The sequence below is a fragment of the Lissotriton vulgaris genome, chromosome 4_1, assembly GCF_964263255.1.
Source record: "Lissotriton vulgaris chromosome 4_1, aLisVul1.2, whole genome shotgun sequence".
NCBI classification, from domain to species: Eukaryota; Metazoa; Chordata; class Amphibia; order Caudata; family Salamandridae; genus Lissotriton; species Lissotriton vulgaris.
The window spans coordinates 1,586,752,732-1,587,041,089 of NC_141691.1; the positions used below are offsets into that span (position 1 = coordinate 1,586,752,732).

The 288,358-nt window shown below is 45.4% G+C and overlaps 1 protein-coding gene across 1 annotated transcript; it reads right to left on the bottom strand.

Annotated features, from left to right (window-relative positions):
* Positions 1-74,563: 74,563 nt before the first annotated feature.
* VCPIP1 (valosin containing protein interacting protein 1) lies at positions 74,564-197,633 on the bottom strand. The gene is made up of 3 exons (XM_086965819.1): positions 194,833-197,633; positions 152,643-152,729; positions 74,564-78,646 (listed from the first exon to the last, which is right to left on the bottom strand). The coding sequence occupies exons 1-3, from the start codon at positions 197,462-197,464 to the stop codon at positions 77,781-77,783; spliced, it is 3,585 nt and encodes a 1,194-aa protein (XP_086821945.1). The 5' UTR covers positions 197,465-197,633; the 3' UTR covers positions 74,564-77,780.
* Between the last annotated feature and the right edge of the window lie 90,725 nt (positions 197,634-288,358).

Sequence of the window (288,358 nt, forward strand, 5' to 3'; positions counted from 1 at the left end):
CGTCTGAAAGTGACAATAGGTGTACGGGGCAGAGTGGAATTGAGAATGTGGTCAGTTAAGACTATTGGCCAATTTATTCGGATAATCGTTTGAATGGCCTTTTCATCACTGCTATAGGCTGTGATGAATCTTGGACAGATAGTCTTTTCCGGAACTATATTGGCCACAGACTCAGTATCTTGCAAATCAACTTCAATTTCATCATTAGTTTTTGGCAAGAGGCTCTCCCTACTTCTCAACCTTGCCTTAGCCAAAGCTTGGTTGAAGGTGCGGTCAGAATAGCCACGTTCTTTTAGCCGGGCCTTTAATTCACTGATGCACCTCTCAAAATCAGTGGTAGAGCTACAAATCCGTTTGATCCTTAGGATTTCTCCATAAGGGATACTGGATATCGTGTTTTGCGGGTGGAGACTGGAGGCATGTAGTGTGGTATTGCCTGAAGTGGGTTTGCGGAATAGGGTGGACTCTATTCTATTGGCATTAATATATATCCTAGTATCCAAAAATTCTATTTCAGAGAGACTGATGTGCGAGGTGAAGTGCAGATTGAGAGAATTGACATTGATTTCATCCACAAATGATTGAGCCTCATCTGCACTACCCTGCCAGAGAATAAAAATATCGTCAATATATCTGAGATATTTAACAATCTTCTCCCTTACCCACACTTTGTGCGTGACGGCCAGAACCTGCTCCTCCCACCAGCCTACGTGCAAGCACGCATAGCTGGGGGAAAAGCAGGATCCCATCGCCACGCCACGAAGCTGTCTCCACAAGTCCTTGCCAAAAGAAAAGTAATTGTTATTAAGACACCAGTCCATCAAGTCCAGAATAACATTGTTATGAGCATATAATTCCGCAGATCTGTTGCCAAGAAAGTGCTTAGTAGCCCTTAGTCCCTCTTTATGTCCAATACTCGTATACAAGGACTCAACGTCCATAGTCATAAGGAGCATGTCTTCTTGCCATTCTAGATTTTTGATTTTTAGTAAAAAGTCACCGGTGTCCTGTACATAACTTGGTAGTGCCTTGACTAGATCCTGGAGGAAATAATCTACATAGCGACCTACATTCTCTCCAGCACTGTCAATGGCCGAGATGATCGGTCGTCCTGGGGTAGGGAAAGTTCCCTTATGTACTTTGGGAATTAAATAGAGAACCGGCAACACCGGAAATTCTTTATTCATGAATTTGAATTCTTCTCCAGAAATTAATCCCTCCCGCCGATATTTGTTCAGGAGTTTTTCCAAAGTGACTTTAGCCTTAGTGTAGTCTTTGTTGTTGCTTTTGATATAGCAAGAAGTATCATGTAATTGTCTTAGGGCTTCTGTTATATAGTCTTTCTTGGCCCAAATTACCAAATTACCCCCCTTGTCGGCTGTTTTAATCACTATTTCAGGATTTGTACTGAGTTTTTTGACAAGGGCGACATATTCAGCTTGCTTTTGATTATACTGTTGTCGTTTGCGGTTGCAAGATTTAATATGTAACTGCTTCATTTCATTAACAATGCAATCCTGAAAAATGTCTGTGGCATCTTTTATCATCAAAGGAGTAAATTTAGATTTATTTTTAAATGGTGTGATACCTGCTCCTTTTTGAGAAATGTTGATTCTAGCAAGTCTGGTTTGGGTGTTATCTTCATTGTCTTGGCACATAGGCTGTGAGTCAGTAGCTTGACCTAAGTCATTGAGAGTTAAAAAGGTGGGTGCATCTGCCGCTCTTACCTCGAGCACTCCGTCCGGAGTACTGGAATCAACGGCGGATGGCTTGTCTTCATCCGTTTTCAATTTTTGTGTGGCGAAGAATTTCTGCAGCTTAATTTTTCTGAAGAAACGATATACATGTACGATATATATGTATATATTTGAGACAAAAATGTAAACTTATCTGATAAGTATTACATTTCTAATATTAGTAGCTCAGGATGATTTTCATCGAACATAAGTAGCTCTTACTACAGAACAGGTTGCAGACCCCTGCTCTACACCAATGACCCTTTGCTCAATCTAGAATTGTGTCCACTTTTCAGAAATGTAGAGCTTTCGTGGATAACCCATGGGTTTTAAACCTGTTCCAACACAAAGTACAAGTAGGTTGAAACCACAAAAATTAAGACCTCTTGGAAAAATGCAAAAACTGAGGGGATTTTTTTTGGGGTGGGATATAACTCTGCCTGTCCCTGAAAGGAATCTCTCCTTATTGGCGGTTGTTCACTCCAACAAGGTATTGACCCTTGGTTTCCCCATTAAATGTCTTGTTCAAAGAGGTGCAGGAGTGTCTTCCTTTTTATTAATAAGGCTTACTTCAATCCATATGTGTATTTCTCCAATTTTGTTTTATTATATTTTTCCTTTTTCCAGAATGACAATCCGTTATTCAGTGTAATTGAATAACAGCCAACACGTGTTTCACCCCCCAGGGATAATAGGCCTGGGGCTTTCTCAAGGCTGTATCAATCATTTAGAAAAGAAAAGTAAAACACTAAACTCAATACAGAATCTATATTTGACATAGCACCATCACCAAAGCAAAAGTGAGGAGACTGATTCACATTGTGCAGAGATTAAGGCGTGAGTCTGATACAAGTGCCATTAATATTGATATTGGGTGGATGAGAGGAAGTTGAAAAGTTAGCAAGAAGTCATAGAGGGTGAGAGCTTTTTTATTGAAGTAAGCCTTATTAATAAAAGGGAAGACACTCATTAACTTCTTTGAACAAAACCTTTTGCCGATGCCGTTTTTACGGAGGGCAAAAACACTTTCTTGCGCAACACTTTTTGCCCATTACTTTTTTTTTACCTCAAGAAAACAAAATGTGGCTATATTTTGGCTATTTTCTCAGTTAACTACAGGAAAATCTCAAAACCTGGGTACCTTTAGATACCCCAAGATGTTGGAAAAACTAAGGGTGCCAATTTGGTGAGGATACATTTTGTGGGGGGGGGACGTTATGAACATTATAAGTACTTATCCCACTAATGCAAACTTTCCTAAAAAGGGCAGCTTAGCACTAGAGTTAGGAGACCGGGGGGCCAAGAAAGAGGATGGACACTTAGCAGGCAAATACATTGCTTGACACTTTGCAGTTTCAATGAATGTTGGGGTGAATCAGCAGTGGAGGACATTTAAAAAGCAAATGCATTTACACATTCCTACCAAGTGCAGTCTATAATGGCAGAAAGGAAGGGAAACAAAAATCTAGGTGTAGATGAGAAGCCATCCAAATGTAGATGCAATGGCAAGTAAAGAGAGGAACTTCATATAGCAATATTGGCCAAAACAATCCGGAAAGTATTAAGAGAAACTGTATACCAGAAAAAATGGTGTCATTCAATGGCTTCCTGGTAGAATTCCTTTAAATGTGACAAAGTAAATAGGTTCAAAGAAGCGGACAATCATAAAAGTAAATTGAGAGAGGCTCCCTCTTCCCTCATGATGCATGTCAGGCATTAATACCAGTGACACTTCAGGATTAATGTAAAGACAAATACATACTCTAAAGCTTTCCTTCTTATGTGTCAGCGTGAAGGAAACGCATGAACATCCTGAACAGAATAGCTTTATCGAATACAGTTCAACTATAAATCACAAAACTAAGGCGCCACTGGCCCTCATGCATATAGATCTCAAAAAGCGTTTGATACTTCAGAATAGGAATATATGTTAATTTTTTTTGTTATTACAAAATTGGATGACGTGTAAATTAAAACATGTACTGGCCTTACAAGCTACAATGTTTTATAGAAAGCTACAGATAAGACAAGTACTTAAGATTTCTAAAAGCAGAATAACACTACCAGAATGAACCAGTTAGAAGAAAAGCATATAAGGCTAATGTAGGTGCTAAAAAGGTTTGATGTGCATGCAAATCCCTGGGGGAAAAACAAACATAAATTTGTGGCATCTCAGGATGGTGAGCTGGAGATAGCAAGATAAATGAAGATGAATAGTGCATTGTTCAGAATGAACCTAGAGATGTAGTAACCTTAACCAGACTTCATCTGGTGGAGTTCAACTATTTCCACCACGTCCATCATGTCATCCATACTAAAAAGGAAAAAGTTATGCAAAATGAAACAAATAAAACCAACGCATCACTTCCCTGATTTATTCTGCCTGTGATGCCTAATTCAAGTATATGATTTGAGTTGCTTATTATATCAATTGTGCACTGATCCACAAATGCTCCTGTTAAGGTGGGGAAAGTATTGCAATATGGCTCTTATTGAAAAGCAAGCAGCATGAATAATGGATTCTAAGTAGTTTTTTAGGTCGAGCTAAGAAGTGCTTGTGCTGTTGCTTAGCGACCTGTTGTATTTGCTTTGGAAGTTGAATAACGTCCATTTCTTGGACATTGCTTTCCATTTTTCTCTGTCTGCGTCCTTTGCAAAACCTTGCTTGCTAATGGGCCGTTGTTTTTCTTTGTGACTCCTTTACATTTCCGGGGTCCTCCGATGCAGCACCGACTAAGTACTGTATTTTTGCGCTTAAAATGTTTTTGTCTTCCTTCGAGGACTACTTTTCTTCTGCTTGTGTTTCAAGGACTCAGTGCCGCACAGCTTCATGTCGTGCACACTTTACAATTGTACAAACTGTATAGATTTTAAAAACGACCAGCCCTCCCAAGCTGGCAAACACCATTGGAGCTGCTGCGACGACTCCGGTCGCAAGGTCAATGATATTTTTAAATGTCTTTTGTCACTTTCCCATTTTGTTTCTGTGATTTCCTGCGCTTATTTTCTGCGCTCGTTCTGTTTCATTTTTTTTTTTCTTCCTGCAACAGTGACACAGAGCAGGAGCATCCATAGGAAAGCCTAAGCTAAACACTGCCTGAACTACAAATCCCGACATGCATTGTACCTAGAACAGCGCAACAGAAATCTTGTCACCTAGTGACACAAAGAGGCTGTACAACAGTGTCTGCAGCGGGCATCACACAGTATTTACGGCCATCTTCGAACTGACTTTAACTCAACTATGTCCATCTTCTCGATTAATGTTGGAGAGGAGAGATACGATATGGAGAGCGCTGACCTGAAATCATGTGTGGCGTATATTTTGATAATGGAACCATAATTTGAAAAGCTATAAATCAGGATGATCAAATCTGAAGTTACATTAAGCCAGAACAATTTGTATCCATATTATAGGATTACCTTACCTTAATTAGTAACATTAAGTTCTAAAATAACGTGACAAAAATAATTAGCAAATAATTTTGTAAGAACGAGTTCTTGTATGAAAAATGTACATATTTACAATGTTTCTCTTTTGTTTTTAAAGAGTTTTATATAGCGCGAACTAGACCCGAGACATCCGGTATCGGAGCACTTTAAATGAGCACCAGTTTAGTTACAAGAGGACATTCATTAGGTCTCGCCTACGCAGCGTGCATAGGAAAAAGACCTTAGGAAATCAAATGAGTTTTGCAGTAAAAAACGTGCACGCATTGCATTGCTTTGAATGGCAACACGTGCATGTTTGGCGATTTCCTTGCGGGAGCAAGCTTTCAAACCATCTATTTGTAATTAACAGATGGTTCCTGCTCGCTCCCGCAAGGGAAACAGGCGCAGGACCCCTCCTCTCTCCCCTCCCCCTGCTGCCCCTCATCAAACTTTTTTTTTTACTTTGAGCGCGAGAGGCGTGCGTTCGTTTTTACAATGTTATACAGTCGTAGAAATTGCCTTTTCCACAGCTATGAAATTGCAATGTTGCCGTAATCTCTTCATGATCTCACTTTTCTCGCTATTAGTTTAATGGGTAGCACAGCCCATCCATTTGAATAGCTTTCTGTGTCATTATGTGGAAGCAGAAATGAAAAAATCATTTGTTGAAAGCTGCCAATGGTTTTGATTAAAAGACCTGGGAATGTAAATGTGTGCCATTAGCATCCATTAACTTTTAGCTTTACCTCTGTGCCAGTCGTGATCTACAATTCAATCATCTGCTCCTTCATTAATGCCAATGTGCGCGCAGGCACTTCTGAGTTTACCTTCACAGTGGGGCCTCATTAAATCCCACTGTTAGTATTGGGCACAATGATAAAGCTGAAAGGACTGTAGGAAAATGTTATTTTCTCACAATTTTTTGCATGCTTGCAGGAGTTTCTATTCGTTTTACCCTGCCATCTCACAAAGGCCTAGTGTCGCTTGTCCTGCTTCTGTGAACTTGTGTCTTATTTTTAGTAAGTGAACCACTGGCCTAGTGTCTGAGGAGATAATGTTTAGCATAGGAGGTCTCTTATGGTTCCTCAAGGTCCGCGAATCATGTTTTCTAAAACTGGCTAATGGAATGCTTTTTAATTGCTATAACTCTATATTTTGGAACTGTTGCAGGTCATTCGGCCCTAACCATGCCATCAGCTCTCATCATTTTAACAATTAATTCGTAAGGAACTCTTATTGCTGTTTGGATTATGAACTATATTGAGGGACGTTGTTTGTGGTCTAGTCTTAAGCCTGGCAGTTTGAGTCGAGGCAGCTGTTTTATGGCAGTTTAGTTTGAGTCAACACCTTATGGGCATGCGACTACATTGCAAATCGACCACCTAATCACACTTTGGTGAAAAAGTGGGACTCGCCATCAGTGCCCTGTATATGTAAAATAATTCCCCTCAGCTGAGCATGAAGCTCCGCAGAATTTCACTGGATTCATTTTCTTGTAGGGACGTCGGCGTAATGCCTGTATCTATTTGTGCATCCCTTATGGAGCCAGCCAAAATAGGTTTTGCTATAAAATTAATATGGGACTTGGGTTTCTCATTTTAACTCCGTTCAGCATTATTGTGAGGGCGGACTTGATCAGTTTGGGTATTTTTACCACAGCTAGTTTTGAACTACTTCGTTACAGGTCAGACATTTTCCAATGAATTTTAATACTTTTAGGGACTTGTATAATTCCCATTCACAAACCAGAGATATGAAAGTTGCATGCTGACTAGTTTGCGAATGAGCATGTTATTGGCGATGGGACCTATGCACTAATAGATATCATCACAAAGTATCCATTTGCAAAGAGTCACAAAAATGCCTGCCTTTTGAATATTTATTTGTCTGCCAAGCCCAGATTTGCTCACAGGCTTCTAATGCATGATGTAGTAACTGGATTTGCAGGTCAAGTGTGAGGCGATCACATTACCAACTTCTGACCTGCATGAGACCGAGTTTATGGCTTATGTTTAAGGCAGAATTATGCCTTCAAGAAGTGCGTGAAGTTAGAAAAAAATTACCCTGGGAACTCATAAATTGGTAGTCAAAGTGTAGCAGAGGAAAGGGGTGGGGTTTGAAAAACAGAGTCAAATTGTCAATTTATACATTTATTTTTAAAAAGTCTGCTGCAAAGATATTGACAATAAGGGCACATGACTTAAAATCGGTTATAGCTTACTTAATTAGTCACAAAAAGGCTGCCTTTAAAACTATTATACATGTTTAAGACACATGATTCAGCTATCTTTGTACGCCGAATAATTTTGATGGGATTTTAATAGTGATAAAAGAACTCTAGTGTTTAAGATAGTTCTTGGAGCGTTGTGTTTCGTCCAGTCACAGTTCTGACTCTTAAAGCAGCATAAAGGATTACTGTGAAGCTGTAGAGCACCCTGAAGATCATAGCTTTGTATTTATGTAGGTATTGGCATCGTAAATGATAATGCCTTTTATGTATGTGTAAATTAGCAAACCAGACAAATAAAAGGCATTGTCATGTACAATACCAATATTTTGTGTTTATTATTCTTGTGTTGACATTCTGTTCCATGTCTCGCTCTGCACTGTCCAAATCAGCATCAGTTCTAGAGTGCTGGTGAGTGGATGAGAGCAGGGAGCAAGGCACTTGCTGTTCCGGTGTTGCATCTTCAAGAAATCTTTATTCAAAACTCACTCGTGTTCAGGGCTGGACTGGGAACTGAAAGCAGCCCTGGCAAACTTTGCCAGACCAGCCCCCGTCTGGCACGTAGCGACCGAGCCCGACCGCTACTAGGGGTGTTTCCGGGGGGGGGGGGGGTTCGCCCGCAAGAAAATTTTGGAAAACAGACCAAAAATTGTGAATTTTAAAGCAAATTTTTCATTACATATTACATATTCAATTGTCTCAACTTTAAAAGCAGAGTTAATAGTAGATGATGACCTTAAAGAGCACCAGGTTACCCATTGGGGTCCCCGGACTCACGAAAACTTCTGGCATGCCTGAGAATCTGTGCATTTTTTAAGGCCTCTACATGTTGGTGCATGCAGATAGAAACAATGCAGAGCTGCTGTGCCGGTGCGGTTGACATGCATGATTTGCTAATATTTAAATAAAAATATTAAGAGGACTGCATGTCAGAGATTGCGAAATACCTTGCTGTGCGTGCCAGAAGTTGTGCTCAAGATGTAACTACGATGCACACGTTCCAAAAATTTCAATTGGAAACAACATCAAATAAAAATGTGCAAGTATGTGTACAAAAAAGCGACCACAGCCGAGAAAACACCAATACCACATGCTTTTGGGTTGTATATTGCTTTCAGTGGCATCAGTGAACACAAAAACAAAACCTTTAGATGAATTGTTCAGACAGTCCCTTTATAGCAGGCCCTGGGAGCCCTGGGTTCATTAGCCAGGGCTCGAAAAATCCACAAAATGGTACTAGTCCTGCAGGACTAGTACCTTAAAAAATTGCCTCGACCTAACTGCAGCCTACTTGACCTCAGTCTCTGAAAGCGGAGCAAATGTGATAAGATAACAAGATTTAAAGGCATCTTTATTGCTCATTAACTTTGTGAGCAATAAAAATGCCTTTAAATCTTGTTATCTTGTCAGATTTGCCCCGTTTTCACATACAGAGGACAAAAGTTGGTTTGTTTTCCTACTCGCCAGAAAGGGCGAGTAGGACCTAAAAACAGCTCGACCTTGTTAAATTTAGCTCGACTATGCGAGTGGTCGAGTGGAATTTTTGAGCCCTGCATTAGCTCTCAATATTTCTTCACTCTCTGACCACACTTCCACCCAGGAGGAATCACATTAGCACTCAGAGGCTGCAGGACATCGATCTTCTCCAGAGATCTGAAGGCTCCGCCAGTCATATTGAAAATGGAGTACTGTCTCACACATGAGGGAAGCTTATGTCTGGAGAAACTTAAATGGTGGCTTGTCATTCTCTTTCCGTGGAGAGATACTATGAAACACAGTAGCATCAAATTTCTCATAAGAGGAATTATTTATTTTCTCTGGGATTAGATGCGAAGGTGGTATGTGTAGAACCACAGCAACCCCCATTTAGAAACTGCAATAGCGCCAGGAACGCCAACAATAAATATCACTCACCTGGAAGGTTACGTCAGACCTACATTTTATACATCTTCTCTGCAGTGGAGATCCCAAAAGTGGGCTTTTCTTTGTACATTTGTGCTTCAGCAAATGTATTTGGGTGAAAAGCCTGCACTACTGCTGTCTAGTTCTTTTTTTCTCTGTCAATTAAGCAAGATGGTAATGCTACAAATTGTGCAGTACATGTTTCACTTCTGGCTGTCTGCGATGTGTTTGAGGAAAGCCGGCTCTAGGTATTTGGGGACCCCGGGCAGAAGGCCCCTTCTAATTTGCATCCACGTCAAATCACAGGAAATGACATCACAGGAAGTCCAATCAATTGTCTATTTTTGAGCGGCTTTGCCAGAAGCAATTTTCTTGGTGCAGATATCAGTAAAAAAATAAAAACATAAATATTAAAATTAATAAAATAAGTCTATTTATTTTAAAGTTCTATACCACATGGAAATACATTTTATTACCATGCACAATGCAAAGGGAAAGCGATAATAAAAACTGTAAACAGTCCAAAACGCAGTGATTGCTGCCTAAATAAACAATAAATTATTACCTTAAACCTGATAAAGCAGAACCCTCACAATCTCAATTCAAAATATAAATGATGAATATACTTTGGAAGTACATGCACCCTTTCGTTGACAACAAAACGAAAAAGAAAAAAAAATGAAATAATGCCCCATGCATAATTATTCACCATTTGGTGTTGTATAAAGATGACCCCTGCTTTAGCATGGAATACAACTCTATTTTTCCAGGAGGCTTCTGAGTTTTCGTAATATGCAAGTGCTATTTCAAACGCTCAGGGTGCAACATAACCAGGCGGGACAGAATGAGAATGAATGATGGTCCGAAAGCACTACATTTTTTCTCAACACCTTTTCTTAGATGCACGAAGGCACGAATTTCAGGAACAAGACCCCAGAATGAGTGCCCGGCGTGATCCGCAAGCCTCCAACAAAGTGAGTCAATGAATCAACCAGAGACACCTCAAAAATTAATTCACGCCCTCTCTATTATCTGAAGGAAGACCTCCTGTTACTGAAAATTCTATTCTCCATGACTATGGAGGTGCCTTCCCAGTGTGTTCTTGTGGTTGGAGTGTTTGCTATTTATTGCAGTATTACCCTTTTACCTGCGTTTGGTACTCTTTTGTAACATGCACACGCCACTTTTCTCTTGTAGCACACTGTTTGCTACCTCTTACATTTTGTTTGTTAGATACTTGCACAAGTGCCACCATTGCCTGCGTAACGTTTGTTCTTGTGCCTGAGTGTTTAGCATATATTGCAGTAATATATCTCTACTTGTACTTTGTTTTCTCTTGTAACCTGCCCACTTGTCACTTTTTCCTCATATAATGCACTGTTTGCTACCTCATGTATTTTGTTTGCTCACAATTGTCACTTTTACCTCATGTAACTTAACGTTTGCCTTTGTAATTTGTTCACTTGTAATTTTCTCCTCATGTATCATTACTGATCCTATTGTGAAGCGCCGACACCTTCGGGTAAAGTCAGCGCTATATAAAAACGCATAAATAAAATAATAAATAAATAAATAAACAAACGGGGGCATTTGAGTGTGCCCCGCTGGGCCAACATGATGAGAAAGTCTGGGCAGGTGAATGCGAGTGTGTGTGTGGGCCAGTATACATATACACGAGCCGACTCTTAAAACTACAACCTGCCTCCTACCTCACAGTGTTGTGCAACACAAGTCTGTCAGCTAGGAAAATCAAACCTGCCGCCTACCTCCTGAATGTCCTGCCTTGCAGCCTAGGAGGCCAACTACCCTGCACGTAATCAGGAAGCGCGCGTGCCTTGATGAAAACAGTGACGACGACGATGAGCTGCAAAAGAAACCGGGCTGATTAGTGATGACGTCTTCTTTCGTGCTCACTGCTCCGGGTTTGATTGTCCCGCGCACTTCAAACGGGGCAGCGGGCGCGGCACTGGTGGCCCCTTGCGGCGGCGTTTATAATTTATTCGTGGACACTGACACTACTGTAATTGATAGTAGTGTCAGTGAGAGTGTCCCACATAAATTATAAACGCAGCCGCAACGGCCGGGCCACCAGTGCCACGCGGCTGCCGCCCCAAAAATACTGTCGCCTGGGGCAGACCGCCCCCCTCGCCCCCCACTAGCTACGCGAGTGAAACTCTGTATAGTGGCGCTAATGTGCTTGGGTGTGAATAAAACCAATCTGGCCCCTTTGGAATACTGTCTTGCTTTATTTAGTTATTTATTTCTTTTTTATAGTTGAACCTTTTATTTCTCTCACTCCTGAGGCTGTACCTTGGAATAAAATAAAGTCCGAAAAAGACATTTGCAGCAAAAGTATTTTTCATTTTTGGATCCATTTCACAGTGAAACAAATAAATGAAAGGAGGAAAGAGAGGGTGAGAAGTAGGCCAGCCCAGCCCAGCCCAGCCACGCCACCACCTCGCTCCCTGCTACAAGTGACAAAACATCAAACTTAAGTCACTGCTCTGCTGAACCGGGCCGGGGCCTAGGCCCTTCATGCCCCTTCCTTAGGCCCCGGCCCTTTTGCTTTTGATTCTAACTCCGGCCCAGTTGCGACACCCCTTCGGCGCCAGACAGCGCCACCAATGCCAGCAGTCACCCATACATCATATCTGGCCACGGCCAGGAACAAATAGCACTCACCTGCAGACAGGGTAAATTAAATCACGGGGTGCCATTCTCTTTCCCTGTTCCCGACTGTCTCCCTCTGGCCTTTGAATGCCTGCCTCGCCTCAGAGTCACGTCACGTCACCCGACCATGATGACGTTGTAGACGTGCGCAGCGTGACCGGTCAGGTGGTGAAAGGGGAGGGGGTTAATAAATTATAATGAGTGGGGGAGGGGGGGCGGCTGATCATAATAGCCTAGTGGCCTGCCTGTACTCGTATCGGAACACCGTCGCAGAGAATCCTGCTCACATCAGGCCTCAGTCAGACAGGCGTAAGCACTGTGTTCTGTTGCTGGGGCCGATTTGGACCCACCGTGACTCACGAGTCACGGTCGGTCCAAATCGGCCCCAGCAACAGAACCGTCCCCCTGTTACAAAATCGGCCCCCACCCCATCCAGCCTACCGGGGGATTGCCCGGTGCCCGGAATAACCTGTCCGGGCCTGCTCGTGTTCGGCTCCACTTTATCAGTGGCGACTAGTGAAACACAGGACAAATCCACGGGTTTCTACAGTTTAATGGACAAGTCTGTGACCATTTTCCTGTGCCTTCACAGATGTTTTGAATTTTAAAGATTTGCTAGTGATAGAGCGCGCAGGTCACCCGGCTAGGATAATTTTACCAAATACTCACCTGGGCCCATCAATTTCATTAAACACACACGTCAATATTTACCTTGGGTTACTCACGCTCTACTATCAGTATGTCTTGAGATTCTCTATACTACACTGATCCCCAAACCTACAACTTAGCAATGTAAATACTAGGAACCTAATCACCTAGGATCAGGGAGTCGAGTATTAAGCTAGATAACCAAGAACATTTAATACCATTCATTAAATAATGAAATAACCACAGACTCTGGGAAAGTTCAAAACTTTATCTAATCATGTTCATCATCATATTTCATGAGCAGAAAGTTAAATGTGATAAGGCTATCAATAGCTAAAATCAAAAAAACAGTATGTAGCTATGAATAAGACAGAGTATGCTTAGCATCTAGAACATAGGTACTCACAAACTTTCTCTTGGGGGCCAAATTTACAGTGTGGTTTGTGTCTGAGGGCCGGACCGGTGGGGGCAGGGTCAGTGGGGGCAGGGCTAGAGCAACAAAAAAAACTGTGACCATGAGGTTGAACACAGGTCCCTGCAGCAGACGCCTTCGTCCACTGAGCTACCAGACCCGGCATACACACCTCTCTCGCTCTCTCTCTCTGACTCCCTCCCTCTATCTATCTCTGCCTCCCTCCCTTCCTCCATCACTCTATCTCCCTCTCTCCCTCCCCGGTCTCCCTCTGCCTCACTCACTCTGACTGTCTAACTCCCTCTCACTCCCTCTCTTTCCCTATCTCACCCTCATTCGGACTGTCTCACTCCCTCTCCCTCTCTCCTTCCCTCTCCCTTCATCTCCTTCCCTCTCCCTCCCCTTCCTTCTCCCTCCCTCTCCTCCCTCTTCTTCCCTCTCCATTCCTCTCCTTCCCTCCCTCACCCTCACTTCGGTTCCCTTCCGCTCACTCCCCTTCCCCCTATTCCCTCTCCCTCCCTCACTTCCCTTCCCTCACCCTCACTCCCTCCCCTTCCCTCTCTCCGTCCCTCACTTCCCTTCCACCACTCCCTCCACCACTCCCTCCCTCACTCCCCTTCCCTCACTCCCCTTCCCTCACTCCCTCCCTCACTCCCCCCCTTCCCTCACTCCCCCATCCCTCACTCCCCTTCCCACACTACCTAACTCCCCTTCCCTCCCTCATTCCCCTTCCCTCATTCCCCCCTTCCCTCACTTCCTTCCCTCACTCCCCTTCCCTCACTCCCTCACTTCTCTTCCTTCACTACCTTCCCACACTCCCCTTCCCTCACTTCCCTTCCCTGAATCCCCTACCTTCACTCCCTCCCTTATTCCCCTTCCCTCACTCCCCTTCCCTCACTGTGCCTCCCGCACTCCGTCACCCTCATCCCTCTGTCACCCTCATCCCTCTATCGCCCTCCTCCCTCTGTCTGTCTGTCTCCCTTTTTCTGTCTCCATTTCCCTCCCTCTGTCTCTGTCCCTCTACCTCCCTCTGCCACCCCACCCTGCCTGGGTCACCCGGGCTGAAACAGCTTCCCCAGCCTGCTTTCCCAGCGCGCACAGACACACAGCCCTACCCGAGCATTTCACAGGTCTTCAAAAAGACCATTTGCTTGTGAATGGGGCATTGCTGTATTTCACACCCTCTTGGCGCCCCTGCAGCTCCACTCTGGCTTCGCCGGAATAAATTGCCTGGCCCCCACAGAGCAGCAGAGTGTTTGCAGACAGTCTTTGTAAACACGGGTACTATGTCTCATGGTCCGCGGGCCGCCACGGAAGGCTTGCCGGGCCGCTGCTGGCCCGCGGGCCGTACTATGAGTACCCGTGATCTAGAACTTTAACCCCTTCACTGCAGCGGCTATTCCGCCGCAGTACTAAGGGGGCGGGGCGGAAGAGCGGCGGGCGCATGCTGGTGACGGAACCGCTCTGTCACCAGCGTCGGTTGCGCTGTGCTTATGACGGAGCAGTTCCGTCATGGCCCGCCCGCTCAATAGAACGCCCAGCGCAGGCGCGGAATTCGCACCGTCATGGCGCGTTGGGCGGGCCATGACGGAACAGCTCCGTCATCAGCACTGCGCCACCCCGGCTGATGACGGAGCGGTTCCGTCATCAGCAGGGGAGGGGTTAAACTAACGGATAGGTAAAAACAAGGAACATGCTATATTTAGATAACAACCTCTCGCAACCTGATTAAAGGAGGGTAAAGAAAGGGAACATGCTATATTCAAAAAGTCTTTAGAGCATTCAAAGAAACTTTATTGAAATTCGAGATTTAATTTAGCTCAAATACTAAATGGTAGGTAAGATTGGAACATACTATTCAATTCAGCTTATCTCCTAGAGGGAGGGTAAGATAAGGAATATATACTTAAGATAGAAACGATTTAACATTAACTAAAGGAAGGTAAAAAGTGGAACATGCTAATAGACGAGTAATGCATGAAAATTTTATAATAAAGGATAGGGGAGAAAAGGAACATATGCAATTATGCTTTGCAATATTTGAGAATTAGAAATGCAAATATAGATAAGCAATCATCCACACAGACTTTATATTTACCTAGGATAGAGTGAAGACCAAGCCTGGCCACGGGTCAGATTGTAAAAGACGGGAAAGGACCCTCAAGAACTTAGGTGCCAGTAGGCGAGCAGGTACAGCTCATGGACAGTCAGGACAGGATGACCCCAGAATTTGGATCAGGACCGGGTTCACCAAAGGGTACGACCAACACCCGCAGCTTTGGTTGCAACGCATGCGCTACTCCTTCTCTGCAAGGAATCTGCCAATAACCCCGATTGGGTTCTCGAACCTACCAGCAAAGTGCTTCGCCAGCACTTCTAAGTCTGCATAAACCCCGAATGGGTTTCTTGAACCTCCCAACAGAGTGCTTCGCAGCTCTCTGAGTTCAGTTACCTATAGAGTGCGTTGGGTCAGTGACAGGTCAGCTATTCGGACAAGTCGGACAAATTCTCTAGCTAAACCTACTCTAGTTATACTGTTTTTCGGGTCAGTGTACCACACCCCAATGTTGAAAGCGTAACAATCCCCAATTATGATTGGACAAAGGAAAAATTTAGGTCATCACACTAATGTAATTCCTATATTCCCAATAGGCTCTGCGCATTGGAATAACATAAACGATAGTTTAGACGTAGGACTGAGGTTGACTAGGTCTCTATTGAATATGTTAGACTTAATTATGAATGCCAGCTAGCTCAGAGGTCACTAGAAACTTTCGAGTGAACAGGAATGAGTTAACTTTCCTGAATAGACAAGAAGGCATTAGCTTCGGACAACCTCATAAACATGACAACTTTGCTCCCTCCATAATAAGGAGTATATCTCCAGAGTTGTGTAAAAACAATAGATAGCTATTTCACTCAGTCAATCGTGCATGCTTAGTTTCACCAGATTGCAGAGAAAAAGAGACGGGCGCTTTCAATAAAAGGTGTTATTTATTAAGCAGTCCTCTTTCTCATGCAAGAGAAGTGAATTGCCACAATTGTAGGAATATTTAATTAGGGTCCTAGATACGTTCACAACACCCATTCCACGTATAATGTCCATCATTACTACATACTAAGCAATATATAAACATATAAGTATGCATGTGTTTTCCAGCCCAACCCAAAATACATAAAATGCATTTGAAATGGTATAAATACACGAAAATGAGTATTATACTGTACGTTTTTCAAGCAGTGATATCATTCAGATAATATTTTTTGTAGTGCATTATAATCTTCACTGAATGAATCACAAAAGTTACATTTATGAAATGGCTCTTAATACAGAAGAGAAGGTCGAGACCATTTCATCACATGATTATGCAAGATTGTACATGTGCTAGAGACTGATTCAAAATATTGTCTCTAGAGTCTCTAAAAATAGAAGTTCTGTTCTCTAAGAATAGTTCTACTTTAAGCAGAGTACCATGTGCCAAATTTTTTTTTTATATTTTGGGAACTGGAGAAAAATAATTTCGCTTTCGGGAAGAAAATAGTCCCAATGTTTTTTAGAAGTGCTGTTTATCAAAACTGAAGGCCGAATTCAAAGTTCAGGGGACGCTGTGTCCTCTCTATTTCAAATATTATTCCCTTTGTTAGGAGAGAACAGTACCTCAGATAGGCCGGCAAAAAATGTGTCTACAACAGTGGGTGAAAGTTGGGCCAACTCCGAAAAATCGGAAATAGTGCATATATGCGATGCATTGCCATCATCGGTGTTTAGATCAGCAATGGTCACAGAAGGTTGTACCTGTGTGGTGCCGCTTTCATCTCGTACTTTACCGCCACCTAATCGTAATGGTGAAGTCTCAACGAATGCCGTCATCAAAATGGGTAGCCGCCGGGGACAACACGTTGCATGAGCCGTTACCGAACCAAGCAAAGCATCGATATCCATTGGTACTGCTGATGGTAGTGTAAGACAGACATCCAACACGCATTCTTCTCCGCATATCAGACATCGAAGCACAGGTAAGATGGTCTGAATGAAAGAAACCAGGTAGTATTCAGATCTCTTAGCCGGGCCAATCCGAAGACTTTAGTGATACGTTCTCGGTATCATATTGCTAGGATTGTTTCTTCCATCGTAGCCTGAGTTTTGTCTGTGACTTGGCTTGCCATATCGGAGCAGAAGGAACAAAAATAAAATTCCTGCTACGAGTTTCAAAATAAGAGGCAGGCCACCGAAAAAAGAATGCACAAAATTCGGGAAGATGCCCAGAACTGTTTCAGAGGGTGCTAACAGTCCCGAAAAAACTGTTAAAGAATAGACTTCAGTCTGCTTACAGTATCAATTCGAATAGAAGAGATATTCACAGAAGGCCATATTGCTGCCTCCATCTCTGGATTGCTCTTTGGATACAATACTTGCATACAACAAATGACCCTGAAAGTAACGCTCATGAGATAGGCTTTTCCTGGCATCATGCCACAACAGCTGTGGTCACTTATTATAACGTAGCTACAGTTGGAAAGTTGTCTGAAAAAGGGTTCTATCTGTGTAGCAGGGGTGCCGTGCAGATGACATGAAAGGTTGTTTGATGAACCTTCGCAGGCTCCATGCAAGTTAATACCTTGACACACAAGTGTACCGCTTAGTGATTTTTTACAATCGTTACCACTAAGAAATACCTCTTTTTTTCCCCTCACTATAGCATCTATGTGTATAAGGCAAATTCCAGGTTGACTTGATGTATCCTTTACCCAACCTTTCATACAGGCCTGCTGGTGTATACTTTTGGCAGTATTGAAACTGAAACGTTATCGGATTGTAATGGTGTCATGTATTATCCATTCAATGACAGGTTGTTCTGACATTGTCAATGGTAATTTTTCTAGTTTTTCAATGCTCAGCACCGTATAGTCTGCTCCTTTTTGTGCAAACTAGATTTGTCTATCAGTAAGGTTAAAGATAGAAAATAATGACGTTGTGTTGATTAGACGCCATGGCACGTACCCTGAACGGAGGTTTTGTAACATCCAGCCTAGCTGTATAATAGAACGCAATTGGGATTGACCATGTTGTAACATTAGCATATCCTGTTCTATTATATCAATAGCAGATGATACAATGCTGTCCAGTGAATAAATTCTGGAGGACAGAGTCGTTAACCCATTGTCCACTATAGAAAGTGATTTTTCCAAATTAAAACGATCAATTTCTCGTATTTTTTCTGCAGTTTCAATTTGTGTTACTTTCCAAGCTTCATTGTAAGCTGCGTATATACCGGCGTATATGAAGCGTTTTTTATGCTGTTTGCGAGGTCCCATTATGAAAACTCGAAAGTCAGCACCTTCTTTAAGTAAAGTTAAATGTTGCTTAATTTCGGGTAGTGTGGATTTCTGTAGCCAATCGAGGCATAGTTTTCCTACACTGTATGTTGTAATTATCCCTGGATGTTGTCTCTGGGAATATCCTGGTTCTGGCCTGTTCTGTTTGAACCCCTGTGTTTTGTTCAGGAATCTATCATGACAGTTATTAGTGCCTGTGGGCCAGATCAACCATTTGTTCCAATCAGGAATAGGTCTGTTTTGTTGTATAATATTGGACACGGCTAACCCCTCATCTGTAGTTTTATCAGGCATAGGCTTTGGTATAGACAGGTTGTTTAAATCTTTTATCTTGGCTAGGCCAAGACAGGTTGTTTGTTGAATGGTGTCATTCAGGAACATGATTTGTTCTGGGATCGTGCAGGCTCTAAATAATGATTCTAAACCTTGTACCTGCCACTCTTGTACCCCAGATGGTTTTTGTCTCAATGTTATTTTTCCAAACTTCAAAACAAATGTAGACATTTTTTCATAAAAGTTTTCAGAATAAATCAGTTTAGTATTTGTCAACATGTTTTTCATTCCTGTCTTATTTAACATTTTGAAATGAAACATTTCTGGATTAGTGATATTAAACCCTGAGAAGTATGTGAATTTTTCATAAAATGTTTTTGAACTGCCTTTTGGCGGAGTTGGACAATGTTCCTACTGATTATAACTGAAAACATTTCTAGGATTAGCAGATGTATGCAGATAATGATGCCCAAAGTGATTGAAGCAATACATTTCTTCATAATTCGAAGAACCCTGTAAATAATCATGTTCTGTAAATTTTGCTGACATTTCTAAATCAGACATCATATTATTAATATTCTCAAAGTCCCAATCATCAGAGAAAGTACTAGGTGATACAAAGTCACTTAAGGAGATCTTAAATTGATGTGGATATCTCAAGAGTTCATCCGGGCCATAGATTTCGTAATCAGTTTTGTCCCATGCTATACCCCCAGGTATAGGATTTGCTGTGATGTTCACTGACGATAGTTCTCGTTTTTCGATGTGAGAAGATCTGTGTGGTTTCAGGACCAAGTTGATGTTCTGACTTGCTGTGTCCATTGTACTATATTTTCCATCAATAAATCTACCCAAACTTAAAACCAAGATGAGCCACAGAAGGAGGAAAAGTACGCCTAACACAATCCATAATTCAATCCATGGTGAAATCAGATATGTTTCTCCGAGTTGATGAAAGAGCTCTGTAATTTTCTTTTTTTGAAAGTTTTGTTTGCTGGCTTGTCTCCATGTTCACTTGGATCAGAAAAGTCATCAACATTAATGAAGTAGCCAGATGCAGTTCTGTCAATTGTTTGGATGGCATCAGGATTGTTATTAATCTTTGTAGTTGCTTCTTCCTGTTTCATATTAGCATAGTCCGAGGCTACATCATTGTAGACAGGTGTTTCTTGACGAACTGTTGCAATTTGGGTTTCAAGAGGCACACGTTCTATGGCTTTGTTGCATATTCCTTTTTTATTTACTGCAGGTTTATCAAATGTGATTAGTCTCTCAGTTTGAACCTCTTGGATTGTAGCAAGATTTGGTCTTCTGCTATTTCTTTGGAGTCCACTGGGCCTACTACTTATTATTGGCCACATGATTGTGGTTTTACCAGGTCGATTGATACAACTCGGTTGTCCATTTTACCAGCAAGTGGCGGTAGTACTACTGATCTTGTTCCGCTGACAGCTAAGACAGGTACTGCTTTTCTGTAAGAAGGCCCAAATTCCTTCTTCACCGCGATCTTTTCTCTGACCAGATCCCCAATCTTTGGAATCCAGACAGGTCTTGCTGGGACAGGTGGTTTTTCTTCAGTGGTCTTTGTCTTTAGCTGTGTGTTTCTTAGACTCCTTGTTTCATTCAAGTCCTGTAAAACAGCCAAACGATCTTTGATATCAAAGGTTTTTTTGTTTCACCACTGAAGTGTGACAATCGAGATCATGAATGATCATTCTTGTACCAACAAAAGTTCGTACGAAGTGATGCCTCCTAGAGAATTTATTGGCAGATTATTAAGACTACGTTGGACACTTATTAAATGCTTGACCCACCAGTCACCCGAACCCAATACCCTCGCTGTTATAGATTGCTTTACGTTACGTTTTTTTCTCTCCACTACCGCATTTCCCTCGGGATGGAATGGACTAGAATACTGCAATGCAATGCCCATGCTGGCCATGGCCTCCTTGTAAGCCCGAGAGCTAAACGCAGGACCCTGGTCAGAATGTAGCATGCCAATTGCGTATGTGCCGATAAAGACTCGCAAATCTTTTTATAACAGTTCTGGTGTCAGCGAGCGTTCAGGCCACATCCAAATAATTCTCGGCTTAATATTTATGGGATCGCATTTGTCTGGTCGGACGCCTGCGTGTAGATAGTCTAATGCTGTCTAACAGGGGTATCTGGGCTGGTATTACTGTGCTAGAGTCAGATATCTGGTCCGGTTCATAACTGCGATCTCTATTGCAGTCCTGACACTCCATTGCAAAGTTATAAACTTGCACGCTCATTCCCGGCCACCAGTATCGTGATTGTAATTCTATTAGAGATTTCAGGATCCCTTGGTGCCTCAGACCCAATCCCATGTGTGCTTCTTGAATCAAGAAGACTCTCCGGTTCGTGTTTGGAATTACTCTATCCCCCACTCCAGGGATCTGAGCAAAAGGAACGGAGTTTGCATCAATTATGTATGTATTGCCGAGTGGATAGTTTAGAGGTAACGCCGCATAATTGCCTTCCATTGAGGCTTTTACTGCAAGCAGCGTTTCGCCATCTATTTGTTTTTTGGAACGCTTTTTTGTAGCTACGGAAGCCGAGTGATCAGCTGCCGCTGTGGCTCTGTCAGCCAATGAATTCCCTGCAACGTGAACGCCATCACGTTGAAGACTCTGCGTATGTATCACGTAAGTCTTTCGTAGTTCTTTCTGCAAAAGAACTACTTGTTCCCATAGTTTTTTATGCTTTATTATGGCACCTGTCTCATCTTTGTAACCATTTTTTATCCAGGTCTGCATGGAATTATTGTAAGACTGGACGCAGTAATGCGAATCGCACACTATCAGTGTGGGGAATTCGCGATCGTCATTTTCAAGCGCCATCTTTAGAGATCTTATTTCAGCTCGCTGAGCTGTACAGTTTCTGAGTGATTCAGTTTTAGCTGTACAGTTTCTGAGTGATTCAGTTTTAGTGACAATCAGTCTAAATTTACTCAGGCGCCAACGACCTTTAACAATCGCGCACGCTGCATTGTAATTTGGTTTTTACACAACGTAGTGTTGTGCAAATCTGTCTGTGTAGATTACACAGGTGTATTGTTCGAGAGGCAGAATTTCGGTTGACAGTGGACATTCATTTTCATATTCCAGCTATTCTAGTTTTTTCATTTTCGGATCAAATGCGTGTTTCACGTCTTCTGTTGCAAGAGAATTTTCCCATTCTATCCATATTGGATCTAGAGCTTTAGCATTCAGAGTGCCTGGTCTTGTTACTGCCTCAAGGGCTGATACTGCTGTTAGTACAGATATGCTCTTCCCTTGGGCTAGGGCTCTTTCTTTTGCTACAGCAGTTTGAATCGCAGTTAGAATTTTTTCAGTAGAACTGAATTTCATTTCAGCTTGTGTGTACAAGTGTGATTTGTAAGCTATTTGTACCGTTTCTCCCTCATTAGAGTTCAGGTATGTGAATCCGCATATTCCTGGGATGACTCGGATTACAAGGTTGCGTTCGTTTGCGCGTGTTTGCAGTTTTGTTTTAGTTAACATGTCTGTTTGTAATGATCGTAAAAATTTCTGTGTGTTTCTGAGTCCAATTAATTGGTTTAAAATCAGGTTTTATTAGTTCGTAGAGAGGTTTAACCCTCTCTGCATAATTTAGAATGTATGTTTTCCGCAATTAAGGAAACCTAGAATTGATTTTAAGTTTCTCAGTGTTTTTGGAGCTTGGAGTACTGCACACTTTTCTAAGAAGTTGTATGCTAGGCTTTTGCCTTCACTCTATAATTCATATCCTAAAAATAGGACAGTGTGATGGGCAATTTGTGACTTTTTAAAGTTAAATTGGTACCCTTCAGATGCGAACCCAAGTATTATGGTGTTCACTCTTTTCAAGTGTGTCTCCAGGTTATCGTCTGTAAGATAGATGTCGCCGACATAAGATAATGCCTCATCATCATAAATTTGTAGTAACTCCGTTACCCTGGCTGAAAATAATCCTGGGCTGTTCTTGAATCCCTGTGGGAGACGACAACATTGTTTTTGAGTCCCCATGCTGGAGAAAGCGGTCAAATATCTGCTTTCTGATGCTATGTTTTGACAGAAGAAACCATTTGAAATATCTAATGTCGTTTTATATTTCTTGCGCACGATGTTATTCATTAGTGCTGCACTGTGTGAGTTTTGTACTGCAAAAGTTTTACTGCAGGAGTTTAGGTGTCTGTAGTCCAAAACTAGACGATATGAATCGTCTGGCTTGGAGACAGGAAACAAAGGATTGCTCATTTGTGAGGTGCATGTTTCAATCACCCCCTGATATTCAAGCTGATCTATGATTTCTCTGACTTGTTTTTTAGCTTCTGTGCAGTAGGTTGATTTTTTAACTGGATTTTATGGGGAGGAGAATCCTCATCCCATCCTACATGATTTTTATATAATGCAGGGGCTTGGGCCACAGCCCATTTTTTTAGCAAATGTGTATTTGAGTTGGAATGTGATTTGAGAAGGCAGGCATAATCATTTCTTCACCATGTGGGCACTCCCTGAGAAACCCCTGTGGCCAGTCTTTCTCTGCTAGAAGGATATCATAACCTTTAGATAGATTCTCCCAGAAGAGACCTTTAATTTTCCTAGTTTTATCTCCCTTTATACATAATGTTATTTCATGTAGTTTATGGGGCACGCTAACTCTGGTGTGTGCAGTTTCCACTTGAATATATTCATTCGTGTCCACTGTCTCCAGAAGATTCATCAGGATCTTGCGAGCTATGGTCATTTCTGCTGCGATGTCTAGCATTGTCTGGGCCCACCCTCCGTTTTTCAGTTGTGTCCTCAGAATTCTCGGCATGTTTTACGTTAATACTGGCAACCTTCTTTCTGGGAAATTGTAACTTTTTACTTTGATGAGCAGGTTCCTTGTCTTAGGACTTGACGTGCTCTTCTTTATGTTCTGACCGTCCTCTTCTTTCAAAAGATCGAGAGGGACGTGTATCAATATCTTGATATCGGTCAGGTTTTCTCAAATTGTCCCTATTCCTAAGGTTGTATCTTTTTTCAGACGGCTCCCTTTGGGGAGACTTGCCTCCTCCTCCTGGAGATCTATCCCTTCGTTGAAGAGACCTTCCTCTGGACTGAAACTGTTTTTCTCTGGGAGTGGTTTGTTTATTACCCTCCCACTTCTTCTTTTGAGAGTTGAGATTATTTTTAATGAGTCTTTTGAGGATTTTCAATTAGTGTATTTAGTCGGTAGGTTGTACCGTCAACTGTTAATTGAACTAAATCTCTATATGCCTTTGTTAATTCTTTTATTTTAACTAAGAGTTCTTCGCTTGACATTTTTTCAATGTCGGGATGTGGTATATAGCTGGCTAGAACCGGCCATGTGGCTCCTGGTCTACCTAGTGGACCGAGGCTGGTACTGTGATTTTGATGTTTTAGGGCACCATTAAACCAGAGCAGGTCCTCTTGGTATGTTAGTGGAATTTCAACGTCCTCGAAAGGGGCGTATTACCCTGGAGATTCCTCTATTTTGTAGTAGTGGAACTCGCGTGTCACAGCGTGTGCTGCTGGAAAATAGAATAGAATACCTCTGTCTGCCGATATTCATGGGCCTCTGCCACAAATATGACTGTACCACCTCTTGATGGTTCTCCATTTTCTATAAGTTTTATAGTTATAGTTTTTCTTATATTGACCGGGATGATTAAAGCATTCGGGTCCTCATTTTGGATGATTGTGTCATCCGTCAAAAGTTGAGCTGCTAGTCTTGCTCTCTCCCTTTCGTCGTCACTCTCTGACATTTTGCTGACAAAGTTTGCAGAGCAAGTTTCAAGGAAACAAAGATTAGGTGCACAATATTTCGGAACACTGTATCCTTCAACGTTGACTAAACCAAAAACGAATACATAGTAATCTCTTCCTACTACGTTTTGGCGGATATTAACCTTTCACCCACTCCAGACGTCTATTGGAGTTTTTACGTGGAAAGGGGTCTGTGTGAACAGCACGACTGAGTTACTCTAGTATCTTGCGTTAGATTATCACCTTACCAAACGTTGGGCGCCATGTAGTGTAGTTCCTATATTCCCAATAGGCTCTGCGCATTGGAATAACAAACGATAGTTTAGACGTAGGACTGAGGTCGACTAGGTCTCTAGTGATTATGTTAGACTTAATTATGAATGCCAGCTAGATCAGAGATCACTAGAAACTTTCTCGAGTGAACAGGAATGCGTTAACTTTCCTGAATAGACAAGAAGGGATTAGCTTCTGACAACCACATAAACATGACAACTTTGCTCCCTCCAGAATAAGGAGTATATCTCCAGAGTCGTGTGAAAACTAAAGATAGCTATTTCACTCATTCAATCGAGCATGCTTAGTTTCAGCAGAGTGCAGAGAAATAGAGAGACAGGCGTTTTCAAAAGTTGTTATTTATTGAGCAGTCCTCTTTCTCGTGCAAGAGACGTGAATTGCCAAAATTGCAATACTTGTCATAAAGTAAAGTGCGTACAGTAAAAGGAGTATTATGAAATAATACTGTAAAAGCATTTATATGGTTTCTGAGCCATATGATACTTAAAACTGATAAAATATATACAATACATACAATGATAAAAGATGACTAAACGTACTCAACTGGTGCTTCTAAAATATGCCTACCCCGGTGTACCTAACCTAAGCCTAGTACGTGGGAAGGAGTAAGTGAGCTGCAGTTTAAGTTAAGTTATTTTTGACAAGAATCTGAATCAAGAATTCTCTAAGGATCTAATCAGCTCCGTACCTTGGTTTTAGAATGAAGGAGGTCTTGTATCTCTTTCTCAGGACTCGATCTCCCAGCAACCCGCAAGGGTGACTGGAAACACTGGAGCTGGATTTCTTGGCAGGAGAAAAGACAGCGTCTCTCTCAGTGCGTCAAATGGGAGGGTCTGCTTCCTTCGGCACACGCATCAGCTGGGCTTTGGGTAAGTAGATAGCCGCTCTGCTCCAAACCACCGTGTGTTGCTTAAGGCAAATGCTGGTATATTTATACCTGGAAGGTGCAGAGTTTGACGTAAGGTTGGACATAAGACGTCACTTAGAACTGTCACTAAGAACTGGCAGTTCTTTCAGGACTCTCAGGAGTTCTAGGACAAATCAAAACAGAAGCAGGGCGAATTCCCGGGCTGCTGGAGGCTTGGTCTGTTTAAAGAACGCGTTGTACTTTCTAGGAGTCTAGGGAAGTAGCCTTGCCGTATTTGGACTGCATTGGCTATGACTAAATATGGATATGATTCCTATGCCCTTATAAGGATATGATTTGTTATAACCACATAAGGCATGAATCGGGAATATTTAATTAGGGTCCTAGATACAATCACAACAACACCACCTCAGATTGAACTTTCTCAAGCCCCTTATTTGAATTTTTGATCCCCGCCCATTTTTCTGGATTCCCATGACATATGCTTTACATATAACAATGGTGAATTTATTAACATATACATTGTATTTAATCTGAGCACATTTCAGACTCTTCGACTAGGTGAGAGTGTTTTCTCACAGGCACATCTTGGCTTGGGCTGCCATCTGGCTTTCGTCCAAAGGTCATTTCTGTGGAGACGCGCAGACTCAGTTTTCACACAAGATGGAGAGCAGCAAAAGATAGCAGGCCACATTTCGTAAGGTACCATGTAATGGAAAAGAACAGTTTTAGAACACAGAAATAAATGATTTTACGGTATACCAGGAAAACTCTATACTATTCCCATTACTTTATAATAACTATAGCATTAGGGTAAGTGCAGAACAAACAGCTTTGTGAAAGCGGCAATGCAAGCTCTAAGCATGTGAGAACACAGAGCAGCCATTTTATCTGTATTGCGCATGAGCAAACACTTTCCCACCAGAACTGCGAGTACGTCACGTCACATGAGTATGACCGACGCATGCGCAGTCTATATTCCCGTGTAGCATCGGCCATTTTTAATGCAAGCGTATTAAGATTTATAAACACATAGGAAAGCTTCTCTAGGATACCCCGTGTAGTGTAAAAAAATTTGCAATTTTAGTAACACGAAACATATTGATTACTTTATTAATGTTATTTGAGGTTCAGGATACAAGCAAGTCGCTTAACGTGCGAATCCTTGCTCCATCACTAGATCTTGTCAGTGTGTTGCAAAGTGGATGCGCACACACACACACACACACACACACACACACACACACACACACACACACACACACACACACACACACACACACACACACACACACACACACACACACACACACACACACACACACACACACACACACACACACACACACACACACACACACACACACACACACACACACACACACACACACACACACACACACACACACACACACACACACACACACACACACACACACACACACACACACACACACACACACACACACACACACACACACACACACACACACACACACACACACACACACACACACACACACACACACACACACACACACACACACACACACACACACACACACACACACACACACACACACACACGTCATTTATTGTTTCTCTGCTGTTTCCTGACTGTTTGCTGTGCCACTGCTTTGAGCTACTGTTGCTGCCCAACTGTTTTGTTTAAAAGCGGCGAGCGCTCGCACTTGCCGGTATCTCCGCACTCATGCCGAACCTGGAACATAATGAGTAGGTTTGTTGGTGGAACTCTTCTCTGCAGCAGAGTTCTTTTGCTTCTGCTCATTCTATTGGAATTGGAGCCTCATTTTACATTCACGCTGGGGTCACGTTACGTGAACTTATGTGATGCCATATTGTCAGGCCCCTGCTTTTGTCTGTTTCAGCACGGTGACTCTTGTAATTAAAGGCGGTTACATTAAAAGGCCCGTTCCTGTTATGGTCCTTAATTATTGTGTTTTACTTTGTGAGGGGATTTTGAAGAAATGTCTTTAAGTTTTCAATGGGGGTATTAGTAATCTCAATGATTTTAACCATCACATTGTGTTGAAAAATTATGAATGTCCCAAATTACATAAGGTTAGGCACATTCCGGTTTTACTCAGAGAGGACGTTGAAAAAGAGTTAGAAAAATTGGTTAAGTCTGACATGATTGAGCCAGCTGAATAGATTTCTCCAATTGTGGTGGCAAGACATGCCAATGGCAAGTTGAGGTTATGTATTGACAAATTTCCTCTCCCTAAGATCTCAGAGATGCTATCGCTTGTAAAAAATGCAAAGTGGTTTTCGGCCATAGATCTTTCAGCTGGTAAAAAAAGTTAGGTGCTTCCAGGACGACATCCTTATTTTTGGGCTAGATAGGTTGGAACACGACATGATTTTAACTGAAGTTCTCAATATGTTGGAGACTAAAGGATTAACAGTTGAGCATTCGAGGTGCAAATTTGCAGTCAAATCTATCACTTATTTAGGTCACATTCTCAGTAGTGCGGGTTTTTCTCCTAAACCTTCAATAATTGATGCCATTCGTGATGCTCCCAGTCCTAAGAATAGAGAGGAGGTCAGATCTTTCCTTGGACTTGTGGAGTTTTACTCTAAATTTGTGAAGGACTTCTCTACTAAGTTATTTTACATTAGACAAGTGTTTAAAACAGAGTTAAATTCTTGTGGACATGGAATGAAAATTTCAATTGTGCAATTGTGGAAGCTCCTGCTCTTAAGAGATTACATCCCGATTTAGATAATGTGGTCACTGCCGATGTCAGCAAAAAGGGTTTGGATGGTGTTTTATCACAATTCAAGGCTGATCGGAGGGAAAACAAAATACCCTATGCTTCTCGTGCCTTATCTCTTACTGAAAAGAGGTTTTCTGTAATTGAAAAAGAAACCCTTGTACAGAGTGACCACAAATCCTTAGTCAAGTTACTCACTACAGAGGGAATTTTGAATGTTTCTGCACGAATTGCTAGATTGTCTATGTGTCTACAAGACTAGATTTACAAAATTGTGTACACAATTTTGTAAATCTAGTCTTGTAGACACATAGACAATCTAGCAATTCGTGCAGAAACATTCAAAATTCCCTCTGTAGTGAGTAACTTGACTAAGGATTTGTGGTCACTCTGTATCTCAAAGGGTTTTCCCCAGACAAATAAATCAAAATGCTCCATGGCCCATTCGCATGCAAGGGTTTCTTTTTCAATTACAGAAACCTGAGTAAGATGAATGTTATTGCTGATTACTTGTCCAGGCTACCCATTTATATGCAGGAGTGTGACAATACTGATTTGGATGTTGAACAAATTGCTTTGATTCATAAACAAGGTATGCTCAATTTTGGAAAGAATGGTTGGACTGTTATAGTCTTGATACAGATTTACAGAGGATGTCTGTGTTTATCAACATTGGTTAGCCTTGTAAAACCAAACTCTCCGAGGTCCTTAAACCATTTTGGGAGATTAGACATGAATTCTCCATTATCAAGTGTAGAGGTGATAAAATTGTTCCTCCTTTGAGGTCAGAGATCGCTAAACTTGGTCATGAGGAGCACAGCGGAATTGTCAAGACCAACCAAAGAGTCAAACAATTCTTCTGGTGGCCTGGTACTGATGTTCTTATTGAGAGAATGGTATGCAATTGTTTGCTGTTCTCTAATTAAGATAAGTCCTTGGTTACCTTTAGACCCAAAATGTGCAAGTCTTTTGTTTCTACCAAACCGTGGCATACCATTGCGATTGATATCATTGGTGCTATAGGTTTGGAAGCAAAGTATATCATAGCGCTCAATGTTTTTTCAAGGTGGCCTGTTGTAAACATTACCAACAAGGTTACTTCTCAATCAATCGAGCATTTGTAGAGCACACTATATACCTGTAAGGGTCTCAAGTAGCCTCCTGAAGGTCAGCAGGTCTTGGGGTCTGTCGTAGGATCAGTGGGAGGGTGTTCCAGGGCTTGGCGGCAAGGATTGTTCTTCGGATGCGCGGGATGGTGGCGAGTGCAAGGTCGGCAGAGCGGAGCTGGCAGTTGGGGATGTAGAAAGAAAGTCGTTTGATAAGGTAGGCTGGAATGGTCTTGTGGAGTGCCTTGTGTGCATGAATGAGGAGCTTGAAGGATATCCTCTTGTTGATGGGTAGCCAGTGCAGGTTTCTCAGTTGGGGGGTGATGTAGCCGTGGCATGTCGAGGATCAGGCGTGCCAAGGAGTTTTGGATGCGTTGCAGTCGTTTGATGAGCTTGGTCGGGGCTCCTGCGTAGAGGGCTTTTCCCTAGTCCAGTCTGCTGCTGACGAGGGCCTGGGTGACTGTTCTTCTTATATCTGTCGGGATCCACCTGTAGATCTCGCAGAGCAGGCAGAGGGTGTTGAAGCAGGAGGAGGCGACGGCGTTGACTTGCTTGGTTATGGAGAGTGTTGAGTCGAGGATGATCCCCAGGTTGCGCACGTGGTCGGTGGGTGTTGGGACTGCCCCCAGTGCCGTCGGCCACCAGGAGTCGTCCCAGGCTGAGGGGTTGGAGCAGAGGAGGACCTCTGTTTTGTCAGTGTTCAGCTTCAGTCAGCTGGTCTTCATCCACTCGGCGACGGCCTTCATTCCCTCTTGGCGGTTGGCTTTGGCGATGATGGGGTCCTTGGTGAGGGAGAGTATCAGTTTTGTATCGTCAGAGTCAGAGATTATGTTGAGGTCGTGCTGTCGGGCGACATGAGCGAGCTCGGCCATGTAGATGTTGAACAGTGTCGGGCTAAGGGAGGAACCTTGGGGTATGGAGAGGAAGGAGGTGGTCCATTCCAGGTCTTTGTCTCGGATCCCTACGGCATGGAGACGTGTCCGTAGTGTGCGGTGGCAGACGGAGTCGAAGGCAGCAGAGAGGTACAGGAGGAAGAGGGTTGCGGTCTCACTGTTGTCCAGCAGTGTCCTGATGTAGTCGGTGGCGGCAATGAGGGCGGTCTCGGTGCTATGGTTGCTGCGGAACCCTGACTGGGAAGGGTCCAGGATTCCTTTTTCTTCGAGGTCTTTTGACGATCCCTCGATGACCTTTGCCGGGAACGGGAGCAACGAGATGGGCCAGAAGTTTTTAAGGTCTCTAGGGTCTGCCTTGTTTTTTTTTTTAGTAGGGCGTTGATCTCGGTTTCCAGCTCTCTGGGAAGGTTGCGGTCTCGAGGGAGAGATTGATGACGTTGCGTAGGTGGGGTCAGATGGAGTTGCTGGCTTTGTTGAAAATGTGGTGCGGGAATGGGTCCGGCGGGGTGGATTGTGCTCATGGCCTTGATGGTGTCATCGATGCTCACGCTGGTCTAGGCTAGCAGGGGTTTGTGGTAGACTGTGTGCGGGGAGTCTGTTGTGTTGCTGTCTGTTGGGGCTGTCTGGGTGTTGAAACTGTCATATATGTTTGCTGTCTTGAGGTGGAAGAAAGTTGCGAGGGAGTCGCACAGGGCTTGTGTTGGCAGGATGTTGCTGGGGTTGGAGAGCTCCTTCACGATGTTGAAGAGCTCCTTGCTGTTGTGCGCGTTGTTGTCGAGGCAGTCTTTGAAGGAGGTCCTCTTGGCAGTCCTGATGAGGTGATGGTGGTTGCGGGTGGCTGTCGGAAGTCTGCTCGATGTGCCATTTCTTCTCTAGTTTCCGGCAGGCTCGCTTGGAGGCTAGGAGTTCTGGGGTGAACCAGCTGGCCCTCTTGCTGGAGTCTCTGCGGGGGTTGGCTTTCTGCAGCGGGCGAGGGTGTTGGCGCAGTCGTTGATACAGCATCTGAGGATGTGGGCAGCGTCGGTGTTGGAGGGTTCGGTGGGTGGGCTGAGAGAGTGTTGCATGTACTTGGTTTTCTGATTAAGTGTTGAATTTTTTTGACAGGACTTTCATTGAGGAAGGGTTACCTGTCCAAGTTATTGCAAACAACGATGTCCAATTCATGTCCAACATTACCACAGATTATTTCAGGAAAACCAGAATCAGACATAGAACAACTTCCCTTTACAAACCTTCAGGTAATGGTATGATTGAAAGATTTAACAGAGTGTTAAAGAACTCTTTTGAAACGGCTTTTGAGAATGGTTGTGATTGGCAAGTTCAAGTCTTTAAAACTATGTGGATGTACAGGACCACCCCTCATGATGCTTTGGAAGTGTCTCCTTTTGAGGTCATGAGACGACATGGTGCCAGAACTAAGTGCAACCCTGAATGGTTGTTGGGAACCTCTAACAATAATGAGCCAGTTGATGTTATCAGGCCTAGGATCGTTAACAGACATAACAAGTATAAAGAGATGTATGACCTAAAACATAATTCCAAAAGTGTTTGCATCAAGGTTGGTTGTTGGGTCAAGGTTAAAAAAAAACCTGGAAAACTAGAAAGGGGAAAGCCAGTTCTTTGAACTTTTAAGAGTTAGGAAAGTCCTCAGGAACGCTGTATAATTATCTGATGGCAAGGTCTAGAACATTAAACGTGTGGCCAATTCCTCTAAGAATTTGGTTGTGTCTACAGTTTCTTGTTCTGCGGATGCTCATTCTGAATGGGACATCAATGCAGAAGAAGCTGCTCCATCTAATTCGGACGGTAACTGCAACAGCAGTCCTGGGTTGGCCACCACTGAGCCTAATTGTATTAGCAGCGATTCCCATGTTAGGGGTGATAATGTTGTAGTACCTGGTGGTGGAGGTTGCAATGTGAATAGTAGTTTACCACTTTGTGACAAACGTATTCGCTCTAAACCCAAATGGATGGTAGACTTCGTTTGCGTTGAAGTGTCTTAACTTTCTGTTTTTTTGTTTGGGGGGGGGGGGGTGGGGAGATGTGTTTTGTTTATTATGCTTGTGTTTGCATTCTGTTCCATGTCTCGCTCTGCACTATCCACGTCAGCATCAGTTCTGGAGTGCCGGTGAGTGGACGTTTGAGCTCAGCGGCTGCGGAGGCACTTACTGTACCGGTGTTTCATCTTCGATAAATCTGTATTCAAAACTTACTTTTGTGCAACTCCACTTTATACGATAGCTTATACTCTCACACATGGGAGACCTATTGTATTGCGAAGGCTTGTTTCGTTGTTGTAACTTCACAAGAGGAAGTGCTATCTTCCAGGTGTTCCTTATCCTATCCCAAGTCTTCTGAGACCAAAGTGAAGCTGAGGAACAGCCTTTGGCAGTTCCCTAGGGCTTCCCCGTCTCTCTCTGGTCTCAACAAGCCAGAGGGCAACTGAAGACCATAGTAAATGTTTTGCTTTGACCACCTGCCACCTTTTGTGATGGATGCAGGCCTCTCGGGCCCTGCATTGATTGGGAATTTTAAAAGATCGGCTGTTAACCGGACTGAGGTAGGAAGCAAACACACAGGATGGAGGTAAGTGACATGTTGCCACATTTTTAATACTGGAATGGGGGCAGGTATTTTGAGGGTGATGTGGGAAGATTTCTGGCCAACTGGGCAATACGTAAAATGGGGTTAATGATGAGCAGCAGTCAAAGAGGAGTTTTCCACCTTGGGTTTCAAGTAGCATCAGCGACAACTGATGCTTCATTCTAGTCTTTCTAAAGTCTCTTGGAATCTGTTCATATTAACTACCCATCTATAATTCTGTACGTTACAGATGCCAGGATGAAAAATGTAATCAAAAATGTGCCCTGAATGGGTACCATTAAAAGGTAGAGTTAGCCAAAATAACCAAAATAGGGCAGTGTCATGGATAACATGACACTGCTTAACAATGAAGCGATGGAGAAGCGGTGGAAAAGTATCTTCGGGCATCGATAGAAAAAGGAAGCTAGAAGCACTTGCTTATCAAGAATGGAAGTGCCCTAAAACACACAGAAACACAGGGGAGATGGCATGGCAAAAATAGGCATTTAGGCAGCATGGGTTGAAATTCTTCTGATGTTGGACGCTTTTTTGGGAGAAGAGGTTGACAAACAAGTTACTTACCTTCGGTAAAGCCCTTATCTGGTAGAGATTATATCTAGCCACAGATGCTCAACCTTTGAATCTCCCCAAAGCGTCAGACTGGATCCGGAATATTTTTTGTGAGCAGTAACCCGGCATCCCAATAGGTGCTGGTGATCAGCTCAGCATCAGTCATCAAGCGTGCCAGAAGTGATGTTGCATTGCCTATATACAGGCACCACCCAAGAACCCGAACGTCTTTCTTTTCACAACTTTCCATGCCAGAAGTGCAGAGCCATGAAGAACACTGACCAAACGGTCAAAACTAGGGCCCTGAAAGGGGTCAGACCTGCCTCTAAAAATCCATTCACAGAGCGGGTAGGATTGGTGGATAGGTAAGGAATCTGCAGCTAGATATAGTCTCTACCAGATAAGGTGTTATCGAAGGAAAGTAACTTGTTCATCTGATAGAAACTTCTAGCTGCACATTCCTACCCTTTGAATAGATACCTGAGCAATACCATCCACGGTGGAGGGTCTGCAAACTAATTTCAAACAAGAAAGTTGAAGAACCGACCAGGCAAAGTGCCCATCCCTGAGGACCAGACAGTAATGTTTGGTGAACGTGTGCAGGGAAGCCCACGTTGCTACACGACTGGAACTCCGCGTGCCAACGCAGTAGTTACCGTTCTAGCTCTGGTAGAATGAGCCCACAAACTTTCAGGAGGTTCTTCTTGGCCAGTTCCTAGCTGATATTGATGCAGAGCACGACTCATCTGGAGATGGTCTGCTTCTGTACCGCCTGACCTTTCTTTGCACCAACATATCCCACGAAGAGTTGGTCGCCTACCCAGAACCCATGTGCAATCAAGGTAGAATGACAATGTTCTCTTTAGGTCCAGATGGGGAGTTGCTTCTCTCTTTTTGGAAGGATGTGGAGGAGTATAAAAGGTCTATCTAAAATGAGTGTTCCCATTATCAAGCGTGCTAGAGCAGGAGGACAGTCTTTTCGCTACTTAGCTCCTCATGCTTGGAACGACCTCCCAATCTTTTTGAGACAGACCTCTAGCCTTCTGTCCTTCCGAAAGGCCCTTAAGACATGGCTTTTCCCTTAATTTGATGCTGCTTCCTGTTGTCTTCACGTCCTCTCAGTGTTATGTTCTCCCTTCTTCGGTTGGGGTTTCCTTCAATAAAGCGCCGGGATACTCCGTGGAGTGGCGTGCGCTATAGAAGTATAAAAATAACATAACATAACATAACAGGCAAGGTGATAGATTGGCTTACATGAAATGGGGGGACCACTTTTGGTAGAAAGGTACCAGGCTGCCAATATAACATTACAGACTTCGTGAGGAAGGTCGAAAGCTGTCCACTGTCACTACTCAATCTCCACGCTAGAAAGCGGAAAGTGGACTTGTTAGAGGGAAGAACCCTTACCTGCTGCGACAAACTATTCCAAGGGGCAGCCTGATCAAAGGATCGATGAGCATGCCGAGTAGCTCGGGATACCATACTCCATGCACAGCCTGGAGCCAAAAGGATGACCTAGCTGTTCCTGATCTTCTTGAGAGCTCTGGGCAGGAGTGGTATGGCATAAAGGAGGTATTAACTCCACTCAAGACAAAAAGTCTCCAAGCGAGACCTGCCTTGGAAACTCTAACGCCAAATCTGCTGATATTGTTGCACGCTGTTGGCAGAGGCAAACAGATCTAACCAAGTTAGTCCCCACTGCTTGAAAGAGACCTTGCACCACCTCTGGTGCCATTCATGATCCGCTAGACATCTTTGGCTGAGTTTCACTGCACTGGCATTCTGAGAGCCTGCCAGGTGTTGAACCACCAGGGATATGCTCTGCTGTTCCAACCATGTCCAGAGGCGCAGGGCCCCAACCCACCCTGTTTGTTTTACATGGCCGTGGTGTCGTCTGAACACCTGCACTAGCCTTCCCTTGCTGGAGGGTAGAAAGGCTTTCAATGACAGTCAGACTGAACGGAGCTCCAACATATGCATTTGGAGTCTGGATTCTGCCAGAGACCAGAGTACTCTGATCTCCACCTCTCCCAGATGACCGCCCCATCCCAAGAGTGAGGCATCTGTCACCACTGCCCGATTTAGTTGGGGAAGGGAAAATGTTCTGCCTCTGACCCAATCGGGGTTCATTAACCCCCACTGCAGCTCTTGCACAGTTCCCTCCGAGATCTGGACCATGTCGGAAGGATTCCCCCGATGCTCCGCCCAATAGAACTTCAGGTCCCACTGCTGAGCCTGTATCTGCCATCTGGTATGTGTCACCAACAAGATGCAGGAGGCCATGAGACCAAGCAACTTCAGAGTCAGTGTCACCGAAACCCAGGATAGAGGCTGAAACATCAGTATCATAGCCTGAATGTCCTAGACTCGACGCTCAGGAGAATAACCCCGAAACTGCACCATGTCCAGAACAGCTACAATGAAAAAGAGAATCGGAGGGGAAGTCAGTTGTGACAAGTGGGTATCGAACCCCAGCGGGTGCAGGTTTGCCGAAGACTGGAGGTGGGAGACAGCAGCCTAGGTAGAGCCCTCTTTCAGCAGCAAGTTGTCAAGACAAGAGAAGATGGTTACCTCAGATCTCAGCAGATGAGCTGCAACCACTGCCATCACCTTGGTGAACACCTGAGGTGCGCTGGTAAGGTGTCAGGGCTAGGGTGGCCTGTGGTCTAGGGCCCGCCCCACTCAACATTCGGGGTCATCTGTGTGGCAAAATGCATCAGGCATCTATGGGAGGGCGTTGGTGGTTGTGGTGTTTTAAACCCGCTTGTCCATCTGTTCTGCGTCCTTCCTAGAGTGTCTGTGCCAGTTTCCTGTTCTTTGCTTGCTGCCTAATGCCGTTCCGCCTAATGCGTGAGGTTTGGCATGTCCGCCTAATGCGTGAGCTTTGGTAGCCCGGTCGCATACGTGAGCGCCGTAGGCACGTTAGCTTACGCGACCGCGCCCTGTCTCCTGTGCTCACTATTCTGGTATCTTCTGGGGAGTGGCTGTGTTCTCTTCTTGCTCCCTCTGCTTTGTATACAGTTCCAGTCGTTTGAAGAAGGATTTCGACGGAGGCCTTTGGAGATCGTTTCCAGGGGGCGTGGCAGTATCCAGCTTGCTCAGTGTTCAAGGTTATCGGATGGAAGAGCCGTTTTGAGTATCCAGAGGGGACGTCTTGTCCTTCAAGGTAGTAGAGTAGGTCGTACTCTACAGGTAGGAAATATCAAACCTAGCTCCCAGCGCAAAAACTTCAAAGTATACTTTTCTGGTTTATAGGTGGCAAATCGGGTTGTTAATTTTATAAGGAATAATCAAGAGCACTGAAAGCCCGAATCCTTGGTGTATATTCTTCTTTGAAACTGTGTTTACATCTCGTTGCTGGCAAGGGATGTTTAACGTACAAGTGCAAAGTTTATGAAAGTGCGCGCATTCATTTCTAATACAGATTGTCTAAGCGCAATTCGTTCTTGTGATTGTTTTTTGGGAGAAAAGGCCAAAAGGAGTTTTAGTTATAACTCAAGACAAAGATAGCAGTGTGATTTTGCATTGGATTGTTCTTAAAACTTTGGTAAAGAGGTTATTTACTAAAGAGTGGTGTTTGTTCTTGTTAAAGGAGAATCTGTCGCTATTCACAAGAGAATAACAATATTGTGATAAGAATGTTTTAAATGATTTAGTATTTATTTACAAGAAGTTGATTGTATCGTCAGTAACTGTGATTAAGCACTAGGGTTCTGCTGAATAATTCAGTTTTGGCTAAAGGTTTATGGTCAACTTAGATTTACGGAATATTTTGTTACTAACTTTTCCTTTCCAGATCTCCTTCCCTGCTGTCCCCTTCCTAATTCCCTTTTCCCCCCCGCTTGATCACTCCAAGATTCTGTGTAGTAATTACATTCGGAATTGGAGGTATCGAGAGGTGGGTCCTTATAACTTCACGACAGATCCTGAGGAAAACGTCGCCTTGACAGAATAGTGAGCCCACAAATTATTTTCCTCCTGGTCTGTACGTGAAGTCATAATGACCACCATCAATGATTTAATGTCTGCAATCATGCGTATACAAGCAGACTTAAAGGAAACCATGGATGTAACTGCTTTGTTAGCAGCTAAGGTGGAAAATATTCAATTACAGAGTACTCCTCTTCCGGAAGAGGTTCAAGAAACTGGTGCTAGCAGGGGAAATACAAACATAGCTGTTACAGTGCCCCCCCAGATTCCTTTGGCAGCTCCTGAACGTTTTTCTGGGGACCCCTCTAAGGTGCAAATCTTTTTGACCCAGATAGAGTTACATTTTGCTTGTAGACCAACTGCGTTTCCAACCCCACAGTCTAAAATTGCGTTTTTAATTTCCTATTTGACCGGAGATGCCGCAAACTGGGCAGTTCCTTTGGTCAGACAAGATGACACTTTGCTTTACAACTGGAAACGATTTGTGGAAGAATTTGAAAAAGTTTTTGATCGCAGAACTGTTACTTTATCCGCAGATCGAGAACTACTTCAGTTGAAACAAGGCAATAGGGACCTTGTTTCTTATTTGTCTCACTTCAACAGATTAATCGCTGAAACTTCTTGGCCAGAGGAAAAAAGAGCCGCCCTCTTTTATCAAGGTTTAAAAGACGATCTAAAAGATGTTTTGGCACAAATTGATCCTCAACCAGTAATTTGCTCTGAATTGATTAATCTAACGCTGTGTTTAGACCACAGACTCTCTGAACGGAGATCAGATAAAAAAAGAACAGACAAACCAAACTGGAGATCAGAAGCTAAATCTAGGCCTCAATTTACAAATTCTGAAACTGGTTCGGAGCCTATGGAAATAGGAACTTTAAGACAACCATTGTCAAAAGATGAGAAAGACAATCGTCGAAAGAATGGACAATGCCTTTATTGTGGTCGAAAAGGTCACTTCGTGAAGGACGGTTTAACTAAGCCAAAGGGAAAATTTCTTAACTCTAGTAAGTCAGCAGCTCTGGAAAAAACAGATCTGAAATCGGAAAACTAACTGGCCCAAGATGTTTGAAGGGAGATCTCTTGGGTACCATTGCCTTCCCTTCTGTGAACTCATGTGTCTCTAACTACAAAGCTCATTTTAGATTGGCCGTACAAATCAGGTTAATTCATGAAACATGCCAAATGGAAGTTTTAGTTGATTCTGGAGCTACAGGAAATTTTGTAGATTTAGAAACTGCCCAACGCTTAGGAATCATCTGTGAACAAAAAGAGACTCCAGAAATAGTGCAAGCGGTGGATGGAAAAATTCTAGCTGGAGGGCCAGTAACCATGCAAACATCTAAGGTTGTTATGTTCTGTGAAGATGCTAAGCAACAAATACATAAGGAGGAGCTTCAATTTGATGTTATCCAAGCACCTCAGTATGGTTTTATTCTAGGAATGCCTTGGCTTTGCTTACACAATCCAACCATAGATTGGCGAAAGAGAGAATTGGTTTTTCTGTCTGATTTTTGTCATTCTTCTTGTCTTAATGCCTCAAAACCAACTCTAAGTCAATTGGCCACAGCTGAGGAAAAAGAAACATTGTTACCTAAAGTTTACAAGGACTTCGCAGAAGTCTTCAGTGAAGCTAAGGCAGCCCTCCTTCCTCCTCATCGAAGCTATGACTGTCAAATCGATCTTGTACCTGGATCTAGTGTCCCAAATTGTCGCATTTATGCTTTGTCTGAAAAAGAGAACCAACATTTAAGACAATATCTCGACCAATATCTAGAGAATGGATTCATCCGCCCCTCCAAGTCTCCGGCAGCGTCTCCTTTATTCTTCATTCCGAAAGCTAATGGGGAATTGAGGACTTGCATCGATTATAGGGCGTTGAACAAAATCACTGTCAAAAATAAATACCCATTGCCTCTCATCCCTGTTCTATTGGACCAAGTTAAAAGGGCAGAAATCTACACTAAATTGGACCTCAGAGGGGCCTACCATTTGGTTCGTATCAGGCAAGGTGATGAATGGAAGACTGCTTTCAAAACCCGATATGGATTGTTTGAGTACTTGGTGATGCCATTCGGGCTGTGCAATGCACCAGCAGCTTTTCAGTTTTTTTTGAATGATGCCTTGAAAGAATTTTTGGATCTTTTTGTTATTGTCTATATAGACGATATTTTGATCTATTCTGATTCTGAAGCTGAACATGAAGGTCACGTCAGAAAGGTTTTGAACACTCTGCAATCTCATAATTTGTACTGCAAATTATCTAAATGTGATTTCCATGTTTGTGAAGTTGAATTTTTGGGAGTTCTCCTCACTCCAACTGGGATGAAAATGACTGACAGAAAGATCAAAGCTGTTGCTGATTGGCCCAATCCGACATCTGTTCGAGACATACAGTGCTTTTTGGGATTTGCAAATTTTTACCACCGCTTCATTGATCACTTTTCTGCTGTGGTAGCTCCCATCACACGGTTGTTAAGGAAGAAGGTGAACTTTGAATGGTCCACAGAAGCTGAACATGCATTCCAGAAGTTAAAAAGAGCCTTTACTGAAGCTCCCGTTCTCATGCATCCCAATGTAGAGGAACCCTTTATCATTGAAGCTGACGCCTCTGATGTAGCTATAGCAGCCATTCTCTCTCAAAGACATCACACTACTGGTCAAATGCATCCGGTTGCCTACATGTCTTGAAAACTAAATCCGGCAGAGCAAAACTATGTAATAGCTGAAAAGGAACTACTAGCGATTCTAGAAGCCTTCAAAGAATGGAGACATTACATAATGGGAGCAAAATTTACTGTAACCGTGTACACTGATCATAGAAATTTACAGTTTATGAGCTCAGCCAGGATGTTGACCCCGAGACAACTCAGGTGGATGATGTTCTTTGCCGAATATGACTTCATAATTACCTTCCGTCCAGGCCAAGACAACAAGAAAGCTGATGCCCTGTCCAGAAAAGACTCTTCTTTGCATCGCTTTGAAGGAACTCCTCAACCGATAATCGATCCAGGCAAAGTAATTAATGTACTCTCGGCAGATCAATTTTTGGAGAATATTCATGAAAATTTTCCTTCTTCTCAGTGGAAATCATGGTTGAACTCCAATGTTAACCAAACCATCAAAGAAGGGATACCTTTCCATGGAAAGCAAGTTTATCTGCCCTCTTTGCAATTACAAGAAACTGTGTTCAACTGGTTACATTCACATCCTATGGCCGGGCACCCAGGCCCTCGAAAGACTGTGGAGAAAATACAAAAGATGTTTTGGTGGCCAACGCTGCAAAAGGATGTGCTGAAAATGGCTAATGATTGTGAGGTCTGTGCAAGATTTAAATCCGATCACACTAAGCCTAAAGGTTTTCTACAGGTTCTACCTACACCAACTGAACCGTGGAAACATATTTCGTTGGATTTCATTACTGATTTACCACCAATCCAACACCATACTGTGATTCTAGTAGTTGTGGACAGTTTAACCAAATATGCACATTTCATCCCTTGTAAGCAGCTACCCACTGCGGGACAGTTAGCACAAATATTTCTGCGACATGTGGTGCGCTTACATGGCCTGCCTTCAGTATTGCTTTCAGATCGAGGTTCTCAGTTCTCTTCCAAATTCTGGCAACAATGGTGTAAAGATCTACACATCACTTCCAATATGTCCACTAGTTATCACCCCCAAACTGATGGGCAAACTGAAAGACTGAACCAAACTTTGAAACAATACTTGAGGTGTTATGTTACGGACTCTAAGAAATCTTGGTTAGATTTACTTTGGATTGCTGAATTTGCGTATAACACTTCGCCTCATTCGTCAACCGGTTCCTCTCCGTTTGAGGCACTCTATGGCTATGAACCTAACACCATTCCGTTAACTATGATCAATGATGGTAGTGGTGTGCCAGCAGTTAGAGACTCTGTACAACTTATGCAAACTATCCACCGTCAAGTCCAGGATCGCTTGTTACAAAGCAAGAAGAAATACAAAGAGCAGTATGACAAAAAACATTGTTCAGGTCCTACGTATGCCCCTGGAGACAAAGTTTGGTTGTCCACAAAGAACTTAAACTTCAAACACAAAAGTATGTTTCAACCTAAGTACATTGGTCCTTACCCAGTTCTTCGACAAGTGAACCCTGTGACATTCAAGTTGTTGTTACCTAAGTCTCTACGAATTCATCCAGTGTTTCATACTTCCCTTCTTAAACCTGCTAAATCAGAATCTGGCTCCCCGTCCAGCTCCAATTTTAGTTCATGGTAATTGGGAATATGAGGTGCAGGACATTTTAGATTCTAGACGTCGGGGTTCCAAGTAGTGGTATCTTGTCTCCTGGAAGGGATACGGTGCTGAAAATGATTCCTGGGAGCCGGCTGACAATGTTCATGCCCCACGCTTGGTACGCCGTTTCCACCTCCTCCACCCTCTAAAGCCGGGCCCTAGACCACTCTTGGGAGGGGGGAGTACTGTCAGGGCTAGGGTGGCCTGTGGTCTAGGGCCCGCCCCACTCAACATTCGGGGTCATCTGTGTGGCAAAATGCATCAGGCATCTATGGGAGGGCGTTGGTGGTTGTGGTGTTTTAAACCCGCTTGTCCATCTGTTCTGCGTCCTTCCTAGAGTGTCTGTGCCAGTTTCCTGTTCTTTGCTTGCTGCCTAATGCCGTTCCGCCTAATGCGTGAGGTTTGGCATGTCCGCCTAATGCGTGAGCTTTGGTAGCCCGGTCGCATACGTGAGCGCCGTAGGCACGCTAGCTTACGCGACCGCGCCCTGTCTCCTGTGCTCACTATTCTGGTATCTTCTGGGGAGTGGCTGTGTTCTCTTCTTGCTCCCTCTGCTTTGTATACAGTTCCAGTCGTTTGAAGAAGGATTTCGACGGAGGCCTTTGGAGATCATTTCCAGGGGGCGTGGCAGTATCCAGCTTGCTCAGTGTTCAAGGTTATCGGATGGAAGAGCCGTTTTGAGTATCCAGAGGGGACGTCTTGTCCTTCAAGGTAGTAGAGTAGGTCGTACTCTACAGGTAGGAAATATCAAACCTAGCTCCCAGCGCAAAAACTTCAAAGTATACTTTTCTCGTTTATAGGTGGCAAATCGGGTTGTTAATTTTATAAGGAATAATCAAGAGCACTGAAAGCCCGAATCATTGGTGTATATTCTTCTTTGAAACTGTGTTTACATCTCGTTGCTGGCAAGGGATGTTTAACGTACAAGTGCAAAGTTTATGAAAGTGCGCGCATTCATTTCTAATACAGATTGGCTAAGCGCAATTCGTTCTTGTGATTGTTTTTTGGGAGAAAAGGCCAAAAGGAGTTTTAGTTATAACTCAAGACAAAGATAGCAGTGTGATTTTGCATTGGATTGTTCTTAAAACTTTGGTAAAGAGGTTATTTACTAAAGAGTGGTGTTTGTTCTTGTTAAAGGAGAATCTGTCGCTATTCACAAGAGAATAACAATATTGTGATAAGAATGTTTTAAATGATTTAGTATTTATTTACAAGAAGTTGATTGTATCGTCAGTAACTGTGATTAAGCACTAGGGTTCTGCTGAATAATTCAGTTTTGGCTCAAAGTTTATGGTCAACTTAGATTTACGGAATATTTTGTTACTAACTTTTCCTTTCCAGATCTCCTTCCCTGCTGTCCCCTTCCTAATTCCCTTTTCCCCCCCGCTTGATCACTCCAAGATTCTGTGTAGTAATTACATTCGGAATTGGAGGTATCGAGAGGTGGGTCCTTATAACTTCACGACAGATCCTGAGGAAAACGTCGCCTTGACATAAGGCTAAATGGGAGCACAGTGAACAGAAAATGCTTGTGGCCTACTGTAAACTGCGGACAGTGCCGGTAGGCAGACAGGACAGGAATATGAAAATAGGCGACCATCAAGTCCAACTCTACCATCCAGTCTAATGGGTCCAGGGCAGACCAGACCTGAGCCAACGTGAGCATTTTTCATTTCTCCTTCTTTAAGAAATTGAGGGCTCACAGATCTAGAATAGGATGAAGGCCTTTGTCATTTTTGGGAACCCAAAAGTAGCAGGAATAGAATTCATAGCCTACTTTTGGCAGCGGAATTCTCTCTATGGCTCCTACCTTGGCCAAGAGAGCTGTGCCATCTCGCAGAGACGAGACATATGGTCCTCAGTCAGTCGGGCGATAGTGAGATGGTAGCATGGGAAGGGGTAGTCTTAAACAGACCCTCCAGGATATCGCGATTTCGCGATTTGCAAAAAAATCGCGAAATCGGCACTTTTGTAAAAATGCCGCGATTTTTACAAAAGTGCCCGCGAAATCGGCACTTTTGTAGAAATCGCGGCAATTTTACAGAAGCTACTGCATGCTGCTATATCCTGGGGGTCTGAGCAGCGGCTGTCAACAGGTAAAATGGGACCGCCAATGGGAAAGCTAGTTTTCGTTTACTGACAGCGAAAAGGACCAATCTATAGGCTTGGCAGCCAGGCAGCCTCGGTGAAAGCTGCAATTGGTTAGAAAGAGCAAGCTGTGTCCAGGAAGTGCGACACAGTCGCCTAGTAATTACCCTTAGTTGCCCAGCAGCTGGCAATTCTTCCCTGTGCTAATTTTCACGCGCAGTCTGAGAAAGCAACACTGAGTTGAATTTGCGTGTGGAAGGTCCATCGCTTCCAGGTTGCCGTGGGCTGTCATTTCCAAAGTTGCTCCGGTGGCTGAATTTTGCAGCTTCAGTTTTCAGGAAGAAACAGGTCTCGTCACAACGCTGCTGGTGTTGGCAAAGGGAGTGAACTGACAGTCCAGCCGCGGTAGATCCAGTTTTCTTCGGTACCGTTCGGCGCAGCAGTTACCCTCTACCAAATATATGTGGCGGTTAGACAGCGCACAGTAGGGGGTTGTGGCGTAGGAGACAACGAGGGTGAGTGAGGTCAGTGTGAAATGCTTATGAGGGAGCGGGCACGCACAGAGTGTGGAAGAAGCCGTCACCAAGCTAGGTTCAACATGCCTTAGTTAGTGTGGCTGCCTGTACGGAAAGAGGAGCCCCACGTAAGCTGAGGCATTTGTTTATATATTCCACGCTATATACGTTAGAGTCCGATCCAGGAAGTGTTTGGTAAAATCTGGGAGTTGTTTTGATATGGGTGGGCGTGTGTGTGGTGACCCTATGTGGAACAAGGGTTTGGCCTGCTGATAAATCATGGGATTAAGCTGCTTGTATCATAGAGCGTGCAGAAGCATGTTATGTACAGCAAAGTGCTGTCCTGTTAACAAAACACAGAATTAAAAAAAATTTCTAGTTTGTTCCATGTAGTAGTCCTTCGCTTCTGATTGTTCGGGCCTGGCCACTAATGTTAGTTAGCGTGCCCTGTTTCTACTTCCATGTGCTGGTAGATGTGTTGCATATTACGATGCCCGTTACATTCCCTGTTAGTGTTATTAACTTATCTTGGACGATTTCAATTTGGCAAGTCACCAATCTCCATTATCTTTGTATCTATACCTTTACAGTTATTATATTTTTATCTCGTGATTCTCTCCAATTTAACATATTCTTTGGTCATTGGTGGCACCCTATTTTGGAGATTGGAAGAAGCAATCACGATGCCAGCTGACTGTCACAGCTCCCACTCCATAACACTGCATCCTTGAGGCCCTACGTGTTCCAAAACGAGCCAGATTTGCACCAAAAAACTAATTTCTCTGTCTTTACAACTTCATTTTAAATGCATCTGTTATGTTATGTGTATTTGTATAGCGCACAACTCTCCCGGAGGGTACCCTGAAGCAGTAGCTGTGTGGGCTGAACCAGGGTCGGTGCTAGGCAAAGAGCCAGATCTTCAGTTTCTTGCAGAATTCTGAGGCGGCGGCTCTGATGTGCAGAGCAGGTTGTTCCAGGCTTTAGGAGCGAGGTAGGAGAAGGTACGACTTCAGGATCTGGTTCTGTGTATGTGGAGTGTGATTGCAAGTAGAAGTGTGAATTCCAGTATAGAGTGAGTTGCTGTAGTGCACCGTCGCTGTTCTTGAGGAAGAGCTGAGGGCGCAAATGATTGTTGAGTGATGAACCTCCAAATTCCAGCATCTCCCCCTGAAGAAACTCCATGTCATTCTATCGCTGGGCAAACCTTCCAACGTCATAAGCCGGACCAGTTTCTGCCGTCTTCCCGTGAATGATGATGGTAGCTCCAGGTGGGACGACGGTCCTGGCCCCCACCCCCACGCAACACGGGACGCCTGTAACGCTGTTTTGCTGCCCTGGGCTGCTGACGGGCAGTGTTTTTTCTTTGAGGGAAACAAAGTGTCTACATTGTAAATAAACCAAATATACATAGCTTCATGTTGTTAAATAACAAAAAAAACTAAAAGAGATCTGTGTTTGTTGTAGGAAAAATGGCCAAATATAATGCCGCAAAATTTCCATATTTGTGCCGCTAAATTTCCATTTTTGTGCCGCTAAATTTGCTAATCCATGCCGCTATATCCTGGGGGGTCTGCTTAAAGGGGAGGAGCAGCCCCTTCGGACGATCTGCAAAACCCACCTATTATATGTAACAGACTGCCATTAGAGCAGGTGAATGTGAATCCAGCTACTGGGAGTCCATGGTGGTAAAGGGGAGGCTAGGAGGGTATGGAGGTTGTTGCAGTCGGAGGTGTGGAGGGTGGCGGACTAACCAGACCACGGGGCACCTAATCAATGAGGTCTGTGGGTACCGAGCTCTTGTCTACGCAGAGACTGGGCGCATAAGCTGCCTGGTGGCTGGGCAGGAAGTGGCGCAGCTGGAAGCCCCTTCCATAGCCACAAAAGCTGGATTGGAAGTGACGGGGCCACCGCGAGGCCTAAGGAAGAAATGCGTTACTTACCTGTAACAGCAGTTATCCAGTATTGGTGTCTTTCATAGATTCACATGCCTGAATCATTCCCCGTCGCCGAGACGGGAGCCTCCGGTACATAAAAAAGTAATGTCCTAAGGACATACATAGAGAATATAGGCCGAAGGGCCTCCCCTTTGGGGCCTTTCCACGTCCTTATGTAAAAAGGACCGAACTCTCATCGTTAGCCAATCAGCTCCGACCTCCCTCTAGAACCTTCCCGGGAGGAGCCTCAGTCCCTCAGATTTTCGTACGCACCCAGCTAGGGTGTCGCAATGTAGACATAGAGGTACGTGAGTCCTTACCGGGGAGGCGGGAGGGTTGCATGTGAATCTATGAAAGACACCAATACTGGATAACTGCTGTTACAGGTAAGTAACGCATTTCTTATCCAGTATTTGGGTGTCTTTCATAGATTCACATGCCTGAATCAGAGTAGCCAGCAGTTATACATGCATAGTGGTAAAGCACATTCTCACATCCAGCAGGCCTGCATAAATTACAGACAACATGAGAGAAACATGGTAATATACAGTCATGCATATAGCAGAAAAACCATGAAGAATGTGCATACCTGGATGGCGGGACGAGGTAAGGCTCACCTTATTGGAAGAGATGGCGCAGCACCGCTTGTCCCACTGCAGCGTCCTTCTGCAGTTCGATGTCCAGGCAGTAGTGCCTGGAAAAGGTGTGCGGGGACTTCCAGGTCGCCGCTCGGCAGATGTCCAGGATCGTCACTCCAGCGAAGAGCGCCGCTGACGTTGACATCGCTCTGGTAGAGTGGGCAGCCACTCGGTCCGTCAATGGCCGTCCGGCCTGATCATGGCAGAAAGCAATCGCTGATGAAATCCAGCGGGAGATGCTCTGTTTTGTTAGGGGCAAACCCATGCGCGGGTTGCTGTAGGCTACGAAGAGTTGAGAAGACTTCCTGACCTCTTTGGTCCTGTCCAAGTAGAATTTGAGACACCTTTTAAGGTCCAAGGAATGCAGCGCCCGTTCTGCCGCTGTGGAAGGGTTCGCAAAAAATGACTTGAGGACAATTGGTTCGTTCAGATGAAAGTCTGAAGGCACTTTAGGAATGAATTTAGGGTTGGGCCTGAGTACCACTCGGTCGTGCCTGAATTGGAGATACGGTTCCTGAATAGACAGCGCCTGAAGTTCGCTGACCCTTCTGGCCGACGTCAGGGCGAGCAGGAGTGCCGTCTTCCAGGAGAGATGTTTGAGAGTTGCCCGGTGTATGGGCTCGAAAGGGTGTTTCATTAGTTGGTTGAGCACCAAGTTCAACTGCCAGGTTGGAGGGACTTTCCGAGGCCTCGGAAAGGATCTGTAGAGCCCCTTCAGAAATTGCTTTATCAGTCGACTGGACCATAGGGAAGGTCCTGAAGAGGTCCTGGTGAATCTAGAAATCGCAGCCAGATGAACCTTAATGGAGGCGTGAGCCAGCCCCGATTGAGCCAGGTGGAGGAGGTACGGTAGCAGCTGTACTGGGGTGACCCGTAGAGGGTGCAAGCCTTGTTCCGAACACCACAAGCAGAACCTCTTCCACTTCAGCGAGTAGGTCTTGTTCGTACTGCCCGCCCTCGCTTTGGCTAGTACGGCCCTGCAGTCCTGCGGGATCTCTAGGTCCCCGAACTCTCGGTGCTCAGGAGCCAGGCCGATAATTTGAGCGAGCGGAGGTTCGGGTGGTGTACCTGGCCTCCGGACATCGTTAAGAGGTTCAGGTGTTGTCGCAGGTGAATCGGGGGCCTGATGGAAAGGCGAAGCAGGTCCGAGAACCAGTGTTGTCTCGGCCAGTACGGAGCAATCAGGATCAGGGTGCACGGCTCCGTCTTCATCTTCCTGAGGAGCCTCGGTATCATCGGGAACGGAGGAAAAGCGTACGCAAACACGCTGAACCAGCCGATGGAAAAAGCATTTCCCAACGACCCCTGTTGGGGATGCCAGCTTGCGTAGCTTGGGCATTTGGCGTTCCCTGCCGTCGCGAAGAGATCGATCCTCGGGGTCCCCCATTGCGAGAAGATGTGGGCCACTGTGTCGCCGTTCAGCTCCCATTCGTGGGAGAGAGAGGTCTGCCTGCTGAGGGCGTCCGCGATGGTGTTGTCCTTCCCGGGAACGTACTCCGCCTTGAGGGAGAGCCCGTGGGCCACCAACCAGTTCCAGATTTTTTGCGATTCTCTTGAGAGAGAGAGAGATCGCGTTCCCCCTTGTTTGTTTAGGTAGTGCATCGTCGTGGTGTTGTCCGTTTTGACGAGCACCGGGGAAGTTCCGATACGTGGCAGGAATGCCTGCAGAGCCAGATACACCGCCCTCAGCTCCAAGAGGTTGATGTGTAGCTGTTTCTCTTGGGCTTCCCATTTGCCGCTGACTCGAAGGTCCAATAGAACAGCGCCCCAGCCTTCCAGGGAGGCATCTGTCGTGATGACCAGAGGTGCCGGCGGCAGGAGGAACTGCAAGCCGGCCGTCAGGTGTTTCCGGTTTCTCCACCACCGAAGGGCCTTTGTGATGGCCGGTGTGATCGTGATAATGTCCTCGAACGAGCCGGAACTCTGTTTCCATTGCCTCGCCAGAGCCTCCTGCAGTGGACGCATGCGGAGCCTGCAGTGTGGTATGAGGAGAATGCAGGAGGACATCATCCCTAGCAGGGAGGTGAATGTCCGGACTTTGATGCGAGACTTCTTGGCCACCGCCGCGGCCAGAGACAGTATTTTGTTGGTCCTGTCCTCCGAGGGGAAAGCCTTTGCGCAATCCGTGTCTAAGGTAGCCCCTAGGAAGGTGATCCTCGTTGATGGAGTAGTGCAGGATTTTTTGAGGTTGATCGTCAGACCCAGCTGTTGAAAAAGTGCGCTGCAGGCGTTGGAGGAAGCGGTCGCGCCCTCCGGAGAAGGCGCCTTCACCAGCCAGTCGTCCAGGTAGGGGAACACCTGGTGACCTCTTTGTCGCAGGAAGGCTGCCACCGGCGCCAAGCACTTCGTGAAGATACGTGGCGCGGATTTGAGGCCGAATGGCAAGACCTTGAACTGATAATGCCTGCCTGCTACTTCGAACCGCAGGTACCTCCTGTGCCGTGTGAGGATGGGGATATGGTAGTAGGCGTCCTGTAAGTCCAGGGAGACCATCGAGTCTCCCCTTTCCAGCGCTCCCAGGATCTCCTGGATCGTTACCATCCGGAAGGATTGACTCCGCAGGAAGGCGTTGAGCGCCCGGAGGTCCAAGATCGGTCTCCATTTGTCCCCTTTCTGTTGGACTAGGAAGAAGTGGGAATAAAATCCCGTCCCCTTCTGGGACGCCGGGACCCTTTCGATGGCTCCTTTTACCAACATGGCGGATACTTCCTTGAGAAGGAGGTGCAGGTGTTTGTGAGCACGCTTCAGCGGAGGAGTGTTGGGAGGGGTGTTGACAATTTCGAGGGAATGTCCAAATTGAATTATTTGTAGTACCCACCGATCCGTAGTGATTTTTCGCCAATTGGGGAGGAAATGGGTCAGTTTTCCTCCAATTCGAAAGGATTGAGACGGTGGTGGGACTGGCTGGAGTAAATGGTCACTGGCGGCCGCCAGTGCCCTTCTTGGTGGATTTGCCTCTGAAGGACGACCTCCCATAGGACGACTGTCGGTTCTGTTGTTTGTGCTGGGGCTGGTTCCTGTTGCCGTAGGAGTAGGACGACCGATTTTGGTAGGAACCTCTGTAGGAGTACTGGCCTCTGGAGCGGCCCCCCCGAAAGGACTGGTTCCGGGACTGGAGGGAGCCCAGAGCCCTCGCCGTATCGGTATCTTTCTTAATGGCCTGGAGTGCTTCGTCTATCTTCTCCCCAAAGAGAAACTGACCATCGAAAGGCATGTCCAGCACCTTAGATTGGACCTCTTGTCGAAAGGACGTTGCTTTGAGCCAGCCTTGGCGGCGGAGCACGGCAGCCCCGGCCAACTGGCGGAATCCCGTCATGGCTGCGTCGATGGCGCAGTCGATGATCTCTGCAGCGGAGTTTTGTCCTTCCGCCAGGAGAGCTTTCACTTCGTCCTGGACCGTGGCTGGCAGGTCCTGCAGGTAGGGGGCAATGTCTTCCCATAGCTGGCGGTTGTAGCGCCCTAGCAGGGCGATGGAATTTGCCACTTTGATGGTCATGGCGGACGTGGTAGAGAACCGTTTGCCTATGGTGTCCAATTTCCTGCCTTCCTTGTCTGGGGGTGCAGACAGCGGCGAGGATGGGTTGCGGGATTGCTTTTGGGCCGCCTGAGTCACAACCGAGTCCGGTTTGGGGTGGCCGGTCAGGCAGGCTGGCGCGGTAATCGGGGCCTTATATTTTTTGTCTAGGCGCGGAACCACCGCAGGCACCGAGGCAGGCGTGAGCATCAACTTCTTGCCCTGTTCCCACAGAAAGTCTATAAGTGGAATAGACTTGGCCGACTTCTGGCTGTGCTCCTTGAAATCATGGAGGAAGCATTCTGTTTCCGTGGATTCCACCGCCATGTGAAACCTCTTAGCTGCCCTGTCCACCAGTTTGTGGAAACCCCCAACGTCCGTCGCTTCAGACTGGCGCGGTCGCGGGGATGCCGGGGTAGACGAATGGTGTGATGACGCAGCATCGGCCTCGTCGTCTCTGTGGTCCGAGGCAACGTCTTGCACTTCACCTTCCTCCAAGTCCGTCTCCTCCTCCTCGTCCTCCGAGGAGTCCTCTACCTGAGGCTGGGGCCGGGCACGAGGCTGGGGTTGGTTCCGAGGTCGGGCCTGGAGAGCGGAAGGGCGCGAGGCAGACGGTTGCGCCTGGGTGACCGGCACCTGGGTTCCGCTGTCGGCATCCGGGAATCGTTGTTTATAGTCCTGCACTAGGCAGCGCAAATCGTTGACCAGAGACACGGGCAAACAGATCATCGGGGTGTTTTCCGTGCGGACACTTACGGAACGTTCCTGATACATGACTTCCTCCTGGTCCTCGTGAACGTCCGATAGGGAGGTGGCCGGATCGGGCTGGTTTTCCTCCTCGGACTCCTCACTCTGCAGTGCTACCTGCTCCTGCTCGGGCGTCAACCCCTTCGTTGGGGGAACCGAGGAAGGTGGAATTGAGTGAATGGAGACTTCGACCAATCTGGATTCCTTCCAAGATGGCGCCGGGGTCCCTTCCGACGACGTGCGTGAAGATGGCGCGCCCGCCGTTTGGGTTGGCGACTTGAACGCTTCCGATAGTGTCGATGGCACCAAATTCTGCGGGGATAAGTGAACCGCCGACTTACTGGTGGTAGAGCCTTCAACTTGAGATTTCTTGGGTGAAGGCGGACCTTTTGAACTTGACCTTGACTGTTTAGGTGACGATCCTTCGGTATGAGATTTCTTCGGCGAACCTTTTGAAGTAGACTTGGACCTCTTAGGCGACGATGACGCAGACAGTGGGGACACCGTCGATGGTCCTGTGTTTGTCTTTGACGAAGACTTCAGAGGAATGGTAGAGGAGACCGGTGCGCCTGAGGACGCAGTGGTGGTCGTTGTGGCCGTCGCGGAGGGCGATGAGGCCGTAGTGGTCAACACTGTGGTCGAGACCGAGGTGGTCCGCTTAGTAGATGGAGCGGGTTTCTTGAACCTCTGGTCGTCTCGAACAGACACGGAGGAGGTGGTGGAACGTGCCTCCGAAGGTTTCCTGTGCGCCTTCTTGGGAGGAGTGTCTGTCTCTCCAGGGGACTGCTCCCTGGGTCTCTTCTTGGAGACTTTGGAGGACACGGAGACACTACCCTCGGAAGATTCCAGAGTGTCTCGGTCCTTAAGCCTGTCGAGCCATTCGAGAAGGCGAGCCTCTCTTTCCTTTACAGTCTTCTTTGGGAAGGCTCTACACACCCTACACTTGTCAGAGACGTGGTCAGGGTCCAGGCAATACAAGCACAGATCGTGCTTATCCTCCGCTTGAATCCGCTTCTTGCCGCAGGAGGAACAGGCCCTGAGAAGGGCTTTCTTTTGCGAGTCCGCCATGGATGAAGCCTTTTTATTGGATTCCGACATGGGAGACGGCAGTCGAAGATAGGATAATTATTCTTTTGAACAAAGGTACTTCCAGAGAAGTTTGAGACTTCGAAGCAAGAAAAACCTGAAGAGCTCAGGTTGGAGACTCCCTAGCACAACGTGCGGTAGAAAATCTGAGGGACTGAGGCTCCTCCCGGGAAGGTTCTAGAGGGAGGTCGGAGCTGATTGGCTAACGATGAGAGTTCGGTCCTTTTTACATAAGGACGTGGAAAGGCCCCAAAGGGGAGGCCCTTCGGCCTATATTCTCTATGTATGTCCTTAGGACATTACTTTTTTATGTACCGGAGGCTCCCGTCTCGGCGACGGGCAATGATTCAGGCATGTGAATCTATGAAAGACACCCAAATACTGGATAACTGGGCATACCCAAGAGTCCTTAAAGTGCTCTAGCGCCGAATCAGCCTAGGCTCCAAAGAAAAGGGGGCCATTGAAGCGCATGACCTTTAGAGAAACTTGGATATCCCCGAAAAGCCAGTCATCCTCAGCCACGTGTGGTGCTTAAAGGCCACTGGTGTGGAAACCACTTTGCATTGCGAGTTGGTTGTGTCAAATCTGCATTGAATTGTGAACTTTGCTGCATCTCTGCTTGGGAGAGTACGGTCAGGGCTTTCTCCGAGATCTGCGGCAGAACTCGTTCAACTGTATCCCACAAAGTGAAGAAATAACATTCCAAAAGCCATGCAGTGTTCACAGACCGCAATGCCAGGCTGTCAGAAGAAAACATCTTTCCAATTGAGTCCAGCCTCTTGGATTCTGTATTTGGGGGAATGGTAAGGAAAGCAACTTGGGAGGATAAGGGTTGGACTACCAAGCTCTCAGGGGAAGGGTGTTGCGTGAGGACGTTTGGGTCCCCAGGTAGGGGGCGAATGCAACGGGCAATCTTCATATTCATAGGAGCCCCTGTGTTGGGGTTGGACCAGGTTCCCAAATGAACACCAGTGAGGGAGTCATTGAACAGGAGTTCGAAACGTGGAGACTCCTGGTTCCGGCACCTCTTAGTCTTGACTGCCACCAAGAATAGCTTAAGGTCAAGGACCTCATCCGCCCTCCACACCACCATTGCAAAGGAAGCTCCCTCCTCTGCAGCTAAGGTGAGAGAGAAAGTTGGCCAGCATTTGGAGACATATCCAGGCCACTGCCCTTGCCCAATTCCTCACTCAGTCCATGTTTTGTCCTTCCTCATACAGCTGGTATCCTAAAGGGTTTAGCGACCCCTCCCAGTCTTCCCCAATGCCAAGTCCAAGAGAATAGGGCTAAGGATGCGATCTAGGAGGCAAGGCTCCTGTCAGCGTTTGACCCAGAGCCAGATGAACGCTGCCCGACTCAGAATCAGGATGACCGTGGCGATTAAGCAGCTGGTGGCATCTGCATCGGGACCGGAAGATAGAGATGGCATGACCAGCATTAGTACTGATCCAGGAATGGATCCTTGGAGGCTCACTGAAGCTGGGCCGGAGGTGTGGAATCAGATGGGGCTCCCTCCGACCCGGTGGGGCACGAAGGCATGTTGGAGGGATTAGGCCACCCACATGAGGCTCACATAGAAACTCCTTTGGTTGTGTGGGGGTTGCTCCAGCTTTCAGAAAAATCAGCGAGGTGCGGAGTCGGCACAGGTGCAGGTTCCCAGGGGACGAGGGCCTAGAATACCAATACACCCTTGTCATCTTGGTTAAAGGACGAGAAGTCGACAAACGCTTAAACTGATTCTTTTTCTCGACCGACCGGGACATTGACTTGCTGAGTCACATGTCGGGCATGTATGTGCTGTAGGGACTACTCTGACAGGGGGGGGGGGGGGGGGGGGGGGGGGGGGCGTGGCTTGGCCGGCAGCGATGGCGGCGCTGTGTTGAGCTCGCTCCGGCCAGCTCGATACTTATCCTTGTACCATATCCTGCCCTGAGCGCTTTCAGCTTGCTGCCCAGGGTGTTGAGACCTGCCGCCACTGATTGCTGCACCCGGAGCATTGAGAAGCGCCGCAGGGAAGAACGGGCGGCCTGTGCTATCCCGCAACTCCGGGGCCTCGCTTGATTAGCCTGGCCGGCACTGTGGACCCCGGTCCGGTGGGCGAGACCTAGTTGCCGGCTCGGGCGGAGCGCCTCCTTTGAGCAATCCCGGAACGGAAGGAGACGGGGCAACCGGGAGTGCGAGACTGACGGCGGGGCCCCCTGGGAGGCGGCAGTGGCAGTGAGGTTGTGTGTGAGCCGGGAGGCGCCGAGTGAATACAGACGCGGGCTGTTGGCCAGCCCTGGAGAGACGGCGGCCATTTTAGATGCCTCGAGCTGCTGGCTCTGACCCGGGTGGCGCACCCATCAGGCCTGGTTGAGCGTGGGGAACGGCGCTGCTGTTCCTATACGGCAAGGCTGTGTGCCCCTGTCCTGACAGATCGAAGGTAGTGCCGGTGGGGTGCGGACGGCGCCGAAGTACTGCTGGAGGGGACGACGGACACTTTCCGAACGCAGTGGCAGGTTGGCTGCGCCGCTGTGGAGGTCGCGGGGCAGCTGGCTTCAATCACGTGAGTGAGACATTTGCTGTGGGGGAGAAGTCCTAGTCTGGGGCCCACCACATTGGTTCACCTGCCCCCTGGTTGGCCAGTGATCGTTGGTGTTGGTGTGTGGGGCTCAGGTACCTACCACATTCTCTACGGCCACGATGACTCGGGCGGCCCTACCAAGCAGGGGACTCTGCACAAGTTTACAGAGGTGGTCCAGGCGGTGGGCAGCAGTGGAGGGCCGTAGACCTCTGCGCAGACAACGCGGCGCTGTTGGCGGCCATCACACAATAGAGAGATGTGCTAGATGCCAAGATTGGGGTCTTCGGCTCCGATGTGATGCTGCTCAGTCAAGACCTGAGGAACGCGGTTGAGAGGATCACTGGCGCGGAGACACGCATTTCCGAGGTTGAAGACGACGTGTCCATGCTCAAAAAGAAGGAGGCCGCCATGGAAAAGACGCATGAGGGCCTCGTCATGAGGGTTGAAGATGCGGAAGGGCGCGCTCGGCGGAACAATCTAAGTTTTGTGGGATTTCCGGAGGGATGAGAGGGCAATAATGCGGAGCGCTTTTTGGTCCAGTGGTTGGAAAGCTGGGTTCCCTCGGACGCTCGATCCCGTTGCTTTGTGGTGGAGCGGGCCCACCGGGCTCTTATGCAGAAGCCCCCTGCCGGAGTGCGTCCATGGCCCCTTATACCTAGATTCCTGAATTACGCAGACTGAGACACTATCTTGCGACAGGCGAGGGCGAAGGAACCTCTCACGCACGAGAATGCCACCATCCTAATTTTCCTCGACTACACGCGCCTCATGCAGCAGCAGCGTCAATCCTTCCTCGCTGCCAAGGCTCGCTTTCGTGGTCTCAATATCCAGTATGCCTTGCTGTAACCGGCGCAACTGCGTGTCATCTTCCAGTCCTGCACGCTGTTCTTAGATTCCCCCGAGGAAGTCTTCCAGTGGACCGATAAAACAGTGAAACTCTGCGTCAACACAGCCCCAGGGGGGGGAATCAGATTCATCATCAAGTGGAATGGCCCAGGGGGGGGGGGGGGGGGGGGGGGTGGGTGGTGGTGCTACGGGGCTCCGAAGTCAGCAGCGCCGCCGCAGGAAATTGCACTCTGGCCGGGGCTCCGGCTCGGGCTCTGCGCAGCGCCAGGGGAGGCGGCGCCAGATCGACAGCGGCAAGAAGGGACTTGAACGATCGAACTTTCACCTGGGACATGCTGGTGGACACTGTGGACGCTCCGGTATCATTGCCCACCCTAGATGAGGGGGGTTTGGGGGGTCCTTTTGTTTATGGGATGCCACTTGGGCATCCATTGGAAGGGGCGGTCCAGGGTCCCCCGTTGGGGTCCGGGCCGTGGCCGGGCCGCGATAGGTGCTTCCATGTTTGGGAGGTGCAGGGTGGGGGGTGAAGGGCAAGGGGGTTGGGTTGAGGGGGTTGTTTTCGGGCTTCACTAGGGGCTCGGGGGGGGGTGGCCATCCTGATTCACTGCAGGGTTTCCTACATACATGGGAGACTCTGGACGGACACACAGGGCAGGTATGTCTTTGTGCAGGGTTGGATAAGGGGGGACATGGTGACCCTGGATAGCGTCTATGCCCTGCCTCCTTTAAAGTGGCCTCTGGTTGAGAAGCTTATGTCCCTCTGGGGCAACATGCCCGATACCCTCTCCATAGTGGGCGGGGATTGGAACGATGTGATGGACTTGAGTAGTGATAGGTGGCGTAGTTGGGCGGCGGCTGAGAGGGGGGACGTGGGAGGTTCTCCCACTAAATTGCACGCCCTGGCGACAGGACTGGACTGGACCGACACATGGCGATACGTGCGGGGAGGGAATACACTTGTTTTTCTGCTGTACAGGACTCGTTCTCTAGACTCGATTATATATATTTGTTCCACGGGGACTGACCTCTAGAATCATGTCAGTGGACATCCTACTGAGGGCCTTGTCTGACCACTTACCAGTTGCTCTCACTTTTAATGCAGGTCTGGCCAGGCAGCCATTTAGATGGTGTTTGCCGGGATGGCACCTGATGCAAGAAAACTATAGGGCTCACATGGCCCTGGAATTGGATCGGTATCTAGAGTCCAATGTAGGCTCCGTCGATGACTAGCATCTGGGAGGCCCTTAAACCCACTATGCGTGGCGTGGATATTTCTTGGTGCGCGGCTGCCCGCAGGGAAAGGCGGAAAGACCTTGTGCAACGTGAGGCGGAGCTGGAGGGCTTAGAGCGTGGTTATCGGGAGTCTAACGGGGGCACTGACAGGCGACGACTGCTCCTGGCCCAGCAGCAGTATACTGCAGTGCTGATGGATGAGGCGCGCCAGGCTTGGCTGGCCACGCGTAGTCGGGTGTACCAGTGGGGAGACAAATCATGTAAAATGCTACACCGCCTATGTCAGGGCACACTACATGCCCAGCCGCTGCCCCGGATAGTGGATCCGGGGGCGGGCCGGTACTCGAACCCCCGGCGATTGCGGAGAGCTTCGCTCTCTACTACAAGGAGCTATACGCACCGCGAGAGAGCTTGCTGGCTGATATGGTCCAGCGATTTATCGAAGACCTCCCCCCACGGGTGGTGTCTGACAAAGTACGGGATCTGCTTGATAGACCGCTGACGAGATAGGTACGGCTCTGGGTGAGTTGAATCCCGGTAAGGCACCGGGACCAAACTGCTTCCCCTGCGAGTTTTTTCGGCGATTTTTCGTTCAGATGGGCCCACGGCTCAGGACGGTGATAGAGGAGGCGCGTGAAGGGAGAGTGCTCCCAGCGGATTGGCGTCATGCAGAAGTGGTGGTCTTTTTGAAGCCTGGCCGGCCCCCGTAGAGCCATGTGTCCTATCGCCCAATATCCTTGTTAAACACCGAAGCCAAGGTCCTCGCCAAAGTCCTCGCCAAAGTCCTAGCCAATCGCCTTAAGCCTCACATCACGGAGTTAGTGCACCCGGATCAGGCGGGCTTTATGCCCCAGAGGACCACACGCCATAATATTCGGCACGCTCATGTTGCTGTCTCCGCATGGAGGACCATGGGGGAGCCGGTGGCGTTATTCCTTGCCGATATGGACCACATTTTTGACTTTCTGAGCTGGGTCTACTTGTTTGCCCTACTGCAACGCCTTAACCTAGGTCCCCGCTTCTTGGCGTATGTGCGGCTCCTTTACACGGACCTCAATGCGTGTCGGGGGGGGTGGGGGGGAAAATTCGAGCCCCGTTGCGGTTAGACGAGGGATGAGACAGGGCTGCCCCCTGTCTCCCTACCTGTTCGCGCTCACTATGGAGCCACTCGCGGTGTGGGTGCGCATAGATGCCCAGCTCAAGGGATTCTGATGGTCAGTGGGCCTTACGGACAAGATAGCGCTTTACGCTGACATTGTGTTGTTCTTTCTCACCAACTTAGATCGCTCGGGCCGCGGCTGCTGCGCATCCTCCAAATCTTTGGTGAAACCTCGGGCCTCTATATGAATCCTGCAAAGTCAACATTGTGGATACTTGGCGGGCGGGGACGGGTCGGGGAGTGGGCTTCAGGCCTCCAGATTGCGTCTGGCGGAGTGAAATACCTGGGGGTGTTCCTGTAGGAGAGGCGGTGGCATCCCGGGAGTGCAACTTGACCCCTGTCTGGGACAGTGCACGTGAGGACATGAAGGTGGAGTGGTGTGGCTCACTGGTTAGAGGTGGCAGACCCGGAAGCAGAGGACGGCCCGGGACCAGGGTTCAATCCCCGAAGCGGCAGGGTCGTGAACCAGGGTCAGCAGACTCGATAATTCTCGCCTCGGTGCCTACTCTAACCAGGGATCACACTCGGCAACTCTGGGCATTAGCTTGCCTCATCTCCACAACAGCCCCCCACAAACACCGGGGATGCCTGGTTTCACCTTGGAGATCCCCAGGAGGGAACATCTCACAGGGAAAGCCAGGACGGGTTCCCCAGCGGTCTATAGCGCCAGGATGCCTCCGGGTAGCAGTGCGCTTTACAAGACACACACATTTACATTTACAAGGTGTGGTCCCACATGCCATTGACCATCTATATGCAAGAGAGAGTCTTATCATTGAGTTAATCCATTTAAATTTGCATTTTATTTACAAGTTTTTTCTTTTTTGTATTTTTTCAAAATATTTTTTATGTTTCAACAAGACTTTTTTGTGAAGCACATTACAAAAATACAATGCACAAACAATAATCATGGAAATACTTCCTTTTATACATCATTCAAACTGAAGGACATTTCAATCGTACTCCAAACACAATCATACCGCTAACAGTCTAAAAGAACATGCACTTTTTTACAATTTGTAAACATTTTATGGATAAGAAACCATAGATTCCTATTTGTGAATATAAATCTCTGAAATCAAAAAGATTTGTTCAGTTTTCTTATGGTTTCCAAGTAAAAAACGTGATCTGGGAAGGTCTACGCGTTTCGAACTCCTTGGTTCTGGAGTTCTCGTCAGGACCATAGACTGCGAATGAGAAACAGGGGGAACCTATATTAGTACGGGATCTATATATACGTAAGCTGCTTTGGGTTCAACACCCACTTCTCTACCTCTTACCTCTCCAAATGTGAGTCAGATGTGCCTCATAAATTCATCATTTCATCATTTTCCGCGGAGCGGGACCACCTATACAACAAGTATACACGCCTTATTTAGTAGGGTTATGGTGACAACATTCAGCGTCAAGCATACTCAGAAAACGTACTCACTGGTGGGGCTGTTTCTTTCTCCTTTGTTTCTACAATAAGTAAAAAAGGGGGGAGAGAGTATATCCGTGACCTCTACAAAATTTTTATTGGACTGGATTTCGACGGTGTATAGCGGTGAGTCTTACCAGTTGGGTTGCTTTTACACGCCGTGAATTGCAGTCCGTTTGGGTTCGGCGAGCGGTTCACAGTGCGTCTAGGGGAACCGAAAAAGAGAGCATCTCAGTGGTTGTGTGCGCGTTTGGCATCAATGGGGGTATCTTAAGAGTGTCCGCTAGATCATACCTTTAGTTCGCAGTCTGCTCCATTTGGGTCCCGTCTCACGGTCTGAGAAACAACACTCAGTGATGTATTTACTTACCGGTTTTGGGGTCACATGACTTTCTCATGTATTCCGGTCGCCATCTTTGCCTAGTCAATTGGTGAAGGTTGCGTGTGTGCAAATAACGTTTCGGGTTCTACCTTAAAATTTCTTGTGGTGTGTATATGAACGGTGATCATGAGGCTGATTCACGGTGTTGTGACCTGTTTGTATATGATGACCTGATGGTTTCTCGATCTGGGGCCATTTGGGGTAGCATTCTGGCAACCTCTATTTCTTTTGATTCGCTTCCCGGTTCGCGCGCCGGTACGCGAACCGGAAGCGAACTAAAAAAAAAAAAATTTTTTAAAAAGAAGAGTAAGTAAACAGAGAGTAATGTTAAAAGAAAGACAAACAGAGGGAATAACACACAGACACTGTTGAAAGAGGAACTGAGAAAAGGAGTGGAAAGAGTAGTATAAATAAGTAATAGAAAAAGAAATAAGGGAAGTAGCAAAGGCAGGAAACTGAGGGTTAAAGAAATGAAGCAGTGGAACTAATAAAAGTTAAATGTGATAGAGATGTAACGTAAACAGTACTAAACACTTACCTTATAATTTTCGTTAATTTAGTCACTTGTTATTTTTATACTTTTAATCTGTGTAAGAAAGAACAAAAATGTTTAAATTAATAGAAGGTAGTAAAAGATGAGTGAGCATGAGACAAGATGAATACATATTAAAAATCACAATTCAAAATACAAAATTAATTAAACATATTTAATGGTTTATTTTTGCTGTTCTCAGAATATATCAAATTTCACTGAAAACAGTGAGTTGAAGGTATTCATCATATAACAGCGGGGAAAAAAAAACACAATCAAAATGATTGTGTTTAAAAAACCCATAAAATATAATCAATCTGAAATCAGAACTCCTCAAAAGTAACTTACTTTCTCTGACGTCAAAGGATGTCCTATGAACAGCTTATACTCTGTTGTGCTGTATTTTCTGCCCGACACTTTCTGAAAGATAAGCTCCATCGTTTAAAGAAAAATGAGACATACAAAGCAATTTAAAACAGCACACTAAATTACAGCAACACCTACAATCATTATAATCCAGTTACCTACCCTAAATTCTCACTTCCGAAAACAAGTCAAAAGGCAACATTGCTTCATTCTAAAATGGTAATCATTGACGAAAGACTAGCCTTTTTTATATTTCAAATAAGCTGTGTAATATCCTGATGTTGTCAAAGGACCATCATAACATACGTGGAGAAGTGTGGCTCAAGTGCTTGGAGCGGCAGACCCTGATGCAGAGGTCTGGCCCGGACCAGGGTTCAATTCCCCGCCTCGGCGGGTCTTGGGCTCAAATTTCCCTGGAACTGACAATTCTCGCCTCGGTGCCTATTCCTATTTGTGAATATAAATCTCTGAAATCAAAAAGATTTGTTCAGTTTTCTTATGGTTTCCACGTAAAAAACGTGATCTGGGAAGGTCTACGCGTTTCGAACTCCTTGGTTCTGGAGTTCTCGTCAGGACCATAGACTGAATGAGAAACAGGGGGAACCTATATTAGTACGGGATCTATATATACGTAAGCTGCTTTGGGTTCAACACCTACTTCTCTACCTCTTACCTCTCCAAATGTGAGTCAGATGTGCCTCATAAATTCATCATTTCATCATTTTCCGCGGAGCGGGACCACCTATACATGAAATGTTTACAAATTGTAAAAAAGTGCATGTTCTTTTAGACTGCTAGCGGTATGATTGTGTTTGGAGTATGATTGAAATGCCCTTCAGTATGAATGATGTATAAAAGGAAGTATTTCCATGATTGTTTGTGCATTGTATTTTTGTAATGTGCTTCACAAAAGTCTTGTTGAAACATAAAAAATATTTTGAAAAAATACAAAAAAGAAAAAACTTGTAAATAAAATGCAAATTTAAATGGATTAACTCAATGATAAGACTCTCTCTTGCATATAGTTTTGTTCATATGCACGGAATGAAATAAGTGTTTTGAATCGTTTGGCAGTATTGGCATTTTGTTTAGTATTACTAGTTAAGGCAGGGTTTGGCCTTACTGTTTGGGAACCCATACCCAGTATTGATCAGTTATTGACCATCTATGGCAGATCAGCCATCTTCAAAATGGTGACTCTCCCTCGTATAGTGTACCAACTACAAAATCACCCCTATCTGATTCCGCCGCGCTGGTTCCAAGTGGTCAACTCGGCGCTGAGTGGGTTCCTGTGTGAGGGTGGGATCGCGTGAGTGGCATTACGAACCTGTTTCCGCTCTACTTACATGGGGGGGGACTGGCCACGTCGGACGTTCTATCGTACTATCAGGTTGCGCATCTATTGGTCCTAAACGACTGGTGGTATGGGGATAGGGGGGACCCTGCATACGCGGTTGAAAGATTTCTCATGGGCTTGACTTCAGTCCATACGCTGTTGTATTCGGCCACACTCCGGCACTATCTGCCCTCGGCCACTCAGGTAATATCCTATGTTTGGAGGAAGGCGCTACGTCGAATGGGTTGGTGGAACGTGCTTACCCAGGAAACTCCTTTGTGGCATAATGGTCGCCTGCCCCACCTGTCGGCACTCCCGGGCTTCCGGGTATGGGACGCTATCTCCTCATTGGGAGATGTGATGTCAGGTTGCTCCCTGAAGTCGTTTCAAGACCTGCAAGAGGAATTCGCGATGCCCTGTTCCCAATTCTATAGTTACCTTCAGTTCCGCCACGCCCTGACTCCCTATCTGGCTGCATGGAACAGCTCCCTGACTTTAGCCCGCTGGAAGCTAAATTATTTATGGGTGAGTTACCAGACAAGAAGCTTTCGCGCATCTATCAGACACTGGTCCACCACTGCTCAACTGACTTGTCTAGACTCACACAAAATTGAGAAGCTTTTGACAGCACTCCTGTGGGCCAGTGATTATAACAATTAGGGCATAAGTTAAAGGCCCCTAATGAATCAGACTCTACTAATTATAGAGTAAACAAAAAAACACTTGACAAGGTAACATTCAATGGCAATTATTCAGATATAGAGTTCCAAGATATAGTCCACTTATTTTTTTGTTTTCTTCAATCTTTATTCTTTTAATTCCAAAAGACAGGTATTCCCAGCAAAATTAGACATCACCAACACGTGTTTCGTCCTACACAAGGACTTTTTCAAGGCTGGAAAAGATTACAAACAATATACAATATAATAACACATTTTAAAATACATATATCTACAATGTAACGACAAGTTAAAAAGACATGTATATATTGGTGTTATGTAGAAGCTGACCTTGCCTCAACTATGAGCGACTTAATACTACATAAGATGTAAACCTAAGTCTGATAAAACATAATCTTAAATGATGGCAAGTCACATAGTGTCAACAACAATTACAATATAACATAAAACATTCCCAGTACCAAACACGGGATATCTTTTATGATGAAAGGAATCCCTATGGGGCTGAGCACGTACATATAACACATATGATCCGTTCTTTATACTTTAAAATATATACAGAGATGCACCCACCATAAAGAAGGCGAACTGGAATGTAAGATGGGCATCAACTATAGGCAAAGCAGACCGATATTGTAGAAAGGACTAATTGTCTGGGGAGATAAAGCACAACAGAAAATCTAAATTAGGGAACTCAACTGACTGAAGCATGTGTCCAAACCAAGTATCCTGTATAATATATCCCACAATAGGGCAGTCACCGGTGGGTATGTGTTGGAAGTAGCATAGTAACTGAATTGGAACTATAAATGTGGAATAGGTTTCTGAAAAAACACAATCATATAGAGCCTGAATAAAAGTAACTGGATTATGCGAGGCTAACGTAAATACCGTAATGGAAGGTGTGCAATAGCACCATAACATATACTAATATCAAAGAAACCTATTCTAGAAATATGGAGCACCCATATATCAAAAGAAAGCATTATCAATTAACTCACCCAATGTGTGAGTAACACGGTGAGAAGGATAGGAATGTAACATAAGAGAATCTTCCGGTCCAAGGTAACAATCGCAATGGTCAAATATGACCCAGCTCGTACGCTGTTGACAAGAGGAAAAGAAGAACGAATATATCACACATTGTCCCGCAATCATTAAGGGCTCCTATGTGCTGGTACACGAACTGTGTGGGTGAAGACCCCGGCTGCTAATGGAACTAACAATGAATAGTGACAAGCACAGAGAACCTAGGGACACAATAATCAATACCACTCCGAGACAAGAAAGGGATACAATATTAAAGTATGACATGCAGCATCAGATTAGTAACAGCCTCGGTGGATTAACGTCAGTGGAGACATATATGATCTAATTGTAAACGACACACAGGTGTAATGGTGTCACGACCTTTATAGAGGGAAAACCATAATCTTAATATAAATGAAACTCACCTAGCTACACAATTATATCGTCAGTGGCAGCACGTTATGTAAATGTCAGGTTCTAGTAAACGAACACTCGAGGGCAGACCGGAGTTGTGGCAGAAGTAAAATTAACAACCATGATAAGTTGATAAGCTACAAGAAATAAATGACAATAATTAGGTAACCAGACTATCCAGTATTCACCAACCTATATTACGCTAAATAACCACTCGTATACACTTACCATAAATCAGGCTATCACATATCCTCAACCGAACGGTCTCTGCAGCGCGAAACGCAGTAACTCTGCAAGCGGCATTTTATGCAGTCGCCGCTAAAGTGAAACCGCCGCCGCACACGTGGACCAGTGGGTCAGAGGAATAAAAGAAGGACTAATGCGTACCAGGGCCAACTAGCTGAGTGAGAGTGGCATCCATATTGGAAAGTCCGCACGGGGAGGAACATGCACAAAGTAATGACCAGGGAGTATAGGATTTAGCAATAAATTGTTTACTTGGACACAAGCATCAGCCATGATAAGCTCCCAAAATGTCTATCGAAACGTGAAAAAGACTGTATGTTATATAATAGAGTCAAATCATGATATATAGGTAAAATCAGCTTCAGTGAGAGAGAGACTGGGTGGGGCTCTAGAATGGTAATGCACATCGCCAGAAAAAGGAAACATCAGGATGTTTAGATCTTGAGGTTTGTCATCACATGTAATGCAACAAGATGAATATAAATACATAATTGTACAGAAGAATGAGTATGTTCAATCTATTCTTTAAGGAAAACGTGAAGCTCATGGTCAATGTTAAGTCCCATGTCAACCGCTCGTAGCTTGATTAGCCATTGGGATTCACATTTCCTCAAAGTGCTGGTTCTATCCCCTCCTCTCGGATTGGCTTTTATCTCCGAAATGCCATGAAATGTAATCGCAATGAGTTCAGAACCAGCATGGACCGTATTGTAATGAACTGCCAAGGGATAACTTCTGTTATGATTGCGAATGGCTCGTATGTGTTCTTGTATTCTTTCTTTAAGAGGTCTTGTAGAGCTCCCAACATAGATTAAGCCACACTGGCACACTATACAGTATACAGTGAATTTTGTATTGCAGTTTATGAATTGATTAATCTGATAAGTATGAGGGGAGTTGTATTTAAAGCTTTTCTTTTTGTCCTCAGCAAATTGACACACAGCATTGGGTGCATTTGTAGAAACCTTTAGGTTTATTAGGAAACCATATGTTGGTGTTATCTGTTGATACACGTTCTTTAATTATAGAAGGACTGATTCGATTCCTAAGAGTTTGTCCTCGTCTGTACACAATTCTGGGTTTATTTGTGAGATAGGAATCCAAATCTGGATCCATTCTGAGAATGTTCCAATGTTTGTTAATTTTCTTGTACACCTGATTGCTATGAGAATTAAACTGAGTAATAAAAGCTACTTTCTCTGTAGTTGTTTTTTTATTTTTGTTCCTTTTCTTGGGTTTTTGTTTCAAGGTCTCAGATCTAGCCACCTTGTTGATACGATCATGAGCCTTATCCAGTATTGCCCTGTCATATCCTCTCACTGCAAAGCGTTCTTTTAGGTTACTTATCTCATATTGAAAATCCGTTTCACGGCTGCAGTTACGTTTATTTTTCTGAAATAGATAGACAACTTATGGACACCACATCCTACACTTGTATCACAGCTAATCCTACTTCTCAAGTCAATCTCTGTTTAGAGAAAATGTTAAAATATTGGCACAGCATGGGAGTGTTGTCTGATGCAGAACTCAAATATCTTTATAACCCCAATCCCATGGCAGCATATATTTATATTCTTCCCAAAGTACATAAGAGCACTACTAAACCACCGGGAAGACCCATAATATCAGGAATTGGCTGTGTCACAGAACATATCTCTGAATACATAGATATTACACTGCAACCTATTGTACGCAATCTACCCTCCTATATAGAGGACACTAAGGACCTCTATAACAAACTAGAGGATCTGACATGGATGGATGATGCCCTACTGGTGACACTAGACGTTTGTGCCTTCTACACCAGCATCCCAGTGGATAAAGGTATGGAGGCCCTCACATATTTCTTAGCCAAACGTGATGCTACTTTATATTACCATACTGAAATGATCTTGGTATTCATATCTCTGAATACATAGATATTACACTGCAACCTATTGTACGCAATCTACCCTCCTATATAGAGGACACTAAGGACCTCCTTAACAAACTAGAGGATCTGACATGGATGGATGATGCCCTACTGGTGACACTAGACGTTTGTGCCTTATACACCAGCATCCCAGTGGATAAAGGTATGGAGGCCCTCACATATTTCTTAGCCAAACGTGATGCTACTTTATATTACCATACTGAAATGATCTTGGAATTCACCCGTTTTGCTCTCAACAACAACTATTTTGTCCATAATAAAAAATGGTTCCACCAACACTCAGGTGTAGCTATGGGGGCTAAATTTTCGCCCTCATTTGCCAACATATATATGGGATTCTTTGAAGAATTCCATATCTGGAAAAATGGTCCCCCTGAATTGTCGAATCACATCATTTTTTGGTGTCGATTCATAGACGATATTTTTTTAATATGGGGAGGGGATGAAATATCGCTCAATCAGTTTGTCACGTACATCAATGACAACACATACAACCTAAGCTTCACTTCACATTACAGCAAAAGCAGTGTAGACTTTCTGGATATCACTCTATTTGTGAATAATGACAAATTGGAAAGCAAATTATTTCGCAAAAGTACTGCTTGCAATGCTGTGTTGCATGCAAGTAGTGCTCATCCATTGTCGCAAATCACGGCAATTCCATTTGGTGAAATGACCAGATTGCATCCATCCATGTCAGATCCTCTAGTTTGTTAAGGAGGTCCTTAGTGTCCTCTATATAGGAGGGTAGATTGCGTACAATAGGTTGCAGTGTAATATCTATGTATTCAGAGATATGTTCTGTGACACAGCCAATTCCTGATATTATGGGTCTTCCCGGTGGTTTAGTAGTGCTCTTATGTACTTGGGAAGAATATAAATATATGCTGCCATGGGATTGGGGTTATAAAGATATTGGAGTTCTGCATCAGACAACACTCCCATGCTGTGCCAATATTTTAACATTTGGTGAAATGACCAGATTGCGTCATCCATGTCAGATCCTCTAGTTTGTTAAGGAGGTCCTTAGTGTCCTCTATATAGGAGGGTAGTACAAAAGTACTGCTTGGATGTGGTGTCCATAAGTTGTCTATCTATTTCAGAAAAATAGACTATTTTTCTGAAATAGATAGACAACTTATGGACACCACATCCTACACTTGTATCACAGCTAATCCTACTTCTCAAGTCAATCTCTGTTTAGAGAAAATGTTAAAATATTGGCACAGCATGGGAGTGTTGTCTGATGCAGAACTCAAATATCTTTATAACCCCAATCCCATGGCAGCATATATTTATATGCTTCCCAAAGTACATAAGAGCACTACAAAACCACCGGGAAGACCCATAATATCAGGAATTGGCTGTGTCACAGAACATATCTCTGAATACATAGATATTACACTGCAACATATTGTACGCAATCTACCCTCCTATATAGAGGACACTAAGGACCTCCTTAACAAACTAGAGGATCTGACATGGATGGATGATGCCCTACTGGTGACACTAGACGTTTGTGCCTTATACACCAGCATCCCAGTGGATAAAGGTATGGAGGCCCTCACATATTTCTTAGCCAAACGTGATGCTACTTTATATTACCATACTGAAATGATCTTGGAATTCACCAGTTTTGCTCTCAACAACTATTTTGTCCATAATAAAAAATGGTTCCACCAACACTCAGGTGTAGCTATGGGGGCTAAATTTTCGCCCTCATTTGCCAACATATATATGGGATTCTTTGAAGAATTCCATATCTGGAAAAATGGTCCCCCTGAATTGTCCAATCACATCATTTTTTGGTGTCGATTCATAGACGATATTTTTTTAATATGGGGAGGGGATGAAATATCGCTCAATCAGTTTGTCACGTACATCAATGACAACACATACAACCTAAGCTTCACTTCACATTACAGCAAAAGCAGTGTAGACTTTCTGGATATCACTCTATTTGTGAATAATGACAAATTGGAAAGCAAATTATTTCGCAAAAGTACTGCTTGCAATGCTGTGTTGCATGCAAGTCGTGCTCATCCGTTGTCGCAAATCACGGCAATTCCATTTGGTGAAGTGACCAGATTGCGTCGTAACTGCAGCCGTGAAACGGATTTTCAATATGAGATAAGTAACCTAAAAGAACGCTTTGCAGTGAGAGGATATGACAGGGCAATACTGGATAAGGCTCATGATCGTATCAACAAGGTGGCTAGATCTGAGACCTTGAAACAAAAACCCAAGAAAAGGAACAAAAATAAAAAAACAACTACAGAGAAAGTAGCTTTTATTACTCAGTTTAATTCTCACAGCAATCAGGTGTACAAGAAAATTAACAAACATTGGAACATTCTCAGAATGGATCCAGATTTGGATTCCTATCTGACAAATAAACCCAGAATTGTGTACAGACGAGGACAAACTCTTAGGAATCGAATCAGTCCTTCTATAATTAAAGAACCTGTATCAACAGATAACACCAACATATGGTTTCCTAATAAACCTAAAGGTTTCTACAAATGCACCCAATGCTGTGTGTGTCAATTTGCAGAGGACAAAAAGAAAAGCTTTAAATACAACTCCCCTCATACTTATCAGATTAATCAATTCATAAACTGCAATACAAAATTCACTGTATACTGTATAGTGTGCCAGTGTGGCTTAATCTATGTTGGGAGCTCTACAAGACCTCTTAAAGAAAGAATACAAGAACACATACGAGCCATTCGCAATCATAACAGAAGTTATTCCTTGGCAGTTCATTACAATACGGTCCATGCTGGTTCTGAACTCATTGCGATTAAATTTCATGGCATTTCGGAGATAAAAGCCAATCCGAGAGGAGGGGATAGAACCAGCACTTTGAGGAAATGTGAATCCCAATGGCTAATCAAACTACGAGCGGTTGACATGGGACTTAACATTGACCATGAGCTTCACGTTTTCCTTAAAGAATAGATTGAACATACTCATTCTTCTGTACAATTATGTATTTATATTCATCTTGTTGCATTACATGTGATGACAAGACTCAAGATCTAAACATCCTGATGTTTCCTTTTTCTGGCGATGTGCATTACCATTCTAGAGCCCCAACCAGTCTCTCTCTCACTGAAGCTGATTTTTCCTATATATCATGATTTGACTCTATTATATAACATACAGTCTTTTTCACGTTTCGATAGACATTTTGGGAGCTTATCATGGCTGATGCTTGTGTCCAAGTAAACAATTTATTGCTAAATCCTATACTCCCTAGTCATTACTTTGTGCATGTTCCTCCCCGTGCGGACTTTCCAATATGGATGCCACTCTCACTCAGCTAGTTGGCCCTGGTACGCATTAGTCCTTCCTTTATTCCTCTGACCCACTGGTCCACGTTTGCGGCGGCGGTTTCACTTTAGCGGCGACTGCATAAAATGCCGCTTGCAGAGTTACTGCGTTTCGCGCTGCAGAGACCGTTCGGTTGAGGATATGTGATAGCCTGATTTATGGTAAGTGTATACGAGTGGTTAGTTAGCGTAATATCGGTTGGTGAATACTGGAAAGTCTGGTTACCTAATTATTGTCATTTATTTCTTGTAGCTTATCAACTTATCATGGTTGTTAATTTTACTTCTGCCACAACTCCGGTCTGCCCTCGAGTGTTCGTTTACTAGAACCTGACATTTACATAACGTGCTGCCACTGACGATATAATTGTGTAGCTAGGTGAGTTTCATTTATATTAAGATTATGGTTTTACCTCTATAAAGGTCGTGACACCATTACACCTGTGTGTCGTTTACAATTAGATCATATAGGTCTCCACTGACGTTAATCCACCGAGGCTGTTACTAATCTGATGCTGCATGTCATACTTGAATATTGTATCCCTTTCTTGTCTCGGAGTGGTATTGATTATTGTGTCCCTAGGTTCTCTGTGCTTGTCACTATTCATTGTTAGTTCCATTAGCAGCCGGGGTCTTCACCCACACAGTTCGTGTACCAGCACATAGGAGCCCTTAATGATTGCGGGACAATGTGTGATATATTCGTTCTTCTTTTCCTCTTGTCAACAGCGTACGAGCTGGGTCATATTTGACCATTGCGATTGTTACCTTGGACCGGAAGATTCTCTTATGTTACATTCCTATCCTTACTTCTCACCGTGTTACTCACACATTGGGTGAGTTAATTGATAATGCTTTCTTTTGATATATGGGTGCTCCATATTTCTAGAATAGGTTTCTTTGATATTAGTATATGTTATGGTGCTATTGCACACCTTCCATTACGGTATTTACGTTAGCCTCGCATAATCCAGTTACTTTTATTCAGGCTTTATATGATTGTGTTTTTTCAGAAACCTATTCCACATTTATATTTCCAATTCAGTTACTATGCTACTTCCAACACATACCCACCGGTGACTGCCCTATTGTGGGATATATTATACAGGATACTTGGTTTGGACACATGCATCAGTCAGTTGAGTTCCCTAATTTAGATTTTCTGTTGTGCTTTATCTCTCCAGACAATTAGTCCTTTCTACAATATCGGTCTACTTTGCCTATAGTTGATGCCCATCTTACATTCCAGTTCACCTTCTTTATGGTGGGTGCATCTCTGTATATATTTTAAAGTATAAAGAACGGATCATATGTGTTATATGTACGTGCTCAGCCCCATAGGGATTCCTTTCATCATAAAAGAGATCCCGTGTTTGGTACTGGGAATGTTTTATGTTATATTGTAATTGTTGTTGACACTATGTGACTTGCCATCATTTGAGATTATGTTTTATCAGACTTAGGTTTACATCTTATGTAGTATTAAGTCGCTCATAGTTGAGGCAAGGTCAGCTTGTACATAACACCAATATATACATGTCTTTTTAACTTGTCGTTACATTGTAGATATATGTATTTTAAAATGTGTTATTATATTGTATATTGTTTGTAATCTTTTCCAGCCTTGAAAAAGTCCTTGTGTAGGACGAAACACGTGTTGGTGATGTCTAATTTTGCTGGGAATACCTGGGTTTTGGAATTAAAAGAATAAAGATTGAAGAAAACAAAAAAATAAGTGGACTATATCTTGGAACTCTATATCTGAATAATTGCCATTGAATGTTACCTTGTCAAGTGTTTTTTTGTTTACTCTATAATTAGTAGAGTCTGATTCATTAGGGGCCTTTAATTTATGCCCTAATTGTTATAGTCACTGGCCCACAGGAGTGCTGTCAAAAGCTTCTCAATTTTGTGTGAATTCATGTGACACACTTTTAGTGTGTACTAACGGCATCTTTAGGTGGTAGGTGCCCTGAGTTTCTATAGCACCCTATTGATTACCTTTTTCCTTACAAGAAATAAGACTGTTGTGATGTGTACCTAACTTTGGAAATAATAAGTGTTTTGTGTAGAGTGTGTGCGGACGTTTCCCTTTGGGAACACTACCACCCTTCTTTTTTTGTGACTTGTCTAGACTTAAGGCTAAATGGGAGGAGGACATTGGGGACCTGGAGGAGGAGGACTGGAATGAAGCTCTGGCAAGTCCGCGGACAGCCGCAATCTCCACTCGTCTGCCCCTAATCCAATTTAAGTATTTACATTGCACATACTTCACAGGCAGCGATTGTGGCGGACGGGAATGGTGGGTTCCCCAGAATGCCTTCGGTGTGGATCAGAGGTTGGCACACTATTACATACTGTCTGGAGCTGTTCAGCACTGCAGAGGTTTTGGGTAGGAGTTTTCTGGAGCCTGTGGGAGGTGCTGGCTTGGGTGCTTCCTCGTGATCTCAGATTGGCGTTGCTACATGTTATGGAGGGGATTGGGGGTAACAGGTATAAACGCCACTTGCGGTTGCTGGGCCTACATTGGCCAAACGGGACATTGCACGCGCCTGGAAGGCTCACCAGTCCCCGCCTCTGGCTGCCTGGAGGAATGGTATGGACTTTTGCATGGGTCTGGAGCAGCCTGTGTTCTTGGCCAGGGGCTGTCCTGGCAAGCACTTTAAGATTTGGAAAAGGTGGGCCGATTACCGAGGGCTGGACTTAGACCCTCCGCCAGATGGAGCCGCAATCCTGTCACCTTAACACTCAGACATTTGATTTTATGGTGACGTGTCCTGCCTCGACTCCGTATGCTTTCTGTACAGTTATGTTGTCCTTAGATCAACAGCTGCGCACTTATGGGGGTCAGGGTGGGAGGGGGGGTCGGGGTACAATTTTCTATCAAAAGTCTGTCAATGGTATTTTTGTTATGTTATTGCTTGCAGTAGTCCCCGGTGTTCGGGGCAATGCATCGTATGTGTGTCCAAACAAATAAAATCTGTTAAAAAAAAAAAAAACTGATGACAAAACGTTGAAATAGTTCAGTCAGAAACTGAGGAGCAGCTCTTCTCTTGGATCAGTGCTGACTGGTGCGGAAAGAAAGAACTGATGTTGGCATGCCTGGGTGGCACTTATATAGGTACAGTGACGCCACTTCCGCTTCTGACTACACCGGCAAAGCTGATTGATGCCATCTACCGGCATGCAGGGGTACTGCTCACGAAAAATCTTCTGGATCCATAAAAATATGTCCCAACTATCACCTTTGAGGCATGAAGGGACACAGACACGAAAAAAGAGGCTCTTAAAGGTACAGTGCCAATTTGATCTCAAGTGAAGTGCAGCCTACCCACTAACATTGTCCTTCGGTCCTGTTTTTCTCCCTGTAGAAAGAGGTTTGTAAAGACCCTTTTTAAAGAAAGAAATATTTGGTTTCCTTGAATACTTTTTTTAAAGAATGAAAAAGAAATGATATTTAGCCAGTTTTGCCTTGAAAGGGCTCCAAGCCGAATGGTTCTACCACTGGTGCACTCTTTTCCACTGACAAGCTTTGCCAGGTGTACATATGTACATTTAAAAAATTTTTTTAGGAAAGTGCTCCAGGATACCGCTGGTGGTTGGGACAATTCAGCGCTTAGGACTACTGAGTAGGACCCTATATTATAAAACTATGGCTGTACACACAGATTGCATCTGCTAGATATGAATGATTCTGTGATAGTAAAATATGATTAACTAAGGATCTTATTATCTATTGTCCTTCTCTCGTGACGAGACTAGTTTGTCTTTGATTTCATTTTTGTTTATTTGTAAAATACCCTTCTCACAAACCCTCCCTTGGTTAAAGTCTTCTCTTGCTTTGCTAAAGAAGATTTTATGGATTTGATGATAACACACAACTCCCATAGTAAACTGAGTAAGTATGGAATTTCGATGGTGTGCTGACGAAGGATCACCAATGGCACCCTCTTTGGCTTTTCAGGAGAATCAACACCATACATGAAATGTTCACATGGTATGCTGCTTTGTGGAAAACATGATTGGCCAAGCATAAAGTCCAAAACAAAAGAGAACTATCAATCTTTCTTGTGTGGCGCAAGATGGAGCTGGAAGACATGCTTACTTCTTTCAATCTTAAAAGTCCTTGTACGTAAAAAGTATAAGTTAACAAAAACGTGTTTACATTGCTGTTTCTAGCAATTTAACAGCTCACACGACCCTTTTTAAACTTTAAACCATATTGGTTTCAATTCTCATAACAGCCAGTTCATTGACGGTGTTCCAGCCAAACCTAAGTAAAATACCCCATCACCCCCAAAAGAACAAGAAAAACTTAAGTAAACTGTAGGTGATATTAGCAGAATAAAATTAATGACAGTCAAGAATAAAGTGAACGGGTGCAGAATTTAAACTTCGTGCCAAAGAAACATATAGGGTACATAAAGTTAATAAAAATCATAAGGAATAAAGAGAACCACTCACTTTATAGTTTGGTGAAAAGTAACTAATTGTAAAATGAAGCAGTCTTTGGAAGCAAAGCAGTAGTATCTGAAGATTCTCTTTACATGGTATAAAAGGACTAAATGAAACTGAGACAACTGCATAAACTGATGGTGTAAATATAAGCCAATGTCCTAATAAAGGGTACCTTTTAAATTTACTATTCTGTAATTATACAAATCTGTTAATATAGCATAGCGCATAGCATATTTTAGAATTCGCACTGACTGTAAAGAAACTTGGTTTAGCTCTGATGTTCAGCCTATAGAAAAACAAGGGTAGAAAGAAATCTGAATCTTTTACACAAGATCAGTCTTTCACTAAGACTGACATTCAGACCAACACACTGTTACAGAGTAGTTACCAATCAAGACACTATCAACAAGGCAAACCATAAAAAAGGACAGACAGTGATTTTAAGCAGTCTTTAACATACATGTTTAATAGAGCGATCAAAGTAGGAACTTCAAATACTGTACAGTGACAAGTAATATAGTACACTATATACCCATATGATACACTATTGTTACATATACAGAAAAAAAACAGGTGTAGGAATTCAATCAAAGAAATAAAAATCAGTCTACAGCCAGAGTAGCTGTAAAGATCTTTATATTTGGGGAGCACTAATTTTTCAATTCAACATAAAAAATATTATTTCTAAATATATACAAAGCTATGCATATTTATACATCTTGTAAAGAACAGTTCTTCCCCAAAGTGCACGCAATTATGTTTGTCTTGTCGATAGTGCTTAAAATCTTTTTTTGCTCCACCCAAGGCAAAATGGTTCAACAGAATTCTGGATTTTAAAATATTCAGCATCTTTAAAAATGTAAATTGTGAAGAGCAACAGATACTTCCTAATCATTAGCAAATGAAACTTGGAAATCCAGTTTGCTTTTGTTTTCCGGGCAGTCATAACAGGTAAAACGTATAGTTAAAGAGGTATCAAATATCTTGCATATAAAGGGGAAGGGAATATTATTAATCATTTACCATTGTTAACATTCTAACTTTCCTGGAGGTCACGGCTGAAATTTAATTTAACTAACTTTAGTGCTAGACACATAAAAGCTGCAGTCATTACATTTTTGCAAATGTTAATTTAGTTTTCAAAGGGCACCAGTCGCTTTAGGCAAGATACCAAGTACACCTCTTGTGAGACTATATGGCTCGATACATGGTATAGGAATACTACCTAAACCTAGGCTATATTTTACTGCTAGAAAATGTTTTGAGTGGATATTCTGTGAAGCTAGATAATTTTTAAGTAAATCTAAAATTAGCCCTGCGATTAACATTGTGGATTTCTGGCTTGACACAAGTACTTTCTCATAAAAGCCACAAGATGGAATGTGTGAAACCTTTTTAATACAAGTGAATCACTTTGAAAAGAACATGACATTGTCATGAAATTATGCGGTCTCACTAATTCTAACAAACATTGTTAGATTTAAACATTAATTCAGTCTAGAAAGGCAGATAATACATTGTCAAAATATTATTGCTAAAATATACTTCAACCAACATCAGGTTGCTAAATTTTTAAAGTTGCCTGCATGTTAAGCAGGAGAACAACAGCAGTTTCATTCCATTAATAAGTAACTGAGATATCTTCACTATTTCTATATCCTGAAGCTGAATTCACAAGGTACTACAAAAAACATAAAACCTTGCCAAGCAGAGGTAATTTGGAAAGTAACTACTCAATAGCTATAGAGAAAAAAGGCAACAGAAATCATGATTTGGTTTTTTGTCTGTAAGGATTGGCTATTCTGGAAAAATATCAAAAAAGCACCAGCTGAGAGAAAGCTTGAAAATGTAATGACATTTTAGTTACTGAAAAATAAAGGGTTTTACCATTCTTTACATACTAAGGTGTACTTAGTTTCTGCAATTCCTTCCATGAATACCACACTGTTTTAACATCTTTGGATCTAGGTACTGTTACCTTGGTGCGACACCAAACTCTGTCGAAATACACTCCTTTACATGTACTGAATAATGCATCCGATGCAAGTAAATTTGAGCTCACTATTTAGACCTCAAACTAAATAATTCTCAACATTGCACGTTTATGAGAATAACGGAGCAAACATTTTTTAAACCAGCCTGCCAGCATTTGTCACTAAATGTTCAGTAAATTTACGTTATTTTTATCCCATATTTCAAGGTGGGGAAAAGGAATTAAATCAAATTTAAACTGCTCTACTCCTCTTTCCAGCTACAACAGCGACTGCGAGTGAAGGAAATTTACGAATTAAAACCATTCACCGACATAGATTATGTATTGAATGTGTAAAACAAATCAAAAGCACACACACACACAGCAAAGTCTACATATCTAGGTGTCATTTGAATTTTATTAACACATTACTCATTAAGCAAACATTTAGTTTTCACTTAAATTGAAAAGAGATATAAGAAGATGACATGTTAAATGCATGTGCATTTGATAGTGTGGAACACAAGATATCAAAGTAGCAAGGGCAGTTGTAGCATATTTAAATATTGGTTTCTTGCATAAAACCAGATGTTGTCCTGCAAGCAGGACTGGTATTTTAAGAAATACACCCTTGGAGGACAGTTCAACTTTACCATAAAGGCATGTCAGGGCACTGACATGCAACTCATGTATGGTAGAAATTAAAAGATTTCAGTTACTAACAAAGGACATGAATACACCCTTTTTTTGCCCAGCGAAAGGCAGAGGACTAGAAATATTTGTGTGTATTTTCAATAAGAACGCCTGAAACAATTGCTTGCCACTAAATTCAGCTAATGGTCCATACCCATCAGGAAATTTGATGTGCTCAAACATCAGCTTCCCACTAGTGCTACTTAAATGTGATAGTTGCCAAAGCTATGAAACAATTCACAGCACCACGCAAAGCTGAACTTCCAGACCGCCTTTCTAATTTGCTTACAGCAATAATATGCAAAGACTGAGAGAACAGGCTTTTATAATAGTGGCATTTGAAGAATACGTTGAAGTAATGATGATAAATACAATCTGAAAGACACAAAGATGATGCAAGAGGCAACTTGCGAGGCAGTCGTACTTAAAGAATAAAGTGAAAAAATGTCATAGAATGAGTAGATGTTACTAACGTTGGTAAATGAACAGAAATTTTGCTTTTTGAAGCTGTAACTGGTGTACATAAAGTGGAATTCTCTTTATCGGAACTACAACCAAGAATACTGGGAAATCCACCTAGGGTACAGTTCAAGTGCAATTTTGATGAAAACCTCAGTATCTAAATCAAAACAATAATCAAGAGGGTGCAAATTCAATATCTAGTAATCGTGAATGTTTGGGAAGAATTTCACGTCTAGTAAACATTAAGACTTTGAGGGCATTATAATTACAAATGCCTTCCACTTACCCATATCTACAGAGGATATTCATCTCAGTGCATTTCCTAACAAATTACTTACAGTTCATTTGGAGCCAGCCTATGCAGCAGATATTAAAAGCTATTGCCAATCACACACTTGATAACATGCAGCGGCTAAGGAGATTTAATACATTTTTAAACATACATACAAGATTTTTTTTAATGGATACTCATTCATGTGGCCCAGCCAACAAACATAATATAATCTTTACTTATAAGCTTTCAATCAATCAAGAGTGATCCATTGGCTCTGCTGTAATAACAACCTCTGCATCTTGACTATCCATGGCTTCAGGTTCCTCGGGAGAAGTGCCACGTTCACCTTTCGGCTCAGAGGATACGGTGGTTTCTACTGCATTTGCCACATTGCTATTAGTGGTTTCTTTAAGATCAAGATCAGTACTACAGGTTAAAGGAATGGATTCAGGCAAACCAGTCTGAGCACTCTCGGATCCTAAAGCTTCATCGATGCCAATCTTTCTTTGTGGTGGCTCAGCTGCATCAAATTGCTCTGTTTGATCCCGCAAGTGCTTGTCCATTGATGCCTGAATTGAAGAGACCATTTCCTGCAATTTTTTTCTTTGAGCCTCAACAACATTAGGGTCGAGTTGTCTGTCTCTCAAGGTCACTATTCCAGGAGCTACCCTGATATGTTCGTTGTCACTAGGAGCAGTTGAAAATTTGGAAGGCTCTTTCTTGGTTGGAGTGGTATTAATATCCACCCCTTTACTATGTCTTCTTGCAAGAGGTACGTCCCTAGGCTTTTGTTCAAGGTGTGGACTACTAGATGCAGTTCCTAGTGAGTGACCCTTACCTTGAAATGCTGTCACATTGTGAGATTGCTCGGATTTCTTTTTTACCACTCCGCCACTGCCTAGTTTCATATGTCCATGTGATGGACTAGCCTCTCTGCTCTTTGAGGCCGCTTCAGCTCGCACTTGATTTAAGGCTTCTTTGACCACATCTTCTATATCTGCGCCAATAGGAAAATGTCCAGCAGCATCCACACACAGCTCCAGTCTATCTTCTGCAGCATTGTAAACAAATGTTTTACCAGGAAGATGTGGAAAAGTACAGTGTTTCCCATCAGCTACTCCTATTAACAAAACAGTAATGTCGTGAGTTACAGATATATCAATTGAAAGGCTCATTATTACAAGCATGTATTTCCTATGAAACTTACGAGGCAAAAAGCAATACAGCACAATCTCCTAAACTTGATGTAAGCATTCCAACAGCTGAAAGTTACTTACTTGTAAACTTGGCTCTCCCTCACGTTATTCTTTATTCAGTCATTAACAAGGATTTGTTCCCATTCGAGCCCAGGACCTTAAGCACTTAGCAAGAGATACATTGGAGAAGTGTGGCTCACTGGTTAGAGGAGGCAGACCTGTAAGCAGAGGTCAGCCCGGGACCAGGGTTCAATTCCCGGCTCGGCGGGGTCTTGGGTCCTAAAATGTCCATGGACTCGACAATTCTCGCTCCTGTGCCTACTCGATTCACGGGTTCACACTCTGCGACTCTGGGCAATAGCTTGCTTAATCTCCACAATGAGTAAAAGATTGGGCCAGCAAGGGATTTTTTTCTGTGATTGAAAACCAGTTAGTGCGGAACTTAAATTAATTGCGTACTCACACTATTCATGGATTATAACTGGAAAGATGAATTAACACTGTAAGTCAATAATGTTACCACACTAACATTATACGAAATGAAGCATTAATAATACAATAGCCAGGTAGATTGTAGTCAGAAATATTTTTGTAATTTTACTATCAAAAGATAATTGATCTCTTGTAAAAAAATAGGGTACAAAAAATGCAAACAAGATATACTGAAAGAGTGTTATTTGTTCATATGGTATATCAAGACAGGTCTAAGCTGCTAGTAAATGATGACTTTGACTTCAGCCAAACAATGACACGAAAATCAATAGTACTGAATAAATCAACAGCAGGGTTTAGACAATGTTGTCGACGTTTCGGTCTTTTTTATAAGTTCATAAGACCATCTTCAGGACAAAGGTTAAAAGCATTAGGTAGAAGACCCTTTGTAGCCGACTTTTGATAAACTGCCTTGTGGAACAAGGAGTGTGATGCCGCGAACAGTTTTGGAATAATGGTTCTGGGCGGGAGTGCTTTGAAGGAAAAGGTTTGGCTTTTTTAGATCTGGCTCAGTATGAACAGCACTTGAGGCTTGTTTGATGTTCAAAATTTGGCTCTCGCGCTCTTTGGAGATCGTTATTATCAAAACGAAAAGACTTCTTTTTCGGTCAACGGGGTATGGCGCTTCCCTCGGGTCGAACGCGGAAGCGTATTCAAGTGAAGACAGCTGTCCAAAGATGCCTTTCTGTGAGTCCAAGACGCTCACCGAGCTTAGAGAGATGGAGGGTCACAGATGCTGAGATTTACTGGAAATCTCGGTGGTGAGCGATGTATAGAGGGATTTGGGGGGGGGGGGGGGGGTGCGTTCGTTAATGGCTAGTTGACAATAGCTGGCTGCCTGGTCTTGGTTTGGGGGAGGGAGGGGGTTTCTGGTTAGCTGGGGCTTTTGGGCATGTTGATGGCTGCTTACAATGTGCGGTATACCATGGGTTTTAAGGGGTACGAACAATAGTTACTTGCCTGTAATCTGTGGTTCTCCAGTATTGGTGTCTTTCATAGATTCACATGCCTGAATCACTCCCCGTCGAAGTGGGAGTCCCACAGTACATAAAAAAGCAGTAATATGCCATAATTACATTGGAAAAAACCCACTAATTCCCAACCAGGAAGTAAAGTAGCCCAAGCTACCATAGAAAAAACTTCCACCTTCGTGACTATCCTAGTCATTATGTATAGTCCAAAGTCCAGCTAATCAGGCGCCAGCACCCACCAGAACCTTCTCCCCAGAGGCTCAGGCTCTCAGATTTTCTCGCAGGAGTGTAGGTAAAACCCCTATAGCCTAAAAGCCTCTGAGGGGAGGTGGGCGGGTTGCATGTGAATCTATGAAAGACACCAATACTGGAGAACCACAGATTACAGGTAAGTAACTATTGTTCTCCCCCAGTATTAGGGGTGTCTTTCATAGATTCACATGCCTGAATCAGAGTAGCTAGAAGTACATATCCTTTCTGGGCAGACGTTAATGAAGTCAAGCTTGTCAGCAAGTAACGCATATAACAATGCAAATTGAAAAAAATACACATCGTATTAAGCATAACATAATGCAATCATGGAAATATGTGTGAACAGAACATAAGAAGCGTCTGACAGCAGAAACAAGGAGGTGGGAAACCGAGGCTCACCTTAGTAAAACAGATTCCGTAGAACAGCTCGACCCACAGAAGTAAATCCTCGCTGATCGATTCTAGACACTAATGTCTGGTAAATGTATGGCGACTTGCCCAAGTAGCTGCTCTGCATATCTGTTGAAGAGGGACTCCAGCAAATAAGGCCGTAGATGAAGAGACCGCTCTTGTAGAGTGCGCTCTGGGCGCTGACAGTAAAGGTCTCCCAGCCTGTGCATGGCAAAAAGCAATGGCAGCAGAGATCCATCTTGAAATAGTCTGTTTTGAAACTGCCTGCCCCTTACGAATCGCACCGTAGGTAATGAACAACTGGTCAGAAGTGCGTAGAGTAGATGTTCTTTGTAGATAGAATTTAAGACATCTGTTAATGTCAAGCGAGTGTAACACTCTTTCCGCAGGTGTTTGCGGGTCTGGAAAGAACGACTTAAGAACAATAGGTTCGTTGAGATGGAAATCCAAAGGTACTTTCGGAATGTATTTTGGATTTGTGCGAAGTATCACAGAGTCACTTGTGAATTGCAGGAAAGGATGGTGCACAGTGAAAGCTTGGATATCGCTAACCCTCCTGGAGGATGTTAAAGCCAAGAGCAGTGATACTTTCCACGAAAGTTACTTCAAGTCGGCCTTGTGGATGGGCTCGAATGGGTGACGCATGAGTTGAGCTAAGACCACATTTAGATGCCACGAAGGAGGCGGACGGGGTACAGGAGGAAACATTCTAAAGAGGCCTCTGAAGAATTGTTGGATAATCCTTGCTGAGTACAGAGAATTGGTCCCATCCTGTCGATATCTGGATATTGCAGCCAGAAACGCCTTTAAGGTAGCATGAGACAGACCTGTTCGTGCTAACTACAGGAAGAAAGGAAGAATTTCCTCAGGTTTTGCTGAAAAAGGGTGAACCCCTGCTGAACGGCACCAGATGCAGAAGCGCTTCCATTTCAGACTGTACGTCTTGATGGTAGCAGGCGCTCTAGCCTTGGCCAACACCTCTTTACAGTCCTCCAGGATGTTTAGGTGTGCGAACTCACGGTGTTCAGGAGCCAGGCCGCTAATCTCAGAGATGCTGGGTCCGGATGGAAGACTTGTCCTTCCTGAATGCTGAGCAAGTTCGGGATTGGATGTAACTGAATTGGCTTGCACTCTGATAGTAGGAAAAGTTCTGTAAGCCAATATTGGCGAGGCCATCTGGGCGCAATCAGGATGAGTCGGCAAGGTTCCTTATTCATTTTCCGCAGAACCTTGGGGACTAGCGAAATCGGTGGGAAAGCGTACGCAAACTTCAGAGACCAATTGATTGAGAACGCATTCCCGAGAGAGTTCTTGTGGGGATGCCAGCTTGCGAATCTTTGGCATTTGCTGTTGGTTCTTGTCGCACATAGATCTAGGTCTGGCCAACCCCACTGATGAAATATGTGTTCCACTGTCTCCTGGTGAAGCTCCCATTCGTGGGTGGTGACCGTTCTGCTGAGCGCGTCCGCGAGGACATTTTCTGTCCCCGGAACATGCACTGCTTGCAGATTTACATTGTGGTGAAGTGCCCATGTCCATAAATCCTGCGCCTCTTGAGACAGGAGAAGAGATCGTGTTCCTCCCTGCTTGTTGACGTAGGGCATGCTTGTTTTGTTGTCTGTTCGTATCAACACATTGGCATCCTGAATGATGGCACAAAACGCCTTGAGTGCAAGAAAAAATGGCTCTTAGTTCTAAAAGGTTGATGTGCCACCGTTTCTGTTGCGCAGTCCATTTGCCGCTGGTCGTGAGGCCTTGTAGATGAGCCCCCCAGCCCTCGAGGGACGCATCTGTAGTGATGGTTAGACTCAGTGCTTCTTGAAGGAACGCGCACCCCTGCCTCAGATGACTCATCTGTGTCCACCAGAGAAGAGATTTCTTCATGAGTGGTGTGATTTGAATGAGGTCGTTGAAAGTACCCGAAACCTGTTACCACTGTAAGGTCAGTTCCTCCTGAAGCGGCCTCATTCGGAGCCGGCAATTTGGAAGTAATGGAATACAAGCCGATGCCATCCCTAGAAAAGACTTGTACAGTCTGACTGAAACTGACTTTCTTTGCATCAGATCTTGTGCTAGCCGACTTATTTTTATCTGTCTCTCCTTTGAGACAAAAGCTCTGAGTTTTTGAGTGTCTAGAGTCGCTCCTAAGAAAGCCCTTCGAGACGATTGTATTTGTGATTTGTTGAAGTGGATTGTCAGACCTAGAGACTGAAATAGGTGCAGACACTGTTGAAGGTGTCGATGAACGGTTTCGTGAGAACTGGCCTTTATAAGGCAGTCGTCTAGGTATGGGAAAATTTGTATTCCCTCCAGCCGGAGGTGCGCAGCCACTGGAGCTAAAGCTTTTGTAAATACTCTTGGAGCGGACTGTAAACCAAAGGGAAGGACTTTGAATTGGTAGTCCCTGCCAGCCACCCTGAAGCAAAGGAATTTCCTGTGGCGAGCTAGAATGGGGATGTGGAAATATGCATCCTGGAGATCTAAGGTGACCATGCAATCTCCTGCTGCTAGAAGATGCAAGATTTCTTGAAGCTACAACATTCGGAATGTCCATTTCTTTAGATATTTGTTCAGAGCGCGAAGATCGAGGATCGGGCGCCACTCCCCGTTCTTCTTTTTTACCAGGAAGAACCTGGAGTAAAACCCCATTCCTCATCTTCTGTGGAACGCTCTCGATCGCTCCTTTTTGTATCACCACCTTGATTTGGGCAAACAGCTCCTTCAAATGAGCTGGAGGCGGTCCTTTTGGCGGATAATTTGGAGGGAATTTTTCGAATTCTAGGGCATGGCCCCTGGCCACAATATCCAGGACCCATTTGTCTGTTGTTATTGACTGCTAGTTGGAGTAAAATTGATATTTTTCCGCCAAGTTTTTTGTGAGGGTGGAAAATTGGTGGTGGCAGGTGAAAAGACTCATTGGCGCTGGTCTTTGCCGCGGTAGTTTGTCTTACCCCTGTTCTGGGTGTAGTTTGATCTTTTCTGCCCATAAGACTGGTAGCGCTGTGTCTGATAGCACTGGTTACTTTGTCTGTATGTGGATTGTTGTTGTTATCCACCTCTATTGGAGAAAGTCCCTCGTCCTCTTGCTCCTCGAAAGGGCGGCTTGCTGAATTGCAGGGTGCCCAAGGATTTTGCTGTTTCAGTATCCTTTTTAATTGTTTGTAATGCTTCCTCTACTTTGGGACCAAATAAGTACTCGCCATTAAAAGGCATGTCTAAAACTCTGTTTTGGACTTCTTGCCTGAAAGAAGTTGAATGCAACCACCCTTGTCTGCGCAGGACAGCAGCTCCTGCTAACTGTCGAAATCCTGTAGATGCGACATCTATAGCTGAATCGATAATCTCTTCAGAGATCCTTTGGCCTTCTTGAAGAATTTGAAGTGCTTCCGTTTTGGATTGCTCAGGGAGGAGATCGATAAATGGTGCGATGTCAGACCACATTTGGCAGTCGTACCATCCCAAAATGGCCAATGCATTGGCAGCACGAACAGTTGTTGCAGCCATGGTGGATACACGCTTTCCGATTGAGTCTAGGCGTCTGCCATCCCTATCCGGCGGTGCCGTAACTGCAGAGGATGGATTTCTGGCCCTCTTCTGGGCAGCCTGGACAATTACTGAGTCAAGTTTCGGATGTCCGATCAGACATGCAGGCAACTTTTCTGGAGCTTTATACTTTTTGTCTATGCGTGGCAAGATCGGAGGAATGGAGGCCGGTGTTGACATTACCTTAATCCCTTCTTCCCAAATGAAATCAATGATGGGTATTGTTTTCATCTGTCGTCTGGGCTTATCCTTGAAATCGTACAAGAAACATTCTTGCTCAGTCTGTTCCATCTGTATATGAAAGCGTTTTGTTGCACGCTCCATAAGTAGGTGAAAACTAGCTACATCCACCGGAGGGGAGGCCGCCGTAGTCTGAGGAGATGTTGAAGGAGATTGCACTTGATAGTCATCCCACTCCGATAACACTTCTTCTTCCCTTTGGTTTTCATCCTCCGAAGACTGCGGGGCTTCTTCTTGAGTAGGTTGTGAAGACAGACGCACCGGTGGAAGCACGGGTGGTGGTGCTTCAGAGGTTGGAGTTGTCGGCGCAGAACCGGCTGACTGATGGTGGGAACCTTCTATAGTAATCATCCAACATATATTGTAAGTTGGATAGCAAAGCCATAGGCACTTAAGCAACAGGGTTATCTTCCACTGGTGTCGATATATGAACAGGAGATTGAGAAGCGTCATTCTTCTCCTTGAAGTTTGATATGCAACTCCGATGGGTTAGTTGCCTGTCCAAATGTATTCTGGACCATCTCATCTTCACTTTCAGAGTCCAAAAGTTGGTCTGGCACTTCAGAAGACACCTTTTGAGGTGAAATACGAAGGGGTGAAAATTGCATTGCTGTTTCACGCCTTTGCCCCGATGCTTGCTGTGGTGTTAGAAACACTGTCGACGGACACCAAACCTGCATTGCCATGCATGATGACAATCGCGGCGTCGACGGAGGATTCCCTTCCGATGTTTTCGTTGTCGACGAGGCATCCTTAGTCGACGGTTCCTGTTTCGTCGACGGGACACTCTTCGTCGACGGGACACTCTTAGTCGACGGTATTACCTTCGTAGACGGTAAGGAGCCCGTCGACTATTTCTTTTTCGTCGGCGGTAGAGCCTTCAGAGGAGTCGACGACGAGGCGTCAACGACGGGCGTCGACAGTATAGGCCTCACAGAGACAAATACCATAGTTGGAGACGACGTTGACGATGACAATCATACGTGGTTTAGGTGAGGAAAAAGTTACCGTCGATGTCACTGTAGTCGCCACTCTCGTTGACCAGGAAGTTGAGGTGGACATAGTCGTTTGAGGAGATGAAGTCTGTGGTAAATTCCTCTCAGATGACTGGGAAATCTTGGTGGTGATTCCCTTTCGAATGTCAGAGGTGCTCTCCATGCCTTTGCTTGCGGGGACAGCCTTGGATGTTGAAGGCTTATCCAGTCCCTTAGTAGGTGGTTGTTTTTTAGTCACCTTTGCCTTAGGTGATGTCTTCCCTTCAGTCGCAGGCCTCTTCCTAGAGGCTGCAGTTGAACCAGAGGCAATGCTGCCCACCTCAGATGCAGGATTTGAAGAATCCTTTAGTCTTTTCAACCACAGAAGTAAACAACCCTCTCTATCCCTGAGAGTCTTTTGAGGCATGGTTCTGCAGATCTTGCAGTCTGAGGCCTGATGATCTGGGTATAGGCAATAGATACACTTTTTGTGTGGATCTTTCTCAAAAAGCCGAAGCTTACCACAAAAATCACAGGCTCTGAAGAGAGACTTCTTAGAAGACATTCTTGAAAGTAGCTCAAATTGAAGTTAGAGTTGAGAAAACTGAGCAGAGCTCAGGGAAACTCCCTTTCACACGATGTGCGGTAGAAAATCTGAGAGCCTGAGCCTCTGGGGAGAAGGTTCTGGTGGGTGCTGGCGCCTGATTGGCTGGACTTTGGACTATACATAATGACTAGGATAGTCACGAAGGTGGAAGTTTTTTCTATGGTAGCTTGGGCTACTTTACTTCCTGGTTGGGAATTAGTGTTTTTTCCAATGTAATTATGGCATATTACTGCTTTTTTATGTACCGTGGGACTCCCACTCCGACGGCAGGGAATGATTCAGGCATGTGAATCTATGAAAGACACCCCTAATACTGGAGAATAATAATTATACATTGGTTTGTTGAAGCAGTCAAAAATATATAATTTAAAAAAAAGTTACACTCTGGTGTTAATCCTGGGTTATTTTATTTTTGCCTAAACTGGCTCGGCGAGATAGTGACCTAGTATAGAGCTTGGTGTGGATTATGGAAATGCCTTACTGGCTTTTGCAAGTGCGATATTGATATCCAAACTTCAAGTGGTGCAAGACACCACAGCAAGTCCAATTTGCATCCTTCCATCTGGAACACAATCCACCCCTTTATTGTGTTCGCTTCATTGGATACCAGACTGTAAAAGGCTAATTTTTCAAAAATTTTCCATTACAACTCTGATTGGGAAATATTCGAGTTGGTCATTTTCTAGGCTCACTTCCAAATGTCCAACAAGACTGGTTAGATCTAGAGAGAAAGTGCTACTGATAGTGCCTCTGGTCAGAAGGACCCGTACGGGGGCAGATCTTTCGCTTATCTAGCCCTGCTGTATTGCAACAGATTAGTCCTACACAACCGAATGTGAACTGAACCTCTCCAATTCAGGAAACTACTAAAGAATGCGCTCCTCTAAAAACAATAGTCTCCGCTCGGTCTGTATTTTTGCTTGCTCTAAGAAACCCCTCCCAGGGTGATATGTGTGCAATATAAATTAAATTAAAATACCATCCATTATACCAACCACCAAATTATGATGCTTTACTAATTTGAAAATTTCACAAGAATTGCAAGCAACCTTAACTGCAGTGGGGTTTATCGGTCTAAATTGGCAAGTGATATCCGATTCACCAGCAAAACAAACTTTACCCCCAAGGAAACCAGAAAGGCCTAGGAGACTATATTTTCATACAATACTGGGACTTAAGGCTGTGTAATAAGGATTAGGTATTTACTTGTAATCCTAGTTCTCTTCCAGGGGTATCCTCATCAAAGACATAAGCACATGAATATTCCCGCCCATGCGCAGGACCCCGGAAACACAATCATATATGTGACTAACATATATATATATATATATATATATATATATATATATATATATATATATATATATATATATATATATATATATACACACACACACACACACACACACACACATATATATATACATATATACATATACACATATGTGACCAAGAACAACTTGTTGTTCGAAATGCGTTCTCTTGACCTCTGTGCCTGCCGAATAAAGAACTTCAACGGTAGAACTGTGGGCTTGTCTGAATTCTGTGGATCGGATTCTAATTTTGCATAGATATATATATATATATATATATATATATATATATATATATATATATATATATATTCTATTTCACACGAAAAAATTATTTCCAGCACTCCGTTAGTTTTGAATTGTAGGGTTTATTGCAGTGCTCAAGTACAAGCCTACGCGTTTCGAACCTGATGGTTCCTTCTCACGGCGGCATAAACAGTTGTCCTACTTCACTTTCAGTATTTAAGTGATTGTAGTTACTTAGTGCATTATGGGATATGTAGTTTTTTAACTTACATTTCAAATAAAGTAAATTATACATTTGTTCATAAAATTCAAACAAAAGCATCTTGAATGTCTCTTTTAAGGCTGAGTGCCTTAGATGTAATTAAGGTCCCAAAGTTTGCACTTTTTGGCAACCAGGCAGTGTTCAGATCTGCACATTTTGTGAACAACGCATGTTCCTATTTACAAGAATTGACATATTTTTTATAATATCATGTGTGCAGAGTTATTTCGTTACTCGGGCTGAGTGCCCTTGCCACTGCCACTATAAGGTCGCCATGATCAAGAAACATCAATTGTCAGCCAAAAACAGAATTATAACATTAAGTTAATGATTGCTGTGTTATGCAATTCTGAGGTCTATCAATTAATTGCATATCTCTAACAGTGACACTATTTATAATGATACATAATCATTTGCAGTATATAGGAAGTGTCAAGAAATATTTTTACAGGTGGAAATGAAGCTCCTCATCCCCGTTCAGGCCTGTCGGGATCTTGGTCCTGAACCTCATAATTAGTTTGGATTCCATTCTGCGTAGTTTTTGTTTTCTGTTTCCTCCACGTTCATGTTGTGGGATGGTTGCAAGACCAAAAAATTGCACATCTAGCCATGATTTGTTGGCGTGGCTTGCTATGTGTTTGGCCATTGCATATGTTGAGTCCCCATTTTGTATCGCACGAATGTGCTCCAGGATGCGCTTCTTTAGCAGGCATGTAGTACTACCTACATATCTCTTTCCACAATAACATTGCAGCATGTATATCACAAAGCTAGTTTCACAGGTTATGTTTTCCCTTATTGTGAATACTTTGCCCGCTGGGTCTGTTACAGTCTTGACATTTTTTCCTATTTTGCAAGCTTTACAGTTTTTACATCTTACAAATCCTTTGTTTTTGTCTGATAGCCAGTTATTGGTTTTTTTCGTATTTTCAAAATGGCTATGCACCAAATGATCAGAAAGGTTCAGTGCTCTCCTATAAGTTACTAGAGGTCTTTCTCCAATATTTTTGCCTATATCTGGGTCTTTTTGAATTAAATGCCAATATTTTCTCAAGATTGTCTGTATCCTATAGCTTTCTTTACTGTATGTGACAATCATCCTTGGCAGTTCGTCATCTTTGTCTCTATCCTGTTTGGTAGATTTTTTCGTGGGTAGTAGGGTTTCAGCTCTGGTTTTCTTTCTGGCTTTTTCTTCTGGTGAAGAAAAAGCCAGAAAGAAAACCAGAGCTGAAACCCTACTACCCACGAAAAAATCTACCAAACAGGATAGAGACAAAGATGACGAACTGCCAAGGATGATTGTCACATACAGTAAAGAAAGCTATAGGATACAGACAATCTTGAGAAAATATTGGCATTTAATTCAAAAAGACCCAGATATAGGCAAAAATATTGGAGAAAGACCTCTAGTAACTTATAGGAGAGCACTGAACCTTTCTGATCATTTGGTGCATAGCCATTTTGAAAATACGAAAAAAACCAATAACTGGCTATCAGACAAAAACAAAGGATTTGTAAGATGTAAAAACTGTAAAGCTTGCAAAATAGGAAAAAATGTCAAGACTGTAACAGACCCAGCGGGCAAAGTATTCACAATAAGGGAAAACATAACCTGTGAAACTAGCTTTGTGATATACATGCTGCAATGTTATTGTGGAAAGAGATATGTAGGTAGTACTACATGCCTGCTAAAGAAGCGCATCCTGGAGCACATTCGTGCGATACAAAATGGGGACTCAACATATGCAATGGCCAAACACATAGCAAGCCACGCCAACAAATCATGGCTAGATGTGCAATTTTTTGGTCTTGCAACCATCCCACAACATGAACGTGGAGGAAACAGAAAACAAAAACTACGCAGAATGGAATCCAAACTAATTATGAGGTTCAGGACCAAGATCCCGACAGGCCTGAACGGGGATGAGGAGCTTCATTTCCACCTGTAAAAATATTTCTTGACACTTCCTATATACTGCAAATGATTATGTATCATTATAAATAGTGTCACTGTTAGAGATATGCAATTAATTGATAGACCTCAGAATTGCATAACACAGCAATCATTAACTTAATGTTATAATTCTGTTTTTGGCTGACAATTGATGTTTTTTGATCATGGCGACCTTATAGTGGCAGTGGCAAGGGCACTCAGCCCGAGTAACGAAATAACTCTGCACACATGATATTATAAAAAATATGTCAATTCTTGTAAATAGGAACATGCGTTGTTCACAAAATGTGCAGATCTGAACACTGCCTGGTTGCCAAAAAGTGCAAACTTTGGGACCTTAATTACATCTAAGGCACTCAGCCTTAAAAGAGACATTCAAGATGCTTTTGTTTGAATTTTATGAACAAATGTATAATTTACTTTATTTGAAATGTAAGTTAAAAAACTACATATCCCATAATGCACTAAGTAACTACAATCACTTAAATACTGAAAGTGAAGTAGGACAACTGTTTATGCCGCCGTGAGAAGGAACCATCAGGTTCGAAACGCGTAGGCTTGTACTTGAGCACTGCAATAAACCCTACAATTCAAAACTAACGGAGTGCTGGAAATAATTTTTTCGTGTGAAATACTAACACGAAGCCCTGTCCTGGCTTCGACTCCAGCACCAACCAGCTAAGCGCTCCCTCTGCGACAGGACAAATTGTGTTGAATATATATATATATATATATATATATAATCTAAAGACCCTTCTATCTTGTGAATACTCCTATTTTCGGGGGTATCCAACCTATTCCAAGATGGCGCCCATTGCGGTGTCAGGAAGGGGTAATAGTCCCTTGTTGTTGTCTACCAGTACTAGCGAACTTGCATTTAAATCTGAACTGCCTGGTACCGGTAAGAAACACCGAGGAAGGCTATCGCCGAAGCGTTTGTTTGCTGTTTAAAAGCTGCATCTGTAACTGCCGGAGTGCTGTCTTTCTTTATCGAGCTGATAAGGATTTGTGAGCGATATATATATATATATATATATTATATATATATATATATATATATATATTACCTACTGGCAATAGCCAGTAGGTATATATAGTTAGGATTAATTCCCTATGGGATTTCTGAAAATTCTATGTCTAATAACTTTGGCGTTTGAGGACGGAATCGGCTGAAATTTTCAGGAAAATGGCACATTTTGTTTCTGAGCAGCCCCTGAAAATTTGGTAGAGTTTCGTCAAGGGGGGGCTGAGAAAAAAGGGGGGTCCCAAAACGCGTTTTTCCCATTCATTTTTCCATAGGGCGGTTGGACTCACTTTTAGCTCGAACGGCTGAATGGATTTGCACGAAACTTGGCAAAATTGTAGGGACTGTTAGCCCGATGTGCCTTTGCTAGGTCTCAATATATGTGCTCCAGTAGTTTTTGAGAAATTAACGTTCAAACCAAGATATATATCTGTAACAGCGCTCTGGGCAGCGATCCGGTCCGCTTACTTTTCGCGAAACGGAACTTTGCGCGCAGAAAGCTGATTGGCTCTCCGGTGTCTGTCAACATTCTAAACAGTCCGGAGCGGCCGCCATCTTATCTCTCGGTAGGATCGAGAGAGAAGAGGTGAAAAACGAAGGGGGAATTTATTGAAAGGGTGCAAGGTATACCCCTCTTGACCCCCTAGGATTGTTGTTGGGGTTATTAAAGGGTCCCGTGGGGAAAATAAAAAAAAAAGATTTTTCACGGTAGAAGCGTTTCCCGGGCCGCGAACTGGGCCGCAAACTGGTAGCGAAACGGGAATTCGCCATTTTGTGCTTCGTTTTAATTGTTTAGAGACAAAAATTATCGCCGCACATCGGCCACAATGCATGAATATCGTTGAAAAGTCAGCGATATTCATGCATTATCCAGCAAATACTCTTAGCCATGTTATCCACCTTCCATTGGATAACAGAAAGCTGATTGGCTCTCCGGTGTCTGTCAACATTCTAAATAGTCCGGAGCGGCCGCCATCTTATCTCTCGGTAGGATTGAGAGAGAAGAAGAGGTGAAAAACGAAGGGGGAATTTATTGAAAGGGGGCAAGGTATACCCCTCTTGACCCCCTAGGAATGTTGTTGGGGTTATTAAAGGGTCCCGTGGGGAAAATAAAAAAAAAATTATTTTTCACGGTAGAAGCGCTTCACGGGCCGCGAACTGGGCCGCAAACTGGTAGCGAAACGGGAATTCGCCATTTTGTGCTTCGTTTTAATTGTTTAGAGACAAAAATTATCGCCGCACATCGGCCACAATGCATGAATATCGCTGAAAAGTCAGCGATATTCATGCATTATCCAGCAAATGCTCTTAGCCATGTTATCCACCTTCCATTGGATAACATGGCTAAAAACCGCTCTGTGCGTGAGCTTTTTTTTTTTTTTTTTTTTTTTTTTGCTGCGTGACGTTTGTTAACGTTCGATTCGATGGAAATCAGGAAGTGTTGAACACCATTTTGTCACTGCGAGTAAATATTTTGTTATAAATGAATCCTTATTGATAAACATTGTCTGCGCCATCTTGCGTTTTTGTCCAATGCCACAATTTTGTCGTGCACAGCAGCCATTTTAGATGCCTTGACCAGGGCCACTCTCTGCACGCCGTCGATTCTCAGCATGGCTCCCCACCCTCGCACGCATCTCCCCCACGCAATGGTCACCCCCGCTCTCTCTCTCATGCATGGGCCATATACTTCCCCCATCTGCGCTGCTCTTCTCTGAGAATCACACCCTGTGCCCGTTCGACACCTCCCTTTCACCCTATTCACTACCGCACCCTCTGACACTTCTCTTCCTCTGTGTCCGATTGTCCAGGCCGGACCTAGGCTATCACCTAGCCCTGCGGATGTAGTGTATGGCTCCAGCTGTAGAGTATCCAGACATGCCAACCCTCCTGATTCAGGTGTGAGACTACTGATTTCAGTGCTAGTCTTTCGTTTTCCGATTCCTGCAAGGAAAAACCCGGGGGCATATTTCCAACAACTAGCGGTAATTTTTGTCTCTAACTTGTTTAGAGACAATAATTATCGCCGCACTTCGGCGAATTTTATCGCACATAAACCTTGCTATTAGCAAGGTTTATCGCAAATGCGATAAAAAACGGCCGCAATGCATGAATATCGCTGAAAAGTCAGCGATATTCATGCATTAGTCAGCAAATGCTCTTAGCCATGTTATCCACTTCCCATTGAACAAGCGCATGGTCTTTTAAAGATTTGTGAAGTACTCGGGGCGGCGGTGTGTGTGTGTCCTCTTTCAGGAGCGGGCGGGGGGGCACTGGCAGCAATTTGCAGGCCAGGCAGTGTTCAACACATGCATCACCCTTTCTCTGCCTGCTATTGCGCTCCATGCTTCGGAAAGGTAAGAAAAAGAACGTGCATTTGAGTTTGAAATGTCCGATCTTGTAGCAGTACACTTGCAAAGCCCACACATGACAATAACCCGATTCAAGGCCCCATTCACCCGATTTTTAAAAAAAATATAGTACTCCAAGACAGTTACATTTTAAAACTTTATTAATATTTAAATATAACGAACGCAACAAAAACTGTAAATATATTTAACCATTTTTTGAAATTAACCAGAACTATAACGATAACAACAACAACAACAATAATATAACTTTTATGCCTAAATTACGCAAACATTTAGCTAATCTGCTAAAGGGGGGAGTCGCCATTTCTTTACAATAATCAATAATGAAAAATCCACATCAATAGGGTTGCCCGTTTTGTCGATGCAGCACTATAGTGCAATATACACAGCACCTGGGGTGTCAAGAGTGAACAGGTCTTTCTTTGTTCCTTAAGATGTTATCTCCGAGAATGCTGATGCATTGGTGTCTGTACACTTCTTTGTCAATTCTGTCAAGATGATAACTGCTTTATAAACAGACGATATCTTTGTTTCATCATTAGTGTTAAGTGTGTCTGAAACTACAGTGCCCTTCTGTTTTTTTTTCTTCAGGCTCTACAGAGTTTTGTGTGTTGTTCTTTTGAGCGACAATTATTCCAGAGGTTTCAGGTTCACTTGTTTTGTTCTGCAGTGAGTTAACAGCTTTAGAGAGTTCATGTTTATTTGCTATGTCCTGCTGTTCGTGAACTGCTTCAGAGACGTCAGCCTCATTTTTTATGTTTCAGTAGATCCTGGACCTGCCCGGCCGCGCCCAAAATGGCGCCGGTGTAAATGGGACTCGTAACTGCTTGTTCTGTATTGGTTGCCCAACCTTGATATCACGAGATACATATGCAGTTTTGAAGCACATGGCGGAGGCTTGTCTGCTGTAGTGGGGCGCCCCTTTATCGTTTCAGTCGCCATTCCGCCCGCTTTTGCTACACTGTGCCTCATCCGCCATTCAGCTGTTTACCGCCCGCTCTTACGGCTACAGCGTCTCGCTCACCATGTAGTTGAGTTGCTCCCACTCTTGCGGTGCAGCGGTAGGCGGCTTCCACAGGACTCTTAAAATGGCGGCCGGCTCTTCGGATTTGGGCCTGGTCCAGTAAAATGGCCCTGGGACACCTTGGAACTCGGACGCTTGTCTGCCAGGGCTTGGGTTCCATTCTCGAAAGCGTCCCCTCAGCCTTGAAGATTGTACAAAAGTCTTGGGCGCCCTCGACTCCCGCAGGCTTCCGGTGGGGAGCGGCTGCCATGATTGCTTGCGGAATGGCCACGACGGAGCTATGAGATGGTGGTGCTCTCATGGTGACGCCAGCTTCAGTCTGAAACATCCAGAAACAAGGTGGGGCTTTCATCGTTTGGGAAAAAAAAAGTTTTAATCCAATGAAAAGTGTTATTTTTAGGTCACATGACCTAGTCTTACATAATTAGGAAAAGAAAAGTAAAATGAACCAATGAAAAGTTTTATTAACAAGTCACATGACCTGTTATGCTTACGTTACGCGCTGCGCGGCGCGCTCTGGATAGTTTCCGGGAAGCTGCGCCTTGCGCACCGGAGCACATCCGGGTGCGCTAACGCGTCGCGTCATATGACGCATTACGCGACAATGCAGGTGCAGAATATAGTCAAAATGTCTCCACCAACCAGCGGTCGGAATTCCACCGCTTTCAGCAGTCCAAAAAGTTCGGTCAAATCTTAAGAGCGGGAGCAACTCAACTACATGGTGAGCGAGACGTTGTAGTCGCAAGAGCGAGCGGTAAACAGCTGAATGGCGGAAGAGGCACAGAGTACCAAAAGCGGGCGGAATGGCAACTAAAACGGTAAAGGGGCGCCCTACGACAGCGTGTCTTCAGGTGAAACGGATTGTGGGACAAGGTCCAGAATGAAAGATTCTTCAAAAAGGGAAAAAATTCCGCCGGACCCCGGGAGCCGGCCACCTATGCCGGGGGCGATCTCAGGCCTCACCAGGGCAACACGACTTGGGGAGGGGGCAGGAGCCAAGCGCCCCCTCTCAGTCCGCGCCATCTCACCGCCCCTCGGGAGCCTCCGTCAAGCGGTTTAGGGAGGCACCGTATCACATTGTTTTCCAATGCAGTCAGGTCCACAAATGGACCCCACTACTTTGAATAGTGAAGCTGCAGCAGGTGCAAATAAGGTTTAAACAGTGTTACAAGAACTGCTTAGAACTCTGAAGTATGGCACTCAATAACCAGGACTTATGCCATTTATGTAAGGCAGTGACATGGAAGCAACTCAGGGACAAAAAGCATGAACGAACATTCACGTATGAAAATCTTATTTGGAGAAGGGGTAGAATCCAAACGCCCCCTGCCAGTTCGCGCCACTACACTGTATGTGGAAAATCTGAAGCCATCATTCTACAAACTCTCAACGCTTGTTATCAGTGCATGACTTTCATGCTCGATCGATTGAGCTAGCCGGATCGGGCAATAAAAAGTATAAAATAGTTATGTAAATAGTTATTTAATAAAATGTTTTATTCTGTTTCTTTGGTGGTGTGTTGTGTATATTTATAATATTTGCATAGGGTTTGCCGTTATTTTGGGCGGTGTGGGTGGCGGAGTCGAGCTGTTTTGCAGCCCTCATGGTGTGGAGCTCAATTCATTTCACTATTTTCGTATTTCTCATGAAGGGTTATTCCTAATGTTTGTATTTTACCGAGGTTAAAAAGAGATCGAATTAGTGGTCTACTGATTTTGCTCGATTACTTTTATTTTTTTACACGATTTTTCACTATCTGCAAAGACTAAACAGAGTATTGCGACTTTGTGCTTGTTTGTAAATAGAGAATGATCCAAAGAGAACCAATTGTAAAACAGTAAATGCTTGGATAATAATCAATCAAATGGAGAGACAAGCAGGTACGACGGATTACAACAGGGGTAAAGGTCTGCGTTAACTACCGTTCACTATCTGCAAAGAGAGAGTACTACTAAGAAAAAAGAGGGGAGTGGGGGGGGGGCAGCGTTCAAAGCACATCAGCGTGCATAAACACGAAAACGTTTTTACCTATCACGTACTTGACATTTGACAGCTTTTGATGTTTGCTATTAAAAAACCATTGAAATTCACAGAAAAAACCATAGGTTATACTCCATATATAGTTAGGAATTTGCATTTACAAAACCTTGAAAATTCAATGAAAAAACCATTGGTTTTAGGCCATATATAGTTAGGGATTTGCATTTAGAAAACCTTATTTTACTCGCATAAAACCATTGAAATTCCATATATAGTTATAAGCGCTAACTATATATCGCGCACCCGCAATCCACTGCTGATGATGTCACATATTACATCATTCATGACATGGTTAGTGACATCACTGATGACATCACTGATGACATCTCAAATGACATCACTGATGACATCCCTGATAACATCTCATTTGACATGACTGATCACATCACTGATGATATCATTCATGTGATAATACCATGAACCTCTTCAGACTCTAATATAACCTTAGATACAATCAGTGTAAAGAGACAGTCACTCATCCATGGAGTTACTCACACACCTAGTCAGTTATGCCAAAAATCAATCACACCTCCATTTTCTCAACTATACAGTTATACACACCTTACTTATTCAAACATATACTAACACATATTTACTTTACTCTCTTATACAATCTCTGATACATGTTCACAATGATCCATACAGCCACTCACACATTCACTAGCTCTTATGCACAGTTATTTATAGATGTCAAGTCTCACATGTATTGTGTTTTACATATGTACTTAATATGACATGTAGCACTGAGATATCCATTCACTCACTAATACACTCATGCACAGTCAACCGCCCATACAGCTGTTTCCACATGCAGTTTTGAATCTATACATATAGTGAATCAACTACTCACACATCTATGTACAGAGTCACACACCTCCTAGCCACCCATACATACACACTCAGTTTCCCATACAAATACTTGGACAACCAATCAATAACCCATACAGTTACTCATATAGCTACTGATCAACATATGCAGCAGTTTGTAGAACAACAGATATAATGATGCACAAATTAAAACAGTTTAGTCACTAACCCATGCACTCAGTGAGACACATTTAATCACTCACTCATACAGTCAGTCTTGCACCTACTAAATCCTTCATCCAGACACTTATACATCCACTCATTCTTCAATATGTAAGACATGTTTTAACTTTACAGAAACATACAGTCACTGGATGTTGTCATCAGTGATGTCATCAGTGATGTCACTAACCATGTCATGAATGATGTAATATGTGACATCATCAGCAGTGGATTGCGGGTGCGCGATATATAGTTAGCGCTTATAACTATATATGGAATTTCAATGGTTTTATGCGAGTAAAATAAGGTTTTCTAAATGCAAATCCCTAACTATATATGGCCTAAAACCAATGGTTTTTTCATTGAATATATATATATATATATACGGAAAAAACCATAGGTTATAGACCATATATAGTTAGGGATTAGCATGTACAAAACCTTGAAAATTCACTGAAAAAACCATAGGTTATAGACCATATATAGTTAGGGATTAGCATTTACAAAACCTTATTTTACTCGCACAAAACCATTGGAATTCGCATATATAGTTAGTTGTACTAACTATATATCGCGCACCCGCAATCCACTGCTGATCATGTCACATATTACATCATTCATGACATGGTCAGTGACATCACTGATGACATCACTGATGACTTCTCAAATGACATCACTGATGACATCACTGATGACATCTCACATGACATCACTGATGACATCACTGATGACATCTCATTTGACATTACTGAGCACATCACTGATGACATCATTCATGTGATAATACGATGAACCTCTTCAGACTCTAATATAACCTTACATACACTCAGTGTATGTAAGGTTATACTTAACTATACTAACTATAACTATATATGGTCTATAACCTATGGTTTTATCAGTGAATATATATATATATATATATATATATATATATATACACACATATACATAATAAAAAAAGCAAATGCAGCCTTCCATACACTAGAGCTGAATAATGCTGTATATCAAATAATACATTAAAAAACAGGGAAAAAACAACAGCAAAGCAGGTTTGAAACTGTTAATGCTTAGCATTCAGCACAAACCCATAGATAGGACTGAGAGCAAGGACAGCTCACAGGCTGCATTGCAGAAACCTAGCCCAAAAAGGCTGAAAAGCTAACTCATAGCAATACAGCAATAAACTGGCACTGCTCCTTTAAGGCAGCCAAGACCCCTAGCTTCCATTCATGCCTCAGGGGTGACAGTTAGATCAGTTCTTTGCGGAAACTCAAAAGCCATGGCACAAAGAGCTGACAATTCCTTAAAAAGACAAGATTCCTTTGCCCAGGGAGGCAGGAGGGTTGCTTATGACTTTGATGAGGATACCCCTGGAAGAGAACTAGGATTACAGGTAACTAATCCTTCTCTTCCATGGGATCCTCATCAATAGTCATAAACACATGAATAGAATAGCGAGCCTCACCTCTTCCACCTGCGGGCAAAGGGAAAAAAGGCACTTAATAATCAAGCTCAGATAACTAAACTTGAAGAAACACAGATATCTCATTATCTGAAAAGATTGCTCAAGGAGGCTTGGCCTACTTGAGTATCCGCCCTGGAATCAGAATCAAGACAATAATGCCATGTGAAAGTGTGCACCGATCTCCAGGTTGCAGCCTTACAGATCTCGGTCATAGCAACATCATGCAAGAAGGCTACTGTAGCTGCTTTCCCCCAAGTGGAGTGTGCTTTAGGTGACAACAATAGGGGTTTATTTGCTAACTGGTAGGCCAATTTTATACAGGACACTATCCATCTTGAAATGGACTTTTTGGAAGCTGGATAGCCTGTCCTCATGGAACCATAATTTAAAAACAATTGATATGATCTCCTTATGGCCTTTGTTCCCTCCAAATAGAACTTCAGCACTCTATTAAGAGATAATGAGTGAAGGGACAATTCCGCAGGAGTGATCGGATTGGGAAAAAAGGACGGAAGTGAGATAGACTGATTAACATGAACATCAGATACAACTTTAGGCAAGAAACCAGGGTGTGTCATTAACACTACCCTGTTGTGGTGAAAAATAGTAAATGGTTCTGTGGCACATAGCGCTTGGATCTCACTCTGCACGCTGATGTTATCGCCACTAGTAAAGCGGTCTTCCATGTCAAGTGTTGCAACGTGGCCTTATGAATGGGTTCAAAAGGAGGACCCGTTAATTTAGAAAGGACTAAATTCTACTCCCAAGGAGGAGAAGGAGGCCGAACAGGGGGGGTATACTTTCTTCAACCCCTGTAGGAAATCCTTAACCTCCTGTAGCTGAAAAAAAGGAAGACTGGTTGGGAGACTTTCTGTAGGCCGTAATGGCCACCAAGTGCACTCTAATTGAGGGGTGCTTCAAACCTGTTTTGGCTAAATCAAGGAGGTGAGGAAGAATCATGAAACAAACATTTTAGTGAGGGTCCAGGGCAGGATTACCGACCTACACACAGACAAGTGCCCTAATAGTACGTATTAACAACAAAAAATGTCTGTGGGTCAAAAGGAATAGGGGTTCAACTGTGTATACTATACAGGTATACACATAGACATTTTTACCTGCATCAGAAACGAATATGCTACTTACCAGTATGCATCTGTTTTTGGCATGTAGGACTGCTGACATTCATATCCTGTGCATAGATCGCCGCCTAGTGTTGGGTCCGGCTGATCGCACATTGTGGTCCTGGAAGAGTCTTCGAAGTATCACGAGATAGGTGGCTCCTCCCCTGGACTACAGTGCGCATGGGCATCGACTCCATCCTCAGATTGTTTTTAGCCATTATGGCCAAGATGGAGTGAAACGTAGTGAATGATGACCATGCTAGAAGTATGTGTGAATGCCGCAGCTGCTACAGGCGCCGGGGAGGAGGGCGGGCGATATGAATGTCAGCAGCCCTACATGCCAAGAACAGATGCATACTGGTAAGTAGCATATTCGGTTCGAGGCATGTGGGCTGCTGAATTCATATCTTGTGCATAGAATACATAGCAGTCCCTCCATTAACGGCGGCCGCCTGTGCCAGCTGCAGCAGTATGGAAAAGTGTTTTTAGAACAGCCTGCCCTACAGCTGCCTGCTGTTTGGAGTGCACATCAACACAGTAATGTTTTGTAAATGTGTGTGTGGTAGACCATGTGGCTGCTCTACATATGTCTTTCAAAGGAATATTTCCAAGGAAAGCCATGGAGGCCCCCAACTTTCGAGTGGCGTGGGCCCGTGGTGGAATAGTGAGAGTGAGCTTGGCTTTCAGATAGCAGATCTGAATACATTTAACGATCCACCTGGCTATACCAGCCTTAGAAATGGGGTTACCTTTGTGTTGTGGTGCAAAGGCAACAAAGAGTTGTTTAGTCTTCCTAAAATCTTTGGTCCTATCAATGTAATACATTAGGGCCCTTTTGACATCATGTGTGTGGAGCATTCTCTCCGCCAGTGACTCTGGATTTTGGAAGAACACGGGTAGTTCTATAGTCTGGTTGATATAGAACTGAGACACTACCTTAGGAAGGAATTTAGGATTAGTGCGAAGCACCACCCTGTTAGAATGAATTTGAATAAATGGCTCTTGGATAGTTAGTGCCTGGAGTTCACAAACTCGACGTAGCGACGTGATTGCTATAAGGAAAGCCACTTTCCATGTCAAGAATTGAAGCTCGCAGGAATGCTGTGGTTCAAAAGGGGGACCCATCAGCCTGGTGAGGACCACATTGAGGTTCCACTCCGGAGCTGGTAGCGTCCGCGGAGGAATGACTCGTTTGAGTCCTTCCAGAAAGGCTTTAATGGCAGGCACCCTGAAAAGTGAGAGGTGCTGTCTGTTTTGGAGGTAAGCAGCCATTGCGGATAAATGGATGCGAATGGAAGCATAGGCCAGATTACATTTGTACAAATGTAAGAGATAACAAATGATGTTCTGAATAGATGCATCCAGTGGGTTGATGTTGTGGCCTGTACAATAAATGACAAACCGCTTCCACTTCGCCGCATAGTATGCTCTGGTGGTGGGCTTCCTTGCCTCCCGGATGATGTCCATACAGTCAGGAGGTAAGTTGAGGTAGCCAAACTCTAGGACCTCAGGAGCCAGATCGCCAGGTTGAGCTGTTGCGTATCTGGATGCTGAATGTCGCCATGGCTCTGCGTCAATAGCCTGGGTGTGAGGTGCAGCCTTTGATGCGGTACCACGGACAGTTCCAGAAACGTGGTGTACCATGGTTGGCGAGCCCACGTTGGAGCAACCAGGATGAGAGTCATCGAGTGCTGCCTCAGCTTGCGTGCCACCAGCGGTATTAGAGGTGCTGGGGGGAAAAGCGTACGCAAATTTGACTGACCAGTTCATCCAGATCGCATTGCCTTGCGACTGTGGGTGTGGAAACCTGGCGGCAAAGCTTGGCATTTTTTGTTTTCCTTTGTGGCGAACAGGTCTATCTCTGGATGACCCCACTGCTGGAAGTACGGGTGGAGTACTGATGGATGCATCTCCCACTCGTGCATTTGCTGGCTGTACCTGCTGAGCAGGTCCGGCACCTGAATGTCTTTGCCAGGGAGGTGTTCTGCCATGAGGAAGATGTTCCTTTAAATGGCCCACTTCCACATGCTCTGAGCCAGATGAGACAGCTATGGAGAGTGTGTTCCTCCCTGCTTCTGAATTTAGTACATGGCCGTCATGTTGTCCGTCCGGATCAACACGACCTTGCTGCACAGATGTACTTTGAAGGCTTTTAGTGCCAGGAAGATTGCCATCAGTTCCAAAACATTGATGTGCATCTTCCTTTGCTGTGTCGTCCATAGTCCCTGCACAGTGTAATGGAGTACATGAGCTCCCCAACCCTGGAGAGAAGCGTCCGCTGTCAGAACGATCTGTGGCACAGGCTCCTGGAACGGTCGTCCCTTGCAAAGGTTTTGTGGATTCCACCAATGCAGAGAGTTGTATGCCCGACCGCTCACCAACACTAGGTCTTGCAACTGTCCGTGAGCCTGAGTCCACTGACGTGCTAAGCACTCCTGAAGCGGACGCATATGTAGTCTCGCGTGCGGGACTATGAAGATGCAGGAGGCCATCATGCCTATCAACTGCATGAACACTCGCGCTGGAAGCGAGTGTTGAGGTCTGAATCTTTGTATCAGCGATTGAATGCGGTTGACCCTCACTGAATTTGGCAGTGATGTGGCTGCCAGAGTGTTTATTGTCGCACCCAGATACTGCCGTATGTGGGCGGGTTGCAGGTGGGATTTTGGGTAATTCAGTGAGAATCCCGGATCGTGAAGAAGGTGAATGGTGTGGGACATGTGGGCGGCACACTGCTGGGCCGACTTGGCTTGGATGAGCCAGTCGTCCAGATAAGGGTAGACGTGAATGTTTTGTCTCCTTAGGTGCGCTGCCACCGTCGCCAGGCACTTCGTAAACACCCTGGGTGCCGTGGTGACCCCGAAAGGCAAAACCTTGAACTGGTAATGTTGGTTTTGGATGGTGAACCGGAGGTATTTTTCGTGTGACGGGTGCAGCGGAATGTGAAAATACGCATCCTTTAGATCTAAAGTTACGAGAAAATCCCCCTGACTGAGCAACGGGAGCACCTGCTGCAGGGTTAGCATGTGAAAGTGCTCCGATAAAATGTACTGACTGAGGGGTCTGAGGTCCAGTATGGGTCTGAGGGACCCGTCCTTTTTTGGTATCAAGAAGTACAGTGAGTAAACTCCTGTGCCTCTTCCACAGGCACAAGCTCGATTGCCCCCTTTTGCAGCATGACGAGTACCTCTTGCTGCAATAAGTGCAAATGCAAGTCTTGGGGGTATGTTGGGTGGAGTGGATGTTAACTCCAGACAATAACCGTACTGTACGAGCTGTGTGACCCACCTGTCTGTGGTGATGGATTTCTAGACTGGCAGGAACTGTTGAAGTCTCCCCCCGACCGTGGTCGGGGGGCAGTGACAAAGCGTCACTGTTTGTTGGGGGCAGAGGATCTGGAGTTGTTGTTTCCTCGGCCCCTGCCTTTGGTGCGGTTTCCACGATATCCACCTCGACTTTGTTTGGTGTAGGTGGACTGCGTGTTGCCTTTATAATACTACGTGGTTTGGGAGAGCTGGCCTCTGGAAGCACCTCTATTGCTTGAGCGACGAAAAGAACCACCCCTGAATTGCTGGGACTGCAAGGCCCCCATGGACTTAGCAGTTTCAGTGTCTTTCTTTATCTTTTCCAAGGTGGTGTCCACCTCTGGGCCGAACAGACAAACAGGGTTTACTGTCTGATTAAGAATGGTGGTCTGTATCTCTGGCCTAAATCCTGAGATTCTAAGCCAGGCATGTCATCTCAGCATGACGCTAGTGTTGACGGCTCTGGCCGCGGTGTCAGCCGCGTCCAGTGCACATTTAATCGAAGCATTGGATATTAGCTTCCCCTCTTGGATGAGCATCTCAGCTGCCTCTTTGTATTCGTCTGGCAGGTGCTGCAACAGGGTCTCCAGTGTGTCATAGTGTGCCCGGTCATATCTCGCTAGAAGTGCTTGTGTATTTGAAATGCGCCAGATATTGGCCGCTTGAGCTGCCACCCTTTTCCCTGATGCCTCAAACACCTTTGATTCTTTATCTGGGGGGAGGAGCATCACCCGTTGTTTGAGAATTAGCCCTCTTCCGGGCATTTGAAACAACAAGAGAGTCCAAAGGGAACTGTCCCTTGATGTAAGTAGGGTCAGTAGGCACTGGCTTATACTTCTTCTCAATCCTAGGGTTTATCACCCTGGCTCTGGTAGGCGCCTTAAAGATGTCCCCAGCATGTTTTAAGACACCCTTCAACATAGGTAGAGTCTTGACAGTTCTCTCCGAGACGGAAAAGGTTTCAAAAAGAAAGTCCTCTTCAATGGGGTCAGCATGGAGCTGGAGGTCATGATTTTTAGCCGCCCGTTCAATGAGGGCATGAAACGCCGCAGAATCCTCAGTAGGTGACGTTTTTACAGCATAAAGTTGAGTGTCTGGGGCAGAGTGAGGATCACCTGGGTCAGCACCAGCTGCCCAGGGTTCATTGTTATCATCAGGGTCTGTGTAGACAGGATAGCTGTACTCATCCTCATCATCACCATCCCCAGTGTCCACGTCAGAGTAAGTGGGCGAGACATTATGGCCATGTGGAGAAAATGGTTCCACAAGAACAGGAGTTGAAGTGGAATCCTTTTTCTTTAAAGGAATTTTGTAGGACTCCATTGGCTGTTCTGGGTCAATTTTCAGTTTATGGAGGGAAAGCCTGCCCGTTTCGGCATCAATAAAGTGTCCTTGTTGTTCTTCTAACGAAGATTGTCGATGCTTTAAGGTTGGGACCACTGTCGTCGACTTCGGCACAGAGGGCACCTTCTCGGGCACGCCGGCGCCCATCTTAGGGGCGAAAGCCTTCGGCGCCACTTTTGGCGGCAACGTGAAGTGAATGGGCGTCGACGCCTTGTGAGGTTTCTCGACCGGCTTCGAGGGTGGAGCATCTTTCGGGCCGACAGTCTAGGCCTTCTCCTTGATGCGCTGTAGGGAGTCCGCCACCTGCTTGGTGAAAGCGGCGGACGGCCGCATCGAGTCGCCGGGATCCTTCGAGGCACCACTAGATGTGGACTCGTGGGTTGCACCGCTTTTAGCCTCGTCTTGTTGACGCGGAGTCTCGAGAACCTTCGGATCACCGAGTCCTTTGTTGGCGTCGACCTTCGGCACCGATTTACTCGGCTCGACCACCTTGACTTTCGTCTTCGGCGTGGCAGACTTCGTCTCGACGCCCTTGACCTGTGTCTTCGGATTGACAACAGCCTTGTGCTTCGTCGGTGCCGACGGCTCCGAGGCCTTCGACCCAACCAAAGTAACTTGCACTTTCGGTTTCGAGGAGGGCACCAGCGCTTTCGCTTGCGTCGAGACCATAGGTTTTACTTTTGGTTTCGATTTCGCAGGGCACGGCTCAATAGTAATGTCCGTAGCCGAGCCCGAAGGCGGGGCCATAGAACCCATCATAAGATCTTGGGTAAGGCCTAGTGGCGATCCCTCGACCTGAGCCTTTTGAAGCGGTACGGCCCCAATGTCAGTTTGAGTTAGCTCTTTGCTCGAGCTATCTTCCATGGCCCCAAAGGCCCCGTCGTCGTCCCCTACCTCGTCGACGACTTCTTCGGCTTCGAACATTTCAGCGTCCGCGTCGTAGTCGACCTCCGACGCGGGATTCGACAGGTTTTCACCAACTTCCCGGTCAGCTCCGTCATCATCCCCGACACCAAAGATGTCCACAGGCGCCGTTGCAGTCTGCTGGGCCTCCTGGCGCGCAGCGCGTCAATGTTTAAGCGTCTTCTTGGATCTGAAACGGGAACAAGCCATGCAACTGGCTTCATCATGTTCCAGCGACAGACACTTGTTGCACACCGGGTGGACGTCGATGTGGGGATACTAGGAGTGCACACGGGACATCTCTTGAACGGACTCCGTTCCATGATGATCAGTCGATAGGGTCTGTGGCGTCGACTGTGCCTTCCGCGCTGAAGGCACGCGGTTCTCTGGACTCCAGCTCAGAACCGAGCTGGAAGAATTAGGCACCGAACGCAATACAATACCGACGAAGAAAACTAAAGACCTTTTGGCCTTAAGAAAGTTTTTTATCGATTCCGACTAGAGTGAACCAATATACATCCGAACCCAATGGTGGAAAAAAACAATCTGAGGATGGAGTCGATGCCCATGCGCACTGTAGTCCAGGGGAGGAGCCACCTATCTCGTGATACTTCGAAGACTCTTCCAGGACAACAATGTGCGATCATCCGGACCCAACACTAGACGGCGATCTATGCACAAGATATGAATTCAGAAGCCCACATGCCTCAAACTTACAATCTACTCTCTATTACAAACTAAATGTATCTGCAGCGGATATGTCTAGCGTGAAATAAAGAATAAAAAGAAAAAAGAAAAAAAAGAGGACTGATCTCCACATAAACCAATTCAAATTTGATGTATGCCAGTACTGCCATTACAATCGTGAACGAACTACTAATGCCTGACATTGATGTCAATAGAAACGGCGTAACATAGTGGGTGCCTTGCCATCTGTTTAGACATTTCTTTAATAATCTTGAATAATTGCATGAGCTGATTGGCTAACCCATTTAGCAATTACCGGCTTCTATTAAGTGATCTGGTGGTTGGGTAGTTTTGAACCTAAGTTATAGGGTTTCAATCTAAAGAACTACAACTCTCATTCAAACACGGGAGCCGGGTAGTTCTTAGCTCACGCGACATTCTTCACGTGAGGATTACTGATTGCTATTACAAACCGGTAGTTGCTAAGTGTAACAAACTCCTATTACCATCATCATTTGGGAGTTTTGGCAGTTTTGAACCCAGTATATAGGGTTTTAATCTAATAGACTACAACTCCCATCACAACACGGGAGCCGGTAGTTCGTCTGCCACGTGAGTTTGTTCTTCATGTAATTTCAGGGCCTAAACAAATAGAGAGTACACATACACCGGCGCCCCCCCCAGATTGCTCAGAGGGACACCACGGTGTACCGACGGAAAGGTTTGTGTATATACTGCCCCGTTCAAGACTTAGCGCTAAAGTATTTGGGCTCCTTTCTATCTTTAATTTCTTCGGCAGCCTAATCGTCATGTTTACAACATGAGTGGTGATTGGACTACTTGGGCGATACTTTCTGTACAAACAGCTAGGCACTCTTTCTTTTTGCCATGACGATGGGCACACAGGAAATGTATGCTGTTTTCACAACCGTACTGCCCCAGTGGCGGTTACTAGTGAGCCAGCGGTTAAGTAGCTGGGCTCTCATTTGAAATCATTGCCAGCATAATCTGCACGTCCTCAATACTTTCCCATCATGTTTTCAGAGTAGTGAAGAAGTGTGGCTCACTGGTTAGAGCGGCAGACTCTGAAGCAGAGATCAGGCCTGGGACCAGGGTTCAAGTCCCGACGCGGCAGGGTCTTGGGCTGAATGTCCGCGGACTCGATAATTCTCGCCTCGGTGCCCACTCTAATCATGGGTCCCACGCTGCAACTCTGGGCAATAGCTTGCTTAAATTTCCACAAAGGCCCCAACAACACTGGGATGCCTGGCTTCACCTTGGGGGTGCCCAGGAGGGGCATCCCACAGGGAGAGCCAGGAAGGGTTCTACAGCGTTATACAGCGCCGGGACGCCCCGTTGCTGGGGCAGCTGTGCGCTTTACAAGTATACTACATTTACATTTGATACTCTCTGCGCAAACAGTTATGCTTTCTTCTGCCCCGACGATCGGCAGACAGGAGTTTTCTTTACACTAGTCTTAAAGAACAACCACGATTATCATCCAGTCCAATAACAAAACGGCATTTCAAGAGTGATTCGTGTTGTCAGACTTTGAAATAATCTTATATAATAGATTGCGCAAATAGATATGAGCGATAAGGATGCGATTGATCTAGAGATCGCTTGTTAACACTACAGTTTCTTGTTCAATATACCTGTAAGTTTGTGAATGTGAGTTTGTCCGTTTTGTTTTGTCTTTTCACTAGAGGGGTGCTCTGCACACCTGAGCTGAAGCCAGTTGGGGTGACGCATTTTTCTCCTACCAAATAGGTAAGCGAGTTTCAACTTGGGTAATGGGATAATTCACCATACTCTTGTGACATATTGTATTAATGGCACAATGTGGTTGAACAATACGGTAATGTTTACACTTTTTTCCTCCCTTGTGGTTCATGGTGTTTCTCGTTTGGGCGCAAAATTTTCCAAAGTGTATTGGAGGATACTGAGCAAGACCTGAAAACATACAGGTGATATCTTTTTTATTATTATTGCAGTAGTTATAACATCATGGTCCTGAAGAAAGCAGTGGCGGATTTTTAGCCACATATGCTGAAACATGTTGACCCCTTCTGCACACAGATATTTTGTTAAATCTGTTGGCTTATTACATTGTTTTTAATGTTGGGAGAACGGAGAGAAACTATTAAATTTGTTGGCTTATACTCATTTCTATCCAATGTTATAATATTTCACAATTTTTCACTGTACACTTATGCACTGTAATTCAGTTACCCCGTTGTATTGATTTTTTTCGGCATCACCTGCTAAACACACTTTTTCATCTTTAGTTGATTGTCTGTTACAACAACATCTATTGATGTACTGCACTCTCGCCTGGGTTACGGAGAGCCCAAATGATGACTAGGGCGGTACAGAGTGGGAACTGATGGGTACTTTTTTCCAACTCAAGGAATTTAGTGCCTTTTGTCGCACATTTGCACCAGTAGTTTTTCTTTGTTAGCTTTAGTTGTGCCACACATTAGTATACACAGTTGAACCCCTATTCCTTTTGACCCACAGACTTTTTGTTGTTAATTTAAATGGTAAGGAAGAATCACCTCTTCTTGCCCCAGTGCAGGATTAAAATGACTACGAATACACCACAAATAGAATCTCTTCCACATAAGAGTACGATGCCCTCGTGGAAGGTCTCTTTGCCTCTTTCAGGATGTGCATGCAGTCCTGCGGCAACTTCAAGTGTCCCTATTGCAGGACCTCAGGAGCCATGCTGCCAAGTTCAGCGAGGGAAGGCTGGGATGGAGAATCTTCCCGTCCATCTTGGTCAACAGGTCAGACCTGCAAGGTAGTCTCATGTGCGGGAGTACCGACAACTGCAATCCGGAGCTATCAAGATCATTGTCATGCTGGATCTCATGAGCTTGGACACCACCTTCGGGATCAGAGACAAGGGAGGAAAGGAGTACGCAAAGATTCTGGACCAATCCATCAAAAGCGCATTGCCCCTAGTCCCTGGATGGTGGAACCTTTGCTGCGAAGGAGTGGCATTTTTTGTTTTGATCGTCTGCAAACAAATGTATGGAAGGCTGACCCCATTGATGGAAAATATCCCCCACCACCTCGTCGTTTAGCACCCAGTCTGGCTGATCTTCGAAGTGCCGACTGAGTGAGTCTGCCCGCACGTTTTGCTCCCCTGGTAGATGCACTGCTGTGATGAAGAGGCCTCGGCCAGGAGCCAGTGCCAAATCGCTTGAGCTTCAAGGGAGAGCGGGCTATAACGCGTACCACTCTGCTTGTTGAAGTAATACATGGTGATCGTGTTGTCTGTTTGGATCAGAATTCACTTGACCTTGATTGAGGGCTGAAAAGCCTTCAGAGCTAGGTGTACTTATCGCAGCTCCAACATGTTTATATGATAGGCCTGCTCCTTGATGGACCAACTGCCCTGCATCTGTAGGCAATCCATGTGCGTCCCCCATCCTTGAAGAGATGCATCAGTTATCAAGGATTGCGCCGGAATTGGTTGATGGAAGGGGACTACCACCAAGAGGTTCTTCGGTCGAGTCCACCATAGAATGGACGAACTCGCTGTCTGAGAAAGCACAATACGGTCTTCCCAGCAACCAGATGCCTGGTTCCACTTGTCCTTCAGGTCCTGTTGCAAAGTCCTCATCCTTAGCCTGTTGTTGGGAATGGGAAATATGCAAGAGGCCATTGATTCTAGCAGAGTGCCACATGCCGGACTGTTGGGTGATCTGTTTGGAGAAGAGTCTTGCACTTCTGCTGCATTGAATAAAGTCTCTCCTCCGAAGGAAACGCTCTTCCTTTGTTTAAATCCAGAGGGGAGCCCAAATAATGGATTGTCTGGGTAGGCCGGTGAACTGATTTCTCCATGTTCACATGAAGGCCCAGCCTGCGGAGCAGCATCAGGAAGACATGAAAATTGTTTCTTACTTTGAGGAGATGGCCCTTTCAGGAGCCAATCGTCCAAGTAAGGGTAAACAAACAGACCCCTTCTGTGCAGAGCCGCTGCCACCACTGCCATGCACTAGGTAAAGACTTGCGGGGCAGATTTCAGCCTGAAGGGCAAGACCTTGGATTGATAATGCGTGCTGCCGACTACGAATCGTAGATATTTGCAATGACGTGGCACGATAGGTATGTGGAAGTACGCGTCTTGGAGGTCCATCGAACACATCCAATCTCTTGCTTGCAGATGTGGACATATTTGATGAAGCGCCAACATGCTAAACTTTTCCTTCAAGATGACTTTGTTCGGCAGTCGAAGGTCCAGGATAGGTCTGAATTTGTGCTCCTGATCTTGTTTTGGCACAAGAAAGTACCTGGAATAAACTCCCTTCCCTCGCTGAGAGGAAGGGACCTCCTCAATGGCCTTCTTCTGTAGAAGGGTTAATACCTCCTGCTGAAGTAGCTCTAGCTGGTGGGGACGAGATCTTTTCGGAGGAATGTCCTTTGGAGGCACAAGAAAACGTAGTGCGTATCTATTACGCAGTATACAGAGCACCCAACGATCTTTTGTTATGTTTCACCACTCTTCCAGGTGATGTGATACACTTCCTCCCACTGGAGTGGGAAACTGCACCAGAAGAAGCTCCTGCTCATTGTTTCCCTGCTGATCAGGCCGTGTTAGAGGATTGCTGCTGGTGACCTCCTCTACCTGTAGTCGACTTACGGCCCGGGTACTGTGATTTGCCTTGGTTCTTGCCTAGGGGCAATTGAGGGGTTTGAACCCTCTGTTGGTAGCCCTTGCCTGGTTGGGTCTGTATCTCCGTTTGAACTCCTTTTCCAATCCTACCACTTTGACAGTGTCTAGTTCAGATTTCATCCTAGCCATCTCTTCATCGGTGTGGGCGCCGAACAGGGGGGAGCCAGAGAAAGTAAGGTTCAGAATTCTCTGCTGTGCATCTGGTTTAAGAGCGGTCAGTCTTAACCAGGCAGACCTCCAAGCGTAAATCCCATGCGCATACGAATGTGCCGGCAGAGTAGCACCATCTGCTGCCGTGCTTATCTGGTTGGCCACAAGGGATCCCTCTGTGATGACCTCCTCAAAATCCTTCTGATCTTCTTTAGGGAGCTTCCCCTTGAAACGATCCAAGAAGTCCCATAAGGCTCTGTCATAGCGGCCTAATAAAGCTGCTGCGCTAGATACTTTTGGCGATAAGGCTGCAGACCCGCAAACCTTCCGTTCCCTACTTTTTGTCCGGAGGGACTGATGAGGAATGAAAGAAGTAGCCGAGTGGATGAAGCACAGCCGTCTGAAACTGAACTCAGACAAAACTGAAGTCCTTATCCTAGGCACCTCCCCCTCCGCCTGGGATGACTCCTGGTGGCCAGAGTCCCTTGGAAAAGCACCCATCCCGACGGACCACGCACGGAACTTAGGTGTCATCCTGGACTCCTCACTCTCTATGAACAAACAAGTCAACGCCGTCTCATCTTCTTGCTTCAATATTCTTCGCATGCTCAAAACATTTCGCTGGATCCCCACCGAAACTAGAAAAACGGTCACCCACGCACTGGTCACGAGCCGCCTGGACTACGGCAACACCCTATACGCCGGTACCACCGCAAAACTCCAGAAAAAACTCCAACGCATCCAGAACGCATCAGCCAGACTCATATTAGACATCCCGCGCAAAGACCACATCTCTGGACACCTGAAAGACCTCCACTGGCTCCCCGTTAACAAGAGGATTACTTTCCGCCTCCTAACCCACGCACACAAAGCACTCTATGAACTTGGACCCGAATGCCTCAGCTCACGACTTTCCTTCTACACCCCCTCCCGCCACCTTCGATCCTCCAGCCAAGCCCTTGCAACTGTACCCCGTATCAACAAAACCACCATGGGAGGCAGATCATTCTCCTACCTGGCAGCTAAAACCTGGAACTCACTTCCCACTCACCTTCGCCTCACTCAGAACCACCCTACATTCAGAAAACAACTTAAAACCTGGATATTCGACAATTAATTCCCAACCCTTCCTCAAGCGCCTTGAGACCCTCTGGGTATGTAGCGCGCTATATACATTTCTTGACTTGACTTGACTAAAAAATAAGTTCTTTCTCTGTCTTTCAGAGTCCTCTTGGATAAAGACTGGCAATGAAATCACCCTTTGAACTCGACGCGTTTCATGCACCACGGCATTTCATCAGGAGCAGGGCTTCATAACTGCAGACTGGCATGTCCATTTTTAAAGCACCTGGATGATGTTACAAACTCCGCCTCAGTGGGCTTGGCCACCCCGTGGCCTCTCGGTACTAGTTGTGCTCTGTCTCTCACCCCAGTGGGTCGGATGCCAGCTGTAGTCTAATTTTAAAGTATTGCCAAGTGGGTGGTGGCAGACTGTTTGCTTCCAACACCGGCGTCTCATCACCCTCAATTCGACTCCTGTTCCTAATGCGTGTGCTTCTTTTAAAAAAAAATTTGTATTGAACTTTCACAAATCACGTCCCCTCGGAGAGGGGGGGTATGACACAATTAACAATGAGTTACACACTATCGCACACAGTAGAAGATTACATTCTAATAAGCAGTGGTACATGTTACAGTTCTTTGGTACCTTGTAATCACAAACTTCTCCAGCACTCCTGTGTCAGGGGTCTGGTAGTCCCGTCTCCGGGCCCTCGACCCCATGTCTACAACCTCGTGCGCTGGTGGAGGCGTGTGGGCGTATTGTCCCCGTGTGAGTCTTTATCGTTTGCAGTGTGTAGACCCGTGATACATACTGGTAAGGGAAATGTGCGCCGGAACCGCCGGCTTGGAATACAAGGAAAACAACAGGCCGTGGGGGGAACTTTTCCTAGTGTGCTAGTTGGTGTAGCGCGTCTGGGGGCACCTTAACCAGGGTCAATGGGCATCATACTGATGGGGGGGATTAGAGACGTCGGGGTCAGTGCAGCCTGTCCTCAAGAAGGGGGTCTATAGTCGGTGCGTCTCGCTACGTGTGTGGGGATTTCAGGTGTCGGGCACTGGGCTGCTAATGCGTGCGCTTCTTATTTTTTATTTTTTTTATTTTAAAGGTTTTATATAGCGCTGGCTAGACCCGGAGGTATCAGAGCACTTTACATGAGTATCAGATCATAGTTACAGGTTACACAGTTATTAGAGCATGGTAACATAGTTACTTGTAAGGTCGAGATAAAAAATAAGCACAAATACGTAAAGGGAAAAACAGGCAAGGGGAGGGATTCAGGGGAGGGGGGTAGGAGCAGGGGAAGAAAACAGATAATGAAGGCAGGAATGAAGGCGGGGAGGTGAGAGATACAGCATGGAAAGAGGAGGGGAAAGGCGATGGGGACACAAACCGGTAGAAGAGTCAAAGAAACGCCCAAAGTCCAGTAAGAGGTGATCCCAGGGGAAGTGGTATAATTTCCGTATCTGTTGTAAGAGGCTCCCTTTACGCAGTGGTCTCTCTGAGACTCCAAGGCCTACATACTGGATCCTACCCCAAAAAGGGGAGAGGGAGTGCTTTGGCAAGGGGTGCCATACCATACCTCAGCTGTGAGAGGCTCTCTTGGCGCAGTAGACTCTCTCAGGTTCGCTGAGACTCCAGAGTATAAATATTAGATATTTCCCCAACAAGGGGAGAAGGAGTGCTTAGTCAAAAGGCATAAAGGAAAGGGGGATAGGCAGAGTAGCAGGCAAGGGGAGAGATTCAGGGGAGAGGGGACAGGAGCTAGGGAAGTAGACAAAGAGAGAAAGAGGACTAAATGGGACCATATTTAATTAATGAGTTTTATATAGCCCTGGCTAGACCCAAAGGAATCGGAGCGCGTTACACGAGGAACAATAATGTTGCACTCTCCTTCCAACCCTAGCTTCAAGCTTCTCCATTCCTTTCAAAGACTATGCCCATCTTCATCAGGTATCCAGCTCTAGATGCACAGCAACCAGAGAGTCATATGAAGCAATAGATGTCATAGCTAGGTGCAGCAAAACTGTCTAGTCTATTCTGGTACATCTGTGTATATGGTTACTTTTTTCAACTTCCGCACAATTCTGGTTGAATTAAGGGGTTGTTAACATAACTAAATATACTTAACCCAGGAATCGAAAAAGCATCTTGTTCGGTTGCAGGAAACCACCACCTGCATGTGTAACTTTAGGATTAGGAGTTCTGGTGTCCCGAAGAAATTTAGGAGGTGTGCCCTACCCCTTAAATACTAACCCTAGCTCTTTCATGTTCAACTACCATTTGTGGCAGTCTGTAGGATTTCTGCTTAAGGCATCTGCCATTGCGTTCTGTAGTTCTGGCACATACTCTACAGTCAAAAGGAAGTGATGCAACATCCAATGCTAAAGCAGCTGAATTTCTTTTGACAGCCTTTTGATTTTGTCCCTTCTTGTTTTTACATATACAGTTGTTACATTCGCATCATTATGGCTTCTTGGTTTGAGGTAAGAAGCAAGAAAGCCTTCATTGCTAGCCTGACTAACCTTAGTTCCAATATGTGTATATGTCGTTTTTGCTCCAGAAGAGTCCAGAGGAAGCTCGTGGTTTTTTTTTTGGGCATCTATTTGATGAAACTGCGGTCCTACCACACTTATATTTTCCTTTTAACCACCCAGCAATAGCTTACTTCATTTGTATGGTTATCTGAATATAATCATCCCATTGTTACAAAATCTGCAAAAGCAACTAAATATACAGAGGAACAGAAGTCTCACACAATAGAAACTGCAGAATCAAGAGGATGCAAAAAGGACAAACTGTATTTTCTGATTGTGGTTTGTGTCTGTGCTTTGAGGTCACGAACCGACTTAATCAGTCTTTCTCCACTTTGCTGGGATGGATAAAACTTCAGAGCTTCTGTACAGTTATTTGCGTTTAAGAATTAAAATCTACTGCAAGGGAATAAGTCTGTTGTGCGTCATACCTAGTTCATTTAACAATGTTTCTGTATCTGATTGAACAAATCCAATGTTCGACATAGGGAAGAAGCTTTGATGAGCCAGTCGTTGAGAAACGGGAACACTAATCCCTTGACGTCACATTGCGCTACTACTTAAGTTACTGAGAGAAAGGGGTCCCAGTGTGGAATCAGCAATTGACACAAAGTAATCAAAATTAGAGACACAGTGAATAAATCTACACTGTTTTTATTCACAATGTAGATGTTTGTTAGATATAGTATCTGGCAATGAACATTCAAAAAGTTGTATGGTGCCCCAGGGGAAAAGGGGAAGTGATCAGGTGAGGATAGTGTGGATAGGGAATCGTGACAGTAAAATCAACCAAATAAGCAGACGCATTTGTATGTCAATTTGAATATGCACAGACAAAAGACCATAGGTTCAATGCATCACTAGATCAGAGTCCTGCTCCACATAATACATTATGTAGGGATATCTATCTGGAAAGGGGCTACTGTGGTGGGATGACCCACTGTATCCGACAAGAATTGGCCTATACCCTCCTGTGTCAGGTACGCCAGAGAATGAATGAGTTGCACGCATATGCTTCCTAAGAGGTGATCTTAAGTTGTCCTATCAGGTTCGATGTGTACGTTTTTTCTCCAATCACTGTAACATTGGGTATTTGGCATGCTCTATGTAATCTGTCTTGCTATAAAATGGCTTTTACCATCATATGACAGGTACGCCATATAAAGAATGATAACGTGTATATATGTTTTCCTATAGATTATCTGCAATTGTTTTGGGACTACCGATATATATACTGTCCTTTGATTTTTTGATTTTTCCATGAAGACTTATTATTAATGCCACGATTAAGTGTTGCAAATCGAATATGGTTTTTCCGGTTGATTCATCACCATTGTTCTTTTCGGTGTTCCGATTTTATACTTCCGTTTGAGGCAACTCACATTGTGTATGTCCTGCTTAACATCAGTTGAGTATTACTGAAATCGGTACTCTTCCCCTCCAAATGTGCGCAACAGTAACTCATGAATGATTGACATCTCAATCAAAATATTTTTCTATCGTGTAACCACAGGATAATGTAATACTAAGGGACTTCTCCAATGAGTTGTTCCGCAATTATTCTTTTATACTGTGACCATGATAATAATTCTTAAGACATTAGCAGTGTTCATCAATCGCTCTATCGCCCGATTGTTTGCTAGTCTGTCTTCAGTGTTCACACGCAACCTTGCGGTCACGTGACCTATTTGCCTTAGTTACAGCCACAACAGGAAGCTCCGTTCGCCATCGCCGATGCGAGCGGACGAGACGCCAGATTTACTCTGCCTTTGGTAAGTGTTTAAATTCAAATACACTTACGGCCCTCTGCAGTCCATACTCGGGGTTCCATCATTACTAGTACGATATCCTGAGTTCCTTTAATTTCTCCCCAGATGGTGCCAAGTTGGTTTCCTTCACAATTACAATTCTACGGGGACTTCAACAGCACAAGTCTACCTTCGGGTAAGCGGTTACATTTACCATTCGTTATGGGCTCGTTTTTGCTCCCCTTTGCCAAACTCAAAATCGTACTTTTCTCCTCAGATTTTTCATTCATTTTCCATCCATTGTCTACCGTCCCCGGGCCTTGATTCGATTACACCGCAAACGCCCGTCCTCACTCTGAGTCAATACTCATTGTATATATATTATTATTGGGCTGAACTGCTAATTCCAATTATAAAGCAATGCCAGTTTTGATATATTCGTCCTTTTAATTCTAGACCTCTTAGCATAATACAAATCCTTTAATAATTCTTCCATCTCTTAATCTTAGGATTCAAAGTTCTCACCAGATGAGGTATTCCATCCATTAAATAGAAGACGAGCATCAATTGATTTGGTATGCTCTACCCTTAACTGTGTGCTATTTTAATTACTCATGTTGTGACTCATGACCAGGAGTTTAATTAAATTTAAGTAACTTGTAATATATATTGAATAGGTTGCCTGCCCCGCACCCTGTCCTGATGAAGACCCCGCAGCAAGGGTACAACTAATTCCTGCAACAATTTGAGGGTCGAAACGTCGACATTTGTTCTCCATCTAGCAGCTTCACGCCAAAACTATAACACTAATGTATTATGTGGAGCAGGACTCTGATCTAGTGATGCATTGAACCTATGGTCTTTTGTCTGTGCATATTCAAATTGACATACAAATGCGTCTGCTTATTTGGTTGATTTTACTGTCACGATTCCCTATCCACACTATCCTCACCTTATCACTTCCCCTTGGGGCACCATACAACTTTTTGAATGTTTATAGCCAGATACTATATCTAACAAACATCTACATTGTGAATAAAAACAGTGTAGATTCATTCACTAGGTCTCTAATTTTGATTACTTTGTGTCAATTGCTGATTCCACACTGGGACCCCTTTCTCTCAGTACTGTTACGACCCAGGTCCCAGTGACTATGTTTGGGTGAACCCCCTTGCTATATACTACTTAAGTTAGACATTTTGTAGATACGGTGGGCGCTGGCTTGAAGTCAAATGGGAGCACCTTTAATTGATCAACAAGGCCACCCACCATTAACTAAAGGTATTTTCTGTAATGTAGATGAATCAGTAGACGGACCAAAGAATCTTCTTGATATATCTATCCTAAATAGTCCTCTTAGCTAAACGATTGTAGGAAGTCCAACAAAGAACATACCGAACGTTAGCTTTTTTTTAAGACTCCTGTTTAATGCTCTAGAGTCTGAAATATGCCACTATGACACCAGTTTCCTTTCAAATTAGGATAATGGTGAATAAAAACCTTGTCTGTTCTGAGTTTCGGCAATAGCTTCACTGTAGCTTTCTGTAGTAGTGTGAATTCCAATCAAGCTGCAAAATGTAGTCCCTTTATGGAGGCATTGGTGATTTTGACAAGAAATCTATTGTTTCCACAGTTCACTGTATCCAACACCCAACAATGTAAGGTTTTGCAGGCCGAAAGATGTGTCTATACCTTCCAACCAAAAAGTATAGACCTTGAAGGGGCAGGCTGAATTAAACTGCAGCAGCTTCTGTCTTGACCCTTGATGGTGGATGGGCCTCTTGGTTTACATGGACCACTTACTCTGGGCTGTTGTCTTCTGCCCTGCGAGGCAAGCTTTATTTTAAGGGTAGTATCCATGAATGTAGGGGTGAAAAATAACCAAAGCCATTTGTTGATATCAGCTTCGCAATCCATAAGGTCCTCCTAAACAGCAGCCTTGTCTCTGTTGCAGCGCCCATAAAGATTCTTGTGCCCATATTTAGGACCTGCAAGGCTTCATCCGCGTTTGCAGAGCAAATGTTGACCAATGAATGGCATGCCTATTATTCTCGACTAGACCCTAGGAGAAAAGTTGTTACTGAACCAGTTACATCTCCTCAAGATGGCACCTTTTCCCCTCTATTACAGTATTAGAAGCAGCTATGCTTTTTTGAAGGAGGATAACCCTCTTGGATTATGAGGACACTAGCATCTGAAATCTTAACAGTCGTAGCTGCAAACACAAGATTCTCTTTCCTTAGTAACTAATGTCTTGCTTTCACGGTCTGTGGGGACAACACAGAAGTTGCAGGACCTCTGCAGCACTGCAGATGAAATTACAGCTTTGACTTTATTTAGCAGAGATGTGGAGGCAGACTCGGGTGCTTTGTACAGGAATATACGCAAGAATGTGTATAAGGTATTTGTTGTGCAACCCTAGCCAAAAGCAGCAGAGCACAGACATGGTCACACGCCCAGCTGATCCTCTCACTCACCAAGGATCCGGCCACCTCCAAATCCAACCTCCACGAGGGAATGAAGGCCGTCGCAGACTGGATGAAGACCAGCTGGCTGAAACTGAACTGACTTCTTTATATTTGATGTTACTTTGGAATAGAAGTCTACATCTATGATTAGAAGGTATCATTATTGCTGTAAATTATTTTACAGCCTCTTATGGTGTTTTGATATAAGTTATTTTACCCCTTTTTTCATTCTGTTCACATTAAATGTGTTTATTCTTTGAAAAATTCATACCCGTGTGTTTATAATTAAGGATTATTCCTACTGAAATTATATAATTGATGTCTAGATTACTCTTATGCGAGTCACCAGTTGGGGCACTACTACTAAACAATTGTTCTGAATGTTTTGATTTATTGCATGAAATGAAATCCCTTGTAGGTGCATTCACCCATTATTAGTTGTTGTGCCCAAGCCTCCAAGGGTAGATTGGGTTTCCCACTTTGTGTTACTAGTATATTATAGTGCAGGAGGAATTAAAACTAACTCTAAATCAGAGGTGCAGAAAGATGGCGCAGAAAGATGCTTCTTTAACTAGTAGTCAAGTTTGCAGAGTGGTGAAGAATGGGTGCTGGGCCTCCGACCAGTGTTCAGGAATTCAGCTGCGTAGGAATTACAGGAGGTACCAGGAGGGCTTCATGGCCCCCAAACTTCCTCAGGAGTAAATTGGGACTTCAACCCCATCCCGTAGTCTGCCAGGAGGCGCTTTGCAGGGTGGTGGAGAAAGAGGGGCATGACCTCCGAAGAAGTTTTAGCAATCCCACTGTATGGGACTTACTGGAGGTATCAAGAGGGATAGTTTATTTATTTATTTTAACATTTGTAAAGCGCGAAACGAAGGCCCGTGGGCATCTCGGCGCTGAGTAACTGCAGTGTTTGGCCAACAAGAGGACTAGGAGATCATTGATTAAAAAGCCAAGTTTTGAGGTTTTCGAAAAGACCATAAGGAGGTGCTGGTCTTGATCGAATAAGGCAGTGTGTTCCATAGTTTTGGAGCAGCCACAAGGAATCTTCTGTCACCCCAGTTGACAGATTTAGTTCGGGGGATCACCAGGTCCAGGGAGCTGGAAGAGTGCAGTGCTCTGGATGGACAGTAGGGGGTAAGGTTCTGAGTGAAAAATGCTGGGACGGCGTTGTATAAAGCCTTATATACCAGGCATAAGGTTTTAAACTTGATCCTCTTCCTCACCGGAAGCCAATGGAGTTGTTTTATGGTGGGTGAGACCGGATGGAATTTAGGGATTCGCCCTAGGAGCCTGGCGGCCGCGTTCTGTATAGATTGCATTTTTGTTAACACTCTCTCCTGGGCCCCTAGAAACAGAGCGTTACAATAGTCTAGGGTGGAGAGCACCAGGGAGCTTACCAGCGTTTTCGCCATGTTTTCAGGTAAGAAGGGCAGAATTTTTTTGATGAGCCTAAGTTTATGAAAGGCTGAAGAGGATATCTGGTTGGCGTGTGGAAGGAAGTTCAGACGGTTGTCGAACATGACTCCCAGGTTCCTCACTTTGTCGACCGGGACTGGGGGCGGGCCCATGGATGACGGCCACCAAAGGGGGGACCACTCCGGAGAGAGATTTCCGAAAATTACAACCTCCGATTTGTCGGAATTTAGCTTCAGACAATTGTGTGACATCCAGTTCCCGATAGCCGACATACCCTGGTTGAACATGCTGGCTTTCTGAAGCCCGTCATTTTTGACGGCAAGGACCAGTTGAGTGTCATCAGCGTATGAAGTGAGGCTCATCCAGTGTGCCCTGATGACATTGGCAAGGTCCGACACATAAATGTTAAATAGTGTCGGACTGAGGGATGAGCCTTGGGGAACTCCACACGGTAGTGACAGGGGGGAGGATTCAAAAGGTCCCACAGTGACGACCTGGGTCCTGTTGGCGAGAAAGGAGGCAAGCAGATTTTTTGCGTTACCTTGAATGCCTATGCTCTCGACACGGTCGACCAAGGTGGTATGGTCGACCGTGTCAAAGGCCGCCGACAGGTCTAGTAATATCAGGACGGCGGTGCCTCCCGCATCCCGGATAGATCTGATGTCGTCCGCCGCTTTGACCAAGGCCGTCTCGGTTCCATGGAAGCGACGGAAGCCAAACTGTGATTCATCTAGGCATTTGTTATCCTCGATGAAGGAGGAGAGTTGGGCATTCATAATTTTTTCCACTATTTTAGCTAATAGTGGGAGACTGGCGATGGGGCGGTAGCTTTTGAGTTCTTCTTTATCAAGGGTGGGTTTTTTGAGCAACGGTTTTATTAGGGTTTTCTTTAGTGACTCGGGGTAGATGCCAGTGTTGAACATGGAGTTGCAGATGTTGGTTATAGAGGGTAAAACTGCATCCATGATAGGTCTCAAGACCTTCAAGGGACACGGGTCGAGGGCCGATCCCGATTTGATGGTGGATATAGTTTTTAGCACCTGCGGACACGTGACCTCGCTGAACTGCGAGAGAATGGGTCCTTCAGGTTGGATTGATGGCCTGTGAGAGAGAGTAGCATTATTGGCGAAAACCCTGTAAATGTCATCAACTTTGCTGAAGAAGAACTTTGATAAAGCGTCGCAAAGGGTTTGGGACGGGGGAGGTGTGAGATCCACAGAGAAACCCGCTAATTGTTTGGTGGTCTCATATAGGCATTTATTGGAGTTTTGGGCGGTTTCAATTTTATTGCAATAATACTTATTTTTTTGCGTCCAGGATGAGCTGTTTGTATTTTGCTACCGACTCTTTATATAGGAGTTTGGCTTCGGGTGAGTAATCCTTCCGCCAGTGTCTCTCTCTATTTCGGCACTGTTGCTTTTGGGTACGCAGTACCTCTGAATACCACGGGGCCGAGGGGGTAGATCTATTGCGTGACCGTTGTTTAACTGGGACCAGATCTTTGGTTGCTGAGCTCACCCAGTTGTGAAATTGGGACGTGGCATTGTTAGGGTTCGGAGATAACGTAGGGAGGGTATCGTTAAGCAAGGTTTCCAGCCTGCCTACATCTAAGTCATCCCATGCCAAGTAAGGGAGACAGGGGTTAGGGTGGGGTTTGTCGACCAGGGGGTCGCTCGCTGGAAGTGAGGCCAGGATGAGATGGTGATCCGACCAAATTAAAGGGAGTATTGTTGTGAGTTTGAGGCCCGAGGCATTAGAAAAAATGCCGTCTAGTGTGCGACCTCATTCATGCGTAGGGGAATGAACCAAAGGGGATAGACCAAAAGTGGACATGTCAGCTAAAAGCGTGGCTGTGTCGGGATTGTTTGGCACATCAAAATGAAAATTAAAATCACCTAGAATGGTGAAGGAGTTCTCCAGCGCGGATGTTTCCAGAAAGGATCTGTGAGCCCCCAGGAAGTCACACCTGGGTCCCGGTGGCCGATAAAGAAGGATCCCTTTGAAGGTGTAGGAAGGGGTCAGTTTTATTGCGAATTCTAATGCTTCGCAGGAAGCCAGGGGAATTAGCGTATGCCTTACGATATAGGTGTCACGGGCAATGATAGCAATGCCGCCGCCGCCTTTTTTCTTGGTTTGCCTGTCCAGTCTGTAAGTGGTAAACCCCGCAGGGACGGCTATGACAAGATCCGGGTCAGATGCTTGTCCCATCCAAGTTTCCGTCATGAACAGGATATCTATTTTATGGTCCTGTATCAGTTCATGGATGTCCTGGCTGTGTTTGCCAAGCGAGCGGACATTTGTGAGCGTAATGGTGTAAGATTCCGTGGGATGGTGCTTGCCAGTCTGAAGAGATTTGCGAATGGACGGTAACGTAACGTGACAGCCAGGGCAGTATGCTGCAAGCTTTGTAGGCAGAGCCATAGGGTGGGATATGCAACATAAATGACTGGTCGTGGGGCGTAGAGACAGTAGCTGAGCTGCTGTATAACAGATACGGGGGGTAGGATGGGATGGACCAGGGGGGATGGCCCTAGGCCCGGATAGTTGGATTCCAAGGACATCCTTGAGGGCCAACTAACCCTCCTATTACCTCCAGTAAGTCCCATACAGCAGCATTGGTAAGTACTCTTAGCAGGCCACACACCTTTTGCCCACCACTACACAATCGCACTCCCTGGCGCGCTCTTGGATGGGGATTGAAGTCCCCTTCGCTGCCGGGGGGCCTTTAGGGGCCAACTAGCCCAACTCTTACCTCCAGAAAGCCCCACACAGCGGGATTGCTGAGAGGTGTACGAAGGCCACTCTCCCTTTCTCCACCACTCTGCAAATGCACCCCCGGCGCGTTGTTAGTTGGGGAATTAATTCCCCTTGAATACGGAGGGTCCCTGGGACCAACTAGACCACCAGGTACCTCCAGTAAGCGCCACACAGCTGGAGTCATGAGAGGTGGTCCGAGATCACGCCCCCTTTTCACACCACTCTGCAAACGCACCTCTTGAGGTCCTCAGGACACAAGAGGACCTCTTCGCCCCACCAGCAGTGCGCCACAAGTCGCTATGACAGGGCGGGAGCCGTGCTCCTGCCATAGCAAAGAGCAATCTTATCTTATCCTAAGTGACATTTATAGAGGGCGCTGACACCATAAGTTTCCAGGCGCAATAAAGGAGCCAGCCCTGGGGAGGGGGGGGGGATGGTCAAGAGGGTGGCAGTCCCCAGGGCCATCGAGGGCTCAAGGAGGGGGGCCGCGCAGACCCCCTCCCAACGTTTGAATTTTTAGTGCCCCTGGGAGATGGTAGTCCGGGGTGCGAGGGGGGGCTTGACCGGGAGCTTCGCAACCCCAGTGTGAATTCGGCCGACTTTTTTTTAATGCTTTTTTTGGCCCTAGGGGGTGGGTCAGGGTGTTTGTACCCTGCCCCCTTTTCTTGTTTTTAACCTTTTTATTTAATCTTTTCTTGAGACTCGGTTACCGAGTCACATGATGGCTGCCTACACTTCCTGGTTTGGAGTGTTGGCAGCCAATCAGAGTGAAGCTCGTGCCTGGGAGGGTTTGCGAACCCTCCTCGGTGCTCAGATATCAAAACTTTTCTTTTTTTAATTTCTCAGGAACTACTGAATGGATCTACACCATTTACAAATAAGGGCTCTTTCTGAACCAAGGCCTACCTTTTTGCCAAATTTGGTGCAATTCCGTTGAGCAGTTCGGGCTGTAGTTTTGTCTAAAGTTCCTATGGAAATTAACATGGGGAAAACATGTTTTGGGACCCCCCTTATTTCTCAGCCCTCGCTTGACGTATCACCCCGAAACTTTTGAGACAGGAGCTGACAGTTTGAACATTTCGCGAAGATTTGTCAACCGGCGCCAAAGATATTGGCAAAAGAAAAATGCTTTTTGAATAGCAGAGAGGGCCTAACTATAACTACCTACTGGCGACCGCCAGTAGGATATATTTGCAAACTTTCCCACACAGATTGCACCAACGTCCACCAGTTGAGGAGAGTACAGGTCAGCAGGCGAGAGTACTGCTCACATAAAGTAAATGTGAACCTTGTTCAGGAATATCCAAGATTCAAAAGCCTGTACACAGCGTATCGATTTCAAAGACATTTTCATAGCAACACGTTTCAACCCTGCCAGGTCTACGTCACAGCCCAATTTTTTTATTGAATTTTGTGTTTTTATGGTATGCTCTGTGGTCCCCGCACATTGGCAGGACTATTCAGTGCTTATGACTAGTGAGGAGTATCCCCAGGAGGAAAAACTTGGCTGTGGATGGTTAATACATTGTGATGCAGTTCTTTAAAAAAGTGAGTCTACAACTCTTCTAAATAGGTGCAGTGTTGGACTTGGCCCTTTTTGGCAGGTTCACCCCTGAACATTTTGCCTGAAACTCCGACATGGTGGTAGTGGTTTTAGGCCTCTGGGCACTTTAGCACTGTAGCCCAGTGTAAAGTGTGTGCGCTCTCTGTGTACGTGTGGTGAGATTGGTCTGCCCTCCCATAGGAATGCATGAGGGATAAGTGTGTCCATGGTAATTCCTGGTATAAGAGGAGCGCAGGGTCGAGTTTAGTATGTATGAACTCGTGAGGATAAATGCTGAGCAATGGTGTGCGCAGATTTATGGAGACTGGTGGAGAAATGCTCTTTTAGAAGATGGCATTTCTGCACTTTTAGAAGATGGCATTTCTGTGTGCTATGTGTCTGCCTGCCTGTAGTGAATTGCCTGTCTGGCTTGTGATTGACAGGACCCGAGAGGTGTGGGTGGCTCCAGGAGGGGCAGGGCGAGTGAGCGCTGAGCTGAATGGGACACCTGGAGTAAGATTGGTGGGAGGGGTAATCCCCTGACTCTGAATAGGATGGTGCCTGCCCTAGTGAATGCTGGCTCCGCCCCCCTGTGGTGTGTGATGGCGAGCCCAGACCTTTTTTTTGTCCTCATACCACCATTATATGTCAATAATAGCCTGTCAGCCGATCTGTACCTCCCCAACTTTGGCGATATTTCAATAGCTCATGCGCACGTGCCCTTCCAGTGTCCTGGCTGCACAGACCACGCAGGTGTAATCATTGAACAGAAGGGGTTACAAACTTATGTCTCCATCCCAATTCTGGAAGGCCACCCATATCTTAGAATAAGTATTGGACTCGAGGTCAATATCTATTTTCGCCGTTCTTCTTACTGTTCGTAGCCAGTTCATCCCTTGTGGTGTGGAGGGTTCAGTCCATTTCTTGCAGATATCCGAGAAAAATGAGATAGAATAGAAAGGCCTGTGTATCTCCAGTGATGTCATTACATGGCTGATCTACTACCCCCAGCATTACTAGTAAGAGGCTAACTTCGCTGTTTGTATCAAGAATTTCATTAATTTTCCTTTCAACCCTGGCCAATACTCCTCTGAGGGCATTCCAAATAACATGTTTATCATTAGCCCCCACCTTACAAAGGGGAAGAGGAGCTTCCAAAACAAAGTGCTCCAGATCTACCCTGAACCAGCTGCATCTGGTTCCCCCATGCCCTGCACTTTAGACAAATGAGAATTGGAGTATAAAAGGGGCTGTGACCCCATAAGGTTGCTCAGTCTTGGTGTGCTGTTCCTGCTGGGACACGCAGCTGCGGAGGCCCAGGGAGGGGCTGTCATGAGGGCTTGCCTCACTAGGCCCTGCATTGCCCCTTCACCTCCAAAGACCTTTTGCTGGGACCTTTCTGCTTACTTTGCATCCCCCAAGACGTTGGCTGCCTCCTGCGCCCTGTGAGCGCTGTGCTCTAATTCTTTACTGGACTCAAGCAGGAGGAGAGCGTAGTGGTCGCGCAGCGCTGAGTTGCAGCCCCTTTTCAGAGGGAATCCTGATGTAGGGATTCCCCCGAGATGCCTTGGGAGCCTATGCCCACCCCACGTATTTGTGCTCAAATGGGGAGCTCACCCCGCGAGGTTGTGCTCGCAGCGGGTGCCCACCCAGCATGGAGGAGTTTATTGCAGCTCGTGGGTGCCCACCCCGCTTATTTGCCTTTTTGCGTGTGCCCACCTCACATTTAGGATTTAATAGGTGAGCGGGAGCCCACCCCGCGTTTGAGGATCGTTGCGGATGCCCACCCCGCCTTGCCCAGAAGATGAGAAGCGGCCCCTGGCCCGACCCGGAAGCCAGGCGGCCTTGCCTGACACCAGGCGGGGCCACTGAAGGAAGTAGCCGCGGCTGCCAATCGCAGTGCGACCAGAGCCGGAAGCAGCTGGCTGGAGGCTGGGTTCCCGCAAGGACTGCCCTGTGTGTGGTAGAGAGACGGCACCAGGCTTTCTCTGACCTGAGAAGAAGTGCAACGAAGATGCCCAGAGATGAGTCGCGAGAGAAGAGACGGGAGCCCACAGAGAAGCAAGAAACTACAGCGCCTCATGTGCCCCATCCGCTGCTGTCCAGCCTGCCCCCACCTGCCAGAAGGGGAGGCAGGCCCGCAGAAGATCGCCAGTGACCGGAGGAGTTCCCATTAAGGCCCAGTGAGTGAAGGTTGGGCGGGATACATTGGCGGCATCTTTTTTCCATGAGGGGACCCACCGTTGCGGACCGCTGCAACAATATAGGCCTATTTCTTTAAAGAGCACCTGTGGGGGCCCAGAGGGTCAGTGGTGCCCGTGCTTTTAACCATGTTGGCCATTTTTTTCACAGTTGCCCCGCTTGACAGAACAACTGCAACGATAAGGGCAAGTGTATTTAAAAGCCCCAGTGAGGCCCCGATGGCAGAGTCGTGCCAGGGCCCATTTAGATTATTCACAGCTGCCCCGCCTGGCAGAGGGCAGTTGCAATGAAGGTGGCTTTCATCTAGGAGGCACAGTAGTACCAGTGGCCAGTTACGCAACAGCTGGACAGTGGGCAGCTGCAACGGTGGGCATGATTTGTTCAGGAGAGAGTCCCAGTGGAGGACTCAGGGCACAGGAGTGCCCATGCCTACAGTTTTCCACAGCTGCCCAGCAATTAGTGGGCAGCTGCAACGTTTAGGCCAGTGCATGTGCACACTTTCTGCTGCTGCATTGGCAGTCGGCCCAGACATTGGGACACAGGGCATTCAGGCCCTTTGAGAAGGCCAGTTGGCCTGGGGGAAGTTTGGTGACATTGGTAGAGTGCCAGGCTCTACCAAATTGCACAATGTGTTTATGCTAATGTCATGTTATGATGTTTTGGGGAGTGCCTACTTGCGTAATGTGTTTATGCTTATGGGGTTAGTGCAGAATGTGTTTATGCTGGTGAGGCCCATTGCGTAATGTGTTTATGCTGATGAGGTTTGGGCCTGGTGTGGGTTTGGGTCGAATGTGATAATGCTCAGGTCATTATGGTACCATAGTTACTGGTTGTGTTCTATATTTCCATTTACTTACCTGCATTTTGATGGTTCTGACCGTGGTCCGGTCTTATACATAATCCCCTGTAAATATTGCCCGTGCCAGTTGGCACAGTTTAAAGGTGTGATTATGTTTCTAATGTGTTTATGACAATACAAAGGCTATTTTTATATAACCTTGTGTGGAGTTCCTTTTGTAGTGTGCCTAGTGTGTCGCGGCTGTGTGTGTGTGTGTGTTGCGCAAACTCTATACACATTGCCTCCGGGATAAGCCGGACTGCTCGTGCCAAGCTACCAAGGGGGTGAGCAGGGGTTATCTTTGGCGTGTACCTCCCTTGCCCTGACTAGAGTGGTGGTCTCTGCCTGGCTTTGGCGCAAGCCTTAGCCAACCAAAGATCCCATTTCTAACAAGTATCGTTGGTGATGTCCTGATTGAGAACGCTTGTTGTTTTTGGGGTCTGGTTTTCTTTTTTCTCCCCACATTTCTTAGTTTGCAGTCTGATGGTGTCCTGGCTGCAGGTGGTCTGATCACTAGCAGAGGTGGTGAGCTTCTCTGCAAGATAAGCAGAGGTGCTGGTTGTGAGGCTTTGTAAGTGATGCAGCTGGTTTTGAAGATGTGGGCCAGCAAAGGGAGCCAATGGGGTTCCATCAAGATGGGGGTGATGTGATCATATTCCTTGAGGACTTGCTTGAGGAGAGAAGCTGCTCGTAGGATGCCCATAAGGGGTGCCAGAGTGGAGTATACATACATAAAAGCATGCATTATATATTTGTAAAAAAAGCTCCAGGATCCCTCACACGACAGGAATATTCAAATGCTTGTGATTATCAACTGAAATTCAATGATGGAAAACCAACCAACTGCATTAGAAGAACAGCAGTCAGATAATAGCCTCATATGTAAGTGCCTACAGCACACCCTGCGAGTTTGGATGTACAAATATATTAAGTGGAATGTGGCTTTCTTTTTCCTGTATAAAAGCAGTAAGAAATCCATGAATTCTAATTGTTTAGTTATAGTAGGAACCTGTAGCAGGAATTCATCTAATTTCTGAGCCTACTACATTCTTGTTGTACAATTACTTATGTTCAGAGCTCATATACATACATACACTTCGCTTTTCAATCACTCGGACGATGTGCGCAGCCAGGCAGTCTATACAGGACAAATGTCAGGCCGGGGAGAACACCAAACTCCTCTATAGAGAGAAAGGTAATCAGGAATGCTGCTGTTGGGACTCTTCAAATAAATAAGTTACCAAATGAGTGCAGTATCACCTGCATGATGACAATAATAATTGATTCCAATATTCTATTCCTTGCAACACAGGCCAAGAGTATCAGTGCCTGGAGAAAGATCAGAGAGGGGAAGCAGTGTCAATTACCCTGGGATATGTACTGCCTTTTCACCAATGCAGGAAACTCCCCACTGGACCCAGAGCTAGACAGGGCTTGCTTTACGTGCCCCCATTTAAGCTTGCTGTATGCCTTCTGGGTAGCCACACTGGATATGACAGAGGGAGCACCTTCATTGCAGACATAGCAGAAGATATTCTCTGAGATGGGGCATGGTGTATGAATATTGTATTTGTCTGACATAAGCAAAAGGTAGAGCAAAGTACAGAATCACAGGCAAAAATACAGACAGCAGGTGGTTGGGGAAGTTGCTAGAGTCTGAGAGAAGATAACTTTCAGTGTTATAATGTAGCATTCTATAAAAGGTGCGTCTTAGGTGGTTAGTTTCGAAATTGAAGTAGGGTTGAGACAGTCAATTGATACAGGGATATTTTCCAGGCCCTGGGTGGCCTGTGCCTTTTTTATGTTTCTTCTATATGTGTGGATGGTGTATAGTGTTAAACCAGCTGAGTAGCAAACAAGAGCCTCTGGAATAATGCAATTGTTAATTGGAGGTTGGCAGCAGGTGAGTTCTAATGTGTCAGGGGTGAAGGCTTAGTGAAGAGGTGTGACTTCAATTTCCTTCTGAGTTGCTTTCAGGGCACATTGATAAGAAACTGCAATTGCTAAGAATAAGTTGAGAATCGATCAAACGACACTAGAACGTGAGATTATAAGTATGAGACATGAATATTATGCCGGCCCAAGGCCTGAAAAACTGCCGCTGCTGGAATGTAAGAAGTATAACCTTAGCTCCTATGTACTGCAATGACAGAATATGCCTTGACCTGCATTAAGAGGGAACACTATCAATAAGGAGAGAAGGATGGGTGACTATTAGGCGCACAATTACAGCGGAGAGCTGCAAGGATGACTATTACCGCCATTGTAGACAAAATCCAATGTCTCCTCACTCAACCAGCATTCTTAACGCCTTAACCGCAGCAGTTTTTCCAGTGCGGGCTGCGTCAGCCAACGGCAGACGGCATCACGCAAGGGGTTAAAACATTTAGCAGGTATTTGAAAACGTTATATCACAGTGTTATGATATGGAAAGAAAGGGGGAGGCCTTCCTAGCTCCCTCCACATCTTCATCTTTTTGGAGACTGGTAGAGCTAACCAGGAGGAAAAGATACAATGAAAGATTGAGACCACGTTGAGCCCTCTGTACAATAAACTACCTGGCAACCAAGACCTATCTGGCAAACTTTACAAAATACACAATAGATTAACTAAACCCATTTTACATTTAATGTTCTTTGGAGCAAGAGAACACTGGCCAATTGCGCACTGAGTTCAACAAAGCCATAATAGGTCTCATATCCAAACTGGGAGAAGACCCTGCATCTTGTGCTAGCGATGGACCCCTCGTTAAAAACGATGTAAAAACACTTTTAACGATTTTGGCCACCAAGTTACAGACTCTAAATCATGACTCACGAGTTGGCTTTGTACTTGGACTTTGATACAGAATCAACAGGAGGCCTCTCTTCAACATACAGTGACATCTTTTGGCAGCAGGAAAACTGCATGGCGATCTTAATCAAAACCAAAAAGGATTCTTTTTTTCTAAAGCTTTATTTGGAAGTTTCAACTAACAGCACAAACATAGGCAGACAATAGAATCCAGCACTAATGTTAGTGGTACAATGGTTCTCCAAAAGCAAATAAAATATCAAAATAAATGGGGGGGGGGGGGAGGGGGGAAAGAAAAAAAAACCATACATGGTACAGATATATGGAAAAGAACACTAAATCCAATAGTGACATGTAACACACATCAAGGGAATGTAACGGTAACCTTCAAGATGGAAAATAATACATTCCCCAAAGTGTAAACATAGGCAGTGTGTCGAATTAACATCAGAATTACTTTCAATAGATAACAGATAATCATGCAATGGTTGCCAAATCTCTCTGTCTAGATGTAATCAGTTGTAAGGAAGCATATATTTCAGGGGTGGTATCACAATAAGATAGGTCTTTAAGCCAGGCGGCACTCGTTGAGGGTGAAGTGAAATTTGCCTTTTAGTCAATAGTAAAGCAATGGCAGTGTAACAGAGTATCCCTAATGGGAATGACTTAACATACCCCAGTAAAGCCATAAGCGGATCAGGCGTGAGGGACTGTCCAACCATTAAAGACAACGTAGGGTAAATATCAATCCAGAACGCTGCTACCACCCTACACACCCATGTCAGCTGGAAAAACTCAGCATGGTCTTTTTTTTAAAAAATATTTTATTTCGAGTGTTGAGCATGGACAATTACAATCTATATCAATCGTTAATCACCTAATAAGTGGCATTGTTCCATACAGTAACATAAATGGTATGCATTGACAATTTCCTCATTTTTCCTTTTAACAATAGCGTTTCATCTGCTTAACAATAACTCCCCCCTCCCTCTTAACCCTCCCGGCACGTACTCATTGTCTATACACACTTTCATACCGAGTTCGCTCCGTTCACAATGGTATCAATCAGTTACATTCCTGCCAGATCTGCATGGATTCCCCTGTCCGGTGTCACAAAGTCTCTTCTGCCAGCACCTGTCTATGTGTCCCTGAGATCCATTAAGAGTGGACCATCATAACAACGAGGGGGTCGGGAGTGGGTGCTGAGGAAGCAGGAGGGGGGGGGGGGGGGGGGGGGGGTGACCTCAGATCATTGTGAACACATCTCTCTCATAACATCCCCCATAATAGACTGCGACACATTATCAGCAAACCCAGAGTCAAAGTCCAAAGTCAATGCATTTCACTCCATAGAAATAGGTATTTTCCGTAGGCCTTTACGTTCCTCTCTCTGTAATTCCATACCCTTTGCTCTACCCCAGCGCATCACCTCCCCGTGCCATATGTCTGGGTCCGGCGGCCTAGCCGATTTCAACCTAATCGTGATCCTCCATTTTGCCGGTAAGAGGGCCAAGTCGGCGAAGCGAGTCGCCACACTCTTCTTTTCGGTAGGGCCCAACCCCAGTATACTAAAAGTCACAGATGCGTACGGTCTGGCTGGCGCTAGCCTAGTTAGTTAGTTATGTACTGTTGTCCAATAGTACCCTAATTTGGGGCAGTCCCATAGCATGTGTAGTAGGCCAGCGTCTCCGGCTCCTGTGTCTGCAGCATTGGGAAACATGGTATGTAGTCTGTGTGGGGTGAGGTATGCCCCGTGTACCACCATTAGCTGAATAAATTTAAATTTGGGAGCTCAGCATGGTCTGCCGACACTTAGGGCAGCAGTGGAGTCTAGAGGGGTCAAATACTTTATGGTGGTGGTTGCATGAGATCAATTTGGTTTGTGTACAGCAGTAGAAGTTGAAGTTAAGGTACTTATTAAGCGCACGGCTGCCAGGCGGTTTCTTGGCTCTAAGGATGTGGACCTAGAGGGAACAGGGCGCGGGCGCTAAGGCGAGAAGGCTTGTGAAAAAAGGAAGGTCTTCAACGCTTTACGGAACTCAAAGTAAGAGGCAGAAGACCTGATGGTAAATGGAAGGGTATTCCAAAAGGTGGGGGCAAGGACAGAGAACTTCATGCCACCAACTTTTTTTCTCCTAAAACGAGGCACAGAAAGAAAGGACTTGGAGGAGGAACGCAGCTCTCTACTAGGAGTATAAGCTTTAATTTCAGAGTTAAAGACAGCTGGGGCGGTTCCGGCGCGGGCCTGGAAGGTCGTGCAGCCCATCTTAAAAAGAGCACGTTCTCTAATAGGGAGCCAGTGAAGGGCTTCGAGTAAGGGAGTGACGTGATGTGATTTAGGAAGGCCATGAATAAGACGGGCAGCTTGATTTTGGACCAGTTGAAGGCGCCGGACATCATAGGCAGGGACACCATTGTACAGGATGTTGCCGTAGTCCAGGCGTGACAAAACCATAGCCATGAGAATAAGTTTCAGAGCAGAGAAGGAAAAAAAAAACGGGAAATCTTACAGATTGTGCGAACAGTCCGAAAGGAAGATGAAAACACTGCGCTAATCTGGGAATGCAAAATGAGGCGATTGATGAGTTTTATCCCTAGTGTTTTAACTGAAGGTGAGGGAGGGGTTCCCAGGGCAGGGGGAAAAAAAAGGGGGTCCAGGGACTGGAGCGACCACCTGTAAGTACCAATTCGGTTTTATCAGGGTTTAACTTAAGGTGATTGCAGTTCATCCAGTCCCTGATGAAAATCATAGCTGATTGAAAATTATCAATGGAACCAGGGGAAGAGGAAAGGTTGAAAATAAGCTGGAGGTAATCGGCATAGTTTAAGACTGTTACCTCCATCTGCTGTAAAGCAAAAATAAGGGGGAAGGTGTAAAAGTTAAACAAAAGAGGGGAAAGGGAAGAGACCTGAGGAACACCGCATTGAACCTTGCGTGGGGGTGCGGAAAAGTCGGCCAGGTGGACGGCCTGTGTGCGGTCCCTCAAAAAGGAGGTGAGCCAAGCCAGTGCAGGTCCCCTGATGCCGGCCGCCTCGACACGGGTGAGAAGGATGGAGTGATCAACCGTGTCGAAGGCGGCGGACAAATCAAGGAGGACCAGTGCCTGGGGCAAGTTGACATCCATCCCCTCTCTGAGCTTGTCCATGACAGAAATAACTACTTTTTCGGTGGAGTGTGATGGACGAAAGCCCGCCTGGCACGGGGCTAAGCTACCGCTATTCTCCACAAATGCACTAAAGACTTTAGTGACGTGGCACTCCAGGACTTTACCCAAGAACGGGAGAAGGGATGGTAGTTAGGGAGGGAGGAAAGGTCAGCGCCGGGCTTCTTTAGAATAGGAACCATTGTCGCTGATTTGTGAAGGTATGGACATTGCCCCGCTTGAGAGTCATTATGAAAAGTAAGAGGAGGCAAAGGACAGGCCGAGAAAATCTCTCTCAAAACATATGCAGGGCAGATGTCCAAGGGAGATCCTGACTTGACTCTGGCGAGCAAGGGTAAAAGTTTCCTTAGTCAGAGGAGGTATTTGGTCCAGATATGATACATTAGGCGGAGGTTGGGGGTCAGAAAAGGAAGGGGAGGGCAATGATATATTAGCCTTGATGACAGCGATTTTCTCAATAAAATAGTTGTTGAGAGAATCACAGAGGGATTGGGAAGGGGAAGATTTGAGGGTGACCCTGTCAGAGGAGGCCAGCTCATGGACAGTGGTAAAGATTTCCCTAGGTTGGTTTTCAGCCGAGAGGATTTTAGAGTAGAAATAGTCGGTCTTGGCGAGGATGATGGCTTTTTTATATTCATTCAAGATGGTAGTGTACTGTGATTTTAGCATAGGACAGTAGGCGCGTCTCCAGGCGCACTCTGCCTGCCGCACTGAGTTTTTTCTCCTTAAGCTCGGCATTAAACCATCTATTGGAGTCATGGGCGCGTCTAATTCTGACGCACTTAAGCCGGGCCACTTGATCACCCGCTCTGGAAAGCCAGTTATTGATGGTGTCTGCTTGAGATGACGGGGATAATTCTGCAAGGTTAGGACAGGAAGCAGAAAGAGAAGAACAGAGAGAAGGCACATCTACATGATTCCAGTTGCGAGCCCAGGTGTTCCTGGGGAGAGAGGGACTTTTTAGCAAGGCTTAAATCAAGAGAGAACGAGATCAAAAAGTGACCAGACCAGGAGCAGGGCGTGGCAACAGGGGGAGAAACAGGAATATTGAGAGACCAGATTTGATCCAATATGTGGCCTCGGACATGAGATGGGGTGTGAACGTGTGACAGAAAGTTTAAACTGCGAAGAAGTTCCATGAATTCTTTCGACATAGCGTCCTTAGTAGGGTCAGAGGCCCAAAGGTTAAAGTCTCCAAGCACCATGACAGATGAATTATTCACTGCTAGAGTTGCCAACAGTTCCTGAAAGACAGAAATAAAGTGCGGTGTTTGCTGTGGAGGGCGGTAGATGAGTACACAGGTAATAGGAACCTGGAAGGAGGCAGATCAAACAACTAAACAGTCGACCGCCAGAATCGAAGGAAAAAATAGCAGTTGAAAATGGAGTCCGGATGGGATGATCAGGGCGACCCCGCCTCCAACCTTCCCCCCGGGACGATCGGCGAGTAAGGCGTAGTAGGAAGAAGGGAGAGCCGCTAGCACATTTGGTAAAGTCTTGGCAAAACCAGGTTTCTGTAAGAAACAGAAGATCTGGTTTATAAGTGTCCAAAAAGACAAACAGTTCAAGATGGTGTTTTACTGCAGACCTAGTATTAAGGAGGAAGGCAGAGATGGTGGGCGCAGGGCAAAGAGGAGGGGGAGGCCCCAACGCAGTAGTATGGAGGGAAAGCGAAAATGGCATATTAGAGAGGAGAGAGGGCATGTGGTTAGCACGGCTGAGGCCAAGTTTATCAATATGAGTGGCAGTAGAGGCACCTATCGACCAAGGGCCTTGACATAAACAAAGTTGTCCTGGGAAATAAGTTAATAAACGGGCACAGTTAAGTCCCCTAGTCCCGGCCGGGCACAGACGGGCTTGCCTTTGGCGCGCCCGCTGCGCGCGCGCATTGGGCGTCCCTTAAATAGGTCAGGAGCGCGAGGGATAGAGCGCTGACCTGTAGAGCCTGTAGTGCCCCTTTCCAATATGGCGCCAGCAACCCAGTCAGCCCTCCGGTTACAAGCGGCACACAGCCGTGCCGGAACGAGGCTAGGGGAGCTGGTAGATGAAAGGTGAGGCAAAGAGCTCCGATGAACACAAAACATGCAGTTTAAAATTACAAGTTAAAAAAACACAGATACAGGGTAAGCCACCACACACGACCACAGCTTCCGCAAACCCTCTGCCACCGGGTTATGTGCGTATATACCATATGAAATGATGATGCAGAGATCCTACGTCCACGCCGCTCTGGACTTTTGCACACCTGCAGGCTTCAATTGTAAAGAAGTGTGGTATAATCTGAAGACCAGGTGGCGGTTGTCAGAGGAAGTGTTCACTAACATGAGTGGAGGAAGTCGGTTGGCTCAGTTGGGTACGCAGGCAGCACATCGCATAGTGCACTGTTTACGCAATTAAATATAAATGTATCTTATTGTGGTTTGTCCTAGCTGAACCAGAGTGGATCTGGATTTGAGAATGCCATCTGTAAATAATTTGCAAACTGTCTTTAAATCATGCATGTTTAGGACCCGCTGTACTAACTGCTCTAGGGTTAGTGGAAGCCAAGGATTCTTCAACCTTGGGAGATGCATGCCTGAAAGGCTTTTGATCTAATCAATTGGGGCCACCTCTTCCGGGCTCTGCAGAGGAGAGGTGTAGTTCTTGACTTTACTGCCAAGGTGAAAAGTTACTTCATAAATTCAATATTGCATAGACTGTGGAAGCTTCATATACGAAAGGTTTTCAACATACAGAGGTATAAGACGGCTGGTGTCTGTTCCCACTCCTGTTATTGGCCCACAAACCATTGGCAGCAGCAATTTGACGGAACCAGGCTTGACCAAGGGAGGACACATGGTGGTGGACTACTCCGATCTTATAGTATACAGAGGTGACATCATACTCCCATTTGGAAATATTGAGTTCCAGCTTGATTTTGAGACATTATCGTATTTCTCGAGTGACAGATTTAACTGGCTCAAGAGTGAGGGTCTCCCTATATTTACAGGAAGAATGAAGCCTCTAGAGAAACATGGCTGTCGGACTACAAACACCTGAATATCTGCATCAGTAGATGCCTACATACTGGAGTGCCTTTGTGGCACAATGAAGGCTGTCAAATTGATTAAGACACTTTCATACAGCTAGTATGCACTTTCCAAAGGACTGAAGATGGAAGATCAATTTGAAGGTAGCCATTTAAAATTTTACTCAAGAGATTGAATGCTATACCAAACTACACTGATTGGCCCAATTCTTGACAGACTACTGTAAAGACGACTGACTTGATGGATACCTACAATAGAGAGTTGTAAGTAGCTCTAGTTCACATACGTTATAATTCAATGATTGGTACTGGTCCCTCATTAGCTTCATAGGGCAAAATGTAGGACTTGTAAACTATGCTGGAGGACTAAAGCCCCTCAATGTGATCCAATATACATATTATGATAGTTGTTGTCCCCCCTCCTCCATGTACCATAATACTGTACGAATCTACGGCAAGACCACTAGTAATAACATAAGTTCCACACCTATATCCCCGATACAGTTGCATCAATCCCAGTTTTTGTTAGGCTTACCCCTGCTTCCTGAACTCTACACAAAATTGTTCATTACCTGTGCAGGAGTATTTCTTCCCATTTGACCATATTTACAAATATATTGCAAAACATTTTCTACATCTGTCCCATGCCATCGCATCATTTTTGCTCTTCTTTCTTTCCTTCTTCGGCACCCTATAGATGCGGTCAGCCGGACCCTGTGTTTCAGGTTCTATCCTTACCATAAAGATCGATAAGGGATGGATGTGTTGCCTTGTATACAAGTGCGCTACATAGAACAGGGTGGAACCCAAATAAAGTCACTGGGACCTGGGTGGATAAGTATTATAGACAGAAGGGTCCCGGACTTGAAAGAACAATTTATATACAATACAAGAACTTAGTATAGATGGAAGAAAAAGAAAGGAAAAACAAATCCAAAGTGTGATGTTTTTATTCACAAAGCACTTTTATCAACCTTTTCATGGTTATACGGTATGTATCCAAGACAAATTTTATACTTTATCAAAATATTTTATGCCCACATAGGAAACGGGAAAGGGAAGTGCTGTGAGGGAATTGAGTGAAAAAAGGTGAAATTTTGACACCGTAATCATTTATATACACCATTAATCAATATTCATATATACATTCCTGAAATGGTCCCCCTAAATCGGAGCCACACGAAAAAATATGCATATGTCACTGCATTATTATATATAACAATACTCCTAAATAGCTGTACAAATCCTGCTGGCGATGGGAGTTGGTAAGGTTGGCGAGAGTAGTCTACGTTTCGACCCTATAAACATGTAGGGTTAGTTGCCCTTACAGCACGGGTCTTCATCAGGACTGGAGGGCGGTGGCTAGCCTCCTAGGGTAAAAAGAGTTGGAAAAACTAATCAGGCTCAAGGGTCTACAGAGAGACCCTAGTACGCCATAGCGGGATAAAACCACTTGGCAGAGTCATTAAAAATACATACACTGAGTGAGGACTAAAAATTATGGCATTTCAGTTCATTAACTACATTCGGATTATTCAGAAACTGGGTATATTGTCGGTTACCACACAGGCCTTTAACTTAACAAAGGAGCAAGTGGACTGGCGTCTGGTGTGATCCAAACCGCCTCGTAATTGATCTGAGGGCACGAAAGGACTGTGATTAGGGTGAATTCTGTTACGTTACAAAAAGAATAAAAAACAAAACACGATTCAAGGCATCGTCAGCGATTTACCTCGCGTTTCATGAAACAAGGTCCGAAATGATAAGTGATTTAGGTTGTCCGTATCTAAGAGAAAGGAGGGGAGAGGACTAATGAGTATTAAGTCCAGTGTTTGTCAAATTTCTACAGGCAGAAGGGGCTAGGATATTTCGGACCTTACGCTACCGGGTTGCTAAGTAACCTAGGACAGGTGCATGGTCACATTCTATCTCTGCCTGAACCAAGGGCTATTAGGGCGATGTTAATGTTGTGTGTTTTACCACCATGTTTTGTAGGTACACGCACTTGTGTTAAATTTGAATATTAGTTAATCGATTGACCTGCCAATAGTAATATTACACACACGCAAATATTTGTCCTGCAACTCTACCTCCGGGTAGGTATACGCTTATACCGATTTACATCGCCCTAATAGCCCTTGGTTCAGGCCGTGATCGAATGTGACCATGCACCTGTCCTAGGTTACTTAGCAACCCCGTAGCGTAAGGGCCGAAATATCCTGAGTCTTTCTTTACTTTCTATCGCACTCGATAAAAACGTAACCACGCCCCCTCCCCGGCTCACTTCCTGGTTACGGGAGACGCGTGCATTGACTGCCTCGAGACCCCGCAACGCCTTAAAAGCATTTCGAATAGGTAAGCTTATACTGGCTCACTTGTAGCCCCTTCTGCCTGTAGAAATTTGACAAACACTGGACTTATTACTCATTAGTCCTCTCCCCTCCTTTCTCCTAGATACGGACAACCTAAAACACTTATCGTTTCGGACCTTGTTTCCTGAAACGCAAGGTAAATGGCTGACAATGCCTTGAATCGTGTTTTGTTTTTTATTCTTTTTATAACGTAACAGAATTCACCCTAATCACAGTCCTTTCGTGCCCTCAGATCAATTACGAGGCGGTTTGGATCACACCAGACGCCAGTCCACTTGCTCCTTTGTTAAGGTAAATGCCTGTGTGGTACCCAACCATATACCCAGTTTCTGAATAATCCGAATGTAGTTAATGAACTGAAATGGCATAATTTTTAGTCCTCACTCAGTGTATGTATTTTTAATGACTCTGCCAAGTGATTTTATCCCGCTATGGCGTACTAGGGACTCTCTGTAGACCCTTGAGCCTGATTAGTTTTCCCAACTCTTTTTACCCTAGGAGGCTAGCCCACCGCCCCCCAGTCCTGATGAAGACCCGCGCTGTAAGGGCAACTAACCCTACATGTTTATAGGGTCGAAACGTAGACTACTCTCACCAACCTTACCAACTCCTATCTCCAGCAGGATTTGTACAGCTATTTAGGAGTTTGGTTATATATAATAATACAGTGACATATGCATATTTTTTCGTGTGGCTCCGATTTAGGGGGACCATCTCTGGAATGTATATATGAATATTGATTAATGGTGTATATAAATTATTACTGTTTCAAAATGTCACCTTTTTTCACTCAATTCCCTCACAGCACTTCCCCATCCCGTTTCCTAGGTGGGCATAAAATATTTTGATAAAGTATCAAATTTGTCTTGGATACATACCGTATAACCATGAAAAGGTTGATACAGGTGCTTTGTGAATAAAAACATCGCACTTTGGATTTGTTTTTCCTTTCTTTTTCTTCCATCTATACTAAGTTCTTGTATTGTATATAAATTGTTCTTTCAAGTCCGGGACCCCTCTGTCTATAATGCCTTGTATACAAGGGCAAAGAGGGATGGATATGCTAGGTTCTAGGTTTCCATGAGGATATGTGGCATAAACAATGTTCAGCAGTAATATTCTAGCAGCTCTTAACTTTTCTTCTTTTGTTTCTCAAGTGCTACTACAAATGGAGGTATCACACCAATTGCTTGATCACATAATGGTTGAGAAGGAATCCTGCTATCACTCATACAAACAATACTATGAGGGGCTTATAAAACTTATAATTTAGAGCAGTGGTTCTAAACCTTTTAACTTCTGTGGACCACCGCTTTATCCCTACTGGAATCTAGAGACCCCCCTAATAGAGTCATTATTGGAAACCAGGGCTCTCACCAAGTCATCACTGGAAGGTGGAGGCCCCAGCTAAAGCAATTTTGATTGTTAAATATTTTAATTCATTCACAAATATATATATATATTTTTTAAATGTAATGGATAGGTTGGGGATTTTTTTAATTCAACTGGGGCCACTCACTGCTCATACAATAATCTAGTTGATGCACTTCCACTGCTCTCAAACCAATTGCAGGTTACCAACTTAATTTTTAGCTTCCAATTTCAAATTCCTTTTTTACAGAATACATTAACATTTTCAGTTTCACATTTTACTTTAGTTATATAGACTTAATTACATCGATTATTGTTTTATTTTCTAAGCAGTTGAGGATCCCCTGAGCAGGACCCCGAGGGGGTCAGGTTTTGAATCATTGATTTAGAGCATCAATGATTATGTTAATTGAATAAGATAGTGTAATCACAATCTTCTTGACCTCTGGGCTAAAGTGATTTAAGGGTAAGAACTTTAAATAAAGCATTTAAAAGAAAAGAAAAGCTCAGAAAACAAAGCTAAGAATCATCCCAGCAGAGGCACGGGGAAGAAGGTTAGCCACAATGAAGTGTGGCTCACAGCTGTTTAACCCTTTCGATGCTGATGACGAGCTGGGCTCGTCATGGTGCACAGTGGTCGTGTGCTGATGACGAGCCCAGCTCGTCATAAAATAAGGAAAATAGCAATTTCCAGCACAGGAGGGGAATTGCCTTAGCAGCGAAGGTGTTAAGTCAGAAGATCCTGAAGTGAACGACAGACAAACTCATGAGTAAGCGAGCATTAAATACACAGTTGGCTTATTGTTTGAGTCAATTTGAACAAATGTTGGCAAAGCAATAAGCGTCACATTAGAGATCTACTGGCTTTGTCAACGACAGAAGCCAGCCAATCATAAGAGATAGTAAATAGGCTATGCTCCATGGGAAGGACAAAAAGACAATTGACAAGCTGGGACAAGAATACGAAACAGGCAAATGAGTGACAGGAAAGTCAACCAATGATAAGCAGTGACAAGGCCTTTTATATTCTTGGAAAACTGACAAAAGGTATTTCGCAACCAGAAGACTGCTTTTTGGCAGGCTTCACCCAAGGATACTTTATTTGGAGGTACCGCAGGCTGAAACTTTGTAGCTACAAAAGTAGAAACGATTATTGCATAGAAATTAATTTCAACACATAGGAAGGCGCTCAGATGTAGCTAGAACCATTCAGTAGGATTTTATACAAATTGTGATTGATTCAACAGTGCAGACTGGCAGCCTTAGCAGAGTCCATGCTCAAACTTATTCCTGTCCAAGCATGTTTAACCATCACTTATATATTCTCATTTTCAAGATTTTATTTTTAGTCCCAAACAGAATTTACTGTGACAGATTCAAGAATTTGAAAATGGACTTAAACGCTCACAAGACTGGGTATAATCAATCACAAGCTGGAAACCTGGCATGTCCCGGGTCATAATGTGTGCTATGTACACCACTCAAATTGCAAAATGTCGGCTTGAGGTACAACGTTAAAACACATGTTTCCGGTCCAGGAAAGACCTGGCTTGGCAGTACGGCCTGGACTGTTTCCCTGAGGAACAGGGTCAAGAGTGATTTGCCTATGGCTGGGACTGAACTGGGGTGGTGAGCAAAAGAACGATGGATTAATCCCAGATCTATGTGACTGGGGGTGAATGTTTGCATTGTTCAGCATTCCATCTATCATTTGTTCCTTTTCCCAATTATATGTCCTCATTGGTTTTAACTGGACCTCATAAACAATACTATTCTACATACATCTTGCTCCTGCTGCATTTTAAATTTTCTTAGAAAAGAGCCTGACTCCACCTTTGTGGTAGTTTTCCTTAACAGTGCCTAAAATAAAATAAATAAAATAGGAAGTTCTCTGACGGTTTTCACACAAATCTGTGAATATAGCCGATTTATGACTTTCTTGAAATGCCTTCTCTAACACAGTTTGTGCATAATTGTCTTTCCATATAGTTTTTTTTGTTCGCCTAGCTTTTGCCATTGGGAAAAGTCTGTCGCCAGTCCTCATTCATGTACAAGGATGTCTGGAGACCACAAGGTGACAACATTAGAAGAAAACTAAAATACGTTGTTGTTAATACCAAAATGGCCGTAAAGTTCTCGTTTTTGAGAAAGAAAAAGTGACCATGGGGGAAATTACATTTCATGTGGGTTTGCCTAAAAATGTGATTGTACCAGGTTTAATCTTTCTCTGCCCTCATGCATCACTAAACCCCCTGTTAACAGCTTGCATTTCTGCAGCGGCAATTAAAACAAGCATTTACAATGCAACAGTTTCGCCTTCGGAAAAGTTAGAGCTATTGGCATTGTAAATGACATGTTTATTTCTGTGTTGGCTTTGACAACATAAATAAATGGCATTGTCATTTACAAAGCCAATAGCCTAATCTCTCGCATATGCGACACCTATTGCATTTGCACACACACAGCGGCAGAGACGAAATGGAGACAAGTTATAATAGAACATCAAAAGAATGTAAACCTCAGCAAAAAAACAAATCCAAGTTTAGAACTCTGTGCAGAAATGGACTTTAGTCAAACCTCAATAGTCCTTAAGCGAAATTCTAAGACATTTCCTTGACTCGAAGAAGAGAATTCCACTGCTTGGTCCAGCCATGCTCAAAAAAATATCAGCTCCATTCTCAACTCACCCCTCCACAAAACGTCTTAACGGCAGCTGACCATCCGCAATAAAAGCAACACTTACATACCTTTGACGATCCAGGCGTCTCAACGAAAGACAGGCTGCAGGTACACTGGTGCTCATTCTAACAAAAAATGAGGCCACTGACCTTACAACGCTTGAAGCAATAAGATGAGACAGTTAATAAAGGATGTGTCAAGCTGTGCATTCACGGTCTGGCCACTGGAGCCAAGACGTCAAGTCGGTATGCAATTATGTACGAAAGGGAAAAACTCAGAGCAGACACCTACATAACTGGTTTATCACACACCAAAATGCACACTAGGAGGCTACTAGGTATTTCAGATTCCCATAAGCCACAAGCACCTACGTTGCAAGCTTTCAAATATATCACTTGCATTGTTTATCAGGAATTTCCATTCTCTTGAACAACATCAAAGGCATCATGCGCCCAATTACTCACATTCTACAGGAGCAAGCCAGAAACCTCGACGCCCCTGTAGGATCTGTGTTTATGTTTCCTTTAATGCACAGCTGACAAATTATGAATTAGACAATCCACTGCTAACGGACAGGGGGTTAAACGAGATAAAAGGGATAATTGGCGAGTCAAACCAAAGGACCGAAGAAATAAATAATTGTGCAGGAATGTGGACATTGAGAGTCCTTGCATTTGTGCATCCTCTGTATTATATTATTCTAAAGCACGGGAGACCCTTTGTATCGGTGGTCAGCTAGTGAATAGTTTGAAAGCTGTGAGAAAAAAAGGGGGAATTCCGATCACAAAGAGCTCCGAGCTGGCAAGCATCTGAGCTAAATCCACCGCTAGCTTTTAGTTAAGCAGCACAGGCGGATACAAACAGGAGATCCTGGTCTGTGGAAGTCTCTTACCCTACAATGGAACTGCACGAACGCCGCAGGCGTGACCCTCTGTGCTTTATTTGAAGTGTCAATAAAATGTACAGCGGTGGTATTACTGCACTGTATATACTAAAGTAGATGGCTGCCGGATGTGCACGTGACAACTTTACATATGCAACTGTGTGTGGGTTGTTGTGCTTCTGAAATTTGGTGCACAAGACACAGGCAAATTCCTAAGCCTCACTGGACGCCTGTTCCAAACCAAAAATCACAAGATAACGAAAAATGTACACGACGAGCCCCGCTAGCTTGTAGGACGTGCCATGTGTGGATGAGATTCTCAACACGAACATGAGCCATTGTTAGCCAGAAGTCACACATCCTTCCATAAATAAACACAGGGCACAAGCGATCCCGTATACCATGTCCTCTCTGAAAGAAAAGTGACTGCCTCGACCGAGCACTGCACCTCACACGCTTAAATAGATGCAATACCGACAACGGCTTCACTCCCACGGAGGACACACAATGTCAGCAAGCCTCTACTTTTCAAGAGCTCCTCAGTGTCGAGTCGCCGAGTTTCAAGAAGCCCAAATGATCACAGCACAAACACCGACATCCTGCAGCAAGCATGGGTTGCCATGGCAGGAGCACACTTCTCCAATTCTTAAACCAATCAAATCTCTGGTTTTTACTGCCATTTTAAAAGGGTTATTTTTTGACACAGGAGGCACATTTTTAACGTGGTCTGCCAATGTAGCAGAAACATAACTCTACCTAACCAGTCTTGCAACACCAACCATCGCCTTTAAAAAAAAGTCAGGTCCCGGGCCGGCAGCCAATCACAGCGCGGCCTGGGAAATGACGTCACGGGGTATCCCGGACCGGCCAGCCAATCACAGCGCGGCCCGGGGAATGACGTCACGGGGGTGTCCAGGGCCGGCAGCCAATGACAGCGCGGCACAGGACAAAGGGGCGGGACTTAAAAAAAAGAGAGAAAAACGCCCCCCAATCGCGTCAAGGCGGGCCCTGAACGCAGTGACGCTCCTCTCCTCCAATGGCTGGCCAGCATTTACGAGGCCAGCCAATGGAGAAGAGGGGCGTGTTCAGGCCCCTATACTACTAACAAAAGATTTCAGCTCCGCCCACCCACTGCTTACGCAGTGGGACGGTAGCCGAAACCTAAAAATATATATATCAGGGCAGTGAACTAAACCAAGCAGAAGTGAAGAGGCATACATCTTGCCAAAAATAAACAGACAAATGGGTCAAAACAGAACGAAACAGAATGATTAATTGTACCAGGACTATTATAGGCAATCCCCCGACACACAGAAGCACACCACCCCAAATGTTTAGCCATCAGGAAGGTGGCTGTAGCGTAACTTCTAGAGCTGCCGACTTTGGACCTGGGGGGGGAACAGGTTCGAGTCTCTGCAAAACTGATTTTTAAGAAATAAAAAACAATGTAAATACATGATGAACACAAGGGGAAAACTACATTTAATGTGGAAGTGTTCCAGTGTCAATGTAAAACCAGCAGCATACGGCAGAAAGCATTAATCGTCAATACTAAGTTGAAAACACTCAGTTGCAGATTACAGACAATCATGTTGCATGTGCCATAGGAGAGAGTCGTTTAAGAAAATAGTTCCCATACAAACATACCAACTAACACTTGTAAGAGGGCCAGTCCTTATGGGAGGTTACAAAAGGAGTAAAGGAGGTACTAAGGAGGGACTACGAAGCCTATTGCCGAATCAAAAGCCATCATTTACAAAGTGCTGTAGAAACACGGGTTGACCCAATAAGTCGCTGGGACCTGGGTAGATAGGTAATACAAACCGAGTTGTCCCAGATACTGGAAGAATTAGAGCAAGATTAATTAATATCTCAACTGAATTCGCAAAAGGTATCACAACATTGTTTTTAATCACAACGTGTACATAGTTATTCAATAAAACACTGTTCTCAAAATACATCAATATTAAATCATCAATAATGCCCCTGAAAGAAGGGAGGGGTAATGTCTTTAAAGACAATAACAATTGAAAAGCTGATGCTTTATTTTCTGTTATGAAATACAGCTAGGAAACAATATCAGGGACATGTTTATGGATCCTAAAAAAAGATTGTGTTCCTTATAAAACCATTGTTTATAGACCATGGGTGTAGCACATTAGGTTTAGGTCGAGCAGGTAAGTAAAGTTACTCGAATTGCAGGTCTGGCCACATTTTAAATATCTTTTAAGGTCTGTGTGCCGTGGCCAACAAAAAAAAACTAAAGGCACTCTTCTTAGATGTATTTTTAGTAAAATGATGTGTTACTTTAAGACCTCTGTCATGAAAGTTAAAACTGGCTTTTACAGGAAACAAACAAGCATTTACAATGCAACGGTTTCGCCTTTGGAAAAGTTAGAGCTATTGGCATTGTAAATGACAACATTTTTATTTATGTGTTGGCTTTGAAAACACAAGCACTGGCGTTGCCAATAGGTTTCGCATTTGGAAAGTTGGAGCTATTGGTTTTGTAAATGACATTTTATATTTATATATCGTTATTGGCATTGTCAATAACAATATATAAATATAAAATGTCATTTACAAAACCAATAGCTCCAACTTTCCAAATGCGAAACCTATTGGCAACGCCAGTGCTTTTCTTGTTTTGGGAGGAGGGTGGCTTGGGGGCGGGGTGGGGTTCAAACGTGCTTGTAGGTACTTCTCGGCAAGAGACCCCCACCCGTCTTCACACGGTGAGCTATTCTTTAAAGCTGGCAGGTATGATATTGAGTGAGGTGCAGCTTTCTCCGATTACAGCCTCGAAATCTGTAACGCCATGTACAATCACCAGCCGGACGATCAAGAACAAACCTAAATAACACACAAGAATGCAAAGGGAAAGAATTCCATGGCAGACCAATTGCTGTGGCCGGATATAAGCCACGCATTCTGCATTCTTTACATGACAAGACGCAGAAAATAAGTATCAACAAAGAACAAAAGCAGGGTCACATCCATCGAAACAAAGTCCTGCCACCACATGGCTGCCGCTGAAGGCCCTTCAGAAGTGGAGGTTGTCGACGCCGGACTCTCGGCGTAGGAGCCCGGGCGAACACGGCGAAAAGAGCGGGCGGCAAGGCTGCACGACCCGCGGTGAGCTGTGGATCTGCGCTCGCACAATGCTTTGACAACTCCATCGGAGCCCTCTCAAGGTAGCCGTCAGTCAGGATGCGCGATTTAATCCACCAGCCCTCAGAGGGCTTTCTCCGCCATCCAAACATGACAGCACTGCTACGGCTCTATTTACGTCGCGCCGCCCAGTTGCGCTGGCAGCGCTGCAGTAATTAGGAGTGGTGCAACAGGCAGCAGCGGAGCTTATTCGGGAGTCCTCGTGCGCTGTCCGCCTGCCATGGGAAGCGCGAGCCCGCTTCACAGTCATGCGAAATGACAAAAGCGCTATTTTCTTCCCCGTTCCTGCTCGGGCAGCACTTCATTTGCAGCTATCTATAATTAGATTAATGGTGTAGCGCGGCACAAAGCAGGTCCACTTCACATCAGATAGCATATGAATTAGGACAAACACTGATTTCAATCCCAGGCAAAAAAGCAGTGACTAGGGTATTTAGCATAGTCTTTCTGGTGGAATGAGATGTTAATTGCGTACCATTACCTCTAAACTGCTTGCTTGTTGTATAAATCACTCTGCTAATTGGTGCAGAGATAGAACCGTAGCCACGGGCAAGAAAGCAAGGGAATGGGGGCGGACAGTGCTTAATTTGTAAAATATGAAGTGCAGGTGCTCAAATGTTTGACAGAGGCCCCACCTATTTTTCTCTAGCTCCACCCACTTCTGCCACAGGGTCCACCCACTTACACTATTGGCTTCGAGTCTTCAACCATCTCTTGCTCCGTCATCTCTCCCTCTGTATCTGACCTCGTCCTCACCCCTCTTTACCTCCGCCTCTCTGCTTTCTTCCTACCCTTCCTCCCTACCCTCTTCTAAGTTATTCTTTACCTCATCTCCCTCTGCCATACTTCTGTACATCCAACATGTCAGCTGACTCACCAAGCCGCACCACAAAATTCTGTACATTAATAATGAACCCAACAAAGTGTGTGAGTCGGATCTACAGAGTCTAAATATTTGATATAATCGAGCATATATTGTATTTGAGAAGTATTCAAATTATCAAGCCACAGTGCAGAGAAAAAATTAAAAAGATTAAAAGTTTTTTACCCTCAGGGGAATCTGCTTTCCACATAGCTTTGTTGAAACACTTGAAGCTCACAGGTTAGTGACTTCTGCAAATGTAATCATTTTCGGTCATTGTGTGCCTAATATACATTCTCTCCTGGTAACTGACATTTTTACATAGATTACCTGGCTTGAATGCCACTGTGTTCGCATCACAGGTCATGCATTTCTTTCAATTTGAGCTGCCACTATGCAGATCTAAGTAACTCCTGCAGTAGAAGTAGTGGTGCAACACAAAAAGTTGGGGTTTCCATCAAGATTTACAAAGTAGCCTCTAAAATTTAAATTCTGTTATTAGATACACCTCAGACATAGAAACGCCTTGGGCTCAGAGGGGGCTCCAGGATGGATGGCACTTGCCCTGAACACCAAGTGCTGAAGTGGCGTGCATTGTCCTAGCTCTATACATAAATATCATGGTTGACAGTTAAAACTCTACACCTAATTTTTGGGTAGGTAGCCACAGTATATGATTCATATCAGAGCTGTCTGAAGTACAAGGATGACCAATTGACTCTACAGTGCCTGTTTATCCACACACATCATTAGACAGGGCCGGTTCCTGGATTTGCGAGGCCCTGGGCTAAAAAGGGATTGTGGGAGGCCCCCTCTAATTTAGAGAAGTGGCCCCTTGCAAGGAGACCATTCACAGATACTGTGGGGCCCCTTTGTCCAGCATTTGGCGCCCCCACAGTTTTAACTTTTACTCCACAAGCATTTCTCACACCTTCAGTCTGATAGGTGTGAGAATTGATTGTGGTCTTAAAGTTAAAACTGTGGAGGAGCCAAAATGCTGGACAATGGGCCCCCCACAGTGTCTGTGAATAGTCTCCTTGCAATTGAGGGAGCGTCTCTGTCTCCGTCTCCCTCCCCTATGCCTCCTGACACCATCCATGAGAGGCCCAGGGAGGGGGCCTGCTCCAATGGACCTTAATTGCAGGCAACACCTTTCTTTGTAATAGATCGCCAGGAAAACAACAGGACACATCACCAGTGCGTGGCCCCATGCTGGTGGGCTGAGTGCGAGGCCCTGTGCAGCCGCCCACGCTGCCCATGCTGCCCATGCCTAGCGCCGGCCCTGTCACTAGACAGGGTTGATCAGCATCACCCTCCATTTCAAAATCATATATCATGTCTATAATATGGTCAGCTGTATAGAGAATGTAGGCTGTATAATGACACAGCTATGTCACATGACTTGAGTTGCACCTCAATGATAAGCCCCAACAAGACTTAAAACCGACCAGGCCAGGCTCTACTTTGGACCATGAACACATTGGTATGATGCCTTTAACCATTATTATGTTCCTTAACAGGGTGATGCAGAACTCAGGCTCATAACGGTTGTGGCCATCCACAGAAGAGCCCGTCCCTGGGCCAGTACAAGCAGTCAATACGAAATAGACGATTTGCAACACATATGAAGTACATTTTTACGTAGTTCATTGCCACTTCAGCAATTTTTTGTTCCCATGTTTCCCTTCTTCAGTATTCACTACAGACCTTCCTTCGTGATAGTGTGCACTTGGATCTGTCCTAATAACTCTTAGGTCGTTCAGTACCTTGGTCCAGAGTCCTGAACATAAAACGTCCTACTCCGAATGAAAAAGGGTCTACTAAAATATATGCATCATTAAAAACAGTCCAAATAAGATTTTTATATTTATCAAGCATTATTTAAACTTGGGTGCCCTTAGCATACTGATGTCCTGTGAAAGAAGTCTTTGCCACCCAATGTGGGGATTTTTAGATAAATAACACTTACCCCTCTCTGCTGGGCTTACTTAAATGATGCTTTAAATACATTTCTGAAATGGCCTCATTTATAAAAACGGCCTCAATTAAAAACAAATCAGTGCCATTAAGGGCATTGTACTTGCATGCAGTGCACGGCGCCAGGGGCTGCGAGGCAAACGAGGGAGAGCAAAGTGAAGCACGGAATGTGGGGGGAGGAAAACAAACAAGTGAGAAACAGAGAATTATGGAACTGGGAGGGGGTAAGAAGCATACAGGCGAGAGCAATGTGGGCTGTAAGGCATGATTCCTCAGTGCAGGCCTTCGCCTTGAACTCGTCACTCCGTGGTTCACTTTACAGTTCACTTCACTTCGTTCATATACGTATGAACTGAAGTGAACTGTAAAGTGAACCACTGAGTGACCATCCAAGCCAGGTCACCCATTTACACTCGTGTGCCTCACATGTTGCTTCTATGCCCACCACCTGCTTTCCCCCCAAAACACCTTGTCACTGTTTGCACTGCAAGTACAATGCCACTACTGCTCGGGCTAAGAGAGGGCTGGAACTTAAGAAGCGCAGGAGCGGGCAGGGCCTTAACCCCAGCTTATTATGATAAATGTTCTAGAAGAGGACTGACTACAAGCTCTTTTAACCCCTTCCATGCTGATGACGGCCCCCATCCGTCATGCATTACAGTGCTCGTGTGCTGATGACGGCTGGGGGCCGTCAAAGTCATTCATTCTTTAAAAGCCTAGCACACAAGGAAAATCGGCCCAGCATGGAAGGGGTTAATTTCTTTACTGGTTTAGCGCATTTTAAGTTCATGATTGAACCCTCGCCGGACTAGGCTGTGGTTAACTACACTGGGGTAATTTAAGGCTGTGCTGACGTCAGCACAGGCTGCTTTTAACCACCCTGAGTTAATTCATTTAAGTTAAATCGATTTGTCTGTGCTGTGCTGCACACCGGTACTGCTGCGAACACACACACACTGTACTCTGAGTCACTCTGCCACACTTGTCAGTGGCTAAGGTCAGCAGCGCCTGTTCTTCTGCACATAGATATACCTAAGGCCGGGCCAAGTCCCTGTGCAGTCATCGATTCTTCACCTGGAGCGGGAGCCGGAGCTACCATGGTGACCGTGACCATCACGTCACATGACACAGCACCCACCACGGCCATACCCAAGAAAAAAAAAGCAGCGTTGGTTGCTACACTTACAGTTAGGTGGTGGTGGTCAGAGGCTGTCTTCCTTTATTAATTTTAATTGATAACTGGGTCTGCTGCCTGGCCTGCACTAATTTGACGTTGTCACTCTTCAGGCTAACCACCAGTTACCGCTTGCTGATATCTCGTGGCGGGGTGCGGGTTTGCCAGGGCGTGGCATTTAAAACAAAATCTACACACACTGCCTGCCGCACAACCCTACCCCCGCCAAACCAAATCAAGCCCAAACAGTGTCCCGCCCACAAGGCAACAGTGCAACACTGAACTAATGGCTGCTGCCTAACTAAGGCAAATTCGTAATACACATCGTCACCAGTCAGTAATAGTTTAATGTTGTGAATGACTCACATTGGATTTGGAAACGGTTTTGTGTATTTGGTTAGAGTCATACGGTCTGATGAATCCTATAATAGTATTACAGTGCCGATCAATGTGAATATTTTTAATGGCTCTCACAGCCACTGCCTCACAACACTGACTTCACGCAGTATTGCTTCACGGGAACTCTGCCTCGGGAGACAAACGAACACCGTCAGTCTGTCATTGTTAAAAACAACACTGTTTGCGCCGAGTGAGTCAGTGAGGTAATTTTATATACTTCCTACGAGCACCACAAGGCCATATGATGTCCCGAGTTGCAGCGTGGGGTAGACCCGGCCCTGATCAATAAGTGCCAGTGCTAAGCACCGGCACAAAGGATTATCGAATTAAACCATATGGAGACGAAGCTCTATTTTTTAAAGCCTCACTTTCTGTTCACCAGCAATTCAACTGAAAATGCATTACACATGCACATGATCACACACTTTAGAAAAGAAAACAAGAAACAACGGCACAAACAGGGGGGCAGAGGCTTACCGCATGGCCTCGGTAGATGCTGCTCGGAAAGCACAGCGTCCTGTAGGGATTCGGGGGCGTGCTCTCCCCTTCCCATTGGCTGGAAGGTAAAATTCCAGCAAATGGGAAGAGGAGAGGGCGTGACTTAAAAAATGACACGGAAACGCCCCAAATTGCGTCAAGGCGGGCCCTGAACTCAGTGACGCTCCTCTCCTCCAATGGCTGGCCAGCATTTACGAGGCCAGCCAATGGAGAAGAGGGGCGTGTTCAGGCCCCCATACTACTAACAAAAGATTTCGGCTCCGCCCACCCACTGCTTACGCAGTGGGACGGTAGCCGAAACCTAAAAATGGGCCTGGTCTCCGAAGTAGTCTGGTACTTATTTATTAATTCAAATTCCACTTGAGAAGGGAAAGCAAAAATGTTGCATTAAGAAAGCCATCAGTTTATAGGCACGATTGGATATAATCTTTAACAAAAAATCTCTGGTTAAATTATAACCAGATAATGACATACTGGAGTGTGAATATTAATTTTTATAAATACTAATGAAGATTTCCATAGTTATTTAAATAGATTTCACAAGAAAGAAATAGATTTTTTTACCCATGTTTTTCTTCATTATGTTGTAGAAAACTCCACCCTGCTGGAACAAATGAGGAAGCCCTTTTGCATAAGACCATACATCTTCACCTGAAAAAGAAAGGTAAATCGTTCAGTTCGATTGACAAAAGTTAATTGATAGACTGATTAAGTTAGCAAACGTGCTACATTTTGATAGTGCAATCCAAATTGTTTCAGATTACTGAATTACACTGGCCTAAGATACCTCAGCATTCAAAAGGCTTTACTACAAAAGGTCACATAGTTTATATTAGATGCAAAAAAAATAAAAAGGAGCTTGTTAAAGACTGAATTTATTGTGGCTATGTCTGTCATATTACATAAAGGCTATTTATATTACAGCAACGTAAACAAATTCAAGTTATAAGCCTACCTCTAGGCATAAAGGTCACGCAGCAGTATTCAAGGAGGTAGGTACTTCAACATACAAAGCTAACAATTGAACAAAAATAGTAAGGATGAACATTTTAGCCTTACATATTTAGTCTTACAAAACCAGCTGGTCGATAAGGAGCACGTAAAGAAATCTCTACATTAGAAGGCCTGTATGTCGTGTTCCACGCTACTGGCCAGTGTACAAGGGTCAAAGCACTGGTTGTGAATTGGTGCTTCAAGAAGAAGGGGCTCCCTTTCTAGGCTGTCCTCCGAGAAAAGAGCAGACATTTCTGCCTGACTCACTTGCAAGAACTTTAACAAACATGGTCAAGCAAGTTATTTATATTAGGATCACAGGTATGTCAGGAAGGTCACTCTATTTAAAGAGAAATTATCTTATGTTCAAGTGCCAAAGTCATTTTAGACCTCGCTAAAATTTCCAAGCCAATCACTCCCCCTAGTGGGGTGGTGTTGCTGTCCCCTCACAGAAAAAAGATGGGCTGGGCGGCAGCTACCGATGCCTTAACCAACAGTGTTAGACCTGGCACCTTGGTGTGAGTCTACCTTCCACTTTTTGCTGATGTGCCTCAGATGTTTTACTGCTGTTAGCTGCTCAGGGCACTGCGCCACGGCCAATCCGCGAAGCAGTGCAAGTGCTCCCAATGTAAACTGTACCTATAATTGATTTCCATGATTGGCTCATTGGATCTACTCTCAGTCCCCAGTAAAGTGCACCAGGAGTGCCAGGGCTTGTAAGAAATGCGTTACTTACCTGTAACTGCAGTTATCCAGTATTGGTATCTTTCATAGATTCACATGCCTGAATCATTCCCCGTCGTCGGGGTGGGAGTCCCTGGTAAATAAAAAAGTAATGTCATAAAGACATACATAGCAATAGGCCAGAGGCCTCTCATTAGTAACATATCCATGTCCTTTTGTAAAAAGGATCAAAACTTTGGCTAAGAGCCAATCAGATATCACCACCCTCTAGAACCTTCCTGGAAGGAGCCCTAGTCCCTCAGATTTTCGTAAGCACAGTGCTAAGTAGTGCCTACTGAGAGAAGCAGGTGAGCCCTTCCAGGGGAGGTGGGTGGGTTGCATGTGAATCTATGAAAGATAACAATACTGGATAACTGCAGTTACAGGTAAGCAACGCATTTCTTATCCAGTATTATGGGTATCTTTCATAGATTCACATGCCTGAATCAGAGTAGCAAGCAATCCTCAGCACATTTCGTATGGTACAACATGTAAAATCCCTCGATATTAGAAAACTAATTGTGAAACATAACAAGTACCAAAATACCTTATAAAAGAGAAATGTGCAAATAGGCAGTAGGGTGGAGGGATGAAAGAGAGAAGGTTCACCTCTAGAGAAATAGATGACCGAGCACAGCTTGTCCTACCGCTGCATCCTTCATAAGTTCTGAATCCAAGCAGTAGTGCCTAGTGAACGTATGTGGTGTCTTCCATGTCGCCGCTCTGCATATGTCGATAATGGGCACTCCCGCAAAGAGCACCATTGAAGTGGAGACAGCTCTGGTTGAATGAGCTCGAACTTTAGAATGCAGAGGATGTCCCGCCTGTTGGTGGCAGAAAGTAATGGCTGTAGAGATCCACCTTGAAATGGTCTGCTTTGTTAATGAAAGACCTTTTCTGGGTCTGCTAAAGGCAATAAATAGTGGATTGGATTTCCGAAACTGATCCGTTATATGGATGTAGAACTTCAGACATCTCTTTAGGTCCAAGGAATGGAGAGACTTTTCTGCTGCGGTGATTGGAAATCGGGAAGTAAGTCCGCAGAACTATAGGCTCATTTAGATGAAAGTTTGACGGAAACTTTGGTATGAACTTAGGATTAGTCCTTAGGATAACCCTGCCCTGTTTGAACTGTAAGAAAGGATCTTGAATGGAGAAGGCTTGGAGCTCACTCACTCTCCTTGCTGATGTGAATGCTAATAAGAGCTGTTTTCCATGACAGGTATTTGATGTCTGCTTTGTGTATTGGCTCAAAGGGGTGTTTCATTAACTGAGCAAGTACGATGTTGAGCTGCCAGGTAGGTGGCAGAGCCCTCACTGGAGGAAATGTCCTGAACAATCCTTTCAGGAACTGCTTGACCTGTCTATTGAACCAGAGAGAAGTACCAGACAAAGATCGCCTAATACCGAGATATAGCCGCCAGGTGGACTTTTATTGAGGCGTGTGCCAATCCCAAGTTAGCCAGATGAAGCAGGTAAGGCAGAATCTGTGCCGGCGATGACGAGAATGGGTGTATCCTGTTTGTCTTACACCATATACAGAATCTTTTCCACTTCAGGGAATACGTTTTGTTGGTACTGTCGGCCCGAGCCAAGACTACCCTGCATTCTTGAGGAAGATCTAAATCCTGGAACTCTCTGAACTCAGGAGCCAAGCCGATATTTTGAGAGATGCTGGATCCGGATGTTGGACTTGCCCGCGGTTCATGGTGAGGAGAGTCGGGCTTGGTCTGAATGGAATTGGCGGTTCCACCGACAGGAGGTGAAGTTCCGTAAACCAGTGTTGGTGCAGCCACGCTGGGGCTATCCGGATTAGGGTGCAATGCTCTGTCTTCATTTTCCGGAGAATCCTGGGAATCAGGGGTAATGGAGGAAATGAGTATGCAAAGATGTTGCACCATGCGATCGAAAATGCATTCCCGAGAGACTCCTTCTGGGGACGCCAGCTTGAGTAGTATTGGCATTTTGCGTTGAGTTGCGTCGCAAATAGATCCAGGTGAGGTCTGCCCCAATGGGAGAAAACTGCGTTGAGAAGATGTTGATCTAGCTCCCACTCGTGGCAAAGGGAGCGTTGCCTGCTTAGAGAGTCCGCCAGGGTATTGTCTGCTCCTGGGACATACTCTGCCAGTAAAGAAATGCTTTGAAGCAGCCATTTCCGAATACGTTGAGATTCGTGCGATAACGTTAGAGATAGAGTTCCCCCTTGTTTGTTCAGATAGTGCATTGTGGTGGTGTTGTCAGTTCTCAAAAGCACTGGGGAATCCTTGATCCGAGGCAGGAATGCTCGTAGTGCCAGATAGACTGCCCTTAACTCGAGAAGGTTGATGTGCAGCTGTTTTTCTGCCAGAGACCATAGCCCGCTGATCTGGAGTTCCTGCAGAAAGGCACCCCATCCCTCCAATGAAGCATCTGTGGTAATCACATGTGGTGAGACTGGTAGTAGGAATGGAAGGCCCTGGTTCAGATTTCGTGGTTGAAGCCACCAGCCTAGGGCCTGCACCATGGATGTAGTGATCTGGATTAAATCGTCGAAGGATCCTGTACATTGGATCCACTGAGCGGATAACGCCTCCTGCAGCGGCCGCATACGAAGGCGGCAGTGTGGAATCAACAGGATGTTGGAGGACATCATCCCCAATAATGATTTGTATAGGCGCACGTGATTGTCTTTTTGGCCTGAATCCGGGCTGCCAGAGACCTTAGTTTGAACTCCCGTTCATGTGACGGGAAGGCTTTTTCCTGAGCTGTATCCAGGACCGCTCCCAGGAAAATGAGACGCTGAGAAGGCTATAGGACAGGCTTTTCCTGGTTGACAGAGAGTCCCAGGTTTTTGAAGAGTTGCAGACAGGTGTTGGAGGACATGCTCACGCCTGCGAAAGTAGGTGCCTTGACGAGCCAGTCGTCCAAGTACGGGAAGACTTGGTGATGGTGTTGGCGAAGGTATCCTGCCACCGGAGACAGGCATTTTGTAAAAATGCGTGGTGTCAATTTCAGCCCGAAGGGCAACACCCAGAGTTGGTAGTGCTTGCCCGCCACAGCAAACCTGAGGAATTGTCTGTTTCTTGTGGACCGGTATGTGGAAGTAGGCGTCTTGGAGGTCTAAAGACACCATGAATTCTTTCGTATTGAGGAGCTGCAGCACCTCCTGGATGGACACCATATGGAACGGTTTCTTGAGGTATCCGTTGAGGTCTCTTAAGTCCAATATAGGTCTCCACTTTTTCTCCTTTTTCCTTATCAGGAAGAAGCGAGAATAGAATCCTTTGCCCTTCTGATCTCTGGGGACTGGTTCTATAGCTCTCTTCTGAAGCATTAGAGAAAGTTCCTTTAGGAGGAGATGTAGATTTTTGTGGTTCATCGGACTTGGAGAATTCGAAGGAGGAGTTTCCACAAACTCCAAAGAATGTCCGAACTGGACCAGCTGAAGGACCCAGCGATCTGTTGTAATTTGTTGCCAATTGTGGAGGAAGGATGAGATTTTTCCTCCAACTGCGTAAGGTGGAGAAGAAGTGGAGGCCTGTGGGAGAAAGAGGTCATTGCCTTCTGGTTGTGTCTTTCTTCCCTCCTCGTCCACGAAAGGAAGATTTGTTGTATGATGACTGATTTTGTTGCTGCTGCCTTTGTTGGTACTGGGGTTTGTACTGTTGGTTTGAGCCGTACGATGATTTGTACCCCTGATAGCTACCTCTCTAAGGTTGTCCTCTTCCTCTGGAGCCCCGAAAGGAAGTATTCCTGAACTGGAGAGTACCCAGGGCTTTCGCGATATCAGTATCTGTTTTGATACCTTGCAGCATCTCGTCTATCTGCTCCCCAAATAGTAGCTTGCCATCAAACGGCATGTCCAATATCTTGGCCTGCACTTCCGGAAAGATGTGGCTTTAAGCCATCCTTGGCGCCTTAGGACCGCAGCCCCTGCCAGCTGCCGAAATCCTGTGGAGACTATATCCATTGCACGTTGATCATCTCCGAAGCTGAACGTTCGCCTTCGATTAGAATCTTTTTTGCCTCTTCCTTTTGCTCTTCTGAGCTAGTTCCCAAATATGGGGCAATATCCACCCACGTCTGGCGGTTGTAGCGCCCTAACAGAGCTAAAGAATTAGCCGCTCGTACTGTTCGGGCCGACATGGATGAAAAATGTTTGCCAATATTATCCAGTTTACGACCCTCTTTTCCCAGTGGCGCAGACAACGCAGCCGATGGATTATTAGACTTACGCTGCGCAGCCTGGGTAACAACAGAGTCTGGTTTTGTGTGTCCCGTAAGGCATGCTGGAGCTGTGCCTGGAGCCTTATACTTTTTGTCATGCCTGGGTAGAAGTGGAGGCAAAGATGAGGGATTCTTCATTATTTTCACTCCCTGATCCCAAATATAATCAATAATGGGAATGGTTCTTACCCAGCCTTTTTAAATGGCTCTTTAACCCCATGGCTGCTAGGCGTTTTCCCGTCCTGCGCTGGGGATTATTGTTTTACATTGTTTTATGACGAGCTGGCCTTGTCATCCGCGCACGGCAGGTAAGCGCCATGACGAGCCCAGCTCGTCATTAGCCTCGAAGGGGTTAAAGTCATACAGGAAGCAATCCTGAGGCTGTGGGGTCACTTCGATCTTTAATCTTGACGCAGCCCTTTCCAAGATGTTATGGAACCCTCCAATGTCTTCCGGAGGCGAGTCTGCCTGCGCTTGGCCAGGGGAAGCCGGATCTGGAATGACAATTATTCCATTTGTCGTCCTGTAGTTCTCCTTCCTCTTCTTGTGCTTCTTTTTCCTCATCAGAAGATGGTAAAGGAGGTAAATAAGTAGTTTCTGGTTGGAGGACTAGCGGAGGCGGCCTAGTGCGAGGAGGAGGGGTAGGTGTCACAAGTGATGGTGGTGGCACTACAGGAGGAGGCGGATTGGATGGAAACTGCTGTTTGTAATCCGTAATGAGAAATTGCAGATCCGCCACTGTGGATGCTGGGAGACACACCATAGGTTGTGGAGAAGGAGGAGGAGGCTGATATTCCTCCTGGAACTCCATTTCTTCTTGACCCAGGTCTTCACAGTCAGAACTTTCATGGATTTTGATGTGAAGTTCTGATGGGTTGGTTGCCGTTTGAAACATGGAGCCGTCGTCAGAGTCCTCCGTGTCCAACAGGTGAGCTGGTGGCAGTGGCTGGACTCTGTTTGGAGAAGTCAATTCTGACGTTAGATTACGCTTAATTATTCTGAAGTGTGTGTAAGAATACTTCAATGACGGTGACCCTGTCGTCGACGAGCCAGTCGACGGGGTGGTCGTCGACGGGGGAACGTCGTTGGCCATAGCAGATGTCCTTGGTGGCGTCTTAGTCGACGATGGTACTGCCGACGGCAGCGTCGTTGCTGGAGACGTCGATGGTCCCATCGACGACCTAGTCTACGCTGGTGTCGACGTCGATGGTCTCGTCGACTGCTTCGTCGCCAATGGAACTGTCGACGGAGTCTTCACTGTCGACGAGGGTCTCGTCGACGACGAAGAAGGTTTCATCGACGTCGATGGAGCTTTTGCCGTCGACAATGACTTTGGCTTAGTCGACGAGGAAGCGCTCGTCGACGGTGGCTTCGATGAGGATTTTTACATTATAATAACAGATGGAATGGACCTACCCGTCGTCGACGAGGCTGAAGTAATTGTCGACGTGGAGGAGAAGGACGATGCCATGGACGTGGAGATAGTCGTCGTCGACGTAGTAACAGCCATAACTGAAGACGTCATGAGAGGCTTTTTGAAGGTAGTATCCTGAAGAGAAAACCTTCTCAGCCATGGCCTTTGAACGAACCTCTGAAGACTTGGGCGTCTTCTTTTGAGGTGGCTCCAAAGATGGTCCTGGGGATGACGTTCTAGGCCTTTTGGGAGAGGAATGAGTACTTTTAATGGAACACTCACTCTCCCCTGAAGAGACCACCAGGTCCTTGTCCTTAATTCCCTGTAGCCAAAGCAGCAGGCGTCCCTCTCTGTCCTTCAGAGTTTTGACTGAAAAAGTGCAGCAGACCTTGCAGTCCTTCGCAGAGTGGTCAGGGTAGAGACAGTAAAGGCAGTCCTCATGTTTGTCATCAATATGAAGTCTCTTTTTCCCACAAGAGGCACAGGATCTAAATAGCCCTTTTTTAGGAGTATCAGCCATGGTAAACTGAAGAACTCCTCACAGAGAACAAATCCTGAGAGAAAAATATTGAAAAAGGTATGGAAAAAATCCAGCAATACCAAAACTGAGCAGAGCTCAGAGGAGCCTCCCTTAGCACGACGTGCGGTAGAAAATCTGAGGGACTAGGGCTCCTTCCAGGAAGGTTCTAGAGGGTGGTGATTTCGGATTGGCTCTTGGCCAAAGTTTGGTCCTTTTTTTACAAAAGGACATGGATATGTTACTAATGAGAGGCATCTGGCCTATTGCTATGTATATGTCTTTATGACATTACTTTTTTATTTACCAGGGACTCCCACCCAGACGACGGGGAATGATTCAGGCATGTGAATCTATGAAAGATACCCATATTACTGGATAAATACCAATACTGCTAGTGGGCCTGCAGCGCTGGTTGCGCCACCCACAGAAGCACCTTTTAAAATATGTCTAAGGTCTGCCATTGCAGAACCTACGTGTAGTCTGGTACTATCATGCTGGCTGGGCAAGTGCACACACTTGCCAGCCCCTAAACCTTCCCATTTCTTCATATGAGTCACCCCTATGGTAGGCCCAAGGGCAGGGTGCATTGTAAGCATAAGGTAGGACAAGCCCCGATATGTGCGGCATGTCCGAATAGTGAATTACAGCCATTTTCGTTTTTCACTATTGTAAGGCTACCTGTTCTCATAGGCCAGCATGGGCTGCTGGGATTATTACACTCTATAATCCCAGAAAGCTCAGGGAGCATGGTAGAAAGTCAAGTTTAGTATGCCTGAACTAAGAATAATAAAATACTTCTTTTAGTAAAGTTTATTTTAATATCCTGTGTTTGCAAATGCTACTTTTAGAAAGTTAGCATTTGCTTGCCTAACCATTTCAGCCCGCCTGTGCCAGGATGTATATCTGCTGTCTGGGTTGTGTGAGTGACAGGGCTGGGGGATGACAGGTGGTGAATGGAGGGATTACACCAGAGTGGGTGGTGGGAGTGCCCCTTGACTCGGAATAGGGCTGTGCTCTGCCACCACAAAGCTGGCTCCACCTCCTGGGGAGCGACTGATTACTCTGCCTGACACCTAGCCCAGGAAGAGGGAAGACTGTCAACAAAGTGCTCCCGACTGTCCTTGTCCTCTCAATGCTGGCTCCACCTCCTGCGGAGCGTCTACTGTCCCTGCCCCACACACTGAAAGGAGAAGGCAGAGTCTGCACAAGAAAGGGCTCCGTGCTGAAAAGGACTATGCAAAGGCCCCCCTGGCTTGGAAAAACAAAAGAAACTGACTATAAATGTAGGAGCCCTGCTCCTAAGAAATCAGACCCTGTTGTCCCACGACGAACCTCTGCCCAACCAGAAGGACCAAGAAAAAGCTGAAGGACTGGTCTGTAGTTTGCCTTGCTGAGGAAGGAGAGTAGAAGCCCTAAAAGGACTTTGCTTTATTGTGCTAAGAACCATCTCCAAGGGCTTGACTGAGCTTGCCCCCCCTGAACGGAACCCCAGGACCAGTGGGTTCCTTGTGTCTTCGCTCGTCTGTTGACTCGAGCCTTGTGCGCTGTGACCTGCCCCTGTGCGCTCCTGCCTGCTCGCCTTGTGCGCTGACAGCGTGAGGCGCGTACCCGGCAGAAGAAGCCTCCTGTTCGTCTTATAGTACGAGTCGCACGAGAGCAGTACGACTCGTACCCTGCAGGGGAGATCAACCGCACTATACGTGGCGCACCACAAGAAAATCAGAAAAGCCTGTTCTCCCTGCCTGTACGATGCGCCACGAAGCGCATAGCCCTCCCGACCTTTGCCCCAGCACCTGGATATCGTGCCCTAAGTGTAGTGACCCTGTTTTTGAGACCATAAGAACCTAAAGGAAGCAACGTAAGCAATTCCATGAACTTTAAAGAAACACTTGCCATTCTGAACTCTTGTGGCCCCCTCTTGAAACATCATAAAAGTGTCTTGTGATACATTAACTGCATATATATTTTTTTTTCATAAAGAATACGTATTTTTGATACAATGCACAGCCTGGTGTCCATTTGTGGGGGAATCAGTGTATTTATTGTGGAGGATTACAAATGCTTAACTGACTTACCACTCCTGAGTTTAGCCTTGACTGCTCGCACCACGCAACCTAGAGGGTGAGCAGGGGTTATCCTTAAGGGGTAGTTCCCTTTCCCTGACTAGAGGAGAGGGTCCCTGCTTGCCACAAGTGTTTACCTGTGCCAACCAGAGACCCCCAATTCTAACAAACAGTTTCCCTATCAATGATCAACAAGGACTAATGTGGGAGATCCAAGAGATTACTCATGGATACTACAAGATGAGTTTCAATCAGATCACCCACTGCAGTCAGGATCGTATCCCAATATACACCTAGCTTATGGTACTACCCCAATATATGCAGCAATGACCCCCAATCGTCAAAATTCTTCATCAGTTAAGACTAAAAAAATCTTCGCTGGGTTTGGAGACCTGGCTGCTGCTTTGATTGGGTGTAGCTCGAATATAATTCAGACACAGATTAAAAAGTGTCAACCAGTGCACCATGTTTTTTTCATCTCAGTAAAAAGGTTACAGAATTGGGTAAATGTAATTCCTTGTTGTTTTCAAGCAAAATACTGGTTTGTCACGCTATACATTCCATGCCTGGCTGTGAGGGTAAAATCTATGTATTCATTAAAGTAGCTGCTGGGTTTTATTCTCCACCTCATGCTCACCCGGTCACGAGATCTTTCAGTTTGTTATTTACATGTTAAAGTTGTGTGGCCAATACACTTCTGCCCATTAACTTGCTAACACCCACCACTGCCTCTCGGGACCTTTTACTGTTCAATAAATCTTACCAAATTATTGATGCCTTAGTCAAAATTCTTCAGGGGTCCAACAAGCCAAGGTTTTTTTTTTTTAAAGATGAAGGTCAATGATGGTTAGGTCAGACTCCTCTCCGGTTCCTGCACTAGAGAAAGGGAGCATGTATGATTTTGTGAGATTATAAATTTGGATTTTTTCGGTGACTTCCTGCAACAGCAACATAAAGCTGCTAAAGGTTCCCTATGGAAGTTAGGGTGCAGGATATACCCAGTAACTATTTTCTCTCATCAGAAGGGTCATGCAGCACGGGTATTCATCAGCCAAAGCGACATATCACTTAGAAAATGAATGAAATGAAACTTAACTTAGAAAGCTAGTCTGCGTAATACTAGTAACACACAATCCTCCTGTGTACAATAGGGCCGTAGAATTGTAAATATGAAATACTGTGGGCTTATCTAAATAAAATGTCTAATTAGTTGTATGCCATAGGGAAAGTTTTTTTTCACATGTGCGTCCCAATTATTCCAAGGAGCCAGTTTCATCTTGCCCCTTGACTTCAGAGTATAGAGATACTCTTTTGGATTTTAGAGGACAAATTACTTTGAGTGCCACTAATTAGGGAGAACAGCATCACTGCGATTTGAGACACAAGCAGAGTTCTGAGCATCCTTTCTTCAGGGCAACACATCAACAGTATGCTAACCTGCACTTTGAAAAGTTTTTTAGGGGGAAGAAAGAGTCTGACTAGGGACGGGCAGTTAAAAAGCAGAACCAGAGGCACTGTACAGCTGCTTGCTGCGTCCTTCCTGCAGCCGCCAGGCCCTACTGCTTCTCATTAGGATAGCACTGAGTCAACAATACGACAGAGGCAATTGGGGATGGTGATAACCTCCCTTACTGCCAATACCCACAGCAAAGGTAAGGAGTCAGAGTGGCCTGAGGGCAAACAGACCCCGTATTGCATACGGGATCACAGTGGAGCCTGAAGATGATCCTGTGGTCTTGGCACAGAGGAGTAGCACAGCGGAGACCTTATGAGAGGAGAGTGATCTTCCACTGTAGATTAACAACTGGTTAGGGCCTTACTCAGGTATAGGTGCTGCCCTGAGGTAGGTGCTATGATGACCCACAAAGTGAGTAAATGTGGCACCATAAACAAAAGGACTTATTTTTTTAATTAAGTTCTCTTATTAAAACAATGATCTGTATGTATAATTTTACAATCTTGCTGTTACTTCTGTACAGTCCAGTTCAATTGATAACCACTTTATTCGATTTTTCAAAAAAGTATGCTATATACAATAAAAAACATTTCAACAATTCATAAAATGCATACAGTACATTCAAGTATCATAAAATAGCAATAAATAACATATAAAAAGGTTTCCTCATTTAAAATCCATAATTCATAGTCAATATAATTCAGCTATCCTAAAAACCCCCATGACTACAATGCAAGTCTCTTCTTCCTACTTCGAAAGGATGCAACAAGAAAACTTGCCACGCTATACATTGTTGCAGGTGATTCCAGTAGTAGCAAGAAAAGTAAAGCAGGTTTAGCCTGTAAAAATGCTTTCTCTTTCAACAGGGGAACAATAAACTTCCTTCTGGCATCGTGATAGAAAGGGCAGAACAGCATGAAGTGCATAGTATCTTGTGATGAAAAATCATCACATTTACATACGGCCACATCTTCAGGCTTGGACCATCCAGTTTGTTCACTTAGAACCATATGGATCTGATTAAACCGGAGCTTTGTTAGTAGCCATCTATGGAATGGGTTAGTAACGACTGCTAAATATGGTTGATAAGCAGGAAATTACCATAATGGGCCCTGACAGTGGGTTTACTTAGTTGTTTTTCCTACCACTCCAGTTCCTTGTATTTAGGAAAGTTAATTTTAACCCAAGTCAGGTCTGCCTTTTTCAATCCAGAAGGATTGGAAAAGATCTCTGGTCGCCCCAGTTCTGTTACTGACTGCTTGATGTATGCTAACTATTGAATGTCCTTAGCCTTGTCTAGGTTTAAGCAGTCCTTAAGTATTTTATGGTTCAAGGTAAGATTAGTGTTAATCCAAACTCTGATCCACAATAGGATGGGTGCCATTGCTATAGTGTCGCTTATGTATCCCATCCCCAACTCCTGATGGACCGAAAAGGTAGCGGTCGATTTGGGGACACTCAAAAGGGAACGAAGAAATTTGTTTTCCTCCCTTTGGATAGTGTCACCTTTTACGTATCCCCAAAGGCCCGCCTGTACAGTCACTTAATATACATTTCTACATCAGTACACATAGGACTTCAACATCACGGGTCCTCGTCCCAGACGCGGTCTTCTTCTGCAAAGGACTTTTTATGACGGAGAGCCTCCAAATATCAAGTGGACTGGGAAAGGAGAACGCGGTTTTACCTCACACAGGGAATAAGGATACTGATACTTTCCCGGTAAACATCTGTTCTTGGCATGTACAGCTGTTGATTCACATGCTTTGCATACTCCTGTCATTCGGTTTTGGGTCCGGATGTTTGCAGTTTGTTTTTCTTCAAAAGAATTCTTTTCAGTCACGAGGTAGGTGACTCATCCTTTTGGTGATAGTGTGCATGGGCATCAACTCCATTGTAACATTGTTTTCCCGCAGAGGGTGAGAATGGAGTAAGAAAGAGTAGAATAGAGATGTCCATGCATATGTATGTATACTAAAGAGAACTGCACCAGCTACAGGTACCTGGGGATGCAGGTGGGCGCATGAGACTTTTGCTGTACATGCCAAGAACGGATTTACTGGATAAGTAACATCTGTTTGAGGCATGCGAGCTGTAGATCACATGCTTTGCATAGACTGTATAGCAGTATTCTCCCAAAGCGGTGGCTAACCTGTAGCTACTGGAGTGGTCTGAAATAGTGTTTTAAGTACTGCTTGGCCCACATTAGCTTGTTGTCTCGCTAACACATCTACACAATAGTGTTTGGCGAACGTGTGCGGTGTAGACCATGTTGCAGCTTTGCAAATGTTAACTATGGGGATGTTTCCTAAGAAAGCTATAGTAGCCCCTAACTTGTGAGTGGTATGAGCTCCAGAGGGTGCAGTTAGAGTTCTTTTTGCTTTTGCAAAACAAGTTTGAATGCATTTAACATTTCACCTTGCAGTACCTGATTTGGAGACAGGATTGCCCTTGTGTGGTGGTGCAAAAGCAACAAAAAAGTTGTTTAGTTTTACGAAATAATTGTTCTTTCCTTGTAATATAAGAGTGCTTTTCTGACTTCTAAGATGTCTAGAGCTCGTTCTGCAACAGAATCAGATTGAGGGAAGAATACAGGTAATTCTACAGAATGATTTATGTGAAATGCAGATACTACTTTAGGTAGAAATTTGGGGTTTGTACGAACCAATTTGTCTCTGGGCAATTGGAAAAAAGGTTCTTCTATGGTTAGTGCCTGTAGTTCACCCACTCTCCTCAGTGAAGTGATTGCCATGGGGAAATCGGTTTTACAAGAGAGAAACTGTGGCTCTCATTTATACACTAGTTTAAAGGGTGGCCCTATTAATATTGTGAGGACCATGTTAAAATTCCACAGTGGGGCAGGTGGGAGCCTTGCTGGTAGGACTCTTCAGTCCTTCCCTGAAAGCTTTAATTACGGCACTCTGAAAAGTGATAAACATTGCCTACTTTGTAGATACGCAGCTATTTGAGCAAGATGAAGCCGGATGGAGGTGTAAGCCAATCCTGACTGCTGCATTTGTAACAGATATCAGATGATGTTTTGTATGAAAGCATCAAGAGAGTTGATGTGATTGTAAAAAAAGCGTTTCCATTTAGCTGCGTAGCAGGCTCTTGTGGTAGGCATTCTGGCCTCACAGATGATGTTCATGCAGTCTGGTGGAAAGTTCAGATAACCAAACTATGACTCCAGGAGCCAGATCGCAAGGTTCAGTTGTTCTGGATCTGGGTGTCTGATTTCTCCATAGCTCTGTGTGAGGAGACTAGATGTTAGGTGCAGCTTTTGATGCGGGACCAGAGACCGCTCCAACAGGGTTGTGAACCATGGTTGACGGGCTAATGTGGGAGCTACTAGGATCAGATGTTTGCCCGAGCTTCCGAACCACTGATGGAATGAGTGGGAGAGGCAGAAAAGAGTAGGCAAATATCCCTGACCAGTTCATCCATAGTACACTGCCCTTGGAGAGCGGGTATGGGTACCTGGAAGCGAAGCTTTGTCATTTCGAGTTTTGTTGTGTGGCAAACAGATCTGAGGGACTAACCAACTTTGGAAGTATAAGAGGAGAACCAGAGGGTAGAATTCCCATTTGTGTATTTGCTGCCTCTGCCTGCTGAGGAAATCTGCAATCTGGTTGTTCACTCATAGGAGGTGTTCCGCTAGGAGATAGTTTTTGTGGTGAATGGCCAACCTCCAGATGTCTTAGGCTAAGTGGGACAGTTGGAGAGAGTGTAACACCCCTACCCCCCTGTTTTTGTAAGTAATACATGGCTGTTATGTTGTCGGTATGAACTAAAGACAGTTTTGCCAACCAGGTGAGTTTGAAATGCCTTGAGAGCTAGAAAGATTGCAAGCAGTTCTAGATGGTTGATGTGGAGCAACTGTGGAGTCCATAGGCCTTGCACTGTGCGGTGCTAAAGAAGAGTTCCCCAGCCAGTGAGGGACGCGTCCGATGTTAGTAATGTCTGTGGAACTGGGTCTATGAAGGGCCGTCCTTTTGATACATTTTGTGGGTTCCAGACTGCAGAGAGCGAGAAATGCAGCTACTTACCAATGCTAGATCGGTTACCAGACCCTGTGATTGGTTCCACTGACTCGCTAAGCATTCCTGAATGGGGACGCATGTGCAGCCTGGCATGGGGAAACGATCATGATGCAAGATGCCATCATTCCCAGTAGTTGCATATATACCAGAGATGGAATAGAGTGATTGGATTGAAAAGGGAGAACTAAAGCCAGAATGTTGCAAATTCTGGCTGTATTGGAAAAGGCCAGAGCCTTTTGAGTAATTAAGGTGGCTCCTGGAGTATTGGCAGGCTGGAGATGTGATTTTAGCACATTGACTTCAAACCCCAGTTGATCTAGTAACTGAATTGATCTGTGAGTGTGCTGGAGACATTTTGGATACGTACTGGCTTTGATGAGCCGTTCGTCCAAGTAGGGGAAGACATGGATGTGTTGTCTTCTCAGGCGAGCAGCGACTACCGCGAGACACTTTGTGAAGACTCTGGGGGCAGTGGTGACTCCGAACGGGAGTACCTTGACCTGGTAATGTTGACCTGCTATCACAAATCTGACAAAGTTTGCGATGAGCGGGATGGATTGGAATATGGAAATAGGCGTCCTTTAAGTCTAGAGTAGACCGAAAGTCACACTCTTGCAGAAGTGGTAGAACTTGTTAAAGTGTTACCATGTGAAAATGGTCTGACTATGTAAAGATTTCGTTCTCAGAAGTCCAATATTGGTCTGATAGAACCGTCCTTTTTCGGTATTAGAAAGGCAAAGGAGTAGACGCCCGACCTGTGGTGTTGTGATGGTACAAGCTCTATAAACCCTTTTAGAAGGAGAGACTGAACCGCTTGTTTGAGGAGGCGTAGGTGATCCAGTGAGAGATGGTGTGATCTTGGGGGAATGTTTGGAGGATTGTTGGTGAACTCTAGGCAGTAACCAGAACGGATAATTTCCAGTACCCACTTGTCCATTGTTCTGGACTGCCAGACTGGTAGGAAATCTGAAAGTTGCCCCCCAGACAGGTATTAAATGGTCGGGGGGAGCGTAGGGAAGTCACTGTCATTGTGCCGCTTTGCTCCCACAACTGCAGAATTATTTGTGCCTGCTGCCTGCCTGATCGCCGCTGAGCTTACCTGCATTTTACTTAACTATTTAAAGTTTATTTTCACTCGGTTTGCGCGTTTGCTGTGCTCCCCCCTCCGCCTCCATTTTGTTTGTTGTTGTGCTCATCTTTAGCCCGCCCCGCCTCCCAGCTGAGACGCCCTCGCCCCTCCCCCTCCACCATCCATATATGACAGGTGTTTTCGCGCGCAGCGTTCACGCGCAGCGACCGCGCCCAATCCGCGCCAAAGGTAAGCCTGTCTACGCCCGTCCGCGCCTGGACCGCGCCCAGCGCCAGACCCCCTGCCCCTCGCGCTGCCCAGCCCTCCCGCATCACCTACGATGCCGCCACCCTCCTAGCCCTCAACCCCGGTCGCGCCCCCAACTGCGTCCAAGCAGCTCCTGGACACACCCATGGACCTTTCTCCTGCTACTCCTGCAAATTCAGCGGCACCGACAACATCTCCGCTACGACCACACCACAGATTCCCGACCCCAACCACCTACAATGCATCCTTCTCAACACCCGCTCGGTCCACAGACATGCCATTGACCTATGGAATCTACAAGACACCATCTCTCCAGACATCGCCTTCCTAACGGAAACATGGATGAACGCTTCCTCCGCCCCAGACATCACCATTGCCATCCCTGAAGACTATAAGATCACTCGCAAAGACCGTACCGGCCACACAGGAGGAGGAATCGCTATCGTCCATAAGAAATCAATCCGCATCTCAACCAGCTCTGACGCCAACCTCGCCAACTCCGAACACCTTCACTTCCAGATCCACATCAACCCCAAGACCACACTCAGAGGCACCCTCCTCTACAGACCACCAGGACCCCGTGCAAAATTCAGTGAAGACATCACGGACTTCATCACTCCACACGCGCTCCCCTCCAAAGAATACATCCTTCTGGGAGACCTCAACTTTCACCTTGAAAAGATCAACGACCGCAACACCACCACCCTCTTGGACAACCTCGCCAACCTCGGACTTAAACAACTGGTCACTTCCCCCACCCACATCGCAGGTCACACACTCGACCCCATCTTCACCTCCAGCAATCATGTCTCCTTCAGCCACACTACGGATCTCCTCTGGACTGACCACAGCTGCGTTCACCTCACCTACAACAAGCCAAAACCCACCAACCACCTCCAACCAACTCTGCAAAGAAACTGGAACAAAATCACCACCGACCAGATCTCCTCATCGCTCCTTCTAAACACCCCAGCCCACTCCTCTAACCCAAACCAAGCCGCCGCCAACTTCACCCTATGGTTATCCAACACCGCCGACACCTTAGCACCACTGAAAAAACGTCAAAGCAAACCTGGCAACAAGAAGGCCTCATGGTTCAACGATGATCTTAAGAAGTCCAAGAAACTCTGCCGCTCCCTTGAAAAGGCCTGGAAAAAAGACCCAACCACCAGCACCAAGGACGCCTTCAAAAACGCCACCCGCACTCACCACCAACTAATCCGAAAGGCCAAGAAAACAGCATTCAAAGATCGACTTGACAACAACGCCCACAACAGCAAGGAACTTTTCAACATCGTCAAGGAATTTTCCAATCCCTCGGCCAACTCCAACGACATCACCCCCTCTCAAGCCCTCTGCGACTCCCTAGCCTCATTCTTCCACAACAAGATTGCAGACATCCACAACAGCTTCAACAACCAACCCGGAGACCAACCCACCCAACCATATGTTGAACATTCTCCCCCCTTGAACACCCTTAACGACTGGAACCCAATCTCCACTGAGGACACCATCCGCCTGATGAACTCCATCCACTCAGGATCCCCCACAGACCCATGTCCTCACCACATCTTCAACAAAGCAGACTCCGTCATAGCACCGCACCTCCGAGACGTCATCAACTGCTCCTTCAACTCCGCCACCTTCCCGGAAAACTGGAAACACGCTGAACTCACCGCCCTTCTGAAAAAACCCACAGCGGACCCCACCGAACTCAAAAACTACCGCCCCATTTCGCTCCTTCCATTCCCGGCCAAAGTAATCGAGAAAGCTGTCAACAACCAGCTCGCCGCTTTCCTCGAAGACAACAAATCCCTCGACTCCTCACAATCTGGCTTCCGAGCAAAACACAGCACTGAGACCGCCCTCATCGCAGCAACAGACGACATTCGAACTCTACTGGACAATGGAGACACAGTCGCCCTCATCCTCCTCGACCTCTCTGCAGCATTCGACACAGTCTGCCACAGCACCCTTTTACAACGCCTCAGTAACATCGGAATACAAGGAAAAGCACTTGAATGGATCACCTCGTTCCTCACCGGAAGAAACCAGAGAGTCCGCCTTCCACCATTCAAGTCCGAGGCCACTGAAGTCATCTGTGGCGTACCACAAGGATCCTCACTCAGCCCCACCCTCTTCAACGTATACATGAGCCCCCTCGCGGCCATCGCCCGCCAACACAACCTCAACATCATCTCTTGCGCGGATGACACTCAACTAATCCTTTCTCTCACCAAGGACCCCAGCACCGCCAAAACTAACCTACACGAAGGAATGAAAGAAGTTGCTGAATGGATGAAACACAGCCGTCTGAAACTGAACTCAGATAAAACAAAAGTCCTCATCCTAGGTACATCCCCCTCTGCATGGGACGACTCTTGGTGGCCGGAAGCCCTTGGAAAAGCACCCATCCCGACAGACCACGCACGGAACCTAGGCGTTATCCTGGATTCTTCACTTTCAATGAACAGACAAGTCAGCGCCGTATCCTCATCCTGCTTCAACATTCTTCGCATGCTCAAAAAAACATTTCGCTGGATCCCCACCGAAACCAGGAAAACAGTCACCCATGCTCTGGTCACGAGCCGACTGGACTACGGAAACACCCTCTACGCAGGTACTACCGCTAAACTCCAGAAGAAACTCCAACGAATCCAAAACGCCTCAGCCAGGATCATATTAGACATCCCGCGCAACGAACACATCTCTGGTCACCTGAAAGACCTCCACTGGCTACCCGTCAATAAGAGAATCACTTTCCGACTGCTAACCCATGCACACAAATCACTCTACGACATTGGACCAGAATGCCTCAACTCACGACTGTCCTTCTACACCCCCTCCCGCCAACTACGTTCTTCCAGCCAAGCCCTCGCCACTGTACCTCGCATCAACAAGACCACCATGGGAGGCAGATCCTTCTCATACCTGGCTGCTAAAACATGGAACTCACTCCCCACTTACCTTCGCCTTACCCAGAACCACCTAGCATTCAGAAAGCAACTTAAAACGTGGATATTTGACAAGTAATCCTCCTCCCCTTCCTAAGCGCCTTGAGACCCTCTGGGTATGTAGTGCGCTATATAAATTCTCTGACTTGACTTTACTGCTTTGTGTTGGAGGGGGCGGTGCGTGTATTTGATCCTCTACCTCTGCCGTTGTTGCCTCTGTAACCCCCTCTGAAGTAACCCTTAGAGGCAGAGGGTTGGTAGTTGTCCTTGTAGGTGGTGGTAGTCTCTGAAGAGGTATGTTTGGACTCTGCGGTGGAAGGAGCGCCGAAAGGAACCACGTGCTTGTGTTAGCCGAATGGCTCCCATAGATTTGGCCATTTCAGTGTCTTTCTTCGTTTTTTCCAGTGAGGAATCTACCACAGGGGCCAAAGAGGTGTTCTTTTTAGGTTTCGCCTATTACCATTCGCTTGCGAATGGAATAGGCGAAAATTCAAGGGCTTGATCGACTAGTGAAACCACTGCGGTTTCTTCACAGTGCACGTGAGGTCACGTGACCACAAAAGCAGGTCACGTGACCACACAAGCACGAGCATCTCCCTAATCCGCCTGCCTCCCCTAGCTCGCATTCACGCCCCCCCCACCAGGCTCTCACGCCCCCATCAGGCTTCCCTCCTAACCCGCCTGCCTCCCCTCGCGCATTCCCGTATTGTGTCTTTCATAGATTCACATGCAACCCCTCCCGCCTTCCCTGGAAGGACTCACCTAATTCTCTCAGTATCACGCCTTCTTAGCTTAGTGCGTACGAAAATCTGAGGGACTGAGGCTCCTGACAGGAAGGTTCTAGAGGGAGGTGACAGCGGATTGCCTCTTCTCTATAGTTTGGTCCTTTTTACAAAAGGGACATGGATATGTTACTAAGGTGAGGCCTCTAGGCCTACTTTTCTATACATATGTCTATAGGACATTACTTTTTATGTACCGGGGACTCCCATCCCGACGACGGGGAATGATTCAGGCATGTGAATCTATGTAAGACACCCATAATATAGGATAACACGCCACACCTGAAGAAGAAATTAGGACAAAACAAAGGAAGAGGAAAGAAAGTGAAACAGGGGAAAAGGGGGGTGGAGGAGGCAGGCTACTCAGGGCAATGCAAGTCCATGCCCCTCCATTAGCGCATCCCGTCCCACCCCACTTAAATCCAATGCAGCAATTACTAGGTACACCCAGGGGGGGGGGCTACGACTAGTAAAACTATCCCATCATCCAGCTGGGTGGCAGCCCCCTTCCCAGCCTGCCTCCAACCTGTCCCACCAGGGTCAAGTGCACCATAATTCTACAGCACCTTCAGGTAGGTCCTCAAATATGTATCAGCCCTAGTTGTCTGCCATCTGTTCACTCAAGTGTTTGTGGGTGCACACCAGCTGAGTCCTCACATGAGATGGCAGCGGTGGTAACGGCCTCTGCCAAACACCCTGGCTGCTTCTCGCTCCCATTGTTGTGTTTCTAGGTCCAGAGTACCATCAGATTACACTACCACTCTCGCAGATCTTAAACAGTGTCTACGTCGTCTTAGGAGTAGGTGGGGGCCAACCCCATGTCGTAGTGCATCTCAAGCCAGTCCCACAGACGCCGATGGCTGACCATCATTATGGATTTCCAGCCAGTTCAAAGTTTTCTTGGGTGTAAAAGAAATGAGAACGGCCATCATTCATTACCTTCAGTTTGGCGGGGTAGAGCAACATGTACTTCATGCCCATCGTTCTCAGCTTCTGGTTGAATCCACTAAAGGACTGCCGTTGCAGCTGGACTGCCTTTGTGTAGTCAGGAAAGATGAGTATAAAGCTATTTTGAAAGATCATATCTCCGTGGTTCAGCACCCCATGAAGGATTTCATCCCGATCCCTGTAGTTGAGAAATGTTTGCTATTATTTAGTTCTGGGCGGAACTTCGTTTCGGCAGTGGGGCCAGTGACCGGTTTGCCCTTTCCACAACAAAAAAAATTAAATGTCGAATTTGAGAGTGCCGTCATGATCCATTCTTCCAGTAAAGTCTGATGCATTACCTACAGCGCCCTCAGGGAATCCAATAAATTTTAACGGTCCTCTGCATTTTACATCCGTACCTCCAACCTACATGAAAGAACTTCAAAGGAGGTCACGGCTGCCTTCAGCGTGGAAACCTCCTCGAGCAGTTCCGTGACCGGTCTCTCAATTGTTTGTAGCTCTAATAAAAGAGAGAGGGACCCCACAACCAAAGGGACAGGATACCAGGTTGACTATTAAGTCAGGCAAAAAATCCCTTTGGAACACCTTTTAACAATGACACAACATTCAACAAGTAATGAATAATAACAAACAAATAAACACAATACTATACTCATGAGGCAAAACACAGATAAAATTATGAAGAATTCTGGTACAATTTATTATACAATGCAAAGTTAAAATACAATAATTCAACACTAAATAAAACAACGGGGAAGAGCAAATTAAAAGGAAGGAAACAGATTCCTATTAGTAAAAAAAGGAGGCATGGAAGGAAAATTAAATTCAGCGAGTAAACCGTCAGAATTATTTTCTAAACATTATAGTACACAATCCTCCTTTTATCATGCGACGCGTTTCGGTGGATCATATGGTCAGACCACCTTCATCAGGTTTAAGCATAGTTTCTTCCCCTTAAAATTCTTGAAACTTCTAAACCACAACAGCTTCTCATAAGCGTTTCCTACGTAAAAGAACACCTTTTTCTCGTCAGGTGAGTTGAAAAACTTCACGGACTCGACAATCTTTATATATATTTATAACGATGTATTTAAAGTAGTAAAGTGAGAAAGCCTTAGACAATGCTGTGAACAGCTGCCGATGCACCGAGCGAATAAACGGTAAATATTCTCTGAGTGTTAAAACACTCCAAGGAAGCTCTGGCGCGAAACTGGACAAAGGGGAAGGGGTGTAACCACCCCCTCCCCAGGTCCTCCCGTAAGTGGGACCCTAGAGTTAGTCCATCCCCTAAACTTAGTGTAAGTATAGGAACCCAGTCCCTAGGATTTTAGATTACCCTGGATGAAACTCTGAAGGCAAAATCCTGGATCTTCAACATTCCATATCGACTGGAAGACTGAAGCAATCTCCCTTGGCCCCATTCTAGGAATATCATTGCTAGTCCACATTTATCAGTCAGGGTTTATCCTGTGCCCTAATCGCTCCTCAAATTTTCATAGGTTATGGGATATTATACATATGGCGAGAGATAGGCTCCCGCCAGCTGCCTTGCCTTGGCTAGGAGATGTTACTCCTTACATTCATGAGGTACATTCACCAACATCCAAAATCTGTACAGAGAGTATCTGCAAGAAAGGTTGACAGATTGTGTGAGATCTAGCCCAATCTATCTAAACTGTTGCCTGAGTAAAAAGAAATTGATGTGTGCGGTTTGGCAATTCTTATGCTATTTATAATATAACTTTTTGCTATTTTTTGATGATTAGCCTAGGAATTAGAGCTGGCAACAGCCTCAGTCTTTACTTCTGTGAGTAATAAATCTGTGCTGGTCATAAGCTCTCAGCTGCGCGGTGTAACTAAAATACTATTAAGTAATGTATGTACCCTTCATGTGTAGCATGGGGGGGCGGGGATTTGGGTAGGGTTTTATTAGGGAAGCAGATAATATTGTGTGGCAGTTTTAATTTTTTTTTCTGAACAATAAGCATTTACTGTATTTTATTTGCTTTTTAAGCTTTATGGGCTTTACCCCGAAATAAACTTGATTGGTTGACCTCGGGCAGATGAAATGCTGAGCCTAAGCTCTGTGCGTGTAAAACAATGAAGCACGCTGCTGACATCAACCCAAGTAGTATCACGGAGAAGAACTGATAATAGCTTATTTTGTTAGCACTCCATACGCTGCTGCAATCTTGTTTGTGGCACTTGAAATAAAATGTGTTCGTGCTAACCCATCTTTGTGGCACTTATTTTATCAGCCTTAAAAGGGACGCGGCTGTTTGCCTAGCTGCCCTGAGCAGATGCAAGTGGTCCCAGCCAGCAGTTGTGTTGTGTGGTATCTTATTTATATTCAATGTGTTGTAGTATCTTGTGCATATTCAAGTAGATAGAAATAGAATGTTCAGTATTTCATTCTATACTTGGTTCGAGCACAGCCACTACTTCCACTGTTGCTGATGAAGACGGGCCTGTTTCCTGTGTCATGGATTAAATCTCTTGAACACTATTCCTGTTGCCTGGATTAATGATACAACAATTTATTGCGACGAGTTGGAGGAAAAATACCCACCATATCTAAAGAAGAGTTATGAAAATAATTTTTAAGATATAAACAAAATTTTGGGGGGCAGAAAAAGAAAAAAGAAAATATTTTTCGCAAGACAAAACATTGAGGTACTGTAAAGTTTCATAGTTTTTACAATTTACTCTTTCAAACAGCGTTAGACATCCATCCCCTGTATCGAGAGACATGAGGAAATAAGACTATAATCATTTTTAGAGAGAGACTTGCAATTTCGTATTTTGTCTTTAAATTGGCCTCGGGAGGATACATTGCGACATTGTGCAAATGGAGTTAGTACAGTTTAGCGTGGGACAATCGGTCCGCTTGTACTGTAACCATTGTTAATGTCTGTGCATCATCTGTTTTGGAACACTCACCGCATTGCACCGGCATCTTTCAAAGACAGCGCGATCGTTACCGCGCGCTGGAAAGCCGGCAATTGCCTCTCCGCAATAGCACAATACGTCATCGCGGAGGAAGAGGAAACAGTCATCAAGGACAGGCAACGTGACCCGACGTAGGAAGCCATATTGAATTTAATTTTTTTTTATTCTGCTGTCAATTACAACTTATGCAACGATTGTACAACGTTAAGACGTAAAGAATTATAACCAACGAACACAGGTGGGAGTCTCTTTTCTTTTTAATAAATAATTGTCAATTAAGAGTGGTTTAGGTAAAATAAAAAGAAGAATAAGGAAACATTTCTTCTGTAATTTTAACAATACCAAAGCATATTCTATACATTATTACAAGGAACAAAAACGGCTCAACAAACGTAACAATAATTTCACCTCACAGCTTTTGGGTATCAGGAAATGAACCAGCAATGGTATGGGCAGAGTGGAAGGAATATTTTGATGATTATATTGCTGCAATTGATGAGAACAAAATGTCAGCAGAGCAAAAGAAAATAATTGTGTTACTGTCTCTTGGTCCAAAAGGATTGAAAACCTACAACAGAATGCCAAAAACTACTGTCAGTGGTGATGCTAATGTGTATCTAGCTGCAATGAGTGATTTGGATAAATATTTTACTCCAAAAGTATATATAGGAGTTACACAATATAAATTCTTTCAACGCAAACATCTTAAAGGAGAATCTGTTGACGATTTTGTGGCAGAACTTAAAAAGCTAGCCATTGATTGTAAGTTTGGCGAGAATCACTATGATTTTATAAGGGACCAAATGGTAATGCACAGCAACAATAGCTCAATACAAGATAGTTTATGGATTAATGGGAATAATCCCTTAATATTTATTGCGCAACGCGGAAATGTCAGGAAGGTGCGCAAATTAAATACAGCAACCAAACAAAGAGAGCTGAAGTTTGCATAGTTAGCCATAAAAAGAATGATAAAAATTGAAATTATGTTCCAAAATGGAAGCCAAACAGCTCAGAATGGAGACAGAACAGTTCTGAATGGAAATGCTATTGTTGTGGTAGCAAAGAACACCTGGCACATAGTAAAGTGTGTCCAGCTCTCAAGCAAAAGGGTATGAACTGTGGCATAATTGGTCATTTTGCGAAAAGTTGTCGCAGGAAAAAAACGAAAGTAAAATGCGTGCATGAAGCCAGCACTAGCAGCAGTGAGAGTGATGAAAATGAGGAGAATGATAAATCTCCGGTCTTAAATCTTCAGGAAAGGAGATTAGTGCTGAATATCGATGAGAAAAATACAAAAGGTAAACCAGAGTGTGACATGAGTATTGGTGGAGTCAACGTAAGAATTTATGTGGCTTCAGGCTTGCCATTTACCATAGTTAACCAAGATGTTTGGGTTAGTAAGTTTAAGGATAAAATAAGGGAGTACATATTCCCCACCAGATATTAACCCGGAAAGTTTTACTGGTGAAAATATCGACATAACTGGATAATGGTTATTATTTGAATTTAAAAACAGGAGTGCTCGGGGGACACTTTACTTTGCAAAAAACAGCCCATCAGTGCTTGGTTGGAAGGATCAAGGGAACCTGCATATCATACTTGATACAAACAGTGTAGAAAAAGTTTTGATTATTGAGGAAGTGGCATCAATTGGGAAGGAAATGCAAGTGAAATGTCCAAGGGTTTGTAAAGAAACACTAGGTACCCTCAATGGATTGAACATGAGATTATTCTTAAGGATAATGCGGTTTCTAAAATCCACAAAAGGAGGATGGTACCCATCGTATTACGAGATGAGGTTGAAAAGGAACTCAAAAAACTGGTTGAATTAGATGTAATTGAACCAATTGGAACCTCAGACTGGATTTCTACGATTGTGGTGGTAAAATTTGTTTGTGTGTGGACCTTCGCCATGTGAATAACAATATTCTTATTGACATTCTTGATGGTTCATCTTGGTTTTCAACTGTTGATCTTTCAAAGGCATATCATCAAATTTTATTATCACAAAAATCAAGGAAGATAACCGCTTTTATTATACCCTTCGGGTGTTTTCAGTACAAGCACATGCCATTCGGGCTGGCATCAGCGGCTGCTGTCTTCCAAAGACTAATGTACAGTTTGCTTGGAAAATAAAAGGGAGTATCGTTCTTCCAAGATGACATTTTGATTCATAGTGATTGTAAGGACCAACATGATAAAGCACTTGAAAAGGTTTTGAGCATTTTAGAGTGTAAGGGCCTAACTATTGAGTTGAGTAAGTGTAAGTTTGCCTAAAGGAATGTGTTATTTTTAGGTCATTCAATCCCTGCCGAAGGTGTGAAACCTAAACCGGAGTGAATTAATACTATATTGAACATAACATCCCCAAGTAACAAGGATGAGGTAAGGTCCTTTCTGGAGATGGCGGAGTATTGGGCAAAATTTGTAACAACTTTTGCAGGGAAAGTGTTTATCGTCAGGCAACTTCTAAAGAAGCATGCAAAATTCAACTGGGATTCCTTATGTGAAGATGAATTTCAAAATATCAAGGAGTACTTGAACAAAGTACCTCATCTTTCAAACTTTAACCCATGTTCTGATACTTTTATCACAGTGGATGTAAGTAATAAAGGACTTGGAGCTGTGCTTACTCAAGCAAATAGTGATGATAAGGAGAAAAACATTTGCATCAAGGTCAATCTCACCTTCAGAAGAGAAATATCCCATAATTGAACGTGGGGCACTTACTTGGGCTCTTGATCATTTTAGGGCTTTCATTTAGGGGATACCAATTGTTTTAGGAACTGACCTTAAACCATTGGTTAAATTGCTTTCCACTGAAGGAATTTCTTCTGCTTCAGCTAAACTGACACGTCTTTCAATGAGACTGAAAGATTACATATATAAAACAGTATATGTGCCAGGAAAAGATAATTTAATTGCAGACATTTTTTTTCTTGTTTACCAAACCCTCTGGAAACTATGGCCCATGGTGAAAATTTAAAGTTGCTTAAGTTCATGATTCTGGTCTATGTGCCATTAAGCATAAGGATTGGGTAGTGGACAATCCAAGGACAATGATCTTTTGAATGTTAAAAAAAATATATGTCTATGGGGTGACCAAGTAAAGAGTCATTATCTAAACAATGCCGAGCCTTTTGGGAGGTTAGATCCTATAGGAATGAGGAATACTATTTTATATCTATGTCATGAACGTCATTTTGGTACGGTAAGGACAAAGAATGTGGTTACGGATTCATTTTGGTGGCCCGTTTATTGACAAACAAATCGAAGTTTGTAGAGGATTGTACATTTTGTTCTACTTCAGATAAGACTTTATGTACTCTGAACCCTCCTATGTTTAATGGGAGTATCCCTAATCAACCTTGGTATAACGTTGCCATCGATATAATGGGACCAATTGGTGAATTTCAAGAATACGTTCTTGTTTTGATGGACTTGTTCACCAAGTGGCCTGTTGTGGAGATTGTAAATAGAGCAGATACCAATTCAGTGCTAGAATTTTTAGATCAGACATATCAGAAGGTATACCTATTACACTTTTAAGTGATAATGGTGTACAGTTTCTCTCTTACCGCTAAATAATTTTTCGACAGAGTGTGTATAAAACATAAAATTACTGCCCTATACAATCCTAGCGGGAATGGAACTGTGGAAAGGTTTAATCGAGTACTTAGAGTAATTCAAGGAGCTTTTAACAATCTTGACTGGAAAATTGCAGGAAGAAAAGCAGTATGGGCATATAGAATTACTTAAAATGATGTAGTAAAATTGTCACCCTTTTTAATGATGTGGGGAAGTTCTCCAAGATGTAAATTTACTCCTTCTTGGTTAAAAAACTGTTCAGTTTCAGAGTGGTCAGCTCAGGAGGTTAAGGAAAGACTTTGTATGGGGAAAAAACAAAGGAATTTTATGATTCACGCAAAAATGTTAGTCCCTAAAATCAAAGTGGGGGATTGGGTGAGAATTAGGAAACCTAAAAAAGTTACAAAGGGGTGGAGTAAATTTTCCGACCCTATAAAAGTTGTTGAAATTCTGAACAATGCCATTCGTGTGGACGATGGTAGAGTTTGAAATTTGATGAGTGGCGTTGTGTAAGGGTAATTTAAAAGAGGTATTCAGACAGGATGTTCTTATTGATCCCCTTTGGTCTGAAGATATTAATGGATCGGCTCAAGAGCAATTGCCTACCAGTAATGCAATTTGGATAATGAGTTTGATGAGGGGAATATAGCATCAGGAGGTGAAAGCTCAGGCAAGAGTTGTGGAAGGAAGAAAAATGTACCTATGTGGTTAAAAGATTTTGTAGCAGGATGACTTATTGTGTTTATCAATTTTGGAGATTTTTATATAGGGGGGGTAGGTTAGGAGGAATGTTTTATTATTATTTTATTTGGTTGAAACAGGATACATAGAATGTTAATGCAATATAATAGTTGTTATATTTTATATGTATACATTTACTTTATTTTTAACTAAATTATTATTTGTATAGAAGGGGGATATGTTGTGTGGTATCTTATGAATATTCAATGGGTTGTAGTATCTTGTGTATATTCAAGCAGATAGAATTAGAACGTGCAGTATTTCATTCTATACTTGGTTCGACCTCAGCCAGTACTTCTACTGTTGCTGATGAGGACAGACCTGTTTCCTGTGTCATGGAATAAATCTCTTGAACACTTTTCCTGTTTCCTAGATTAATGATACAACACTCTGCACAGCTGTGGTGGCCACACGAGGGCTATGGGCGGGCAGCTCTATTTAGGCCACCATTACCTTGTATGTATTGCATTCCCCCCCCCCCCCACCCTCCAAGCGTGACGCGGCTCCATTAATATCAAAGTAAAACAAGCATTTACAATGCAATGGTTTTGCCTTTGTTAAAGTTAGAGCTATTGGCATTGCTCTTGACATTTTTATTTATTTTTTTTAACATAAATAAATGGCATTGTCATTTACAAGGCCACTAGCTTTATCTCTCGCAAATGACACACACAAACTCACAGAGCCCCCCCCCCCAAACACACCCACACAGAGTCCCACACACACAGCCACACAGAGCCCCCCCCCCCCACACACAGCCACACAAAGCTTCCCACACACACAGCCACACAAAGCTTCCCACACACACAGCCACACAAAGCTTCCCACACACCCAGCCACACAGAGCCCTCCACACACACCCACACAGCACAAGCAGGCAACAAGGGCACAAGCAGGCAACAGGGGCACACGGAGGCACAAGCAGGCAACAGGGGCACACAGAGGCACAAGCAGGCAACAGGGGCACACAGAGGCACAATCAGGCGACAGGGGCACTTACGGAGGCACAAGCAGGCAACAGGGTCACGAAAACTGAGGCACAAGCAGGCAACAGGGGCACGGAAACTGAGGTACAAGCAGGCGACAGGGGCACGAAAACGGAGGCACAAGCAGGCAACTGGGGCACACGGAGGCACAAGCAGGCAACAGGGGCACACCGAGGCACAAGCAGGCAACAGGGTCATGAAAACAAGCACAAGCAGGCAAAAGGGTCACAAGCAGGAATTGTAATTTAGACGGGGCTTAAGTGGAGAACGGTCAGTAGGGAAGTAGTGCGGCTGGTGCAGTGGTACCAGGCCGAAAGGTGAGAGGGGCTGTCTGCACCCCAGTTTGGACAGTTTCCACTACCTAACAGGGATTGGTGGGAGGTGGGCGTACTTCTTGCTTGCTTTAGGGCTGTTACTTCGGGGACGCAGTGCACGCTCCTGCCTGCTGCCGCCAGGACACGACAACAGGCAGGGAGGGGACAGGCTGGGAGAGGGCAGGCTGGGAGAGGGCAGGGAGGGGACAGGCTGGGAGAGGGCAGGGAGGGAGAGGGCAGGCTGGGAGAGGAAAGGCTGGGAAAGGGCATGGAGGGGACAGGCTGGGAAAGGGCAGGCTGGAAGTGGACAGGCTGGGAAACGGCATTTCGGTTTTCTTGTGAAATCAGTCAGACTTCGGGAAACCTCGATGTCATTATAAGACCATGAAACACAGCTACCCCAAGGATACTTCCGTTTTCAACCACAGGCCCCGTTTGATGTAACAGTCACTATGCTAAGTGCATCCGACTTTACCCAAAGTTGTCAGAGCGCTTCACAATAGGAACAGTAATGATACATGAGGAGAAAATGACAAGTGAATAAATTACAAAAGCAAACGTTACGTTACATGAGGCAATTGTGACATTTGTGAGCAAACAAAATACAAGAGGTAGCAAACGGTACTTTACAAGAGAAAAAAGAGGCATGTGTGCAAGTTACAAAAGCGTACAAAGTACAAGTAGAGGGTATAATACTACAATAAATGGCAGACACTAAAAACACAAGAACACCGTCCACTGAAGCAGCAGGCAACTCCCAGCAGCTAGGCGTAGCTTCCTTTAGTCATCTACCAGCCAGCCTGTTGCTGAGTCACTCACTCCGCAGCGGGCTATTGTTCAGAGCGGCTCTTGCGGGTGGTGTGGAAAGGCTGCACAATCACAGCTTTGCACTAGTTGCATACAAGCGTACCTAAAGCAAAAGCCCAGCGGCCCTAAAGGGGCAAGGAGGGTGAGAAGCAAAAGATTCCATTTGAGCGACACTACGACAAACCAATGAGGAGCATCTTCCCTGCCGGCGACTCACAACTGATGCGCACGTCCCACAATCCCGGAAAAGCACCCGGTGGAGAAGACCCAATCGGATACATGTAGCTTCTGACGTATGACCACTTGGAGTCCGGTAACGTCACCGCCGCGAGGGTGCCGGCGCAACGCTATCCCTGCTATTGGCTATGGACTCCCACCAACGGCATGAAGAGAAAACCAAAAGGCACCAATTAATTTAGTTTGGAATGGGCAGGCCCAGACGGCTGCTTGGTTCAGTGTGGAAAAAAATCCGGTCTGGGGTGCAAAGTTATTTTTTTTCCTACTTCATGAGTGCCGGTTGCAGCGAACAAGTGTCAGTACCGAGGAGGGCGGACTGCTGCCAAGCCGCGACTTCTGTGTACGACTGCAGAGCTGTGAAGGCGCGAGCGCTGCTGCCGTTGGTACACAACCGGTCTACTAAGAGACATACAGCTTTGTGACGCCAAGAATACACACCAGATACTGTGTATAACTGGGCAGATGGGACACATATATACGTTTAAGGGAACAACTGTTGAGTCAGGTGGACATTGCCAAAAGTCACCATAGTCCCACTGTTGACAGGTTAATGATTTTAAACACGGTTGGTTAGATTAACATAAAATGAGGGACAATTTAATTTCCCTTCCTCGTCAGAGCGTATCTGTTCATATGATGCTCAAAGAAGAGGCTGTAATCACGTTCGTGCTGCTCTCGTAGCGTGGTACATTCTACAGACTTTCCATCACAACTCTCTTACCTCGTGAAACAACCCTGGCTTGTGTGCACAAGTAATCACACGCTGGGTAAGGACACCCTGCCAACGCTCGCCGCACAAACACGTCAATGGCGGACCAGATTTGGGGGCGTTCTCGGCTTTTGGCTGACGTAGCGTGACAGTCGCCAAAAGCCAAAAATTCTCGGGAACGCCCCCGAATCTGGTCCGAGATTGACGGACGGAGCCCTCTCCCAATGGCTAGCCCCCATTTATGGAGCTAGCCAATGGGAGGAGAGGGCATATTCCCGACCCCACACACACACATCAAAAGGTTTTTTGGCGCATGCGCACTACGTGCGCATCGCCAGTCAAAACCTAAAAACAGCATAAATTGCAGCTCCGAGGAGCTGGCAGAGCCAGAAAGAGACAATGCATAGTGTGACAGCTACAGGAGCAGAGGCGGGAGAGCGGCCCCAGCCCCTGTGTGTGTACATGGAGAGAGATCAGCTGCAGAGCGGCTTCTTCTGCAAGCCTGCAAGAGCAGGCCACAGCTAGAAATGCACACTGCTTCACCAGGTACTGAGGGAGGGGCGCGTGCTCCTGTGGTGGTGTAAGAGTGCATGTGCTGCTTGCCATGTGTCTGCTGACCCTGTCCCCTCAGAGCAGGGCTGAGAGTTTGGGGGTAATATGTACAGAAAAAGAATCCCCACAGAAGGAAACTAGAGGTGATCTTTTAGGGATCCACTCAGCCTCATGGGGAACTCTGCGGCCCCCTTCATTAGTGCTCCCCACTTTAGCATCCCCATCCTTCACTATACCTGCGCTAGAGCATCCCAGTTATTATGGACAGTTGCCCTCATGTCCATGAGCTCCTTTTCCTGCTGATGACAACACAAGGATGATACTTCTGATATATTGGGTAAAGAGGGCGTACCGATTACTTTTGGGGACTCGAAACTCCGATTTAAAACAGAGGACGACATTCATCGTCCTTTCTACTTTTTGAGGCTGATTAATGGGAGCGCACTCTTCTAAAGTATTAGACAACCTATGTTTTTTTAGACTTGCACTTCATAATGTGGCAGGTTCTTTTCTTTTTCCCCTTCTGAGGTTTAGGCTATTATAACCCAGAGGGTCCCCCTTCACAGGAAAAACGTTATCTTGGTGAGCCCTTGATAAATTAGCACTAGAAGGGGGATCTTGCACAACTACATCCCCAGGGGTAGGGAGAGACCCTTTTCTAGATATCAGAACAATGGAAAGAGGATTCTCACTTACAGTCAAATTTGCCTTTTGGGCTACATGACTGATCTTCAGATAAGTTTAAACTGGAAGAACAGGACATGTAGTCAGTATCCTTAAAGGCCTCAGGGTTTACATTGAAATGCCAAAAGGAGTGGCAACCAAATCCGCCATAGTCACCAGCCTGAACCCCATATTCTACCACCCCATTTTTTGCCACTATGTCAGTCTGGGAGGCCGGATATCTCATATAAACACCCTTTACTTCCTTCCTAGGACATAACCCAAAGCTTGTTAAGTACTGCACCCCCATTAAAATAGGGGACAACACATGATCAGAGTTAGCAACTGATCTATCCAACAAGGCTAGAATCAAGGAAAGGACCTTCTCAACAGAGAACATAATATCAGAGTGGACCCTTCTCCATCTGTCCCCTCCCAAATTTGACTGCACAAGAACTTGAGCCCAATTGGAGTGTTCATTATACCCAATAATGAGACCCTTGAGGATGGTGTGCTACTATTCAACGGTCAGTAAAGTAGGATGGCTCTAAGGATTGTCCAGAGGTGGGCTCAAGACCATTGTAGGGGATTTTAAGTTAGCCTCCCGAAATTTGATTCTTCTCTATAAGAGCAGATGCGTCCAGAAGGGAATAGTCCTCCAACATACCATGTTCACTGCAACAAAAAAATCATGGAGTTCACCATGAATCTCTCAAGAGATATCCCTGGACAACAACATTTGATACAGAGTGACATCTTGGCACCAGGACACTTAGGACCGGACTCTGAATCCAACTTGATGCGAACAGTAATCCTCTCGGGAACAGGCTCTATATTGATTTCTTCCACTGGACAACAAGGCTTATTGGACTAAGTTAGGGGAACGTCCAGATCAGGGCTACAGCCAAATCGATTGGTCTGAGATAAAAAGGAACCCTGCGATAAAGCTGTAAGTTCAAGTCATCTTCTTTATTAACGCATAAGGTCATCTCCAAGTCCTTATTTACTGCCGCTCTCCCCCTCTTTGAAAAAAGGAACATCATAAGGGGTGAGACTTCAGGAGAGACAAATGGGACTAAGGCTTCTTTCACTGAATAGTTTTTTATTTTGGGAGGGCTAATGTGGCTAGCGGGTGGACCAGAAGTAACAACTAAACAGCCAGAGCGCAAGCACCTATATGGCATCTTATACAACACAAAATATTTAGAACACGCACCGCCTGTATAGACTAATGGTTGCGTTTGTTGCGTGCATCTAGGGTTTCACTCTCTGGTCAAAGAGTGTATGAATATGGACAGAAAAAAGTAGCATCTCCTGATTAGTGGACCTCCCCCTGAGCACAGCGTGGATCCCGCAAAAACGGATTTTAAGTAGCAAAGAAATGAGTTGACTGAGTGAATTGAGTCTTCAATCATACGATGGACTGTTCGAAACATTTAATCAGTATGTGACATTATGATCTTCATATCAAAACATCACAAGTGACTTTAACTGTGACTCTTCAACTTTTACTTATTTCTCCCGATGCATTTCGGGCGGTTAGTGCTCTTCGTCAGGGGGTAATATCTATAAAACATTATACAGCAATGATAGCATGAGGAAACTGCCCAAACAATATATACATCATATATATCAGAAAAACATAACAATGCAATGAAAGGGTGTAATGATCTCTATCAAGGACAACAACATCGTAGCCTGAGGTCTCTTGTCGTAACTAATGTGTCTGAACGTGGTCAGACACAAACAAAGTAAGAAACCGCGGTGAAAAAATAAAACACGGAAGATGGGTGCCAAAATAAGAAGAAGGTGCGTAGAGTGATTAATTGTAACAAAAGTTAGTGGTAGAGTGAGTTGTACAAGGTAAAAACAAAAACTGAGTGAGCAACGTAAAAAGATACGAAACCAATCTAAAAATGTACGATAAGATAGACCCAAAGCTCCACGTTTATTCACCTCAGTGTGTGCTAAAGTTAAAAAGAGTATCACGGACGAAAGTAAGCCAACTAAAAGCCATCGCGTTTTGCTGGGAGAGAGAAGCGCACCACTATATGCTGCGGGAATACACAGGAGGCGCCCTGCTGTGCACAGTGTGGTAAACTGCGGTGAGCGCCGAAGCTGGAGGCACCATGGCTGCTGAGATTTTGTTGCGATAGTCTGCCCCAGGCTGAACCATAGACCAAGCAGCAGCGGTGCATCCAGGTCATGGTGCATCTGTCGCTTTAAGAAAGCATGGGCGACTGTTCTGCGGAACCAGGTTGTGAAAAAACTGGTAGCCAGATCCATTTGATTCATGTCGAGGCCTACCAGCCTTCTTCCAGTGTTCCTTCCCATGCAGTACAGTGTAGCTGGCTCAATTCATAAGACACAACTCTAATACAGAACAGGGACTGTCACGAACTGCTGAGAGAGACCATATCCGCCATGACCCTCACCAAGCAGGTAGCCCGCAAGTCCACCGGCGGCAAAGCGGCTCGCTAGCAGCTGGCCACCAAGGCTGCCCGCAAGAGCGCGCCTGCCACCGGTGGAGTAAAAAAGCATCACCGCTACCGGTCCGGCACCGTGGCTCTCCGCGTGATCTACCGCTACCAGAAGTCCACGAGCTCCTCATCCGCAAGATGGCTTCCGTAGTGGTCCCCTACACGTTGTTTTACTTCCCTGGGACAACAATTAGATATTGACCAGACCTTGAACATACCCCCTAACCTGCCTAAACATCAGGACTTGGAACCTGCTGAACTTACCCCAGACTGTGGAGACCTAGCGATTTGGCTGATGTCCCGTGAAGCTGAATTCAGACAAGACTGAGGTCCTCATCCTCTGCCCGACCCCCTCAGCCAGGGAAGACTCCTGATGGCCAACATCGCTAGGAACAGCCCCAGAACCCACCGACCACGCACACAACCTGGGGTCATCCTCGACTCCGCCCTCTCCATGACCAAGCAGGTCAACGCCGTCTCCGCTTCCTGCTTCAATACCTTCCGAATGCTCCGCAGGATCTTCAAATGGATCCCCTCCGACACGAGAAAAACCGTCACCCAGGCCCTCGTCACCAGCAGACTGGACTACAGGAACGCCCTCTACGCAGGAACAACCAAGCTCCTGAGACAGCTGCAATGCATCCAGAATGCCTCTGCACGACTGATCCTCAACGTCCCCCGACGCAGCCACATCACACCCACCTGAGAGGCCTGCATTGGCTCCCCGTAAACAACAGGATCACCTTCAAACTCCTCATCCACGCACACAAAGCCATACACAACACCGGACCAGCATACCTCAACGACCGACTCAGCTTCTACACCCCCACCCTCCGCTCTGCCAACCTCGCCCTCGCCACAGTTCCACGCATGCAGAAAACCACCGCCGGCGGCAGATCCTTCCCCCTACCTCGCCGCCAAGACCTGTAACACTCTCCCTACGACAGACCCAGGACCTGCTGGCCTTCAGAAGACTTCTCAAGACCTGGCTTTTAGATCAGTAGCAGCAACCCCTCCCCCCCACCCTTCCCCTGCTAGTCTGCCTAGCCCCCTGTGCCCTTTGACTATTGTATCTTTCCCCTTGTTGGGGAAAGATACAATATTTATACTCTAGAGTCTCAGCGTACCCGCTGAGAGAGTCCATAGCGCTTAGGGAGCCACTCACAGTCGAGTTATGGTATGGGACCCCTTGCCAAAGCACTCTCTCTCCCCTTTTTGGGGAAGGATCCAGTATGTAGGCCTTGGAGTCTCAGAGACCCCTCTGAGAGAGTCCACTGCGTAAAGGGAGGCTCCTGCAACAGAGATAAGAAGTGATACCACTTCACCTGGGATCACAGCCTACTGGACTTTGGACATTGCTTTGACTCGTCTACCGGTTTGTGTCCCCGTCGCCCTTCCCCTCCTCTTTCCATGTGATGTCCCTCACCCTCCCCTCCTCTTTCCTGCCTTCGTTACCTGTATACTTTCCCAGCTCCTTCCCCCTCCCCTGAATCTTTCCCCGTGCCTGCTTTTCCCCTTACGTATTTGTGCTTATTGTTTATCTTGACCTTACAATTAACTATGTTGCCATGCTCTAATAACTGTGGAACCTTTGTAACGATGTAACCTGTAACTATGATCTGATGCTCATGTAAAGCGCTCTCATACCTCCGGGTCTAGCCAGCGCTATATAAAAACATAAAATAAAATAAATACTTAAAAGTGGCACGACGCTGCGTGTTGCATACTGTGGTTCAGAAAGTGTACCCGGGCTACAACCAACCGTGTTTTGAGAAAACTGACAGGAAGTGAAAGAGGACTAAACGCGGTCAGGAAGTAAAACTATAATCAAGCAAGCGCCATCTTGAAATGTGGATACACGCAATAATGAAATAGCCGAAAATCATAAAAACAGCAATGTATAACTGAAAAAGTGTTTATGAAACTGAAAGGAAACCAAAATAGGAGTAAAGCTGAGATCTGAAAAATAAAGGTTGACCCACCATGTGAATGTATGTAAGTTGCTAAATAAAGTGAATAATAGGTGGAGAAATTCACCATCATGCGCCTCCACCAAGTACCAGACAGCGCAGAATCACAAGCTATGCTGCTAGCAGGTAAAAAGATGAGAAATAAAAGACTACTAGGTGAAGTGAGGTGCGTGGATAATGCAGCCTGTAGATGGATGTTATGGAGAGTAACACCCATCTATGGAAAAAAGGCTGTGTTGAAAACAAGTGTTTGCAAAAGGCAAAACACACTAGACAAAATGAGAAAGGTAAGGGAAATGAGATTGAAATAGTAAGAGAATCTGTTACAAGAGTTACAGATAACAAACTCCATTCGGTTATTAAGACCATTGGGCTACAGAGAGTCGAGAATTTTAATCCAGTGGTTTGCTCTGTGCTGCAGGTGGTTGTTCTTGTCCCCTTCCTTCTGATTTGGCCACTACTTCCAAGACTAAGAACGGGAGTGGACATATGTTATGGTGATGTTCAAAAAAGTGGGCAGCAACCAATGATTTTGTATTTATAGTCGGGAGGCTACTCTTATGTTCATGGATTCTAGTTTTAATTTTTTCAGTTTTGCCCATGTAGACTAAACCACATGGGCATTTCAAAAGGTAAACCATGTTAGTCGCGTTGCAGTTAGTAGTTACTTTCAAGTTGATTTGTGTGCCTTTCATGGGATGGTGCATCAAAGATCCTTTGATAGCATTATTGCAGTTGCTGCAATTATAACGGGGTACAGTTTCTTTGTAATTTGTAAAAGTAATGTCTTTGGGAGTTTTGGTTAACAGTTCCTTGACATTTTTACCTCTGCTATATGCAAAAATGGGTTTGTTGATGTATTCTTGTAACAATGACTCATGGTGGAAATATTAGACACCACCACCGTCCGATTTTGTGCTGGCTTCTAAACGCACGTGTTTTCTTGGCACTTCAACTTTTGGCTTTCTCCACCACTCTCTGTGGGTAACCATGTTGCAGAAATCTCGTGAGCACGATATCGGTTTGATCTGCACAAGTTTCTGGTTGAGATACATTGTGTTTAACTCGCAACAGTTGCGAGTACGGTAGATGATTTTTAAAGGATTTTTGATGAAAGCTGTTAAAATGCAGCACAGTTTCTGTCAGTAGTTTTGCTAAAGATGTGGGTTACCAGCTTGTTGGAGATTCTACTGATCAAAACACAATGACCTTTCGGGGTGTTCAGATGTACTTCGAACGTTAATTAAATCCTGTCATGAATTTCATTAAAAGCATTCAATGCAGCTATCAACATGGTATTGTCTCTCTCCATAGAATGAAAGTGTCATCCATATATCTCAAGAATACGTGGTCAGGCATAAGATGTTTTCTTCCTTGAATTTGTGCATGAAGAGATTAGCCTAAGCCGGCGCAGTTGCCCACGGACGTCCCAGTGAGCTGTAGAAACCACTGGTCTTCCCATTAAAAAAAAGCTTTGGTAAAGGGTGAAATTAAGAATGTTTCATGAGGAATATTTGAAAAAAGATTGGAGTTTAACAAAGTTTCTTCTATGGCTTTGATGCCTACATCATGTGGAATTGAGGTATATAATGATTTTACATCTACAGTACATAGCCATAGTTCTTCATCCGGCTCAATAGTGATTTGGTTGATATACAACACTTTACCACAGATGCTTAGAGTGCCAGATGCCTGCTATCTCACTCTCTTCTCCTCGCTCTCCTTTCCCCAACAACTCCACAAACTATCAAACCCCAGCAGGAGAAAGAAGCAAGGGGTTGAAAGCAAGGGAGGGCACAAAGAAAATAGTGTGTGTATGCGCATGGAGCAGGACCCTTCGCCCCCTCTCCCAAGGCACAAGTAGCATCCACCTAATGCCGGCCGCAACAGCAACACAGAAGGGGCTTGCGGCCTAGGCCTCCCTAGCACACCATCACACCAGCTCTTAAACCCTCAAGTCACCTGGGTAAAGCCCCCTAATAACCAGAGCCTCCAACTCTGCGTAGTCAAAAAACACAGAGGAATAACCTCCTGGTAGGTCAAAGCAGTAGGCAGTCAATCGAATCAAACCAGTGGGTTGTGTAGGGAAGGGTGGGGAGCACTCGCACGGCGCCTATCCGAAGCCCAATGAGTCCTGAGGTAGTTGGGGGCCCACTGGAGTGCTGAAGGCTAGTGGGCCGCAGATTCAGGCCACCATAAGCCACAGTCTGCCATGGTCACCGTAATTATCACTGCGGGGTCCTTCCCACCTCGGGGTGAGTGCTTGCAATATTCAACACCCCGTCCATCATCCCGTTTGGTTTTGCTTTGTTTGCCCTAAGTTGGCAGGTTATGCCCAGACGTTGGTCCCTTGCTCACTTTGCCACTGGATTCAAGCTAGCCTGGCTGATGATGGCAGGGTAGCCAGAAACCGGTCCCAGGATGCTTGTTTTCCGTCCAGGGAAGACATGGCTTGACAGTTTGGGCCGGACTGTTCCCATGAGGCACAGGGTCAGACTAATTTGCATATGGCCATGTCTGAACTGGGGTGGCGGAGTGAGCTAAAGAATGATGATGGATTAAACCAAGATCAATTGACTGGGGGTGAGTGCTTGAAATGTTCAACACTCATTCCATCTTCCCCTTTGGTTTTGCATCGAGACTGCCCCACTGCACCTAGCAAACCTGCCTCACTTCCACTCGCTGCGGAAACAGGTGTCTTCCAATGGCAGTACGGCAGCTACGAGGAACCTGTGCAGCTCCGATTTCAGCAGCAGTCGGCAGGCACAGGTGGAAAGGAGCCATGACAAGGGCTTTCTAAAAACCAGCTGTGGAAAAAAAAGCTGACTGCAAAGCACCTCCCCGACTACTACCGGACTCTGGCGGCTTCTATTATGCGGGGTGAGGCCAGAAGCAGCACACAAAAGCAGCATACAGGCAATTACTTATTCATTCACCACAAAATAAAGAATATGTTTTGTGAGACATGAACATTTCTGTCTAAATAGCAAGTATGCAATATTTGTCAAAAACTAATGGGTCAACAGGAGTCTTCCGGGTAATTCCTAACCTGCAGCTCGTGTACAACCCAAAACTCAAACCAAATGCAAGTTATTTGTACACAAGCACAGCACTCTCTCAAAGTGACATGGTCCACTTATTTAAAAAAGTATTGGTGTATTTTCAACTTCTTAATCAGAGCTCTCTAGGTACACAATGTTTAAACACCTGGCAATCAAATCTTTAAAAAAAAAAAACAATGTGATGTCACTTAGGAAGCGCATAACCGAATAGGGCTGGAGGTGGCTTAATGGCCAGACTATAGAAGGCGTAACTTTTAAATATCTTGGTGTTGAGCTAATCTCACTGACCTCCTTTGCCAACCCCCCTCCCCTCCCCCCCCCCCAGGCCCCCCACCCCCCCGAGACATGATCAGGGAAAAAGACATGGCTTTGATCTTTGCATTTGTAGCCATTTCAAAAAAAAAATGGGGCCACTCTCTGATGCCACTTCTAACTTTGATTAAAGCCAAATGGTAACGAACACTAGTATACAGCAGCCAACTGATCCTCATGTGCGATGCTTCAGATCATAACGTATAAGCTCATCTTTCACCTTCCAAGAGTGGCTTCCCCAGCCCAGGTAAAGCTCAAGTTTGTCCTGGCTAAACAAACGTGGGCCAGGAAAGGCGCCTTCTTGAAATTCTGCTACAAAGCTCAGTCTGCTGCAAGGGAATAGTGAATTACTACATTTTGGCTGAAATAAATTCAGACAGGAGCAGTACATTTTAAGAACTACTTTGAGGAATCCATTGAAATTGTGGTTATTGGGGAGCTGTGGCAAATGTCAACTACCCAGGCTGTATCAAAAAAATATATAATAATCAGTAAATAAATGTATCCGAATGATTGGTTGACTGGAGGATAAGAACGATCTTGCAAAGCGGTCACATAGGTTCTTTTACAAATAGCCTGGAGCAACCGTATTTGGGGGCCAGCTACTCAATTCACATCAAGAAAAAGTTGATGACTTTGCTGCTAGGGTATTTTCCCGATCTTGGATTATATCCCGAAGTGAATGGAAACAGGGATTGACACGAGCAAAAAATGCCAACTATGTAACTCATCTGACGAAACCCCGACACATGTTTTTTTATTTATTTGCCCGTGCTTGTTGAACCACCACAGGTTCTTGCTACATAAAGAACTAAGGGCTTTGGGAATTCGGAGTTGCAGGCAAGTGCTTATTGAACCGCTGTGTCCACAAAATCTTATGCCAAACATATTCGCATAGTCCAATTCTTTGACCTCTCCAAGAAGAAGGTAGCAGCCACAGCACAGTGTAATGAGGTTAACTAAGAATAAATGTGCACAACTGCATAGCACACAAGCTTTTATGAACCCTTTGTTTCTTGTTACCATGTTAAGACCCCTTTTAATAGTAAAAGATGGGACATAGGCACATAATGAACAGATGGTAGCGTAATGGTTTTAATTAGCTAAGCACTTTATAAATATATCCAGATAAATGATCTACTGAGAAAGGAGGTGGTTGAACTCGCTGGAACCCTGCTCGCACTTTATTGATCTGCTTGCACTTTATCTGATGGAAGAGTTTCTTGAATCTACTCAAATCTGTTATAGCTGCTATAGATACATGGCGCAAGTTGTCATTCTTTTAGATTGTTGTGCATCTTTGGTTTTATGGTCTACTGTATTTAATTGTATGGGGGGTTAACCTCGCTGAAACCCTGCTTTCACTATCAGATGGCTGTGATTCTAAAAATCGGTCAAATCTGCAATAGATACTGAATGCAAGCTGTCGATCTTTTCTATTGATGTACGTCTTTGGTTTTATTGTCTGTTGCATTTTATTGCAATGGTTGTAACTAAGCAAATACAAATAAACTTGAAACTGCGTAATTCAGATGGTAAGTAGTCAATATATTTCTATGGATTTCGGTTTGATTCACTTTAAAAACTCTAGATAACAGAGCTTTGACCAATCAGGTCCCAAAACCCATCCAAATAGGACTACGCACAGATGCAAAAACATTCTTGGGAGAGTTTGAAGATTGGATTGACAATACAGTGAAAGCAATTGGTGCTGGCAGTGCAATGTCAAGCTGTGAAACACGTTAAGTTCCTCGATCTAATGAGTACACAATATCACGTTTGCACTATTGATAAAGGAGGTCACAACCTAAAACTAGGGGTTTTGCTTTCATGAAATAAATGGGCCTTGTGGCAACACAGTAACTAATAGTAAAATCAGGTTACATAACAGGGCAAGTGAAGAACGTAAACTCTTCGTTTAGATAATCAAATAACGTCAGTCTTACCCATCAGTGTCGCAAGAAGGCATAAAGAATACATCTCCTTGTCAATCTGTTCTTGAAGTTCCTTAGATATCGCGTTCGTCACTGCAACATCGTCATGCTTTACTGTGTGAGAAGAAGAGGGCTGGATAGGTTGTTCACTTTTACCCTTAAGGATCTCGATTGTGATCCTATCGCCATGCTGTAGAGGAACAGGCTCATTTTCCATGCCGTTCTTGGGAGGCAAAAGCTCTTTGGGTGGGAAGCCATAGCGTATACACTGCAGATATGAGGGAATATCGAATTCTTTTGTAATTCCTTCCTGTAACTCACAAAACGTGGTAGACGATTTAAGAGTAAGCATAGCCTGTCGGCCATCATTAGTTGTCATTCGTATTTTCTTTTCTTTAGTAGCAGTTGGGGAGTAGAGAGCCTTCGTAGGAGTCGCGGGAGCAGAAGAGGATTCATCTCGCATCAAACTAGGTGAAGCTGACCGAGGTGGTGCTTTCTGCTCTTGCTTCAAAGAATCGGTTTTTCGTTTCTGCATCAGCGAAGCCTGTTCTGCAATATTTTGCTGAATTGTTCTTTCAGTTTTGCTCATAGTCAATTCTTCTTTATGCAGCGTTTTTCCCTTTTGACCAGTGAGGATGATTTTTGTTGGAAGGGAACTCTCTGGCCCATGCCCTGGATCTGTGATGCGGGGAGCGTGAGCACCATCAATGTTGACAGGAGTGTAGTCATCTGGATTCTTTTTGGCAGTATGGTGCAGTATCGTATTAACAACTTTTTGAATCAGAATCTCACTCCCAAATTCGCCAGGAAAGTGTTTGGTCACCAACTTCATTGCAACGTCATAGACGTTGCTATTCAATGTCACGTCGGTCTCATACTGGAACCAGTATACGGTCTCCCGCACCGTTCTTCCATTCCAGTCCAAGTTGATGGGAAAGGCCTCTGGTAAGTTGTCATACTCCTTCCCATCCCAATAGTGCTTGAACCCGCAGCCACACTTGCCTCCTGCGGACCTGGTGTTAGTTCTGTCCCCGTCCAGGAAGCATATAGAGGCGTCGGCCAGGACACGGCGCACAGAGGTGGCATGGCACCAGTTGCAGGCGGTCAGGTTACTCTGGCTGTAGTCCGGCACTAGCACGTCGCTGTCCACGTCGTAGGAGCAAACAATGTTGTTAAGAGGGAAGCTGTAGTTCTTGTCGGACCTTAATTGCCCGTGTGTACTCTTGGCCAGGTTGTAAAGCTTGCCCCCAGGCGACAACCACTCGGGAGCCACGTGCAGCTCTGACAGGGCTCCACATACAAGGCATCGGTGCAGTCTGCTCTCTTCCACTGCCTTTTTGGCGGCCGTTGTCACATCTTCAGGCTGGGCTCCGATTACGCCAGTGCGGCGGTAAAAGTAATGGTGCACGTCGGACACCAGGCTGGGGTGGACGCCGTACTTGTCCATGAACACCTCTTCCATGGCAGCCACCAGCCGCAAGAGATACTTATCTTGCAGTCCCCGGTCGCCACCAATGACGCAGCTGCCGTCATCCTCCAGGTGGATGTATGTGCTGATCAGCTCCTGCGGCATCCCCCATGCCTTGGGCAGGAGCTTGGCAGGAAGACGGGGCAACGCTGTGCCCTTGACCCCCACCAGCGGGATGTAGTGGTTGCGACCAGAGCTGCTCCACGCAATACAGATGGGCTTGTTCAGCTGCCCGTCCTTGCCCCGGCACTGCTCGGGGGGCACCAAGCCAGGCAAGAAGGTGGCCGAGTAGTCCCCGGGGCTGCGCATGCCGCTCAGCGAGTCCAGCAGTATAACGGGCCGGCGCAGGACGTTGGCCAGCCCAAAGACGTGCACGTTGCGCAGTCCTAGCGGCACGCCGTCGGGTGGCACGAAGAGAGGGTCGCATTCGCCCACGATGTCGGGCCATTCCGCCGCGTCGATAAAGTCACTCAGAAGCGCGCGGTAGCGCGGCAGGTTCCGCCGGAGGTGCGCCTGCAGGTTCTCCCGCAGCGCGTGCCAAAACAACTCGCGGCCCACCAGCGCGCGCGACACGGCGTGCACCAGGCAGTGCCCGTCGCCGTCCACATGCACCGGCACCAGCCCCTCGCGGCCTCCGTTGCCCCGGCGGACGGCCTCGAGCGTGTCGCGCAGGTAGGACAGGCTGCCCGAGCGGTCGCGGCCGTAGCCCACAGCGTCCACGTGCTCGGGCTCTATGAGGAAAGCACGGTCTGCCAGGAGAGCGCAGTCGAAGACAGGACCCTGTCCCATGTCGCGCAGCGGCTTTGCCTTGCCGGTGGCCTTATCCATGCCATAGCGCGCCAGGATTGGAGATAGAATCTTGCAGTGGTAGTTGCTCAGGCCCAGTACTTTTACAGGTTCATTGCTGTTGTTGCTCCCGCCGCTGCCTCGAGAGCGGGCGGCACCGCTAACACCCAGGAGCGCGTTGCGGAGAAGGTTGTGCAGTACCACGTCTGGATCGGTGACTTCTTCAACTCCGCTAAGCTGCCTCTGCTCATGCCGGCGACCGCACTCAGTGCACTCGATGCTTGCTGAGCCTTGGGCAGCCGGGAAGAAGAGCCGCGCCTGGCATTTAGGATCAGGGCAACTGCCCGAAAAGATGCGCCGGTCTTTCCTCTTGGGTCCCGGCTGGGCCATGCCTACTGACACCCCTGGTGGGGCACCCTCACCAGCTCATCGCCCTCTGGCAGGCCTTTGTTTTGATTCTCTGTCCGACCAACACGGAAGCGCCTCTTTGCCTTTTCATGCCTAGTATAGCCGTTGACAGACGTAACGGCCTTTCCCATCCCACCCGCCGGCTCGCAATGCGCAGGCGCGTTAAATGTGGCACTCTTTTGGGACATGTAGTTCTATTTTGCCATCGTATTCCGCTTCTGGGTTTAGCCGGTGTTTGCTGTGGACTGCAAGAACCGGCATGCAGCTGTGTCGGGAGTGTTTACCTCACAATGCACGCTCGGACCCATGGCACTAGCAACTGACGAATTGTCAACCAGAAACGCAGCCTGAGAGAATGTAGGCAGAGACATAGTTAAAGGACCATTGGCGGCTCGGCCACAAAATAGCCATTGAAAATAGCCGCCATTATAGAACGATTTCATTTTCATTTGAAATGGTATAAGTACCTTTTTACACCCAAACATGATCGCATCTGAACTATTTACTTCAATAAATTGGGTAAATGAGTGTATCTGATCAATAAAATCAGCCAGTTCGTTTCCTAAAAATTCCGAAAAATTTTCAACACAAATAACCACATACGACATACATTAAGTTTCTGCAAATCCTCATATCAATATGTGGCAGCCGTTCAACAAATAGTACCAAAGCGGCAGCTATTCTTTATTTGTATCGAAGAATGACTTTGCGAACCTAGCCCTGCTTCTATGTTCATTAAGCTGAAAGACCACATTGACCTCCTTCTTTGCCTTAGTGTGTTTCGTTTCTCTGCATGGGAAGTCTTTTTGTGCCACAGCAACATGTTAGTCACTGTAGCTCAAACTGCATTGTATCACGGGGCTCAACATTTCATTGTTTAATCGCTTTTATACGTAAGCAGAAAGGAACACGGTAACACATCTGTCAAGTTTTTAGATTGGTTATGCGGGACATGTCCAAAGGTTTCAATGCACTACCTGATGACATTGGACTGAGTGACACTTAGTGCCATTATTGGCAACTTCCCCCACCCAAAATCAGAGCATGCATGCATAAATAAATACACAAGACAAACTTTTGTTACAGGAACATATTGCTGCAGGTTTATTCCATACAAAAGTATGCAACATGGTGGGCAGTGCTTTAAATGAGCCGTTACTCACGGGTACTAAGTACCAGCACTTCTCAATGTTCTGCTGTTGGGTACCGGAACTTCTCTTTGTCTAAAGAGAGTACCGGTACTCATGGGGCAGCAAGCCAAGCTCAGGGCAATTGGCATGCACAAAAAGAAGCGCAACCCAGCTGACAATGAGTCGGTCCATTTTCCTGAAGCACGCTGATCGAGTGCTAATCTCCCCCCACAATGTGCTAATTGAGAGGCAGCCTGCAGGTATTTATTCAGAGCTCAACCCTCCTCTAACTTGCCTACACAGGCCCATGTGTGGTGCCCAACTGGGTGCTACACTGGTGTTGCCCTTTTCAATATGACTGGGATAGTCTATGGGTGCATAATGGCGGTCCCATGACCTACCGTTGAGTCACGTGATGAACCCTCAGCAATAAATAATGAAGAAACAGCCAGGTTCCTTATGTCGTAAAAGTGCCTAATTCCACTAAATAAATGTAAATTAAATTATTGTAGTGTATAAAGAGGCATTAGGTGCACCCTGCATGCCCTTTGTACTTAGGAATTCATGCATTTTTGTGAGAAACCGACTGCCCGCTATTATGCCGATCAACAAAACTTTGGTTCTTTTGGGCGATTCTATTCAAATCTATGCTTTAGAATCAGAACCAAAAGTAGATGACCAAAAAAACGGCGGAAAAACGGTTGTAAAAATAATTATAAACAATGACAAATATATTCATGAATTTCAATACATAATTGTGGGTAAGTGCTCCCATGCTGATGCAGATGGCGGACGGCTTTAACACACTGCGGATACTAACCTGCATATCAAATGGCAGGTCTCTGTTCTACGAGTAGATTTTCCAACCCCATACATTTTTTTTTCAATTGCTGATGATAAACAGGTTGTTTTTCAGCTGCGGAGTTGCAGTTTCGGCTTTGCTCCACACGCAAAACACACGCCACATTAACAAGTCCTGTCCATCATCCTGTTTGAGTAAATAGGTTAAAGACGCCTCTTTTAATTCGCTTTCGGATTGCAATTGTTTTCAGCGATGTTTGTACAGTGCAAGAAGGTCGGGCCTGGCTGCCATGGGTTAGAGCTCTGTAACAGAAAAAAAACCCAGCAGCGAGACAAACCCTCACCAATCTGCAAACCATCTAACGATGCAGCTTTGAGAGTACATGGTCTTAATGTCGACAGGCACAAATATAAGCACCAACACGTTCACATTATACAATAAATTATGAACTAATAGGGACTGCTATTATCTTCAAATACGCTTGGTTCTGGTAAAAATAACACATGATATATCAATAAAAACCCTGGCAGGAAGTTTGGAAGGGACCCGATTCACAATGTGATTACTGACATAGTGTCCACTCAGGTTCTGTGGAGTCACTAGCACTCTAGCAGGGACATTTTAAGGATTTTGGAGGCCCTGGCCCAAACGTATTATTGGGGACCCTGTGGTGAACAGTTTTGAATTCCTGATTCAATTTCAGCTCGTTCATGCAGTCTTTGACCAGATCACTAACAGGCACTTTCGTCCACATTCTAAATGTCTTTATATCAAATATTCAGGGATAGTGCTGTGTGTCTTCAACATTGTAACACAGCAGTAGCTCACTAATTATGCTACAAGTAATCTCTGTGACACCCTCCCATTTCTCATATGGGAGGTCCTGTTTTGAACTAAAAGAAAGTTTTTTGATGGATGTTGCATGAAACAAACACAACATTTCTCTGCAAAATATCTTAATAGTCTCTCACATATCGCCCATAATAAAAATAAATGAAAGGAAACATGGTATTTAAAATAAATTGTTTTAAAATTAGTACACGTCATAAGGGTAAGACTCTGCAGAACAGAGCTGGCTCTGTCTGGGGGACCCCTGAAAGACTGGGGCTCTGGGCTATAGCCCACTTTACTCATGCCTTAAAACGTCTGTGCACTCTAGATATGTGATCAGGGCCTGCTAATGTGCATATACCCTGACTCTAGGGAATTTGGAGAAGGCTTCCTTCTGGTATAGCAGAGTAGGGCAGCACTTGTTTGGACCCAGACTGAGGAGGAAGGTAGTGATAGTGATGCTGTGCAGAGCCGGTGGGAATCAAGGTTTAGTAATGTGGGCAGATGCGAATGTAAGCGTTTCTAAAGCACATGCAGTCCTGCCAAGTACCACATATCAGGCATTAGACTATTGCATTTCAGTGCGGTGATCCTCATCACCGCACTGAAATGCAAAGGCACAAATTATTGCGCCTCCTCAGCTGTCAAAATGGAGTGCTGCTATAATGCACAATGCTGACTGAAAGCTTCAGTGGCAGCGCACTGCTCCCGTTAGGCTTGGGGTATGCTGAGCTGCTCACAGCTCTAGCTTCTACTCCGCTACAATATAATAATAGGACACCTTACACCACGTGGCCTTACATTCACTGGCATCGAATGTACCCTTTTGTACGTATAAGAAAAATTGAATACTCAAATATACCAGAAATGCTTTAGTATCATTATGCACATCTGCACACCAATTGAATCTCAATCACATTAAATTTGTGCCCCTGGCCGGGTCCCTTAGCATTGCAAATAGCTCCGCTCCATAGCCCCGCCCCAAGCCCCGCCCCCTAGTCCACATCTCAATTTGGTGAGTACCTACACTTATTTTTTTTACATTTAAAGCACTGATAGTGGGTTATCTTACGAGTGATCCAAGGGCAGGAAGCAGTACCAACCTATGCTGCCCGCTCGCCTGATGAGCCAGCACTGTGGATTACCCAGTCAGCGCTACACGTTTTGGTGATCCTCCCCGGATCACGTGACACATTGGTCCCATATTACTCACGCCCTTTTCAGGGCGGAGTGTAGCAGGGAAAACCCCCAGTTGGTCAGGTCCCCAACCGGCCTAAGGGCTAACGGGGCGCTGTCGCTGTTTTCCAGGAACCTGCTCTGAGGCTCCTGGTCTTTGGATCTGGCACCCCTATTGTGCCGCGCAGAGGTACCCTTACTGTACCCGTCTGCTTCCAGATCGCCCTGTAACTCCGCCTGCACCACAAAAGAAAACATTAAAATGTTCTAATTCCACTATCCAGCAGCCTGCCTGCCGGGTAAGAGGTGGGGTGGGAGACGGCATGGCTGGTGGCAAAGAGGACGCCAGGAGGGGTGGGGGAGATAAATATACCCTCCCCCACCTTGACGCACCAGATGTGACACGCTTGGCGCGCCACGGTGAGCGGACTCCCAGCAGGAGCCCCAACTACTAGAGAGGGGTGGGTTAGTGCCCAAATGGCACTAAAAGGCTGTCCTTTTAGGGTGGTCCCTTGCGAGGGCCGCGGGCAGCCACATTCTCGTCAGTAAAAACAAGCAATGAAATGCACTGAAAGAGTTAAATAGCATAAATTACAATTTTGTGAGCAACGAGAAGCTCTAAAAATATCTTGAAACTAATGCAAAACTCCTGAGATGGAATGCTGCTAATCTAAAACCTCTTTCTAAGATGACCATTCTGTAAAACAATTGCGGCAATATCATTAATTGTAATTAGGACATTAGGAGTTTAGATTACACCTGGACGAATCTATGCAACATATATCCTGGAACTTCGACATTCTATTTCGACTAGAAGACGGAAGACTCTCCCTTGGGGTCAAGGAGTGACTCCCCTGTTCAAACAGGCACCAAAGAAGCATCTTGCCGGTCTGCATTTCCAAGGCACCCAATGCATTTGCGACTCAGGACACGGACTTCCAGATATCTCCGAGGCCGACACGAGATCCTAGCAAAGCTGAGACCCGCAGCCATCACGAGAGACGTGGGACCGGAACTCCTGGACACCGTGCAAATTTGTTAGTGCATCAACTTCCCGAGCTTTCCCGAAGTTGTGCATTGGGCTACCTGTAGTCCAAGCCTCAAGCACCTTTTACACTGAAGATTGTGGGTCTACACTCCACGACTGTTCCGTGGGGTCACTTTTAGCATTTCTGCTCGAGGCTCCTTTGCAAACCCTGGTCCGTCGAATAGTGGATCCCCACGAAGGTAACTCTTCTATTTCCTGGGTTTCCCTGGTTCCTCCAGACATACCCTAACTCCCCTTCAAAGGGTGAGTCCCTCAGACCTTGCTGGTCTGCACCGAAGCCAATCTCTGCTTTCTGCGTGGGTTGCTGTTGCCAAGGCTTGTTGGGTCCCATCCGGAATCCGACAGCGCAGCACTCGACATCCTTCGTGGGTCAGCTGGAATCCAGCTCCTGGTCATCGTCGACGCCTCTTGGTCCTCGTGGCTGAAGAGCCTAGCGTCACCTTCTTCACCTGAAATCTCCCGATGTTGGTTGGCATCGGCTCCTCGCCTTCCTGGTCACTGGCTAGTGACCCAGACTCTATCCCCTCTGCTTTCAGGTTCTTCTCAACTATGATCCAGGCATGGATCCATCCGAACACTTTCCACTTGGTCGCCTGCAGCACTTTTCAGCAGCTCGCCATTGAAAACGACGACGAAACCCGACATCAAAAGACACCTATGCATCCGGCTTCCCTGGGTGAGGTAACTCGAGTACTCCGGTGCTCCCATGGGTATTGACTCTAGAACTGCCTAGTTCTGAAGGAGTTTGCTCCAAGTCCTCTTCTAAGTGTCCTTACTTTGTAATTTTTCAACTGCGACTTTCCCCATAGAAGTAAATGTTGATTCACATCTGTGTTTAGACACTGCACGCGTCTCCGGTGGGTCCCCTGTGTCTCTACCTTGGGTGGTTACTGGTACCCCCAGAGGTAATACAGGCTCTAGGTCTTGTATCTATGCCAGTCGTGGTTCTTATACCACTTTATTAGAATATGACTGTGTGCTAAATAAGTTTACTGAATGTATTTTTGCCTCTAGCCTCATAAAGAGACTAGGGGGATGTGTTTAGAATAAAAACATATATTTTATATATATACCTGGTGTGGTTCTCCTTTCATTTGGTCATTCACAAGATTATAGACTGGTAAAAGAAGCTGCTTTACATTCCTTCAAGACTTATCCTGAAGGCTGCTCTCCACAGCTACCACTAGGATAGCTTTTTTATAAGGTTGTCTTTAACTTACCATCAATAAGGGTTCATTTGGACTGTTGCAAGGTGCCCACTAGAATAGTGCACAGCATATGCCAGGCCAACTTCTCACATTGGTGTGCAGCATGTGGGATTCCAGCTTGCCATTGTTTTACCAGATAATCTCAAGTGTTTGATCATTTGAAAACCACTAAAGCTACCACAGGTACATATAATACTAACTGAAATACGGTAAGTTCTACTGAACTTAGAGTTGTGTGTCAAGGGCTTAAGCACGCCCTTTCTACAACTCAAGAGAGTCCAGTACATACCCAACTAGAGTAGGTAGTGCATACACCACACCGCACTAGTTATATCTTCAGTGCCAGGACATAGTGTGTCCTTGCCAGATGTCAGTAATTTACAGACATCTAAGTATGACACATTCCCTTTCTCTGAGTTAAGGGCTCTGTGTACAATGAGACAACCGAAGACTGGCAAAGGTGCCAACACCTCAGAGAGGTATTGCTGTTAGATGACCTGAAGAAGACTTCTGAGCCTGGAAGGGTAGGCAGTGAGTTGGGAGCAGCAGATGAGGAAAATTCCAGTGGTCCAATCCCACAGGATTCAGACTCTGATGCTGGCCAGGAAGGTGACAATGACCTAGACCTGGACAATCCAGCTCCAACTGGAGACGAGGAAGGCCAAAATGGTCCTCTCTTTGTCCCACCAGGAAGAGTTGGTGGTGTGCCTAGAAGACCCAGATCACCTTCAGTGGAATCTGATCATTCTGACACATCAGTAGGGACCTCTGTCTCTTCTCATAGGAGGGACATCTCCCAGGAGAAGAGAGAGCATCAGGTGATAATGAAAGAAGCTCAGCTGAGGGTAAGGAGACAAAGAGTAGCCTTAGAAAGGGAGTCCCTAGCGCTTGAAAAAGCAAGAAAAAAGATGGGACTAGAGTCCCTTGGTAGCAGCAACTTCCCTAGTGTTAGGGAAAGGTCTCATGACCATAGAAACTTAAACAAGATTGCCCCTCCCTATCAGAATGAGGATGACATCCACAAATTGATAACTGCACTGGAAAGGGCCTGCAAAGTACAGAAGGTCCCACAGGAGCAGTGGGCAGCAATCTTGTGGCTCTCCTTTGCAGACAAAGATAGAGACAAGCTCCTCACTGTCAGAGAAGATGCTGATGATCCAAAGTCCTGAAGAGTGCTGTCATAGATGGGTTTGGCCTAACCACTGGGCAGTTCAGAGATAGCCAAAAGGCACAGACACAGGACTGGGTTGACTTTGTTGATTGTGCTACTAAGGCTCTGGAAGGCTGGTTATTGGGCATTAAAGTGTGTGACTATACAGGATTGTATAATTTGGGTATGTAGTCAAAATATCGAGTTTTTTATTTCGACTGGACAGAATATCGAGATGGCAGTAATATCGAGGTAAGTAATATCGAAGTTATTTTTATCGATTTCTATGTTTAGTAAAAAATATCGAAGTTAAAAATATCGAGTAATTAATATCGATTGTAAAAAAATATTGTTTCTTAGTATTAGTAAAAAATATCGAAAATTAAAATATAGACTGTCAGAATATCGAATGTCAGAATATCGACTGTCAAAATATCGATATTTTAAATGTAGACTGTTTATAATGTAGCAATATTGAATTTTTTTAGTTAAAAATAAATAATATGTTAGTTAATTCATTGTTATAAAAATTCAAAATTTTTGATTTGGAGAAAAAAAATATAGTACAAATGTATAATAATGTTTAGGAGCGGGGTGTGGGTTTTTAGAAGAATAGGGTGGGAAGTGTTTTAAAATATATAAATTACATTTTGTTTACATTTAAATTTTTTTAAATTATAGCAAATATTGTTGAAATAAAAAAAAGTTGATAAAAATGTATAATAATTTTTAGGAGAGGGTTGTGGGTTTTTAGGGGAATAGGATGGGAAGTGTTTTAAAATATATAATAAAAATGTCAATAAATGTTAAAATGTATGTACAATATTGGTAATATTTATATTTAATGTGTGGGTTGTGGGTTTTTAGGGGAATAGGGTGGAAAGTGTATTAATAATTTAAATATTAAAATTAAATAATAAAATTCATTTAACGAATTGAAAAATGTTAAAATTTAAAAACAAAATCACCAAATAATTTCAATTTAAAATTTCAACAAAAATTAAAAAGGAGTGGGTTGTGGGTTTTTAGGGGAATTGGTGGGAAGTGTATTAAAACATTAAATAATAAATGTAAAAACATTTATTTTAAAAAAAATATCTTAATACATTTTAATAATATTATAACATTTATGAACAAAATTTAGAAATTAATTTCTATTTAAAATTTCAAATATAATTATAAAATTAATTTGTGTATGGCAATAATTTAGCAAATGTATATAAATTAAAATAATAAAGAAAAATTAATTGTGTATGGATTGTTTGTTAAAATATTGTTTTTTGGTATTCAAGAGGAATAGGATTGGAATTTGTTTAATAATTATTGGATTTTAATTATAAAAATGTATTTAAAAATGTTAAATGTAAATTTTGAAAATATTTAGAAAAGCGAAATTTTATTTAACTGGTAAAAGTTATGATTAGTTTTTTTATTGGTAATAGTAAAAGGTATTATTTTTTAGTGTATATTTTTTGGAAAAGTTTGATAAAAATGTATACATATTTTTAATATTTATTTAAAATGAAATACAAATTTCAAATATTTTTATTAAATATTTATATATTTTTATTGTTTTTGAAAATAACAAAATTAGGATTGGTTTTTGATTTAGTATGTTAATAATGTGGTACAAAATCTATTATATTTGGTGGTCTAGGAATAGTAATTTATATGGTTATAGTGTCCAGCACCTTTCCTGAGTTTATACTTGGTGGAGTGGGAATAGTAATTTATATGGTTATAGTGTCCAGCACCTTCCTTGAGTTTATACTTGGTGGAGTGGGAATAGTAATTTATATGGGTTAAATATCCATCCCCTTCCCTGAGTTTATACCTGGTGGAGTGGGAATAGTAATTATTATGGGTTTAGGGTCCAGCACCTTCCCTGACTTTGTACTTGGTGGAGTGGGAAAAGTAATATATATGGTTACAGTGTCCAGCACCTTCCCTGAGTTTATACTTGGTGGAGTGGGAATAGTAATTTATATGGTTATAGTGTCCAGCACCTTCCCTGAGTTTATACTTGGTGGAGTGGGAATAGTAATTTATATGGGTTGAATATCCATCACCTTCCCTGAGTTTACACTTGGTGGAGTGGGAATAGTAATTTATATGGTTATAGTGTCCAGCACCTTCCCTGAGTTTATACTTGGTGGAGTGGGATTAGTAATTTATATGGTTATAGTGTCCAGCACCTTCCCTGAGTTTATACTTGGTGGAGTGGGAATTGTAATTTATATGGGTTGAATATCCATCACCTTCCCTGAGTTTATACTTGGTGGAGTGGGATTAGTAATTTATATGGCTATAGTGTCCAGCACCTTCCCTGACTTTATATTTGGTGGAGTGGGAATAGTAATTTATATGGGTTGAATATCCATCACCTTCCCTGATTTTATACTTGGTGGAGTGGGAATAGTAATTTATATGGTTATAGTGTCCAGCACCTTCCCTGAGTTTATACTTGGTGGAGTGGGAATAGTAAATTACATGGGTTGAATATCCATCACCTTCTCTGAGTTTATACTTGGTGGAGTGGGAATAGTAATTGATATGGTTAAAGTGTCCAGCACCTTCCCTGAGTTTATACTTGGTGGAGTGGGAACAGTAATTTAGATGGTTATAGTGTCCAGCACCTTCCCTGAGTTTACACTTGGTGGAGTGGGAATAGTAATTTATGTGGTTATAGTGTCCAGCAACTTCTACGAGTTTATATTTGGTGGAGTGGGAATAGTAATTTTTATGGATTTACTGTCTAGTACATTTTCAAAGTTTATAATTGCTGAAGTGGGAATAGGAAAAGATTTGTAGATTTTTTTTCCTAGAATAGTACAAGAATTATTTGTAAAAAAATATAGTAGTAATTCTAATTAATGTTACTTTACTAATACATTGATGCATAAATCCTAATAATTATGAGATTTTAAAAATTATCTCAAAATATTAAAATAATATTTAATTATATTTTTTATCATAATAAAAAATTAGACACACACATGGTTAAATGGAACAATTGAAATAAGTTTACTGAAATGGAAAAACAAATGGGAAGGAGAAAAAATTATTTTATTAGCAGTATAAATTAATAAGTAGATACTGTTTATGATCACAAAAAATATAGCAAGTCAATATATACATTTATACAAAAAATAACAATTGGATTTAAATAATGTTTATGTTTATTCACATTTATTTTAACTGTAAGTTTTATAAACAAACATAATAACATAGTGTACATTTTATTTAATAACAATTATTTTAATCACATACAAAATAGAAAAATGTAAATAATACACATGTTGAAAATAATTGTTATATTTGTTGTACATACATTTTTTCATCTTTTAAAGTAGAGAACATTGATAGATACATTTTTATAAAGTTTTTACAATAGTAACATTTTTGTGGGTTACAAATTGGGAATAGGTTAATTTAGAAATTAATAAAATTAATATTGAAAATATTAATAATATTAATTTTACAAAGGTTAATAATTCAGAATAAATTTTAAACAAATTGGTAATTTTCAAAATAACATTAACATATTTATAAACATAATGTTTAACACAAAGTTACATATATAAGTAATTTTTACTTTTAAAATCATTACAAAGTGTACATTTAAATAATAATTTCTTTTTAACAGTTAGTTGAATGACAGTGCAAATATTTTTTTAAACAAAGGCTATTTTATAAATAATAAAAAAATTATTTATCATTAATAACATATTATGTAAGGCTATGTTTTTAATTTTAAAGTGTTGAAAAATAGAAATTAAATAGTCTTTTCACATGTACAGGGACTATTTTTTTACAGCGTAATGTTATTTTGGCTCATTTGGTGACGGAACAGGTCGCGGTTGTATGCTGCTTCGCGTTGGAGAGGGTAAGTTTGTTTTCATTATATTTTATAAGTTAATGAAGTTATTTTAAGTGTATGTGTGGTGTGTTTAGGTTTAGTTAGATAGTATTATCTATCCTAGATTGTGTTTTAGGTGTTAGTTAGTGTGTACGATATTTGGTTTTTACTGCGTTTCAGTTGTAGGTGTGTGAGGTATGCTAATATGTTTAAATGTTTGTAATGGATATGTTTAGAGCATAAATATGTGTTTTTATACATGTATGGGTGTATTTGTGTGGGTGGGTATGTATATTTCTATTTTTCAGGTTATCGTCGCGGTTTAATGTTTTGGAGGATCTCGTTTTTTTTTTACAAAAGTTGTGTGACGAGTATTATATACTCTTATTTTTACACACATACTTTATTTTTCGGGTTTTCCAGGAGCGTTTATTTTTTTAAATGACTATTTTCGGGTTTTGAAGGGTACATCCTGTGGATTACATTGGAGAGGAGTCGCCATGGATTTGCTTCTATTTTTCCATTTTTTTGGGCTTCCTTAGATTGTATGGATATTTTCAAAGCTTTGGTATGGATTATTTGACCTTGGATTACGTTTCAAGCAGCGACGGAAATGTAAGTATTTAATTAAAATGTTTTTGGGTGGGAAATCTGTTTTAATTTGTTTTATTTTTATGTTATATGTAACATTTGGTAAATAAATTATCATCATACATTTAATATATGTTTTTACAATGTATTTGATAATTTAATTACAAATTGCTAGATATAACAAAGGTAGGAATTGTTATATTTAGAAGTGGCTAATGTAGCATGTATATTTATGTTATATTTTATAGAATAGTTTTAGCTATCATTGATAGATATTTCAGTCCTTTGCTAGTTGGATAGAGGGTAACTTGGCTTTGGAGTGTGTTATACATTTTTTTAGTTTCTTTGCTTAATTTAGGTCCAATCAGGGTTACTGATTGCTCCATTCGGAGCTCTTGGTAACTCTGCTCTTTTTGTAAGGATTGTAGTAATTTGTGAAGGGTAGGTGTTCCTCTGCCTGTAGTTGATTGGAAGGCATTTTGCCATCCTTCAACTGCATTGTTGCTTTTAGCTTCCTTGTTTAGTGTGCTAAGGTAGACATTCCACCAGGCTATTTGATATTTCGGTTGTCTTCTATGGCCAGATCGGTGTAGCCTTCCTACCCATGTGTCCTCGAAGTAGTCAAGCATAGGGCTTAGTCTTTCTTCGTATCTTTTATAGTAGGGGCTTTTCTATTAATAAGTTATAGTGTTCTGCAACATCTGTCACAGGCACATAGGCTAGGGAAATTAATTTTTTGATTTGATAAGCAAAGGTGCTGTCTGTGGCGTATTGGATACTTTGGGGGTCATTAGGATGGCGGGCGGGCTTTTCCCGCCCGCCACCCTTGCGGTAAACGGGATCGCCCGCCTAAAGGGCGGGGGTCCCGATGTGTGCATTAGGATGCGCCCGCCACAGTGGCGGGCACATCCCTCATATTTAACATTGTGGCGGGCGGTGCTCTCTGCACCGCCTGCCTAAATCTTAAAAATGAATGCACGCATTTGCATACACCAAGCGGCAGGCACCGCGCGGTGCCTGCTGCTTGGTGTATGCAAATGCTGGGGGGTACCACAAGTACCTCCCCTTTGCACCCACCACCTCAGCCTTCACTAGGGGGGCCTGTAGGGGGTCCCCAAAGCAAAGCGCCTGCCTTTCTGTGGCGGCATCGCCGCCGCGGACAGGCATCTGTACCCACACATCATAATATGGCTGGCGGTGTCCATTGGACACCGCCACCATATTTAGCCCTTTCCGCCGCGGTCGCAAGGCGACCGGGCTGAAAAGCGGCGGACGGTTTATCCATCCTGGCGGAGGCAATCCGTCCGACATCGTAATGGGCCCCTTAATGTTAATTTTTGTAGGTGTCGCCATATACATTAATTGAAATGATAGTAGCAACCCTGTATTGCTGTGTGTGGGTATGTTTTAAGGATGCTGTTTATCATTGCTTTCTCAAAGTCAATGATTATTCTTTGTGGAAAATAGTCATTAGTATGTTGTTTGACTTGGGTTAGTATTTCCTGATAGGTAGATTGCTGTTTGTTTGGTAGGAGGGCATATAGGAAAGGAAAAATTAGCATTTTGGAAATGGCCGTGGATAGTGCACATTTGGTAAAAAGGTTTAGGACATACTGAAAAAGTACCGTCCATCATCCAAGTTTGGCATTGGTTTAGTTTAGTCATGTTGTTTGCTGTGGCAAACAGAATAACTCTTTTATCTTTAGACTTGTTGTCATATAGTATAAATGGTTCTTTACTGTGAGTTACAAAGAGTTCAGGGGGAATGTGCACCTCTTCGAAAGTTGTTGGTGTGGGAGGAGTAGTTGAGGTAGCTCTTTTTTGACTAGCTATAGTTCTTTTAAGGGATTCTTTAGATGGTAGATGTCTAGAAGCATGTTGGGGCAGTACACTTAAATGTTGTTTCAAAATAGCAGTTGTTGGTTGATCAGTACTAGTACTAGCTTCTTTGAGAGAATCAAGCATTTCTCTAATCTCTATTTCAGTTACATTGGGTGGGTGATTATGTTCCTTAGTGTAAGTAACAGTGGTCTCCTGAGTAATCGCTCTACAATTACATTTGTTAGAATAGTATTTTGTGCACTTCCAAAAAACTTTCATATCTTTCTGTTTCTCTTGTGTGTAAACATATCCCATATAACATAGAAGCATTTTCCCTTTTTGAGAATAAATAAATGTTGCTCCTTCAGTCATGCTTGCCTTTTTGTGCTAGGAGAAATTAAAAATCGAATATTAGGAAAACATCTAAATCATGTATGTTGTATTCTAATAACACAATTTTGTACATTTATTATTTACCTGTATATTTCTATGTTGATTTCAGGTGTTGCTTTTCTTCAAACTGTTCGTTTCAGGTGCTACTTTTCTTTAAACTGTTCTTTTCTGTGTATTTCTTTAGTATCTGTGGAGATTTAGAAAATGTGTTACAATAATTTTAAAGCAGTTATGTTTCTTTGGTTATGCTCTGCTAGCAGTTTGTACTTTGTTACCTATCTATTAAGGTTGTAAGCGATGTTTTAAATTATATACTTACTTTTTATATTCTTCTTAGAAGTGCATATGTTGGTAGGTCTTCTTTATTTTCATTTCCTCTGTAGAAAACAGAGTGGATGTAAAAGATATGTTTTAGGTATTTGTTTTTTAAATACAGGTTTGAGCATTTAGAGTTAGGTTTTGGATATATATAAAGGTGGTAGTACTTACTTTTGATAGGTCTAGTTGGTTTTCTGTTGAAGTCCATCAGTTTTCTTTCAGCAATCCTGCAGAGTTTCCCCTTCCCTTTCTTTGGAGATTTTGACTGCAATTTTAGCTGGTTTTAATCTTATTTTTATAGCATTACTTTAATTGCTTTTGAAAGTTTATTGGTTGTTTAAATTGATAGCTTATTCCTATTTGTGCATTTGAATTTTTTTGAATTTTATGCTAATTAGTTTTCTTATATGGGTGACGCCAATTACAATTTTTTTATGTGTAAGGGACTTTTTTTCTATAGTTAATGCCCGTTTTTCCCTTGAAAGTGCAAGAATCTTTATAATGTGTGGTAAGAAATGTTTTATAATTTGCAAAAGTTGTTTATGTGTTGTAAAATGTTTGATGTAAATGTTTATTTTTAAACACTTTGCAATATTTATTGTATGTTGTATATATTTTATAAAAGAGCTTATGGTTATTTGTGATGAATATAATAATTATATTTCATTTAAAAGAGCATTATTTATGTATTTTGAAAAATAGATAATGTTTAAATGACGATATATTTGCATTCTATATTTTTGTGTTCGATATTTTGACTATGTTTCACGTTAAGATGTGAAAATCGATGTTTTTAAATGCGATAATATTGTTGGTCGATATAGTTGTAGTTGATATCTTTTGTTAACGATATTCTGGTTTCGATATTATTGTGTTTTCTTGTTTAAGTATTGGGAGTCGATATTTTTGTAGTCAATAATTTGTCACCGATATTTTGTCTAGTCGATATTCGGTCATTCGAGGTTATGTCAGTGACTCTATAATTTGATCATGAGGGAGGAAATCCTTAATAATTGTCAAAATCAGCTGTTGCATCAGCACCTGGTAGACTCTGATCTGACCTCTCCCCAAGAATTGGGAAAGAAGGCAGACAAATGGGTCAGAACCAGGGTGAAGCAGAAGGTACAGAACCAAGCTGGTTACTAAAAGAAGCAAAATCATAATAAGGGTGTGGAGAAAGGTAAAGACCAGAAGTCTTCACAAGCCCCCCAAAAAGCTTCTAATGGTGGGAATTCCCAATGTTCTAAGAAAGGAAAAGGCCAAAAGAAACCATGGTGTAAAATATGTAAACATAATAGTCATTGGACAAGTGATTGCACCAAGTAGGATGCAACTCCAGCCACCATTGCCCCTAAGGCAACAGTTCCCCCTAGTTCAGCTCCAAGTGGTGGTACTCAGCCGAAGGGTGTAGTAGGGTTAACCCTGGGTACTGAGATGGGCTCTGGCCTAGTCAGAGGTCCAACTCAGGCTGTGTTAGTCTGTGATGGGGGCATGGATATGTCCTCCTCTGTGAGTCCCAGTAACCTGGGCAAGTACAGACAACAGCCTTTGATAAATGGAAACAAGGCTTTGGCCTACAGGGACACAGGAGCAAGTATCACTATGGTGACACAAGACCTTGTGGACCCTGGACAGATCATATTTGGTAATAATAATAAAATAATAATAATCTTTATTTAGATATAACACAGATATCTTTAAAAGAAAGTTACAAAGTTCACATTATATAAAAGCTATTAAAATTGGGAGAACGCAAGCGAACGCTTCGGTGGCTGTTATAAAAATGGGAATCTTCCTTGTCCTGGACCTCCTAATTCTGTAAAATTTTAAAAAGGAACAAACAAGAATTTAAAAAGTTATATAAAAAGCTGTTCACCCCTTTTTAGTTACACTGACTGTCAAAATACAGCATGCATATCAAAGACAACTGGGATTCCTAGAGGAACAACTCGATGTATTAGACTGTCAGGTTGCAAAACATAATATCATTTCGTGTCTCTTCCCTTAAGTTTTATTAGCGGGCCTCTTTTGAGTAAGGGAACGGTATGCTTGTAGGATAAAAGTTGTTAATCCTAAATTTAAAACTGTGTTTTCAGGGTTCAGAGCCACGATAATGGCTTGCCTACATGTCCGCACACCCAACCTATTCCATTCTGCTTTGAGTTTAAGCTTACGCTGGGAATTATTGGCTGGGCAGAGGCAAACCACGTGTAACAAAGTTTCAGCTGCCTTACTACACCCTCTACAGGTTAAGTCATCCGCCGTTCGTCGCCAAGAAGGCAGATCTTGCAGGAAGCGCCAGTCACCCATTCTAATTGCCATTAGACTTCGTTTTATGTACAATGAGTATGTGCAAGGCAGATAGGTGGCCGGTGCTACCCGCTCGTAAGAATTTACAAGGGCCCAAGCATGCCTACGTTTGGAAAACAGTGCTTTGTCTATTACGAGGGAACTAATTCTCACACATTTTTTAATGACGGTTTTGAATGCAGTCCGACTGGGGTTGAGAGCCCAAAGGTCGCTCGCCGACAATTGATTAATATAGTCCTTGAAAAGATGACCAAACGTACCTCCTGGATTTTTCTGGGTGATTTCTAGCCAGACTAAGGATTCTAATGTGCCAATGTCCGCTTGTCTCAGTTTATGACAGAGGTTTAGGTATGAGCCGATGTTAGAGGCCTCATAATTTAATAACCCTAGCTCTAGTGTTACCTGTGCTGCAGATGCGGAGTTTGGGAGATGGAGTACCTTTTTATAGATTTTTGTTGTGTGTCGATTTAAAGCAGTGTTTAATTTGCCCCTAAATATCTCAATCCCATATGATAAAGTAGGGCCAATTTTTGCTCTCAGGACTTCTAAGAGTGGCAGGAGAGTTGGGCCAGAAAGATTTTTTAAGATCTTGGCTAATGAGACCGCAAGGGTCGTAGCTTTAACTGCTATCTCATTCCGATGTTTGATGAGGTTACCCCTAGAGTCCAGATGGACACCTAGGTACTTATACGATTTACCTATAGCGAGGCGTATGTTGTTATATGACCATCCTCCGCCCGCATGATGTTTCCTACCAAAGGGGACAACTTGGGTTTTCTTTAAATTAACCTCTAGTTGATTTATGGTCATATAAATGAGCAGTTTATCAAGGAGCCTTTGCAGCCCAACCCTCGTAAGGCTGAAAAGTGGCAGGTCATCGGCATATAAAAGATTGCTTAATGCCGTGCCTCCTATTTTTGGGGAATGACTGTTGGTTTCGTCCAATGTAGTTGACAAATCTGCTATAAACAGATTGAAAAGCATTGGGGCCAGCACGCATCCCTGCTTCACACCTCTAGTTGTCAAGATTTTCTGCGAGAGATGCGTGCTGGACCCCAACTTCACCCTAAGCCAAGTATTCGAATGGAGTTGAATAATTGCGTCCAGTAGTCTATCAGGAATCCCCCATTTCCTCAACTTTTCCCACAAAGCTGCCCTTGGGACCCTGTCAAACGCGGCTTTAAAGTCGACAAAGCAGCAAAGCACTGGCCTAGATGTTGAGAGTGCTTTGTCGACAAAAGTTGACAGTGCTAATAGATTGGTCATTGTCCCAGAGTTGGCAAAAAAACCTGTTTGGTTCATTGGTATCAGTTTTTGGTCTTTTGCCCATGTCCTCAGCTCCTCCAAGAGGAGGCCAGCATAATGCTTCGCCTCTATATCCAAAAGTGCTATAAGTCTATAATTGTTTGGAGAGGCGCGGGATCCTGATTTATAAATAAGTTGGATGACTGCACCCCGCCATGAGTCTGGAATTATTGCAGTTCTTAGAGCATCATTGAAGAGGTTTGTCAGCAGGCCTGACCAGAGAGCTATATCAGATTTAAACAGTTTTTGTGGCAGGCCATTTGGGCCCGGCACTCCATCTGATCTGGCTCTTGACCCAGCCGTAGCAACCCTTTCTTGCGACATCTGGAGGTACTCGTTGACAGCGTGAAAGCACTCAGGGGCTGTGCTCTGCATATTACTAGTTTCTGTGTCATTCTCTCTTAGAGGGGTGCTCCCTGTTGTTCCTGAGCGTTCTAAAGACCTAAAGTGCTCTGTAAGGAAAGTTACACAGTCCGATTCCTGGATGTTTGCCGATCCAAAACTTGATGTACTCTGATATGAATGGTTAATTAGGGCCCAGAATTTTCGTGAATTGCGGCTCTTACTCTCCCAAACTAACTTGCACCAGAATTGGTTTTCGTGCATCTGTTTGTCATTGGTGATCGCCAGCCTAAATTACTTTTGAGCTGCTTGATATAAGTTTAAACATTCGCTATTCCCCGGTGCCTTTCAGAGTAGCCATAGAGCTTTATTTCTCTCTTTCTTAAGTAGCTTTGACTGTTGTGAGAGTATGAACTGGCGCGAGGAGGTACTCCTTGGGGGACGCGGATTTGCTGGAAATAGGTTGATAAGGTGCGTGCATAGCGTCGTCCATGTCGCAATCTGGGAGACATTCTGATCACTTCCATCACTAATTAGATCCATGCTTGCTTGTAAAATATTTGGACTAATATCCTCACTCCATCTGAGGCGCTTTAAGTTTTCAGAATATATTCCCCTACAGGTTGGAGGTGCAGTTTTATGCTTCTCTGGGTTTATGTTGAAGGATATAACCTGAGGCCGGTGATCGCTTTCAGTTCGTGGATGGATACAGAAACTGACCAAGCAATGGAGCAGAGCTGAATTATAGATGGTGTAATCCAGGTAGGATTGTTTGTTTCCATTTGTCCAAGACCAGTTGGGGGGGTATCACCCTCCGATCTACCATTCATTTCAGGTAGCTTGCACTATAGAATTGCATCACACAAAATTCTCCTAGACCCCAGTAAGCTTGATTAGGCGGATTTGTTTGGATTACTGCCTCAGTCAAGGAAAGTAAGAAAGGCCCCCCAGTTTCGGCTGTTTTTCCTTGGAAAAGATTGATATTAAAGTCCCCCATGGAAATGCAGTCTGAGTTGGGATGTTCTGCGGCTAAGCCACTCATAATTCCCGTTAGACGTGTGAGATGTTCTCTTTTTGTGCGTGTACTTGCGTTAATGTACACGTTTAAAAGGAAGAGTGAACGTTGTTCCTGCCATGCGTTGATTTTGACCCCAAGTAGCCAGTCTTCATCCAATTTTAGTTGTGTAATTGGGCCTTTTAAGTTGTTTGATATATATGTTGACAGGCCGCATTTTGGGTGACCATAGCGGCTAACCCTGAGTGCTGGTTTCCATAGTTCGGTGAAGCCAATAACCGGGCATCCTGGTGTGGCCCGGGTTTCCTGCAGGGCTATTACTGCATGCTTGCAAATGAAGGAATAGACTTCTGAGTCCCTTAATTTCTGCTGAAAACCGCTGATGTTCCACGAACACATTAAAAAGGTGGGATCTGCTGCTAGATTGTACGCTGTAGCGGATGAGGCAACTTGAAGGCTTATATTTTCCTTGAATTTGCGGGTTTGATCCGCGGGGACTACTCCTTGTGTTCAGTCTGAGCTTTTTGTTGACAGGATGGCTGGAAGCCAACTCCAGCATTGACTTGAGTCGTCATTAAAGGCTGCTGTTGGAAAGAAAGTTTTCTGTACTTCAGATCCTAATGCATTTTTTAAAATCGAAAGCGGTTTAGTGTTAAGGGCAGGCATGTGGGTACCAACTTTTGCGTGTGGTGTTGGCTGGTTTAATAATGCTGGGGGGTACCCTGGGGTGGAGTATGGATAGACTCTGATGCCCCAGTCCCGCAGGGTAGCCTTATGATCTAAGAATACTCCTGCCCAATAGGCCGACTTGAATGACACCAGGGTTACCTCAGACGGTCGTGTATCTCTAGGAGGAAGGAATACGATTGATTCAATGTCGTCCGATACCAGACCGGCAAACCCCGGGGTGTCATTCAGTAGTTTTATAATATTAGATCTGTTAAGAATGTCTTGCCGCCCTTTTGATTTGTAGTCAGGAGCTAATATAATATGGGAGAGTTGCAAGTCGCTTTTGTTCTCTTTGCTGCATGGACTTGGAACTGTCTTGTTAATTTTAGCGATCAGTGGGCCTGCTTCTGGTTCCTTCTTCTGTTGTGTCTGTTTTTGGGCAAGGGTGTTTTATGGTTGTAAATTGTTTTTGTTAAATTCGGTCTGGTCGTTAAGTTGTCCGTCCAAGACGGTATTGAGACTGGCGCTGGGTTAGGAACAACTGAAATTGCTGTGGTCCCTGATAAACTTGATTCGTTAGCTTCCACCCTTTGTTTTTCTTTAACGTTGATTAGATCTTCTGTCGCTGTTCCCGCAACTGACTCAATTAGAACTTGTTTGCGGCCCGGGGTCTGTTGGATGACAGTTACAGCTGAGTCCCCTTTTTGTTGGGTTGCACTAAGGTTTACTAGGGGTAGTGATGTATCAGTTTCACTTACAGCTTTTTTGTTGGCTGCCATTGCAAAGAGGAAAGAAGGTTGTGGGGACAGATGTTGCTTTTGCCCTTGTTTTGTTTCTATGTTTGCGCTGGCGTTTTGCGCTCTCTCTTGCTACAAGGTGGTAAGGGGGCTGACTGCCTTTCTGGGTTTGGTGGTATCAAGGCTGATGAACCGGCCACTGGCGCTGCCTCGATTAGGGCTATACAAATTGTGTGCCCGCTTGGGGACCGGGCATTTTTAATCGTTGCTTAAATCAGCTCAGAGCCCGTTAATTCGGTTTGGGGTCGGTCAGCTATTAACTGCTCGCTTGGCTGGTTTGTGGCGGGGACTTTCCCGCACTCTGCTGGATTCCTTTTTCCGTGATTGTCCAGGGGTGAGCTGGTTCTTGATTTGTGCATGGCAGTACGTGCGATTGCGGACAGAGATTTGTCAGTGAGTTACCTCCCTTCAGCAATTTGACTTCATCTCTAACATTTGATAGAAAGGCTGGAAGCAACAAAAGTGAGTCGATGATTGGAGAGCAGCAACAGACCGACTGGATGAGCTTTGCAGAGGATTGCGCTCCTACTATTAGGTTGTTCAGTTTGACCAGTTTGTTGTCAATGCCTGCAGTGAACAACACTAAGGTATTCAGTAGTTCGACCTGCACATCCAGGCTGTCCGAGTGATAGTTTAATGCATTAACAGTTTGTTGAAAGGTTTGTAGGAGCTGAGGCCAGACACCAGTTGCTGTGGGCTCCTCTTGGTTAGGCTTTGGATTTGACGTATGTTTAGGTGAGTTTTAAGAGTTTTTGAGAAAAAATGACAAGTCCGCTAAAAACTGGTCATTTGAGTCAGATTTTTTTGGTGATTTTTGCGGTGATGTCATTACTACCGGTGTTGGTGAGAATACAATTTGCTGGGGACTGGACACAACCCGGTGATCCTTTGGAGTACTTATAGTTTGGGGCGATTGAGCAGAACCTAAAATTTTGTTACAAACGTAGGAGTTTTGCACGTGGATTTGCAGGAAGATTAATTGGCGATAAGGGACCGTTGTAGATTCCTTTAGTGCGGCTAAATCTTGACGTGACGATGATACTGATGTTTCTGGTTTCTGGGCTTGGTCTATGGGGGGACTTGAGATATGCGAAGGGCTTAACGGAAGGGTTTCCGAGAAACAGGCTTCTTGCTTAGACATAGAAATAGGTGGAGAGAGCTGGCCTGAGTGCAGTTGTTGATGATGATTAGATTGAGGGGTTTCTTTCAGGCTGATCCCCCCAGGGCAGGGTGCAATTGAAACATTAAGAGCGGAGCCAAAAGTAAAAACATCCGAAAGTAGTACCTGATGTAAAGAATGCGGTTGAAATGGGAGCGTACTTATTTTGGCCAGCTGGTCCGGAGCTCCGAGCCTGGTAGCCTCCGATAGCTGGAACTGTGGAAGAGTATTCGACATAGATGGAATTTTTTTATAATAGTCCAACAGATTTGAAGATTTTGAGGTATTTGATGTGACCATGCTCTTGCCGTTGTGAGTGGTATTACTGTTGCCATTGCTATTTGGCGACGTTTTTACTGTGTTCCCTGTTTCATTGCTTCCTTGATTGGGCTCCACACCCGATATCGACTGTTTTGGTTTCCTCCGTTTTGGAGCGGATGCTGTTTTTCTAATTTTCCCAGATCTCATGGCTTCTGTTAGTTGAAACGATGGTTCAAGGCGAGCTGCGATGGGTAACCTTGCCAAGAAACCGATAAGGTAGCTTTACCAAGCTGTTTCGGAGTCTGAAAACTGGTAGATCTGATGATTCTGGTAACTCTGGTGGATCTGAAGGTGTTATCTCTGGCTAGCTAATGTTGACCTGAGTTTTGAGTCTGTGCTGTCAGTACTGTCCTGCGAGATTAATTTATTCTCGCGAGGCTACCAGAGCAACCAGGTCTGTTAATAGCTGGCGTTCTTCGTAAATTGCTTTTGGAGCTTCGGTGGAGTCGTACCAGTACTTTAATCAATACTTTACTAGTGGCACCCCCCGCACTTTTGTATTCCCAACCCCTGTCCTCCCACCTGCGCCCGCCCGCTCGCCGCGCCACTCGAGCCTCAGACCAGGAGACCAGATCCCACCCCTGTATTCCCCCCTCCCCCAAGTGAAGCCACACAGGTACGGGGGCAAACACTGGGGAGGTGGGATGAGACGAGAACGGCTCAACCAGTCTGTGGCCCAGGTTGGCAGCGAAACTGGTGAACGCTAGGCGGATTCGAGGGGGAGGGGGCGGGGGGAGCAGCCCCAGAGCTGGGTAAGAGGCCGAGTACCCCGCTCGCCCGAGAGGCCAGGCAGGGAGGCGGAAGCTGCGAGGGAGAATGGATGGGCCACGGACACAGGAGCTGGGGGCCGGAAGAGCACAAAGAGCACAGAGAGCGAGAAGGGCATCCTGCGGCTTGAGAAGGCAGCACGGGGAGGGGGGTTAGGTAGGCTGCAACAATCGGCACACTGCAACACCATGCGCCACCCGGGGGTGGCGGAGAGGGGCTTAACGCAAGGAGCCGGGAACCGGGGTCTGGGTCTGGCCCGTTTTCACCCAGCCACCAGCCACCCAACCAGCCACACACCCGCTTCTGCCGACTTACCGATGCACCACGGAACACCACTGCAGCCTCCCCCTATGCTGGCAGTGCCCGAAAGAAGAAGGGGCCAACTCTGGAGCTCTCTCTCAGCTCTCAGCTCGACCCGACTAAGCTCACGGCTCGTGCCGACGTCCAGCTCCACCCACCACTCCAACAACTCCTCGCCTCACCTGACAGCACGTCCAGAAGCACTGCAACTCCTCCCGTTAGTGGGGCGCAGCCAAAAAAAACAGAGACTAGCTTCATTTTTGGTGAACTTTACCAAGTGACCAATGCTAGCAATGTCAGGACCAACCATGCCCTGGCAGTTGTTAATTTCTCCTGGGGAGGGGCAACTGGCCTTAAGAAGGTTGTGGTGAGTACAGACCTCCCTGTTGAATGCTTGCTTGGCAATGAACTAGAGACTTTAGCCTGGACTGAAGTGGAGTTTAGGACCCATGCAGAAATGTTAGGGATCTCTACACATGTGTTTGATGTGACTAGGTCACAGGTCAAAAAGTCTAACACTGAACAGGTCCTGGATTCTGGAATAATGGACCAGGTGCCTTCCAAGATAAGGAGCAGTAGGGTTAAGGCAGTGCCTCCCCCCTGCCTCAAAGTGATGATCAGTCTCTTGAGGGAGATGATTGTACCTCTGAATAAGGAACGGTCCCAGAGGAGCTTGAGCCTGACCAGGTTGAGTTATTGGGGACAGGGGGGCCTTCCAGGGCAGATCTGAGTCAGGAGCAGCTGAGCTGCCCTTCTCTTGAACCCCCCAGACAGCAAGCTGCTGCTGAGGCTAAAGTGAATGCTAGTGGCACCCATAAGATTTATTGGGATGATAGACTCCTGTACTCAGAGGGTAGATATCCCAAGCCTGGTACAGCCAGGAGGTTGGCTATACCTTTGAAATTCAGGGGCTTCCTATTGACACTAGCCCATGATATTCCCGTAGCAGAACACCTGGGCCAGAACAAGACATGGGACAGAACTGTTCCTCACTTTCACTGGCCCCACATGTCTGAAGACACAAAGGAGTTGTGTCGCTCCTGTGTCACCTGTCAAGCCAGTGGTAAGGCAGGTGGCACCACAAAGGCCCCCCTGATACCACTACCTGTGGTGGGGGTTACCTTTGAGAGAGTGGGGATTGACTTTGTTGGACCAATGGATCCTCAGACTGCATCTGGGCACAGGTTTATCCTAGTGGTGGTGGACCATGCCACTAGGTACCCAGAAGCAATTCCCCTTAGGACCACTACAGCATCTGTTTTGGCAAGAGCCCTCTTGGGAGTGTTGTCAAGAGTGGGGTTCCCTAAGGAGGTAGAATCTGACAGAGGTGCAAACTTTATGTCCAGCTACTTGACTGCAATGTGGAATGAGTGTGGAGTGAATTACAAATTCATCACACCATATCACCCACAATGCAATGGTTTAGTTGAAAGATTCAACGAAACCTTAAACGGTATGATTAAGGGTCTCCCAGAAAAGATTAGGCGGAGCTGGGACATCCTGCTACCCTGCCTTTTGTTTGCATACAGGGAGGTTCCTAAGAAGGGGATTGGCTACAGCCCTTTTGAACTTCTGTTTGGGCATCCTGTAAGAGGCCCATTGTGTCTGGTGAAGGAGGGATGGGAGTTACCTCTCAAACCCCCTAAACAGGACATAGTGGACTATGGGTAAGTGGATGGTGTAACCTTGGCAGGCAGTCTCACCGCTCAGCAGCAGACTGATTGCAGACAAGTGCTCAGTCAGTTTAGACATATGTTCTCTCTGACTCCAAGTCAGGCCACCTGGTGCACTCATAAAGTAGACACTGAAGACAGTCTGGTTGTTAAAAATAAGATTTACAGGCAACCTGATCATGTCAGGGACTGTATCAGGACAGAAGTCCAGCCAATTTTGGATTTGGGAGTTATTGAAACCTCAGATAGCCCTTGGGCTAGTCCAGTGGTCTTGGTACCAGAAACTCACACACAGGGTGGTAAGAGAGAGATGAGGTTTTGTGTTGACTACAGAGGTCTCAATGCAGTCATTAGGACTGATGTCCATCCAATTCCAAGAGCAGATGAGCTCATGGATATTTTGGCCTCAGCCAAGTTTCTGAGCACATTTGATATGACAGCCGGCTACTGGCAGATCAGATTAGCTGATGATGCAAAGCAAAAGACAGCATTTTCAACCCTTAGTGGGTACTATCAATTTGTGGTAATGCCTTTGGTCTGAAGAATGCACCTGCCACTTTTCAAAGGTTGGTGAACAAAGTCCTAACAGGCCTGGAAGACTACTGTGCAGATGATATTACTGTCTTTGCTCCACCTGGGAGCATCACCTGGTCCACTTGAGAAATGTTTTGGAGGCCCTGCAAAAAGCAGACCTAACTATCAAGGCTACTAAGTGCCAGATAAGGTGGAGTCAGGTTGTGTACTTGGGCCACCTTGTAGGTGGAGGCCAGGTTCAACCATTATAGAGCAAAATTCAGACCATCATGGCCTGGGTTGATCCAACCACCTGGACTCAGGTCAGAGCTTTCTTGGGCCTGACTGGGTACTACAGGAGATTTGTCAAGGGGTATGGTTTCCTTGTGACACCCCTGAATGTCGTAACTTCTAAAAGAATGCCTAAGAAAGTTCAGTGGACAGTAAGCTGTCAAAAGACATTTGATGACCTGAAGCAGGCCATGTGCATTGCACCAATTCTGCAAAGTCCTAACTACTCCAGAGAATTCATTGTCCCAACAGATGCATCTGAGTTGGGGGGTAGGGGCTCTGCTATCGCAATTGAATGATGAAGGTCAGGACCAGCCAGTAGCTTTTATTAGCAGAAGGATAACCCCTAGAGAGAAACGTTGGTCAGCTATTGTGAGGGAGGCCTTTGCTGTGGTTTGGGCCCTGAAGAAGCTGAGGCCATACTTGTTTGGCACTCACTTCACTGTTCAGACTGACCATATTCCCCTCTTATAGCTAAAACAGATGAAGGGTGAAAACCCGAAACTTTTAAGGTGGTCCATTTCCCTACAGGGGATGGACTATACAGTGGAATACAGACCTGGGAGTAACCATGCCAATGCGTATGGCCTCTCCAGGTATTTCCACTTAGAACATGAAGACTCAACTGGTCAAGGTTAGTTTAATGTCCCTGCGTTTGGGGTTGTGTAGGAGAGTAGGATCTGCTTACTATGGTTACCCCCACTTTTTGCTGATGTTTCACTGTCTTTCGACTTTAGTCTGGCTGGGGCCCTGCTAACCAGGGCCGCTGTCTAGCTGCTTCCTCTCTAAATTGTTTGCATGTACATTAGGTATACTCCAGATTGGTTACTGGGTCACCCTTGTGAGTCCCTAGTATATGGTACCTTAGGTACCAAGGGCATAGGTACCCCAGAGGCCTACCAGGGGCTGAAGCATGTATTATGCCACCCCTGGGAAGCCTTTTAAAATGGCATCACAGGTCTGCTACTGCAGCCTGGGTAAGGTGGTGCATGCACCCCTTACTAAGATATAGGCTACCTATATCTACCTTTAATCACTGACACATATAAACCTATAAGTCACTCCTATTGCAGGCCTTATCAACCCCGAAGGCAGAGTGCTTGGTTTTGTGTGAGAGGGTGCCCATGCATGAGCAGGACCCCTCTGCAGCTTTCGGAATCTTTTCTCTGTAGCTGTTCTGTGATGCAGCCAGACCATATACTCTTAAGTGCATCATAACCGCGCGGTAAATGCTAACTTTGGAATGGCTGCATGGAAACATGTTGTGTTTGATGTCAAACACTTTGGAATCCTACCTCCCCCCCCCCCGCCAGTCGTTCTAGAGGGAGAAGACATGTACACACTTACCTGACCGGTAATAGTTTAAAAGAGCCCTAGCATCACAAAATGGATGCTGCAGCCACAGACACGAGTCTGACCTCCTGCTGCTGGACGAAACTCCGGCAGGGGAGGCCTGGACAGTAGGTTTCCTGTCACAGGGAGGTGTAACCACCTCCCCAGACAGGCTTTAGTGTATTGGGGCAGGGTGGGTGCAAACTGTGCTGGGGGCACACTTGGTGTCCCTGTGCATACCCCAGTTCAAACCGGTTGCAGGGGCGCGCTGCCCCTGCTCTTGCGTGAAACTGGACAAAGGAAAAGGGTTGTAACCACCCCCTCCCTGGGTCCACCCATAGGTGGGACCCTAGAGTAAGTCCAACCCCTAATCTTAGTATAAGTAGAGGAACCCAGTCCCCGGGACTTTAGATTACACCTGGACGAAACTCTGCAACATATATCTTTGAACTTTGACATTCTATTTCGAGTAGAAGACGGAAAAGTCTCCCTTGGGGTCAAGGAGTGACTCCCCTGTTCAAACACGCACCGAAGAAGCATGTTGCCGGTCTGCATTTCCAAGGCTCCTGCCGGATCCCGACAGATTTGCGACTCAGGACACAGACTTCCAAACATCTCTGAGGCCGACACGAGATCCCAGCAAAGCTGAGACCCGCAGCCATCACGAGAGACGTGGGACCAGAACTCCTGGACATCGTGCACATTTGCTAGTGTATCGACTTCCCGAGCTTTCCCGAAGCTGTGCATTTGGCTACCTGTAGTCCAAGCCACGAGCACCTTTCGCACCGAAGATTGTGGGTCTACACTCCACGAGTGTTCTGTAGGCCTGCTTCTAGCATTTCTGCTCGAGGCTCCTTCCCGATCCCTGGTCCGTCGACTGGTGGGGCCCCACAAAGGTAACTCTTCTGTTTCTTGGGCTTCCCTGGTTGTGTTACGACCCACGGCGGTGGGACACAGTGAACACTGCCTAGAGCCATGATTATCAAGAAAAGACTTCAATTCCCATGATTCTCGGAGGCGAGCGACGCGTCTGGCTATGACGTCAATTCACGGAAGTCTCAAGACGGAGTGAATCCAGCATCGCCTCGCCGTTTATTCTGGTTCCGGAATGCTGTCACGGTAGTATACCATTTCCCGGAGTGTGGCTGCGTATCCTTTTCTGTGTACAAACTGTTTGTTTCCTTCGTGTGACTTTCCTTGTGTCCCGCATTGGCGGTTTTCCGCTCTGGAGGAATCCTCCTCTTAGCGAGTAGCGGAGCCTTGTTGCTGGCTTCGTGATTGCGGACCCGCTGTACTTGTTTCATGACTCTTCCTTGATTGGTGTAAGGCTCCCGAGTAGGAGCTCATATGTGGCAGGGAGGTTTAAAGACTGCCGCTATTACTTTTGACAATTTGCAGAGTTACCACGGGCTGTGGCAGCATCTTGTGTTATTATTTTGGTTTAAATCATCGGCAGAGAGAGAGTATCTGCTGGGGTGATACACAGGTCACTTATATCACGAACAGAAAAGCAGCAATTCTTTGTTGGATATTGCATATATATATACTTGCTGGTTCAGGGTCTAAGCAGCAGTTTATATCAACTTTGCACATTAAGGCTTTGGGTGACGTAACCCAGAAGTCTTTTCTCTTCGTTGTCCTAAGGAAGCAGAGACCTATTATTGCTGTTTTACCTTTCTTATTACACAACAGGGGTATAATGAGCTTCGCCTGGCTGGCTGTTTTCCATTCTGCCCTCTGTTGAAGCCCCTACATTAAGCACCACTGGTATGTGAATAGTACCATAGGAATATATTGATTTACTACAGTGCATTCAGTGAGTAACGCATTGTCTTGTATTTTAGGATTGTGCTGTTGTATTCTACACTCTGATGGCCAGGCAAAGCCTACCTTTTCCTGCCCTCCAGGTAACCAGTGTTTAGATACATGACTGTATCGCCTAGAGTAATTACAAAGAGTCTAGGGTATACAGGTAATACAGGGCAGGTTGTGCTTATTGAATCTTGTTCTCATTTCAGCTTCTCCGCCCTCCCGTTCCTGTCCTGCAGTTCCTGTTATCCCTCGCTTGATCACCACTGTGTGTCTGTTTATGGTCAGACCCAGAGGTTGTCGAGAGGTGGAACCCTTTTTGGCATCGTACCATCCTGAGGACATTGGGACCTGACAGAATAAACGGCCCAAGAATTTAGTCCTCCCGGTAGTACGATATCATGTCCACCCTCGAAGATGTCATGGCAGCTTTGGCCCTGGTACAGGCTGAGTTACAGGCTTCCAGATCTGAAACTGCAACATTGCAAGCACAGGTGGATAGAATGAGTAGAAACCCTTTTAATGCAGGCACCCAGCCCGCTTCCTCCTTGGTAGTGGAAGTACCCGCCCCGATACCCTTGGCCCCTCCAGAACGATTCCATGGGGATAGTGATAAGGTGCAGGTATTTCTCACTCAGGTCCTTCTACACTTCTCATGCAAACCTAAGGTCTTTAACACTAACCATGCACGGGTGGCCTTTCTCATATCCTATTTGGGTGGGGATGCGGCTCAATGGGCAGTACCACTAGTAAAGAGAGACGATCCTTTGTTAAGGGATTGGGAGGCATTTAGGTCAGATTTCGAGAAAACCTTTAACCGTAGGTCAGCCACCTTGTCTGCAGATAGGGAATTGCTGGGGTTAAGACAAGGAAACAGGGATCTGATAGCATACCTTAACGACTTTAGGAGGTTAATTGCTGAAACTGAATGGCCTGAAAATAAGCGTTCAGCCATCTTTTACACCGGATTGACTGGCGAGATGAAAGACGTCCTGGCCCAAATAGACCCTCAGCCCAGTAATTGCGAGGACATGATTAGCTTGGTGTTGAGGTTGGATCATCGCCTTAGTGATTGAAGGGGAGAAACTCGGCGGAAGGACAAGACCATGTCCAGTTATGAGCACTCCAGAACAACAGAAGTAACGTCCTCAGCAAAACCCGAGCCCATGGAAATAGGAGCAGTTAGATCCCCTCTGACGGCGGAGGAAAGGGAATACCGAAGAAAGAGGGGATTGTGCTTATATTGTGGCAGGAAGGGGCACTTCATACGGGAATGCCCAACGAGAACAAAAACCCGGTATGAAAACCGGAAGGTGTCTGTGTTGTCTTCCGAACAGAAGGCGGGAAACAAGAAGGCTTGAAGAGGAATGAAGGGTGCCCTTCAAGTAAGTTGTATATCCCTTCTTTGGATAGAAACAGCACAAAAGAAGCTATACATTTCTATGTGGATATAGGTGTGGACATACATGAGGAAAGGATATGGATTAGAGCAATGTTAGACTCGGGGGCGACTGGCTGTTTCATGGATCATGCCAAAGCCAGTAGCCTAGGTCTGGAACTGCAAGAGAAGGAAACCCCTGAAGCAGTATTTGCGGTGGATGGTCGGAAGTTGAATTCCGGACCTATCCGGTTACAAACCAAGGAACTCTGTATGTCCATGGGTGTAGAACATCAGGAGAGGTTGTTCTTCAACATTATTCACGCACCGCAGTATGGGGTGATTCTTGGACTCCCTTGGCTGAGGAAACACAATCCCGCAATAGATTGGGAAAGTCAGGTTCTACATTTTTCATCGGAGTTCTGCCAAAGGAATTGCTATCCGATAACACTAAGTCCTGCTATAGGTTTGGCTAGCATCCATCATATTGCCACGGCAGTTGAACATGATGTGGAACTTCCGGCTGAATATCAAGACTTGGCAGAGGTGTTTAGTGAGGCAAAAGCGGAAACATTACCACCCCACAGACCGTATGATTGCCAAATAGATTTAATTCCTGGGGCTAAAATACCAGCAGGACGAGTGTATGCTCTGACGGAACCAGAGACTCTGCATCTCCGTTCATACTTGGATAAGCTATTAGAGCTCGGATTCATCAGGGAATCTAAATCCCCGGCCGCCTCTCCGTTATTCTTCATCCCAAAGGCCAATGGTGATCTTCGAGCCTGTGCTGACTACCGAGCATTGAACGCCATTACGGTGAAAAATAAATATCCCCTTCCTCTAATCAATGTATTACTAGAGCAGGTGAAGGATGCAGTGATATTCACGCGGCTAGACCTAAAGGGGGCTTACCACTTAGTCCGAATGAGAACCGGGGATGAGTGGAAGACAGCCATCAAGACCCGTTTTGGGCTGTACGAATATTTAGTGATGCCCTTTGGGCTGTGTAACGCTCCGGCAGCCTTCCAGTTTTTTTTGGATGATGTTCTTAAGGAGTACTTGGATCGCTTTGTCGTTGTATATATAGACGACATCTTGATTTACTCCTCCACCACAAAACAACATACGGGTCATGTGAAGGCAGTACTGCGTACTTTATTGGAGCATCGACTATATTGCAAGCTCAGTAAGTGTGAGTTTAACACTACCTCAGTGGAATTTTTAGGGGTCATGCTCACACCAAAGGGCCAGGAGATGTCCGAAAGGAAGATTTTGGCCGTAAAAGAGTGGCCTACACCCAAAACCGTAAGAGACATCCAGTGCTTCATAGGGTTTGCGAATTTTTATCGCAGGTTTATCGAAAACTTCTCTGCTATGGCCTGCCCGATGACGAGACTGTTAAAGAAGAAGGTGGCCTTTGTTTGGACAGAAGAAGCCCAACGAAGTTTCGAGGAGCTGAAGAAAGCCTTTGTTTCGGCACCTGTACTGGTACATGCAGACCCTAGCAAGCCTTTTATAGTGGAAGCTGACGCTTCGGATGTAGCAGTAGGAGCTGTGTTATCACAACGCCATTCCGACACGGGCCAGTTACATCCAGTGGCTTATCTATCTCGTACGCTAAATCAGGCTGAACGAAACTACGTAATAGCAGAGAAGGAACTTCTGGCGATAAGAACAGCCTTTCTGGAATGGAGGCATCATCTCATGGGGGCTAGACATGCTGTAACTGTTTATACGGACCATCGCAATTTACAGTACATGGCTGCAGCACGCCACTTAACGCCTAGACAGATGCGGTGGATGATGCATTTCGCAGAATTCGATTTCATCGTGACCTACAGGCCGGGAAAGGATAACCGAAAGGCAGATGCATTATCTCGACAGTACACTAGGATTGACCCTGCAGACAGAAGAGAAGAGGCCATCATCAACCCAGAAAAGGTTATAGGTGTCACCTGTACCCAGATGTTTCTACGCAGCGTCCTTAGAAACGTTCAGAGAGAGGACTGGAAGAAATGGTTAAATGCACACAAAGAGTGGACAATGGTGCAGGGTCTCCCCATGCGAAAGAAACAGTTGCTATTACCCATCCAGGCCCTACGGAAGCAGGTGTTTCAGTGGTGTCACAATGCGCCTTGTGCAGGACATAACGGCAACAGCAAGACTCTCGAGCGGATACAAAGACAATTCTGGTGGCCAAACATCAAAAAAGACGTCACGAATTGGGTGGCGGAGTGCCCGGTTTGTAGCCAGATGAAAACGTTGCATACCAAACAGTCAGGTTTATTACAGCCTCTCCCCACGCCTGATGTTCCATGGGAATGCATTTCAATGGACTTTGTGGTAGGCATGCCAGTTGATCAGGGGTGTACCGTCATCCTAGTGGTAGTGGATTATCTGACCAAAATGGCGCATTTTATCGCATGCAAGAAGGTACCTTCTGCTAGTGTGCTGGCGCATCTAATCCTCCAAAACATAGTGAGATTGCATGGGTTACCCAGAGTGATTATATCCGACAGGGGCAGTCAATTTACGGCTAGATTCTGGAAGACGTGGTGTAAGGCATTAGGTATAACAACCAGTACATCCACGAGTTTCCACCCTCAAACTGATGGACAGACAGAAAGGGCAAATCAAACCTTGAAACAATATTTGAGATGCTACGTGGCTGTCACTAATGAGGATTGGGTGGATAGGTTATGGTTGGCTGAAATAGCTTATAACAGCGCTGTTCATGGGTCCACAAAACATGCCCCTTTTTACTGCACATATGGCTTTCACCCTAATTTCACTCCGTTCCATCACCCAGCTTCCGCTTCCCCTGTCCCCGAAGTTCAGGAAAGGGTGCAGAACCTCCAGGAGACCTGGCTGAAGGTTAAGGGGCACCTAGTACAAGCCAAGGCGAGGTACAAGACCTACGTAGACAAGCACAGACAAATTGGTCCAGTGTACAAAAAAGGTGACTATGTATGGTTATCCACAAAGAACATACGATTCAGGAGGTACAGTATATTCAATCCTAAATACATAGGTCCTTACAAAGTTCTTAAACTGGTGAATCCTGTGGTGGTGAAACTGGCCTTACCTTCATCCTTGCGAATACATCCAGCATTTCATGTATCACTAGTCAAACCCACGAGTGTTGGTAAAAAGATCAGGCCTTCTCCTGTTGAAGTCAATGGTGAGGAAGAGCATGAGGTGAGGGGTATTGTGGATTCCAAGATCTATCGCACCAGATTGTGGTATCTGGTGGCTTGGAAGGGGTACGGAAATGAAGAGAATTCGTGGGAGCCTGCTTCAGGTGTTCATGCTCCCAAGTATGTTCGGCTGTTTCACAAACGTTTCCCCCACAAACCATGTCTCTGTCAGTGTTCTTCTGGGGAGGGATGTACTGTTACGACCCACGGCGGTGGGACACAGTGAACACTGCCTAGAGCCATGATTATCAAGAAAAGACTTCAATTCCCATGATTCTCGGAGGCGAGCGACGCGTCTGGCTATGACGTCAATTCACGGAAGTCTCAAGACGGAGTGAATCCAGCATCGCCTCGCCGTTTATTCTGGTTCCGGAATGCTGTCACGGTAGGATACCATTTCCCGGAGTGTGGCTGCGTATCCTTTTCTGTGTACAAACTGTTTGTTTCCTTCGTGTGACTTTCCTTGTGTCCCGCATTGGCGGTTTTCCGCTCTGGGGGAATCCTCCTCTTAGCGAGTAGCGGAGCCTTGTTGCTGGCTTCGTGATTGCGGACCCGCTGTACTTGTTTCATGACTCTTCCTTGATTGGTGTAAGGCTCCCGAGTAGGAGCTCATATGTGGCAGGGAGGTTTAAAGACTGCCGCTATTACTTTTGACAATTTGCAGAGTTACCACGGGCTGTGGCAGCATCTTGTGTTATTATTTTGGTTTAAATCATCGGCAGAGAGAGAGTATCTGCTGGGGTGATACACAGGTCACTTATATCACGAACAGAAAAGCAGCAATTCTTTGTTGGATATTGCATATATATATACTTGCTGGTTCAGGGTCTAAGCAGCAGTTTATATCAACTGTGCACATTAAGGCTTTGGGTGACGTAACCCAGAAGTCTTTTCTCTTCGTTGTCCTAAGGAAGCAGAGACCTATTATTGCTGTTTTACCTTTCTTATTACACAACAGGGGTATAATGAGCTTCGCCTGGCTGGCTGTTTTCCATTCTGCCCTCTGTTGAAGCCCCTACATTAAGCACCACTGGTATGTGAATAGTACCGTAGGAATATATTGATTTACTACAGTGCATTCAGTGAGTAACGCATTGTCTTGTATTTTAGGATTGTGCTGTTGTATTCTACACTCTGATGGCCAGGCAAAGCCTACCTTTTCCTGCCCTCCAGGTAACCAGTGTTTAGATACATGACTGTATCGCCTAGAGTAATTACAAAGAGTCTAGGGTATACAGGTAATACAGGGCAGGTTGTGCTTATTGAATCTTGTTCTCATTTCAGCTTCTCCGCCCTCCCGTTCCTGTCCTGCAGTTCCTGTTATCCCTCGCTTGATCACCACTGTGTGTCTGTTTATGGTCAGACCCAGAGGTTGTCGAGAGGTGGAACCCTTTTTGGCATCGTACCATCCTGAGGACATTGGGACCTGACAGGTTGCTCCAGACGTGTCCTGACTCCCCTCCAAAGGGTGAGTCTCTCAGAACTTGCTGGTCTGCACCAAAGCCAATCTCTGCTTTCTCTGTGGGTTGCTGTTGCCAAGGCCTGTAGGGTCCCATCTGGAATCTGACACCACAGCACTCGACATCCTTTGTGGGACAGCTCAAATCCAGCTCCTGGTCATCGTCGACGCCTCTTGGTCCTCGTGGCTGAAGAGCCAAGCTGCACCATCTTCACCTGAAATCACCTGACATTGGTTGGCATCGTCTCTTTGCCTTCCTGGTCACTGGCTAGTGACCCAACTCTGTCCCCTCTGCTTTCAGGTGATTCTCAACTCCGATCCAGGCATGGATCCATCCGGACACTTTCCACTTGGTCGCCTGCAGCACTTTTCAGCAGCTCGCCATTGAAAACGACGACGAAACCCAACATCAAAAGACACCTATGCACCGGCTTCCCTGGGTGAGGTAAATCGAGTACTCCGGTTCTCCCGTGGGTATTGACTCTAGAACTGTCTAAAGGGGTTTGCACCAAGTCTTCTTCTAAATGTCCTTCCTTTGTAATTTTCCAACCACAACTTTCCAAATAGAAGCGAATGGTGATTCACGTCTGGTGGTCCCAGCTGTTCTACAGGCTCTAGGCCTTGTATCTATGCCAGTCGTGGTTCTTATACCACTTTCTTAGTATATGGTTTGTGAGGCCCCTAGGCCGAAACGTATAGTGTGCTAATTTACTGTGTGCTAAATAAGTTTACTGAATGTACTTTTGCCTATAGCCTCATAAAGAGACTAGGGGGATGTGTTTAGAATAAATACATATATTTTATATATATAGCTGGTGTGGTTCTCCTTTCATTTGGTAATTCACAAGATTACAGACTGGTAAAACAAGCTGCTTTACATTCCTTCAAGACTTAGCCTGAAGGCTGCTCTCCACAGCTACCACTAGGATAGCTTTGTATAAGGTTGGCTTTAACCTACCATCAATAAGGGGTCATTTGGATTGGTGCAAGGTGCCCACTAGAATAGTGGACAGCATATGCCAGTCCAACTTCTCACATACTGCGGTGATGAGTCTGCGCGTACGCTCCTATTTCCAGCACCAGTGCTAAGGAAGGCCAGCTGCACTTCATTACGAGTACGTCAGTGGCCGTATTGTAGTCATTTATTCTGGGCTGGTGTGTCACGGTGAAACACACACTTTGTGTGGTAATTTCATTTTCTTCAACAAGTCAATGATTCAATACAGCACACTCTTAGGGGTGTATTTCAATTGAAGTATTATGTTCAGGCTTGGCGTGTCACGGTGATATGTATACCTTCAGAGGAATATCCCCCTCCTCAATGTGCAGTGTTTGTGACCCGTTTCTGGCTTTGCATGTCACGGTGATACGCACACCTCAAGAAGAGAAATATTCATTTCTTCATCGCTTCATGGTTTCAGTGACACGCACATTTGGGGGCGCAGTTCCAATTCTTATGTCTGGAAGGCTCACGGTGACGCACACACCTTTGTGCGTATCTTGATCCTTCTAGCTTTACAAAGTGAATGGATGTGCACACATTTCGCGCTACGTGAAATTTATGGTGATGCACGTACCTCATCATTTTTAAGAAGTTACATTCAGACACTGCTCATTTTTAAAGAGGTTTACATAACAGTTGTGTGGGGTAAGTAATTTGCTCATATCTTCGAGTATTTATATAAACACTGTGTATCAGGGGCAACTATGTGCGCTCAACTCTTTTCACTTACCCCTCCATTACCATTTTTACCTGGCCCAGGGGAACCACAAATGAAATGGCCAGAATGGAAGGACTAGTTCATGAACTATTTATCAGCAATTGAAGAGGAGGTGTCTGAATAGTTTACTTCCTCACGCAAAAATAAAACTTTACTGCATGGTCTGGATCCTGAGGGGATACACATCTACCTTCAAATGGAGAAGAAGGCCAGAACAGCAGAAGAAGAGAATGTTTTCGTGAATGCTCTTGATGACTTGGATCACTATTATCTACCTACAGTTTGCGTAGCCTGTAGAAGACTATGTATCAGCATTAAAAAAGTTAGAGATCACATGTAATTTTTAAAATTTACATGATGATATAGTTAGAGATTAGGTCATCATGCATACTAATGGTACTAATGTGCAAGAACGACTTTGGGTGAGTGGGGACTCATCATTCAAGGATGTTTAGCTCTAGTAAAAAGGAGTGAGCTGGGGGAGGGGAGTGAGTTGGGGTTTTCTTCCTTTTTTTTATATCATCTTTTTCTACTTTTTGACTCATGAGGCTTTACCCACCAGCGAGCTTCCTAGAGCTCTTTGGGGCCATGGCGTGTTTGTGGCACATACTGGCACTTGGGTGAATAAGGGAGCATAGAGGGAGGAATAAGCGGAGAGATACTCAGGGATATGACATTGCTCTTGCTAATGATCCCTCGTACTGGACATGATACTTGCTCCCCATTCACCCCAAAACTGACCCCTTCAATTATGATATGGACTAAGCTTGAGTACACTGTGACTAAGGGGCACTTCGATCTACTATTTGCCAGTGATGTAACTGATGTGTTTTGAATTTCGGAGAACCCCTGCGAGGGCATGTGGGCGGATTGTGCCTTGAGTCATGTTTTGGAAACCACAATAAAAATTACTTTGACAAAAAAAAAAAAGGAGTCAGCTATCTAATAGATGTGCCAAAGCAGCTCATTTCTCATCCACCACTAATGCGGATGAATCTAAGGAGTGTAACATTTCTAAAGCAAAAAATGTTAAAAACTACTGGCAGTTCTGAGACCAAAAGAAACCTGTAAGTGGGTGGAGAGGTAAAAATCTGAGTTGCTATAGGTGTGGTAGTAAAGAGCACCTAGCCAGAGACAGGAACTGACCTGCGGTAAAAGCGAAGTATTTGTTTTGTGGTGTAATGGGTCATTATGCCAAGGTATTGAGGAGGAAAAACAAAGGTATGCTGTGTGTTAAATTAGTGGATGATAAGTCAGACTCTGAACAGTCGGATGCTGGCCATGAAGATGAAGATGCGGGGGTGCTGTGTATCGAGTGGCCTGTTCTAAACCTAAGCAATGTAGCAAGGAACAAACCATTGAATGATATAGACATTGGAGGTGTACCAATAAGCATTACAGCAGACTCTGGCTCACTGTTTACTATTGTGAACAAAGCCGTATGGGAAAGTAAATTTGTGAATGTAGTGGGTATGCAATTAATCGATTCAGACATCCACCGGGTCACTTTTAAAGGTGAGAACATACCGATGTGTGGGTATTAAGTGTTACCTTTTAAATTCAAAAGTAGACTTATAGTGGGAAAACTTTATATGCCTGAGGTTGGTCCTTCGCTGTTGAGGTGTACAGATCAAAAAGCCTTGAAAATTACATTAAACACCAGCAGTGTGGAGCACGTGCCAGGAGTAGAAGACACTGAGTTAGGTTTTGTAGACAAGCTTAAGAAGCAGCTTCCAGAGGTAACTTTGTTCATACGATTGTCTTAAAGAAGGATGCTGTACCCATTTCTCACAAGGTGAGGAATATTCCTTTCAGTTTGAGAGAAGAAGTTATGAAAGAACTGGAGAACTTAGAACGCAACTGTATCATAGAGGCAGTGGAGTGTGCAGAATGGATGGCTCCACTTGTAGTGGCCAGGAAAGGGAACAGTAAATTGAGGTTATGTATAGATGTGAGAGACCTCAATAAAAATATTGTTGTGGACAAATTCCCGCTGTCCAAGATAAATGAATTGCTGGCCTTGACCAAAGGAGTGAAATGGTTCTCTACTATTGATCTAGCATCAGCGTACCACCAAGTGACCCTACATCCTGAGAGCAGAAATGTAACAGCGTTTATAACACCGGTGGGGTGTTTCAGATTTATTTACATGCCATTCAGACTGGCCACAGCAGCTGCAATCTTTCAAAGACTTATAAATAGATTTTTCAAAAATCTTCCAGATATAGTCTACTTCCAGGATGACATATTAATTATGGGCAGGAGCAAAGAGGAACATGAGCGTAGACTATATGGAGTCTTAGATAAGTTGAAAGCCTGTGGTTTAACTGCAGAAGTGGACAAGTGATAATTTGGTAAAACATCAGTGACTTATTTGGGGCATGAGTTGTGTGGCAGTGGTATCACTCCCAAAAAATAAATTCTGGACTCTTTTAAGATGCCCCGGCTCCGTCATGTAAAGATGAAGTGAGATCATTTTTATACTTAGCCTAATTGTATGCCAAATTTGTAGAAGGGTTTGCAGAGAAAACATACCACTTGAGGCAACTTCTATGCACTAGGCAAGAGTTTGAATGGAGAGATGTGTGTCAAAAGCAAATTGAGCAGATTAAACTTTGCACCTGTGGGGCAATACCTCTACAAGGATTTGATCATTGAGCAAAAACATTGATTATCACTGACGCCAGTGGTAAGGGACTTGGTGCTGTCCTCTCCCAGATTTCAAGTGGTGGGGTAGAAAGCATACTTTCCTTTATTTCCAGATCCTTAACTTCTCCTGAAGTAAAATATTCCATGATAGAACGGGAAATGTTAGCATGTGTATGGACCACGTCTAAGTTGAGACAGTTTGTGTGGGGTAATGACAGACAATAAGCCACTAGTGAAGGTGTTACCCACAGAGGCATCAAGCATTGCCACTCCCCGTATAGCTAGAATGTCCCTTTGCTTGCTTGATTACGAGTATAATGTTGAGTACATCCCAGGAAAAAATAATAGAGTTGCTGACTATCTCAGCAGATCACCATTACAAGGAAATGGCAATGAAGTGTGTGAATGGTATGATTACAGTGTTGAAAGCGTGGAATGTGATGCTGGGAGTATTACTGAGGCTGATTGGGAAATTGGTTACAAAAATGATTCTACTTTGAGAAAAGTCAAAGATTACACATTGCAGAGTTGGCCAGATAAAAAGATGATTGATGATGAGGTTACTGGCAGCACACTTATCTTCTGACAGCACGCCACACACAGCTTCTGCCCCTGGGTCTGGAACGCTGTAGGTCTCGCCGCCATCACCACTCTAACGCGGCTGGAGACTACAGCTCCCAGCGGGCTTTGCGTGGACTTCCTGTTTCCCGCTGTCTTTGCGCCCGGAGGCGCTACAAAGGCGGGACAACCCCTCGGTGGAGCGGGGGTTACTGGCAGCACACTTACCTTCTGACAGCACGCCACACGCAGCTTCTGCCCCTGGGTCTGGAACGCTGTAGGTCTCGCCGCCATCACCACTCTAACGCGGCTGGAGACTACAGCTCCCAGCGGGCTTTGCGTGGACTTCCTGTTTCCCGCTGTCTTCGCGCCCGGAGGCGCTACAAAGGCGGGACAACTCTTCCGCGTCGCGGGACGCGCACGGGCGACGCCGGGCAGAGCCCGGGCAGAGGGCGGGCCGTCTGTGGCCGTCAGTGGACTGCAGTGGACGGGCGGGCCACCCCTCTAACAGCGTTTACATGCTGGCGGTGAGTCCAATCTCCTCTCCCGATATGGAATCCACCAATGTTGTTGCTAGACAGGATGACTTTCCTTTTCCCCCTGCCACATTCGAATCCCTACTTGAAAATGCTTTGCACTTGGTATCAAATGAAATAGCTGATACCGAAAGAAGAATGTCCATGAGCCGCACTAACAACATCACACAGCCGACACCATTGTCAAATATTCCTGGTATCCCACTTTCACCAGCTGTTGTTATCACAAAACAGGCACTAGTATTAACACCCCCCGTACCCCTGTTGTCTGAAACTGCTCCTATTATTACAATAGCTTCCCAGGATGATGCTACTATCCCGGGACCTCTGGAAACCAGTAAAAAACAGGGAGGGGAAAAACGCAAAAGAGGCTCTGCCAAGCCAAGTGCCAACAAAAGAAAACAACCTTTAACTAGTAAGAACCAGCCCACGCCTCAGAGCTTGTGGAATAGACAAAAACCAACTGGGCCACAAACCGTTCAAGTTGTGGACAAAGATCCTGCGGTTATGGATGATGATATTTCAGTCGGAACCACCACTGATCCAGTTGGGATTTCAAATACGATATGGACCCAAACTACATTAATGGGAGATAACTACCATCTCTCGAAACAAAATGGGAACCTTATTGAAACCATAGTTGACACTATTTTTAATCGACTAGAGAAGAAAATGATCAACCAGTTTAATAACGTTTTTAAAAGACTTGATAGACTAGATAACCTGGTTAAAAATGAAGAAGTAAAAAGGAAGGGGTCTGTTATCCTGGATCAAATCAGAGCCGATCGTCTCTTAAAAGAACTTGAATCCCTAAGCAACACTCTGACACTAAAGGAACAGGAAGCTCGCACCGTACTGGGTGGGGGCACGAGAAACCCTGGAATATCACCACCGCCTATTGTACAACCTACAATTCAACCCCGATCTGCTAATGTAGGGGTGAAGTTGGCAAAACCTAATTCAACTTCCAAATCTACTCCAACACCTGCACCTAGAAAAACTGCCCCTCCGGTTAGTATTACCACAAATGTAACTAACCATAATAATGGCTCTACTCAACCCACAACAGCAATAATTTCAACTGCTGCTAACAATAAAGGTACTGGTCAAACAGGATCAAGCAGGCCTTTTAAACATCAAGGGCCCGCCTTACATTTGCCACTGGATGCCTGTCCTTTTGTCCTGGTCCTTGCAGGAGTACCACCGTTGAGGGAGGACCAGGGGGAGTCATGGGTGCAACTGCGGAACAAATGTATAGACTGGCTAACTAAGCATAAGGGCGTCGGATACGACATCTCTAGAGAAATCACATCGGCACGCAGGGTGTCTTGGGTTGGACCATTACTCAAAGACAAGGATGGTGACTGCATAGTTCTTAACTTCAAAAACCCTGGAACTGTAAGACACCTACTCAATAGAAATAGTAATTGTTCCGCTATCTCTACGGTTGCAACCATGGTACCTTTGAGTTACTTTTACAGACAACCTCCAATGCAATTCCGACCACCCCTAATGCAATTTCAACCACCACCCATGCATTTTCAGCCATCTCCTATGCAATTTCAGCCAGCTACATTTCCTTTTAATACATTCAATAGATTTGCACCTTTGTCGGATTTGGACATGCTAGATTGACCTTCTTCGATTAATCCAGATGATTCATCACTGGCTTTAATCACTGAAACTCAGGAAGTTCTACAACCCCTGACAGGGACTGCAGTAAGAGGTAAATCCACGGACAAAAGTCTATTGACTCTGGATTCTGACCTATCGCTTGTAAGTTGGAACATAGCGGGTCTTAAATCTAAACTGAAAATTAAAGAATGGTTTGACTGGGTCAATAACAACTGTGACATATTGTTGCTTCAAGAGACTTGGTGCACAACCACTCCCATAATGGAGGGTTTCTGTTGCTATAATTTAAAGGCTTCCCCCTCACCTATGGGTCGCCCCAGTGGGGGTTTATCCATTTGGTCTAAAATAAAATCCGGGGTACAAACCAAACAGATCCCTACACCAGGCAAATGTTTTATGGCTATGAAGTACATTAACAAGATGAATTTATGCATAATTAACTTTTATAATAAGGATTTTGCTACCCATCCTAATGAAATTTTTTTGTTATTGTTTAATTTTATTGACGATATCGTGGAGGGGCAGAAGTATGGGTCCTTTGATGGCATTTGCATCGGAGGGGATTTTAATGCTCATATGTACCGCACTAGTGCCCCATGTAGAAACGGCGAAGAGCTGAAAAACCATCTAGCCTCTCGTGACCTGGTAAATGCTATGGAAATTGCTGGTCCCAGTGCAAACAATATATCCATACCTACATATATAGGTCAGGGCTGCGCTTCCACGATAGATTATATATTTCTCTGTTCGTCTTTGAGTGATATCATTCTAAGAGCTGAAGTTATCTGCTCCGCATATAGCGACCATTATCCACTTAGAATTTACTTAGATAACCCACAGATCACGAAGGCCGCACTGAGAGTAGAGACTGGAGCACAAAATCTGGCATTATCCACTGATAGACTTAGATTAATATGGAAAGGGGTGGACAATAAGGATATCCTAGCCAGAGTAATTAAAAAACATCCCTTGTTAGTAGAGACCTGTCTGTCGTTTAATAACTCTGGTGATGAAGTGGTTGTTGCATTTGGTAATCTTTGTGGGGCTATTAAAAGAGAATCGTCTAAACCAGCCAGGCCCAATGTAGATCATGGCCCCCGCTGGTTTGACTCCGCCTGCTCTAAGGCCAATAGAGAACTGAGGGCGGCCTTAAAATTAAATCCAAGGGATACTCACCTCGTGAGAGAATTAAGATTAAAATATAAATCCGCCTTACGGATTAGATCTGAGGCCCTAGTGATTAATCATTGGGAATCTCTCACGCGCACTGCCTCATTAAAAGATACGACAGGTTTTCGGAGAGAAGTTAAGTCCCTCAGATCCCTTGGTTCAAACATCCAACCAATTAACTGCAATATAACTGGCGAGGCGTGGGTCGAGCATTTTTCCAAAATTTATGCCATATCACCCATTTCTTTAGATTCTGCCTCCTTATTAAATAATGCTGAACAACTGAACTTTTCATTATCTGAGGTGGAGGATGCTATATTAGAGAGTGCCAGCAATAAAGCTCCTGGCCCGGATGGCCTATCTATTGATCAGATTAAATCAGAAATTAATTTTTGGGCTCCTTTATTATGTAACTTATTTAACAATTTGACTGACAGCTCAATCCCCACATCCTGGTCGAACAGTGTTATCGTACCGATATTCAAGAAAGGTGACAGGTCGGACCCTGCCTGCTACCGCCCGATCTCACTGATCGACAACACGCTAAAAGTCCTTGGTAGGGTAATTTTTAAAAGAATAAGGAATTGGGCCGAGGATAATAATGTGCTACACTGCAGTCAACTGGGATTTAGAAGCCATGTGGGCACTGTCGAACAGTGCCTTAATTTGAATTTGATTATGGCCAAATACATTATCGTTAAAAAGTCCCCGCTTTATTTAGGTTTCATGGATCTGAGTTCCGCTTTTGATTTTGTTAATCGTTCTAGGTTATGGTCACTTTTACTTGATTATGGTTTGGATGAGTCACTGGTATATTTTCTTTCATATTTACATAGGGATCTTAAGGCAAGAGTACGAATTAATAATGATGGTGAATTATCCGATGATATTTTTATTAGCAGAGGAGTTAGACAGGGCTGCGTACTCGCCCCACTGCTTTTTATTTTATATATTAATGGGTTGAGCCCAACTTTGAGCAAGAACACTAAGGATGTGCCAATTATAAACGGTTCCCCCATTACTACCCTACTTTATGCGGATGACGCAGTACTAATGGGGCGCACCCCAAATGCCTTACGCTCATTAATCACAGGGTTTGTTGCTTTTATGTCCGATTTGGGTTTAAATACCAATTTTAAAAAATCTTTTATCATGAATTGTGGACCTAAAAGGTATAATACTACCTCAATTAAATCAGGTGACAATGTATTAAAATGTACTAGCACTTTCCCTTATCTAGGGTTATTATTCTCCAACACTGGCTCATGGCAGCCTCATGCTGCCCACGCGAGAAATAAGATGAGTAAGTCAATTAACTCAATTTTATCTCTCCGTCAACCGAAACAGGCCGATGTCATTACCCCCCTGCTCAACATTTATCGCACCCAATGTCAACCAACTGGGACATATGGAGCAGAAGTGTGGGGGCACTGTAAAAGTACGTCTCTGCAGTTGGAGGAAAATAGATTCTGTAGGAAGGTGCTGGGGGGAATTTCCTGCGCGCCCACATTTATTTGTCACCATGAACTCAGGTTGCCCTATATAGCTGATTTTATTAGGTCAAGGCCCGCGCTTTTCTGGATAAAAATATGGACAAATCCAGCGGCATCCTTAACGCGCAGCATAATCTCAGATTGCCTATTGCACGAAAGATCCCATCAGATACCCTGGTTAAATGCTGTCAAGAATAGCTTGTTGAGCGTGGGACATGGCTCTCTGTTCAGTTCCCCAAATATCATTGTCCCCGCCCACAAGAACAGTGTAAAATGGGCACTGTTTGACAAATACAAGGAGGAACGAATGAGATCTGAATTGACGAAACCAGCTATTATTAAATATTTTCCACTAACTGATTCAGGTAATAATAACCCAAACAAGTCCTGTAGATACTTGTCAATTCCAATAGGAAGATGGAACCGGAGCCTTTTATTCAGGTTCCGGGATGAAAGTATTGTCAATCTCCTAAGTTTCCCCCTTGGTTTTAACAAAAACTTAGAAGAGCTGGATTGTCCCTGCTCTGAAGGAGGGAAACAAAGTTTGTTGCATTATTTTCTTTTCTGTGGCCACTATAAATTGTATACCCGTCAATATCTAATGCCGATTTTCAGAAAGTATAACCTAAGGGACTTTAATCTTGCATTGAGATTTTTACAAATGCTACCAACAGACGAGGTTATATACACTGTAAGTTGCTTTATAAAAGCCTGTGTGAGATCAAGGGCAAGTATGGAAAATGTATAATGGCCACTGAATGCACATTGCACTTTAACTTCCGGATATAAATTGTACAGAGAATTAACTATATGTTGTTTGGATCAATATGATTATTGGGATTGGATAATTTGAAACCTTGACTACATTTGTTAATAGACTAATGTATTCCGATCTTTATGCACTTTATGCCATATATGTTGCTCATACCCAAATTGGTATCTTGCTTTTAACTTTTATATATGTTTTTATGTGTTTTTTATGCTTCATTCTGTATGTACTTTTATGGATGTTTTTTAAACTCCGAATAAAGATCATTTGAATTGAATTGAATTGAGTGTCAGAGTTTTTTGGAGCTCAGAGGTGCAATATCTATCTTGGGTTTAGGATTCCTTCTAAGGAATAATAGAGTCATTCCGCCACAGAGTCTGCGGAAGAAAATACTGGAGTTAAGTCATGAGGGTCATCAAGGCATTGTTAAGTCTAAGAATAGCCACAAGTATTTGTATTGGTGGTCTGGTATGGACACTGCCATGGACAAATGTGTGAGAACATGTGAACATTGCTGCAATGCTGATAAGTCTCTTGCTGTGCTGAGATCACCCTTGGGCACTAGAGTAATAACTTCAGGTCAGTGGGAGGATTTAGCTATTGATATTCTGGGTTCTGTGTTTGATAATAGGGATTTACCCAAATACATCTTGGTGTTGTATGACATATATTCTAAATGGCCGGAGTTGAGGGTCTGTGAGTCTTCTGATGCTGCCACCATTGTTATGTTTTTCGAAACTGTATTTTTGAGAGAGAGCACCCCAAGTGCACCTTTGAATGATAACGGACCACAATTTGTTGCAAAATAATGTACTTGTTTTTGTAAAAGGAATGGAATCAAGGAAAAAAGGCTCCTGTGTATCATCCAGCTTGTTATGGTGCTGTTGAGAGGTTCAACAGAGTCATCATGGGAAGTAGTCAAGCAGCTACCAATGCTGGTATGAGTTGGGAGCTAGAACCTAATAAGTTGGTGTGGGCATATCGCATCACACCTACAGTAACGGGGTACTGCCCTTTAAAAATTTTGAGGGATAGAGATACCTTCACCAGAGACAATTCGGCATGGATGCCTCAGGAGTTGCAGTGCAAATGGTCACCAGCGGTTGTCAAAACTAATCTTGAGAAATCCCGCAGCACGTGCAAGGAGTATTTTAACAAGATGAGGAGTGCCAACATTGTACCCTTGTGTGAAGGTGAGTGGGTACTGGTCATATCTTGTTGGTTGGTCAGGAAAGGCAGCAGCTATTTTTCAGAACCATTGAGAGTGAGGAAAGTTTTCGCATCTTCTGCAGAATTGGAAGATGGCAAGGTCTGGCATTTCAGCAAACTGGACAAATGCAACATAATCTTGTAGTGGAAGAGAGCTGTCACCACCCTTTGGGTTCATGAATTTTGGAGGAGAACATCTTGAATGATATGAGTACGGAAACCAATTAAAGTGGGGAGTGTAGTGATGGAAACTCTTCGGCCTCTACAGATGGCACACAAACTGATGGTACACATGGGGAATGCAGTGTTTCCAGAGGTGTAAGTGAGTCGCTAGTGACGCTGGTCACAAAGATAGCTTCAGATGTGAAAGGTGGAGTGAAAGTTACACGCCTGGGTAGACAGGTGAAATTGCCTGTCAAGTATAACGATTACATTGTTGGTTAATTTTGGGGTAGCATACCTGCTATGAATTATTACAGAGTTCTCCTACTAGTAATGCTATGTACTGTTTTTTCTGTCTATTGTAATATTCCTTAGTATTAGAAATGGGGGTCTCTGGTTGGCAGAGGTAAGTACCTTTGTCCAAATAGGGACCCTTGCTTCTAGTCATGGTAAGGGGATAGACTTTTAAAATTACCCCTGCTCACCCCCTTGGTAGCTTGGCAGGAGCAGACAGGCTTATCTCAGAGGAAGTGTGTAAAGTATTTGTGAACACATACAGTAATACAGTGAAAACACTACAAATGAACGCCACACCAGTTTAGAAAAATAAGTCTTTTTTATCTAAACCAAACAAGACCAAAATGCAAAAATGCTCAATACAGTAATCAAAAAATGATTTTCAAAAGGTAGAAACTGTTCTGTCCATAGCAAACTATGGATGCAATACTTCCAACACAAAGTATCTTGGATGTGTCACAGGCACAAACAGAAACAGCCACAGGGAAGGTGATGCGTCAATTCCTTATGCCCAGGGAAGGTGATGCATCGGTTCCTTACTTCAGGGGAGGTGATGCGCCGGTTCCTTACTGCCACGCAGGGGAGATGATGCGTTGGTTCCTTACTGAAGGGTAGGTGATGCGTTGGTTTCTTACTGTGCTAGGACGTGATGCGGCCATGGTGTTCTTGTAGACTTGGCGCCTGTTGGACTTGGCCCATTTTGCAGGGTCATCCCTGAACTTTTTGACTTCCTCCTGTATTTTGTCTGACCTGTTTTTTTTGGTTTTATACTCTCCCTATTGTAAATTGATGTGCGAATTAGTGACTCCATGATTGACTTGTTTGGTTTACTTGTCAGACCCTCGTATAGTGCACTGAGTGCGCCCAGGGCTTGTAATCCAAACACAGCAGGTGGGCTTGCAACATTGGTTGTGCCACCCAGGGAAGCAGCCTCGTAAAATGTGTCTCAGGTCTGCCACCGCAGAGCCTGTGTGCAGTCCGGTACTGCCGTGTCGACTGGGCAAGTGCCCCTACTTGCCAGGCCCTAAACCTTCCCTTTTCTGCATATTAGTCACCACTATGGTAGGCGCGAAGAGCAGGGTGCATTATAGGTAAAAGGTAGGACTTGCCCTGATGTGTGTGGCATGTCCGGGTAGTGAATTACTGCCCTCCTCGTTTTGCACTATTGCAAGGCTGCCTGTTCCCCATAGGCCAGAATGGGCAGTTTGATTATTACATCCTATAATCCTAACTGACTCAGGGAACCAGGTAGAAGTTCGAGTTTAGTATGCCTGAATTCAGAATGATAAAAGACATCATTTAGTGAAGTTGGTTTTAACACTCTGTGTTTGAAAATACCACTTTTAGAAAGTCGGTATTTTCTTGTCTAACCATCCAAGCCTGCCTCTACTAGGATGTGTATTCCTTGTCTGTTGTTTGAGTGACAGGGGCTGTGGGATTCAAGGAGACAGAGTGAGTCAGCACAGGGCTGAATAGAGAGATCTGCATGTAGATGGGTGGGATGAGTTGCACCTGGGATCTGAATAGGGCTGGGCCTTCCCTCCACAATGCTGACTCCACCTCCTATGGTGCCTCTGATGACCCTGGCCTTCACAGTGAAAGGAAAGAAGGAGTCCTGTCAACAAAGTGCTCCAGGACTGACTAGAACTGGGTTGGACTAGGCAAAGGCCTCTATCCCCTCAGAGAGGAAAGAGAAACTGTATAAAAAGGGGAACCCAAACCCCAGAATTTTAGATCAGAATCGCCAAGATCAGAAGGGATCAAGATCGGCTTCCACTGGGAAACAAGAAGAAACCTCTGCTGAGGAGAGGAACCGGAGAGACTATCCCTAAGCATGAGGGATTGGCCTGCAGTGGTTGCCTTGCTGCCAAAGAGAGGAGAGAGGAACTTTGTGTGTACTTTCATCAACTTGTGACGGATCTTCAAGAGCTTGAGAGAGAGCTTGCCCCCTGACCGAAGTCTCAGGACCAGTAGACTTCACCTACCTCTGCACCGCTTCTGGAAACGCTGTTTCAGTCGCTACAGAGAAAAGGGAGCTGTGACCGACCTGACGACCGGCTCTGTGCCCCGACGGCACCACCCAGAGCACCGCCTGCATCTTGCATCGTAACCCTGGTCTCACCGACCGCGGCGTTCAGCGCCGCCGCCAATGAGCCGCTGCTTGCACCGTGACGTGTGAGCACCGCACTTCGCACCGCCACGCTTCACTAAAACCGAACTGGTCTGACAGACGTCAACTCCCGCCAACTGGCACCACCGCTGCAACGCAACCTGACAACACCGCATCGAGCAACATCTTGCCCTGCAACACACGGCCTCGGTCTCAACGACGCTGTCTTGACGACATCACCGAGCTGCTGCCTGCACTGCATCGAGAGGACACCGCGCCCTGCACCGCTTCCATCTTGCAACGCAACCGCGACGGTTGCCACATCCGGTTTGCCCCCCCCCCTGCTTGCCGCAACGAGTAAAGGTACTGTGACCGAGTCTGTCCCGCAGTGCTGACCTATATCGAAGTGGTCAGCTGGAATTGCGAGACTCTGTTGTGTTAACATCGCCATAGCCAGAGGAGGCTACCGACTCGTAAAGAACTTTGATTCAAGTATTCCTAAGAAGATCGCTATTTTTGATAACAGTATTGTGGATAATTTTCCGGTTTATGGTCTTGTGATACGTCTATATAAAAATACTTATTTTTATACTACAACTTGTGTGGTGTCCGTCTGTAGTGTTGCCACTTGATTAGAGTATATGTTCACAAATGCTTTACACACTGCCTCAGAGATAAGCCTGTCTGCTCGTGGCAAGCTACCGAGGGGGTGAGCAGGAGTGTACCCCCTTATCCTGACTAGAAGCAAGGGTCCCTATTTGTAAAAGGTGCCTACCTCTGCCAACTAGAGACCCCCAAATCTAACAGCGCCCAAATGCGATGTCTTGTGCCGCTTTGCGAGACTGCGCATCATCCGGTGTCGATGCTGGGGGCTGCATGGCGAGGCTTCACGTCATCCGACAGGACTAGGCGCAGCATCGTGTAGCCCTGCGCCAGGTCCAAGAGGCTTTGCACAGTTTAGCGATACTTTGCACCAGTTCCTTCAGAGATCAGCTGCAAAACCCACTTCTGAGGCCTTTTAATTGCAGGAGGCACCTCAGGCAAGGGTAGGACTCACAGATGGCAGATTCCAGTAGTCCCAGCAGAGTTACAGGAAGTCTTTTGTGTTCCTGAGTCTTCTTAACAGGAGGCAAGCTCAATTTCACGCCCTTGGAGATCTTTTCCTCAAGCAGGTGACAAAGCAAACAGCAAAGTCCTTTTCTCCTTTCCTTGGCAGCCACTGCAGGCCAACCCCAGACAGAAAACAGCACAGGGGCAGTATTCCTCCTCAGCTTATCCGGCTCTTCTGCTTGGCAAAGGTTCCTCTTGATTTCCCAGAAGTGATCTAAAAGTCTGGGGTCTGGGCCCCTCTTTTTATACTCAAAAATCCTTTGTTCTCTGAAGGCAGAGAGTGTCTGTACCCAGCCAAAACCAGTTCTGTGGGGCACTTGGCAAGTGCACAACACCCGCCATTGTCAGTGTGAGCCCTGGCTCCAGACACACCACAGGGGGGCAGAGCCGTCATTGTGGAGGGCATGCAAAGCCCTGTTCAGGTGAAGGTGCTCTTCCTCCTGACTGATCAGACTTCTGGAGCCGCTGCCCATCTCCAGCCTATCATCCAAAAGCCAGACATGCAATACACAAACCTAGAAGAGGCACACTGGATCGTTAGGCAAGAAAATACCTACTTTCTAAAAGTGGTATTTTCAAACACGGAATGTAAAAATCACTCTCACTAAAATATGCATTTTAACATTCTGAATTCGGGCATACTACTCTTTATTTTTCTACTTTGTTCCCAGGGCCAGTTATGTTTTAAAGATGTTATAAACAAACTCCCTATTCTGTCCTATGGGAACAGGTAGCCTTGCAATAGTGAACAATGAAATTGTCAGTAATTCACTATCAGGACATGCCACACACACCAGGGCATGTTCTACCTTTCACATACAATCCACCCTGCCAACAGGGGTACCTTGGACCTACCTTAGGGGTGACTAATATGTAGAAAAGGGAAGGTTTTGGGACTGGTCGCCATGGCAGTCCAAGACTTCACACAGGCTCTGCAATGGCAGGCCTGAGTCACATTTTACAAGCTGCATCTGTGGGTGGCACAATCAGTGCTGCAGCCCTCTAGCAGCATTTGATTTACTGGCCCTGGGCACACACAGTGCAATATAGTAGGGTCTGACAAGTAATTCAGATATGCTAATCATGGAATCACTAATCCATAAACACAATTTACACAGAGAGCATATGCACTTTAGAACTAATCAGCAGAGGTAAAGTGCCCAGAGTCATAAAACCAACAAAAACGGGTCAGAAACAATACAGGAGGAAGGCAAAGAGTTCTGGGATGACCCTACAACAAAAGACCAAGTCCAACACTTAGCCTATTGTATGACAAAGTATTATTATTATATTCACTTACTAGTAAGCGTGGTGATGTTTTAGCTCATGCCAATGGTATTTTCTATTTTTATTTCTCCTTTATGGTTAATTTACTCTTCAGTCAGTCAGTCAGTCAATTATCTTTATTCGATTATTAAAAATCATAAAAGAACGAGCATAATTACATAGCAACATTTCATCAGAGCACAAGTTAATACATAGTTAAAACAAACAATCATTATTTTAAAAACACTAAAATCGCAGTGTACAATGAATCATACAAGGATGTTAAAAATGTTAAAATAGGGGCTTATTAAAAAACAAGGCGTTTTAGATAAATGAGATAAAAAGGGAAATCATTGTTCAGGAGTGGAGTGCCTAAATCTTATGCGGTGCTTGTTTATACGTGCTCCTGCGACTAAAAAACTAGCAACATGAAAAGCTACTCTTACATTAGGAAGGAGTTGCAAAAACATCAGGGCTGGTTTTACCTGAATAAAGCCTTGATTACGCAAGATTGGAAGCAAATATCTTTTTCTAATCTCAGTATAATGTCCGCAAAACATGATAAAGTGCATCGTGTCCTGGGTGGAAAAGTGGTCACAATCACATGGTTCAGCATCAACGGGTCTATTCCAAGTTTTAAAATTGCCCAGAATGAAGTGGATCAAATCAAAACGGAATCTCGTTACAAGGAAACGATGATAAGGTTTAGTTACCAGGAAGAGGTATGGTTCCATTCCTGGAACAGATGTCAACAAACAGTGTTTCCTTACCATGGGTTTTTTTAGCTCTATGACTTCCCTCTCCAAGACATATAAGTTTATCAGGGTATTTTTTACTATTTAAAGGTCTTCCTGTCTTATCAAGTCTGGAGATGAAAAAAGCTCCGGTCGTCCAGCTAAAGTTAACTGCGTTTGTACGTATTTTACCCACGGAATGTTTTGGGCTCTATCCAGGGCTAAACAATCTTTTAAAATAATGTGGTTTAAAGTAAGCTCCTGGTTAAGCCAAGTTTTCATCCATCCAATCACTGGGGCTAGTTTTAAAATGTCAGTTATATAGCCCAATCCTAGCTCTGTGTGTAATGCATAGGTGGAAGTCGATTGGGGGACTGAAAGCAGAGCTCTCAGGAATTTATTTTCTACTTTCTGTATTTTGTCAGGACTAGTGTACCCCCAAATAGCAGAGCCGTACTGGGCAACGGACAAGCATTTTGCTTTATAGACCTTAATAATGCTTTCCATGGGGCGGGCACCTAATTTTTTAGCAAAACCAAGCAACCCTGCTGCCGCTCTTGCAACAGCGTTGCTTTTAACGGAATGCTGGGGGCCTCAAGTGCCCTTTTCATCGAAGGTCACCCCTAAATATGGAAAAGAAGGGACTCTCCTGACCTCTTTCACGGCACAGAAAAATGTTTTCGACTTTCTTTTCCTGCCTGCGGCTCCAGCAATCATTACATGAGATTTCTCTGTGTTGATTTTCATGTCCAACGAGGACATAAAATCTCCAAAAGATGAAAGGAGTTTATTTAGTGCCACTCCGGAGCGTGCCAGAAGAACTGCATCGTCCACGTACAGGAGGACAGGTATCTTAGTCTCACCTGCACGCGGAATGTCAGTATGGGATGTTGCCATGACTGCCTACAGATCATTTATATAAAGAGTAAAGAGGAGGGGGGCAAGGATGCACCATTGCCTAACCCCCCTCTCTGACTTAAAGTGGCAAGTGCATCTTCCTTCCCTAGTCACTCTGACCGAGGTCATGAGGTCCCTATGTAACTCAGCTAGGTATCCAACCAAGGGGGGGTCGAAGCCCATGGCCAGAAGGATCCTCCACAGCTTTGCCCTGTTGACCAGGTCAAAAGCTGATGAGAGGTCCATAAAGGCCATGTACAGGGAACCCCCCTTGGCGACTACGTATTTATTTAAAATTAGTTCTAGATTTAGGCACTGGTCTAAGGTTCCTCTTTTGGCTCTAAAGCCGTATTGTGCGTTTGATAGGACACCCTTCCTTTCTAAAATCTAGGTCAGTCTTCCTAAAAGGGCTCTTCCCAAGATTTTGACACTAGAATCAATGAGAGAAATTGGCCTATAACAGGCCGGGTCTGTCCTCTGTCCTTTTTTAAAGATCGGTACTATCGTGGACCTGGCCCAGCTAGTGGGAAAAATGAGATCCCTTGTAGCGTTAAAAATATTTGTGAGAATCTTGGTGCTTAGTTCAGGAGCACTCTTAAAGAAATCTGCGGGGACCCCGTCGGGCCCCGGTGCCTTTTTACAGAGTGTATCGTTAATTGCTTTTTTCACCTCCTCTTGGCTGAAAGGGGAGATGGAAATTGTCTGTTGTGTGAGTGGCATCTCACATTCTGTGGTAGTATCAGTACATCTATAGATGTTACTGAAATGTGTCACCCACTGTTCATCTGGTATAGTGCAATCTGCTCTCTGATTGTCTAGTCCCGCGAAGTAAGGGTGATTTATAATTGCCCAGAATTTGGCACTATCTCTCTGTGTTTCAGGCAATAATAAATCACTCCAGGCCTCGTTTTTTATCTCAGATTTCCTCACCCTGATAGCTTGACTGTATTGTTTCCTCAGTGACGCTATCAGCTCTCTATCTCTGGGTTTGTTTTTTAGAGCCTTTAGGAGGATTGAGTGGGCCTTGGAGCAGTTTGAATCAAACCATCTGGGGCCCCTAAACCTATTTGGCTTTGTCTTTACGGTCAGGTCTAGATTGACCCGACGGCAAATAACATTGAAAGCCTCGATCATGGTGGCACCAGAGTTCTTATTATCCAGACAAATGGCGACCTCCCCCTCAACTTTAGCCAAAGTTTCCTGTAAGAAGGTGATTGGGGTTACTTGGTCCCATTTCATCCTCCGATTCTGATCTCTCGGAACTAATTCTGTCGCGCATAAAGCATCGATCTTCCTTTTTCCCAAGACTCCCTGAGCTATAATCTCTAAAATCATGGGGTTGTGATCGCTAAAAACTGTAGTTTCTACCTTATAATTAATAACTTCAGGCAGAATACTTGGAGATAAGAAGATATAATCTATTATTGTGCCTGAGTCATTGCCCACATATGTCGGTAACCTCGGGCCTGTGGAGCAACTACATGATTCATAAAGGTTAAAAGTAGCTAAGAGCAATTCCAGAGCCTCACCACGTGGTGTATGTTCGAAATGCGGTGGGGAGGGATAGGGGGGAAATTCCTCATATTCCACGTGGCAATCCACATGGCATGGGTGAATATTAAAGTCTCCCATAAGGATCACCTCATACCCATGGGCACTGTTCTCACTGTGGGTAGACAGGAATTCCTCTAGGGTTACCAAATGCTCGTTTGGGGTTTGACTGACGGGGGAATTATAAAAGTTAACAAATAATATGGGATGGGAGTTTGATGTAGTTAGTTCAACCGCTAAACAATTTTTTGAGTTGGACTTAATATGTCTAGGCTTTCCTTGAACATCTAATGAAATGTATATAGCCAAGCCCCCCTTTGCCCTTCCTGCTTTACTAGGGTCAGCAAGTACATTAAAGTGGGAAAAGCCGTCCAGAGCCAGTCCGTCTGACGTTTCCCATGTTTCTTGAAAGTCAAGAATGTCATAGGATCTAATTATGTCCAGCCAGTTCTTGTCGTTAAATTTGGCTCTGAGACCAGCAATATTCCAGCTCATAATTCTACAGACCCTAACACCTGCAGAATTCTGAACTAATGGACTAAGAGCAGGCTGAGGGCCCTCACCATTACTATCTTGTCTTGAGGAGAGTCAATCGTTTTGATCCATGAAAGATAACGGGGCATAACGATTGAACAGTTCAAGGGGTTGTGTAACCGGATTAAACAGTACTGAGTGATGACGATGAGCTGCTACATTATGCCTTAAATCCTGGCCCCATCTGAAGTTCGAGTCCCAATTGCTGTCCCACCCTGGGGCAGGGGTCCTTGGGTAAGTAACATTCTGCTGTTCCCCATAAAAAAACTTTAAAGTTAAGGGAACAACGGTACCCCGTCTGCGTTGGGGAGGGAATAGGTTCGCAAGAATATTGGGAAGAACGTCTTGATTCGAAAAGCTCACTGCCACACAGTCCCCTTTGAACTTTTTCGGCCGGTTTCCCAGCCAGGGGACCCTGGTTGCTGACTTGATTACACTTGCCAGATGGTGCTTTCCCCCTGGTGCTAGCCGCGTGTTACTGGTTAGCCAGTGTAAGGCTTTGCTACTAAGAGAAGTGGGGCTTTCCACTGTTCCACCTTCCAGCGGGGGGGACGTTTGCAAGGACTAAAACCATGGGTGTGGCTTCAACTATGAATTGTAGGGGGTCCGTTGAATGAGCTTGTGCTGGAGGGATATTGACCGAAGGGGTTGAGTCTGTTGGAATATTGACTGATATAGAACCCTCATTGTTAGCAGTCAAGGTTGGTGGATGTAGTGATGAATTCTCCCCGGGCAGTTGGTTTCCTACTCCTTCGCCCACATCACCTCCATCAACATTTCCCCCTGTATTATTACTCAAATGTGTAACTATCGTAGTTATATTTTCAACACCACCTGCAACCATGTTATGAAGTCCACCCAGCTTCTTGACCTCAGCTTGCAGTTTGTCAATTTTTGATATTAGAGGTTTGATAATAGTGTTGATTTTTATCTCGAGGAAATCAGCAATTTTTTCAAAGAAAGCCTCCTCAAAAGTGTAATTTGGTTTATCCTCAACACTATTCACTTTTTTTGGGTTTTGGGGTAATAGCCCTCTTCCGTCTTATCCCTGAACGTAACCCACCCCGCTTTGGTGGATTTTTAGTGGATAATCGTTTTGGCCTGGCGGCATGCCCTGTAGGAGACTGCTCATCCGCTGAAACGCGAGTCTGTTTCTCTTGTTCAAGTTCAGTGTCAATGTCTGTGTCGCCCTCAGCCTCTGCATTGGGTCCCTCAGAGGCCGGGGCTGCGTTAACAGGTGTACCAGGTGTTCCTTGGGAAATAGTGTCACTAGTAATGGCCACGCAATGAGCTTCTTGCAGTTGGGTGTCATCAATCAAAATAGATGCAGTAGGGGACAGACATCGTAAATCAGGGGATTGGCTCAACCCCAAAGACTCTCTCCTCTGCATGTTTATCTTTTTAACAGTCTGAACAAATTAATTGTCAATAGTGTTTAGCGGGACTTCATCAGGTTTTTTAGGCATGATTACGAGTAAAAACAAACTCAATGTTGTGCAAACAATAAAGGTAGGTAACAAATTCTTGAAACAGCAAGTCTTACTTGAGGGTCGAATCACGAAAGTATTTCCTGCAGCGTTTCTGGCCCTGTCCCTGCCTCCTCCTGCCGATGAGGGCCGTAGACGGCCCGCCCTTTGCCCGGGCTTAGCCCCGGACGTCCCGCTCGCGTCCCGCGACGCGGGGGTTTGACCGGCTTTATGCCGCCCTCGGCGCTGTCTCTGCGCGTCCCTGCGCGTCACACAACGCGCCGCCGCAAGGCCTGCCGGGTGTTGTGGTTCCCGGAGCGGCGGCGCGGTTCTCTGGGGCTAGGTGACTCTCGGCGGTGGCGGCTTCTCCTGCGCGGTGTCCTGGATTGTGGCAAGGGCAAGTGTTCTCCCCCGCTCTGCCGGGGTTTGACCGGCTTTATGCCGCCCTCGGAGCTGTCTCTGCGCGTCCCTGCGCGTCACACAACGCGCCGCCGCGAGGCCTGCCGGGTGTTGTGGTTCCCGGAGCGGCAGCGCGGTTCTCTGGGGCTAGGTGACTCTCGGCGGTGGCGGCTTCTCCTGCGCGGTGTCCTGGATTGTGGCAAGGGTAAGTGTTCTCCCCCGCTCTGCCGGGGTTTGACCGGCTTTATACCGCCCTCGGCGCTGTCTCTGTGCGTCCCTGCGCGTCACACAACGCGCCGCCGCGAGGCCTGCCGGGTGTTGTGGTTCCCGGAGCGGCGGCGCGGTTCTCTGGGGCTAGGTGACTCTCGGCGGTGGCGGCTTCTCCTGCGCGGTGTCCTGGATTGTGGCAAGGGTAAGTGTTCTCCCCCACTCTGCCGGAGTTTGACCGGCTTTATGCCGCCCTCGGCGCTGTCTCTGCGCGTCCCTGCGCGTCACACAACGCGCCGCCGCGAGGCCTGCCGGGTGTTGTGGTTCCCGGAGCGGCAGCGCGGTTCTCTGGGGCTAGGTGACTCTCGGCGGTGGCGGCTTCTCCTGCGCGGTGTCCTGGATTGTGGCAAGGGTAAGTGTTCTCCCCCGCTCTGCCGGGGTTTGACCGGCTTTATGCCGCCCTCGGCGCTGTCTCTGCGCGTCCCTGCGCGTCACACAACGCGCCGCCGCGAGGCCTGCCGGGTGTTGTGGTTCCCGGAGCGGCGGCGCGGTTCTCTGGGGCTAGGTGACTCTCGGCGGTGGCGGCTTCTCCTGCGCGGTGTCCTGGATTGTGGCAAGGGTAAGTGTTCTCCCCCACTCTGCCGGAGTTTGACTGGCTTTATGCCGCCCTCGGCGCTGTCTCTGCGCGTCCCTGCGCGTCACACAACGCGCCGCCGCGAGGCCTGCCGGGTGTTGTGGTTCCCGGAGCGGCAGCGCGGTTCTCTGGGGCTAGGTGACTCTCGGCGGTGGCGGCTTCTCCTGCGCGGTGTCCTGGATTGTGGCAAGGGTAAGTGTTCTCCCCCGCTCTACCGGGGTTTGACCGGCTTTATGCCGCCCTCGGCGCTGTCTCTGCGCGTCCCTGCGCGTCACACAACGCGCCGCCGCGAGGCCTGCCGGGTGTTGTGGTTCCCGGAGCGGCGGCGCGGTTCTCTGGGGCTAGGTGACTCTCGGCGGTGGCGGCTTCTCCTGCGCGGTGTCCTGGATTGTGGCAAGGGTAAGTGTTCTCCCCCGCTCTGCCGGGGTTTGACCGGCTTTATGCCGCCCTCGGCGCTGTCTCTGCGCGTCTCTGCGCGTCCCTGCGCGTCACACAATGCGCCGCCGCAAGGCCTGCGGGTGTTGTGGTTCCCGGAGCGGCGGCGCGGTTCTCTGGGGCTAGGTGACTCTCGGCGGTGGCGGCTTCTCCTGCGCGGTGTCCTGGATTGTGGCAAGGGTAAGTGTTCTCCCCCGCTCTGCCGGGGTTTGACCGGCTTTATGCCGCCCTCGGCGCTGTCCCTGCGCGTCACACAATGCGCCGCCGCAAGGCCTGCGGGTGTTGTGGTTCCCGGAGCGGCGGCGCGGTTCTCTGGGGCTAGGTGACTCTCGGCGGTGGCGGCTTCTCCTGCGCGGTGTCCTGGATTGTGGCAAGGGTAAGTGTTACTCTTCAGTATTTTGTATGGCCTAGGCATCAAACTTGTGTTGCCTTCAGTTCTTTATCAATGTATATAAAGGGAAGATGTGTCATGTTGGCGTTTTCCCCGTAGCGCGAGGTTGCTACTGAGCGTGTGGGGGAGAAAGCCTAGGTATGTAGGTATGGAACGTTCGGTTGAGAACTGTTATGAGTTGACAGATGTTACGCTGCTTATCCAGTCATGCCTCTGCTTTTCTCCTTCATGAACAATACACATATTTAAACTACTACAGGAAATGTTGGAATCTTACTCACCACATACTTTAGCTAATCTGGGCGGGGGGGCGATGAAGCTGCAGCAGAAGGCAGTGCTGATTCATGTAGGCTGAAGAGCTGCGGACACTCTAAGCCTGAGCAGCCGGACAGCTCACCTGTTTCTACCAGCCAGGCAAAAGACAAACCTTTCCCCCGGCCAGGGCCATACTGGGACAGAAAATAAGCTTGAATAGAAAAATTAAAGAGGCTCTTGTTTGCTCATTGGGCAGTTTTGAACATTGTATAGGTGTTTTGCAAGGTATAGGAAGCAGTCTGTGTATTTAAGCTTCCTGCAGGCAATGTTTGTTGTATTATCAGGAAAATCAACAGTCAAACCTGCTGCACTCCTAGCACCAACGCCCATGGGCCCTATTCCTATGCTGACTTCTACACTTATCCCAAGAAGAGATACATCAGTCTGACTATACTATGATGAATACCAGGCTACTCACCAGCAGAGGTGGAATTTCGAGCCAGAAGCTTGGCTCTGGCGCAGCTGTCAAGGTCCTCTTGGAACCTGGAGCCCAAAACGAGCCAAGCTTTCACAGACCTAGTGGCTAAAGCTACTAATTGAATTTTCAGGAAACCGGGGTTGAATCCGGCGTCGGCTCAGCATCCAGTGATTCCAGGCAAATCCTCCCTGTGGTGAATAAAAGTTTGCGTTGGTTTTGAGAGTTATTATGCCCTTGGGCAAGGTTCACACTAATTAAAACTGCCTACAAAAATGTAGATCCTGCCTGTGGCCTGCGTTCTAATCTCACCCTCCAAGAACTGAGGACAAAGCATTAACTTTTAAAGTCAGGGATACCCATAGAGGGCTGAATTGCATAGTGTGAAACTGGTAAATCAGTGCTGGATTACCTGCATGAACAAAGTGTGTGATCCTAGGCAAATATACAGAGCTTGCTTTTTATTATTATATATGAGAGCACCTTCAAATGCGTGAGTTCAGATTGTGCGCTCGACAAAAACCTCTTATAATGGTTTAAATTAATTGAAATCATGATTAATAAACTTAAACCTACAAAAACCTCTTTTGATTTAATTAAGTTATAATGTTTCTCTATATAATAAGAATTGAGGCCAAATTTAAGGTGTGTATGGCAACTGACTTGTCTCTTAGTTCCCTAGGAAGCATCCTTTTATGGGCGGGGCAGGAATGTTTCTCAGTTGATGTTTAAAAACTTCTACTTTCTGGCGACGACACAGCAGTCAGTAACGCATACAACACAAGGAACTCCCATGGTTGGGTCGAGAGGAGGACTGACTTAGGCAATATTACAAGTTACCATGTAGGGTCGCCTTCAAAAATCAAATACACTCACATGGTGGTCAAATGGAGATTTTTTTTTTTTTTTTTAATCCGGTTTTATAAAGCGCAAACAACCCGGAGGCCTCGTAGCGCTGAGTACAGTCATACTATTAAAAAGAAGAAAATTAAATGAACAGATAAGTTTTCAAATCCTTCCGAAATTTGAGAAGGCTGGGTTCACTACGAAGGAGAGTGGGCAGAGAGTTCCATTCCTTTGCGGCATTCCAAGAGAAGGAACGCCCACCCCATCTGGTGCGTCTGATCTTATTGACAGTAGCCAGGAACGCAGTGCTAGATTGCAGTGATCTGTGAGGAAGGTAGGGTTTTGCCAGGGAGCAGATCATAGTAGGGGCAGTCTTCCACATGGCTTTGTGCATGATACACAGAGATTTAAACAACACTCTGGCTTTAATAGGAAGCCAGTGCAGTTTCCTCAGGGCCAAGGTCGCTGATTGCCGTTTGTTGAGGCCTAACAGGAGGCGGGCTGCGGCGTTTTGTGTCACCTGCAACTTTCTTATTGTGGAGGTGGGAGCCCCTAAATATAGAGAGTTCCCATAGTCCAAACGGGACAAAATGATGGCTTGCACCATTATTCTGCGAGCTTCGAAGGGGAGGAGTGGTAACACCTTTCTCAGCATACGCATGAGCCCAAAGCATATGGCGGACAGAGTAGTAGCTTGCTGCAAAAAGCTAAGGTTGGTGTCCAGCCAGATGCCTAGACTCTTTATATGGGACTTTGGTTGGGGCGTTGGGCCCATACACGGGGGCCAGTCCAACAAAGGACTGGGAATGGCTGAATTGCCTAACATCATAAGCTCTGTTTTCTCGCCATTTAATTTTAAGTGCGAGGTAGCCATCCACTGAGCCACTGCTACCAGACAGTTGCTTAGATTCGGAGAGGAAGAGTCCGACTGGTTCATAGATACGACTAATTGTGTATCATCGGCGTAGGTCACTATATCCAGGCCAAATGATTGCACTATATCAGCTAAAGGCTGCATAAAAATATTAAAAAGAGTAGGGCTCAAAGCAGAGCCCTGGGGCACACCTTGATCCAAGGGCCAGATTTTAGAATGGGTAGTGCCCTCAACAACCTTAAAGGAGCGGTTCTCCAGAAAAGACTGGAGCCAGTGCATGGCCTTCCCCGAAATTCCCATTTGACCGAGGCGGTGAAGGAGAATACTGGTGTTAACAGTGTCAAAGGCGGCACTGAGATCGAGCAGCATAATTGCTGTGGTGCCGCCTTGATCCATTTGTTTCCTGGCCAACTCAGTTACCGCCAAGAGAGCCGCCTCAGTTCCCAATTTGGGACGAAAACCAGCTTGGGAGTCATGGAGAAGGTGATGATTCTCTAAGAATTGAGTGATGGACGTGTTAATGTGTTTTTCTAAGAGTTTACTGACCCACGGAAGGAGGGAGATAGGTCGGTAGTTGGCCATATTCTCCGGGTCCAGGGTAGGTTTTTTCAATAAAGCCTTAACTTGTGCACATTTCCACGCAGTGGGTACTGAGCCTGTCGTAATAGAAGTATTCAAAATGTTAAGAATAACAGGTTTGATGGTGTTCTCAATTTTTACTAGCTGGCATGGAGGGGCAGGGTCCGTAGGAGAACCAGATTTAATTTTCAACATGATAGCCCCAAGTGAGTTCTCATCCAGCAGTGGGAACTCATCTAATTTTGGAGTCATGGTGTTGATTGAGGTGGTTCCCGCGTCCTGGGGTAGATTAGGTGGTTTAAAAGCAGAGGCGATTTTCTGTATTTTGCTATGAAAGTATTCAGCTTGACTGTCACAGCGAGCCTGAGCTTTGCTGGGATCAGTGGGAGTAGGGGAGGTATCAATCAGGAATTTGGCTATCCGAAAGATTTCTCTGGAAGAGTTGGAGGCATTTATAATTTTTTCCTCGAAGTATGAGGTTTTAGTGCATCTAATTTCAGTTTTGTATTTCTTGATGGCTTCAAGATGAATAGTTTTGTCCATATTACTACGGGAAATCCTCCAATTTCTTTCAAGTCTTCTACACACCCTTTTTAGTTCTTTAAGTTGGGGAGTATACCAAGGCGAGTCCTTAGATTTGGTCTTTTCTTTGAGGGCTTTGATAGGTGCAATAGAGTCCAAGGCTGTGCACAGCCAATTGATATAGTTCTCGTACTGCAATGCCGGGTCTGACTCATTTTGAGGGGGGGCCAAGGAGAGCAAGTTGGCCCATTGATCTGGGGAGATTTTGGACCAGTCTCTCCCTTGTAGGGTAGTGCGGATAGGGGGCTGTGGTGACATAGCTGGAGTCCACTGTATGGGTATTAAATAGTGGTCTGTCCAGGTAAGGGGCAGTGGGGTCCCTACTTCCAGTCTATGATCATTACTAAGTACCCCGTCAAGGAGATGGCCCTTTTCATGTGTGGGCTCGAAGCCTTTCTGTATGATCTGCAGCGCTGCCATACTGTCCAAAAATGCACTAGCCGTAGAGTTATTGGGGTCGTCTAAGTGGATATTTATATCTCCTAATATCGAGAAGTAGGGTCTACTAACCACTAAGTCGGCTATTTTAGATTGGAGTGAGTCAATAAATTCTCCCACTTGGTTGGGGGGACGATAGATAAGAGCACCAGAAAATGAAACTGTAGGTGAGAAATCCAGTGTGAAGAGCATACTCTCACAGTTAGAAATAGCGGCCGGTGAGGTCCTACATAGGTAATGGTTTTTTAGAAGGATGCCTAAGCCGCCTCCTCTACCTTCTGGTCTATCTAGCCTCTGCAGAGTGTACCCCATTTGCAAGATGGACGTAATCTCAGAGTCAGATGCGTCTTTTAACCACGTCTCTGTCAAAAATATTGCATCGGGGTCATTCTCCTCTAGCAGGAGAGACATTTGTACAGCATGTTTGGTTAGTGAACGGCAGTTTAAAAGAAACATTTTGTAGGTTTTGACAGAGTGGTTTACCTTGATGGCTGGAAAATAGGTATTTACAGTGAGAGCAGATCCCAGTAGAAGAGTTAGGATGAATAGAATGCCGACAGGTATCATTAATTGGCCGCATCAAGTTTTTTAATGTGGTTGAGTCATACCGTATCGGTCTGCTACATTCTGTTCCGCCTTGCACAGGGGGGGTGGCCCCTGGTCCCGTCCGGTCGCGGACGGGCGCAGACGGGCTTGCCTTCGGCGGGCCCGCTGCGCCCGCCCGCTGCGCGGACGGCCATGTCTGGTGTTTATATCCACTGTAGGGGGCGGGAGGAGGGTGGGATCGTCGATCATCTAGACCGCGATCCTTCCCCTACCCAAGATGGCGCCCAAAGTCAGTTCAGCGCCCAGCGCCCGAAACTATCGGCGCTTAGTCAGCTGATGAGGGGAGATGAGGCCGCCCTGGGCAATGTCGTTCTTACACCAGGTAGGGCCAAACTGGATAAATAAAATCTTATCCCGTTAAAATATTTACAATGTTTAAAAGCAGGTATTAGTAGTCAAATTACCGCTAGTTAACAGAGCAGAATTCTATTAAGAGCAAGAGCGCTGAAGGGCCCCCGGCTTCCGCCTCAGGGGTGAAGGAAGTATAACAAATACCTCGAGTGATTGGAATTGGACTCCTTAAGTACCCTGGGAGGGCGGGATCGTCGATCATCTAGACCGCGATCCTTCCCCTACCCAAGATAAGGGTGGTGTGACTGTCTAGCCTCTTACATGTACTAGAAGAGGGAATGGAAAGTGGCGCTGCTATCAAAGAGGTTGTTTCTTACCATAGGCGTTCACTTATTGTAGATGTCTCATGCAATGACTGTATTGCTCTATTTGTTGGGTTGGGAAAAAAAAACCTTAAAAAAAACTTTAAAAAAACCTTCTACTTTCAATGAATATTCTTCAAATAATCTGTTTAAAGGTGGAACGCATATGTGTGAAAGAGATACGCTTTCATGAATTTGGAAAGCACCTTATCATATTTCACACAATGTTTGTTACATGATTTTCTTGGCTAATATTTTCAGGGTTTGGCATGTGCATGTGCTCTAACAGCCAAGCCAGACAAACACGTAGCTTAACTCTGGCTCGGCTCGCCTTGGTAATTCTTTTTGGCCGACCCACCTCTAGTCACTGGTAGGTGTTTTGTAACCCTGCCGGATCAACCATTTAAGACCTGCTGTGAAATCCGCACACAGCTCTGAAGAAGGGCATCACTTGGGTAGAGCTAAAGGATGTTTCAGAGAAAACAGCGGGCACATCCCAAAGTGTGGAATAAAAACATCTGGGCACTGTATGATGCCTGGTAATGCCTTCAAGGCCGACAGCCAAAAATATTAAACCCTCACACTGACCTGAAACATGTGCCCTTTGTGGATCTGACTGGGTGTTAAAAATATCCTTTGGGGGGAGCTGTCCTGGCAATGGGTGCGGCAAGGAACAAAAACCTGCTGCCATTCTCCTCCTATGCTGTTCAGGTGTTTGCAAGGTAAGGGTGACTCCACCCATTTAAGCTTGCTGCAGGCAATGTTTTTTTTGTGTTTGGAAACTCATTCGTTTTTAAACCTGGCGCACCAGACCAAAGAGGCCCACAAACAAACCAAAACTCTAGCCCACACATTGACCTGTTACACGTACCCTTTAGGGAGAGAGAGGCTGTTCTGGGGACAAGTGGAGCAAGGAAAAATAAAGCTGCAATCTGTCTCCTCACATGCTGGTGACTTGCAAGGTAAGGAGGCTCCGTCCACTTAGGCTTGCTGCAGATAAGGTTTTGTTGTACTGTGAGGAAAATCCTCTGTTAAACTTTCGCACCAGACCCAGCAGGCTCACAAACAGACCCAACAAGTATCTTCAATGCAATCGGTCTCACCTTCGTTACCTATGTATTTAGCCATTGTGCACATTATTGTGGATACAGCAACATTTACTGATATCCATAGAGCCATATCTATATAATTACACCAACCTAATGAAAGAAAATGTGTGTGAAAAAAACACAAATAAACTACAAGCATCTGCGGCACACAAAAAATAATAGTGGAGTGCGCATACCACCTGGGCTAGGAATGTGCAACATTGCACCATACATTTGTTTGTTATCAAAAACTTGCAAAATGTTATCCTTAATGTTGAATTTTGACCAAACAGTTGATGGGGCTTGATAATATGCACTACATGAATTAAATTGGTGCTATTCTGTAGTTCTGAAAATGTGCAACCTCCAATACAGAAAGGGAAAACGTATCAAATAGTGGCCCGGCCTGACATTCTATGAGATTCGCAAACAGAAAACTCATCCTGCTCGCACGCCCTTCCAAATGCTAACTTTTTTTAAGCCAATGGGAAAGGGCTTAATGTTCATTAAGCCATGTGGCTTTTCCTCTTTCAGGATCAATACGCTGCTCTTCAGATTGCACTGAATGTTTGCAAATAGTCCGCAGCTTTGCCTGCATGAAGACGACGCGTCTGTTAAACCCCCAAGATAATGCAATGGGCCTTGAGAGGCTCAGTCATAGGTGTTGCCAATTTAAGACTGCCCATTCGATTTCAGCCACAGACTGTCTAAAGTGACAGGAGGTGCTTTTTAGGTCTCGCCTAGGCAGCGCATGTGCTGTCTCGTCGAGAGATGCTGTATGCACTATAGTGGGGTAAGCTCCGCCCTCTATCCCTCCCATCTTTTTCATTGGCTTGTGTGTCAATGCTTGCTTTTGATTCATTATGAGGCTTGTTAGCCCCTCCTTAGTACGTCCATGTTGTCATTTTATTCCTCCCATGGCTATTGGCCCCTTTACTAGGTTGTTGCACCGGACCCGTTCTATTTCTTTAATGAGTTTCTCCGAACTCAACCACAACGACATGCCCCAAGGCAGTGGGAAAATGGCGCCTTCCCAACCTCGCCACCCCTGCTTTTTTTTTTTGAGGAGTTAGCGCATGTGCTTTGGTTTCATGTTTTTATCATTGCGCTGCGGAAAGAAACAAAACATTCCATATCAGCTTCTCTTTACTGCAATCATTAAACAGGGATTGCAGGAGACGATAGCGCACAAAACCTTTTTTTTTGTGTGTAGGACACCATGGCTCCATCCTGGTTCCCAAACTCCAAAAAGCCGTACAGAAACATCCTCACCCTTTTTGCAGCGAGGAAGTGTGTAGTTGGGGAAGTCATGTGTGCACTGGGGGCCGGGAGCCTTGGGAGGCAGTCAGCCGCAGGCAGTCGAGCCCAGAGCAGGGGCAGAGCCTCAAAGCATGGAAGCTCTGCCCAGGGGCGCTCAGAGCAGGCGGGATGCGAGGCTGAGCAGCAAGGGGGATCCGAGCACACCACCACTTCCCAGCAGCCAGCCCGGCTGCCAACATGACCAAAGGTGCATTTTTTTTGTTCAAATCTGTTTTTATTGTGAACACAGCGATAAGCCTACAACCCCGTATCGGGGCCGGCCGCGCAGAAAAGAGCCAGTAGGCATAATTAACCAGGGGAGGTGGAATCATTAACACAGCGCCCTGCCTACAACCCCCGGAGGGGGCCGGCCGCGTGGCGTAGGGGCAAAGATAGCAAGAGGTGGCCATACGCTGGCAATGTATCGTTGTGCGGGGGAGGCGCGTATGGGAGGAAGAGCAGTGGTGTCACATTTTCAAAAGGCCCAACGGGGACCAAACTGCCCCAAAGAGGGGCGGAAGCCAGAGTGGCAAGCAGGAAAGAAGAAAAAGTTGGAAGAGGAGTGAGCAGTGGCGAGATGGAGAGGGGTCGGGGGGGTGTGTCTGCAGTCGCCGGTAGGGGATACAAGACGCAAACCAGCACTGGGGGAAGCGACTAAGAGCTTAGTCTGCTCGGGTCAGCAGGGATGAGGGCGTCCTCGAACAATTGCAGAGCGCGAAGCCTGGGAGGCATGTGGCGGGCATAGCTGATGGAGCACAGGTGAAGCACAAGGGGTTCCCACACTGCCTTGAAGCGTACCCCCCTCGATTGTATCCGCGCCGTGAGCAGCTCCATAGTCAGGACCTGCCAGAGGCGCACAAACCAGGATGCTATCGGCGGTGCCTCAGCCCGCTTCCAGTACAGAGCAATGAGTTGCTTGGCAGCGCCTAACATGTGGAGGGTGAGGATCCAGTCGCTGCGCGTGAGGGCCCTAAGTGTGGGGGGTCGAATGCCCAGCAGGAGCGTGCAAACCTCTTCAGGGAGGGGAAAACCCAACACCTTCTTAATGTGACTAAGGACCTCCTTCCAAAAGACAGCTAGGGTAGGGCACGACCACCAGATGTGTACGAAGTCGCCAGTCGCAGTGCCACACCTCCAGCACAGCGGCGAGGAAGTGGGGAACATTTTGCTGAGTCTCAGGGGGGTGTAGTACCATTGCGTTAGCATCTTGTACGCGTTTTCCCTCTGCGGGATGCTGCGATAGGTTTTGGGGATGTCATTCCAGAGCCGAGCCCATTGAGATGGCGTGATATCAGCGCCAGTCGCCGACTGCCACTGCCTCTGGTAGGGATGCGCGGGCGGAGTGGTGGGGTGTTGCAGGATGTTGTAAATCTGGGAGATGAGCCGTTTCAGTCCCCCGAGGGAGCGTGCCAACTTCTCAAATGGAGTATATGCCCTGGTAGCAGCCCGATACATGTCGTCTCCCGAGGTCCAGTGGCGCAGTTGCGCATATTGTAAGCTGGCGGTTAAAGGGAGGTTAAATTCTTCCCTGCAGTCCAGCCATGATTTAGGTGACCCTCCAAGAAAGAGGTCTCCTGCAACCCTGCAGTCTCCTTGTGTCCAGCTCTCAAAAGCTCGGGTCTGGGCAGCAGGGGGAAAGTGCGGGTTACCTGCAATGGGGGTGTGCGGAGAGGGGAACGTGGTTAGACCCTTGGACACTGCCACTCTGTCCCATACGTCAAGAACCGTCCTCGTGGGGACCGCCATATATGCACTCCTGGAGCGCGCCACACGCGGTAGCCAAGGCAGGTCCCATATGGTGCGCCCCGTGACCACTCGGTCCATGTGGAACCAGTGCTTGTCGCTTTCGCGTGCACCCCATTCTATCACGAACCGGAGATGCGCCGCCCAGTAGTAGTGGAGGAGATTTGGGCAGGCGAGGCCACCCCTTTCTCTCGGTTCCATAAGGACTTTCTGCGAGATCCGGGGTCGTTTGCCACCCCATATGAAGGACGTGAGGTCGCGTTGGAGATTCCTGATGCAGTGGAGCGGGATCGGGGTGGGCAGGCACTGGAAAACATATAGAATGCGGGGGAGGACCGACATCTTGACCGCATTGAGCCGCCCCAGCCAGGAAATCATCAAGGGCTTCCATTTCCGCAGGTCCGCCAGGACTTCCTTGCGGCAAGAGGCCCAGTTCCTCGAGGACCACGAGTCAAGGTGGGGTGAGAGGTCCAGACCCAGGTATTTAATGTGATCATCCGCCCAACGGTAGGGCGTGACCCCCTTCAGGAAGGAGACCTCCTCCTCGGGGATGGTGAGGTTAAGCGCCCAAGATTTGGTGTGGTTAATCTTAAGGCCGGACGCCTGCTCGAACAGTGAGAGGGCTTTGTGCACCGCTGGGAGGGAGACCCGAGGGTTCGTAAGAGTAAGAATCAGATCGTCCGCGAACAGCGCTACCTTGTTGGTGCGCCCCCCGTAGGGGATACCATGAATGTCAGGAGCGCGCCTAATCAGCTCTGCTAGCGGCTCCACCGCTAGGGCGAACAAGAGCGGCGAAAGCGGGCATCCCTGCCTCGTGCCCCTGTGAATCGAGAGCGGCGATGTCAGTTGGCCGTTGTCCCGAATTCTGGCCTGTGGCCCGAGGTAAGGGGCCATGCACCTGGAGATCATGTTAGGGCCAAGACCTAGTTTCCTGAGGACCGCCCGCAAGAAGGTCCAGTCGACCCGGTCGAAGGCCTTTTCTGCGTCTAGCGAGAGGAGGCAGGCCGGGATTTTCTAATGTTGCACCTTCCCCACTAAGTGCGCCAGCCTGCGAACATTGTCGGCCCCCTGGCGATCCCGTATAAATCCCACCTGGTCCGGGTTTACCAATCCCGGCATGTACGGGTCCAGCCGTTTGGCCAGGATCTTAGTGTAGATCTTAAGATCAGTGTTCAGGAGGGCAATGGGGCGATAGGAGGCACATAGGTCGGGGTCCTTCCCAGGTTTGGGGATCAGGGCAATTTCCGCCAGGCCCATATCGGGGGACGGGCCAGTGGTGTCAGAGAAGGAGCCGTAGAGCCGCAGCAGATGCGGGCGGAGCTGGGTCAGGAACAGGCGATAGAAGGCCAACGGCAGGCCGTCCGGCCCCGGGGTTTTCCCCGTGGGGAGGTCTTTGACAGCTTCCGTTATTTCCTCCTCCTGTAGGGGACCCTCTAGCGTGGCTCCCCTTCCGGGGACAGTGGAGACCCCTCGAAATCCGCGAGAATGGCCTCCCGTGCCTCCGCAGAGGTGGGCTCCTCAGCATACAGAGAGGAGTAGTAAGCGACAAATGCGGCCTGCTTGGCCTTCTCAGAGGTGGCACAGGTGCCATCCTGCCGCTTGACATTGGCGATGTGGGCCCTAGCGGCACGTGCCCGCAGCCTGCCGGCCAGTAGGCGGCCAACTTTGTCCCCTCCCTCATAGTAGCGTTGTTTGAGCGCTAGCAGGGAGTGTTCCGCCTTGTTGGTGCGCAGAGTGCGGAGTTGCCCCCTGAGATTGGCGAGAGTTCTCTTTGACGCCCGTGAAGGGGAGTCCCGGTCCCGGGCCTCCGCTTGTTTGATCTCGCTAGCCAGGTCGGTTTCCATCTTGAACGCCAAAGGTGCATTTTAAGTCTCCCCCCCCTACATTTCCCTGGGAAACCTGATGGCCCGTACCGGCACAGCTAACATGCTGGGGTACCGGGGCACGCTCAAAGGAGCGTGTGCCTTTTATAGGACACCAAAGCTCCAACCTGGCTCCCAAACTCCAAAAACGGCAGTTTAGCCATACGGAAACATCCTCACCCTTGTTTCAGCGAGGAAGCATATAGTTGGGCGAGTCATGTGTGCGCACGGGTCTGGGGCAGGCAGACAATCACAAGCAGTCGAGCCCAGAGCAGAGGCAGAGCCTTAAAGCATGGGAGCTCTGCCCGGGGAAAGAATTATTGGGAGATGTCCTGCTCGTCCATCCGGAGCAAGAGTGTGTGCCTACATATTTTATGGTTACAGAGCACAGTCAGTGTTGTGAATACGCTCGAAGAATGCTAGGTTATCATGTGCATAGCGCTTCCTATCATTAGCACAGTACAGGAGCCCTTTCTTAAAATATGCGCCTGTTTGTGCAGGTCTGGGAGTGAGTGCTTGGAAGTGAGCGCCATTACTCGAATGTGCGCGTTTTGTCAGGTGTTCCAGGAAACTTTGCCACATCTGAGTAAGGTCTGCAGGTTTTAAAGAATAAGATGTGTAATGCTCGCAGCCCTGTGGAGCAGTGAGAGGCAGCTGCGGCGGCCCCTCTGTTGTCACCCGAGCAGCGTTTCAGTGAAGAGCAATTTTTGCACATCTTTTCTCCTGGCCCCACCTTCCTGGCGTGGAGGCAGTTCCGCCTCCTTTCTGCCAGCACTGTGATGACACTTGAAACTTCCAAAGTAGTCTTTTCCTAATTTTCTAACAGATTTATGACTTGTGTCTTAAAAAAAAAATAACAAACACATTTTTGTTGGGGCCACAAGAGACACCAGTGCAAGTAAGCTTTACGACATCTCACCTCCCGCAGCTCCCTTCCTTCCATCGACAGGGGAGTGGCAGGGCCAATACTCCCAAGCTTTCAGTGCCCGGCACTTCCTGTCAAAGGCTTCGTACATGTACGGGCTGTGCAACGCCCGCTTTCAGTGGTACACGCTGCCTGTAATGAGTCTTCTGTCACCACTGAATGTAGTGAGACCGCATTCACCTGTGCACGCTGTCACTTGTGCACAATGCTCCCACCCTCATACCGTGGATGCCCTCTCAGCCTCCCGTTGCGGATCACTTCTCACTCCAGTTGCTGTCCCCTAGTCCCACCCATGCTCTTATTTTAAAATCATTATTTTTGGGATATGTGCTGCATAACTGTTACCGCGGGGCTAGGAAGGGGTAGGAGGCGTGTTTTGGTTGTAGTGGTTTTTATTTTAGCATACAGGTCATCGGTACAGGTTTTTCTCGTGGCGCCCCTTCTGGGGGTTCGGCTCCTTTCCTGTCGGGTCTTTCGGAGCACTCCCTCCTCCTTTCTCCGGACGGGGCTCCTCCTCCTGCTGCTGGGCTCCGGAGGCTCCGTAGTGCTCGCCCTCGCCGGCCGCCGAGGAGGTAAAGAGAAGAAAGGACAAGTAAGTAATTCCGTATTACGAGCAATGAAAGTTGAGGTGGAAAGGGGGACGTGAGGGTGACACACGGTGCACTTCTATCTGGAATCGTGATTGTGTAGTTACAGTGTTATGCCAATCGGGGAAGCCGGTTGTATATCCGATCACTTAAACTACGTCAGGCGTCTGCCTTTCCTCCTCCACCACCCCAGGAACCGTTCACGTACCTCGGCTAGCCGTACCCCTCCTGGCGTACGGCTGGGCGGCGCGTGGGGTGGGCCTCCAGGCTTTGCAGATCCCGTCTCTCGGCTCCCAGCTCGCTCTGCAGATGACTCAGGTCCCGCCGACTCTTGATCCGAGGATTCTGATTCCCGTCTTCTCGGTTCAGGGTTCTCCACCTCCGCAATGTTCTCCTCGCTTAACCAACTCGCTCCTCCGGTCCACTCCTCCTCACGTAACCAACTCGCTCCTCCGGTCCACTCCGTCTCGCTGCTTCCCGCCTCTCCGCTCTCCAACACTCTGTCCGCTCCTCCGGTGTAGTAACACAGCTGTGGACTGTCGGTGCCGCCTTTTACGGGCTCTCCAGGCTCCTCCTCCACCATCAGGCTGTCAGTCCATTTAAAGGGCCCCCATCCTTCCTCCTCCTCCTCGTCGCAACTATATCGTTCCATTGCCGACCATCCAGGGGGTTGGGGAGGCTGTGGAGACAAGAGGGGGGGTCGGACAACATTAAAGGGGGCCCCTCTGCAGGGCGAGACCCCGGGCCCAGGTTACACACCATCCCCCCTGAACACTTCCGTTCGGGAAGTGGATTCCTGGATAAAAAGTCAGCCCCCTTATTATCGACCCCCTTCTTGTGTTGCACGCTAAAGGCAAAAGGCTGCAGCGCCAGAAACCACCTCATGACCCTCGCATTGTTCGACTTGTTGCGGGCCATCCAGAGAAGGGGGGCATGGTCCGTGTAGAGTGAGAACTGTCGACCCTCCAGGTAATAGGACAGCTTCTCCACAGCCCACCGGATGGCCAGACACTCCTTTTCAACAGTCGGATACTTGAGTTCCCCCGGGAACAACTTCCGGCTGATGAACAGAATCGGATGGTCACAACCGTCGGCACCCACTTGAGATAGCACAGTCCCTATACCATAGTCCGAGGCATCCGTATGGAGAGAAAAGGGCTTCGAGAAATCAGGGGAGGTGAGAATCGGGGTGGAGGTGATTGTCCGTTTCAGGGAGGGGAACGCCTCGGACATGGCCGGAGTGGGCGTCCGTAAGTCCGACTGTTTCACCTTAGTCTGCAGGGCATCAGTGAGGGGGGCTGCCAACTGTGCAAAGTCTGGTATAAATCGCCTGTAATAGCCAATGAGGCCCAAAAACGCTCGAAGTTCTTTCTTTGTGCTCGGGAATGGGGTCTCTGCTATGGCCCTTACTTTCTCCATTTGGGGTTCAATCCGGCCATGACCAAGTACATATCCCAAGTATTTCACTTTCTGAAATCCAATCCGTGATTTCTTAGCGTTTACTTTCAACCCAGCCTGGGTGAGCGTCTCGAACAGCATATGCAGGTGTTTAAGATGGGTGGCCCAGTCAGGGCTGAAGACGACGATATCGTCAAGATACGCAGACGTAAATGTCGAAATGTCCTTCAACACGTTGTTCATCAGCCTTTGGAAGGTGGCAGGGGCCCCATGCAGGCCAAAGGGGAGAACAGTGAATTCGTACCTCCCAGTTTCGGTTGTGAACGCGGTTTTGTGCCGGTCCTCCTCCTTAAGGGGGACCTGCCAGTATCCTTTGGTAAGGTCGATCGTGCTAATATATTTGGCTTCTCCGAGTTTTTCTATGAGTTCGTCTATCCTTGGAATAGGATAAGCATCAAATGTGGATATGTCGTTCAGCGCTCGAAAGTCCATACAAAACCTTCTCGTTCCATCCGGTTCCGGGATTAACACGATCGGACTTGACCATTCGCTGTCGGATGGTCGGATTACCCCGAGTCTTAGCATCTCTTCAACTTCTTGCTGTATCCCGGTCCTTCTGGCCTCCGGGATCCGATAGGGCTTGATCTTTACGGTTTTCCCCGGTATCGTATGGATACTGTGCTCTGCCAGACTAGTTTTTCCTGGAATGTCTGAGAACACTGGGGCATGTCGTTGTAGGGTTTTCTTCAGCTCCTGTTTCTCGTTTTCCGTTAAGTCCTCGTTGACTACTAATTTTTCAAGGGTGGTAGAGGGAGCGGGTATGTTAGAGTTCATAAGATGAATCTCCGCCGGAGGTCTACCGAGCCATTTTTTTAGTATATTTATGTGATACACCTGCGTTGTCCGTGGACGGATTTTCAGTCTGTAGCTGGTGTTTCCAATTGTTTCTATGACTTCGTATGGTCCGCTCCATTCCGCTTTGAATTTTTGAGTCGAAGAAGGCAATAGGACCAGAGCCCAGTCACCTACGGAGAGTCTTAGCCACTTCTTTCCTTTATCGTATATCGTCTTCTGTTTCGTTTGGCTTTTCTCCAAGTTAGCAAAGGCCAGGTCTCGTAATTTTCCCAATTTGGACCTAAGGTTTCGGGCATACTCCAGGGTGTTTATTACCTCTTCTGGTGTTTCCCTCTCCCAGGCTTCCTTGGTCATGTCCAACAGGGACCGTGGCTGCCGACCGTATAAAAGCTCAAATGAGGAGAAGCCCAGGCTGCTCTGTTTTTGGCCCCTAATGACGTATAACGCAAGAGGGAGTATCTGGTCCCACTCCGCACCGTTTACCTCCAACATTTTTCGCAGGGTGGTCTTCAATGTCCGATTGTACCGCTCCACTAGGCCATCCGTTTGAGGATGGTATACGGCCGTTCTGATTTGGTGGATGTGTAGGAGGGCACACACTTCTCTCATGAGGCGGGATACAAAGGGGGTCCCTTGATCTGTTAATATTTCTTTCGGGAAGCCGACTCTGGAAAACAACTCCATCATTTTGTCTGCTACGTTCTTGGTTGTTGTCGCAGTCATCGGGAAGGCCTCGGGAAATCGTGTGGAATAGTCTACTATGACTAATACGTATTGATATCCTTTTCTTGTCTTGGGGAGAGGTCCTATGAGGTCCATCCCTACTCTCTCAAAAGGGACTCCGATAATCGGAAGAGGTTGTAATGGAACGGCGGGTGGTCGGGTCATGTTCCGTTTTTGGCAAACATCGCATTCCTGACAATATACCATAGCGTCTTTATATATTCCAGGCCAGTAGAAGCATTTCAGCAGATTTTGCGTCGTTTTTTCAGCTCCGGTATGGCCTGCCACTAAATGAGAGTGAGAATAGAACAACACCTGTTCACGAAAGGATATTGGTACCAATAATTGTTCTGGGTCGTTTTCCTTTTCCTGTCTGTACAGAAGGTCGTTTTTGATGAACAGGCGTGGATACCTAATGGGGTTTTGGTTCTGCGTTTGGTGGGCACTCTCCCAGGCATTAAACAAAGTAGCATCATTTGCTTGGGCGAATTGGAAACTCCGGTCCAATACCCAGGGTTCCGGGGAGACTAAAGCTGTCAAAGACTTCCTTTTCTGCGAGGGGCTTATTGTCTCTTTCTCGGGTGATATGCTCTGCTTGAACATGTCCAGAAAAGCCGGGTTGTCTGTTCCAATAATTAGGTCTTCGAGCAGGGAGGACAGTACACCCACTTTGACTCGAAATGGGATGCCTGTTTGGGGAACCAGGGGGATCACAGCTACTGGATATGGTTTCACGTCCCCATGAACACACCGGATATATACTTTCTCTCTGGGGACGATCTGATGGGGTCGCACGTGGTGGGCCTGGACCACTGACTGACGACATCCGGAGTCTAGAAGGGCTTCTACGGGGTTACCATTGATTCCCATACTCACTCTATATGCTCGTCCCATCTCGGCCGAGTACAACACGGTCCTGGGTAGGTATCCGACCTCCATGGGCTCCTCTTCCTGCTTTCGACAAGGACAATGTCGGGCCATGTGTCCCCAGGTCCCACACTCGAAACATTGCGGCCCGCTGTGTGGCAGAGGCTCCGGTTTCCACGTACGGGGTTTCACTACCTCCTGGATTTTTACGGGTTTCCTCTCAGTTTTGTAGAGGTGTTTCTGTCTGTCTGTTTCCCCTACCATCGGGGGTCTCTGTGGTGCTCTGGAAAAGGTATTGGCCATTTCGACGGCCTGGCTGGTGGTTAAGTAGTGGTGTTGTTTTAACCACCTTTGTGTAGAGAAGGGGAGAGCCTCAAGGAACTGCTCAAGATAAATACGGTCCATTATTTCTTCTTTTGTACTTTCATTGGGTTTGAGCCATTTATCCGTGGCCATCTTCAGGCGGACAAACAATGTCTTAGGCGTCTCCCCTGGAACACCCCTCTCCTTCCTGAACCTCAGCCGGTACGCCTCTTTGTCCAGTCCGAGATGGTCCAGGATAATCTTTTTGACGTCGGCGTATGAAGTGTCCCCTCGGGGGTTTGCTACCTGGTAGGCCGCCTGAGCCTCCCCCACCAATAACGGGGCCAGGAAGAAGGGCCATTTCGCCGCGGGCCAGCCACAGGCCCGAGCCGCCCTCTCAAAATTAAGGAGGAAGGCGTCCGGATCCTCACCGGGCTGGTATTTTTGTAGAGATACCCCTCCAATAGTATGGGGTACCCCACCCACTGCCACTGAACTGGTAGCTACAGGGGGGTCCAGGGTACGGGCTACTACTGCTGCTTTAATGATCTCTCTGTCTGCTTCAGCCGCGAGCAGCTGCTGCTCTGCAATCTTTTCCAGTCTTTCCTGTCCGTGTACCAGGGCCTGCACTAACTCATCCATCTTGGGTTGACAGACGGAGGTATTGCCCGCATTCTCCGCCACTGTTACCGCGGGGCTAGGAAGGGGTAGGAGGCGTGTTTTGGTTGTAGTGGTTTTTATTTTAGCATACAGGTCATCGGTACAGGTTTTTCTCGTGGCGCCCCTTCTGGGGGATCGGCTCCTTTCCTGTCGGGTCTTTCGGAGCACTCCCTCCTCCTTTCTCCGGACGGGGCTCCTCCTCCTGCTGCTGGGCTCCGGAGGCTCCGTAGTGCTCGCCCTTGCCGGCCGCTGAGGAGGCAAAGAGAAGAAAGGACAAGTAAGTAATTCCGTATTACGAGCAATGAAAGTTGAGGGGGAAAGGGGGACGTGAGGGAAGTGAGGGTGACACACGGTGCACTTCTATCTGGAATCGTGATTGTGCAGTTACAGTGTTATGCCAATCGGGGAAGCCGGTTGTATATACGATCACTTAAACTACGTCAGGCGTCTGCCTTTCCTCCTCCACCACCCCAGGAACCGTTCACGTACCTCGGCTAGCCGTACCCCTCCTGGCATACGGCTGGGCGGCGCGTGGGCTGGGCCTCCAGGCTTTGCAGATCCCGTCTCTCGGCTCCCGGCTCGCTCTGCAGATGACTCAGGTCCCGCCGACTCTTGATCCGAGGATTCTGATTCCCGTCTTCTCGGTTCAGGGTTCTCCACCTCCGCAATGTTCTCCTCGCTTAACCAACTCGCTCCTCCGGTCCACTCCTCCTCACGTAACCAACTCGCTCCTCCGCTCCACTCCGTCTCGCTGCTTCCCGCCTCTCCGCTCTCCAACACTCTGTCCGCTCCTCCGGTGTAGTAACACACCTGTGGACTGTCGGTGCCGCCTTTTACGGGCTCTCCAGGCTCCTCCTCCACCATCAGGCTGTCAGTCCATTTAAAGGGCCCTCATCCTTCCTCCTCCTCGTCGTCGCAACTATATCGTTCCATTGCCGACCATCCAGGGGGTTGGGGAGGCTGTGGAGACAAGAGGGGTGGGTCGGACAACATTAAAGGGGGCCCCTCTGCAGGGCGAGACCCCGGGCCCAGGTTACAATGACCAAACTCTTATAAGGGCCCAAAGGCAAGACCTATTGGCTATGCCAATGCTTGTTAAGTCTCTTCTTAATGAAGAAAGAAGAGCAGTGAGAAACTGTCATCTTGAGGAGAAGGCAACAAAGCAACCAATATTCATTGCCACCCGAAGGAGGAGTCTGCAGGCCTTTGAAAGCTCATGGCGTTAACCCTCTTATCACAGCTTTTACACGGCACCAACATATATTTTGTGTGAATACTATTCCAAAATTGGACTACATCAGTACCAATTACCTATAACTGGCGCATTTCACATGATTTGTTCTGTGGAGCTTTTCAATATGTTGACAGGACTAACTGCTGTAAGCCATTTTTGGTCAAACAATGTAATGAACAAAGTGGACACCTTGCACCAGTCCAGACAACCCTTATGGTGACTTAAGAGGTCTTAGACAATCTTAGAAAGCTCTCTAAGTGGTAGTTGCGGAGAGCAGCCTTCCGGCTTCGTCCAGAAGGAGTGTAAGCAGCTTGTTGTAACAGAATGCAATCTTATTGTACAGATTAAGTGAAAAAGCGCCACACCAAGTATTTACAAAAATATGTATTTATTACACAATATTCCTTAGAATGTTTAAGTATCTCCAACACAGAGATAAACACAATGCACACAATAATTTTGTTAAAAATGCAGTCAAGAGTACTTTATAAACAGTGGAGCCCAGGGGGGAACAAACAATATTTTTTAAAAATGGTATAAGAACCACAACCCAAGTCAAGATGATGGTCAGAGGACGTAGAATCGCTGGGGACCCACAGAACCACACAAGGTAAGTAGATAGGGACCCCACGGAGAGCGGGTTCAGTGTAAGTACACGACTACGTGCTCTGTACAACTCAATGTGCAAGTCACTGTTGGATTTTTAAAGATTACGGACCTTTCCCAACCAACCTTGAAGAAACCCCTTGGGAGTAAGAAGGTTGGAGAGCCACCCGACCTGTGCATACCCAAGAACCCACATTACCTATACCAGGGACCCCGGGTGGACAGGGGTGAATTGGTGTCGGAAACCGCCGCCTAACCCAATGGAGGACTTCAAGAAAGTGCCGCTGCTGGAAGAGGAGAAAGTGCCTGTGGGAATCCAAATGTGGATTCTTGGAGAGGAGTACCTGAAAGCAGAGGGGACAGAGTCTATATCACTCGGGAGTGACCAGGAGCCCTGGAAGAGGAATGGCCTCCGATGTAGGGTGCTTCAGGAAAGATGGCCTTGACTCTGGTGCTGCGAGGACCAGGCGATGCAAGGATGAGCAGGACCCGGATATAAGCTGCTGCATTGAGGATGTCGAGTCGTGAGGGATCCGTGTCTTGTGGGGGGCCCCAACAAGCCTTGGCAAAGGCAACCCATGCAGGAAGTCAAGAAGGTGCAAAGTTGGGACCAGCAAGGGCCCAGGAGACTCACCACACACAGGGGAGTCAGGGCAGGCCCCAAGCAAGCAGGGGAGCCCCAAGCAAACAAAAGTGATCCTCAGATGGACCCACAGGCCGGAGACACTGGAGTCACAAGAGGACCTCCAGCAGCTCACTAAAGGAGCAGGCTACGGTGCCCACGAGGTAGTGTGGCTGAAGATCTTGGTAAAAGAAGTTGCTGGTGGTTGGGGCTACTTGGATACTACTGCATTTGTCGCAAAGTTCCCAACAAGCATTTGCACTTGCAACAGTATGCTGTGCACAGGGGTTCAGGTAATGCAGTCCCCACAAGGGATTGTGACCTCAAACTCGGTGAGAGGACAGCTCAAATCTCGAGGGATGTAGAAAACCACCACCTGTGTTGTTGAACCCAGTGGAGTCCACAGGAGCTTGGGGTCAGCAGACCAGTCAGCAGTGTTGAGGTGCCTGTGAATCCCGGGAAGTGACTCCTTCATTTAAAGGGAGATTCCTTCAAGTGTCTTGGATGCTTCACAGGTCCTGCACGGATCCTGTATAGTGCACAGGCACAGAGGATGCAGCAGACTGAAAGGGAGACAAAGTCAGGCCCAAACAAAGTCCAGCAAAGTCCAGAGTGCCCAGACGGTAGAAGAGCAGTGGTTTCAGTTCTAAATCTTATCCCATGACAAATCTAGGGACCTACACCCTGGTGAGCCCTTGAGTACCCTAGGGAAAGGGTTGGGAAGATTCATGGGACACTCCCAGGGGAGGGTCTGTACAGGGGGAGGTTGCTCCCAAGTCCTTTGTCCAATTTCGTGCCAGAGAGGGAGACAACGGCTCCCAGAACTGGTTTGAACTGGACTATGCACAGAGACACCAACTGTGCCCCTCATGCAGACTCTCAGGCGGTGGCAAGAGCACCCACCTAGTCCCAATACACTAAATCCTGTCTGGGAGGTGGTTACATCTCCCTGTGACAGGATGCCTTTTGTCCACCTTCCTCTGCTCGAGCTTTGCTCAGCAGCAGGAGGGCAGGTATGTGTCTCAGGTCGGCAGCAACCATTTTGTGCTGTCCGGGCCTAGAAAGTTGGCATCAGGAACATTGAGAGCCCAACGAAGGGCTTTGCCAGTGCTTGGAATCATATCTCCCAAGCCCTCCCACACCGGGTGGGAGTATGATTCCAACATGTTTGATACCAAACATGATAGGATTTGTTGCAGACGTTTTTGATATTGGTCATTGTGTAATTACACTGTGCCCCTCAATATAGTATATGGCTGCTTCACTGACAACCCAGGAGAAGGGACTCCGTAGGCTGTAGGGGTGTCCTGCTCATGCAGGGGCACCCTCTCACTTAGAACGATGCACTCTGCCTTCAGAATTGCAAAGGCCTGCTATAGGGGTAACTTATAGGTTTTAAGTGCAGTGACCCTTAGATATAGTAAACCTGTAGTTCTTATTTGATTGGCCTCTCATGGGTGGCATAGTACATGTTTCATCCCATGGGAGACCTCTGGGGTACCCATTCCCTTGGTACATGGATACCATATACTAGGGACTGACAAGGGTACCCCAGTATCCAATCTGGGACTGAACACAACAATTTTAGGAGAAAGCAAGTAGACCGGGGTCCTGATCAGCAGGATGCCAGTCAGACTAGTCAAAAACCGTATCACATCAAGCAAAAATTGGAGGTAACCATAAGAAGCCGATCCTTCTTTCCTACAGGGAGGGAGGGAGGGGTGTGAGCAAGGAGGCAACAGATGGCCAAAGCAGGCCAACCAAAAGAAACAATTGGTGATGTCCACAAGTCGCAACAGATGGACACTATTGACCAACCAGAGTAAAGGAATTTTGAAAAGGGCTGGGTTGTTGAAAGCAGCATGCCTCGCAGAGAAGAGCATGCGCTGCCCAGGCTCGTCTTAAACATCAGGCCCCACACTGACCTATTAAGGTACTCTCTAGAGACCACACTGCACTGGCAGCGGGCGGGGCACAGTAAGGAAAGAAAAAGCTGCCGCCCTCGGTCTGTTTGTCTCAGGGGGGCAACCAGCTATATCGAGTGCACTGAGAAAACCACCTGGTACTCTGGGGTATGAGGCCGAGCTCAGCTTCACCGAAGCAGCGGGCCAGCCTGCCCATGTGGCGCCATGTGTACTATTCAATTTAGCTGTTTGTCAGACTGTGAAATAAGGCCATGACTGCTGAAATACAGCTGCTCCTTGAGCAAGATGCACACAGGGTGGTCATAGTGCTATTGATGTGTGACTGATGCATTTTTGTGCGGTGATGAGGACACCACGTTAAAATGCGTTAGTCTACCCCCATTGCTTGGTACTTGGCAGGGCTGAAATAACGTTTAAAAAAACAAAAAACAAGAACCGTAAGGGAAGTCATAGCTGCCAAGTTTGGTAAGTGTGAAGTTTCCAGGTGTTGTGAGAAACTTCAATTTCTCATGCCAGATACTTTGAGCATCACTTTCTAGTGAGAAGTAGGAGTACTAATTTGTGCATAACGTAGTGCATTATGCAATAACTATTCAGCAAAGGGTGTGCTGTGTTGCCTGGCAAGTCTTCCTGTGCAACAACCACAGGTTCCTTTCCATACCACAGGTTGCATAGTAAACGTCTTGTACTGATAACGGGAGGCCACGAAATACAGTAAAGTAGGGTTTATTTCTATAGAATTTTGCCCACAAAATGAATATCCAGCAAGCTATGATTCTGTGGTGTTCTTCATGACACGTAACACAGCAGCCCCACCCCAGGGGCAGTGCTTACACCCACCCCACACACTTTTAACACAGGCATTACCAGTCAGGTGACTCTGACTGGTAATGCCTGTCAGGGTCACCCGGCACACATGCTCGGGCCAGTTCCAGACTCAGACCCAGACTAACCATGTTTGTGTCCTAATTTTATTAGTATGTCGGCCTTCGACCCACAATGCAACATAGGCGATGAGGATGGGATGGACCCAGCCAGTTGCTACAGCTTGAACATGAAGGGATATGCAGCAGAAGATTCTGACTAAACCGCATCCTGCAAACCGCCCCAGAGACAGATGACCTTCCACGGCCCTGAAAGGTACAGCAGACCAGTCCCCAGGCTGCAGTGATTCAAGTCAAGTCAAATATTCTTGTAAAGCGCACTTATCACCGGAAGGTCTCAAGGCGCTTGCAGCAGAACAAAACAGCGACATTGGGGATGGTATGACAATGAAGACCCCGGTCCTACCCAAAGACCAGTCCAGTAGCCTCAAGCAACAACCTTGCTGCACCAGCTATTAGCCGCCTGAAGTAAGCATTGTGCAGGAGCGCTGCTCCACACAAGAAGATGGCATGTGTCTGCAGACAGCACTGCATGGTGAGGTGGAGAGGAGTGGCAACAGGCCCAGAGGCCCTGATGCAGGTTGGCAAGTGAGTGCCTCATGGGCCCCTCAGGACATAAGGCACAGATCATACCTACTCTGGAGACCTGCAGCCCAGGATGCAGTGAATCACTGCATCTGCGCCCCCAATAGCATTTACCTGTTTCTACAGAGGCTATCTGTGCCCCCAGAGTAGTGAGAGAATGCTATGAAGTGCATCGTAAAGACAAATGCTCCTGTACAGCATTGTTGCTGGGGTGCCACTAGAGTTCGTCAGAGCACAGGACTCGCTCGGCATGGCCTTGATGCTGCCCCACCAATGGATTCCGGAAGTTATTAGGGCCTAGCAGCAGAGACTCCAACAGGTTGCAGCATGGCAAGACTTTATTCAGCTAGCTAAACAACATCACCAAAGTAACCTTTGTGATGGATGCTTTACGGTGGACTCCAACAACGCTCACGAGGCACCCGGTTTGAATTTATTATACCAACCGCCAATCATCCCAAGTGGACATGACTCTTGCTGTCAGGCAGCCAGTAGGTTTTGCACTTCTTTGACCAAGTACATATGTCCTGTCTCACATAGGTTAAATAAATCATGAAGGCGAGCAAAGATGTCCTGTTGCAGCCAGCGTCAACAATTCACACAGTGCACTGATGTCCTGCTGATTAAGTCTAGAGACCTAAAACGTCCATGTTGTCAAGTTTCTTTTTGTTTTGTTTCGACAGTGTGGATTTGTTCTTTTTTGTTTGGATTTTGGGAGGAATGTAGTTCCTGCATGACACATTATGCAGCAGCCTTTCCCTAGGGGTAGTGCTTACACCCACCCCACACTCATCCAACAGACGTCACCAGTCAGGTGACCCTGTTAATAGAAGGTCCAGGTTGCACGTGCTCGGGGCCAGTTCCTCACCCAGACTGTCCGTGTCACATTTTATCAGTATGTGGGCCTAGGGCTCACAGCGCATCAGATTTCCACTGTAACTGCTGCTGCCGTTGGAATTCTTGCTTACCGTTCCACACACGCACGCGGGTAGCATTTAAAACATAACACAGTACAGCAATACTACATTACCTTCCCATATTTAAAAACTGAAATAACATCACCAAAAACTTAACTAAGATAAAGAGCAATGATCAATACATTAAATAATCATAAAACTTACTTCAAACCTTTATACCAGGAGACCCAACACATCTCCTAACACCACTCTTAGCAACTTCATCATCCCTCCTTCCTTCAAGACCTGCTGAAGGCACTGAAGCAGAATCATTGACCTCAGCCTGTGCTTGAAACCTCTCCATGTGCTGTAACCAACATGATTAATCACATTCAGTATTAGAACAAGTTCTCCTTCAAATGATTTCAGCATATTGCTGAGTGAGCTTTAGCAACTGTCTCTTATTCCACCACCCTTTACCTTCAAGCAAAACTGCCCCACTAACAACCTTACTTGCTCTTAAAGGGAATGAACATTTGGATTAACACTTTCTGACTCTGACAGAACGTTTGATTAGCACCCAGTCACCAGCAACTAGATTCTTGTCACTCACATTGTACTTTTTAAAAATCTAAATCGCATTTCATTTTAGCTTGACTAAGAACTACTTACGAAGCAAACTCTTTGATTTTTTGTGTTGACCAACATTTTTTCTTTGCCCCAGCAGCTCCTCCAGCCACACAGGAAACAACCCAGTGTGAATCTCCCTTCCCCTAAGCAGGGAAAAAGGATTCACACAAGTTGTAGAGTATGGAGTATTATAACTCCATACTGTCTGCTTAATGAAGTTACACACAACATGGCCTGACATGACAGTAGTTTGTATTCCTATGTTTATAAACGTGTTTTCTCTTTCCACCAAACCATTTAAAGATGATGAATACAGAGCCACTTTCAAATGTTTGACATCAAGATGTTCAATTATCAATGAGAGAGACAGGACTAGGTAGCTAGTGCATATCCCCAGGTTTATTATATGTAATCAAAAAGAGGACTAGCCTATTTGTGAGTGATACAGGACTGTATGAAGAAGGGGGAAACTATTAAGTTTCTTTATGAAGCCCTCACCCACCAACCTAGTTGGTGGCATGCTTCATCATCTGGCCCACCCAGTGAAACAGAGTGTGTCCCGGGTGTGCTTCTACGCCTGTGTTACAGCGGAGCTGGTGTTTTGCTGAGTGTGCAGTGTTGGAGGCGTGAAAGTTTAAAAGCTATACAGTGGTCCCAGTTCCCGAGGGGGTTCATTTTAATGTCTGGGCCGCTGTTAGAGTTAAAAACAAGGCAATGGGTGTTAGTGAAGTGAATACTAGGAACTCCAGCATCCAATGTGTGGTCTACATGTTTTAGCCAGGCCTTTCTTTAAAACTGGCTTTCCTCAGGACCGAAAGTTATGTGAAGGTGCGATCTACACTTTAAGTGAGTGTGTGATCAGAAATGTGTCGCACACGTTAAGATGCTATAAGTGTGGGAGGGTTATTCCCTCCACAAGCATTACTGGACATACAAGATGTATGACAAACAAACATACAGAGGAGAGTCTTAGCATGATTGCATAAATCACAAAAGTGCAAGTTGGCCTGTTGTAATGTGCATAATAGGCAAGAAAAATGCGGCAAAAGGTGGAACCGTTCTGGTGGTGCGGTTTGGGTGAATTACCAAAATATGCGCTGATACGTGTGGTGGGCTAAATATCGTGAGCACACAAGCACGTTAAAAGTGGATATGCTCAAGGGGTATCCTTACGCTAGCGTTTTGCTGCAAATGCCCCTGTAGAGATATCCGGCAGAGGTGTTGACCCTGTAATGAGAAGGAGAGTGGCCCTTGAGCCATTAGGAACCTGTAAAAGAAAGAAAAGTCTTATCCGGTCAAGGTTGAGTTTAGTGCTCTACTAACGACTTTGTTGGTCAGGACCCTTTAGAAACCTGTTGTGCTTTCGCGGATCTCCGAGGTAAATGATCCTGGAGGTGCCGGGGCTTAAGTATCCTGTCCGGCGTGCTCAGGCGTGGCTGGTTTCCGCACAATGAGAGTAGCGTCCCTGTAAAGGAGGATCATAGAAGAGAGACTACGCGTGCGCATTGGGCGTCATGCACATTGTCAGGGCAAAGCTAATGCACTGTGTGACGTGGGTAGGAGGACTGTGCGCGCAAAGGGCATTGTGCGCGTAGTCAAGGAAACAGAGCTTAGTGAGACATGGGTCCAGAGTCCTGTATCACTCACAAATAGGCTAGTCCTCTTTTTGATTACATATGACATCAAGATGTGACAGGAACTTACACATACGCTCAGAAATGAAGTGTGCCATTATCATTAGCTATTGTCTCTGGAGAAGTATCCAGTAAAAATATTTGTTCAAGAAAATTTAAGGCAGCATGAGTTCTTAATGAATCTACAAACGAAAAATACATCTACTTTGAAAAATAATCAATTGACAGAATCAGATACCTCATATTGCTTGGGAGCGTTGAATACGAGCCAGAGAAGTCCAAACCTAGTTTGTCCCATGAACCATCAGGGTGTCTTAGGAAGGCCACCAATAGTGTTGTTTAATTCTCATACAAGTCTTGCACACCATAATGTCCTTGGTGAGCCACAGAAATGATATAATTACTTAACTTCACAGGTAGGATATACTGGTAACACTTCAATACCAGGCCACAGCTCTTCCAATACTTGTGAGAATGTTTTAAACTCATCTGACAAACACCTACTTTCAGTCCAATGGTGCACAATTCATTCTTCAGTTTTCTGCAAAATGTCATCATATTGATATGCCTCTATCCATGTCCTTATCAGTCATTATGGCCTCACATCCGCTCAACACATCCTCGATACTCACAATACATTCAATATCATCAACACAATCCTCTTCTTTAGTATCCTCCAGCAGCATAGGTGATAAATAATCCATGTAGAAATGTTTACCCCGGATAGGTCTTTGAGCAAAAAATGATATTCTTGCAATTTGCAAACCTTATCAGTCATTATGGCCTCACATCCGCTCAACACATCCACGATACTCACAACACATTCTATATCATCAACACAATACTCTTCTTTAGTATCCTCCAGCAGCATAGGTGATAAATAATCCATGTAGAAATGTTTACCCCAGATAGATCTTTGAGCAAAAAATGATATTCTTGCAATTTGCAAACCAGCCTGGTCAGTTAGCAGAGACATTATTCCACTTACTTCCATTGAGGATGTGTACCAAAGGCATATGGTCCCTATGCAATTCAAATTTGCAACCCCTCACATACAATTTGAACTTTTGCACCACCCATACACAAGCTAGTGCTTCACGCTCTAAAATGACACACTTTGTTACAATGATCTAGATCAGTGGTTCCCAAACTTTTGACTCCTGAGGACCCCCATTGACTCACCACTGGAAACAGGGGACCCCCAGCAATTTGTATGATTTAAATTTCAAACATTAAAAGAGTAATTAAAAATGAATAAACACACATGTGCACACAAAAGAAATACTGGAATTACTAAGGATTTTAGTATTTTATATTAAAAGAGTTTGCAAAAAACTGAACTTTTTAACGGGAAGGTTGGTGCTGCAGCTCTGTGATTAACTTTTAAATGGTTAGTTTTATTTTGCAGTACAAGGCTCCTGATCCTGCCAGGAAACCCAAAGCAGCCCTGGCAAATGTTTTCAGACCAGTCCCGTATGGATTACAGACTTTAACAGGTAAGTAAGCATAAAAATAAATACAACTAATTTCATTGCGTGCACTGCATCATTTTGTGATGAAGTGCAAGCAACGAAATTCGTTTTATTTATTTTTATGTTTACTTACCTGTTAAAGTCCGTAATCCATACATTACTACCGCCCTCCCTGCCCCTCCTTCTCCCCACGTCACCACCCCGCCGGTACTCCCACTACCGGCCGCGGCTGCATCTGTCACATGTATTTCCTTTTTCTTATAGCATCTCACGTACCATTGTAGGATGTCAGAGCACTTTACATCACACACATAAAGGGACAATGAATCATACTTGTAAATCAGTGTAGAGAAAATGTTACATAAGGCAAAGGGGACTACAAGGTGTAGGATTAACATGTCTTTCATACTGGTAGGAATTTTTAAAGAGTGCTTGGTCTGGAGAAGCACAAACTCGGGATTCAGAACATAACCCAGTGGTTAGCATTGACTAACAATAAAAATGTATTTCCACCCAAATAAATCCCTTTAGCAGCATCAGGATAATGAAAGACTGGGAAAAAAATAAGTTACTAACTTGTACCATGCAGTGTGTAATCAGCTCCTTGATGACAGTTTATAGGTCACGGTGCTAGATTATGATTGTCTCTTATGAGCTGCAGAGTAACAAAAGAATCTCTGTGACCAAAGCAGTAACCCACTGACCTACGCACATAAAATACTGTATTTTAAAATGCATGGCATGCGTTCTTTGCAGCAGGCATATTAACCCTCTGTGCTACATTAGATAAGTCAAACCTGCCACTGGACAAAACTCATCTCTCTCCAGTAGGTACATCAATCACTGGTGTTATGTTGACACTTTTATCATTGCTCGAAAACTGCTAATTCTACAAGGAACTTTGCAGTGCTTTTAAAACTGCTGCATGTGGACCCCCTGGGAATGTGTCATGGACCCTTGGGGGTCCAAGGACCCAAGTTTGGGAAACACTGATCTAGATGCAAAAGCTACTGTCTATTCTTTTCCTGCCTCCCCCTGATTCAGTAGGGCCCCCACTGATGTAAAATGACATCAGCAGTGATTGCAGAAGTACTACTTTTGTGAAATGCCATGAATGCCGGTGTATTTTCAATTAGTTTCTTAAAATTGTCAAATGCAACATCCAGATCACCTGTCCACAATAATTTCTGCCCTTTCCTAAGCAAAGCTCCTACAGGTTCAACGGCATGGGCATAACCTGGCACAAAATGAATAAATCAGTCCGCTAACCCCAAAAAAGGAGTATAAGGCATCTCTATCCTTAGGAGGCCTGCCCCCTTGATTGCTTAATTAGACAAAATGTGGACTTTATTTCTGAGGAGGAGATAGTGTGTACTAAGCACTCTAATTCTGCTGCAGCAAACTTGCACTTGTTGTGTTTAATTGTTATATGCCTGTGTGACAGAATCAAAAGAAGCTTCCTTAAAATCCGGATAGGGATTATGTTTGCCAAGTGTAATATCGCACAAAAATGGGGCTCAGCGGAGCTACCGACACTGGCCTCGTGGCGTAAGGACATGGACGCTGCCATGGTTGCTGAAAGAACGGTGTTTGCAAATCAGGGGTGCCCCCGGAAGTGGAGTAAAGTCTGGGGGGCATGGAACAAATTCAGAGGTAATATATGTGAACCACCAAGTGATCACAATGGGGAGGGTTTGGAGGAGGAAAAGCACGGAGGGGAGCGTTGATGCTGCGAAGGGAATGGGCTACGTAGGGAGAACTAACTTTATTGACGAAATGCCTGTAACAATTATGTCCGACTGTATACTAAGCATTGATAATGTACATCTGAGACTTTTTAAATTACTGTACTGTGATTTCAATGTTAATAAATCAATAAATATAAATTTTTTAAAAATCTGGTTATGTGCTTCCAGGCTATCAGCAAACACCAAGCTTTCACCCTGACTCGCCTGTACACCTTTAAGATCCCTAAATACATTATTCCTTAATTTCTGGAATACGCTGGCAGTCGATGCCATGCCATATGGTAATCTGAGGTATTTATGGGTGCCAAATGGCACTACAAAGGTTGCCAGTTCCTGTGACTCGGAAGTAGAAAATGATCTGACGGTAGGTTGACCTTAAGTCAATAATAGAAAACCATTTGTCCCTCCTAAATTGTCTAGCAATTCATGAATCTTGGGAAGGGGGTGACAATCTACTACTATGTTCATATTGAGGGTGTGTATATCAGCACACAGCCTGATTTCTGAAATGTATTTCTGCGCTGCCACGACGGGGGCATCCCACTTAGAAGAATCACTACCCTCAATTATACCTTGGGAACATAGATATTTTAGCGTCTGTTTGAGATTTGATCTGATACTAAGTGGAACAGAGCAAACTTTGTGTACCACAAGTTGTGCCTGCCAGAACTCGGAAAAACTGAATCCAAAGAAGAATGAAGACCTTTTGCTAAGGGGTTGGACATCTCACCTTCCAAACTGATAGAGTGAGTTGAAATCGAGAGAGCAAAGGAGAAGTTTTCAGAACAGAAGGGAATCACAGAAGTGCCAAGGATTTCAGAAGAGGAAACCAAGATCTCCAAGGCCAGTACGTAACCACTAAGATCAGCTCTCCTTCCTCTAGCTGGAATTGTGAAGAACCTTTTGAATCAATGGAAAGGGAGAGAAACTGTAGAGCAGACATCTCAGCAATTTGATCACCAATGCATCCACTTCTCAGGATCCCTCCTCTGGGAATCGGTAGCAGAATCTGTGAAGAAGGCCATTGTTCTTTGATGCAAACAGCTCCATGTAGTGCCTCCCAAAATGTTTTAAAATCTTCTGAAAGGTCACCATGGACAATGTCAGATCTTGGGATGATGGAACTATCCTGCTTAGAGTGTTCGCTGCATGACTGTCGATTCCTCTGATTTGGACTGCTGAGTTCAAAAAGTTCTTCTCTGCCCACGAACCTAACTGGACAGCTATCAGGTTGAGGCTCTTGGAATAAGTTATTCCCTGATGAGTTATGTAAGAAACTGTGACTGTTTTTTCCAGCTTTATCAAAACATCTCTTTGTATCAAACTGTGATGAAAATATTTAATTGATCTGAAGCGCTTTCTCCAATTCGATGATCTCCGACTTTCCTGGAGAGACCATTTGAATTGACACAACTTTTCTTGACCAGTTGCTCCCCAGCCCAATGCCCTGGAATCCGATGTGAGCATTAGAGGAGGATCTTGATGAATACTCTTACCCCTGGAGAGGTTCTGGGTGTATAACCACCAATTAATTGTCCCCAACCGCCGGAGTTACAGGTACCAATTTACACAAGAGATCCGATGCTGACACGTAGTGGCTGTTGAGATGCCAAAGGAAAGGCCGGCAGTGTAGCCTTCCCCATTGACCTGTATGCATTGAGGCTGCCATGTGGCCATGAATCTTCAACCACAGACTGGCATGAGTCTGTTCCCTGGATAACAATTCTCATATAGTGGAATGAAGGTAAGTAATTTGCTCTTCTGGGAGAAAAACAACAGCTGTCCTAAATCAAGCTCCTATAAACACAAGATCTTGTTTCTGCTCAGTTGGCATTTGGGAATGTTGAGCAACAGCCTCAAGCAGGTCAATGGCAATTCTGTTAGCTCCCAAAACAGAAGAGCATGACTTCTGGCTGCTGCAGGAATCAACCAATTATCCAAGTAGGGGAAGAATTGGATCCCAGCAGATGAAGATTGGCCATGACTGGAGTCATCACCTTCACTAACATTCTTGGTGCTGACTTCAGGGCAGAAGAAAGGATTTTGAACTGCTAATGATAATCCTCCACTGCAAACAACAAGAACTTGCAATGGGATTTGGCAGTTGATATATGAAGATGT

Excerpts from the sequence above, each read along its gene's own strand:
- VCPIP1 (XM_086965819.1), bottom strand. The coding sequence starts at position 197,464 with ATGGCCCAGCCGGGACCCAAGAGGAAAGACCGGCGCATCTTTTCGGGC. Across the intron at positions 152,730-194,832 it reads CCTTCTTGCGACACTGATGG|GTGAAGATGTATGGTCTTAT; the intron begins GTAAGACTGACG and ends TTTCTTTTTCAG. Across the intron at positions 78,647-152,642 it reads CATAATGAAGAAAAACATGG|GAGTAGCTGATGGGAAACAC; the intron begins GTAAAAAAATCT and ends TTTTGTTAATAG.